Below are 288,358 nucleotides of genomic sequence, written 5' to 3'. Positions count from 1 at the left end.
GAACACATGGCTCCGGTTGGGGTGAAGTGTAGAATGTTTTAATATAAGGGGTGTTGCAGTTGTGGTGAGGCGTATTGGTTGGGCTGGGTGCTCTTTGCCTTTCTGTCATTGTTCATAGGTTTATATGTAACCGTTAGGGCTGCTGCCCAAGGGCCGTGTGGCTCTTTGTCGGCCGGCACGGACACGATGGGCTGGAATGGCCTCTTTCTGTGCTGTAAATTTCTATGTTCTATATTTTTATGTTAACCTCATCCTGCTGTGCCACTCATTATATCCCCATCACTCTACCTTCCTTACTCTACCCCTGCACATCCTTACTCATACCAACTTACCTTGCACCTCCACCCATCTCTCTCTCTCTCTCTCTCTCTACATTATCAGTTCCCCATTTCACGAGCCACCCCTCACACTCACCCTTGTCCAATCATACAAACTAACAACACACAAGGGTAGGCACTTGGGTCCTTTAGCCAATGTTCATGTATAGTTAATGTTGATGGCTTATCAACACATTGACATCTTTATTTTCAGCACTTTACATTCTTGGACAGATTTGGAAGTAGCTTAGTGAGTTGTAGCGAATGGTGAAACATAACGATCATGAGTGTGATAAGAATGGGTTGGACATTGCAGGGTTACTTTATGGAGCTGGTGTGGGGTGGTGCCAACCTGGCACATCATGTGGCAATCAGGCTGTACAGCGTGACGTGAAATAAATGTGGCCATGGTGAAGCCATCACTGGCCTCCCGGGCAGCAATGTGGTTGGGTGCTGATGTCCTGTGTACTGTGCAGCATCAGGTGATTGCGGAGAAGGTTGGTGCTACTGGTGATACTGGTGTGTTTAGTGGTGTTTGGGCTGATTGTGGTGGGACTCTAAGGACCAAGGTGACATTTTTTCAAGGGCACCAATGCTGCTGGAATAGATGGCAGGTGAGGTTGAAAAGACAGAAGCACCCTTCAGTGGTGAGAGAGGTTGCTCCAAAGAGGTGACAGTGAATGGAGAGTTCACTACAAACACTTCCAAAGTGCATACAGCTCAAAAGTCTCTGCCAAAACCTGAAGGCTTCAGCTTCTGACATTGGAAAGTGAACAGCTGTGAAATGGTAGCTTTTATACTACTTCTGCAGCTGTCAACTAGCCAAAGTAATAGAGAGTCACTGAGAACCCGACTCCACTTACCTGGCGTATTCTCCGAGGCACGGCAAACCCGTCAAATGGTTGGTAAAATTGTGAGTGCCTGCTCTTAGTCTCTTAACTAGCATTTAAGTACCTTTCCCGCCGCTTGCTGTCGAGTCTGCTACCCAAATCCAGATCTGACAAGTCAGAAACTCACACGGAAGTGGGTTCAGAGCGGGATCCCAACCTGCTGTCAATCAGGGCTATTTTGACAGCGGGCCCGCCTCCAAACCTGCAATCGCAGGGCTGGGAAAATTCCAACCCTCAAGTGACTGGGCTGCCCATTACCAACACAATCGGGTGGACAGTCTACCAATAAAAGGGCTAATGAGGACCAGCAGTCCGGGCCGTATATTGATGATATCTTGACAACAGCCCCAACCCCCACCCCTCAAACCCCACCCTGCCCCCCCCAATACGGCTGCCAGTTAAAATTCCTCTCATATAATGCTATTATAATTGGCCTGGCCTGTAGGAGTTACAGCTCAACAATTACTGATTACCATAAGTAAACAGCCTCAGCATGGTAAAACAAGAGATTGCTAATATATTTCTAACCATTGAAAAAGATTATCAAGATAATTTGAGTGTGGAAACTTGCCAGGACCTCTCATTATCATCAGGCACAATTTGTGTACAACATGATTTGTTTAAACACTGCTGTGAACTTAAAAAGGACCTCCTGCAGTAACATTTGATAGTAGATTAATGGTTTTCTGCTGTTTTTTTATTGCAATTGAAAATTACATACACTTTCCTTTCAGGACACATCACTTCCCTCAGCACTGATTAATTCAATTTCTTATCAAGTTACAAATTCAAGGAAGCTTTGCAACTTTGATTAATGCACTGTAAGCTTTATAAAATGTATTCTGTACTGTTAAAGATCTCCAGATTACGAATATAATTCTGAAACCCCAGAGGAAAGTTAATCAACATATACTGAACATGAATTGTGTGTGTGTGAATGAGTTTGTATATTAACAAACATAACCAGTAGGAAAGACTATTTAGAGAATGAAGTAGAAATGTAGGAAAATACAGAGAATACATTTCAAAGTGTGAAAAAGAAGTGTCTCAAAGCCCTCAACAGAAAATGAATTATTCAATAAAAGCAGTGACTGTGCTGTAGGCAAACATAGCAGTTATTTTGTACATGGAAATATCCCATAAACATTAATGCGATAAAAGATTGGTGGCATAGTTGAGGGAGGAATGTTGTCCAGAAGAATAAAAATATAAAGGAGGAAGGTATCAAAGAAAAGAAAAAGAAAAAATAGAACTCAAAAAGGGATCTAGGAAATTAAGATAAGAAAGAACTTCTACTTATATAGTACCTTATCACATCAGTTGGATGTCCCTAAGTGTTTAGAAACATAGAAAATAGGTGCAGGAGTAGGCCATTCGGCCCTTCTAGTCTGCACCGCCATTCAATGAGTTCATGGCTGAACATGCAACTTCAGTACCCCATTCCTGCTTTCTCACCATACCCCTTGATTCCCCTAGTAGTAAGGACTTCATCTAACTCCTTTTTGAATATATTTAGTGAATTGGCCTCAACAACTTTCTGTGGTAGAGAATTCCACAGGTTCACCACTCTCTGGGTGAAGAAATTCCTCCTCATCTCGGTCCTAAATGGCTTCCCCCTTATCCTTAGACTGTGTCCCCTGGTTCTGGACTTCCCCAACATTGGGAACATTCTTCCTGCATCTAACCTGTCTAACCCCGTCAGAATTTTAAACGTTTCTATGAGGTCCCCTCTCATTCTTCTGAACTCCAGTGAATACAAGCCCAGTTGATCCAGTCTTTCTTGATAGGTCAGTCCCCCCATCCCGGGAATCAGTCTGGTGAACCTTCGCTGCACTCCCTCAATAGCAAGAATGTCCTTCCTCAGGTTAGGAGACCAAAACTGTACACAATACTCCAGGTGTGGCCTCACCAAGGCCCTGTACAATTGTAGCAACACCTCCCTGCCCTTGTACTCAAATCCCCTCGCTATGAAGGCCAACATGCCATTTGCTTTCTTAACCGCCTGCTGTACCTGCATGCCAACCTTCAATGACTGATGTACCATGACACCCAGGTCTCTTTGCACCTGCCCTTTTCCTAATCTGTCACCATTCAGATAATAGTCTGTCTCTCTGTTTTTACCACCAAAGTGGATAACCTCACATTTATCCACATTATACTTCATCTGCCATGCATTTGCCCACTCACCTAACCTATCCAAGTCGCTCTGCAGCCTCATAGAATCCTCCTTGCAGCTCACACTGCCACCCAACTTAGTGTCATCCGCAAATTTGGAGATACTACATTTAATCCCCTCGTCTAAATCATTAATGTACAGTGTAAACAGCTGGGGCCCCAGCACAGAACCTTGCGGTACCCCACTAGTCACTGCCTGCCATTCTGAAAAGTACCCATTTACTCCTACTCTTTGCTTCCTGTCTGACAACCAGTTCTCAATCCATGTCAGCACACTACCCCCAATCCCATGTGCTTTAACTTTGCACATTAATCTCTTGTGTGGGACCTTGTCGAAAGCCTTCTGAAAGTCCAAATATACCACATCAACTGGTTCTCCCTTGTCCACTCTACTGGAAACATCCTCAAAAAATTCCAGAAGATTTGTCAAGCATGATTTCCCTTTCACAAATCCATGCTGACTTGGACCTATCATATTACCTCTTTCCAAATGCACTGCGATGACATCCTTTCACATCCAATACATTACTTTTGAAGCATAGCCACTGTTATGTAGGCAAATGCAGCAGCAATTTATACAAGCAAGACCCCACAAACAGTAAATGAGATGAATAACCAGTTGATCTGTTTCTAGTTAAAGGAGATTTGTTGGGCAGGACACCAGGAATACTCATTGGCCTAGAAATTCGAGTCATTTGCATCTACAGTTACGGGGCGCAAATAACTTTGCAACCGGGCACGGTACCACTAAGGACTCCCACTAAATGTAGTGGGAGTTTAGCGGCGGCGGTAACCTGTAGCGCCCACTCCGCTGCGTCGGTGATGCTGACGTCATCACCATGCTTCGCACCTTGGACCCTAAATTGGGTATCGCCACACGCACCGGGCGATAACAGTGACAGCTTCAAGGGACAAGTACTGGGTGGCTGGCTGCTCGCAGGGCGAAACTTAATGGGGAGGTATGCTGCTGTAAAAAAAAAACAATTTTTTTTTTGTGTGCCACGTTGGTGCCTTGAACGTGGTGTCTATGCTGCGACTGGTCAGCGACTTGAGTGCCGGCAAGTTGGTATGACACCCGCACTTCCGAGGCTTCTGCTCCACTACTGCCCCAGAAAGGAAGTGGACCGCTTCATTTAGCGCTCCATTTCTTTTTGGAAGCGATAACCCCAATTTCTCGTAAGTGGCGAGACTTCTGCGCCTACTGCAAAGTCTCGCGTCTCCTTTTTTCCCTGATTGGTCCTTTTCACATAGTGCCAGAAGATCCTCTCACCCACCAGCAGAGATAGGTAGGGCTTTGGTTTAACATTTAAAGTGTTGCTGTTACATTTAAGAATTTTTTGACCATTTTTCCACAGAAAGGATTTGGGGAAAAAAGAGTTACATTTAATGTTGTGATTTTAAAAGCTTAAAGCATTTGCATAGGTTAAAAAAAAAAGGGCTGAAACAATAGATAGTAATGAGCAAGCTTTGATATTGATTCTTTACAGGCTGTACATAATAAGTAATTTATTAACTTATCTTAGCAATTAAAAAATACCTCATTTTGTGGCTGTGAACAAGATATAAGACAGACATAAAGAAATAGTAGAGGGGCTTTTTGAAAAATGAAAAAGCAGCACTCCAGACATTATAGCATTCCCTCAATATTGCACTGAAGGGCTGGATTTTACAAAACACGGTGGATCCGTGACGGGCGACGTCGGTGGCAGGTCCCGACCCAGCTGCTGTCTCCATCCCAGCCTCTGAAATGAATTTCCCTTGATACGCCTTGTAAACCCCGCCCAGCGAGTTTCCCGGCCAATTAGAGGAAGCAACTTTTGATGATGCATCATCAGCCAGTTTCCTTAAAATGACCATGGCCAACTTTCTTTTGACATTTGTGCTGTCAGTGTTCTACAGCATTGAGGTGCTGCAAACACTGACAAACACTGCACCAGGCTCTCCCATGACTCCCTCCATATACTTGTGAAGAGAGTCACAGCAAACAGGAAGGTCCTTTTCCCTTCCCATGGTGGAAGAAACCTCCCTAGGAGTTCAACACAGCCTGACTGCACATTGCAGAGGAGGGCACAAGCAGGGATGTGGTCAGGAGGACCTGGGTGCAGTGCCCCAAATGTTTCAATGATCTCAGTAGATCATGAAACATTAGTACAAAGTCACACTCAACCTCATCCTGCTGTGCCTCTCATCACATCCCCATCACTCTACCCTACCCTACCATACTCCTGCACATCTTTACTGACATCAACTTACCTTGCATCTCCACCTATCCCTCTCTATCTACATTATCACATCCCCATCTCAATAGCCACCCCTCACATTCACCCTCATCCTAGTGCAATCATACCAACTAACAACACACAAGGGTAGGCATTTGGAAATTTTATGCAATGTTCATGTAACGTTTCTGTTAAGGTGGTGGCAAACACTGAAACCTTTATTTTCAACACTTTGCATTCTTGGACAGATTTGTGGGCACCTTTGGAAGTGGCTTAGTGAGTTGCAGTGAATGGTGAGACATAACGATACCCCTCGCAATGGTGATGAGAGTGAAAGAAATGGCTTGGGCATTGTAGGGATGCTTTATGGTGTTGGTGTAGAGTGGTGCCAACCTGGCACATCATGTGGCAGCCAGGGTGTACAGCGTCAATTGAAGTAAATCTGGCCATGGTGAGGCCATCCCTGGCCTCCTGGGCAGCAATGTCATTGGATGCTAATGCCCTGTGTCCTGTGCAGCATCAGTTGATTGAGGAGAAGGTTGGTGTTGTCATTGGTGCAGCTGGTGTGCTTGGTACTGCTGGTGTGCCTGATGATGCTGGTGTTGGGACTGATCGTGGTGGGATTCTGAGGACCAAGATGAGAGAGTTTCAAGGGTACCTATGCTGATGGAATAGATGGCAGGTGAAGTAAAGATGACAGAAACAATCTGTCAATGTTGGGAGAACTAATGAGGTCAGACTGGATGGAGACTTGTGTAAAGACTTGCAGCATCCTGAATCTGTCGTGGAAATGCAGTTTAGTGGTTAAGAAAACATTTCTCAATCATCTGGGAGCTCTTACTTTACATTTGAAGCTGTCAACTCATCAGCTGATTCAATGGCATCTGACCTCCCACCTCAGCTTCACAGATGAGGTCTAGGCACAACTGGAAACTGGTGGGCAACCTGTCAAATCCAAAAAGCTGGAAAAAAGCATGGATAAGTGGCTGTAAACGAGTCACTAATGATTTTAATTACCACCCATGCCACTGTGTGTCGGGTCTGCTCAGCGCTGAAAACCGACATATGATAAAGGTGCGTGGTGGTGAGTTCACAGCGGGAGCCCGATTCCCTAGATAAAAAAACACTTTCCCACCCGACCCGCCACTGATCGCGCCCGCTGAACCCCTGCAAAATCCAGCCCTAGTTTCAGCCTAGATGATGTGTTGTGGTTTGGAAGTGGGGCTTGAATCACAAGTTTCTGACTCAGAGAAAATAGTTCTCCAAATAAGTCAAGTTGACACTTGATAAGTAGCTATTAAAATAATGCTATTTTCCACTGTATAATCCTCAGGTCTATAAAATGCAAAAATAGTAATATGTGGTTAAGTTAATTAGTGTAGTAAGTTAGTGCTTCTCTTGAAAACCTAAGATTTTGGAGATCTGGGATTGAATTCGAGAGAAGGATAGATAATAGCTGAACTGTAAATCCTAATAGATATGTTTTGACACTGGGATGAACTGCAACACCCGTTAAAGAAGAAGCCAAAATTTAAAATGTAGTAGACATTTCAGGATTTTTTGATTATTTTCCTGCAAAAAGGATTTGGGGAAAAGAGTTATTTTTAATGTTTGGTTTTTAAAAGCATTGTGCATTTAGACAAGTTGAAAGAAAAAGCCGCAAACAATATGTAGTATTGAGCTAGCTTTGATGGACTGTAAATAATAAGGAATTAATTAGCTTGTCTTGACAATTGAATAACATCTGACAGTCATTGTATTGGAAATTCTTGATCTATTTTTTGTGGTTGTGAACAACCATATGGAAAACAGACTTAGGAACACAGGCAGGCAGAGAGGTTTTTAAAATGGAATGCTGCAATAGGCAGTTAAGTTTTTAAAGATGAAGCTTTGAGGGCTTTCACTCAGAATAAGATCATAAATACTGGAGGAACAGTTGGAAGTCATTTTGTTCAAATAAAGTTAGATTACTCCCTATTGTGGAGAAGACTGCCGTGTTCTTTATTTTGTAACTTTATGCTAAGTTAAGTTGTATTGTTTGCATTAAGTGAGTCTGCTCATAACTGCTGTTCTATATGTTCACTTTAATGTGAAATAAACAGCATATTCATTTATATCAGGCCTTGTTTCGCTAAGTGTTTGCTTGGTCCACCTTCGAAGATTGAAGAAGCATTTGTGCGAAAGACTTTAACATTCAACCTAGATCACAAGGGGATGTGATTGTTACATTTCTGGGTTACAGTAGCGTGCAAGTAGATAAAGGGCAGTGTGGGTCAACCTTCCATAACAGGAACACTCTCAGACCACTTACGGCAACAACTGATGACACTGGATCCTAGAAGATATCCATGTATGATCTGAATTTGTAACAGTGCTTTAATTTCAAATTTATTGTTATTATGCAGAAGTTTATTTTCTGTCATTGAATATTTAGCAGTGCAGAGCAGACATATTTCCTGTAAAATTAAACTTCTTTTCTACCCTCAGATGGCTCTTTTTCTGTTTTAGACCATTTTGATATTTGCAGTAATGTATCAGTCAATCACTGCTGGAATTTCCTGCTGATGTTTGAAGAATCATTTACTACCTTGTTGGTACTTGTATCCATACCACTTTTGGATGCTGTGTTCTGGTTAAACATGTTAACTTTAGAAATCAGTGGTGTCTGATGGTATTCTTCACTATGGATCTTGCCCCTTTACTTCGGTTTCTCAACTTAAAAATTGGAAATGAAGATACTTGCATATTTATTTAACTGGCATAATACGTTTATCTAACTATGGCCAGTAATTCCAGCAGTGCACAATTGCAGCATAGTAATCATCATCTCGGCTCAAGGAGAAACAAATGTGGAAAGCTGCCCTATTGTGAATGTAACCAAACTGGCCAGTTATACTACAGGTACCTGTAGGATCTGATGTACTGTTATGAAACTTAGATTGTGCTTGAAAGACTTGGATTTATATGGCACCTTAAAAAGTGTTAGATACACCTCGTCATTTCACAGACAATAGCCGGAATTGTCTGGGGTCCGTGCTGGCGCGATTGGAGGCAGGTTGGTGGGAAATTTGAAATAAGTTGCAGCGAGTCGAGAACCCGCCATCATCCTGCCCCCACATGCCTTGCCATCGGGTGCGTTTACCGGTGCAACAGCGACCCGACTGGCAGTGGCGGGTGACCTAATTTAAGGTAAGCCATCATAGCCTAGGAGTCTTTGTCAACCGCAAGGGCTTCCACTCCCTCATAGTGCAGCTGAACTGCAACCATAGGAAGAACATCATGCATTGTGTGTCAAATTCCCTGGCAACTGCCATGACTCTTTCATCCTTCGCCAGTCCACCATCCCTCAGCTCTTCGCACCTCCAAACAGACTTTCTGGCTGGCTGCTTGGAGATAAGGGGCTGGATTTTCAGTCTTCTACTGCACCTGTGAGCACCCCAGAGGGGCAGCAATGGCAGCGGTAAGTACTTCCGGGCGGGCGGCCAGCTTCTGGCACCCCGCCGGGACTTTCAGTGCCTGTTTCGACAGGACACGGAGCATTACCGCCCGGAAGAGACGAGCCGGTGTGCAACGTCCCTGGTTGCGACACCGGCTTGATATTGGCTGCCGCCCGATCCGTAGCACACCATAGAGCGCCGTGCTGGGACCACCTGTGGAAGCTGGCGGTCCGAGCTGTAGTGGCCGCAGTGAGGTAAGTAATGTCGACCTCAGGTAAGTATGCTTGTTTTTATTTTATTTTTTTGCGATTTTATATTGTGGTGGCGTGAGTTATTTATTGGGAATGGTTTTGGTGGGTTTTTTCAGGTTTCCCCCCCGCCCCCACCAGGCCTCTTTTAGAGTGCTCCAAGGCCGGCTGTTTAGCTCGGGATTTGCGCTTGCTCAGACGGCTAAACGCCCTAAGAGAGGTGTGCAACACCTCCCTTAGCGCTCCGCCCACACTCAGGGTCCAGCTGATGAACTTTACTGACTGAGGCGCAAATTGTTCCCGGGCGCAAACTTTACCGCCCTGCTGCCATTACAGCCCCAAAATGAGCAGAACCGAATCCAACCCAATGGCTATCCATTGAAGACGTGGTCTGTATGACTCAGAGACATGGACCATGTACAGTAGACACCTCAAGTCGCTGGAGAAATACCACCAACGATGTCTCCGCAAGATCCTGCAAATCCCCTGGGAGGACAGACGCACCAACGTTAGCGTCCTCAACCAGGCCAACAGCCCCAGTATTGAAGCACTGACCACACTTGATCAGCTCCGCTGGGCAGCCACATTGTTCGCATGCCAGACACGAGACTTCCAAAGCAAATGCTCTACTCGGAACTCCTTCACGGCAAACGAGCCAAAGGTGGGCAGAGGAAACATTACAGGGACACCCTCAAAGCCTCCCTGATAAAATGCAACATCCCCACTGACACCTGGGAGTCCCTGGCCAAATACCGCCCTAAATGGAGGAAGTGCATCCGGCAGGGCGTTGAGCACCTTGAGTCTCATCGCTGAGAGCATTCAGAAATCAAGCGCAGGCAAACTAGTCCCACCCACCCTTTCCCACAATGATTATCTGTCCCACCTGTGACAGGGACTGTGGCTCTCATATTGGACTGTTCAGCCACCTAAGGACTCATTTTTAGAGTGGAAGCAAGTCTTCCTCGATTCCGAGGGACTGCCTCTGATGATGATGATGATGGCTCATGATGCCCTTGAGGAGGCCAAGTACTGAGGCCCAAACAAGATACAATGAAAGCCACATTTCCACCAGATGTGTCATAGAGCAAGGCACTTCAGAAGCCTTGACAGATCTGGAAGAGCCCTCCAGTACTCACCAGCCAGTGTCTCCAGAATCATCGTAGTCTACTGCGTCCTGCACAACACAGTGCAGCAGCGAGGATTAGCACTGCATGAGGAACAAGGCACTGGGCACGCAACCTTGACAGAGGAGGAGGAGGAGGAACAACAACTGGAAGACGAGGAGGAGAAAGAGCTGGAGGAACCTGCGGGCCAGATTCCACCAGCACCCGAGCACATTGCTGCCCAAGAGGCCAGGGATGGCCTCACCCTGTCCAGACTTACTTAATGCTGTACACCCATATGGCTGCCACGTGCTGCGCCAGGTAGGCACCACTCCACAACAACACCATAAAGGATCCCTACAATGACCGATCTTTCACACTGAGCACTATTGCTGGACGTACCGTTATGTCTCGCCATTCACTGCAACTCACTAAGTCACTTCCAAAGGTGGCCACAAATTTGTGCAAGTAAAGATTTTTATGGTTGACATCACATTCACAGAAACTTGACATTAACATTGAGTAAAATACCCAAGTGGCTACCCTTGTGAATCAACTTGTGTGTCATCTTTCTCTTCCATGTGCTTCTACAAAGTGCTGCCCCTGTGGCTTCAGCAAAGGTAGAGGCAGTCTGTTCACTTCCCTGCTGAGACTGCTTAGACACTCTTGGCAGATGTCCCCTGGGTTTTGGAGCCTGTGATGGCCCCGCCAAAGTCTGTTCCTCCAGTGACTGTGCAGTGACAGACTCGGCCATCGCTGTCCGAGGAGCCATCTGGGACTCTGACTAAGTGGGTGGCAATGGGAGAGAAATGCAAGCGCTTTGAGTGGAGCCCACATTTCCATGTCCTCTCTCACTCTCATTCCTCTCAGGGGCCACCCGCACTTCCCTGCTAGCAAGGAGCTGGAGAGCACTTTGCTGCACATCAGTTGGGGCCATGAAGAACATGACTATGCTGACATCCCTCCTAGAAAAGAGGTCTAAGAGCGTCTGCCATCTATGCTCCATAGATAGACATTTATTACTCTTAGATGGCCATCTATTCTCCATAGAGACCATGTTCTCCTGTGAGTGGAACAGCCTACAGTCACCATCGCCTGCGACACGTTGGTGCTTATGTTGGAAATGGACTCTTCCATTCTCTGCACATTTGCAGACATCATAGCCGCAAAACCTGTCAGAGACCCCTACACTTCTGCAACTTCAGTTTTGTCCTCTTTCTGGATGGCCCCCGAGGCTCAGTGTCTGCATGCAGCGAGGAATTTCCACTGTGGTCTCTGATCCACAACCTGCTCTTGTTCACTTGTGACTTGTGACGAACCCGGTGACAACACCATTCTATCTCACGTGGGACTCCCCAAGTGTGCGTGTCTGTGCTGGTGCTGCGTACACTCATGTCTGGTGATGCTGCGCCATCAGAGGCTGGAGGTTCCTCTGAGGAGTCATCTTCCAGACAGTGGTGGAAGGCTCTTGATGGATCTGTGGGAGAGTAAAGAGATGAATTAGATATGTCTTATATTAAGAATAGGTACAAATACTATTATGCACATGTTGACCATTCAGTGGCTGATGACTTCAAACCCCATATGAGTGACTGATGTATGTCATGTAGCTATATGAGATGTAATTCTGTCACCAGATTGCTGAGATGTCCCTCTCTCCGTCTCCCACTTCCAGCTGCTTGTCCATTCCCTATACTTCCAATGCAGCCTCCTCTGCTGTCGTAAGGGTGGCAAATAATGGAGACCCACCTCCAGTTAACCCCCTTTCCCTCTTATTGTATACGCTCTTCTCCTGCAAGGAGGGAAAGAGAAGGTTGAGTGAGAGTGATGGAATGAGTACAAGGAATGGATGGGTTCCATCTTTAGAGGGAGACTATGATGGACTGGGGTGGCAATGCCGAGTGGCTTCCTTGTGTGTTGTTAGTTGGTATGATTGCTTTAGGATGAGGGTGAATTTAAGGGGTAGTTAGTAAGATGGGGCTGTGATAATGTAGTTAGAGAGAGAGGGATGAGTGGACCTCCTCTGCAATTTGGAACCAGGCTCTTTTTGTCTCTTGGGGAGGTCACTTCCGGCCATTCAAAGGGAAGAAGACCTCCCTGCATGCTGTGACTCCCTCCACAAGCATATGGAGGGAGTCATCGGAGAATCTGGGTGTAGCCCTCTTTCTCTGTGCAGTCATCTCTCCAACTGCTTGGAGCAATGAAAACCTCCAGTGTGCTGCCTGCACACTCGTAGATGAACTTTCAAATGCAATGTGGCCATGGCTCCTTTAAATATCCCGGCTGAAAATGCATCATCTATGACATCATCAGACCTGCACCATTTAACAGAGCCTGGTAACACACAGAATGGGCTTAATAGGCCCCATTAACGCAAAGGCGATCTTAGCAGTGGGATTGAAGCAACAATGGGGTCATGACCAAACAGGTAAAGAAGATTCTGGCCAATGAATCACTTTGAAGTTCAGGAACTCTTATTATGTAGGCAAACCCAACAGCCATTCTGCATACAAGCAATATCCCACAAATAGAAAATGTTAAGAATCTGTGTTTTTGCTGGGATTGGTTGAGGGAAGAATGCTGGTTAGAGTACAAGGAGCTCTTTTTCAAGTAATGTCAGAAGATTTTCAAGCTCCACCTGAAGCACCAGAACATACAGACAGAACTGTCACCAATTCTGCTCAGCAACAAAGGAGCTCTGTGCATGTGTGCAAACATGCTTGTATAGAGTCTTGCTTACCATACAGGTAATTTCTATAACAAGACAGAGAATCAACGAATCATAGAAATTTACAGCAGAGAAGAAACGATTCGGCCCATGCCGGCCGACAAAGAGCTATCCAGCTTAATCCCACTTTCCAGTTCTTCGTCCGTAGCCTTGTAACGGCAATTCAAGTGCATATCCAAGTACTTTTTGACTGCTATAAGGGTTTCTGCCTCTACCACCCTTTCAGGTAGTGAGTTCCAGACTCCCACCACCCTCTGGGTGAAAAGATTTCTCCTCAAATCCCTTCTAAACCTACTACCACTTTCTTTAAGAACATAAGAAATAGGAGCAGGAGTAAACCATTTGGCCCCTCGAGCCTGCTCTGCCTTTAAGTAAGATCATGACTGATCTGATAATGGACTCAGCTCAACTTCACTGCCCGCTCCCCATAAACCTTTATTCCCTATTAAATCTATACCCTCTGATTATTGATCCCTCTGCTAAGGGGAATAGGTCCTTCCTATCCACTCTAGCTAGGCCCCTTAATTTTATACACCTCAATTAGGTCTCCCCTCAGTCTCCTCTGTTCCAAAGAAAACAACCCCAGCCTGTCCAATCTTCCCTCTTAGCTAAAATTCTCCAGTCCAGGCAACATCCTCTTATGGTTGACATCCCCTCTTTCTTAGGATGTTTGCTGGTCTTGGAAGGAAAGCCAAGGTAGGTAGGTACACCTACCTTTGCACAAATTTCTATTCGGCTTAGCATGTATTACACAAATCTAATTTGTGAAGTGCACATTCTTTTCCACATTATTTTATTGCTATAAAGATGTGCAGCACACTTTGCATTGGGACATATAGCTTGCACTGTGAACCTAAATGTTGAAATGTGTACTCATAACAGCACGGCTACCAGAAGTTATTTTCCACTGGAATGTTGTTTTGAAATGGCCTCGACCCTCGCCCCTCCCTGTCTCTGTAACCTCCTCCAGCCCTTCATCACAAAGAGGGATTGATGGTTGTCTTGGTGTCCTCCCAATTTCAAGCATCGATAATTCTTCTGAGTACTTATAGCAGAATCCAGCCCATAACTACCATGAGCACATATTCACTGGCAGTGGACCAACTGAATTGAAGAAAGTTTCCAATTTTACAGAGATGTTTCTGAGCATGGAGAATGTGGAAGGAGTCAGGATGAAGGGTGTGGATGGATGCTGTCACCATCCAATAAGTATTCTCTTCTCTTACTCTCACAGTTACTCTTACTCTGCTGTAAGGATGTGCTCAACAAGGAAGTGATTATGGTGTTGGTCTTTGCAAACACTCCATTTGTCATTTTCTTGATACAAGTGTGCACTGCATATTGGGTGATCTGGTAGACTCTTGTAAGGATCCAGTAATAAAAGCTGAATGCCGAGGTAAACTTCACTGCTGTGGGAAGAGCCATCCCATTCTAGATTAACTACATGACACCTCTCTTGTGAAGCAGAAGCAGAAAAGACATTTCCAGCTAGGTGTGTGCGGGTTTGTAAATTTGGATTTTATGTTAGTGTCTGCCTACTTCCACCTCAATAACACTGCCTGTTTCCGCCACTGACTCAGCATATCTACTGCTGAAATCCTTATCCATGCTTTTGTCCCGCCAGAATTGACTATTCCAATGCTCTCCTGGCTTGCCTTCTTTAAGACGTTCCTTAAAACCTGCCTCTTTGACCAAGCTTTTGGTCACCCCTCCTAATATCTCCTTCTTCGGCTTGGTGTCAATTTTTGTCCATTTACATTCCCATGAAGTGCTTTGGGACAATTTCTTACGTCAAAGGTGCTATATAAATACAAGTTGTTGTTGTTGTAGTGATGTCTGTAGCGTGTATGTAGGGTGGTCCCCGAGCGTGGCACTGCACCCCAAGGTTCTGCACCCCCATTGCCAACCACACGAGAGCCAGCAGCAACATCTTGCTTCTGGCTCGGAGCAGGTTCCCACCTCAGGACCGTCCTCTCCCATATCCGTCCAAGCAGCAGTTCGGCCATCATTCCCCTCCCCCCCCCCCCCCACCCCGCAATGAAGCATCGCCTGAGGAGCTCCTCAGGCTTGGAGTCAGGAGGGGAAGGGGTAGAAGTGGGGAGGAGAAGCTGGGGGCGGGGGGTGGGGGGGGAAGGGTTGATTTTTACAGAAATTAGGATGATTTCAAACAAATGTTCAGTTTAAATGTTTTTTATTTAACAAAACTTTGTTGCGCATTGGCTCAGATAGCTGCACTGTTACATGCTGGTGATTTGGTGATTCCTTAACATCAAAGGGTATAATCACACTTAACTTCAATCAACTTAAACTTTAACTATCACCAAGGTGATGCCCTCCATTGATGTATCACTTGCACACCCAGCAGTGTGTCAGCCTTGTAAATAACTCCAACGTTCTTTCAGGCAAAGTGATCATTGATGAGCTCCTGACATAAGGCTCTTGCAGCTATCATGCCACCACAGGCCCTTTCATGCAGTCTACAGGGGGTGGGGGCATGGCTTCAGCATCAGCCTGATTGTCTGGGCCGATGTCAGCGTCCGCCTCCTTGTCCTCTTCTTCCTCTCTCTGGTGAGATGGACTGTCAGAATTATCGGGCAATTCTTGTCCCCTCCTGATAGCCAAGTTGTGCAGCATGGAGCACACCACTACAAATTAAGCTACCTGCTCAGGGTGGTATTGGAGCTCGTCTGCTGAGTTGTCCAGGCATCTAAAGCACTGCTTCAGATATCCAATGGTTTTCTCCATGATATTGCGAGTTGCTCTGTGACTCTCATTATATCGCCGCTCGGCTTCGGTGTGGGTGTCACGCAGCGGGGTCATCAGCCAGGTGGCGAGGCCATAGCTTTGTCACCAAGCATCCAGCATTGACCTTGTGGCTGATTGTTATACAAGTCAGATACAGTGCTATCACGCAGGATGTGAGCATCATGGATGCTGCCCGGAAATTGAGCATTCACTGCCAGTAATTTACTGGTGGTCGACAACCAGTTGGACATTCAGGGAGTAGAATCCCTTGCAGTTCCTGAAAACCTCAGCATCTTGAAAAGGTGCCCGCATCCCGATGTGCATACAGTCTATTGCTCCCTGCACCTTGGGGAAGTTTGCAATTCTGGAGAATCCTAGAGCCCTCTCACTCTGTGCCCCCTGGACATAGGGAAGCTGATCAAGTCCCTCCTGCATGTGTACAGGGCTTCAGTGACCTCTCTAATGCAGCTGAGAAAGTCTGCAAATGTTGCCAGCTGTGACCTGAAAAGATCCCGAGGCGTAGAACGACAGTGCTGCAGTGACTTTGACCTTGATGGACAGTGCAGTACTGATGGTACCAATCAGGCTGCAGATCTTCCCTTATCAGCTGGCATACCTCAGTGATAACTTCTTTGTGGAAGCGCAATCTCCGAAGGCAGCTGGTGTCGGGTAAGTCAAGGTAAGACGGCTTCTCCCTGTACTTGCGGGGGGTGTAACATCTGGTCCTCCTCATCAGTCTGGCACATTTTACATTGGGCACATAATGCTGTGGAATGTATCCTAGGCGATCTCGAGTCTGCTGCACATAATTGGTCACCAAGAGAGTGTGAGAAAGGACAGGCGTCATTGCAATAGCTCTCTGTTTTCCACCGATAGGTCACAAACAAGAAATGTCCCGACGAAGACACCTATAAAATTCCAATCGGTCACAGTATGGTCAAGATGTTTGTAGAGATGTTCACATCAACTCCAACGACCTCCAGAGTACATCCGAACTCCGCCGAGGTTGAAGCACAGCAGCCTTTTAAAGGATGTGACATGTGATGTAGAACATGGCATCCATAACGCTGTGATTAGTTCCGGTTAGTTTCACTTTTTCTGGGCGGTTTTTTGGGCGAGCGATATTGTGGCCGATATGTGTGCGAGGTGGTAAAGATGATGCTGAGCGATCTCATGGCCGCTAGTTTCGGTAAATATGCTCTTTACGACAAAGAAAAGTGAGCGGGTGTTTTTATTGAATCTCGCCACTAAATCAGTGCGGAAATTAACGCTGGGCGATATTATGGGCGTTGATGTTGCCCATTCTGTTGATTCCGCCCAAAAAAAGTGGGCGAGCGGTATTATTTTTTCCCGGCGTTAAGCATATGGTGACAGTAACGCTCGGCGATAAGTTTCTGAAAAATGGGCGTCAGTTTCCATTTTGTGGCTAAATGGGCGATATCTGGGCATTATACGTCATTTCAGTGGTAAAATGGGCGTTAAGTGGGCATTAAGCATGCAAAAAAAGTGGAGCTTCTAGCCCCAAGCCTCTAATAAAGCTGTTGGTCATTCACAGGACAGCCTCAGGCCCATAGGCCTGATGGCCATATATTACAATTGCTTCTTGACACTTGATTGTCAGAAAATTTCTCCAATAAGTAATTAAGAATAATTAAATTTACAAAGTCTGATTTTATGTCTTTATAAATATACTTTGCTTTATTTGCAGTAAACAGCATAACTAAAATATTACTATGAGAAATATACATCACATTTGAAAGTTTTACATGTGCAAATGTAAGCAAATATGCACAAATTTAGAAATAGTTGTATGAAATGTTTTCTCTTTTTGGTTTAAGCTGTGGGAAGTAGAAGAAGAAATAAATGCTTCATTGTTTAAATAACTGAACATGTTTTGGAAAGGGAAGAAGAAGTTATTTGTATCATAAGCAAGTTTTGTAAAATGATGCACAAATAGTGTCACAAATATTGTATCCCCGAGGCGTGGGATGGGTGAATTGTCGTATGAGGATTGAGTATACTAGGTCTATATTCTCTAGAGTTTAGAAAATTCTTACAGGGCTTGACAGGGTAGATGCAGGGAGGATTTTTCCCCCTGACTGGGGAGTCTAGAACCAGGGCTCACATTCTCAGAATAAGGGGTTGGCCATTTAGGACTGAGATGAGGAGACATTTTTTCATTAAGAGTGTGGTGAATCTTTGAACTTCTCTACCCAGAGGGCTATGGAGGCTCAGCCGTTGAGTATATTCAAGACAGATATCGATAGATTTTTGGATATTAAGGGAATCAAGGGATATGGGAAAGTGGAGTTGAGGTAGATCAGCCATGATCTTATTGAATGGCGGAGCAGGCTTGAGGGGCTAATTGGCCTACTCCTGCTCCTATTTCTTATGATCTTATGCTCTTATTTGTGCCTGATTGACTCAAATATTACATTCAGAAAAAAAGGAACAAACCACAATTGACTGAGTCATACTGATTACCCAAAATATTAATGAGCAGGTGAACCAATGAACTCACTTCAATAATTTATTCACACTTGTCAGATGCCATTTTCCTTCATCACTCAGGTCAGTGTACAATTAAAATGACAGAAAAGTAAATATATTAAGAATGGCAACAAAATGAAAATCAGTTATTCAAATTTAGAAGCAGTTGTGTGAAATGTTTCCTCTTTTTGGTCTGAGCTGTGGGAAGTAGAAGAAGAAATAAATGCTTCATAGTGTAAATAACTATGAACATGTTTTGGGAAGGGAGGAACAAAAATGTATTTGCAGTAGAAACAAGTTTTGCAAAATGATGCATAAACATTTTCACAAATATTGTATCCATGAAGCCTGTTTCTTTCAGCATTAGTAAACTGTGTACCTCGTGATATGTTACTCCAGTAAATTTGCGAATAGTTGATCCCTTGTGGTTGATCCGCCATGGTGTTTCTCACAGGGAGTCACCGGGCAGCACCAGAACCTTCAATTATACAGGTAGTGGGCCAAGGTAGGAGAAGTTTCAGGGTGGGTAGCCTGCATAGGCTGGGAGCTATGAGCTATGAGCTTGTAAAGATGTAATCAACATTGCTAGGGCCAAAGCACAGCCAGCAGGAGATGGGCGGGGGGAGGGGGTTAAAGGGTTAAAGACATAGGTTGGCAGTCATACCATGAGCCAGTGGGATAGTAATGTGATACAGTCAGTGGGGTATATTCCTTACTTTGAAATTGTAATGTATGCACCTGTGAGCATGCTCACAGGCTTGTAAAGCTGTTGTTTCACGTAGGATTGCTCCTGGGCATGGCCAAGGTGGCCATTAACCGGTCCAGGCAGCCATTAACCGGCCAGTCGAGGGGGTCGTTAGCCCGACTGCCTGCTCTCTTCCACGGTTACGTTCGAGCCAGGGTGTCCCTGGAGATAGAGCACGCGGTGTCCACCGGTACGCTCGTGGCCTTCCGCGAGAGATGGGCACCGGAAGGACTGGAGTGCATCGTTACCCCAGACAACCAAATTTTAATTTGATTTTATATGTTTTAAAGTTTAGTTTGTTTAATTGCCGGATTTTTAGTGTCCCCCTCCCCTTTTATAGGGGGCACTTGTAAACTTTATGATTTTATTGCCCAAAAATAAATCACAAAAAACCCCCAAAAAAGTAATAAAAAAAACAAAAAAAACAAAAAAAAGGGCATTTGGAAAGTGGCTGGAGTGTTCCCCAGATTAGGGGGCACTTGATTTAATGTTTATTTTGTCTCCCCCAAAAAGAGTTGTGAAACTGTTGCTTCATGTAAGATTGCTCCTGGGCATGGCCAAGGTGGCCATTAACCGGTCCAGGCAGCCATTAACCGGCCAGTCGAGGGGGTCGTTAGCCCGACTGCCTGCCTCTTCCGCGGTTACGTTCGAGCCAGGGTGTCCCTGGAGATAGAGCACTTGGTGTCCACCGGTACGCTCGCGGCCTTCCGCGAGAGGTGGGCACCAGAAGGACTGGAGTGCATCATCACCCCAGACAACCAAATTTTTATTTGACCGTTTAAAGTTAAAAGTTTAATTTGTTTAACTTTTTGCTTTTAGTGCCCCTTTAATAAGGGGATATTTGATTTATAGGTTCAACTAAAAGAGTTGTGAAACTGTTGTACTGTGAGTGACCTAGCCAGTCACGTGATGTTCATAAGATTCAATAAAACCCTAGTTAATTGAGTTCAAGTTCTCCACGATGTAGTGTGCAGTTGTGAGCTTGGTGGATGAATTGGTAGTGTTCAGTTTCATTGTTAAACCGGTTATGTCTGTAATGCACTTATGAATGACTCCACGAGGCAATGTGTTTTACTCAAACTGTAGTGACCTTGGTCCTTTATTTGTAACTCCAGAGTGAGGCACAAGAATGGTGGTCAGCCTTTTATACTGGGCCCTGCACACCTATGCAGGTAACCCTCAGGTCTCCAACTGCAGTGCCCTCAGGTGGACAGCCTCTGCCACAGGGGCAGGAAACCCCGGTCTCACCAGTTTCACCCTCTAGTGCACAGCCTATAGTATAAACACAGTGTAAACTTTATTGATAGTCCATTAGGTAACAAGTCTCCATCTAATGGAACCAAATAGTGACTACACAGAGCGTATAACTATAGTCCGCATATATAACATCACTCTCCCCCAAGTCCTTTGTGCCAATTACCTTTGTACTATGTGCTCTGGCTTAGCTCTCCCCAGATTTAAGTGCCAATAGCCCTTGCACCTTGGCTGTGCTTTGGCTTGGCTCTCTCGCTGTTAACCCCCAAGTCCTTTGGCCACAACGTTGGGTAGTGGTTACCAGTTTGGATGGTTCGATGATGCAGTGGAGGTTCTGGTGGGTTCTGGGTGTGATCCAAGTGTGTGTCCACGGCTACATACATCCATTTCTGCCGCCCACCCCACTCCCCACCCCAGAGAGATTATGCAACAGGCCCGTTACATTGACATACAGGATCAGTCACAGTGCAAGCACAAAGAAAGGAAGTTACAGTTTGTATCGTGACACCTTGGTTCAGTGACTTACATTCGTTACATTTTGCAGTCGTGCGCCAAGATTAGATAGATTGCATTTATGGTTCAGTAATGGTAAGTACTGAGCTGGCAGTACAGGTATGCGAGGACACAGGTTCCAGATGGTGAAAATGGATGTATGTAGCCATGGACACACACATGGATCACACCCACTTGAATCTCCACTGCATCATCGAACCATCCAAACTGGTAACCACTACCCAATGTTGTGGCAAAAGGACTTGGGGGTTAACAGGGAGAGAGCCAAGTCAAAGCACAGCCAAGGTGCAAGGGCTATTGGCATTTAAGCTAAGCCAGAACACATAATGCAAAGGTAATAGATAATCGGTACAAAGGACTTGCGGGAGTGTGATGTGTAGTCACTTTATAGTTACATAAGATGGAGACTTGTTACCTGATGTACTATCAATAGACTGTGTATATACTATGCTGGCACCACTAGAGGGTGCAACTGGTGGAGACCGGGGTTTCCTGCCCCTATGGCAGAGGCTGTCCATCAGAGGACACTGTGATGGGAGACCAGAGGGTCACCTGCATAGGTGTGTAGGGCCCAGGTTAAAAGGTTGCCCACCATGCTTGTGAAGGAGGCCCTCGTGGCCAATTCCCATAACGAAGGTGTCTCGCAATGCTTCGTTGAGGTGCGTGCCGAAATCACACAGTGCCGCAAGTCTCCTGAGGTCTCCTGGCCCTCAGGTCTGTGGTGAGTGTAGAATCTGTGCCTGGCTGTGAGGATGCTCTGTTTTGGTTTAGTTGGTCGTGAATTGGTTCAGTCAGCTCATCGTATGTCTTATCCTTGGCCTTCGTGGGTGCCAGCAAGTCCCTGACGAGGCGGTAGACCTTGTGCCCACAACCGGTCAGCACTATAGCCTTGCGCTTCTCCGCCAATATGTCCGTCTCCCCTGCCAGGTCGTTTGCCACGAAATATTGCTCGAGCATTTCCGTGAAGGCATCCCACTCATCACCCTCTGCGAAGTCTTTTAGTGTGCCAAAGGTAGCCATAATCACGTGAAAGTCCGTATTCTCATCGCCAGTTGTTATGTCTGTAATGCACTAATGAATGATTCCATGAGGCAATGTGTTGTACTCAAACTGTAGTGACCTTGGACATTTATTTGTAACCCAGAGTGAGGCACAAGTATGGTGGGCAGCCTTTTATACTGGGCCCTGCACACCTATGCAGGTGACCCTCGGGTCTCCCACTGCAGTGCCCTCGAATGGACAACCTCTGCCACAGGGGCAGGAAACCCCAGTCTCCACTAGTTGCACCCTCTAGTGGTGCCAGCATAGTATATACACAGTGTATAAACTTTATTGATAGCACATCAGGTTATAAGTCTCCATCTTATGCAACTATACACTGAGTACACAGACAGTCCCTGACTACTATGTGTGCGGGAAGTGTGTCCAGCTGCAGCTCCTGACAGACCGCATGACGGCACTGGAGCTGCGGATGGACTCACTCTGGAGCATGCACGATGCTGAGAATGCTGTGGATAGCACATTTAGTGAGTTGGTCACACCGCAAGTAAGGGTTAGGACAGATAGTGAATGGGTGGCCAAGAGACAAGGCATGAGCAGGAAGGTAGTGCAGGAGTGCCCTGCGGTCATCTCCCTCCAAAACAGATATACCGTTTTGGATACTGTTGGGGGAGATGACTGACCGGGGGAAGGCACCTGCAGCCAGGTTCATGGCACCGTGGGTGGCTCTGCTGCACAGAAGGGCGGGAAAAAGAATGGGAGAGCAATAGTGATAGGGGACTCTATTGTCAGGGGAATAGATAGAAGTATCTGCGGTCGCAACCGAGACTCCAGGATGGCATGTTGCCTCCCTGGTGCAAGGGTCAAGGATGTCTCGGAGTGGCTGCAGAGCATTCTGGAGAGGGAGGGTGAACAGCCAGTTGTCGTGGTACATGTAGGTACCAACGATATAGATAAGAAGCAGGAAGAGGTCCTACAAGCTGAATTTAGGGAGCTAGGAGTTAAATTAAAAAGTAGGATCTCAAAGGTAGTAACCTCTGGATTGCTACCAGTGCCACGTGCTAATCAGAGTAGAGGGAGCAGGATAGTTAGAATAAATACGTGGCTTGAGCAGTGGTGCAAGAGGGAGGGATTCAAATTCCTGGGACATTGGAACCAGTTCTGGGGGAAGTGGGACCTGTACAAAAGGGACGGTCTGCACTGGGCAGGACTGGAACTGATGTCCTGCGGGTAACATTTGCGAATGCAGTTGGGGAGTGTTTAAACTAATATGGCAGGGGGATGGGAACTTATGCAGCAAGATCGGGCAAAGTAATATGGAGTCAGAAACAGATGGTAGAAAGGTAAAAAGCAATAGTGGAAGGCCGAGTAAACAAAGACAAGAAACAAAAAGGGCCACACTACATCATAATTCTAAAAGGACAAAGGGTGTTAAAAAAACAAGCCTGAAGGCTTTGTGTCTTAATGCAAGGAGTATCCGTAATAAGGTGGATGAATTAACTGTGCAAATAGATGTTAACAAATATGATGTGATTGGGATTACAGAGACGTGGCTGCAGAATGATCAGGGCTGGGAACTCAACATCCAGGGGTATTCAACATTCAGGAAGGATAGAATAAAAGGAAAAGGAGGTGGGATAGCATTGCTGGTTAAAGAGGAGATTAATGCAATAGTTAGGAAGGACATTAGCTTGGATGATGTGGAATCTATATGGGTAGAGCTGCAGAACACCAAAGGGCAAAAAACGTTAGTGGGAGTTGTGTACAGACCTCCAAGCAGTAGTAGTGATGTTGGGGAGGGCATCAAACAGGAAATTAGGGGTGCATGCAATAAAGGTGCAGCAGTTATCATGGGTGACTTTAATATGCATAGAGATTAGGCTAACCAAACTGGAAGCAATATGGTGGAGGAGGATTTCCTGGAGTGCATAAGGGATGGTTTTCTAGACCAATATGTCGAGGAACCAAATAGAGGGGAGGCCATCTTAGACTGGGTGTTGTGTAATGAGAGAGGATTAATTAGTAATCTCGTGTGCGAGGCCCCTTGGGGAAGACTGACCATAATATGGTGGAATTCTACATTAGGATGGAGAATGAAACAGTTAATTCAGAGACCATGGTCCAGAACTTAAAGGAGGGTAACTTTGAAGGTATGAGGCGTGAATTGGCTAGGATAGATTGGCGAATGATACTTAAGGGGTTGACTGTGGATGGGCAATGGCAGGCATTTAGAGACCACATGGATGAACTACAACAATTGTACATCCCTGTCTGGCGTAAAAATAAAAAAAGGAAGGTGGCTCAACCGTGGCTATCAAGGGAAATCAGGGATAGTATTAAAGCTAAGGAAGTGGCATACAAATTGGCCAGAAATAGCAGTGAACCCGGGGACTGGGAGAAATTTAGAACTCAGCAGAGGAGGACAAAGGGTTTGATTAGGGCAGGGAAAATAGAGTACGAGAGGAAGCTTGCAGGGAACATTAAAATGGACTGCAAAAGCTTCTATAGATATGTAAAGAGAAAAAGGTTAGTAAAGACAAACGTAGGTCCCCTGCAGTCAGAATCAGGGGAAGTCATAACGGGGAACAAAGAAATGGCAGACCAATTGAACAAGTACTTTGGTTCGGTATTCACTAAAGAGGACTAAACAACCTTTCGGATATAAAAGGGGTCAGAGGGTCTAGTAAGAAGGAGGAACTGAGGGAAATCCTTACTAGTCGGGAAATTGTGTTGGGGAAATTGGTGGGATTGAAGGCCGATAAATCCCCAGGGCCTGATGGACTGCATCCCAGAGTACTTAAGGAGGTGGCCTTTGAAATAGCAGATGCATTGACAGTCATTTTCCAACATTCCATAGACTCTGGATCAGTTCCTATGGAGTGGAGGGTAGCCAATGTAACCCCACTTTTTAAAAAAGGAGGGAGAGAGAAAACAAGGAATTATAGACCGGTCAGCCTGACATCGGTAGTGGGTAAAATGATGGAATCAATTATTAAGGATCTCATAGCAGCGCATTTGGAAAGAGGTGACATGATAGGTCCAAGTCAGCATGGATTTGTGAAAGGGAAATCATGCTTGACAAATCTTCTGGAATTTTTTGAGGATGTTTCCAGTAGAGTGGACAAGGGAGAACCAGTTGATGTGGTGTATTTGGACTTTCAGAAGGCTTTCGACAAGGTCCCACACAAGAGATTGATGTGCAAAGTTCGAGCACATGGGATTGGGGGTAGTGTGCTGACGTGGATTGAGCACTGGTTGTCATACAGGAAGCAAAGAGTAGGAGTAAATGGGTACTTTTCAGAATGGCAGGCAGTGACTAGTGGGGTACCGCAAGGTTCTGTGCTGGGGCCCCAGCTGTACATTAATGATTTAGACGAGGGGATTAAATGTAGTATCTCCAAATTTGTGGATGACACTAAGTTGAGTGGCAGTGTGAGCTGCGAGGAGGATGCTATGAGGCTGCAGAGTGACTTGGATAGGTTAGGTGAGTGGGCAAATGCATGGCAGATGAAGTATAATGTGGATAAATGTGAGGTTATCCACTTTGGTGGTAAAAACAGAGAGACAGACTATTATCTGAATGGTGACAGATTAAGAAAAGGGAAGGTGCAACGAGACCTGGGTGTCATGGTACATCAGTCATTGAAGATTGGCATGCAGGTACAGCAGGCAGTTAAGAAAGCAAATGGCATGTTGGCCTTCATAGCGAGCGGATTTGAGTAGAGGGGCAGGGAGGTATTACTACAGTTGTACAAGGCCTCGGTGAGGCCACACCTGAAGTATTGTGTACAGTTTTGGTCTCCTAACTTGAGGAAGGACGTTCTTGCTATTGAGGTAGTGCAGCGAAGGTTCACCAGACTGATTCCCGGGATGGCGGGACTGACATATCAAGAAAGACTGGATCAACTGGGCTTGTATTCACTGGAGTTCAGAAGAATGAGAGGGGATCTCATAGAAACATTTAAAATTCTGATGGGTTTAGACAGGTTAGATGCAGGAAGAATGTTCCCAATGTTGGGGAAGTCCAGAACCAGGGGTCACAGTCTAAGGATAAGGGGTAAGCCATTTAGGACCGAGATGAGTAGAAACTTCTTCACCCAGAGAGTGGTGAACCTGTGGAATTCTCTACCACAGAAAGTTCTTGAGGCTAATTCACTAAATATATTCAAAAAGGAGTTAGATGTCGTCCTTACTACTAGGGGGATCAAAGGGTATGGTGAGAAAGCAGGAATGGGGTACTGAAGTTGCATGTTCAGCCATGTACTCATTGAATGGCGGTACAGGCTCCAAGGGCTGAATGGCCTACTCCTGCACCTATTTTCTATGTTTCTGCGTATAACTATAGTCTGCATATATAACAAAACCTTTGCTAATAAACCAGCTAGTTCTTTACAAGAAAAAGAAAGAAAGACTTGCATTTATATAGCGCCTTCCATGACCACCGGACGTCTCAAACCGCTTTACAGTCAATTATGTACTTTTGGAGTGTAGTCACTGTTGTAATGTGGGAAATGTGGCAGCCAGTTTGCGCACAGCAAACTCGTACAAACAGCAATGTGATAATGACCAGATAATCTGTTTTAGTGACGTTGATTGAGGGATAAATATTGGCCAGGACACCAGGAATAACTCGCCTGCTCTTCTTCGAAATAGTTGCCATGGGAACTTTTACATACACCTGGGAGGGCAGACGGGCCCTTGGTTTAACGCCTCATCTGAAAGACAGCACCCTCCGACAGTGCAGCGCTCCCTCAGATGTCAGGTTGAGAATACAAGTGAGAATCAGGCTGAATATAGAAAGTTCAGAGGGAAAGTGAAAAAGGAAATAAGAGGGGCAAGGAGAGAGTATGAGAATAGGTTGGCAGCTAACATAAAAGGAATTCAAATTTTTCTGTGGGCATATAAATAATCAACGGGTAGTCAGAGGAGGGGTGGGGCCGATTAGGGACCAAAAAGGAGACCCATGCATGGACGCAGATGGCATGGCTGAGGTACTAACTGAATGCTTTGCATTTGTCTTCACCAACTGTTATGTATGCAACTTTGTAATACTTGCCAGCAGAGGGTGCAACTGTTGGTGTCCTAATGGTCACCTGCACAGACGTGCAGGGGCAGTATAAAAGGTTGGCTTCCATGTTGTTCAGGCACTCTGGAGTTGTAATAAAGAACTCTAAGGTCACGCTAAGTTTAGCTCACAGTCTCGTGCAGTTCTTATATACATAATAATTGGCAACGAGTCACGGAATATGAACCTTCACGCAACCATAGCTGTTTTGGAATATTAGAGAGATTCGTAGAGGGTGATGATTGGGAAGCCTTCATTGAGCATCTCGACCAGTACTTCGTGGCCAACGAGCTGGAAGGAGACACTAACGCTGTCAAGCGCAGGGTGGTTCTCCTCACCGTCTGTGGGCCTAAAATATATGGCCTCATCAAGAATCTGCTCGCACTGACAAAACCAACGGAGAAGGAATATACTGTGTTGTGCACGCTGGTTCGGGACCCCTTCAAGCCGAGGGAGAGTATCCTCATGGCTGGGTATTATTTTTACACGCACCATCTGGGGGCCAGGACATAGCGGATTATGTCGCCGGCCTGAGACGCCTCGCGGGACCTTGCGATTTTGGAGCTGCGTTGGGGGAAATGCTGCGGGACTTTTTCATGCTGGGCATCAGCCATGAGGTCATTCTTCGAAAGCTGCTGGCTGCCGAAACCCTAGACCTGAGCAGGGCCATTGCGATCGACCAGGCAAGCATGGCCACGGACAATAACACCAAACAGATATCTTCTCAACATCGAAGCTCACTGGCAAGTACTGTGCATAAAATGACGTCGCTAGCAGGCCGAACTACAAAGGGCAGGGCCTATACGTCTGCAGCTGCAAAACCTGTGAGAACTCAGAGTCCACCATCAGGGGTGAATGTGAATCCGTTAGCACCGTGTTGGCGCTGCGGGGGTAATCATCGGACCCATCAATGTCGATTCAAGCACTACGTGTGCAAAGGCTGCGAACGATGGGGCACCTCCAGCGAATGTGCAAACGTGCTGCGACATACCACGTGGCAGAGGATGATCAATCCGGCGCGGATCATATAGCACAGGCAACTCAACCCGAGGAAGAAGTGCAAGGGTTACATACCTTCACCACCAAGAGCCCTCCTATAATGCTGAAAGTCAAATTAAATGGAGTTACAGTATACATGGAGTTGGACACGGGTGCGAGTCAGTCAATAATGAGCCAGAAGGCTTTCGAGAAACTGTGGGGCAATAAGGCACAAAGGCCCAAACTGAGCCCGATTAATGCAAAGCTGCGTACCTACACCAAAGAGCTCATAACAGTCATTGGAAATGCGGCAGTGAAGGTATCGTATGATGGAGCTGTGCATGGTCTATCATTGTGGATTGTTCCAGGCAATGGCCCAACGCTGTTCGGCAGAAGCTGGCTAGAAAAGATTAGATGGAATTGGAACGACATCAAAGCACTATCTTCAGTGGATGATGCCTCATGTGCTCAAGTGCTGAGCAAATTTCCCTCGCTATTCGAACCAGGCATCAGCAACTTCACAAGCGCCAAGGTACAGATCCATCTAGGCCCTGATGCACGGCCCATCCATCACAAGGCCCGGGCGGTTCCATACATGATGAGGGAGAAAGTCGAGATCAAACTGGACAGACTCCAACGCGAAGGAATCATATCGCCAGTCGAGTTCAACGAGTGGGCCAGTCTATTTGTTCCGGTGTTGAAAAGCGATGGCACGGTCAGAATCTGCGGAGACTACAAGGTAACCGAGTCTCACTACAGGACCAGTACCCGTTGCCCAAGGCGGATGACAGTTCGCAATGTTGGCGGGGGAGAAGTCGTTCACCAAGTTGGACCTAACCTCTGCTTACATGACACAGGAGCTGGCTGAATCTTCAAAAAGACTGACGTGCATCAACACACACAAAGGGCTGTTTATATACCACAGGTGTCCTTTTGGGATTAATTCGGCTACTGCCATTTTCCAGAGCAATATGGAGAGTTTACTGAAATCTGTTCTGCGCACTGTTGTGTTTCAAGACGACATCCTGATCACTAGTCATGACACCATCGAGCACCTACACAACCTGGAAGAGGTTCTAAGTCGCCTCGACAGAGTGGGACTCAGGCTGAAACGCTCCAAGTGTGTTTTCCTGGTGCCAGAAGTCGGATTTTTGGGGAGAAAGATTGCAGCAGATGGCATCAGGCCCACGGACTCAAAGACAGAGGCCATCAAGAATGCACCCAGACCACAGAATGTGACAGAGCTGTGTTCGTTCCTGTGAGCCCTCAACTATTTTGGTAACTTTCTACCCAGGTTCAGCACATTGTTAGAGCCTTTGCACATGTTGCTATGTAAGGGTGACGACTGGGTTTGGGGCAAATCTCAACACACAGCCTTTGAGAAGGCCAGAAACCTGCTATGTTCAAATAAGTTACTTGTACACTATGACCCATGTAAACGAGTGCTAGCTTGTGACGCCTCATCGTACGGGGTCGGCTGTGTGTTACAGCAAGCCAATGTATCGGGCAACCTCCAACCTGTTGCATATGCGTCTAGAAGTCTGTCTAAGGCTGAGAGAGCCTATAGTATGGTCGAGAAAGAGGCGTTAGGATGTGTATATGGGGTTAAGAAAATGCACCAATACCTATTTAGACTTCGGTTTGAGCTTGAAACTGACCAAAAGTCGCTCATTTCGCTGTTTTCAGAGAGCAAAGGTATAAACACCAATGCTTCATCCTAAATCCAAAGATGGGCTCCAACATTATCCGCTTATGACTATGTTATCCGTCACAGACCAGGCACTGAAAACTGTGCTGATGCTATCATTCGTAAAGAGTTGCGTCCTAAACGGGAACTGGTCAGCCGTTCCCAGGGAAATGCAAGATGAAATTAAGCCGTTTCACCGACACAAAGATGAAATATCCATCCAGTCGGATTGTCATTTATGGGGTAATCGCGTGGTTTTGCCCAAAAAAGGCAGGGAAATGTTTATATGCGACCTACACAGTACCCACCCAGGTATTGTCATGATGAAGGCAATTGCCAGGTCGCCTGTTTGGTGGCCTGGCATTGACACCGACTTGGAGTCATGCGTGCATCAGTGCAACACTTGCTCGCAACTGAGCAATGCACCAAGGCAGGCTCCACTGAGTCTGTGGTCATGGCCCTTCAAACCGTGGTCCAGGATCCACATAGATTTTGCCGGCCCCTTTCTAGGAAAGATGTTTTTAGTAGTAGTGGACGCTTACTCCAAATGGATTGAATGCATAATCATGTCATCCAGCACATCCACAGCCATCATTGAAAGCCTCCGGGCCATGTTCGCCACCCATGGCTTGCCCGACGTCCTTGTCAGCGACAATGGACTATGTTTCACCAGCTCGGAATTCAATGAGTTTATGATCTGCAATAGCATCAAGCATTTCAGGTCTGCTCCATTTAAGCCTGCGTCTTTAACAGTCAAGCAGAGCGGGCAGTCCAAACAATCAAGCAGAGCATGAAACACGTGACGGACGGCTCCCTGCAGATCCGCTTTTCTCGCATTCTGTTCAATTACCGGACGTGACCACACTCGTTCACCGGGGTCCCCCCTGCAGAATTGTTAATGAAGAGAGCCCTCAAAACCAGGCTCTCCCTTGTCCACCTGGATCTTAATAATCACGTGGAAACTCGGCGACACCAGCAGAATATGTACCACGATCGCGCGGCTGTTTCACGTGACATTGATGTTAACGACCCTGTACTTTTCCTGAATTACGGTCATGATCCCAAGTGGGTTGCTGGCACTGTTTTGGCCAAGGAAGAGAATAGGGTGTTTATAATCAAACTGTTAAATGGCCAAACGTGCAGAAAGCATTTAGATCAAATCAAATTGTGATTTACTGACAACCAGGAGGACATCACCATCGACGATCCACCAACACACTCCCATACAGCAATCGACCTCACTGTCAATCACGAGGATGAACCCACCGTTCCTGACAGTCCGGTCAGACCAGCCACGGTGCAGTACAGCAATGGTCCGACCAACTCACACACGCCAGGGTTTGAACTTAGACGATCAACCAGGGAGCGAAGGGCTCTGGATTCTCCTCAACTTGTAAATAACTTGTACCGAAGACTTTGGCGGGGGGAGGGGGATGTGATGTTATGTATGCAACTATGTAATACTTGCCACCAGAGGGCACGACTGTTGGAGTCCTAATGGTCACCTACACACATGTGCAGGGCCAGTTTAAAAGGTTGGCTGCCATGTTGTTTAGGCACTCTGGAGTTGTAATAAAGAAGAGTAAAGACATACTAAGTTTAGCTCACAGTACTCAGCCTCGTGGAGTTCTTGTATACATAATACCAACAAAGAAGATGCTGCCAAAGTCATAGTGAATGAGGAGATAGTGGAGATACTGGATGAGATAAGAATTGATAAAGAGGTACAGGTTGAGCGTCCGAAATCCGGAGTTCAGAATGTTCTGGAATCTGGACACCGGCCCGATCCATGGTGGGATCACCTGGAAACCAGAAACTGTTCCGAAATCCGGATTCCCCCCGCCTCGGCGGCTCGACTTCGCCCGCCCCGACCCTCGGTGGCCCAACCTCGCCCCGGCTCTCGGCGGCCCGACCTCACCCCAGCTCAACCTTGCCCCAGCCCTCGGCAGCCTGACCTCGCCCCAGCCCGACCTTGCTCCGGCCATTGGCGGCCCGATCTCACCCTGCCCCTCGGCAGCCCGACCTCGTCCTGGCCCTCGGCGGCGCAACCTCGCTTTGGCCCTACCTCGCTCCGGCCCTTGGCGGCCCGACCTCACCCCGGTCCTCGGTGGCCTGGCCTCCGGCCCGATTTCGCCACGACTTTGCCCGCCACGCCTTCGCCCGCCCCAGCCCTCAGCGGTCCAATCTCGCCCCAGCCCTATCTTGCTCCAGCCCTCAGTGGCTCTACCTCGCTCTGGCCCTCGGCAGCCTGATCTCACTCCGGCCCAACCTCCGGCCCGACTTTGCCGCGACTTCGCCCGCCCCGACTTTGCCACGGCTTCGCCTAACCCAGCCCTCGGTGGCCCGACCTCGCCCTGGCCCTGGCTCTCCTCCCAGCCTCGGTTCCCCACCTTCTCCCCCCGGCCCTGACCCCTTCTCCCCCCTCGCCCCCTTACCTCGGCTGCCCGACCCCACCTACCTCGACCCAGGCAAAGACGTTCCAAAATCCGGAAATACCTGGAATCCAGAACGGCCTCAGTCCCGAGGTTTCCGGATTTCGGACGTTCAATCTGTGCTAGAAAGGCTGGCTGTACTTACCAGGACTGGATGGAATGCATCCTAGAATGCTGAGGGAGGTTAAGGAGGAAATCACACCATAATCTTCCAATCCTCCTTATATATGGGGATGGTACCAGAGGACTGGAGAATTGCAAATGTTACACCCTTGTTCAAAAAGGGTGTAAGGATAAACTCAGCAACTACAGGGCAGTCAGTTTAACATCAGTAGTGGGAAAGCTTTTGCAAGTGATAATCAGGAACAAAGCTAACAGTCATTTGGACAAATGTGGATTCATTAAGGAAATTTGTTAAAGGCAAATTGCGTTTAACTAACTTGATCGAGTTTTTTGATGAGGTAACAGAAAGGGCAATGTGGTTGACGTGGTGTATATGGACGTACCAAAAGGCATTTGATAAAGTGCCACAGGATAGGCTTGCCAGCAAAGTTGAAGCCCGTGGAATTAAAGGGACAGTGGCATCATGGATACAAAATTGGCTAACAGGAAACAGTTGTTTTTCGGACTGGAGGAAATGTTCCCCAGGGGTCGGTACTAAGACCACTGCTTTTCTTGATATATATATCAATGGCTTGGACTTGGCAGTTCAGGGCACAATTTCAAAACTTGGAAGTATAATGGACAGTGAGGAGGATAGTGATAGACTTCAAGAAGACATAGACAAGCTGGTGAAATGGGCAGATCTGTGGTCGATAGAATTGAACACAGAAAAGTGCAAAGTGATACATTTTGAGAGGAAGAATGAGGAGAGGCAATGTAACCTAAAGGGTACAATCCTAAAGGGAGTGCATGAAGAAAGATACCTGGGGTACATGTGCATTGAAGGTGGCAGGGCAGGTTGAGAAAGCAGTTAAAAATCCTTACGGGATCCTGGGCTTCATGAATAGAGGTACAGAGTACAAAAGTGTGGATATTATGATGAACCTGTATAAAACACTGGTTCGGCCTGAACTGGAGTATTGTGTCCACTTCTGGGCACCACACTTTAGGAAGGGAAGGTCTTAGAGAGGGTGCAGAAAAGATTTGAGAGAATAATTCCAGGGATGAGGGACTTCAGTTACGTGGATAGACTAGAGGAGCTGGGGTTGTTCTCCTTAGAGCAGAGAAGGTTGAGAGGAGATTGGATAGAGGTGTTCAAAATCATGAGGGGTCGAGACAGAGTAGATAGAAACTGTTCCCATTGGCAGAAGGGTTGAGAACTAGATGACACAGATTTAAGGTGATTGGCAAAAGAACCGAAGGCAACATGAGGAAAAACCTTTTTACGTAGCGAGTGGTTATGATCTGGAATGCATAACCTGAAAGGGTGGCGGAGGCAGACTCAATCATGGCTTTCAAAAGAAAATTGGATAAGTACCTGAAGAAAAAAATTTGCAGGGCTATGGGGAAACGGCCGGAGAGTGGGACTAGGTGAGATGCACTTGCAAAGAGCTGGCACAGGCTCGATTAGCCGAATGGTCTCCTTCTATGCTGTAACCATTCTATGATTCTATGATTCTAAGAATGGGCAACCTGGAGGATCGAAGTGTAGATGAACTGGAGACCAGCAGGAGCAAGTTGGAATCCAATGTACTAATTCCGAAGGGGAGGCAGGAGAGTAAAAGGCAGAAAGAACCGAGAAAAGCAGGAAAAATTACATTTAACATTTTGTTTTAAACTGTAATAGAAAGAGAGAAAAATTAAACTTACTTGAAGGGAAAGCAAGCAGGTGGGTGGAGTCTCTGAAAATTTCCAAAAATCTGGGGAACTGGTTAACATATTAGCATGGATTGAGGACTGGTTAACGAACAAAAAACATGGTAGGAATAAACAGATCATTTTTTGGGTTGGCGGGTTGTAACTAGTGGGGTGCCGTAAGGATCAATGCTTGTGCCTCAGCTATTTACCAACTATATCAATGTCTTAGATGACGGGACTAAGTGTAATTCATCCAAGTTTTTTGATGATACATAGCTAGGTGGGAAAGTAAGCTGTGAGGAGGACACAAAGAAGTTGCAAAGGGATATAGACAGGTTAAGTGAGTGGGCAGGAAGGTGGCAGATTGAGTATAATTTGAGGAAATGTAAAATTATACACTTTGGTAGGAGGAATAGAACAGCAAAATATGTTTTAAATGATGAAAGACGAGTAAATGTTGCGATTCAGAAGGATTTGGGATTTCTCGTACACGAATCACAGAACGTTAACATGCAGATACAGCAAGCAATTAGGAAAGCAAAGATATGTTAGCGTTTATTGCAAGAGGGTTGGAGTATAAGGGTAAGGAAGTCTTGCTCCAATTATATAGAGCTTTGCTGTGACGACACCTGGAGTACTATGTAGTTTAGGTCTCCTACCAAAAGAAGGATATACTTGCCTTAGAGGGGATGCAAAAAAGGTTCACAATATTGATTCCTGGGGTGAGAGGGCTGTCGTTTGAAGGATTGAGTAGAATGGACCTATATTCTCTGCAGTTTAGAAGAATGAGAGGTAATCTCATTGAAACTTATAGAATTCTTAGAAGGCTTAACAGGGCAGATGCTGGGAGGATGTTTCCCCTAGCTGGAGACTCTAGAACTAGAGATCAAAGGAGGAGAAATTCATGTAGCACAAGGCACTAAAGTGCCTTTGACAGCTGTAATGTCAGCTGATGCCGGTTTCAACGCCGCACGGCATATCAGTGGTGCCGGTAACCTCGATCACCAGGGAACTCACCATGAGGGAGATCGTGACGTTAGTGAGTGTGGAGGGAGAGAGGATGCAGGGAGACAATCAGCCTTCCCGACGGGCTGTCCATGACCGGTTCATCAGACTGCTATTATGTGTGAAATGTGGGTGTGAGTGTTGCCAGGTAGAGATTGTTTGTAGGTGGGTGAGTGCTGGTGGTATGGTGCATTGAATAGTGTGTGAAGCTTGTGGTACATGGAGTAGAGTGTGTGCACTCACTGGACATCCGATCTCCCAACTTTGTTTTCACCCAGGAACTTACCTGTTATGTATGCAACCCTATGTAACCAGTATCAGACCGCCACTAGAGGGCACACCTGTTGGAGTCCGAAGGGATCCCAGCATCCCTTGCGGGCACTGTATATAAGCAAGCCTCCCATGCTGTACCAACACTCTGGAGTTAGAATAAAGGAACTAAGGTCACTAACTCACGTCTACAGTACTCAGTTACACCACTTTGTTATGAACATAACAACTGGCGACGAGATAACGAACCATCACACTAAAATGCAGAGAACTGTGGGTATCCTGGAGAAATTCTCAGAAGGGGACAATTGGGAGGCCTTCGTAGAGCATCTCAACCAATACTTCGTGGCCAACGAGCTGGAAGAGGATGAGAACGCTGCCAAATGAAGGGCGATCCTCCTTACCGTCTGCGGGGCAACAACCTATAACCTCATAAAGAATCTTCTTGCTCCGGTGAAACCAACAACCAAATCGTATGAAGAACTGTGTACACTGGTCCGGGAGCACATAAATCCGAAGGAGAGCGTTCTGATGGCAAGGTATCGATTTTACATATGTCAACAGTCTGAAGGCCAGGAAGTGGCGAGCTACGTCACTGAACTAAGGTGCTTTGCAGGACATTGCGAATTCGATGGATTCCTGGAGCAAATGCTAAGAGACTTTTTTATGCTTGGCATTGGCCATGAGATTATCCTTCACAAACTACTGACTGTTGAAACACCGAACCTGAGAAAAGCCATAACGATAGCCCAGGCATTTATGTCCACCAGCGATAACACCAAACAAATTTCACAGCATAAAGAGGTTTTGGCAAGAAAGTAAAGTCGTTTTCAGGCAGGAATGCATATGGCAGAACGTGCACGCCTGCAGCTGCATGACCTCAGATGACCCGGAGTCCACCATCAAACGTTAATGCGAGGCAGTTAACACCTTGTTGGAGCTGCGGAGTTGATCATCGAGCCCAACAATGCCGCTTCAAACACTGTGCGCGCAAAGGCTGTGGAACAATGGGACACCTCCAGCGAACGTGCAGATGAGCTGCAAACCCTGCAAACCACCACGTTGCAGAGGAAGATAGATCCATGGTGGATCAAATTGAACTAGAGACTCGAACCGAGGAGGCAGAAATGTACGGAGTACACACCTTCAACACGAAATGTTCACCGATCATGTTAAAAGTCGAACTGGATGGATTTCCAGTATCCATGAAACTGGACACGGGTGCGAGTCAGTCTATCAAGAGCAAAAAGGCCTTCAACAGGCTATGGAGCAACAAGGCACACAGGCCCAAGCTTAGCCCCATCCATACCAAGCTGAGAACTTACACCAAAGAGCTAATCCCTGTAATTGGCAGCGCAGCAGTAAAAGTCTCCTATGATGGAGCAGTGCACGAACTCCCACTATGGATTGTACCAGGAGATGGCCCCACACTATTTGGCAGAAACTGGCTGGGAAAAATCCGCTGGAATTGGGATGACATCCAAACGCTCTCGTCCGTCGACGACACCTCATGTGCCCAGGTTCTGAGCAAGTTTCCGTCTTTGTTTGAACCAGACATCGGAAGTTTCTCTGGGGCGAAGGTGCAGATCCACTTGGTTCCCGGTACACGACCCATCCACAAGGCACGTGCGGTGCCATACATGATGCGAGAGAAAGTGGAGATCGAGCTGGACAGGTTGCAGCGAGAAGGCATCATCGCGCCGGTGGAATTCAACGAGCGGGCCAGTCCGATTGTTCCAATCCTCAAGGGCGATGGCACGGTCAGAATTTGTGGGGACTCCAAAGTAACGATTAACCGTCTTTCGCTGCAGGACCAGTACCCGCTACCCAAGGCAGACGACCTATTTGCGACCCTGGCAGGAGGAAAGACATTCGCCAAGTTGGACCTGACCTCGGCCTACATGATGCAGGAGCTGGCGGAATCTTCGAAAGGCCTCACACTGCATCAACACGCACAAAGGTCTGATCAACACTACAATAGATGCCCGTTTGGGATTCGATCAGCCGCGGCTATTTTTCAAAGGAACATGGAGAGCCTGCTAAAGTCGGTTCCGCACACCGTGGTTTTCCAGGACGACAAGAATAGGAAAAAGAATCACGGCAGACGGCATCAGGCGCACTGACATCAAGACGGAGGCCATCATGTACGCGCCGAGACCACAGAACGTGACGGAGCTGCGGTCGTTCCTGGGACTCTTCAATTATTTTGGTAATTTCCTACCCGGGTTAAGCACCTTGCTAGAACCCCTACATGTGTTGCTGCGCAATGGAGATGACTGGGTATGGGGGAATTCACAAGAGGCTGCTTTTGAGAAAGCCAGAAATCGGTTATGTTCCAACAAACTGTTTGTTCTGTATAACTATGTAAACGTTTAGTGCTAGTTGCGATGCATCTTTGTACGGGGTCGGGTGTGTGTTACAAGAAGCAAATGAATCGGGAACATTGCAACCGGTCACCTATGCGTCCAGGAGTTTGTCCAAGGCCGAAAGGGCCTATAGCATGATTGAAAAAGAAGCTCTGGCATGCGTTTGCGGGGTAAAAAATGCACCAGTATCGATTTGGTCTCAAGTTTGAGTTAGAAACTGACCATAAGCCGCTCATATCGCTATTCTCAGAGAGCAAAGGGATTAATACCAATGCCTCTGCTCGCATCCAAAGATGGGTGCTCATGCTGTCTGCATATAACCATGTAATCCACCACAGACCAGACACAGAAAACTGTGCTGACGCTCTCAGTCGGCTATCATTGGAAATGGCACAGCCTGCAGACTTGCTCTTGGTGATGGATGCATTTGAAAACGAAAAGTCACCCTTTACGGCCCGCCAGATCAGGACCTGGACCAGCCAGGATCTTTTACTATCCCTTGTAAAAAACTGTGTCCTCCATGGGAGTTGGTCCAGCGTCCCAGCAGAGATGCATGAAGAGATCAAGCCGTTCCAGCGGCGCAAAGACGAAATGTCCATATAAGCGGACTGTCTTTTGTGGGGTAATCACGTGGATTTGCCTAAGAAAGGCAGGGTTCATACGCGTCCTACACAGTACCCACCCAGGCATCGTAATGATGAAAGCTATAGCCAGATCCCTTGTGTGATGGCCCGGCATCGATTCAGATTTGGCGTCTTGCGTGCGCCAATGCAAGACTTGCTCTCAACTGAGCAATGCACTCAGGGAGGCACTGCTAAGTTTGTGGTCATGGCCCTCCAAACCATGGTCTAGGATCCACGCTGACTTTGCTGGCCCGTTTCTAGGCAAAATGTTTTTGGTTGTTGTGGATGCTTATTCAAAATGGATTGAGTGTGCAATAATGTCTGTAAGCACGTCCACCGCCACCATCGAAAACCTACGAGCCATGTTTGCCGCGCGCGGCCTGCCTGATGTCCTTGTCAGCGACGATGGGCCGTGCTTCACCAGCGCTGAATTCAAGGAATTCATGACTCGCAATGAGATCAAGCACATCACATCTGCCCCGTTCAAGCCCGCATCCAACGGCCAAGCAGAACGAGCAGTCCAAACCATCAAGCAAAGCTTGAAACGCGTGTCAGAAGGTTCCCTGCAGACTCGCCTGTCCCGAGTCCTGCTCAGCTACCGCACCAGACCACACTCACTATCCAGGGTTCCCCCAGCCGAGCTGCTCATGAAAAGGGCGCTCAAAACAAGGCTCTCTCTTGTCCACCCTGATCTCCATGATCACGTCAAGGACAGGCGGCATCAACAAAGTATGTACCATGATCGCGCAAACTTGTCATGTGATATTGAAGTCAATGACCCTGTATTTGTACTCAACTATGGACATGGTCCCAAATGCCTTGCTGGCACTGTCATAGTCAAAGAAGGGAGTAGGGTGTTTCAGGTCAAACTTGCAAATAGACTAACTTGCAGAAAGCATTTGGACCAAACTAAATTACGATTCACAGACAGCCACGAGCAACCTGAAGAGGACACCACCAACTTCGACCCTCCGACACACACACAAGTGGCAACTGACATCACGGTTGACCACAAAGCTGAACTCACCATCCCCAGCTGCCCAGCAAGGCCAGCTGCACAGCAGCCCAGCGAAGAACCAACCAACTCACCTACACCTGCATTTGGACCGAGACGATCGACTGGGGAACGAAAGGCCCCAGATCGTCTCACCCTGTAAATAAGTGTACTGTTGACTTTGGGAGGGAGTGATATTATGCATGCAACCCTATGTAACCAGCATTCTACCGCCACCAGAGGGCGTACCTGTTGGAGTCCCAAGAGATCCCAGCAACCCTTGGGAGCACTGTGTATATAAGCAGGCCTCCCTTGCTGTACCAACACTCTGGCGTTATAATAAAGGAACTAAGAATAAAGGAACTTATTCACGTCTACAGTACATTACTTTATCATGAACATAACATTACCGGCTGGAGAAAACAATGCTAGCTTCAGCTGGCATTAACAGCAGGAAATCGGCTGCAGTGACATTATTTAAAGGGATCCTCACCAATCACTCACACCTGTCAGGGTTTTGAAGTTTGAGTGGCTGTGTGCTAGTTCCTGCTACTGGAAGAGTTCTCCTTAGTCATTTCATGGTTCTTTGGTCTCAGGGAATGTTCTGGCAAGTTCATAACTCCCTCGTTATTTTTGAAAGGCTTCAAAGTACAACACTTGCTAAAAATCACTCACTCACTTAATGTGTAGTTGGTGTGTGACCACAGACAGTGAATCCTCAAAGTCAATACCCAATATCCTGGCAGTAGCCACAATGCCTTCATCCTGTGCCAGCACATCAAGCTTGGAGACAAGGGCTATCCGCTCTCCATTTGGTTCATGCCTCCCCTCTGCAACCCCAACACTCATGCCCAGCACTCATATAATGAGAACTATGCTGCCACCAGCAACATCATCGTGCGCATGAGGATGAGGAAATGGAGGGAGGATGCAGCGAGACAATCAGCCTTCTTGATAGGCTGTCCGTGGCCAGTTCATCAGACTGTCATTGTGTGCAAGGTGTGAAATGTGGGTGTGAGTGTTGCCAGGTAGAGATTGCTGGTGGGTGAGTGCTGGTGCTGTAGTGCATTGAGCAGTGTGTGAAGCTTGTGGTACAGATGGTGGTATATAGCATTTGTTGAAGCCTTCACTCGCCCTGACCACCCATGTGAAGTCATAAAATTTCTTCCTGCACTGGGTGTGGGACCTGGGGAGCACAGTGCTGCCCGTGACATGGTGTGCCACCTCCCTCCACATAGTCTGCCAGGCTTGTGGTGAGGGCCTCCTGCCAGTTGCTATAGGACGGGCCACCTTCTCGCCAGCTAAAACCAATGCCTCCAAAACTTCATCGGAAAACCTCTGGGCTCTCCACTGGGGGGTGATCTGCCATCAGGATTTGTAAATAAGTGCTTCTTCTCCTTGTTCTTATTCTTATGGTTGTTGAGGCAGCTACACACCCAACAGTGCTGAGAATGAGGTGCTGTAGCATCAATGAACCTCCCCTTTAAGTAGTGAAAAAAGTCCTTAGCAATCATTACTTGAGTTTAGACTACACCTGATCTCGGTCCATCTTTTCAGTGTAGTGCCAATGAACTTGGGTTTTTAGACTAGAATCATGATTGCAGTCATTTTAATATGAGGAGTGAGGACAAATTTTGTGTGCAGTCTAGATGATTTTCACTTGCTGTGACTTAACCATTTTTAGTCTAAACACTGCCCATTTCTTGGCTATAACGAATTTTTAGCCCAAAGTCTCAGGATAAGGGATCGGCCATTTAGGACTGAGAGGAGGAGAAAATATCTCACTCGGCGGGTTGTGCATCTTTGGAATTCTTTACCCCAGAGGACTGTGGATGTGTAGTCACTGAGTATATTCAAGACGGAGATCAAAAGATTTTTGAACACTAAGGAAATCAAAGGATATGGGGATAGGGCGGGAAAATGGAATTGAGGTAGAAGATCAGCCATGATCTCATTGAATAGTGGAGCAGGCTCGAGAGGCTATATGACCTACTCCTGTTCCTATTTCTTCTATTTCAAGCTAAAAGTAGCAGCATCAACCTCTAGGATTTCTATTATTTCCTGCTTTCACTCTTGCTATTCCCATATCAACTTTTAGCCTTGTTAAAAAAGTATTAGTTTATGCCAACATTCTGTGTTCAATCTTAATACAGGACAATTAAAAAGTTGATAATGGATACTGACACTGATAGGTGCATTTTTCTATTGGAAATACCACTGTTGTGCACTGTGCTCAGTAACTAACCAGGAGCTATCCTTTTGTCAAAACAGCTTTCCGCAGAGAGCTGGCTGAAGCAATGAGTAGCAGATTTGAAGAATGCAGGGCATGCTACTATTGATTTTGTCGATCTGACCTTACAGAATCAGAAGAACATGACATAATTTATGTAATTGCCATTAAAGTAATAGTTGCTTTTCATTCATAACTTTGATAATTTGACACATTGTATCAGGCAAGTTATTCCTTCTATACAGAAGACAGATATACTTGGCAAATTAAGCTGTAGGTTTCAACTTCTTGCACTTGTGAATGAAATAATTCGTACAAGCTGAATGAATGAAAAGCTTAGCCATCCAATGTTATTAAACTATGTGAGATTAAATATTACTTCATATAATTGTAAGAATTAATCTTTTCTCCTGCCTTAGTAATAGCATATTTCAGAACCTGCTATGAGGTCAATACTTGCCAGCATTTTGTAAAAGTTATGCTTCGCTATTCTTAGAGTTGACGTGTATGGTTCAATGATAATTGCATACAACACATAATGATCCTCAGATTGCCTGGGAGTTGAGCCAAATCAGGCCAGCAATGTCAGCAGTGGCATGCCATCCATTCCTGCCCTCCCCTGAAATCTGTCACTTGAGGATTTTTGTGGGTTGCCACTTCAGTCCAGAAAGCTCATTCACTTCTTAAATAATGAAATCCCTTTGGACATTCTAAAATTGATTTACCCGAGCTGTTTTTATAATGGGTTAAGTGCCACGCTGGCACTGCCACCTCCGAAAATATAAATTTTGTGCAGCCAGTGGAAACCACAAAGTAAATTTGCTAGATAAACAAAAGTTGGAAGGCAATTTATCAGGATTTCCCATGCCTGACTTTAGTGAATACAGGAAGCTCACTTTGGGCTTGTTGGGTGTCAGCAGCATAAGCATGGGTATCATGCAAGATAACTGCAGCTCTTGTTTGCATTCATTTTGGCTAGTTGTAACTCCAACTTTTTTTTCTACTTTCACATTATGGTAATGGCCTTTGCTATTACTTTTCCTAAGCTGCTTTTACAATGCATACTGGATTCTCAGAAAAGTGAGCTAACTGAACCACTCTACCGCATTTAGTTTTGTAGTGTGCAGCTAGTATTCCTGTAAACTGATTGCACTATGGGGCCCAACATTCCACCTATATGCTGAGCTAGTCATGACAGTTTAATGGCATGCACATAGTGATGTTATGAGTAAGATTGGTGGCAGTCAAGAAGACCCTGTGAAAAACAATTCTTCCTTATTGCTAGTCTAAAAAAAATTGGTAATTTACACTGATGTAGCTGTTCACAGCAGAAAAACTATACTATTGAAACTCGTGGCGGAAAAACTATAAAAGTAGCTCTCGTTAAGTGCATATTATGGTATTTGAGAAATGCCACAATGACATTATTACTGCTATCTTTGGATTAGCCAGATTTCTGATGCTAACAATAGTGAAATATTGAACAAAGAGCTGTACCACTGGAAAATGGACAATTTCAGTTGAACAATCAGAAAAAGATCTATTATTACTTCTGTTCCTCAAACCAGAAATGTGGTCAGAATTGTCCAAAATACAAAACATTTGCAGCAAAAATTTAATTGTTAAATTTATTAATTTATTTTCAACAGATGCCATTCAATATACATCTTTTAATAAGATATATCAAATATATTGTTTGGAATACTGTGTAAACATGCTGTTATTGATCAATGAAGTGTGCAGTTCATAGATTTAGGGCTCAATTTTGCCCAAGCCTGTTTTCGGGCATCTTGCCAGAATTACAAGGAGTTAGATGTAGTCCTTACTACTAGGGGGATCAAGGGGTATGGCGAGAAAGCAGGAATGAGGTACTGAAGTTGCATGTTCAGCCATGAACTCATTGAATGGCGGTGCAGGCTCGAAGAGCCGAATGGCTTATTCCTGCACCTATTTTCTATATGTTCTATATGTTCTATATATACACCCGTTTTCCTAGGCCAGAAGGACGCCAGAAATATTTTGCCAAAGTTTCCCCTATGTATAATTCAAATTTGGCACCACGCAACCTGTCCAGTCGCCTCAGGGGGTGGAGCCTGCTGTCTGCGCCGAAAACACAATGCCGCACCTTCTGCGCATTCATGACAAAAAAAAGTGACATTTTTGACGTTATTTCAATGGATGCGCATACGCAGTACAGCTCCAGGTTGGCAATCGGCCATTTTTAAAAAGCCAGTTGTGTGTGAGAAGGAGTGCCGTGTGAGAGCATTGGAAAAATTGGATCTGCAGCAATACAAGATGCAACGCGGTACAAGGACCAAGAATTTCTTATAGGATGAAGTGAAGGCATTAGTTACTGTAATTGAGATGAGATGGCAGGAGCTGGACACCAGCAGAGGTCACATAAAAGTTCCACCCAAAGAAATGAAGAAATGTTGGAATCAAGTTGCAGAAGATTACTGCGCAACGGTGACCACGACGAGATCTGGAGGTCAGTGTGAAAAGTGGCAGGACGTTGGTCAAGTAGTTAGTGTAAGTAATATTTTCATTTATTCAATGGAATTGCAATTGTAAATGTGACCAGCTGTATATGTCCCACCCAGCAGAAAGACACCCTCTTTAAAAAGTTGCATTTTTATCTTTGCAGAGGAAGGTGGCATATAATAAAAGGGAACGAACTCGAACAGGAGGAGGCCCGGCAAATCTGCAGCCACGGACACCATTGGAAGAGAGGGTCGCTGCTTTGATGGGCCCTGCCTGGAGAAAAGCAACCACCACTACACAAGCTGAGCCGACACTCGAGGGAGAGGGTAAGTCCTGCAAATTCCACAGTCTGGCTTTGCTAAATGTTAAGTATTGCACAGGCTAGCCATGCTTCGGTTCCTGGGGGTGTCTCCACCAGCTACGCTTCGGTTGATGTAATGTGCTATCATTTATTGTGGTCTTTAAAATCAGCCTGCTGCCTGCGCTGTGAGCCTATTCATGCCTCCCACCCTGCCGTCTCCTCTGCTGCTAATCATTTGTCTGTGTTCTGTTATATTTTGCAGAACTTGAGGCCGACCCTGACGATGCAGAAGAAGATTCCGACAAGGACGAGCCTGAAGAGGAGAACATCTTCCAATCCCACCCTCCAGACCAAGAGCATGGGGGTACGGGGAGGGATGGAGATGGATGAAGCCCCCACTGACTTTGGTGGAGGTGCAGGTGCCGCCCATTGAGGTGCCAGCCACTTCCGTGACTAGTAGTTTGAGCGTTGGTGGGACATTCCGTGGTTTCCTAACTTCCGAGGCTGCAGGTCACAATGGTGGGGTGCAGCGAGCACACGCAGGGCCCTAACTTCCGAGGTTGTGGGTTCCAGTGGTGTGGTATAACGAGGCACACCCAGGGACCAACCTTCCGAGGCTGCGGGTCCCAGTGATGGAGTGCGAGCCACACCCGTGGGGAGGAGGGGAAGGAGAGCTCGACCGTGCTCTCTTGAGGTGCAGAATCTAACAGATGTGGTTCAGATGATGGCAATGAGTGGAGAGAGCATTGACCTTACGTGATCACTCCTGGACAGCATCAGTGGGGTGGGTGATGAGGTAGCGGGACTGTCGGAAGAAGTAACAGCAATCTCACGAGAAATGGGAATGATATCCGGGACCATGAGTGAGGGAATGTCACAGGCAGCTAATGCGCTGTCAGTGAACATCAGGGAGGGAATGTCAGAGATGGTGCAAACACTATCACTGAACATGAGAGAGAGAATGTCATAGATAATTGAGACAGTTTTGCTCAACATGAGGGAGGCAATGTTGCAGATCGTTGAGACACTGTCAGGGCACATGAGGGAACGGCATGTTGGAGTTAGCTGCTGCAATAAGGGAACACGCCCAGACCCTGCGCCCATTGACAGAATCAACTGCCACTCCCACTCCAATCTGAAGAACCCCAAGCCAGGCTCTCCATATTGCTGCCTGTCCGCCATCCCCCCACCCCCCACATCCCACCCCACCTCCCCCCCACACTACCCCACCAACCCCCCCACCCCACCTCCCCCCCACACTACCCCACCAACCCCCCCACACCACCCCACCCACCCCCCCCACATCCCACCCCACCAACCCCTGCCACGCCCCTTCACCCCCCCCAACCCCACCCCACAAACCCTCCCCACAACCACCCACCACACCCCCAACCATCCACCACCCCCCCCACATCCCACCCCACACCACCCCACCAACCCACCCACCACCCCCCCCACCAACCCCCCCACCCCACCAACCCCCCCCTCTCACCTCCCCCCCACCCCACCAACCCCCCCCTACCCCACCAACCCCCCCCAACCCCACCCCACCTCCCCGCCCCACAATCCCCACCCCAACCCACCCACCCCCCCCACCCCACCCCACCAACCCCCCACAACCACCCCACCAACCCCCCACAACCACCCCACCAACCCCCCACAACCACCCCACCAACCCCCCACAACCACCCACCACCCCCCCAACCATCCACCACACCCCCCCACCCCTCAACCACCCACCACCCCCCCCCCCACATCCCACCCCACCTCCCCCCCCACACCATCCCACCTCCCCCCCCACACCACCCCACCTCCCCCCCACACCACCCCACCTCCCCCCCCACACCACCCCACCAACCCCCCCCACCCCCAACAACCCCCACACCACCCCCCAACCCCCACACCACCCCCCAACCCCCACACCCCCCCCAACCCCCACCCCCACACCCTCCCCACCCCCCATCCCAACAGGTGTGCACTACCCGAGATCTTAGAAAGAATGAGCATGGTACCAACCCCATAAACACTGCACCACTGTCTGCGGGCACGGGTGGTGAATTCACCAAGAACAAGCGTGGCGGGCTGTCTTAGAATAAGGTGGAGGGGAGATGGATACAGCCTTTCTTTGCTGCTGCTGTTGTTATTATTATTGTTACTGTTGTAACGGTTGTTCTCAAATTAAAAGATTTTTGTAAGTTATGTAAATTTACAAGTTTAATAGTTAGTAAGTGATCTAAGAGTTTGTAAGTGATCATAACTGAAAACTTTAAAGTTTGATACAGGAATAATTTTATTAAAGTTAAGTTAAGTACAAAGAACAGTTTGTTAAACTTTTGAATAAAATATATTTTACATTAAATCTCAATCATTTCCATTATTTATTCGATGATTAACACAACTTTTGAAGTAAACAAGAATAATTTCCATCATTTGTTCCATTAATACATTACATTACGGAACAGGTCCAAACAGTAAACATGGTCCATGTGGAAGAGGTGTCACTGAGCCTTCAGGCTGCAAAGTGTTCACGGATGAGCTGCTGGCGCAAGGTTCGAGCAATCATTAAAGGGGCACGATGGACCGCCTTCCTCCGCTGTCATGCTTCGGGTTCAGGTACTTGCATGGCTTCCTCAACCTCATCATTTGCATCTTCCTCAATGTTATCATCAACCACTCTCACCATAGGTGGGTCTTCTCCTATCAGCTGCTGCTATCTCGTGATGGCTAAGCTATGCAGCATGCAGCACACAACAGTGAACTGGCCGACAATCTCAGGGGAGTACAGCAAGTAGCCTCCGGAATGGTTCAGGCATCGGAAACGCTTTCAATATGCCAATAGTCCTCTCTATGATGCTGTGTGTCGCAATGTGCGACATGTTGTATTCCCGGTCAGCTTCCGTCCAGGTTACGCATAGGGGCGTCATGAACCAGGTGGCGAGCCGTACCCTTTTGTCTCCCAGTAGCCAGCTCTGCCCTTCTGGCTGCTGCTGAAACATGGCAGATATAATGCTGTCGCGTAGGATGAATGCATCATGGGTGCTTGCAGGGTATCTTGAATCGACTGATGTGATGTGATGCATGTCGTCACACATGAGTTGTACACTAATGCAGTGGCAGCCTTTTCTGTCCCTGTACATTTCGGAATCCTCCAAAGGTGCTCGCAAGGCAATGTGGGTAAAATCAAGCAGCCCTGTACTTTTGGTAAGCCAGCAATCCTGGAGAAGCCCACAGCCCTGTCACACATTGCTTGGATGGTCATGGGGAACTATATGTAGTCATTCTTCCGTGCATATACTGCAGCTATGACCTGCCGAATTCAGACATGTGTTGCATGTTGAGAGATGACGCACACATCCCCAATTGTAGCTTGAAACGATCCAGAGGCATAGAATGAAAGTGGAGCCGTAACCTTCACTTCAACTGACAAAGCAGTCCTCCTGACACTTGTAGGTTGCAGGTCTGATTTCACCAACTCACAGATCTTAGTTACAACTTATTTGCGGAAACTCAGCCTTCTGACACAGTCTGCACCACTCAGGTGCAGGTACGAACGCCTGTCTCGATATACTCGAGGTGGGTACAGCCTCCTGCCCAGCACCCTACGGGTGATGATGTCAAATCAATTGTCTCCTACGTTGCACCATCATGCAGAAGGCTCACACAAGGTATGGCATTGTCAGTATTGCCCCCCATAGTTAAATTTTACCTTTGCAAGAAGCTCAAAACGGCAGGAAGGCAGGCAGGACAGGTTCTTTGTTCTCTCTCCCCAAGGTCTGTGTGAATGGACCACACCCAGATCTTGTGATTTCTCCCCCCCCCCTCCCCCAAACTCATTGCAGTCTTGTGACTTCTCCCACCTCCTCCCCTTAACTCATTACAGTCTTGTGCCTAGTGCAGCAGCCTTCCAATCGACATCTCCCTCCCCGGGCTCAGTGCAGAAGCCTTCCTTTTGCCACCTCCCTCCCGGGGTTCAGTGGAGAAGCCTTCCGATCGCCACCTCTGCACCCTCCCGGGCTTGTTTTCCAGCCGAGCCCCGAGCCCGAGCGCAGGGCCGATTCTACGACCTCCCTCCAGCCCTGCTTGAAGACATTTGGTGGTGGCGTGTGAGTAAAAAAAAATGAAAACTTCAGAAATCTAAGAAACTTCCATGTACTCTATTGAAAGTTTTAAAAAAGTTGAACTTTATTATGGATATTTCAAGTGTTTAGAGACTCACCAGAAGGTTTCCTGAGAGTGGCCAGATATGCCGACCTACGTAAAAATTTGGGGGCTAACTGCAAAAAATGTTGAAAATTGCCGCAGATATGAGAACTCCCCCCACAACGTCAAAAAATCCTAACTTAGAAAAATCGTAACTAAAGCAGTTACGCCGGCGCAGATTCCAGGGGGAAACTTTGAATTAAATAATTACATCAGAAAAAACGGCGCATGCCAAAAAAAGAGTGCAAATAATCCGGGAAAATTGAGCCCTTAATTTGGAAACATACCATAAAGTTAAAACACTCAAATATTTTCTTCGTAAAAAAAGAGCAGGGAATGGGATTAATTGAATAGCTCTTTCAAAGAGCTGGCATAAAAAAAGTAAAGCCTTTTATTTATACAGCACCTTTCATGCCCTCAGGATATCCCAAAGTTCTTTACAGCCAATGAAGTACTTTTGAAATATAGTCACTGTTGTAATGTAGCTGAGTCATGAGCATATGGAGTGAATAGAGTGAATGGCGGTCTTCTAAATTATATGATTCTATGCTATCCTGTTTATCTTAAGGTGTATTATGTTACATTAAAAAAGAGGAAAGTCAGCAAGGATTCCTGCTTCTATCGCCTATTCAATGGAACTGGCTGGAAAGTCGATGTCCGAGAACAAGATCAGGCTTTTCTATGCTGAACCCTATTTTTGATAGTCACTGCCAATACTTACTGTCTCGGTTCACTTGGAGAAGTGCCAGTTAGGAGAGGTATTAGACAATGCCTATGTTAATTCCTGGATTCTTTTACCTCAATCTGGTTCAGTAAAATTACTGAGTCGAATACCTCTTGTGCTTTGAACAAAGCAGTCTTTATTACCGGCCAGTAAGACCTATCAGACAGAAGATATACTCTCTGGATAGAGCGTACACACTCCCTACGGATAGGTGAAGTTACATCGTAAAGCGTTAACAGTTATACAGTTTTGAAATCAGATAACAAAATACAAATGGATTGACAGTCTAACTCAGACACTCATTAGTCAATCTATATGAGATGTTCTTCTTGAAAGCTCAAGTATTGCCTCCAAATGTTTCAATCTAATGGTGTGACTATTTACTGAGACCTTGCAATTCTGCAGATGTATTTCATGTTACAATTATATATTATTGGCAGGATTAGTGACTTGAAACCTTGAGACAGACTGTTAGCTATGCTGATGTTGCACTATTTGCAATCTGACATTCTCCCAGCTATTCTTCCATGGCTTATACATTTTCATATATCCCGTTTACTTTACTATCCTTAATTCCATATATTCCGTTCAGATATCCACATCCCCCCTTTTATCATTCTATGATAACATTTAGGATCATTCTATGAGTATTGCATTGTTGAGTAGTTCTCTAGTTTGTTGGATCATAACCCGGGAACCCTTGACCACAAGAGGGTCTGCTAACCTTGTCCTTACTTTACAGCAGAGGTTAAGGCAACCAACAATCAAACAGCAGGTAATTATTATGATGAGAACAATTGCCCCATGTATTAGATAGGATCTCCAAGATCCACCCAGAAACCAATCAAACCTGCTAAGTTCCTTTGCTGGTGTGGATAACTTTTTCACCTCCCTCCTTATGTGATCGGCAAGGTGGGTTATGTTTTCTGAACTATCAGGAATGTAAGTGCAACATTCAGATCCTATCAGGGCACACGTTCCCCCTTTCTCAGCTAACAGGTAATCGAGGGCCATTCGGTTTTGTAATGCTACGGTCCTTATCGCTACCATTTCAGCTGTGATGCCCTCCAGAGCCTCAGCAGTGCGGTTAGCTACCTGTTCCAATATCGTTTCTTTGAATCCATAACAGTCTCAGTTAGGGTCAGGGGAACGGTGCGCAAAGGAATTCCCCCTTTGGAATGTATAGGGATATGTGAACACACCCAGCATCTAGTGAAGTGCCCTTTTTCCGCATAAACGTAAGACATAAACAAAAAGGTGTTTACATGGAGCTCTCGCCTTTGTCTTCCTTCCCGTGCACCAAAACTGTCATATATCAACACTATTATGCAGACAGTAGCATACAGACACAGTCTCATCTTATAAATAGTCCCATTATTTAGCTGATAAAAAGAGTTCTGTTTTCACGTTTCCCTTCAGGTCTCCGTCAGTGTATTTGGCTGTCTGACAGGTAAGAGTTCAAACTGATCCTCCTTCAACTGCCTTGTTCAGCTATAGGGAGGAGGAGATCTGGAACAGAAACAGGAATTAGACTAACCAGCAAAATTTGTTTAAATGGTGATGAGCTTGCAGTGGTGCAGGTGAACCCAGGCACTTTTCCCCTCAACCTTGGCTGCAGTGGGGGTAGTGAGTGACACCTAAAAAGGCCCCTCCTATTGTGGCTCTAATCCCTTCCGAATCCATACTTCCCTGGTGCCACGAGGGACAATTCGGGTAAAACTGGGAGGTCGAGGTGAGCATCTTGAACCTGGTTGTGAACTAGTCGCAGAGCCTGAGTCAGAGAAAGAACATAGGTGGTCATCAGTCTAGCTGAGATCTCATATCTAGGAACAATTTCCCTCATTAACACCTTAACAACAGTCTGAGTCTTATTGTCCAGGTTAGGGTAGGCTTCAATCCATCTGCTAAACACATCTACTATTACTAACACATATCTGTAACACTGAACTTTTTGCAACTCAATGTAGTCCAACTGAAATGTCTCAAAGGGACCTTCGGGTAGGGGCGTTTTACCCCAATCACAGGGGACTCCCTTCCCTGGATTATGTTGCTGGCCAACCAGGCAACGACTACTGATGTTCTGGGTGAGCGCCTGGAGTTTAGGGTGCCACCAAGTAGCCAAAAGTGTGTCACTCGTGGTCCTTGCTCCACAATGAGTAGCAATATGCAGACATTCTATAACCCATGAGGCCAACTCGTCAGACATGCAAGTCTGTTCCGCGGGAGTGGTCCAGAGTTTAGAAACATTGTCATAAGTACATGCATAATATTTCCACAACAGTTTATCTTTTTCAGGAGCGTCCCCCTGTGCTTTTATAACATCTTGGATGGTTGGCATTGGTTTTTCCGAGGCTAACTTATCCTTCGCAGGATTTTTAATCTGACTCATAATTTTGGGCACTACCATCTGTTGGTCACGAGAGGCCTGTTTGGCCTCTTGGTACAATGGCAATGCGTTTGGGGAACATGAGGGCTTGCAACAAATCAGATATTAGCTGTTTCTGAGATATCTCATTCCCCTGTGAGGTTAGGAATCCCCTATTTTTCCATAATTGTCCGAAATCATGCGCCACCCCAAAGGCATACCTAGAGTCGGTATAGATATTGACTTTGAGATCGTTGGCCAAGATACAGGCTTGGGTGAGGGCGAATTGTTGAGCAGAATTTCAAGACCTGATTCTCCTGGTTTACTATGGCGTATCCTGAGATTCGTGTATCTTCTGGATTAATAGAAGTACTTCCGTCAACATACATAAACAATCATGACTGGGTTCTTCCTCATCTTGGGGTGGCTCAGTAAGAATACAGTCTGGATCTTCCATCAACTAAATCTTCCCTGACTGATGTGGCCTCTTAAATTAAAGATAAGCAATCATGACTGGGTTCTTCCTCATCTTGGGGTGGCTCAGTAAGAAAACAGGCTGGATTATTTGCAGTACAGTGCCGAAAAGTCAGTTTAGGATTGCCTGTGATTTCAGTGGGTTCTGTCGGATAAAGGGCCAGTCCACATTGCCCTGCACTGGGATCTCAATTAATGGGAGTATAACCCACTTGGGAGGGGTCCTCTGCCCACACATGAGGATCCACATAGTCAGGTATGTCCGAGCCAGTATGATGCTGTAGAGTCGTTAAGACCTTCTCGGGGTCCCCATGAAATTGGACTGTTCGGCCATGTTTTACGATTTGCACATCCCGGATGGTAGGGTCAGCCTCATCTATGGCCTTACGTACCATAACTCCCAAATCTTTAGCATGGTGAGGGGCTAATACTTCACGAGCAATATGCGGTGCCATTGTTAGGGGCTGTTTCCACAGATTCTTATCCACTTCCACAAAATCTGCCTCTCTTTCCAGTCCAGTCACTCTAGCCCTTAATAGAATTCCCTTCACTTCCCCTTCGTGATCCTGATATTCTTTCCACTGGGATCGTATGCTAGGGTCACGTGATAGGGTGCCTGCGGCAGGTCCAGAGACCACCACTGAGGGGTTCTAGTGGTATAATACTGCAGCTTAAGGGTTTCCTGTTTTACAATAATCCCATTATCTCCACACTCCAAATGCAACTGGAATTTGCAAAGGAGGTCTCTAGCCATCAAGTTACAGTCCAGATTGGTTGTGATAACAACTCGATGTTCCACCGATTCTTCCTGGTAACCCATTTTAACCGGTTCTGACACTGGGAATGTCGAGATTTGTCCCAGGAATCCTGAAAGTTCCTGTGTTTCAGTAGAAGCAGGGAGTTTAAGCTTTGATTGTACAGAAGACATGAAGGCTCCCGTATCTATCAAAAAGGGTTGCCACTCATTCAGAATGGGTTCGTCGTCCGGGGAGGATCCCTGCACAATCAAGCTGCGTAGTCAATCAGGGGACAATTGACCAAAGGGGTTGTTCTGGGAGAAGTTAGTGTAAGATCCTCCTCTCCCCCCTTGCCCCCCTCCTCTTCCTCCTCTTCCTTTTCCATGCTGACGGTAGGGGCAATTTTTATTCCAATGTCCTTCCTGCCCACAATTAAAACAGTCAATTCCTCTTACCCAGTCCCGGCCTCTTCCCATACCATGCCGGGGACAATAGAGAGGTTTATTAGCAGGGCTCGGGCCGTTTGGTTGTTTAGTATAACCGTATCCTTGCTTATCCATCCAATCCTGTATGCAACACTGTGGTTCTATTGATCCTTCCTCCCGAGATGGCTCTTCCTTTCTAGTCACGTATTCAGTCTTGACCCGGGTTGGGGGCGCACCTCCCCCCTCCCCTTTCTTTTTCTGCCAATAATATCTAACTGCCCTTTCCATCTGTCCGGATAGCGTGAGCAATCAAATAGTTGTTTGAAGATCACAGACATCTATAGAGAGGTGGTCTGCAGCTTGTTGTGCATCAGGGTTTGGCATTGGTCTGACAGGGAATTGGTGTCGGGACTTTGGGATCTTGGAAATCATTTCTAGGCCGGTGGATGTTTCAGAGCTGTCTGACTGCTTGACAGTTCTGCGTCTCGATCGGCGGGGGTGTTTGCTATGTCTTTCACAACTTGGACTGGTAGGTTGACTAGAAGATTTACGGGACTGTTTGTGATGTTGAGATATAGTTCTGCCCTTTCGAGTGTGAGATCTGGTCCTTTCGGCTGTATTGCTTGTAAACTGGGGATCCGAATCGCTATCAGAGGATGAGGAGTCAGTTTGGGTTTGTTGCTTTGGTGATATGTGGTTGTTCCTAACTCTTTTTACCGGAGTGTTAGGTGGAGGGTGTTGGGAAGAGGACTGGAGCAAGAGGCCAGGGGGTGCGGGAGGCGCCGTTGGGCGCTGAGTCAGTGGCCACTCATCAATTTCATCATCAGCCTCGGTTAACACAAAGCCAGCCATTTTAACTTGTAGTTGATCAATACCTTTCTCAGAGGTCCCAGAGGATCTCTTAGCAAGTTTCTCGTGCGCACATTCATTCTTTTTTTTTAAAGACGTCTACAGTTTTAACATGTGTTCCCTCTGTCAATGCAAGTCCTAATTTAATAGCATTGTTTGCCAACTCGATAGAAGTGATGCATCTTTTAATTTCTGACAATAATGTCGCCAGGTTGCAATTAAATTTTTTATCCCCTTTTCCTCGTCCCCTTCTCCAAATTAATCCCTGTGCTTTTTTTTTACCTCTACGCTTCTAGTGTCACTTAGAGGCCACTGGTCATCCCCTAATAATTTGTTCAGGGCTCCTGATAATTTTCTAAAGTCTTCAGCTCTTTCAGGGAATTCCTCACATAGCTTTTGTAGCGGATTATCCGCATCCGTGGTTTTATCTAACTGATTACCCATTTTCACACTGCCCCTCGTATTACTGTGTCGCTACGCGTTCGTGTCGTCATGCAATTTAAACAAACTTAAAAATAGACACAGACTTTACAGAACTAACACGGACTTTAACTAACTCCAAATAACCAAACTTTACTAATGCTAACACTTACCCGCATCGCCGCACGGTCCGCGTCGCCGCGCGATCTCAATACTAAACTACCACGTCGCCTCGCAGTTCACGTCGCCGCGCAATCCGCGTTGCCTCGCAGTTCACATCGCCGCGCAATCCGCGTCGACCCGTGGCTCGCGTCGCCGCGCGAGTTAAGATACTTTAACTTTAAAAGGTAAACAAGGACTTCTAACACTTACCCGCGTCGCCGCACGGTCCGCATCGCCACGCGATCTACAAAATAGACAAAGACTTCTAACACTTACCCGCATCGCCGCACGGTCCGCATCGCCGCACGATACTTAAAACCTTACTTAAAACTCTAAACACTTTAAGACTTACAGACTTACTGCCATTAGCACTGACTTTCGCGATTCGCGTTGCTGCGCCTCTGCGTCATTACGCGTCGGCGTCACTGCGCGTTTACGTCACCGCGCGTCTACGTCACTGCGCGTTGACGTCACTGCGCGTTCGCTTCACTGCGCGTTTACGTCACTGCGCGTTCGCTTCGGCCCTTCTCTTGGCCGCGCGTTCGCGTCGGCCCTACCTTCCGAGTTGCTGCGGGGGTTTTTTTTTTAAAAATTCAATCAGAGCCTAGACGGGCCAAGTGATATTCAAGGTCCCTTCGTCGTACCTGAATTGAACACCTATCCTCTATTTAAATCCCCATTTTATTCCCTGTGAGCCTAATTTTCTAATTTTGATTTCTTATGAGCCTCAATTAATTTCTTTTAGTCTCCAAATTTCCCTATTCTTTCGCGTTACTGCGCAGTTTAAATCCAATCAGTCAATGAAAGCCCTAATTTAATGGAGTTTTTCTGCCAATTGGACAGGAGTGATTTTATATTTTTCATAATTTAAAATCTCAGAACATTTTTTTTTCTTTCAGCACCTATTTAGTACGTTACTTTTTTTTATAACTAGAGAGAAGTCTGGCACGTAGGCTGTGGACTGCTTTTCGTTATCTCAATTGTTCCAGCCTCAAGGTCGTGTTATTTAATATAATTTTTTTTTTTAAATCCTTTTGAATCCATCTCAGTTGTTTTGCTGTGCCTTCTCTGAATGTTTGCTTTCAACAAGTTTTTCTTTTTTTTTTTAACTACCGGGACCATGTATTTTATATTTTTTTAACAAATCTATCCTCTGGGCATTTCCTGGCTCCGCAACTTATCATCCGAATATACGTAATTCAATAAGGTTCACACTCTTAAACTTCCCACATACAGGACAACACTACGAAGGGTTAAAACAAACTTTCATTCTGTTTGAGATAAAACAAACCACAACTCCCCGGCTTTTTTTTTTACAGTAAAAGTCACAGAAGCATTTCTCATTTAAACAGACATTCACAAGAGTCTCTTTTCTTTCCTATTAATTTTTTTTTTGGATCCATGATTGATCATCTATCCCTATCTAGCTCTAACTATCTTTCCAAGTCGCCGCTTGGTTTGCGTCATCGCACAATTTCCCTATCTCTATCCCTATTCGAAGTTTGAAAGGTATTCACCAGATTGTCCTGGATCTCGTTCAGACACTACCTGAGAACCAGCGAGTGGCTAAACTTTCCTCAGACTTTTGAAACCGGGGGAAACTGGAGCAGTATTGAAATCATACTCACTCCAGTGGCCATTTTCCCCTCGTCTCGTCCAAGGCTAGTCTGGCTCTTAATTCGCAAGTTTTCGGCAGTCGTCCGTTGAGATCCCACTTCTGACACCAAATGTTAATTTCTGGATTCTTTTACCTCAATCTGGTTCAGTAAAATTACTGAGTCGAATACCTCTTGTGCTTTGAACAAAGCAGTCTTTATTACCGGCCAGTAAGACCTATCAGACAGAAGATATACTCTCTGGATAGAGCGTACACACTCCCTACGGATAGGTGAAGTTACATCGTAAAGCGTTAACAGTTATACAGTTTTGAAATCAGATAACAAAATACAAATGGATTGACAGTCTAACTCAGACACTCATTAGTCAATCTATATGAGATGTTCTTCTTGAAAGCTCAAGTATTGCCTCCAAATGTTTCAATCTAATGGTGTGACTATTTACTGAGACCTTGCAATTCTGCAGATGTATTTCATGTTACAATTATATATTATTGGCAGGATTAGTGACTTGAAACCTTGAGACAGACTGTTAGCTATGCTGATGTTGCACTATTTGCAATCTGACATTCTCCCAGCTATTCTTCCATGGCTTATACATTTTCATATATCCCGTTTACTTTACTATCCTTAATTCCATATATTCCGTTCAGATATCCACACCTACAGCATATGCAACTAGCTGGAGTCATATCCCAGCTTAAGCCAGTATCGTCAGGAGTGGGGGAGGGGAGATTTAAAAAAACAAAAATTATTTTCCTAGCACTATTGATTGTAAAGACATTAAAGTGGAAGTCAATTATTGATCTGTGGGCGTGGCATCAATCATGGCCTCGTGCATTATCCACATGCAGATATTTGCCAGCAGGAGTCACCGCTGGGAACCCTGATTGATATTCTTTCACTCTAATCCAGGTATCTCACAACTCCGACTGAGATCAGCTAACTCAGCATTGACTAAACAAAGCACTTCATTGCAAGAGAAAAACTTTTCTAGGAAAATAATAATGCTCTAAATAAAGGAAAATGCTTGCTTTCTTTTTAAAAAAAAGACATTTCTGATCTGAATGGCTCAGGCTACAGTAGGTTGGGTGGGCATTTACCACTAAGCATGGGAACTTCACCCTGCATTGTATGATTTGTGAATCTGAGGTACAATTTGCAAAAGTGTAACAAGTATGGCACGTTTCAGGGTAAATGGTAAAATTAAAATTGTAACAATTGTGGGCTACTGCAATTTTAAACTGTGAAGTATGCCAGTTTTAAAGTTTAATTAGACTATTATGAAATCCATAGAGGCTCTGTAGTTGGATATCAGCTCTGTAATTGGTTATCACAGAATTGTGAATCTCTTAAAATGTATTCATGTATCCCATTAGGTGGGATCATAGAAAATACAAAGAAGTCTAAGTTAGGTTTGGAGTACATGTGTGTAAATGCACGAAGTGCAGGTGCAAATAGCCACGTGGGAAAATGATGTAGTGGCGATAACTGAGACCTGGCTCAAAAAAGGGGAGGATTGAATGTTTAATATTCCTGGGTAGAAGATATCCAGGAAAGATAGGGAAGGAAAAAAAGGAGCAGTTTTGATTAAGGACAATACTACAGTGCTTGAAATAGAGAATTTCCATGAGGCATTAAAGACAGAATCTATTTGGTGGGAGTTAGGAAACAATAAAGGAACTATTACACTACTTGGTGTATTTTATAGGACACCAAATAGTGGGAAGGAAATAGAGGAGCAGATTTGCAAATATATTACTGAGAGGTGCAAGAGCTATAGAACAGTGATAATGGGACACTTTAACTATCTCAATATACAATGGGGCAGTGATTGTGTTAAGGGCAGAGAAGGGGAGGAATTTCTGAAATGTGTTCAGGAGAATTTTCTTGATCAGTATGTTTCCTGCCCAACAAGAAAGGAGACGTTGCTGGATCTAGTCCTGGGGAATGAAATGGGTCAAGTGGAGTATGTCACAGTTGAAGAGCATTTCCAGAATGGTGATCATGGTATTGTAAGGTTTAGATTAGTTATAGAGAGGGACAAAGAGCAATCTAGAATAAAATACTTAACTGGAGGAGGGCTAATTTCAGTGAACTGAGGATTGATCTAGCCTGGATAAATTGGAGTCAAAGACTGGCAGACAGAAATGTAATGGATCAATGGGCGGCCTTTAAAGAGGAGATGGTTCGATATGGTTTAGGTGCAATCTGACAAGGGGGAAAAGGAGGGCAACCAAAGCCAGAGCTTCCTGGATGACGAAGGAGTTGGAGAGTAGGATGAAGCAGAAAAAGGGGGCGTATGACAGAAGTCAGCTTGATAATACAAGAGAGAATTAGACTGAATATAAAGGTACAGAAGTGAAAAAGGAAATATGAGGGGCAAAGAGACAGTACGCAAATAGATTGGCGGTAACATAAAAGGGAATCCAACGGTCTTCTATAGGCATATTAACAGTAAAGTGGTTGTCAGAAGAGCGGTGGAGCCGATTAAGGATCAAAATGGAGGCCTATTGGTGGAGGCAGAAGGCATAACTGAGGTATTAAGTGAGTACTTTGCATTGGTGTTTAATTGGACTTTGCCAAAGCTATGGTAAATGAGGCGGTTGCTGGGATACTGGATGAGATAAAGATTGAGAGGAGGTACTAGAAAGGCTGGTGGTAATTCAGGTGGATAAGTCACCCGGTCCAGATGGGATGCATTCTAGGTTGCTGAGGGAAGCAAGGATAGAAATTGCAGAGGTGCTGGTTACAATCTTTCAATCCTCCTTAGATACGGGGTGGTGCCAAAGGACTGGAGGATTTACACCCTTGTTCAAAAAAGGGGGAGAAGGATAAACCTGGCAATTACAGGACAGTCAGTTTAGCATGGTGGCGGGGAAGCTTTTAAAAATAATAATCTGAGTGAAACTTAACAGCCACTTGGACAAGCAATAAAGGAGAGCCAGCACAGATTTGATAAGGGCAAATCTTGTGTGACTAACTTGATTGAGTTTTTTGATGAGGTAACAGAGAATTTGGATGAGGTCAATGCAGTTGATGTTGTGTACAAGGACTTTCAAAAGGCATTTGATGAACTACCACATATTAGGCTTGTTAGCAAAATTGAAACCTGAGGGATAAAAGGGGCAGTAGCAGCATGGTTACAAAATTGGCTAAGGGATTGAAAACAGAGAGTTTTTCCAGACTGGAATGAGGTATTCAGTGGCATTCCCCAAGGTTCAGTTCTAGGCTCACTGTTGTTTTTGATATACATTAATGACTTGGACTTGGGGGTACAAATCACAATTTTGAAGTTTGCAAATGACACAAAACTTGGAAGTGTAGCAAACAGGGAGGAAGATAGTAATAGAGTTTAAGAAGACATAGACAGGCTGATGGAATGAGCAGACACATGATAGATGACATTCAAAACAGAGAAATGTCAAGTGACACATTTTGGTAGGAAGAATGAGGAGAGATTGCACATACTAAATTTTAATGTGGGTGCAAGAACAGAGAGACTTGAGGGTGCTTGTGGTGGCAGGACAGGTTAACAAAGCAATTAATAAAGCATATGGGATCCTGGACTTTATAAATAGATGCATAGAGTACAAGAGTCACAATGTCATGCTAAATCTATATCAAACATGAATTCGGCCCCAGCTGGAGTATTGTGCCCAATTCTAGGCATCACACATTAGGAAAGATTTGAAGACTTTGGAGAGGGTACAGAAGAGATTTACTAGAATGGGTCCTGGAATGAGGGAGTGCAGTTACGTGGATAGACTAATGAAGCTTTGATTGTTGTCCGTGGAGCAGAAAAGACTGAGAAGATTTGATAGTGGTATATAAAATCATGACGGGTTTAGATAGAGTAAATAAAGAGAAACTATTTCCAATGGCTGGAAGGTCGATAACCAGAGGGCACAGATTTAAGGTGATTGGTATAAGAACCAGAGGCGACATGATGAAAAATTGCAGGGATATGGGGAAAGAGCTGGGGAGTGGGACTAACTGGATTGGTCTTTGAAAGAGCTGGCACAGACTCGATGGGCCAAATGGCCTTCTTCCGTGCTGTACTATTGTATGAATCTATGTTGGATGGGTCCTCCAAGCACCTCTATAAACATATTCAATTGGGAACTAGTGTAATTAACACTGATTAATTTCAAAACAATTTCTGGATACAATATACATAGTTTAATTATTTTAAGAGAAACATTTGTTACACTAAGTTATGAAAAACAGGATCCATTGACAATAAGAAATGAGAAGTATGTTTGGCAATTTTGAGCTAAATGGAAAATCACTTCCTTTCCTTTTTTCTTTAGTTTTATCTTTTATAGGATCCACTTTAGTTTTCTAGAGTAAGAAAATCGGCTGTAAATGAGAGTTTTGCACCCTCCAGGGTATGAAAAAGATAGCCTGAGGGGCCTGGCTAATGATGTTTTCCCCCTTCCTCCCCTGTGAGGAAGCAGATGGCTTACATTTGACACTTATCAAGGTGACCTGGTCAATATCCAAAGTACATTGGTGCAGGGAATTATGGTCTCAAGCCCTAATTGTACAATGGAGTAAGTTGGTCTCCCAATCTGTTGTGCCACAGTGATTTCGGCTACGAAGTTAATATGCATTTAAAAAAAAATACATCAATAGTATATCAATAGTAGTGAATTGGCAATTTTGACCAAAATGGAAGGTAGTGAATTTCTTGAGTGTGTAGATTTAGTAATCAGTAATGAGCCACATTTAGTTAACAGCCTAATGATACGTGAACATTTATCCAATAGCGATAATAACATGAGAGAAGAAATTCTCCCTCATTTCAGTTTTAAATGAGCGGCCCCTTATTCTATAACTATGCCCTCTAGTTTTAGATTACCCCACAAGGGGAAACATCCTCTCTGCATCGATCCTGTCAAGCCCCCTCAGAATCTTATACGGTTCAATAAAATCACCTCTCAGTCTTCTAAATTCCAATAGGCCCAATCTGCTTAAACTTTCTTCATATGACAACCCCTTCAGCTCAGGAATCAACCTCGTGAACCTTCTCTGAATTGCCTCCAATGCAAGTACAAGAAACTCTTGTTTATCCGGATCGCTCAGGGATTCGGCAATTCCGGGTAAACAAATATTCCGATAGGCCGAGTTTACATTTTAAAGTTAATATTTGTATATATGTACTTAACTACTCATTGGAAATCAAAATTCTCACGGGTATGTTAGTGATCGCCCATTTAATAGTCGCTGCATCTGAAGTAACTAATTGCAAGAAGAGTTCTGAATGGTTTCAATGTGAGAACATGCGAGGCAAACAGTTCATGCATGACAATTGTTTCTGCAGAAGAAAAGGGATCGTGTTGCCAGCATGCAAGTAATTCCCGCGGACTGTAATCGCGGAGGGATGAATGCTGCATTGGGAGTGGCTGCAGGTGGCCTCGAGGAGGAGATTGTCTAGCTCCGGGGTTCTGGAGCGCGCTCTCCGGGCTGCATTCTGTGCCTGGAACCCAGTGCCGGCACTGCCCCCGTTCCCAACATCAGCGGCGGCTGCGAGAGACAGCGGCTGCAGCAGCGCGCACACACACACACACACCAACAAAGCAAGGGCAGAGGAGGGTGAACTTGTGTATTCAGTTTTTAGATTTTTAGGATAGATTTTCTGAGTCCTTGCTCATGCTGAGTGTCACGTTGTGCAATTGTTAGCGATTTTGCAACAGAAGGATCTGGATATGACATATGTCAAAGTTTTACATGCAGGGCCGCCAGCCAGTGAGAAGTGGCGACGCAATATTTTAAATTCCGTTATGGCGGGTTTTCCGTTAAATCCGTATCCAGATAAACGAGAGTTTCCTGTATATGCAAAGACTAGCAAAGAGTGATAAAACAGATAGTAAGAGCAACAAAAAGAGAGTATGAAAATAAACTTGCAAGGGATATCAAAATCAACACAGAGTTTTAGGCAAATTATTGACCTGGTTAGGAAAATGGCTGAGTGGCAGAAGTCAGAGAGTAGGGATAATGGGGAAGGATGCGACTGGTCGCGTCCCACAGTGATCTGTGTTGTGGCTGCAACTATTCACAGTATTTATTAATGACTTAGATGATGGGATAGAAAAACACATATCCAGAGTGCCAATGACACAATGGAAGTATAAAATTACAAAGGATTGATGGATTAAGTGATTGGGCAAAACTGTGGCAAATGGATTTCAATGTACACAAATGTGAGGTCATCCACTTTGGACCTAAAAAGGATAGAGCAGGGTATTTTCTAAATAGTGAAAAGCTAGAAACAGTGGAGGTTCAAAGAGTCTCTCTAGCTACATAGATCATTAAAATGTCACAAACAGGTACAGAAAATAATCAAAAAGGCTAATGGAATGCTGGCCTTTATATCTAAAGGACTAGAATACAAGGGGGTAGAAGTTATGCTGCAGCTATACAAAGCCCTGATTAGACTACACCTGGAGTACTGTGAGCAGTTCTGGGCGTCACACCTTAGGAAGGATATATTGGCCTTGGAGGGAGTGCAGCATAGGTTTACCAGAATTATATCTGGACTCCCAGTGTTAAATTATGAGGAGGGATTACACAAACTAGGGTTCTATTCCCAAGAATTTAGAAGGTTAAGGGGTGATTTGATCAAAGTTCTCACGATATTAAGAGGAACTATTTCTGCTGGTTAGGGAATCCAGGACGAGGGGGTATAGCCTAAAAATTAGAGCCAGACCTTTCAGGAGTGAAATTAGGAAACACTTCTACACACAAAGGGTGGCAGAAGTTTGGAACTCTCTTCCGCAAATGGAAATTGATGCTAGATCAGTTAATTTTAAATCTGAGACTGATAGATTTTTGTTAACCAATGGTATTAAGGGATATGGGGCAAAGATTGGTATATGGAGTTAGGTCACAGCTCAGCCATGATCTCATTGAATGATAGAACAGGCTCGAGGGCTACTCCTGTTCCTAATTAAAACACTTTCAATGGTGGCGGACCATCAAACAACTAACAAGAGGTGGAGACACCATGAATATCCTCATCCTCAATGATGGCGGAGTCCAGCACGGGAGTGCAAAAGACAAGGCTGAAGCGTTTGAAATCATCTTCAGCCAGAAGTGCCGATTTAGATGATCCATATCGGCCTCCTCCTGAGGTCCCCACCATCACAGATGCCAGTCTACAGCCAATTCGATTCACTCCACGTGATATCAAGAAACCACTTAGCGCACTGGTAACAGCAAAGGCTATGGGCCCTGACATAATCCCAGCTGTCATGCTGAAGACTTGTGCTCCAGAACTAGCCGCGCCTCTAGCCAAGCTATTTCAGTACAGCTACAAAACTGGTATCTATCTGACAATGTGGAGAACTGCCCAGGTATATCCTGTCCACAAAAAGCAGGACAAATCCAATCCGGCAATTACTGCCCCTTCAGTCTACTTTCAATCATCAGCAAAGTGATGGAAGGTGTCGACAGTGCGATCAAGCGCCACTTACTCACCAATAAGCTGCTCACTGATGCCCAGTTTGGGTTCCACCAGGACCACTCAGCTCCAGACCTCATTACAGCCTTGGTCCAAACATGGACAAAAGAGCTGAATTCCAGGTGAGGTGAGAGTGACTGCCCTTGACATCAAGGCAGCATTTGACCAAGTGTAGCATCAAGGAGTCCTAATAAAACTGAAGTCAATGGAAATCAGAGGGAAAACTCTCCACTGGTTGGAGTCATACCGAGCACAAAAGGAAGATGGTTGTGGTGGTTGAAGGTTAATCACCACAACCCCAGGACATTTCTGCAGGAGTTCCTAAGGGTAGTGTCCTAAGCCCAACCATCGTCACCTGATTCATCAATGACCTTCCCTCCATCATAAGGTCAGAAGTGGGAATGTTTGCTGATGACTGCACAGTGTTCAGTGCCATTTGCAACTGCTCAGAAAGTAAACTTGCGCAAAACATAAAAACAGATAGTAAAAGCTTTTACCGATATATAAAACGGAAGAGAGTAACTAAAGTAAATGTTGGTCCCTTAGAAGATGAGAAGGGGGATTTAATAATGGGAAATGTGGAAATGGCTGAGACCTTAAACAATTATTTTGCTTCGGTCTTCACAGTGGAAGACGCAAAAACCATGACAAAAATTGCTGGTCACGGGAATGTGGGCAGGGAGGACCTTGAGACAATCACTATCACTAAGGGGGGTAGTGCTGGACAGGCTAATGGGACTCAAGGTAGACAAGTCCCCTGGTCCTGATGAAATGCATCCCAGGGTATTAAAAGAGATGGCAGAAGTTACAGCAGATGCATTCGTTATAATCTACCAAAATTCTCTGGACTCTGGGGAGGTACCAGCGGATTGGAAAGCAGCTAACGTAACGCCTCTGTTTAAAAAAGGGGGCAGACAAAAAGCAGGTAACTATAGGCCGGTGAGTTTAACATCTGTAGTGGGGAAAATGCTTGAAGCTATCATTAAGGAAGAAATAGCGGGACATCTAGATAGGAATAGTGCAATCAAGCAGACGCAACATGGATTCATGAAGGGGAAATCATGTTTAACTAACTTACTGGAATTCTTTGAGGATATAACGAGCATGGTGAATAGAGGTGTACGGATGGATGTGGTGTATTTGGATTTCCAAAAGGCATTCGATAAAGTGCCACACAAAAGGTTACTGCAGAAGATAAAGGTACGCGGAGCCAGAGGAAATGTATTAGCATGGATCGAGAATTGGCTGGCTAACAGAAAGCAGAGAGTCGGGATAAATGGGTCCTTTTCGGGTTGGAAATCGGTGGTTAGTGGTGTGCCACAGGGATCGATGCTGGGACCACAACTGTTTACAATATACATAGATGACCTGGAAGAGGGGACAGAGTGTAGTGTAACAAAATTTGCAGATGACACAAAGATTAGTGGGAAAGCGGGTTGTGTAGAGGACACAGAGAGGTTGCAAAGAGATTTAGATAGGTTAAGCGAATGGGCTACGGTTTGGCAGATGGAATACAATGTCGGAAAATGTGAGGTCATCCACCTTGGGGAAAAAAAACAGTAAAAGGGAATATTATTTGAATGGGGAGAAATTACAACATGCTGCAGTGCAGAGGGACCTGGGGGTCCTTGTGCATAAATCCCAAAAAGTTAGTTTGCAGGTGCAGCAGGTAATCAGGAAGGCGAATGAAATGTTGGCCTTCATTGCGAGAGGGATGGAGTACAAAAGCAGGGAGGTCCTGCTGCAACTGTACAGGGTATTGGTGAGGCCGCACCTGGAGTACTGCATGCAGTTTTGGTCACCTTACTTAAGGAAGGATATACTAGCTTTGGAGGGGGTACAGAGGCGATTCATTAGACTGATTCCGGAGATGAGGGGGTTACCTTATGATGATAGATTGAGTAGACTGGGTCTTTACACGTTGCAGTTCAGAAGGATGAGGGGTGATCTTATTGAAACATTTAAAATAATGAAAGGGATAGATAAGATAGAGGCAGAGAGGTTGTTTCCACTGGTCGGGGAGACTAGAACTAGGGGGCACAGCCTCAAAATACGGGGGAGCCAATTTAAAACCGAGTTGAGAAGGAATTTCTTCTCCCAGAGGGTTGTGAATCTGTGGAATTCTCTGCCCAGGGAAGCAGTTGAGGCTAGCTCATTGAATGTATTCAAATCACAGATAGATAGATTTTTAACCCATAAGGGAATTAAGGGTTATGGGGAGCGGACAGGTAAGTGGAGCTGAGTCCACGGCCAGATCTGCCATGATCTTGTTGAGTGGTGGAGCACGCTCGAGAGGCTAGATGGCCTACTCTTGTTCCTAATTCTTATGTTCTTATCTTATGTTCTTATGAAGCAGTCCATGCCGAATGCAGCAAGACCTGGATGACATTCAGGCTTGGACTGATAAGTGGCAAGTAATATTCGCTGCACACAAGTGCCAGGCAATGACTATCTCCAACAAGCGAGAGTCTAACTACCGTCCCTTGATATTTAACAGCATTATCATCGCCGAATCCCCCACCATCAACATCCTCGGTGGGGGGGATTCTTAACTGGACCAGCCACATAAATACTGTGGCTACAAGAGCAGATCAGAGGCAGATTCTGCAGTGAGTGTCTCACCTCCTGACTCCCCAATGTCTTGCCACCATCTACAAGGCACAAGTCAGGAGTGTGATGGAATACTCTCCATTTGCTTGGATGAGTGCAGCTCCAACAATACTCAAGAAGCCCAACATCCTCCAGAACAAAGCAGCCCACTTGATTGGCACCCCATCCACCACTTTAAACATTCACTCCCTCTACCACTGGTGCACTGTGTACCATCTACACGGTGCACTGCAGCAATTTGCCAAGACTTTTTCGGCAGCACCTCCCAATCCTGCAACCACCAAGAAGGACAAGAGCAGCAGGCACATGGGAGCAGGCACAAGTCACACACCATCGTGACTTGGAAGTATATCACTGTTCCTTCATCATCGCTGGGCACTCCCTCCCGAACAGCATTGTGGAAGTACCTTCACCCCACGGATTGCAGCAGTTCAAGAAGGTGGCTCACCACTACCTTCTCAAGGGCAATTGGGGATGAGTAATAAATGTTGGCCTTACCAGCGACACCCACATCCCATGAACGAATAAAAAAAACTTTCACAGGCAAAATCTGACACTGTTTCTGCAGTGAGGTTAAAAAAAATGGTTCGTGTTTTCTATTTTAGAACTCTTAAAAAGAAACAAGCGCAGTTGAGCTTTACAAAGGGATGTGAAATGCTCAGTATGTTTCCCCCCCCCTCCACTCCCCGATAGCTGCACACCTGACTCCATGACACACAGCTGCTCTGGGTGTGGCGCTGAGGTCAGTTGTAACTCTTCCCGGCAGCGCGCCACCCTCCCCCCGCAGCCGCTCGCGACTCCCTCAACATCTTTTACCGGCGAAAGGCCGCCGCCGCCGCCTCCGCCTCCTCCTCGCCGGACAGCGCTCTCCGCCTGCCGACTTCACCTCCGCGGGGGTATCCCGGCCACGGACTGGTGGTGGAAGGGACCACTTTCCGTGTTGGTGTTTTGTTTTGCACTTTTTGTCCGTCGCGTTCTGGTGCGGGCCGCGCCGGTGGGGGTGGGGTGCGGCCACTTCCTTGGAAGCGCTTTCCACCCTCCTGGGTTTGGTGAGTCAGAGGCTCGGGTGTAAAGTCTCGCAGCTCAAACAGCACAACAGAGAGAGGGGAGGGGGAGAGCACGCGAGCAACGAAGGACCGGACAAGATCGGAGAGAGGACGTCAAACTGCTTTGTGAACTGGGGAGGAAAAAAAGACTTGAAGCAAGTAAGTATGGAACGGAAGTAAAAGACCTAAATGAAGTTTTATAAAACGAGGAGGAGGGGGTGATGTGAGCCTCGCGGCTGAGTTGCCGGGTGCGGGGCTCGCGCGGCGGTGGTTGCGAAAGTTCCGTTTCGAACTCTTTTTCGAAGTTTAAATGGCCGCTGAGCGGCTCGGGACGGCTCGCCGCCTGGGAGGCGCCCCTAGAGTCTCCGCGGCTGCTGCTCGACATCCCCCTGAGGAGTTTAAAAAAAATACATATATTTTTTAAGTGTTTCCTTTGACCGGACCCCATGGTTTCCGCGGTTGCGGTTCGAGGCACAGATTTGTGTGTGTGTTTTTTTGTGATTGTTGAGGGAGCTCAGTCAGTCACTCCCGACTCTTTCCGCCCGTGTTAGGCCGCATCCTCCTCTGTATTGTTTGTTCTCGGACACCGAGCCCGAGCAAGGCGGAAAGGAGGGGGTGAGAGCTCGGGCAAGCCCGTCCCGCAGCAGGCGCCGCCCGGGATCTGGGGACATTTAGCCCAAAACTCGGCACAGACTCTGGGCACACAGTCCTACTCGTTGCACCTTTATTTATCGAAGCCTGAAGTGTTCCCCTTCACCCTCCCCCCTCCTTATAGTTATTGGGTGGAGAGGCACAAAATAGTCTGAATTTCAAACGTGGCTTTCATTTTTAAATCAATTAAACTGGGATTTCAGACCCCCAAACACGAAACGACAACTTTGTGTATTTTTTCACAAATGTTAACTCGTTAATTCCAGTACACTGTAATTTTAAAGTATTTATAGAATGTCTCGATCGCTGGGTTGGTAAGGATGTTTATAAAATTGTAAACAGTGCTGTTAAAGTATGTTATGGGGCTTTAAAAAAATGCTTTATCTCTTCAGTTTATCTTACTGTTGCTGCAGATGACAAAAGTTTAGAAATAAAATTGGTCTGCTTGGTTAGTGTTAGAATGTGTTATTTCCCTCCCCAATAAATAGATAAAAGCTGGACATGGGAATCTGTTGAAATATTTTCCCAAGCCAACCTGTGGGGAGATCTGGTCACATTGTTTGTACTCATGTCATTTACTTGTTTTGTGCTCCAGCATCTCGCCCAGTTAGAAATCTAAAGCTCCATGAAACTGACGTCCATTGTAAAAAGTTTTTAAGTCTTCATTGTACTTTTCGGAAAACATTTGAAATGAATAATCTACATATACTTTTTGCATTGGGGTGGGAGAAGATTTTTGAAAGAGGAGCTGGCAAAAGGAAATGGGATTGCAACATTTCCAGGTCATTACCAGCTTTTGTTACATCTCAGTTATGGATCTTCGAGCCTTATATCCTGTTTATGCTGCCAAAGTTCAGTAGTGGAGACCATTTGCAAGTGAATTTGGCAATACAAGTGCATTGTGCAGGTGTAAGAAGTTATTTGGTTGCAGATTTCATGCTATGACAATATTACCACATTATAAATGGGTGCTCATTTTCATTGGGAGCTTTTGATCATGGTTGTATAGTGAGTTGAAAGCAAATTTGACTGGTCAGATTAGTATTTGCTATGCACTGGTAGTTAGTTCAAATATTTTGTGCAAGTAGTTTGTATACTATAGATCATATGACACTGTATTCTGATTTGTCTTGGGGTTGTCCTCCAAGTGACATTGAGAAAGGAACTTTACGTATCGGCCTTGCTCAGTGGTAGCACGCTTGCTTGTGACTCAGATAGTTGTGGGTTCAAGCCCCACATCAGAGACTTGAACATGTATTTAGGTTGACTTTGCAATGCAATACTGAGGGAGTGCTGCACTTTGGTACATGCAGTTTTTTCGAAGAGACATTAAACTAAGGCCCCGTCTGCTGCTCCGATGGATGCAAAAGATCCCATCGAACTAGTCAACGAGCAAGAGAATGCCGTGTGTCCTGATCAACATTTATCCCTCAACCAAGATCATGAAAGCCATTTATCTCATTTGATGTTTGTGGGACATGGCAAAGTGTGCAAATTGGTTGATGTGTTCCTTAGATAACAACAATGCCTAGTTTTTAAAAGTACTTAATTGTCCTGAGGTTGTAAAAGATGCTATATAAATGCATGTTTGTTAAAAAGTGTAAACACATTGGGAAAAATGCTAATGTTTGTTCCCCATAAAATTATTTTCCTCATTCACAGAATATTGGTTTGATATCTGAAATCTGCTCTTTCAGCGTATCCTTGTGAAAAAAAAGGCGGTGTTTTTATTTTTGGAGTTGTAATGATGCTCTTTATGGTGGATTGCTCCCCATGTGCACTGCATGGTATCTTACTAAGCTGTGTGAACCTAGGTTCAATCCTTTTTCTTTGAATTATTAAATCTCATCTGGGGTGTTAATGGGGCTATCATTGGTCTCTGGGCTAGGAAGAGAACAGAGAGGTTCCCAAACATCAAACGCCCACCCCACCCCCACCCCCAATTCCCTGGCTGAAGAGCGGATGTTGAATGAGGGATAGGCTCAGGTTTGACTGTGATGGCTGTGCTGGCTTTTGCATGAATAAGACAACCTGCTGGAGCTTTCTGGATTTTGAACCAGATCCTAGAATGAGTTGTCTTTCGGAAAGGAGTAAGAGGATGAAAATTTAAAAGAATTACAATTTCTGCAAAATAAAATTGTACTTGTTCAAAGATCTGTGATCTATTGATGATTGAGATTGGAAGGAGCTTGGGTGTGCACGTGGGTTAATAGTATGTGTCTTATTTACTTCCAAGTTGGATTGCTTTTTCTTTTGGACATAGCTGTATTACCTAATTGTCATTGAAGTAAATTCACAAAGAAATATCCCAAAAACCTTTGTTGATGCTAATGTTGTGATTTGTGTTGTAAATCTGTTTTAGATTTGACCGTTTCCTTTTATAGCATCTGAAATATCAAAATCGTACAAAACATTTATAAGGGTTTGTAAATAGGTTCCTTTTGTTTTTCCCCAAGTTGTTGAATTTGTTAAAATATCGTTGCCCAGTTGGAGTTTGTGGCTTATACCAGCTGACACCACACCATGACCTAGTCCCTGATTAAGACTGAATGTTCTGAAATCATGATCCACTGAAATGCAGTCTTTTATCTTAATATCTGCTTACATTTCTTCCATGTAGAAGACATTATGCACATTATTGATTGGGACTATTAAATATACTATTTATGCAAATGTTGTTCAATAGGCTCAAGTCATTTTATCAGATTCACTGAATAATTCTGTAATTTTGTGACCTTTGTCTCTTCGGAACATATTTTACGTAACTGAAGTCAGCTGTGTCTAACTGCTGTCATTACAGGAGCTACATCCATCAGTTGTTTGGAATGTAATCAGTATTGGAGTCTGCCCTTAGTAGTGATCTTGGTAACAGAGCTGTGGCTCCTCTTAATGGTCATACACTTAACTGTCGTCTATTTGCAGAGTTCCAGTGGATGCATGTGATAAGTTGTGTAGACTCTATAAACTTGGAGGTGCTATGATTGTATGTAGTTCGATCATTCTCATCTCTATGTAAACTTCGAGAAGCAATCTGATTCCAAAGCTAAGCAATCTAAATAGTTCAGTAATTTGAATTTTATATTTAATTCTTTGCATGGTTTATTGATAGCGTGACTTATGAATGGTTCTGCTGCTGCCACAGGTACTAAATTACTTTAATGCTCAACAGAGATCTGCTATTTTAGCAAGGACAGTCAGCATGGATTTGTTAAGGGAATGTTGTGTCTGACTAAGTTGATATTTTTCAAGGAGGTAACCAGGAGGGTCGATGAAGGCAGTGCCATGATGCAGTGCATATGGATTTTAGCAAAACTTTTGATCAGGTCCCACATAGCAGACTGGTAACGCAAGTAAAAGCCCATGGGATCCAGGGCAAAGTGGCAAGTTGGATCCAAAATTGGCTGAGGCAGGAAGCAAAGTGTAATGGTTGATGTTTTTGTTACTGGAAGGCTGTATCCAGTGCGGTTCCGCAGAGCTCGATGCTGGGTCCCTTGCTTTTTGTGGTACAGGTATAACGTCCGGAAACCTCGGCTATTCCGAATTTCGGAGAAGAAATCTGACATCCTGAATCCGGAAACCCCTGTGCTGAGAATTTTGGCTATGAGGAAAAATTGGAGTTGCTGGGTCTGTTTTCTTCGGAATAGAGGAGGCTGAGGGGAGACCTGATTGAGATGCAGAAAATTGAGGGGCCTGGATAGAGTGGATAAGAAGGACTTGTTTCCCTTGGCAGAGGGGTCAACAACCAGGGAACATATATTTAAACTAATTGAGGGGGAGGTTTAGAGGAGATACGAGGATAAATTTCATCATCCAGAGAGTAGTGGCAGTCTGGAACTCATTGCCTGAAAGGGTGGTAGTGGCAGAACATTTAAAAGTGCTTGGATGGACACTTGAAGTGCTGTAACCTACAGAGCTATGGACCAAGAGCTGGAAAGTAGAATTAGGCTAGATAGCTCTTGGTCGGCCGGCGAGGACACGATGGGCTGAAATGGCCTCCTTCCATACTGTAAATTTCTATGATTTCAGTCTCGCTGCTTTTTATAACCAATATTCCTTGCATGACCTCATCTCTCTCATCTAGAAGGAGGATAGCATGTCGGGAGATCTGAGAGATGCAGTAATCGTGACCATCTTTTTAAAAAAAAAAAGGGACAAGAGGAATCTACCTGTTATCAGCCACTAGGAAAGTCGTCGCTAGAATCCTCCTCAACCAGCTTCTCCCTGTGGCTGAGGAGCTCCTTCCGGAGCCACAGTGCAGATTTCGTCCACTACGGGGTACAACTGACATGATCCTTTTGCTAAATCTTACTTGCCACTAGGATTATTAAGGCGAAGTGAAAATGGTATAGATAAGGCGAACCCAGAATATTACTTTAAAAATGCTGGCAAGTAAGATCAGAGTTTTGAAATTGGTGCAAGTAATAAAAAAAGAAAGATACTAAAAGTTCTTTGCTAAATTTCAATCTTTTTACTTTCACCAATTTAAAATCTCTGGTCAGGATTATTTTAAGGTAATCTGCATGTTTATATCAATCGTTGCCCAGCAGATTATTCCAATGAGTTGGTGTTAAGACACATTCAAGATGCTCTTCTGAGAATGACATTACTGTAGGGGTGAACTTTAATGTGCTGGAAGGACTTTTTTAGCCATTGATTGTTCTAATGAATTGTATTTATTGGTCTCCATTTACTTTTCCGATCATTTCAGTATTGAGAACTTTTGAATGGAACAAAATGTATTTAAATGGGATATTATCAAATCTCTATTCCGTATGAAACAACATCTTTTGTATATGAAATAGAACCTTGTACTGGCTACTGTAAAGGAAGATATCATATTTTGATATAATATGAACTTATTCATTGACCACCAGGCAATCTATGCAAAGAAAGCTATTTTGCGCGGTGGCGGGGTGCGGTCAGTGAAGGCTGAAATGTGCCGATAAAATTGGAGCCGTGCCACTTAGGGGTGAAATTGGGAAACACTTTTTCACACAAAGGGTAGTAGAAATCAGAAACACTTTCTGCCTATCTGAATAAGTTATGGATCCTACTGGCTTTTGTAATTTTAATTTGAATATCTAGTGCCTTCCAAACGTCAGTTTGTCTCCATTCTGAAAGGAATTTGCTGGCGAGCCTTGCAGGTGACTTGCATTGTGTTGTGTAACTTGTAATGCAGACTCGCTTAAATTGCAGTGCTCTTCAGAAGTTAAGGAAACCGGGGAGTGGTCAGAAAAAAAACTATTCTGGTGCCCCCCCCCCTCCCCCCCCCTTGCCTTTGACCCTCTTAAGCTATGGCAAGGCAAAGTTCTGTGGGGACCTTTTGGGGAAAGAGTGCCAGTACCTTGCCCAAGTGATTTTGTTCTGTAAGCCTGCATAGTGAATAGCAGAGAACTAATGTAACAATGGCGTTCATAGCAGCTGTCATGTCCTGATCCTGCCCTCCTAATGTCCACTCATGCATGCTTCCTGCTGGGCTCACTGAACAATGGCAAGGTGGGACTGCTCGACTGTTTTGGTTCTTGATGCCAATTGTAGTTATCCAGTACTGCTGTAACTGAGATTCTCTAATTCAATATATTCTAGGTATCAAACATGGGATTTTGCTGGTCCCTATGGCTCAGTATGATCTGATGTGGTTCCCTTGCTCTTTGTGCACTTGGAATGCTGCAATTATTTCTTTTTTGTAATTTAAAACATTTCCTGAGGAAGGAAATTCTAACTTGTGAATAAAATTATTTTACTGTGTAGATTACTGAAGAATTAATTGTAACAGATCCCATTATGAGGACTGGTTTGGATTAGTAATCTTGAGTAACTCTCCTTTGGTTGAAAGATTTAATAAGTACAAGTTTACTGAATGTAACTGCTTCATGTACTCAACTATTGAATACCTGAATTTCTCTCGTGCTCTTTCTGGTGCATCCTTGTTTCATTATCCTGGGAATTTTCTCTGTGAATGTTGTTGCTTTCCTTGGATGTTTTTGTTCTCTCAAAGTTACATGTTTTCCAATTGGGAGGTTGAGCAGATGTCTTGATGCCACTCCCTACAAATTATAATGGGTGTACAGATGCAGCTTAGATTGACTTGCCCTCCAATTTTTTATTCTGCTGAGAATTGTTTATGCTCTGCACCAGCTGATTTGAGATTGAGAACGCTCCTGTGAAGTGTCTTGGGACGCTTTTTACATTAAAGGTGCTATATAAATGCAAGTTGTGGTTGGATTCATAACAGCATATAGATTTGATTTTGTTTTGTGGATGAGATATGTAATCTGATGACCTGATAAAACTTATGAATTCTAGCTAGTGGAAATGGCATTAGATGCAAAAAGGCTTCTCCACCTCAGTTCCAGTTCTATTAGAAATTTACTAGCTTTAAATCAGCACCGGTTTTGCATTCGTACTGGATAGAAAGTGGGATGCAAGGTATGTTGCTTGCCCATTGTAAAAATGAGAACGAAAAGGGTTACAGTTTAAAAATAAATCTACATATCTTGTCCAGGTATTTCCAGAAAGTTTCAGCTTCTGGATTTAAGCATTGTGTGTTCAGCCAGAGCAAACAGAATATGCTAAAGCAGCCTTAATCTTGTTGCTGTTGTAATGTGGAGTAACCCAGCCCAGTGTTGATTTGTTGATCTCTGAAGGTGGCAGTGCTGAGGAATGAAACACTTCAAATCATGGTATCCGCTACAATTTTTTTAGCAATTAAAAAAATAGTTCAAGTAGAGGCAAATAGTTTGTCTTTTATTTACTGATGTGCTAAATTGGATCAGTAGGTTGGTTGTAACAGTGTTCCACTGTTTTTAATAGTCTGATATCTTCATATTGCAATACTGCCACAAAAGACCACCCTCGATTTTGGTGGCACAATTGTACTGTTGAGGGTTGCTTCTGCTGCCAGAGGTTCCTTCCACATCCCACTTCAATGCTGTCATTACTACTTTGAAGGTAATAGTAATAGTGTTGGTAGACGTTTTGTTCTTGCTGAATGCTTAGACCTTGTATCGACCAGCAATCGCAGCTTTCAAATAACTGCATGCACAAACTTGTACACAAGAAGTTTGTGCTGATGCCCTTGGTGTGGAATCTACTTGGCAGTGTACATGAGGTGGATTCCACAGTACTAGCGAGTTCAGCATTTTACAGAGCCCCTTCAAATGTCACACGTTTGCCAAGTTTAATTTGGTGCTGCTTAGAGATGATTGTTTTAGTATTAAAATCATGTCTCCTTATCTTCACCTTTTGCCCCCATTTTCTTTTGTTTCCATTAAAGATTTTTCACTTATTCCTTATTGGTTTTATTCAACTTCTTGATTCTATTTTGTTGTCTGAAAAGATCAAGACAAGAATTAATTTCAATTGTTGCTTTGAGTTGGATTTTAAATATAGATTTTTCTTTTGCTTGTTATGGAGGGGAGGAATGCGGGGTAGAAAGGTCTGGAATGATGCAGTTGAGATTGGGTTGGAGGTCATAAACAGGTTCGGCATGGGTGTTTTGCATTGATATTAAATTGTTAACTATTTGAAGTGCATTATATTCTCAAATTTTTCACATTAAAGGTTTCCTGTAACCACGTGACATTAAATAGCACCAGATACTCTTATCCTTATGACCTGCAGGAGAATCCCTGCCCGTCCCATAAATAGTCTGAATGTTTGACCACTGCAACACACCATAGCTCAGTCAGACATAAAATACCAGATTACCAAACCACTTCCTGTTTACTGCTGCAGAATGGAATCCTAGCTAAGATGTAACCAAATTCTTCTCCCACGCATACAGTTTTCTCCAGTTAAACAAATATACTTATCTGATTGTTCAACTTGATTAATGCAATGATTAGTTGAGCCATAGAAGCTCAGAAGATTCCTCGTTCAATTACAGTGCTTGCTGTTGATGGATCACAGCTGGGATGGCATTTAGAGCATTGCAAATGGTTTCAAAGCTCCTCAGTTGGGGAGGGGGGAAAATCATCCAAGATCCTGCTTCTGACCACTATCTAGTGACTCTTGGTATAACTACATAGGTGGATATCTGGTGAGACAAGATTGGGCTCGGTGGTGTCTCTGTGCTGAAGAGTCCGCTGAGACTGTCTGTTAAGGATGTCCATATTATAACTGTAGGCCAGATGCAGCGCCCTAGCCCGGTCAAGCTGAGGGAACCTACTCCAATTTCTGCTTCTATTGCTTACTTGGCCTGGGTATTGTGGGCTAGAAAGTCTGTAAAGTCTATTTTAAGTGCTGTTGCTTTTGTTGGTAGATAAGTCCGAAATCAGGACACCAAGACTAACAGTGGATTTAACGTGGATTTAAACTTTGTGGCTGCAAAGCTACTTGGTAGCTTAACTAAGTGGCTCGTGAAGACAAAAAAAGGTGGTCATTTGGAGTAAGGTGTCACAGGACGATCAAACTGTGGAACTGGTTTGACGCACTAAATGCAATAGATCTATTGTCAGAACCGACTTGGATAATAATTGAAAAGTTGATTATTTCTTGTCAATACAGGTATTTATACCAATGCCTTCCTCCTCACATTGACTTCTGCTGGAGTATGGTTCTACGAGCACCCTCTTAGACCTTGCCTAAATGGTGTCACTTCATGTGGGGATAGATGGTGTTGACAGATGCAAGGTGGAGTATTACAGCTAAGCTCCAATTTTGTACTTGTCCAACATCAATACACACTCTTTACAGTAGTGGTCACTGAATAGCAATTGGGAACTGGAGCGCGAACTGGCTTTCTGCATTCCACTGACCTCGTGGGAACAGGGACTGAGGATCTGCACCTCTATTGCTAACTCAGCATAGTCCAGAACTGAAACCTTTTTTAGTATATGTGGCACAGCTGCACACAACCTTTATTTACTGAGTCATCAGGGTAAATCTAATTCCCTTTTTATTGTACAAAATATTTTTAACTATTTGGCTTGATTTGCTGAATGGGCCATGTCACACAGATTTTGCTTATTTGTTTTTATCTGTAGTTTATAGAAGTTCATTTTGGCAAGCTAGTGAGGCAATTATCAGGATTGGTTTTGTACTTTTTCTGCTGAATTGTTGCTTTTGGGGAAAAAGATAGGTTTTATTGCTGTAGTGTGGCCCTAACTGATCGTATGTAGCACTGCTGGTAAAATTAAGTTTTTATTCCTCTTTGCTTATCTCTTTTCCCACCATCTTTTTTTCATTCTCCTCCAACTTTAACTTTCTGCCTCGGCGGGTAGTTGCTTTGCTGTTTTAACAATACTGATTTTGTAACTGTTAGTAGGTACATGAGAGCCATTAGTTGACTACACATGCTTTACTCTGGCTGAGAATATCCTCTCCTTTTGTCCTGTCTTTCAAAAGTCTGGTCAAGATTGAAAATCATGTGGGAATTGGGGGTAAAAACATACATCCTAGCACTTATAGTGCAGGATGTTATACCAGAGAACAAGGGAGATCCTATAAATGAATTTTTAAATAGTTTCTTTTTATGTAAATGAAAGCTAGTAGTGTTTAGTTTTTCAACCTTTACTATTGATAAGCATGGTTTGAATTGTTGTTTCAAAGGGGTGGATTTGAATCTGAAATAATTTAACGATGGGTGTGCTTTGATTTGGTTATTTGCCCTTGACAGTTGGAGAGGTTATGGGATTCAGGGCAGAAAAGTCAGTTGAAAGATGAGTGTCTGTTGTCTGGTTGTTGACAAAGGACGGTGCAGTGGTCTGATTCTGCTGGGTGTGTATGCGATTCAATTTGGCATACGGTGATTGAAATTGCATTGCTGCGAGGCTGTATTCACTGTACATGCCATTGTTCCATTGAAATGTTTTCATACATTTAAATATTGCTACAAATTTGATGAGCAAATGTACTCTGGCAACTATCCTACAAATGTCCTCTTTCCAGTCAAATTTATAAGATCTACTTAGCTCCATTCCTAATTTTACAGATTGTAAACTTCAAATAGTTGTTAGCAGACCTGTTTAAAGGTTAGTGCCTCACAATGCATAGCTCCAGTGGATTGGAAGCCGCGAGCTTGGTCTAGGACTGTGAAAGTGTTACAGCATTAAATGATGTGTATGTTGACATCATATGCTCCTAGAACTGCAATTGCATAGTTGAAGTTTGTTGCTTTGATGTCTGGCTCTAATGTACATCTGTAGTGTTTTAGTGTAATATTGACTGTTTAGTGACATATTGGAGCAATATATTTTTTTATTTATTCTGTTGCATTTACTACACTACTGAGGTTTTATATCTCCAGTAGTAAAAGAAAAGTTATTCAGGGATTCTAGGTTTTGTGAGAAAAGTGTTCTGAGAAAACATTGAATAAATGTGTGTTCTACTTTGTATGTGTACCCTTCACCCCCTCCCTTTCCTATCAACCAATCTTTTATGCTCCTTGGGTCTCCTTAAAGCAACTTGATTCCTGAGGGATTAAATTTTTAGTTCTCAACAGAAATGAACCAATTGCGGGAGTCGAGAGAGGCAGCGGCCTATAAAAGACTCAGCAGTCCGGGGAGCGTCGAGAGAGGCAGCGGCCTATAAAAGGCTCAGCAGTCCGGGGAGCGTCGAGAGAGGCAGCGGCCTATAAAAGGCTCAGCAGTCCGGGGAGCGTCGAGAGAGGCGGGAGTCGAGAGAGGCAGCGGCCTATAAAAGGCTCAGCAGTCCGGGGAGCGTCGAGAGAGGCGGGAGTCGAGAGAGGCAGCGGCCTATAAAAGACTCAGCAGTCCGGGGAGCGTCGAGAGAGGCAGCGGCCTATAAAAGGCTCAGCAGTCCGGGGAGCGTCGAGAGAGGCGGGAGTCGAGAGAGGCAGCGGCCTATAAAAGGCTCAGCAGTCCGGGGAGCGTCGAGAGAGGCGGGAGTCGAGAGAGGCAGCGGCCTATAAAAGGCTCAGCAGTCCGGGGAGCGTCGAGAGAGGCGGGAGTCGAGAGAGGCAGCGGCCTATAAAAGGCTCAGCAGTCCGGGGAGCGTCGAGAGAGGCGGGAGTCGAGAGAGGCAGCGGCCTATAAAAGGCTCAGCAGTCCGAGGAGCGTCGAGAGAGGCAGCGGCCTAGAAAAGACTCAGCAGTCCGGGGAGCGTCGAGAGAGGCGGGAGTCGAGAGAGGCAGCGGCCTATAAATGGCTCAGCAGTCCGGGGAGCGTCGAGAGAGGCGGGAGTCGAGAGAGGCGTACCGGTGCAGCTCCAGCTGAGAGAAGTCAAAAAAGAAGTAGAAAGAAATCAAAAGGTGATGTCACAGCCAACGTGGTAAGTGATTGGCTGCTGATTGGTGAGTAATTTTTCTTTTTCTTTATTAGTCAGTAACTTTTAACATTGTTGTCGGCAATTTAAGTGTATCTAAGGGTTAAGTCATGGCAGGACAGCTCGGTCACGTGATATGCTCCTCCTGTACCATGTGGGAACACGGGGACAACACCAGTGTCCCTGACGACTACATGTGCGGGAAGTGTGTCCACCTCCGGCTACTGACGGTCCGCGTTGCGGAGTTGGAGCTGAAGGTGGATTCACTCTGGAGCATCCACGATGCTGAGAATGACGTGAGTATCACATGTAGCGAGTTGGTCTTACCACAGGAGAAGGGTCCACAGCCAGCGAGGGAATGGAAGACCAGCAGGAAGAGTAGTGCAAGGAAGGTAGTGCAGGGGTCCCCTGTGGTCATCCCACTGCAAAACAGATACACTGCTTTGAGTGCTGTTGAGGGGGATGACTCATCAGGAGTGGGCAGCAGCAGCCAAGTTCATGGCACCGTGGCTGGCTCTGTTGCACAGGAGGGCAGGAAAAAGAGTGGGAGAGCAATAGTGATAGGGGATTCAATTGTAAGGGGAATAGATAGGCGTTTCTGCGGCCGCAACCGAGACTCCAGGATGGTATGTTGCCTCCCTGGTGCAAGGGTCAAGGATGTCTCGGAGCGGGTGCAGGACATTCTAAAAAGGGAGGGAGAACAGCCAGTTGTCGTGGTGCACGTTGGTACCAATGACATAGGTAAAAAAAGGGATGAGTTCCTACGAAATGAATTTAAGGAGCTAGGAGCTAAATTAAAAAGTAGGACCTCAAAAGTAGTAATCTCGGGATTGCTACCAGTGCCACGTGCTAGTCAGAGTAGGAATCGCAGGATAGCTCAGATGAATACGTGGCTTGAGCAATGGTGCAGCAGGGAGGGATTCAAATTCCTGGGGCATTGGAACCGGTTCTGGGGGAGGTGGGACCAGTACAATCCGGACGGTCTGCACCTGGGCAGAATCGGAACCAATGTCCTCGGGGGAGTGTTTGCTAGTGTTGTTGGGGAGGAGTTAAACTAATATGGCAGGGGGATGCGAACCAATGCAGGGAGATAGAGGGAAACAAAAAGGAGGCAAAAACAAAAGACAGAAAGGAGATGAGGAAAAGTGGAGGGCAGAGAAACCCAAGGCAAAGAACAAAAAGGGCCATTGTACAGCAAAATTCTAAAAGGACAGAGGGTGTTAAAAAAACAAGCCTAAAGGCTTTGTGTCTTAATGCAAGGAGTATCCGCAATAAGGTGGATGAATTAACTGTGCAAATAGATGTTAACAAATATGATGTTATTGGGATTACGGAGACGTGGCTCCAGGATGAGCAGGGCTGGGAACTCAACATCCAGGGGTATTCAACATTCAGGAAGGATAGAATAAAAGGAAAAGGAGGTGGGGTAGCATTGCTGGTTAAGGAGGAGATTAAGGCAATAGTTAGGAAGGACATTAGCTTGGATGATGTGGAATCTATATGGGTAGAGCTGCAGAACACCAAAGGGCAAAAAACGTTAGTGGGAGTTGTGTACAGACCTCCAAACAGTAGTAGTGATGTTGGGGAGGGCATCAAACATGAAATTAGGGGTGCGTGCAATAAAGGTGCAGCAGTTATAATGGGTGACTTTAATATGCACATAGATTGGGCTAACCAAACTGGAAGCAATACGGTGGAGGAGGATTTTCTGGAGTGCATAAGGGATGGTTTTTTAGACCAATATGTCGAGGAACCAACTAGGGGGGGGGCCATCTTAGACTGGGTGTTATGTAATGAGAGAGGATTAATTAGCAATCTCGTTGTGCGAGGCCCCTTGGGGAAGAGTGACCATAATATGGTGGAATTCTGCATTGGGATGGAGAATGAAACAGTTAATTCAGAGACCATGGTCCAGAACTTAAAGAAGGCTAACTTTGAAGGTATGAGGCGTGAATTGGCTGGGATGGATTGGCAAATGATACTTAAGGGGTTGACTGTGGATGGGCAATGGCAGACATTTAGAGACCGCATGGATGAACTACAACAATTGTACATTCCTGTCTGGCATAGAAATAAAAAAGGGAAGGTGGCTCAACTGTGGCTATCAAGGGAAATCAGGGATAGTATTAAAGCCAAGGAAGTGGCATACAAATTGGCCAGAAATAGCAGCGAACTTGGGGACTGGGAGAAATTTAGAACTCAGCAGAGGAGAACAAAGGGTTTGATTAGGGCAGGGAAAATGGAGTATGAGAAGAAGCTTGCAGGGAACATTAAGACGGATTGCAAAAGTTTCTATAGATATGTAAAGAGAAAAAGGTTAGTAAAGACAAACGTAGGTCCCCTGCAGTCAGAATCAGGGGAAGTCATAACGGGGAACAAAGAAATGGCGGACCAATTGAACAAGTACTTTGGTTCGGTATTCACGAAGGAGGACACGAACAACCTTCTGGTTATAAAAGGGGTCGGGGGGTCTAGTAAGGAGGAGGAACTGAGGGAAATCCTTATTAGCCGGGAAATTGATGGGATTGAAGGCCGATAAATCCCCAGGGCTTGATGGACTGCATCCCAGAGTACTTAATAAGGTGGCCTTGGAAATAGTGGATGCGTTGACAGTCATTTTCCAACATTCCATTGACTCTGGATCAGTTCCTATGGAGTGGAGGGTAGCCAATGTAACCCCACTTTTTAAAAAAGGAGGGAGAGAGAAAACAGGGAATTATAGACCGGTCAGCCTGACATCGGTCGTGGGTAAAATGATGGAATCAATTATTAAGGATGTCATAGCAGCGCATTTGGAAAGAGGTGACATGATAGGTCCAAGTCAGCATGGATTTGTGAAAGGGAAATCATGCTTGACAAATCTTCTGGAATTTTTGGAGGATGTTTCCAGTAGAGTGGATAAGGGAGAACCAGTTGATGTGGTATATTTGGACTTTCAGAAGGCGTTCGACAAGGTCCCACACAAGAGATTGATGTGCAAAGTTAGAGCACATGGGATTGGGGGTAGTGTACTGACATGGATTGAGAACTGGTTGTCAGACAGGAAGCAAAGAGTAGGAGTAAATGGGTACTTTTCAGAATGGCAGGCAGTGACTAGTGGGGTACCGCAAGGTTCTGTGCTGGGGCCCCAGCTGTTTACACTGTACATTAATGATTTAGATGAGGGGATTAAATGTAGTATCTCCAAATTTGCGGATGACACTAAGTTGGGTGGCAGTGTGAGCTGCGAGGAGGATGCTGTGAGGCTGCAGAGCGACTTAGATAGGTTAGGTGAGTGGGCAAATGCATGGCAGATGAAGTATAATGTGGATAAATGTGAGGTTATCCACTTTGGTGGTAAAAACAGAGAGACAGACTATTATCTGAATGGTGACAGATTAGGAAAAGGGGAGGTGCAAAGAGACCTGGATGTCATGGTACATCAGTCATTGAAGGTTGGCATGCAGGTGCAGCAGGCGGTTAAGAAAGCAAATGGCATGTTGGCCTTCATAGCAAGGGGATTTGAGTACAGGGGCAGGGAGGTGTTGCTACAGTTGTACAGGGCATTGGTGAGGCCACACCTGGAGTATTGTGTACAGTTTTGGTCTCCTAACCTGAGGAAGGACATTCTTGCTATTGAGGGAGTGCAGCGAAGGTTCACCAGACTGATTCCCGGGATGGCGGGACTGACATATCAAGAAAGACTGGATCAACTGGGCTTGTATTCACTGGAGTTCAGAAGAATGAGAGGGGACCTCATAGAAACATTTAAAATTCTGACGGGGTTAGACAGGTTAGATGCAGGAAGAATGTTCCCAATGTTGGGGAAGTCCAGAACCAGAGGTCACAGTCTAAGGATAAGGGGTAAGCCATTTAGGACCGAGATGCGGAGGAACTTCTTCACCCAGAGAGTGGTGAACCTGTGGAATTCTCTACCACAGAAAGTTGTTGAGGCCAATTCACTAAATATATTCAAAAAGGAGTTAGATGAGGTCCTTACTACTAGGGGGATCAAGGGGTATGGCGAGAAAGCAGGAATGGGGTACTGAAGTTGAATGTTCAGCCATGAACTCATTGAATGGCGGTGCAGGCTAGAAGGGCCGAATGGCCTACTCCTGCACCTATTTTCTATGTTTCTATGTTTTTTCTATGTTCCCAAGGATATTAATAACTATACAAATGTGGGTACACACTGTCATGGTAGTTTCACCTTTGCAAACGTGTGCTGATGAAATTTATGCATGGTTATCGATTGCTGATACAAAGTTAATGTTGTGGTTGTTGTGATATGTGTTTTGTAGTTCAAAACATTATCTGGTAGTTCTGTTACCAACATTTCACACTTTTCCCCCCCCCCCCCCCCCCCTCCCCACACAACCTTATGCCTTTTGCTCTTGATCATCGATATGGCCATCTCTGACTGCTTCCTTGCATTCTACACCGGTGGTTCTCGAACCTTTTTTGGTTGAAGGACCCATTTTCAAATGGATTAGTAATCACGGCCACACCTCCGCTCTCGCCCCTCCCATCTAAATTATTGTTGTCCCCCTGTATTGATACTGTACCAGGATCTTCTGACAATGAATTGCAATATAGCTATGGTGACATTTGCAAAATGGGAATCCCTTGCATATGTATGTATAAAATGATGGTGATTTTAACGCATTGGTTTAAAAAAAATTATAGATGCATTGGCTATTCAGTGTATTAAAGTCCAGATGATCAGATTTGCTCCTTGGCCATCTCTCAACCGTGGACAGACTGATCCAATGTAATGCATGTCTGACTTACGGCATCTCTTTTTGACCGTATCCTGGCTCTGGTGCGACCGTCTTGTACTCGGGCGGGATCTTTGCTTACAGACAGTCGGTTCCTCTCTGAACAACTGGCTTTTCCGCCTCCGCCTCAGCCTCCTGTTGCTGGCGGTGACGTTGCGGCAGTTGCTGGCCTGCAGTCTTTTATCCTCCCTCCCTTCTCTCTTCCGCCATCAAGAGTTTATTAAACCACAAGTACAAATCAAGCTGCTCAAGGGTAACTTTTCACTATTTCTGTTGGAAGCGTGTTCAAACTGATCATCTTCGTGTGACGTGTAGTGGAGAATTCCCACGTGTAATCCGGTCGCCCCAGTCTCTGGTGAATGCAATGAAGTGCAGACTGCTCGGGCTTCTAAGCTCTGCAGTGATCAACCCTGGCCAGGTCCCCACCTCGCTTGTCACACTGGGACCCAAGCAGCCTATGGCCCACCCAGGGTGAGGTCAGGCTGCAGGAAGTAGGCATGTCACTTACTGTGGTGAGGCATTGACCCTCTTGAGCAGGCTCTTGGGGCAGCGTTCCTGAGCCACAGATATGGCCAGGTGGCCATCAATCACCACAGGCACTAATGCTGTGTCTCTGTGCCAGAGCCAGTGCAATTTAATATCCCCGCAGTCGTTCCAACTTCCTCCTCCTCTGTCAGCCGAGAGGAGGCACAGACGGTCATGGAGTTTGCTCCACTTCCAAGGTGAGGTGTTCAGTCACAGTGCGCAGGTGCAGCCAAGAACTGGCGCAAAGTTGTCCCTCACACTCCTGCACTGGGGCACACCAGGCGCAGAGCCGTCCTTCACACCCCAACCTGGCAAAAATCACCACTTCACGCTCAAACAATCATGGCGATAGAAGATGCCTGTGACGCACATGGGTGCAGTCCATTCATAACCGGGCTCTGAGAAAACCCATTGAGCTGCCCCTCACTCTCCCATGATTGATATAGCAGATTCCCCTACCCCGACCAGTTGATCGTGTTCGCAGATGGGATGTTCAGTGCATCAGACTGTCCGATTGGTCCAGAGGTGAACACTGAGGACTAACTCCTGTCTCCCTAGTGATGGGCTGCAGACACAGCATCTGTTCATGCTATCAAATCCCCTTCTCCACCAGCAGTTCCTGCTTGGGGCATCTGATCCATTATATTTTCATTTATTTAAGTGTAGTCACTGTTGTAATGTAGGGAAATGCGGCAGTCAATTTGATCACATCAAACTGGGATAAATAAATGTTGGTTTGATCACTGGGATTGTCCTGGAGAAAAAAGACAACACCTAGCTGCTTTTTCTTCACTACCAATCGTCTCTTTAAACCCCTTTCTCCTGCCCCCTCCATCCTGACATCCAACGCCAAGTGCAAAGGACACATAATCAGCTTTGTCACTAAAATTGAGACCGACCATTTTGCTGCTGCTTTTGTTTTCCCCCTCTTTTCCCGCCGCCCCCCCCACCCTCACCGTCCACAAAGCTGAACCATTGCCCGTATTATCCAACCTGCCCCCAAACCCTAATCTTGATCCTCTGTCTTTTTCTAGTTTCTCTCCTATCACCCCTCATGCCCTCTCCAAGCTTACCATGAAACCCACTTCCTGCTCACTTGTCTCCATTCCCACTAAACCAATCGCTCCACCATTGACGGCCGTACCTTCAGCTGCCAAAGCCCTAGTCTCTGGAATTCCCTCCCTAAACTCCTATACCCCTCTCCTTTTAAAATGCTCCTGAAAACCTACCTCTTTGACCAAGCTTTTGGTCATCTGCCCTAATATCTCCTTGTGTAGCTTGGTGTCAGATTTTGTTTTATAATGCTTCTGTGAAGCGCCTTGGGATGTTTTTACTATGTTAAAGGCACTGTATAAATACTTGTTGCTAACCATGTGACTTCCCTTCCTGGCCCAACTCTAACTAACGTCTGGTTCCCTCTCCCCCAGGTACTGTACCCCCTCCCTTTCAAAAGTGCAGTTATTGCCTCTGTCCTCAAATAAGGTTACCTTCATCTGCCTTTGCAAACTACTACCCATCTTCCACTTGCATTTCTGACCCAAAGTTGTTGAACTTATCACATCTTAAATCTGCCAATTTATCCTGCAACTCCCATGTTTTAACTTCTCCATTTATATTTCCACTGCGCTGAAACGGTCAAAGTCACAAATGGTATCCTCTCTGACTTTGACCATGTTGCATTTACCCTCGTCGAACTCTCCGCTGACTTTCCTTGTCCACCATGCCATTCTCCTCCAATGCCTCTCCCCCATTGTCCAGCTCAGTGGAACTGCCCTTGCTTAGATTTGTTCTTGCCTGGCTATCCAGCTAGAGAATCTTCAGCAATGGCTTCTCTTCCTGCCCACACACCGATGCCTTTGGAGTCCCCCAAGGATCTATCTTGATTCTCGTCCTCGTCTATATGCTGTCCCAGCACCATCATCTGAAGACACGGGGTCACCTTCTACAGGTACGCTGATGACACCCAGCTCTACCTCCCCACCACAGACTTGGTGCTGTCAGAGTGCTTGTTCAACATCCAGTCTTGGATAAGCTGAAATTTCCTCCAGTTAAACATTGGGAAGACTGTCATCTTTGGTCCCCGCCACAAAGTCCATATGTTTGCTCCTGATTCCAACGCCTCGGACCACTGACTCTGTCTGAACTAGAGTGCAACCTTGAACAGAGCTTCTGATCCCATATCCTCTTCATCACAAGACTTCCACCTCTAATGTCTCCTTCCTCAATCCCTTGTTGAATCTCTCATCAATGCTTTTGTCATCCCCAGACTTGACAATTCCAATTCTCTCCTGGCCGACCTCCCATGCTCTGGCAGAGGTAGGGCTGGGCGTCATCAGTGCGCATGTGGACCCTGATATGTTTTTGGATGATGTTGCTGAGGGACAGCATGTAGATGAGAAATAGGAGGGGGCCAAAGATAGCTCCTTGAGAACTCCAGAGGTAAAGGTGCACGGATTGGAAGAGAAACTGTTGCTTCTCTGGCTACGTTTGGATAGGTGAGAATGACGGCAACGTTGTCCCACTCGGCTGGACAACAGAGAAGTGTTGGAGGAGGATGGCGTGGTCAACAGTATTAATGGCTGCAGTGATCAAGAAGGATAAGGAGGAATAGTGCACCGCAGTCACAGAGGCTGGCTTTGATTGGAGTTGTTTCAATGCTGTGGCAGGGGTGGAAATGTGAATGGAGAGGATCAAACATGGAGTTGCAGAAAAGGTGGACACTGATTTGGGAGATGCCACAAGTTCAAGGGCCTGGGGGGAGGGGAGGGGGGGGGGGAAAGGTTTGGAGATGGGTACAAGTTCCAAGCAGGTACACTGCAGGTTGCTTATAAGTTCTTGGATAAAGCAAACATTAACATTCCATAACGACAACTGACATTTAGTGTGAAATTGGATTTCGGTGGCTTGCACAGTCTTGTTTAATTTGGTTCACACTGCTGGACCCAGCACTTCATCCTAGTGGCACGACTGTCGACCCACTTTTTCATGCATCCCAGAATTGGGGAGTATTGGAATTTAAGTACAGTCACTCAGAATATTTGCTTTTTTTCCTGTTACTTTCAGAATAATGGCAGATGTAGAACAGTAGAGATAAAAATAGTATTAGCACTATGATTTGTTTTTCTACTCTGGATCTACATACGCGAAAACCCAGAACTTGATGAGGCTAGCCATGATGAAAATCGTTTCTGCTGGTAGAGTTGCGCTATTTGCCCAACTTCTGCCCAGCAATTACCCACGAAAGTCTTCGGATGGCAAAAGTAGGCATAGGGCCTGCTTTCACCAGCGTAAGGGTTATTATAAATCTTAAATTAAAAATTTTAAAATAAAAATGATGCATGATCACTTAAAATTAGTTTTTGCAAATATTGGCCCAGATTAAAATGCTTAAATACTTTTCAAAAAATGAAATTTTTATTGTATTTGCTGTAATAAAGGGACTTAATTACATTTGAAAATCAGAACACTTGTATTGATTGTCTAAATTGTTTAATTATTTGGAGATTCCATTGGGGTTGATGGGGGGTTCTGTTTGGAAATGGAATCTTCCTTTCTCATTGGAGGACCTGGCCCATGTAATCCCAGGGACGCATCTGAACCTCCTGCACTTCTGGGATTCGTGGGCCTTTACGCAGGCGTCGCCCGGAGACCTGAGACCCGAACTCTAATAGCTTTGGAGTCAGGAGGTAAGTTCATAGATGTTGAGCGGGCTGGATGCTACTCTGGAGCTACGCCTCCCACTGCGAATTCAGGGCCAGTTGCATTCTGCAGTTTGTCGTTGTGGCTTGGCTGCAGAATTCATCTCTGATCTAAAAAAAATGTTACATTTTGTTTGTGGTTTTGCTTTGACTGCTTTCTATAACTTTTAATTATAACGTGCTTTTTTTAATCTGGCAGATAAGCAAGCATGACGACGATCAACACTCAAAATATTAACTTCAAATGGGATCCGAAAAACCTGGAAATAAGGACTTTGGCAGTGGAACGTCTGTTGGAACCTTTGGTCACACAGGTAAGAATGTTCCACAGAAGTAGTTAAATGGAATTCCAAATTCCCCATCTTTTAGTGTGGGAAAAGCTATTGGTGCCTCAGTGTCATATGGTATGAGGAACTGTCATGTCAGCTGGTTGGGAACAGTAAATCTAAGGTTTTGGCTTCCTGTTCGTACCTACATGACACTATAGGGCAGTGAAATGAGCATTTTGGGGAAAGGAATGGTATTAGGAACTATACTTTATTTGTTAAACCTCCAGCCATTCCAATATTTCTTATACTGACTCACTTATATCTTAAAGTTAAACTGCTGGAGACAATTCTGCAGTTATGTGAATTTGAGCTCCATGCTCTTGGCGATGAGGTGCTGAACTGATAGTGTGAAGTCGAACATAGGAACAAGAGTAGGCCATACTGCCCCTCGAGCCTATTCTGCCATTCAATTAGATTATGGCTGATTTGTGTCTTAACTCAAGTTACTTGCCTTGGTTCCATATCCCTTAATACCCTTGCCTAACAAAAATCTATCCATTTGTTTTGAAATTTTCAATTCACCTAGCCTCGATAGTTATTTGGGGGAGAGAGTTCCAGATATCCATACCCTTTGTGTGAGGCAGTGCTTCCTGAACACCCCTGAATGGCCTTGTTCTAATGTAAAGATCATGCCCCCTTGGACTCTCCCTCCAGAGGACATAGTTTTTCTCTATCCACCCGATCAAATCCTTTAATCATCTTGAAACACTTCAATTAGGAGCATCTTGTGCTGAAAACTGATCTGCTTTCAGCAGACACTGAAGTATTCCTCTTGGGAGCCTTGCTCTTCCTAGTGGTGATAGGAATATTGATCTTCTAGTGCTACTGGTTCTAGGCACTGAAGCAGTGTGAGTGGTTGCATATTACAGCTGTTTTGCCAGGCAGTTTTAAAAAAAAAAAATCCTTCTCTTGGCCTATAAGGTGTAAATTAATATTTCTACAGCTATGTTGCTTTACTATTTATGTATGAGTTTATCAAATCTTAATTGAAAAGGGTAATGAAGTTTACATGGTTTTTGCATGAAATGTCATTATTTGGCTCTGGATAACTGGTGGATTAGTTACTTTTACGTTCTTGCAGAATTATCCAATATTTCAGCAAACTGCAACAGGAATTTTCAAGAAGCATAGTGATTGGTAACTGTGTATTGCTGAACAGCAGAGAGGAATGCTGGTACACAGTTCCACGGGCTTCGGCAATCCTTCATACCTGGTCTGAATGACTGGCTGACTGTTATTTACACATGAGCCTATGTAGTGCATTGGCAGATTTTTTTGACCATGGAGGGCATGTTAATCCTATCTAATACAATTTTCACTGAGTTAGTAGTAGCAATCTGGTGTGGGAATTCCTGGGGCTCTTTTTCTCCCCCTTCTTTCCCTAGTGCAGAAGAGTCTGCTGCATTGGATGAAATCAGCAACTGACCATAGACCAGGTATCCAGTCTGTCTTTTAAGGTTGCTGGAGCTCAATGCTGCACATGGTAAATTTATCCATCTCCCAGGGCAGTTTTTTTTTAACATTTGAGATTTTCCACCGGTTGATGATCCAAGTGGCAGTCCCTTCTATTGACACTCATCTCCTTTCTTGTTGAGTGGTGACTGCTTGCGTTTTCCACCTCGAACATCACATGCCTTCACTCCTACCTCAGCTTATCTGCTGCTGAAACTCTCATTCATGCCTTTGTCACCTACAGACTTGACTATTCCAGTGCTCTCCTGACCATCCTCTGTAAGCTTCAATTCATTCAAAACTCATTGCTTGTATCCAAGCCCTGCTCATCCATCACCCCATTCTTGCTGACTTAAAATTCTTCTTTGTATTTAAGTCCCTATCTCTAACTTTTTGCATCCATATGCACCTTCTAACCCAACCCCCTCCGAGCTCTCTTCCTCTAACTCTGGTTTTCTGTGCACCGGCTTCCCCCTTTGCTTCATCATTGTCTGTGCCTTCAGCTCCATGCTGTGGAATTCTCAGCCTAAGTCTCTCTGCGCCTCCTCCTTTTACAGGCCTTTTTAAAACCAAGCCTTTGGTCACCCTTAATATCTTTGGCTTGGTACCCATTTGTCTTGATTACATCTCTGAAGTGCATTAAGGTGCTATATAAATGCAAGTTGTTCTTCCTACTGATCTTTCAATACAATATCCATCTGGATTTCAAGACCAAAATTGTAATTTCAGGTGACTACCCTGGTTAACACCAGCAACAGGGGACCATCTAACAAAAAGAAAGGACGTTCTAAGAAAGCCCATGTCTTGGCTGCCTCTGTGGAACAGGCAACACAGAATTTCCTGGAGAAGGGTGAGAAAATTGCTCATGAGAGCCAATACTTGAAGGAAGAACTGACAGCAGCTGTGGAGGATGTGCGTAAACAAGGTAGGTGTTAACCTCCTGTACAAAAGGTGTAGTGCCATGTTTGCCCCGTGTGAAGCCATGCTGGCAAAGTCTCAAATATGTCTAACATCATGTGTATTTTAATATGCAAGATATTCTTTCAGCCACTGCAAACAAATCCATACTTTCACCCAACAGATATACTAAATCTTCTTTGGGAAGGGAGGGCATGAATGGCCTAGCTGGTACATAGGGAGGCTTGATTTAAGAAAGTCATTGTTAGGCTATCTTATATTTTTTCTTTCTTTACCTCTTGTAGCTCAGGACAAGGCCATAAACACGTTATAGTACTTCCCCTCCTAGTGGCAGTTGTGATTGTGTTTTTGTCCACAGGATCAGTGTTTTTGTACTTGCCTTTTGCAGACTCAGATTTTTGTAATTTTTCCTTGTTAAATCAATGTTGACGAGTGTTTTTAACACATTAGTTGATTAAGGCCCAGTCTAGATGCCTGCACACGTTTTTAAGATCGGCATGGAATATAATAGATGCTTGTGACTGACATTGTGAGATATGTGAAAATGTGTGAAACCTGTTCTCGTCTTGTTTCTGTTTCTCTTTGCTCCTCTTCCTTTGGCAGTTGAATTATATTGCAACAGTGTGGAAGGCCATCGAAAATCTAGCAAGTGTCTGGAGAGAAAATGTTAAATTTTCTGGGCTGCAGTGCTGATTGGGAGATATCCAAGCTAAAAACTTCAAATGATTCAGTGGGGGCATGAAAGCTTGGGCTGTCTGAACATCTAGTATTTGACCACTAATGTTCCTAACCAAAAATGTACATTTATTATGCTTGTGTTCTTTTGTTCTGTTCTGTCCCAAATGAAATATCCCTGAATAATTCCTCACATCCCAATTTGAAAACCTCTATCATATCTTCGCTCGTTCTCCTCTCCAACAAGAAATGTTCCAGTTCTGAGTCTATCCTCGTGTTTTTTTCCTCTCATCTCCTAATCATTTTAGTAGCTACACTTTCTCTAGCCCAACTATACATCCTGCCTGTAGTCAGTGTTCCAGAGTTACACATGATGTGTGGCCGGGCTGATGGTCCACACAGTGGCAGGATAACTGTCTTGGCTCTATACCCAACATCCCATTTGCTTTCTTAACAGCAGCCAGATATTGGCTTGTTGCCTTGAGGAATTTATTCACTGACTTCCCGATTTATTTTTCTGTATTTTGTTATTACACGTTGAGTGTCCGAAATCCAGAGTTCCATAATCTGGAATGTTCTGGAATCCGGACACCAGGGCGATCCGTGGGAGGGTCACCTGGAATCCGGAAAATGTTCTGAAATCTCTTTTTTCCCTCTGTCACTCCCCCGCCTCCGCTGCTGGGCCTCGGCCGCTGGGCTCGCCTCTCCCGCTCGGCAAGGGGGCTCGCCGGCCCTGGCCGCCGGAGCCACCTCTCCCCGGCTGCCGGACCCTCCCTTTACCCCGGCCCAGGCATTTCCGGATTTGGGATGTCGAAAAGACGTTCCGAAATCTGGAACAGCCAAGGTTTCTGGATTTTGGACACCACCCGTATTCCTATAATTTCTCTCTTTATTTGTATCCCTAAACGCATGACTTGACACTTAGCTATGATAAACTGTATTAGTCAGGGAGAAAGGAGGAATGGGGTACTGAAGTTGCATGTTCAGCCATGAACTCATTGAATGGCGGTGCAGGCTAGAAGGGCCGAATGGCCTACTCCTGCACCTATTTTCTATGTTTCTATGTGGAGACATAGAATAATTTTTTTCAGTGTGCACACTCCAATTTTAATTTTGCCACGTCCCAGATGTTATGCTGAATATTAAAACGGAATGCTCCATGCATGTCAGTAATGATTACTCATTGTAAGTTAATTACTGCATGTTTGAGGTATGATTTTACAGTATCTTCAAACAATCTTAAAAGAATATTGTAGGATAAGACAATATGTTGCATTAAGTTGTTTGGGTCCTGGAGGGGTGGAAGGAGAAACAGATTAGCGAACAAAGCAAGTTACTACCTAATTGCTTGAGGTTACTATCTTAAATCTTTCTCTTTCGCCAGCTTTGGTTCCCACTAGCCCTGTTGTCAGAATTAGTGCTGGATTGAATGGTTCTTTGGTTCTTGATGAGGACCTAGGACTTGAATAGGATATTATCACTTTCTTTCAGAATCATTTGCTCAGCCATTTAAATGCTGATGTCATGTGAGTGCCGGTACTTTCTGGGGAGGGAAAATTGCAACAAATGTTTTATTTTGTAATGTGTTTTGAATTTTTTTTCCTTCAGAGGAGGGAGGAGATTTCCCTTTAAATGTACAACAAAAATAATTTCTTTTGTATGCATATACAATGACGGTTTCTTTTTTAATTGTGTAAAAGCTGATTGTTTAACACTATATTTAGTTAACTTCCTAATCTGCATTACCCTATTGTAATAAAGCATTTCTGTCCTTTCTGCAATGAATTATGGACTATGCTATTGATTACTGTGTTTGTATTCTGTAACTTAAATCTTGTAGTTAAGATGGTGTTGCTGACCTCCCAAAAAATATATCTCTTCGTGGTAGTAGAGTCACTAATCCACAAATAAGGTCTTCCAAGATAATGAGGAATATTGCTGAAAAATTAATACCTCTCCAAACTTGATGCACAACAGTTTTTACACACAGCACCTTTTAAACAAAAGTCCTTTTGTGTAGGATTCAAAGCATTAAATGTTCCAGAATCGCTAACAATCAATCATAACTTAATCTTTTTAAGCTCTCTAAGCCATTTCAGCAAACAATGCTCTTCATAGAGACTGCAATTTAACCGACTGTCCATTTCACCCCACTGCTTATAGCTCACCCATTGTGTTAATGAACTAGTCAGTGGCAATTACTGGCTTAAAGGGTGGTATGTGAATTGAAGCTTTTCTACTGTAGTTGACTTTAAAAGATCCTTCCTTTTAAAATTGCATTGAAAATTGTAGACGAGTACTAGTTGCTTCACCGTGTTCAGCACTTTGAATACAATATCACGGAAATTGGAATTTGTAAATTCGTACCTCATTGACGCTTCCCCTTGGGGAAAAGAAATTGAGTGAAATTAGGTAATTTGTTTTTTTTTTTAAAGAGCTTTACCAGATTATGACCAGTCTTCCTCCTTCCTTAATGGGGTATTACCATGCTATTTGGCAACCATAAGCTAAGTGGAGTATTAAGTGAGTAAAATTAATTTTGATTTTGAACTTAATATCTTGCAAACTCCAGTGACCACATGATCATCGAGCAAATGGATGTAAGGGTACAGAGCCATATTATCTCTCATTTTGCCTTTAATTTTACTTGCGAGATCCTGGCCTGTACAGGATGAGTAAGATTGCACAGGTTAAACCTTTCATAAAAACATAAGAGATAGGAGTAGGCCATATGGCCCCTCGAGACTGCTCCGCCATTCAATAAGATCATGGTTGATCTGATCATGGACTCGGCTCCACTTCCCTGCTTGCTCCCCATAACCCTTTATTCCCTTCTCGTTCAAAAATCTGTCTCTCCGCCTTAAATATATTCAGTGACCCAGCCTCCACAACTCTCCGGGGAAGAGAATACCATAGGTTTACAACCCTCAGAAGAAATTTCTCCTCACAGAAACATAGAAAATAGATGGAGTAGGATCTTCGAGCCTGCACCACCATTCAATATGACCATGCAACTTCAGTACCCCATTCCTGCTTTCTCTCCATACCCCTTGATCCCTTTAGCTGTAAGGGCCACATCTAACTCCCTTTTGAATTTATCTTAATGAATTGGCCTCAACAACTTTTTGTGGTAGAGAATTTCACAGGTTCACAATTCACTGAGTGAAGTTTTTCCTCATCTCGGTTCTAAATGGCTTACCCCTTATCCTTAGACTATGATTCCTGGTTCTGGACTTCCCCAACATCGGGAACATTCTTCCTGCATCTCAGGATTGCTGCCAGTGCCGTGTGCTAGTCAGAGTAGGAATTGCAGGATAGTTCAGATGAATACATGGCTTGAGGAATGGTGCAAGGAGGAGGGATTCAAATTCCTGGAGCATTGGAACCGGTTCGGGGGGAGGTGGAACCAGGTCTGCACCGGGGCAGGACCGGAACCTATGTCCTAGGCGGAATTTGCTAGTGTTGGGGAAGGATTAAACGAATATGATGGGGATGGGAACCTATGCAGGGAGGCAGAGTGAAGTAAAAAGGGGGCAGAAGCAAAAGGTAGGAAGGAGAAAAGCAAGAGTGGAGGGCAGAGAAATCAAGGGCAAAAATCAAAAAAGGGCAACATTACAACATAATTCTAAAAGAACAAAGTGTTTTTAAAAAAAAAAAAACAAGCCTGAAGGCTTTGAGCCTCAGTGTGAGGAGCATTCGTAATAAGGTGGACAAATTAGCTGTGCAGATAGCTGTTAACGGGTATGATGTAATTGGGATTACGGAGACATGGCTCCAGGGTAACCAAGGCTGGGCTAGCGTTAATGGTTAAAGAGGAGGTTAACGCGATAGTAAGGAAGGACATTAGCTTGGATGATGTGGATTCTATATGGGTAGAGCTGAGAAACACCAAAAGGCAGACCACCAAACAGTAGCAGGGAGGTTGAGGATGGCATCAATCAGGAAATTAGGGATGCATTGCAATAAGGGTACAACAGTTATCATGAGTGACTTTAAACCTACATATTGATTGGGCTAACCAAACTGGTAGCAATACTGTGGAGGAGAATTTCCTGGAGTGTATAAGGGATGGTTTTCTAGACCAATATGTCGAGGAACCAACTAGAGAGCAGGCCATCCTAGACTGGATCTTGTGTAACGAGAGAGGATTAATTGGCAATCTGGTTGTGCGTGGTCCCTTGGGGAAGAGTGACCATAATATGGTAGAATTCTTCATTAAGATGGAGAGCGACATAGTTAATTCAGAGATTAGGGTCCTGAACTTAAAAGAAAGGATACTTCGATTGTATGAGGTGTGATTTGGCTAGGATGGACTGGTGAATAATACTTCAAGGATTGACGGTGGATAAGCAATGGCAGACATTTAACGATCACATGGATGAATTACAACTATTGTACATCCCTGTCTGGTGTAAAAATAAAACAGGAAAGGTAGCTCAACCGTGGCTAACAAGGGAAATTAGGGAAAGTGTTAAATCTAAGGAAGAGGCATATAAATTGGCCAGAAAAAGCAGCAAACCTGAGGACTGGGAGAAATTTAGAATTCAGCACAGGAGAACTAAAGGTTTAATTAGGAGGGGGAAAATACAGTATGAGAGTAAGCTTACAGGGAGCATAAAAACTGACTGCAAAAGCTTCTATAGATATGTGAAGAGAAAAAGATTAGTGAAGACTAATGTAGGTCCCTTGCAGTCAGAATCAGGTGAATTCATAATGGGGAACAAGGAAATGGCAGACCAATTGAACAAATACTTTGATTCTGTCTTCACTAAGGAAGAGACACGAATAACCTCCTGAAAATATTAGGGGACCGAGGGTCTAGCGAGAAGGAGGAATTGAGGAAAATCTGTATTAATCAGGAAATGGTGTTAGGGAAACTGATGGGACTGAAGGCTGATAAATCCCCAGGGCCAGATAGTCTGCATCCCAGAGTACTTAAGGAAGTGGTCCTAGAAATAGTAGATGCATTGGTGGTCATTTTCCAAAATTCTATGAACTCTGGATCAGCACCTATGGATTGGAGGGCAGCTAATGTAACCCCACTTTTTAAAAAAGGAGGGAGGGAGAGAGAAAACAGGGAATTATGGACCAGTTAGCCTGACATCGGTGGTGGGGAAAATGATGGAATCAGTTATTAAAGATGTAATAGCAGCGCATTTGGAAAGCAGTGACTGGATCGGTCCAAGTCAGCATAGATTTATGAAAGGGAAATCATGGTTGACAAATTTAGAGCTTTTTGAGGATGTAGCTAGTAGAGTGGATAAGGGAGAACCAATGGATGTGGTATATTTGGACTTTCAAAAGGCTTTTGACAAGGTCCCACACAAGAGATTAGTGTGCAACATTAAGGCACATGGTATTGGGGGTAATGTATTGACGTGGATAGAGAATTGGTTGGCAGACAGGAAGCAGAGTGGGAATAAATGGGTCCTTTTCAGAATGTCAGGCAGTGACTAGTGGGGTGCCACAGGGTTCAGTCCTGGGACCCCAGCTATTTACAATATACATTAATGATTTGGACGAAGGAATTGAATGTACTATCTCCAAGTTTACAGATGACACTAAGCTGGGTGGCAGTGTGAGCTGTGAGGAGGATGCCAAGAGGCTGCAGGGTGACTTGGTTAGGTGAATGGGCAAATACATGGCAGATGCAGTATAATGTGGATAAATGTGAGGTTATACACTTTGGTGGCAAAAACAGGAAGGCAGATTATTATTTGAATGGTGACCGATTAGTAAAAGGGAAGGTGCAACGAGACCTGGGTGTCATGATACATCAGTCACTGAATGTAGGCATGCAGGTACAGCAGGCAGTAAAGAAAGCAAATGGCATGCTGGCCTTCATAGCGAGAGGATTTGAGTATCGGAGCAGGGGGGGGTCTTACTGCAATTGTGCAGGGCCTTGGTGAGACCACACCTTGAATATTGTGTGTAGTTTTGGTCTCCTAATCTGAGAAAGGGCATGCTTGCTATTGAGGGAGTGCAGCGAAGGTTCACCAGACTAATTTCCGGGATGGCAGGACTGACCTATGAAGAAAGTTTGGATCGGCTAGGCTTATACTCACTGGAATTTAGAAGAATGAGCGGGGAACTCATAGAAAAATATAAAATTATGACGGGACTGGCCAGGTTAGATGCAGGAAGAATGTTCCCAATGTTGGGGAAGTCCAGTACCAGGGGTCACAGTCTGAGGATAAGGGGTAATCCATATAGGACTGAGATGAGAAGAAACTTTTTCACCCAGAGTGGTGAACCTGTGGAATTCTCTACCACAGAGTTGTTGAGCCCAGTTTGTTGGATATATTCAAGAGGGAGTTAGATGTGGCCCTGACGGCTAGGGGGATCAGGGGGTACAGAGAGAAGGCTGGGGTGGGGTTCTGAGCTTGAATGATCAGCCATGATCATATTGAATGGTGGTGCAGACTCGAAGGGCCGAATGACCTGATCCTGCACCTATTTTCTGTGTTTCTAACCTGTCCAATCCCGTCGTAATTTTATACGTTTCTATGAGGTCCCCTCCCATTCTTCTAAATTCCAGTGAATATAAGCCTAGTCAATCCAGTCTTCATATGTCTGTCCTGCCATCCCAGGAATCAGTGCGGTGAACTTTCGCTGCACTCCCTCAATAGCAAGAATATCCTTCCTCAGATTAGGAGACCAAAACTGTACACCATATTCAAGGTGTGGCCTCACCAAGGCCCTGTACAACTGCAGTAAGACATCCCTGCTATACTCAAAGTCTGCATCCCATGTGGATATCAGGTCCTGGAGATTTATCGGCCTTCAATCCCATCAATTTCCTGACTAATAAGGATTTCCTTCAGTTCCTCCTTCTCGCTAGACCCTCGGTCCCCTAGTATTTCCGGAAGGTTATTTGTGTCTTCCTTAGTGAAGACAGAACCAAAGTATTTGTTCAATTGGTCTGCCATTTCTTTGTTCCTCATTATAAATTCACCTGATTCTGACTGCAAGGGATCTACATTTATGTTCTCCAATCTTTTTCTCTTCACACATCTATAGAAGCTTTTGCAGTCAGTTTTATGTTCCCTGCAAGCTTAGTTTTAAATGGGCGGCCCCTTATTCTAAGACTATGTCCCCTAGTTTTAGTTTCCCCTATGTGGAAATATCCTCCCTGCATCCACCTTGTCGAGCTCCCTCATTATCTTTTATATGTTTCAATAAGATCAACTCTCATTCTTCCAATGTGTATAGGCTCAACCTATCTTCAGAAGTAATTGAGTATTTCTGCTGTAAACCTTTTCCCATGTGTAATAATTCACATCTGTCAGTACTAAATGTAATCTGCCACTGTTCAACCCAAATAAATATTTTGTCCTCTTTTTGTAGTTCCTGGGACTCTGCCTCAAATTCAACTCCTCCTTATTTGTGACTTCTGAAGCCAATTAATTAATGTAAATTAGAAACCGTCGGGGTCCTGACACCAAACTCTGGGCATTCTATTTGATAGGCCCTTTTACATTGCAGGCCCAGTCTTCGGAGAGCAGCCTAAAAGTACTAGTTTACACATTAATTTTGCAGTTATATCCTGGATCTTGCTCCGGACTGCTGACAAAGTGCATTCTGGGGGTTGTTCATTTGCTGAGCAGTGACAGATTGGCTACTGTGCATGTACAAAATAATTGGGTCATGACATCAATGGACAATGTCAGCTGGGTATGCTGAAAATCATTGAAGTATGTTCTGCTGGTGCATGCTTGTAACATAGAAACATAGAAAATAGGTGCAGGAGCAGGTCAATCGGCCCTTTGAGACTGCACCGCCATTCAATATGATCATGGCTGATCATTCAAGCACAGAACCCCACCCCAGCCTTCTCTCCATAACCCCTGATCCATTTAGCCGTAAGGGCCACATATAACTCCCTTTTGAATATATCCAACGAACTGGACTCAACAACTTTCTGTGGCAGAGAATTCCACAGGTTCGCAACTCTCTCGGTGAAAAAGTTTCTCCTTATCTCGGTCCTATATGGCTTACCCCTTATCCTTAGACTGTGTCCCCTGGTTCTGGACTTCCCCAACATCGGGAACATTCATCCTGCATCTAACCTGTCCAGTTCCGTCAGAATTTTATACGTTTCTATGAGATCCCCTCTCATTCTTCTCAATTCCAGTGAATATAAGCTTAGTCAATCCAGTCTTTCCTCATATGTCACTCCTGCCATCCCGTGAATCAGTCTGGTGAACCTTCTCTGCACTCCCTCAATCGCAAGCACGTCCTTCCTCAGGTTAGGAGACCAAAACTGCACACAATACTCAAGATGTGGTCTCACCAACGCCCTGTACAACTGCAGCAAGACCTCCATGCTCCGATACTCAAATCCCCTCACTATGAAGGCCAGCATACCATTTGCTTTCTTTACTTCCTGCTGTACCTGCATGTCTACCTTCAATGACTGATGTCCCATGACACCCAGGTCTCATTGCACCTCCCCTTTTACTAATCTGTCACCATTCAGCTAATCTGCCTTCCTGTTTTTGCCACCAAAGTGGATAGCCTCACATTTATCCACATTATACTGCATCTGCCATGCATTTGCCCATTCACCTCACCTGTCCAAGTCACCATGCAGCCTCTTAGCATCCTCCTTGCAGCTTGCACTGCCACCCAGCTTAGTGTCATCTGCAGACTTGGAGATATTACATTCAATTCCTTCATCTAAATCATTAATGTATATTGTAAATAGCTGGGGTCCCAGCACTGAACCCTGCGACACCCCACTAGTCACTGCCTGACATTCTGAAAAGGACCTGTTTATTCCCACTCTTTGCTTCTTGTCTGCCAACTGTTTTTCTATCCACGTCAATACATTACCCCCAATACCATGTGCCTTAATGTTGCACACTAATCTCTTGTGTGGGACCTTGTCAAACGCCTTTTGAAAGTCCAAGTACACCACATCTATTGGTTCTCCCTTATCCACTTTATTAGTTACATCCTCAAAAAAACTCTAGAAGATTTGTCAAGCATGATAAAGATAGAGTACATCATTAATCAGTGTACAGCATGTCAATCTGTAAGCAAGAAACCACCATTAGATCATTACAGCCATGGAAATGGCTTCTCGGTGTGCCAAAGGATATGTATAGATTTTGCTGAGCTAGCAGGACAACAATTGTTCACTGTGATTGATAGTCATTCGAAGTGGGTAGAGATGTTTCCGATGTGGAAAATACCAACAACCATAGGCACTAAAATCAAGGGAAAAAGGGGTCCTCCTGGCTACTAATCCAACACAATCTGGCAACTTTGTCTCATCTGGCTGGTGGAGACCTGGACTGAACTGGTAGCTGAAGATCACCTTAAAACCAGTTATAACATTTATTGTCTTTCCATCCTACTCCTCTTCTCCCCTGTTGGCACCTCCTTCAATCCCCCCAACATTGATATCTGATCCTCAACAAATATCCATAGCTTGAGACCTATCAACTAGTTTCCTATCCATTTCCAGCTTTTATCTTCATCCCACCACTTTAAGCTTAAGGAGCAGTCTTTTGCGTAGAACATTATTGAAGGCTGTCGGTCTATGCCCACCAAACTGTAGGACTTTCTACAGCTGACTTGGAATGTCATTGGCTCAAGGAAAGCCCCAAAGAGGCATTGTTGCTGACTGCCCAAATAGCTGTCTCCAGTGGAGTTGGTACTGTTTCATTTTTTGGTTTTGTCCATGGATAGGCAAAGCTGAGCATGCCCATACAAGCCACTGATCCAGTTTTTATTTCAAATGTTATTTCTCTGTGCCTTTCCAGCCCTCTGGGAATGTCCGATGCTAGCAAATAATTACATTGAAAATGAGAAATTCAGCCATTATCTTATTGAACGGCAGAGCAGGCTCAAGGGACCATATGGCCTACTCCGGTTCCTGTCTCTCATGTTCTTATATACTCCAGAACCCAAATAAAGCTGATTAGAAAAGATGGATAATTCTGTGTGGTGTTAATTGGTTTCAGTCCTGGATGAGCTGAAATTTCCTCCAATTAAATACTTAAATATTGAAATCGCCATCTTTTATCCCTGATAAACTCCATTCCCTAACCACCGATTCCATGCCCCTCCCTGGCCACTGTCTCAGGCTGAAGGCCAAAATTCTGCTGCCATATCCTAATTCGCATTCACCCGTAATCCTGTGCTCACTGACCTACATTGGCTCCTGGTCTAGCAGTTTTATATATTAAAAAAAAAAATTCTCATCTGTGTTTTCAAATCTCACCATGGCCTCACTCCTCCTTGTACCTGTAACAACCTCCTAGCCCTACAACCTTCAGAACTATGTTTTCCTCCAAATATAGCCTCTTGTGCATCCCCCACCTCCTTCACCCCACCATTGACAACTTAGCCTTCAGCTGTTTGGGCCCCAAATTCTGGAATCTCCTCCCTAAGCCTCTCTGCCTCTCATCCTTCCAGATGCCTCTTAAAATCACCTATATGACCAAGCTTTTTGTCACTTGTAATGTCTATTTAGATTCGGTGTCTGTTGTCATTTTGCCATCCTGTGAAGAGCCTTGGGACATTTTACTTTGTTAACTGCGCTATCTAAATACAGGCTGTAGGGTTCCTTCTGTGCTGTAAAGTTCTATGATCTTTATCGTATCCATTGTAGGAGAATACAAAGGGCTAGACTTTCCACCACATCGCCCATCTATGACCCAAAACAGTCCTTTATTGCCTGTTTTGACTAAAAAGTGGAAACTAGGCCAGAAATATCGCCGGATAAATAGACCCCCAAGTTTCGGCTCACTTCGCCAAACTGATCGCCGATGCAAGGCCCATCCCAACTTTTGGCACAAGGCCGGTCTGATTTAAGGCCAAAAACATCGCTGTAAAATAGTTGTTTTTCCCGGGCCTGACAGAAGGGAATGGGAACTACGGTCGCCATTTTGAAGATTGGAGTGGGGAGACATCCAAAACAAACGAGCTAGATAGTTGTGAGTTATTTAAAGAGTTATTTATAGATCTAGCAACTCAGAATTTTAACTAGATTTAAATGTAATGATGGTATCCTAGTGGATAGGCATTTTTATGCTAAAAATTCATTTATAACTAGTGAAACTAATTATAATTGCACTGAGGCTGGAATAGATAAAATAGTTTAATAGATCATGTTCTGCAGTTCATTTAAAGCTATTAAAAATCATTTTTGATCGTGATGGGGCCTATGCTTTCTGTGCCATCACTCATAACTGCGCACAAGCTGGTTTCTGAAAGGAACAATCGAAGAGGTGGCAGAGAAATGCGCAGACAGAGGAGACAGAGGAGACAGCGGAGACGAGCGTACAGCCATCGAATGTACAAAGAGTCGCAATCTTACCTCAACTTGACAGAGAACGCGTGTCGAAGGAGGCTACGCTTCCGGAAGGAGGTCATCGATGAGATCTGCCAGCTGATCAAGGGGGATCTTCAACCTTCCAGCACCATCAGAATCGCACTGTCCATTGAGGTTAAGATTACTGCTGCCCTAGCCTTCTGCGCTTCGGGATCTTTTCAGGCTTCAGCTGGCGACATTTTGCCATATCTCTCAGCGCGCCACACACTGCTGCATTCGACAGGTGACTGAAGCCCTTTACGCTCGCGGGATGGACTTTATAAGCTTCCCTATGACCAGGGAGGCGCAGACCGGGAGGACTTTGAGTTTCTACAGAATAGCACACTTCCCCAAGGTGCAGGGAGCAATAGACTGCACGCACATTGCCCTGAAAGCCCCCATAAAGAACGCAGAGGTGTTTCGTAACAGAAAGGGGTTCCACTCCCTAAATGTGCAGCTTATTATCAACCACAACCAAAAAATCATGACCGTAAACACTACATTTCCTAGCAGCATACATGATGCGCGCATCCTACGTGAGAGTGCTATCCCTGACCTGTTTCTCAATCAGCCGGCAGGTCATGCTTGGATGCTGGGGGATAAGGGATATGGCCTTGCCAGTTGGCTGATGACCCCACTGCATAATCCCATCACTGAAGTAGAGAAGCGTTACAATGAAAGCCACATAGCGACACGTAACATCGTCGGAAAGACAGTTGGAGTGCTAAAGCAGCGCTTCAGGTGCCTGAACCATTCTGGTGGCAGCCTACAATACCACCCTGACCAGGTCGCTGAGTTTATTGTGTGTTGCATGCTGCATTACCCAGCTGTAAGGAGAGGGCAACTGCTGCCAGGTAGGGCTGCAGGTCCACTTGCAGAAGGAGGGGAGACTGAAGAGCCAGCCGGCGAGGAGGAAGAGAAGGCTGGAGAGGACCTAGGGGAGGGCAGTCAGTCTGGCAATGTATCCCTGGCCCCAACCCCTCCCCCGCGCCCCGAAGACCAGTACCCAGTGGCAGTTATGCGGCTAATATGCGGTTGCGTCAACAGCTCATTAACGAATGCTTTTCATGACCTTTGTGGGTATTTACATTTACATTTACATTTATAGTTAAGCAAAAGTTGCATTTGTGAAGTCATGTTTCGGCCTTGCATGCAGTTGCCTGTCATTTACATTAATGCTTAAATAAAGTAAATTTTTGTAACATTAAACGACGTTCCACTCCTGTAGTTTAATTGCTAAAATGTTATGCTTGATGTAACTGAGAACGAACAGCAATTGTTAAATTCAATAATAAATTTTATTCAACACAAATAATTTTATGAAATATTTTATCAACCCCCACCCCAAACGAACGAAGGAACAAATTTGTAAACCTATTATTACACAAACCCCCCTCCCTACCTGCGGCCACGTTTCCCTTCAGGATCTTTCCCACCCCGTGTTTTTTTACACCACCCGCCCATTTTGGTCTCCGCAGACCGAGAGAAAGCTTGGGTGCAGTGCGCGACAGCAAGACTTCCTGCCGTGGTGGAGATGACTGAGTGGAAGCAGAAGCATGAGGCTTCTCTTCAGAGTCAGGAGGAACTGTGTCCTCCGTACTCACTTGAGTGCTAGGGGTCGAGCTCTGAGCTGACACAGCACCTTGGGGTGCAGCGCTGTGTCCAGCCAGCAACGCATGCCGAAGGGCATTGGTTATGGCGGTCTGCTCCCGAATTGCCTCCGAGGTCTCCTGTGCTAACTCCATTTGCACAGAAGACCAGTTGGAGAAGTTCATGTTGAACTGGCTCCAGTTCGTGGAGAATCCATCGAACCCCTGGATAAGGTCGCGACCTATCGCGACCGTCTCTCTGCACAGGGAGATCAAGCACTCCGTCTGCCCTTCCGTGGGAGGCGATTGTTCACCTCGCTGACCCGACCTCCATTGGGTCGTCGTGCGCCTTGGCGTCACCAGCTGCACACCGCTTGTTCCCAGTGCCTCATCAGTCTCAATAGAGATGACCGCAGGTTCACCCCGCGTCCCTCAACAATTATGTCATCGTTATCATCCTCAGCTTCCTCCACCTCTTGTAACTCCTCCTGGGTATGAGGAAAGGTTTCATCATGATCATCGGAAGTGGACGGCCGATGTTCCTCCTCTTCCTCCTCCAAGGTGGCTGCTGCAGGTTCCATGGCCGTCTGCATTGCCGCAACCTTCTCGGGTTGACCTTAAAAACACGACTGACATTCTTGAAGAACTTATTAGTAGATAACGGTGATCATTAACAGGAGACGTTACATATAAATACTTCAGTACCCCATGAAACTGCTGCGGCTACATCGCCTGCTTATGCACAATGGCTGCACCAGGGCTGCATGCATGCATGCGTAGCTATACCATCACATCATTAGTATATCAAGAGTACATCACAAGTATTGCATTTTTAATTACAATTGCAGGACCTTACATGTGTAACTTAACTAAGGTTTTAAAAAATATTTTTAGTGTTCTTTGAGAAATTAAACATTACACGTTACTCACGAGACTCGAGGCTGGGTTCGGCCAGACCACGGGTGGTGGCCAAACAGCTGTCTTGTCCCACTAGCGATAGCACAGGGTCCTCAATTTCGGACCAAGGCTGCAATTGAGCAGAGCTGCCACCTGTCCTCTTCTGTTCTGCCCGGCTGATCGATATCTTCTGCAAACGAGAAGAGAGCATAGCATAAGTGAATGGACTTGGTAATTAACATTTTAGAATGACGGACTACAATTCAATGCAGGTATTAGAAGCTCGATTCATAACTAGGAAATGGAAAATTGAAGTTACTGTTAGCATGGCTTAATTAATTACCACAATAAATAAAAACAGAATTAAATTCAGTGCAGGAAATTAAAATTTTACCAAAATTTGCATGCATCATTAGAACATTAGATATATCATTTGAAATTTAAAATGCTACTTATTCTTGCTGTGGCCAACAAGCTATTCCAGCATTTGCAGCACTGGTCTGGTGTCCTCACCTCACGTCTGCTATCTCGGTCCATATTTTTCTGTAGACACGTGGCGGAAGTTCCTCATGCCCACCCCGCGTCAAGTCGTCCCACCTGGCATGCACGACGTTCACAAGGGCCTCGTTTGCCTCATCGCTGAATTCCTTTGCCCTTTTGCGATCAGCCTCACCCTCCAATGACATTTTTACTTGAATTTAAATTACTTATAAGTAACTAAATATAAGTAATAAAGTTGAGCACTTTAAATGTCTTCTGTATTACTGTTTATAATCCTAATTCAGTTAATAATCCCAATTCTGTCTCCTACCCAACTCTGCCTTCCTCCTCTCTCTCTCTCTCTCTCTCTCTCTCTCTCTCTCTCTCCCTCCCTATGCCTTTTGAGCATGTGTGATGACCCTTCACCTCCCAAAACCGTTTTTTAAAAAAAAACCTCGTGCACAGTAAGCCGTTGCTAGGGAAACCTTTTTTTTGGTTTGGACTTCCGTTTTCGGTGAGCGATTGTGAGATTACCGAAAACTCACGTCGCCCATTCCACATCACCGGGCTAAGGCCGAGTGGAAAATCGCAAAAAAAAAAATGGCCTTGTTCCAGTGTTGAAGGCTGTTCCAGTTCCAAGGCTGAAACGTCCCACGTCGCTGGAACAAGTCCCATTTTTTTCAGCCTTAGTCACCTAGTGGAAAGTCTAGCCCATATCTTTTGGCTTACTTTTTAATTCCCTTGCAGTAGTAAATCTTCATTTACCAATCTGTATTAAAGCAAAATTTGCTTCTGCTTCAAATGCAAGTTGGAAACAAAATTCTCCCATTTGTTGGTGAACTCAACAGGAGCCAACTCCTAGCTAGAATTTCTGAACACTAGTCAGTTTTTTTTTAAATTCGTCTGGCAAAATTGTTAGACAAAACTCTACTGTAGTGCTATGTCCTTGTGTGTTCAGCAGGCCTAGTCTACAGCATTAGGAGCTTGCTTTTGGGAATGGTGGGTTCGGGGAGGGGAGTTTGTTGTGGATCAGCATTACTTGCAGTTGGGACAGGTGCAGCCCGGTGAGGGTGAGCATGATAGGCCTGATGGTCTTTACTTGCTTTTGTATATTCACACAAAAAAAAATGCTTGTGATTCTTGAGTAATCCAGTTAGTTTTTTCATTGCACTCGTCCAGAACATAGCTTCTCTTTTTAAAAAAAAAAGTGTCGAGGCCAGTAATGGGACCCTTCTAAATAGAGCTGGCTTTGAGGGAAACAATCGAGATTGTATCATGAGAATGTGACCTCATTAAAGCAAGAGACCCAAATGCAGCTTTTTAGGGCATATTTTTTGGGAGTTGGATCATGTGGTGGGTTAGACACTGGTTGTTCATCTTTGGAACATGGGTTTAAATACATCCCAGAGTGGTGGAAGAAACGCCTATGTGAATTGAGTTAGGGTAGCCTTAATCCAATTCATAGTGGGCAAGGACCTACAGGACAAGACCATCGCCAGTTTGGATTTGGCAGTCTCATTCACAGTCCACAGATAAATGATGTGGGAAATGGAAGAAGTATTACTGGTGCAGTAGAGACATGGATAGAGGAGAGGGATCCTCACTGCATCTGTTCACTGTTCTGTGATCTGGGAGTGCTTAATGTTGACAGTGTGCCCGAAATCAAAAATTTCCATACTCCAGTATTAATGGCCCTCATCTTGAACACAAAAATCTATTAATTTACAGTGAGTTATAAAATTTTGGTAAACACAAAACATGTAATAACCATTGCAAAAATGTATCCCTGCAGAACTGAAACAATTGTGCATACCATCTGAAGTTGCAAGATTAATGTAATAAAAATCCTAATTTTGCAGAATTAGTTAAGTATTTGGTTCTTTTACACAGCTCATTTGCCCGAAAAGATCTTGTAATGTGACTGAACATTGGGATTTGGGATGGGAATTTCTAGTTGAGATTTTGAAGACTTTAGCATTTATTTATCGCATTGGTATAAAAAGTTTCAGTTTTTGATACATTATTGCAGAACAGATGTATGAAATGAGATGCTCCTATTTTGTCTGGATCAATGTGTAATGCAACTCTGAGTGAATGTGAATCTCGTCTTCAGTTTCTTCTTCGACGTTGATATTGTTTTGTTGCATGGAATATCTTTAGCTAAACAACAATTGTTAATGTGTAATGAGTTCCTTGTATTACATGCCCTGTTATTTAATCCACTTGGGGTCTACCAGCTGTTGTGTAATGTCCAAAATTTATTTTGTCGGAACTGCATTTTCTACTCAACTCGTGAACCAATCCTTTTCTTTATAAAAAGAGAATACACATTGCTGTTGCTTTATACTTTTATTTCTACAGTAACAATAGACATCTGTCCAAAATCAAATTATATTTTGTCTTGGAGATTGTTCATGCAAGGAAATATAGGCTAAAACCTGGGCTCTCATTGGGTAAAGCAAGATGCATTTCTTAATTGTCATAGTTTCTATTGAATTCTGCTTATTGCAAAAGGATGAGGGGTGAAAAAAAACATGAAGCCTACGTCATTCAGTGTATATCAGTCATACACTCTGGCAACACTATTTCATGGGAAAGACAGTCTTTCTCTCTCCTCTTTCTCCCCCCCCCCCCCCGACCCCGTATACACTTTCTCTCCTCGTATCCTGTGTATGCTTTATGGGCTCAAATTTCGGACTCCAGCTGGAACGGCGCATATCGGAGAGGCCTGCCTAATTTGTAGAATAAAAATTGCGCCGAATACTTACCTCGTGATTCTCTGATAGATGTAGGCCTGTTTCTAGCATGGCGCGGCGCAGCAGGAGCTGCTGGGGGTGGAACTACAGCCCTGCGTCAAAAACAGTGCCGGCAGCTGCTTGCGTGCGTAGTGGCTCCCAACCCTCCCAGCGCATCCTGGCTCCCAACCCTCCCAGCGCGTCCTGTCTCCCGGGCGACTATCCTATCCCAGGCCGAAGGGACGTCGCCCCTATCCCAGGCCAAGTGGCCTGACACATCTTACCACGTCGGCGGGGCCTGCCCGCCCGAAGAGTCGTTGGTGTCTTCTGCGTGCGGCCCCTGCCCGAAGTCCTCGGCGGGGCCTGGCTTTGTCGTCGTAGGTGGAACCCGCCCGGCCTCTCGCTGGGGGCACGCCCCGCCTGAAGAGGCGTCGGCAGCCTGGCAGCGGCTGCGTGCAGGCCCTGACCGAGGTCCTCTGCGGAGCCCGGCTTCATCGTCTTCTGCCCCCCCCCGCCTCCCCACCCCCGTTCTTCTCTCCTCTCCTTCCCCTTTCTCCCCGGTGCTGCAGTAGGTGAGAGAGATCATTTATTTATTGTGATTTTTTTTCTTTTTTTTTGGATTGATTTATTGGTTTATTTATTGATGATGGCTTTTTATTTGTAAAAGTGAAGTGTTTAATGTATGTAAGCACCCCACCCCCCCACCCACCCAAACTCTCGTTCCCTCTGCCTGATTTCTGAGTGTAGGCAAGGTTTTTCTGAGTGTACTAAAATCTACACTTACTCCAAACTAATTTAGATTGGAGTAAGTTTTTACTGCCTAAACTTGCAAAACAGGCGTAAGTGGCCGGACATGCCCCCTTTTGAAAAAAAATTTGTTCTAAAATGAAACTGTTCTAACTCACTAGAACTGGAGCAAACTGAATGCCAAGAATTGCAATTTCTAAGATACTCCATTCTAAACTAGTTGCTCCAAAAAAATAAGAGCAACTCCGGCAGAAACTTGACCCCTAATATATATCTCCTCCACCTACCCCCCCGATACCCTATGTGCACTTGTGGGTCTAGCTGGAGTCCACTGCCCAGATCCAACCTATATTTTCAATCTTAAAAAAAAAAATGGTAAACCCATTATTAAACAATTGCATTCAGGCTAAAAGGAATAGATTTATTTACAACATTGATCATACCAGAAGCAGAAACATATAACCAGAAGCTAGTGGTATAAATGCTTGACTTGTGAGATACATAAATTGTATTGAAACTTAAAAAAAAAGCCTGAAATCTTTTCAGTAACTTTTGACTGAATCTTTGCCACACTACATGGATGACTCCACAGAACCTCACTTAGCCAATTGTTTTTTGATGGTATTGGTTAAGGGAGGAGACCTAGCTCGGATGCAGGGAGAATTTCCTCCTCTTCTAGGCGTGCAAAAGAATTGTTTACGTTCATCTGAGTAGGCCTAGATTTAATGCAGTATCCATAAAGAAGGCACCTCTGATAAAGCAGCAATCTTTTGTACTGCATGATTAATAAATATATTACTATAGTTGTACAAAATTAAGGACAGAAATCTGAAATAAAAACAGAAAATGCTGGCGATACTCAGCAGGCCAGGCAGCGTCTGTGGAGAGAGAGAAACAAAGTTAACGTTTCATCAGAACAATCTTGCTATGTTGAGTGAGTCATACTGCAGATTATGTTGTAATAAGCACTACTGTTCATTGCTTATGTTCAGCTGCGTCAGTAAACTCAGCCTAGATTTAATGTCTTGTAGTGGGTGGGAATGTCTTGTTTTTTCCATAAAAGGAAAAGTAAGGCCTGGTGGAATTTGCAGCTGAGTCATTTCCTTGCAATGGAATTCTACTGAAGAGTAGCCTTTCGCGTGTTGTTTTTTTCCAATTGTTTTTTTAATCTCAGCTGAAGAAAGTATTATTGGTCATGAGTTTGCAGTTTTCCCAGAAAAATGAATGAAAAGCAAAAAACGAATGGAAAGCAATCTTTAAAATACAGCGTAGTCTTTGAATGGCATGTAATAAAGATTAAATTTGAATTTGTAAACTAGCATGCTAGTTATTTGACTTGCTTTTATTTTGGGTTCGAGCCTCCCATTTCAAACATCTGTGCTTTTGTATGCTATTTTTAGATTCCTCCCCCCCCCCCCCCTTAACTTAAAAGCACTTAAATGAATTGCCCAAGTTGCAGTATTTTTGCTCATACACTGATTCGCAAAAGAAACCCAGTTATTTAAAAAATGCCTATCTACAAGTTGTTTGTGAAACCTTATTCATGACTGAAGTAGGGGTTTAATCCTATCTTCTGGTCCAAACTACTTCATGGATATGAAAACAAAACCTCGGATATGATTGCTTTCAAAGTTGTAGGTTCCAGGAGTATTTGTAAACATCTCTTCTTTTCAAAAGAAAGATTATAATGAAAAAAAGTCATGATTTTGAACAGTACGGGGAAAGGGAGGTGAAAAAATCCTCCCACTTTTTCCAGGGCAGTCGATGGGGAGAAGAGGAGGGACACACAATTCACAATTAAAATTGGGCAAATAGAAACTGAACTATTTCGCATAAGCAGTCCTATCTTTACAGCACTACTAACTTCACAATGTGTAGTCGAAGCATAGAGTACGGATGCATTTAAGGAGAAGCTAGATAAGCACATGAGGGAGAAAGGCATAGAATGATATGTTGATGGGGTTATAGAATCATAGAAATTTCTGGCACAGAAGGAGGCCATTGTATATGCCAGCCGAATAAGAGCTATGAAGCCTAATCCCACGAACCAGCTCTTGGCCCATAGCTTTGTAGTTTACGGCACTTCAAGTGCATCTCCAAGTACTTTTTAAATGTGATGAGAGTTTCTGCCTCTACCACCCCTTCAGGCAGTGAGTTCCAGGCCACCACTACCCTCTGGGTGAAATAAATTCTCCTCAACTCACCTCTAATCTGTCTACCAATTACTTTAAATCTATGCCCCCTGGTTATTGATCTTTCTGCTAAGGGAAATAGATCTTTCCTATCCACTCTTATCTTGGCCCCTCATAATTTTATACACCTCAATTAAACCTCCTCTCAGCCTCCTCTGTTCCAAAGAAAACAGCACCAGCCTATCCAATCTTTCCTTATGGTTAAAATGTTCCAGTCCTGAGAAATATCCTCATAAATCTCCTCTATACCCTCTCTAGTGCAATCACATCTTTCCTGTAATGTGACCAGAACTGCACGCAGTGAGCTGTGGCCTAACTCATGTTTTATACTGTTCAAGCATGACCTCCCTGCTCTTGTATTCTATGCCTCGGCTAATAAAGTGAAGTATCCCGTATGCCTTCTTGACCACCTTATCTACCTGTCCTACCTTCAGGGATCTATGGACATGCAGTCCAGGGTTCCTCTGTTCCTCTACATTTCTCAGTATCCTACCATTTATTGTGTATTCCCTAGCCTTGACAGCCCTCCCCAAATGCATTACCTCACACTTTTCCACATTGAATTCTATTTGCCACTTTTCTGCCCACCTGACCAGTCCATTAATATCTCCCTGCAGTGACGGCTTTCTTCCTCACTATCAACCACATGGCCAATTTTTGTATCATCTGCAAACTTATTTTTCATGCCCCCTACATTGAAGTCTAAATCATTGATATTCTGTATACCACGAAAAGCAAGGGACCTAGTACTGAGCCCTGCAGAACCTCACTGGAAACTGCCTTCCAGTCACAAAAACACCCATCGACCATTACCCTTTGCTTCCTGCCAATTTTGGATCTAACTAAGTGAGACTTGGGACAACAGACTGAAATCTCAATATATGAAACAATATGAAATTCCTTCATTATTTTTTAGCATCATAGATTTTTTTTGCCACTTTCCCTTGGATCATTGGGCTTTTACTTTTCTGTTCAGTCTACCATGTGGGACCTTGCCAAAAGTATTGCTCAAATACATGTAGACTACATCAAACGCGCTACTCTCATTGACCTTCCTCGTTACCTCCTCAAAAGATTGTCAAGTTAGTCAGATGTGTCCTTCCCTTAACAAATCCACGCTGACTGTCCTTGATCCGTGCCTTTCTAAATGCCGATTAATACTCTTCCTCAGAATTTTTTCCAATAATTTACCCACCACTGAGGTTAGGCATCGTAGGAATACAAAGCTCTAAAATGTGATCTGAGAATGCAGTTTTCTTAGCAGATTGGAGCAAAACAGGCATTCTCCCTTTTATGAAGTAGTTGGTTAGTTGAAGAGGAATGGGAGGAGGGTTATGTGGAACATAAACCATGGCAGACTAGTTGGGCCGAATGGACTGTTTGTATGCTGCCGACCTGGACCCAAAATTCCACATGGACTTTTTTTGGTGCAGTTGTTGAGGTATGTCCAATTTTTTTTTTTAGTGGCCCGACGGTGCCAAAGGAAAGTTCCAAGTTTTGCCGGCATAACCATTCATTTTGAAGTAGTGCAGATGAGCTTAAGGTCTGTGAAGCTTAAGGTCTGCGTTAAAAAATGAGGGACACGCACTGAAGATCTGAGGCACAAATAAAGCATTTCCCCATTGTAAAATAGATTACTAAGTGAGACTTGGGACAACAGACTGAAATCTCAATATATGAAACAATATGAAATTCCTTCATTATTTTTTAGCATCATAGATTTTTTTTCACCTCTACTGTGCCGGTGCCGCTGCCATCCCGAGCCAAAAGGGCCCCGCACCGGCCGCACCTATCCCGGACCGAAAGGCCCCTGCACTGGCCTGCCATCCCAGGCTGAAAGGACTACACTCCCCCTCCCTGCGCCAGCAGTCTTCTCTCCGCCGATTTCCTTAAGTGTAGGTAAGGTTTTTCAGAAGGGTGCAGTGCGCCATTTTAGAAAAAAATTGTACTTGACCAAACTTGCTAAAATGGCGCACCCGGCAGGTTCCACCCCCAGTGACTTAAAAAAATCGGACGTACCTACATTAGAATGGCGCAGAGATTTTGGTGAAACTTGCAGATTTTAGTCTGCTCTTTAAAAAAAAAACAGTGGAGGCCAAAAAAAGGTGCAGAATGGTGGCGAAAATTCAGCCCTCTGTAATTCTTTGTAATTTGGCTATACACTTCCTTTTATTGACTTTTTGATCACGATTGAATGATTACTCCGTAATCTCTCGAGCAGCAGTTTTTATTTGAAAAATGAGCTCCTATTCCAAGTTAGTACAGTTTTGTTGGGTGTATATTGTGGATTGTATAGAGTTGTGATAGAAATTCTATTTTATGAAGGGAGAATGTCTGTTTTGCTCCAACCTGCGAAGAAAACTGCATTCTCTGCGAGATCGTATATTTTGGAGTATTCCTACGATGCTGCAAGCATCTGGGAGATATTGCATTGTATCGTGTTGAGACACTTGGAGCAAGAACCTGGGCCTAGGGATTGGTAGGGTAATGTGTGATGACGAGGAAAGTGTGCAGGTGGGAAAGGCAGGACCTATTGATAACAAAAAGGCTGGAGGTACATTGAGCAAAGAGTTGAAAGTTGCCTTAGACATGCTGGAGCAGGCAAGTCTGTATTATGCTCGGAGGGCGATTTGGGAAGAGACAGTACTAGCAGCTCTGCACTGAGACTGTCTGAGTAGTAGGAAGGGCAGGCAATGGGGATAGGTTGCTGGTAGGTAGATGATTACTATAGACCAGTGAGTTATTTGGAGGGTGTGTGTGTCTGTTTTATTCATGGTTAAGTTTGTCTTCATGGGGTCCTGCCAGCTCTATCTCCAAGGCTGGTACTTGCTGTTATCTAGAATGGTGCCTGCTAGTCTCTTAATGATGTCCTGTTGCCTCTCCCCATTGCTACAGTCCCAAATGTGTCATCTCTCCCCTTGCATCCTGCTCCCTATTCATCATTACTCCCAGACCAGACTCACTTGTCCCACACTGAGAAAATCCAAAGAGCTGCATTCCTGGCTGTGACCCTGAACCAGCTTTGAACACTGTTAAATATTAAGCGGGTGTAACTTTAAAGCTGGTCATGACTTAGAATATAACTTTTTTGATTTTTGTGAAGATATGCGCAATTGCTAAAAGAACACTGTACTCTTAGATTTTAAGAAACTTCTTAGCTTGTTGCTAGATATTCCCTAGTGTAAAACTTTAGGGGGGGAAGGGGAAGAAGGGAGCCTTCATCTTGCTTCATCTCTTCACCTCCCAGAAAAAAAAAGTTGAGTACAAAAGCAAAATTCTGTGGATGCTGGAATCTCGAATAAAAACAGAACTCAACATAGAGTTCAGAAATTTCAGAGCGCAACCGCTGCCAATCTTTGGCTCCCTTCTCCCACCCCCCCCTCAGATCCTGTTTCTTTTTTTTTTCCTTGTCTCTAATGGCAGTTGGTCATTATCCCGCCATTCACACTGGAGCAGAAGAAGCAGCGTGGCGGCATGGCCTGGCAATCTGCGTGGCCCCCAGCCTGCGAGCACTATCGGAACAGGCCGGGGAGCAGCGTGGCGGCGTGTCACTCCAGGGAGCAGCATGTGCTGGTGCAGGAGAGCCAGGGCTGTGAAGAGGGCGACCGGATTGGACGTCACCAAGATCCAGGTCAGATGATTGGAGCGTGGGCAGGTACAGCAGGAGCGGCGAGAGTTTGTAGAGGGACGTGATCAGGGCCCAGGAGAAGCGCGGACCCAGGGGCAGCACGGGCCAGGTCACACTGCGATATGTGTGTGCACTAGGTATGTGCAGCAGAGCTGGTCTCCAGTCATCCTTGCCACTGGACCAAGACCTAGCTCTGTCAAGCCCGAGTGGTGGCTGGTGTGCAACCACACTTTATAAAAAAAAAAAAATCCAAGCACAGGCATCTTCCACCCTCCAGGATGTAGTTTGGGATCTGGAATATTTGATCCTTCATTGAAACACCTGTGAACTCATTCCTTTTTGGCGTGGAAGCAAGTCATCCTCGTTTCGAGGGACTGCTTATGATGATCTTGACTAATGTTTTTCTAACTCCTGGCATTACCATTTGAATTTGGGCCATCATCCCATTCGCCTCTCTAATCTCCTATCTTCCAACCTATCACAGAACTTGCCTTTTGTTCTTTCTTCCCCATCCCTTTTCAGTGCTTGTTAAGAATCTGTTCTTTCTGAACACACTCCAGTTCTGATGAAGGGTCATCAACCTGAGATGTTAACTCTGCTTCCTCTCCACAGATGTTGCCTGACCTGCTGAGCTTTCTAGCACTTTCTGTATATATTAAAAAAAAAAGTCAAGTGTTCATTCATTTTTTTTCTTCTCTTCCCCTATACCACTCCGACACCTATCTCTGCTCACCCTTGCCAGTTCCTGACTGACCTGGTAACTCGCTTTATGTTCTTTTAAAACATTTATTTTTAAACTGATTGTAATAAAATTGAAGATCTTGTAGCTGGGGGGGGGGGGGGGGCGCGGGCAGTGGGGTGACTAGAGAGACACTTTCTATAACTATGAATGTGGCTGTAGTGCTTTTCTTAGTGATATTCCAAGACCCCATTCCTGAGATTTGGAATCCTACCAGTATTCCCACATCTAATTGTCCCAACACCCAATGATCCTGCACCTCACTGATGCTTTTTTTCTCCACTACTGCGCTCCCAACATGCTGCTACTCAGATCCTAGAACTTCCCTCACCAATACTCCCACACCCTCCTATTCACCCCCGCTGCTCCCACCTGTAGATCAGTCTCCCGACACTCCCTAACTAAATCAACCCCCACCCCCTCGATACCTCAATGTTGTCTTATGTATCCGCACCCTGGAATATCTTTCTGTGACTCCTGCATTTTCGTTTTTTTTCCCCCCAAGAGACCTGCTATTCAATATATAACTAAACACATCATATAAGGCCACTGATTTATAGTATGAACATAACTGTAAAAATAACATCTTTTAAAAGGGGGACAAGTTCGACTGCAGCAACTACAGAGGAATCTCCCTGTTGTCGGCCACTGGTAAAGTCATTGCTATAATCCTACTCAACCGTCTTCTGTCTGGCTGAAGAGCTCCTCCCAGAGTCGCAGTGCGGATTCTGTCCACTACGGGGTACAACGGATATGATCTTCGGCGCGACAACTGCAAGAGAAAGGCAGGGAACAGCACCAACTCTTGTACATGGCCTCCTTTGACCTCGCATAGGCCTTGACACTGTTAACAGTGAGGGACTGTGGAGCGTCCTCCTCCGTTTCGGCTGCCCCCCAAAAGTTTCTTGCCATCCTCTGCCTGTTCCACGATGACATGTAAACCGTGATTCTGACCAGCGGATCCAACACAGACCCAGTCCACATCCGGACCGGGGTCAAGCAGGGCTGTGTCATCGAGCCAACCCTCTTGTCGATTCTTCTCGCAATACTCCATCTCGCGCTCAACAAGCTCCCCGCTGGCGTGGAACTAAACTTGCGAACCAGTGGGAATCTGTTCAACCTTCGTCGCCTCCAGGCTGGATCCAAGACCGTTTCATCCTGTGTCATCGAACCACCGTATGCAGATGACGCTTGCATCTGTGCACATTGAGGCTGAACTTCAAGCCATCGTCAACATCTTTACCGAGGAGTATGAAAGCATGGACCTTACACTAAACATCCGTAAGGCAAAGGTCCTCCACCAACCTGACCCCGCCACACAGCACTGCCCCTCCCCACCCCCAGTCATCAAAATCCACGGCGCGGCCTTGGACAACGTGGACCACTTTCCGTACCTCGGGAGCCTCCCATCACCAAGGAGAGACATCAACGACGAGGTCCAACACCACCTCCAGTGCGCCGGCGCAGCTTTCGGTCATCTGAGGAAGAGAGTGTTCGAAGACCAGGCCCTCAAATCTGGCACCAAGCTTATGGTCTGCAGGGATGTAGTGATATGGCTTAGAGATGTGGACCATATATAGTAGACACCTCAACTAGCTGGAGAAATACCACCAACGATGTCTCCGCAAGATCCTGCAAATCCCCTGGGAGGACCAACGTCAGTGTTCTCGATCAGGCCAACATCCCCAGCATCGAAGCACCGACCACACTCGACCAGCTCCGTTGGGTGGGCCACATCGTTCGCATGCCCGCATGAGACTCCCAGAGCAAGCACACTACTCTGAACTCCTACACGGCAAACAAACCCCAGGTGGGCAGAGGAAATGTTTCAAGGACATCCTCAAAGCCTCCTTGATAAAGTGCAACATCCCCACCGACACTTGGGAATCCCTGGCCAAAGATCGCCCTAAGTAGAGGAAGTGCATCCGGGAGTCTCGTTGCTGAGAGCATGCAGAAAACGAGCGCGTGTGGCAAACCAGACTCCTCACCCACCCTTTCCTTCAACGACTGTCTGTCCCACCTGTGATAGAGACTGTAATTCCCGTATTGGACTCTAGAGTCACCTGAGACTCAGAGTGGAAGCAAGTCTTCCTCGATTTTGAGGGACTGCCTATGATGTAATTTTAGCTCAAAATATTACCCACACTCTTTTATATAATGCTCCATAATAAAATCCAATTTAACTAAATGATAAATTATTGACCCTAATAACTTTGCATGCTACACAGCAAAAAACAGTTTGTCCTCCAAGTCACTAAGCAACATAATGGGAGATTCCGTAGTCGTAGCTCTCACATCCTGTAAGAGTAATAATTCCTGTCATACCTGTCTGCCACATTTTAAATTTGTTATTTATCTATCCTATTTCTTGTATTTAAATCTGGCTTATTCTTTTAACATTACTCACTCCAGGTGTGGGCCTCCCAGCTGTTGATTTGTTGGGTCTCTTTTCTGACTTGAGCTGCGACTGCCTCAGCCTACTAATTGGCTGGCCTTTGACAGCATTTCGAGTTAGTAAGTTCTTTAAATTCTGCCAGTCCCTGCCCTTTGGCTTTACGCTGGTGCTGATGCTGCCAAATTTTGGATGAGATTCTTCAACTTGACTTAAATCCCTGGTCCACATACAGTTGACCCTTGGCTGTAAAAATGAAGTTGACCATAGCCCTCACCTTTTTTGGGTCTGGATCAATGTTCCCTGTAATTCTTTTTGGCTGCATGGCTCATTCATGAACTTTAACATTGCAAAAGCCAGTTCCGTGGGAGTGGCAGAGAGCCGCACAGTTTATGGTAACATTGGTCTAGATTCTTTCCAGCATCCATGGGGGACTTAGTCAAGGGGCACTGAATGCCTGCAAATGACAAGGCAAGTAACTGATGTCCTGTTCCGTAGAGCTAGGGAGTTAATCGGATTTGGAATGGCCGCTGTGGAGCAAAGGCAGAGGGCATTATTTTCTACAGGATTATTGTCTTCCCTAGATTTCAGGGTGCAATCAACAATTTGCACTAAAGACTCCCCATCTGAACTCAAAGGTACATGAATTCCCTGAACCTTCATGTGGTCTGTACATCTTGCATCCCAAAATTCTTGTGCAAATAAACCAAATTTAATGAAATAAAGTACAGGTGCAGCGCCTAAAATCCGGGACCAAGGCCGTTCCGGATTTCGGGCTTTTCTGGACTTTCGATCGTCTTTCTGACGTCACTAATCCGGAAACACCCGTGCCCAGGTTCGGATATTTCCGGATTTCGGAACGCAAGAATGGGAGTGGGGGGCGGGGTTACCTGCCGAGGAGGTCGCTGAGGATGTTGGGTGGGCTGGATCCGCTGAGGAGGTCGTCGAGTGGGCCCCGTCGAGGAGGTGTTTGGGCGGGATGGCCCCGCCGAGGAGGTGTTTGCGGGGGCCGGCGAGGAGGCCTCGAAGTAAGGGCAGCGGTGGTGGGGCCCCGAGGTTGGCAGGGTCGTCTGGTCCAGATTCCGGAATACTTTACAGATTCCGGATGGCCCTGCCACCGTATCAGTCTGGATTCTGGAACATTCCGGAACTCCGGATTCTGGGCACTGCACCTGTACATGGTATAATATGCCTCTTTACCTATGAATTTGCACTTTATTATGTCTTTGGGATATCCTGAAATGGTTTAAGACCAAGCAATTTCAATTAAAGTGCAGTCACTCTCCATGAATGCAGCAGCTAATTTGCACACAGCAAGGCCCCACAAATAGCAAATGAATGAATGACCAGCTTGTCTTGTTTTGTCATCAATTCCAGCTTTGTTCTATATTTCAATTTACTCTGGTTATTTGTTTTTCTATTTATAAAATGTGAATGTGTAATTTTAACCTAATGAATTAACATTTTCCAGTTTGTAAAATTACAATATTCTCTTTTAAAATAGGTGAAATGATGAGGAGTGCTTCATCGGAGTTTGCGGAAGATCCTTGCTCTGCTATGAAACGTGGCAATATGGTTCGAGCTGCACGAGCATTGTTGTCTGCTGTTACTCGCCTTCTTATTCTGGCTGACATGGCAGATGTTTATAAACTACTTATACAACTGAAAGTAGTAAGTTCTGTACTGAATGTTTTGCCATTTAGTCTGAGAACTGTCTGATTCTGTATTAAAATATGTAGCTGTTTTAAAAAAAAAAAAAAATTGTGCATACAATTATTTGCATGAGGCATTAAGATATTCACTGTTCTGATATGTGACTTCTGGGAATGGAAGGGTGATTCAGTTCTGGAAATTTCAGAGATGTAGCAAGCTTGATTAAAAATTGAACCATATATATGTTGACTGACTCTCAGATGATTGGAAATAGTCACTGTTAACAGGAGATCTTTGTATTTTGTATAATACACTTTAGGGACTGGGTGGACTGTGGATTAGATACTTGCCTTTTACCTCTGACCTAGAATCAAATCCAGCCCACAATTTGAGGCAGTAATTTTAATTCCCAGACTCTGCTGAAGTACATAAATAGAACAAAGCTTGAGCAAATAGATAGTCTGAACTATTCAGTGGACTTGTTGCCTTACAGTTCAGACAGCCATCTATTCTATATTTAACATTGTTCTAAATAATTGTTTCTGACTTTTTTTTTCACAATGAAATGAGGTTATTTAGTCTAAGAAGAATTAGTGTTTGAAGTAAAACAACAATGGTAATAAATTGCTCCATTCATGGGTTGATAAACTCCATGAGGTAAATGTTGAATATGCTGATTACGGTGAAAGGAATTTGACCTTCAGTATTAAGTTTCACAAATGAGTATTGTAATGTATAGTTATTTCTTTGTTTTTTTATTTGGAAGTGACGTAAAATGCAAGGGTTTGTATAATTTATGTAAGTTACAGAATCCTTTCACAATCTAGTATTGTAACTGACCAAATTCCACTTTCAGAAGGTACAATATGTTATCTATAAACCAGATTTTATTAATTTAGTTTTTAAGAATACATTACACACTGACCCATAGAAGGGTAGAGGGTGGGGGAGAAGGAAGAGACATAATGCACATTTTCAGTTTCAACTGTCCAGTATTTTGAGTCAACTTCCAACAACCACTAAATACTTAGGATGCGTCCGCATAGATATAAAGATGCTTTGGCTATAGTTGCAAGAACTTGGTCCCATGCCTCACTTCCTGCCACTGTTCAATTCATCTCGCCCTCTAATAAGCTTGGGGAAAGAAGGGATGATAAAATAAAAGCAAATAAATCTTCTTGGCAACCTTAAATTTTGGTGTTGTGGAGGTGGGGGGAGGGGGCGGGCGGGTGGAAGAAAGAGTTGTCTGAGGCACCAGGAGGAGGAAATTTGCAGCATATTTCTGCATAATCCTTGGCTCCCAATGAACAAGGGTCTTTTGTCAACTGATATTTCTGCTATTCCTATTGCACTTTGAAGTTACTTGCACACCATATATGCATCAGTCCAAGACCACCCCACTTCACCCAAATATCCAGTGAAATGCATATCGGCTTGAATGGTGCCCCATTAGTAACAGTGATTCTCCTCAGTACTGGAAACTTGATTGCAATGCATATTGACTGTTCAATTCACTGCTGTACATTGGGCGAGTAGAGTGAGAGACTGGAAACTAGAGGGGACAAGCTATGCTGGAGAGGACAGAATAGATGGGAGGGTACCCAGGAACAGATTAATAGCTGAGTGATTTGCCATATACCATCCACTGCAACAGACCCATGAGCATGATCAGCCCACTCCAATTATCTGAATTTCTAGTCTAGAGATTTTTGTACTGTATTGCCTTGTGTGTTTGTTCGTGTCGGATGCATATATAATCAGTGACTGGTTTTCTAGGTTGAAGAAACCCTTGTAAAAGTGAGGAATGCCAACAGTGAGCAAGAGCTTGGAATACAATTTAAGGCACTGAAACCTGAGGTGGACAAACTGAACCTTATGGCAGCCAAAAGACAGCAGGTATGAATAAAATATTGTCATCAGCAGGTCAGGCAGCATCTGTGGAGAGAGAAACAGTTAACATTTCAGATCGATGATCTTTCATCAGAATTCCAGCATCCGCAATATCTTGCTTTGGTTGCTGGCGAAAGGTCATTGACCTGAAACGATAACTCCTCTTTCTCGCTCCACAGATTCTGCCTGACCTGTTGAGTATTGCCAGCATTTTCTGTGTTTATTTCAGATTTCTAGCAACTGCAGTATTTTGTTTTTTGGCGTCTTTTTCAAGATGTTTAACATAATCCCTCTTATCTATGCCTCATTCACTTGGACAACATGCATTTTTGTTTAAAAAAAAAACAATCCTTGGCTCTTTTGAAAAGTGTTTTTTTCGATGCTCAGTTTATTGAGAACTCTTAATAGGAGAAAGATTGTGAAAAAGCCTTTAATCTGCCAAACTGAAGAATGTTGGTGTAGTTATGTTGTGGATACTGGGTGGGAGAGATTAAAACTAGACATGGCCAAATGTCAACTGAAACCATATTAATGCCAGTTGTTGGGTAATCTGCAGCTCTGATCTAAAGGAAATTGTAAGAAGTTGAGTGGCTCCTTTGGAAATTGAAGGGAGGCATCTAGAATAAAAATGCAGTAGAGTAAGGTTTATCATTACTGAGATATATAAATATTCATTTTAAAATCTTGGTGTAAGTTTAAACATATCTTATGGCATTTTTTTTTAGGAATTGAAGGATATTCATCATAGAGACCAAATGGCTGCAGCACGAGGAGTTCTGCAGAAGAATATCCCTATGCTTTACACTGCTTCACAGGCTTGTCTCCAGCACCCAGATGTGGCTGCATACAAAGCCAACCGGGATTTGATCTATAAGCAATTGACACAGGCAGTTACCGGCATTTCAAATGCAGCCCAGGCAACTACATCAGAGGATGTCAACCTTGGTCAGCAAAGCAGCGCTGGTGAACTGGCAGATGCTCTGAATCGCTTTGATGTGAGTACTTTCGATTAAAAACGTTTTAAAGTAGATACTAATCTTTGGAGTTAAGGAAATACTTTTAATATCCTAACCAGTTCCGTGAAAGGTTTGTATTGCTTGCAAATGATCATATGAACTTGGATCACTGCTTTATTCTTGTTGCTTGTCAATGAGCACAATGCAACTCAAATCAAACTTGGGGTCAACTCTTAATTAGAGCTTCAAAAACAGGTAGAGAGTAATGATTGGGAATTATTTTGACAATGCATAGTCTGCAGGCCAACAGGCTACCTTCATGTGGCCTGCAAAGCCCCTACTGGTTCTTTGCACCTTTCACCTTGTGCACAAAGTTGATTTTCAGCTTCAGGCTGTAAAACTTTCCAGCACTGAAAGGCTGTTCAATCTTTGGTGGACTTCGACTCATCGGGGAGCAGCTTTTACCAATTATCCAGACATGGGGAATTTCAAGAGCTGAGGCTCAAGGTACCTAGTTTTCAAAGTTTAGGAAAGAATGATGGATGGCAAGACTTGATTTTTTTTTTTCCTGCACAGAAGTGGGGGAGGGTGGGGGTGTCTGGATTTTTTTAAAATGTCTGATATCTTGCATTTTATCTATCAGGAGGACGGACTGTCGTTTTCTTGTGTATGGGGAGATCTGTCTTTTTGTGTGTAGGGTTTGAATTTTGGGTAATTATGTGTGGCCGTAGCCCATTCTTGGGTTTTGATGTGTATGAGACCCCCTATACCAAAACACTTGACATCCCTGATGTCGAAGACACAAGTTTGCTGCAGTTATCTAATACCTGCCAAGCATTCAAATGTGGCTGTGATTAAGTGTGTCATCTGTGTGAGATCTCTTGCACAGACTGCTAACCAAACTGGTAGCAATGCGGTGGAGGAAGATTTCCTGGAGTGTATTAGGGATGGTCTTCTAGACCAATATGTCAAGGAACCAACTAGCGGGCTGGCTATCCTAGACTGGGTGATGTGTAATGAGAAAGGACTAATTAACAATCTTGTGCGAGGCCCCTTGGGGAAGAGTGACCATAATATGGTAGAATTCTTTATTACGATGGAGAGTGACAGTTAATTCAGAGACTAGGCTGCTGAACTTGGAAAGGTAACTTCGATGATCTGAGACGTGAATTGGCTAGAATAGACTGGCGAGTGATATTTAAAAGGTTGATGGTGGATAGGCAATGGCAAACATTTAAAGATCACATGGATGAACTTCAACAATTGTACATCCCTGTCTGGAGTAAAAATAAAACTGGGAAGGTGGCTCAACAGTGGCTAACAAGGGAAATTAAGGATAGTGTTAAATCCAAGGAAGAGGCATATAAATTGGCCAGAAAAAGCAGCAAACCTGAGGACTGGGAGAATGTTTTAATACAGCAGAGGAGGACAAAGGGTTTAATTAGGAGGGGGAAAATAGAGTATGAGAGTTAGCTTGCTGGGAACATAAAAACTGACTGCAAAAGCTTCTATAGATATGTGAAGAGAAAAAGATTAGTGAAAACAAACTTAGGTCCCTTGCAGTCAGATTCAGGTGAATTTATAATGGGGAACAAAGAAATGGCGGACCAGTTAAACAAATACTTTGGTTCTGTTTTCACGAAGGAACACACAAATAACCTTCCAGAAATACTAGGGGACCGAGGATCTAGTGAGAAGGACGGAACTGAAGAATATCCTTATAAAGTTGGAAATTGTGTAAGAGAAATTGATGGGGTTGGACAAGGGAGAACCAGTGGATGTGGTGTATTTGGACTTTTAAAAGGCTTTTGACAAGGTCCCACACAAGAGATTGGTGTGCAAAATCAAAGCACATGGTATTGGGGGTAATGTATTGACGTGGATAGAACTGGTTGGCAGACAGGAAGCAGAGTGGGAATAAACGGGTCCTTTTCAGAATGGCAGGCAGTGACTAGTGGGGTGCCGCAAGGTTCAGTCCTGGGACCCCAGCTATTTACAATATACATTAATGATTTGGACGAAGGAATTGAGTGTAATATCTCCCAGTTTGCAGATGACACTCAACCAGGTGGCGGTGTGAGCTGTGAGGAGGACGCTAAAAGGCTGCAGGGTGACTTGTACAGGTTAGGTGAGTGAGCAGATAATAAGAACATAAGAACATAAGAATTAGGAACAGGAGTAGGCCATTTAGCCCCTCGAGCCTGCTCCGCCATTCAATAAGATCATGGCTGATCTGGTCGTGGACTCAGTTCCACTTACCCGCCCACTCCCCGTAACCCTTAATTCCCTTATTGCTTAAAAATCTATCTATCTTTGACTTGAAAACATTCAATGAGCCAGCCTCAACTGCTTCCTTGGGCAGAGAATTCCACAGATTCACAATCCTCTGGGAGAAGAAATTCTTTCTCAACTTGGCTTTAAATTGGCTCCTCCGTATTTTGAGGCTGTTCCCCCTAGTTCTAGTCTCCCCCACCAATGGAAACAACCTCTCTGCCTCTATCTTGTCTATCCCTTTCATGATTTTAAATGTTTCTATAAGATCACCCCTCATCCTTCTGAACTCCAAGGAGTAAAGACCCAGTCTACTCAATCTATCATCATAAGTTAACCCCCTCATTTCTCGAATCAGCCTAGTGAATCGTTTCTGTACCCCTTCCGAAGCTAGTATATCCTTCCTTAAGTAAGGTGACCAAAACTGCACGCAGTACTCCAGGTGCGGCCTTACCGATACCTTATACAGTTGCAGCAACACCTCCCTGCTTTTGTACTCCATCCCTTTCGCAATGAAGGCCAACATTCCATTTGCCTTCCTGATTACCTGCTGCACCTGCAAACTAACCTTTTGGGATCGGGGGGGCACGGTTTAATGTTTTTTGTTTACTCCCAAAAAGAGTTTCATGCACAAGGACCCCCAGGTCCCTCTGCACCACAGCATGTTGTAATTTCTCCCCATTCAAATAATATTCCCTTTTACTTTTTTTTTCCCCCAAGGTGGATGACCTCACACTTTCCGACATTGTATTCCATCTGCCAAACCTTAGCCCATTCGCTTAACCTATCCAAATCTCCTTGTAGCCTCTGAGTCCTCTACACAACCCGCTTTCCCACTAATCTTAGTGTCATCTGCAAATTTTGTTGCACTACACTCTGCCCCCTCCTCTAGGTCATCTATGTATATTGTAAACAGTTGTGGTCCCAGCACTGATCCCTGTGGCACACCACTAACCACTGATTTCCAACCGGAAAAGGACCATTTATCCCGACTCTCTGCTTTCTGTTCGCCAGCCAATTCTCTATCCATGCTAATACATTTCCTCTGACTCCGCGTACCTTTATCTTCTGCAGTAACCTTTTGTGTGGCACCTTATCGAATGCCTTTTGGAAATCTAAATACACCACATCCATCGGTACACCTCTATCCACCATGCTCGTTATATCCTCAAAGAATTCCAGTAAGTTAGTTAAACATGATTTCGCTTTCATGAATCCATGCTGCGTCTGCTTGATTGCACTATTCCTATCCAGATGTCCCGCTATTTCTTCCTTAATGATAGTTTCAAGCATTTTCCCCACTACAGATGTTAAACTAACCGGCCTATAGTTACCTGCCTTTTGCCTGCCCCCTTTTTTAAACAGAGGCGTTACATTAGCTGCTCTCCAATCCGCTGGTACCTCCCCAGAGTCCAGAGAATTTTGGTAGATAATAACAAATGCATCTGCTATAACTTCCGCCATTTCTTTTAATACCCTGGGATGCATTTCATCAGGACCAGGGGACTTGTCTACCTTCAATCCCATTAGTCTGTCCAGCACTACCTCCCTGGTGATAGTGATCATCTCAAGGTCCTCTCTTCCCACATTCCTATGGCCAGCAATTTTTGGCATGGTTTTTGTGTCTTCCACTGTGAAGACGGAAGCAAAATAATTATTTAAGGTCTCAGCCATTTCCACATTTCCCATTATTACATCCCCCTTTTCATCTTCTAAGGGACCAACATTTACTTTAGTCACTCTTTTCCGTTTTATATATCTGTAAAAGCTTTTACTAGCTGTTTTTATGTTTTGCGCAAGTTTACCTTCGTAATCTATCGTCCCCTTCTTTATTGCTTTTTTAGTCATTCTTTGCTGTTGCAAATTTTCCCAATCCTCTAGTTTCCCACTAACCTTGGCCACCTTATACGCATTGGTCTTTGATTTGATACTTTCCTTTATTTCCTTGGTTATCCACGGCTGGTTATCTCTTCTCTTGCCGCCCTTTTTCACTGGAATATATTTTTGTTGCGCATTATGAAAGAGCTCCTTAAAAGTCCTCCACTGTTCCTCAATTGTGCCACCGTTTAGTCCTTGTTTCCAGTCTACTTTAACCAACTCTGCCCTCATCCCACTGTAGTCCCCTTTGTTTAAGCATAGTACTCTCGTTTCTGACACAACTTCGTTATCCTCAATCTGTATTACAAATTCAACCATATTGTGATCACTCATTACGAGGAGATCGTTTATTTTTCCTGTCTCGTTACACAGGACCAGATCCAAAATGGCTAGCTCCCTTGTAGGCTCTGTTACATACTGTTCTAAGAAACAATCCCGTATGCATTCTATGAATTCCTCCTCCAGGCTACCCCCTGCGATTTGATTTGACCAATCGATATGTAGGTTAAAATCCCCCATAACTACTGCCGTTCCTTTTTCACATGCCTCCATTATTCCTTTGATTATTGCCCGCCCCACCATGAAGTTATTATTTGGGGGCCTATAAACTACGCCGACCAGTGACCTTTTCCCCTTACTATCTCTAATCTCCACCCACAATGATTTAACATTTTGTTCATTGGAGCCAATATCATCCCTCACAACTGCCCTGATATCATCCCTTATTAACAGAGCTACCCCACCTCCCTTCCCTTCCTGCCTATCTTTCCGAATCGTCAGATACCCCTGTACGTTTAATTCCCAGTCCTAGCCACCTTGCAACCATGTCTCTGTGTAAATGTAGATTCTTTTCTTTCAATCTGGTTCAGTAAAATTGCTGAGTCGAATACCTCTTGTGCTTTGAACAAAGCAGTCTTTATTTTACCGGCCGGCAAGACTTATCAGACAGAGGATATACATTCTCGATCGAGCGTACACACTCCCTACGGATAAGTGAAGTTACATCGTAAAGCGACAACAGTTATACATTCTCGGCAAAAGATAACAAGATAGGGCTAGAGTGACATCCTAGTTCAACCTATCTCTTTTGGTCCCTCTTTCCCTTTGTCCACTCATAAGCCGACCCAAGTATGGTCTGATTTTAAACAAAGACCTTCTGTTAATGTTTCAGGTTAATAACATGATTTAATAAGACCTTGAGGTTTTTCTGCAAGCTGTGGGTTTTGTTTCAATATGTGTTAGTGTTGTAACATTTCGCAGTCTCGAGTCCGAGATGTCATGGCTATTCCTCCATGAATTCTTTGTTAGCTTATACTGTCCCTATACAATTCCCACGTTCTCAACTTCAATGTCTCTATACATTTTAAACATTCACATTTGTAATGGCCACCAAATCATACCCATTTGTAATGATTTGTGCCGTCAACTCATTTACTTTATTTCTAATGCTGCGTGCATTTCGGTAGTGTGTTTTCATCCTAGTTTTTAAACCATGATTTTTAGTTTTTACCCCTCCTGCGGCCCTTTTATATTCAGTGGTCCTTTTTGTTTCTTGCCTTTGGTTTCTCTGCCCTCCACTTTTACTCACTCTTTTCTGTCTTTTGTTTTTGTCTCCTTTTTGTTTCCCTCTGTCTCCCTGTATTGGTTCCCATCCCCCTGCCATATTAGTTTAACTCCTCACCAACAGCACGAGCAAACACTCCCCCAAGGACATTGGTTCTGTTCCTGCCCAAGTGCAGAACGTCCGGTTTGTACTGGTCCCACCTCCCCCAGAACCTGTTCCAATGCCCCACGAATTTGAATCCCTCCCTGCTGCACCACTGCTCAAGCCACGTATTCATCTGTGCTATCCTGCGATTCCTCCTCTGACTAGCATGTGGCACTGGTAGCAATCCCGAGATTACTACTTTTGAGGTCCTACTTTTTAATTTAACTCCTAGCTCCTTAAATTCGGCTCATAGGACCTTATCCCTTTTTTTAACCTATGTCGTTGGTACCAATGTGCACCACGACAACTGGCTGTTCCCCCTCCCTTTTCAGAATGTCCTGCACTTGCTCGGAGACATCCTTGACCCTTGCACCAGGGAGGCAACATACCATCCTGGACTCTCGATTGCGGCCGCAGAAACGCCTATCTATTCCCCTTATGATTGAATCCCCTATCACTATCGCTCTCCCACTCTTTTTTATGCCCTCCTGTACAACAGAGCCAGCCACGGTGCCATGAACTTGGCTGCTGTTGCTCTCCCCTAATGAGTCATCTCCCTCAACAGCACTCAAAACAGTGTATCTGTTTTGCAGGGGGATGACCACAGGGGACCCTTGCACTACCTTCTTTGTACTACTCTTCCTGCTGGTCTTCCATTCCCTAGCTGGCTGTGGATCCTTCTCATGCGGTAAGACCAACTCACTACACGTGCCACTTATGTCATTCTCAGCATCGTGGATGCTCCAGAGTGAATCCACCCTCGGCTCCAATTCTGCAACGCGGTCCATCAGGAGTTGGAGGCAGATACACTTCTTACACATGTAGTCGTAAGGGACACCGGAAGCGTCCCTGAGTTCCCACATGGCACAGGAGGAGCATATCACGTGACCGATCTTTCCTGCCATGCCTTAACCCTTAGATACCCTTAAATTGGTAATAATGTTACAGTTTACTTACTGATATAAAAAGAAAAAGAAAAGCTACTCACCAATCACCAGCCAATCACCATTGGCTGTGACGTCACCTTTTGATTCCTTTCTACTTCTTTTTTGCTTTCTCTCCCGCTATAGCTGCACAAGTATGCCTTTTATAGGCCGCTCCGACGCTGCTCCCACCTCTCACCAACTGCCGCTGACTCTCGAGCTCCCGCTGGGCCTTTTATAGGCCGCTCCGACGCTGCTCCCACCTCTCACCAGTATAATGTGGATGAATGTGAGGTTATCCACTTTGGGGCAAAAACACGAAGGCAGAATATTATCTGAATGGTGGCAGATTAGGAAAGGGGGAGGTGCAACAAGACCTGGGTGTCATGGTTCATCAGTCATTGAAAGTTGGCATGCAGATACAGCAGGCTTTGAAAAAGGCAAATGGTATGTTGGCCTTCATAGCTAGGGGATTTGAGTATCGGAGCAGGGAGGTCCTACTGCAGTTGTACAGGGTCTTGGTGAGACCTCACCTGGAATTATTGTGTTCAGTTTTGGTCTCCTAATCTGAGGAATGACATTCTTGCTATTGAGGGAGTTCAGTGAAGGTTCACCAGACTGATTCCTGGGATGGTAGGACTGACATATGAGGAGAGACTGGATCAACTGGGCCTTTATACACTGGAGTTTAGAAGGATGAGAGGGGATCTCATAGAAACGTACAAATTCTGACGGGACTGGACAGGTTAGATGCGGGAAGAATGTTCCCGATGATGGGGATGTCCAGAACCAGGGGAACACAGTCTTAGGATAAGGGGTAGACCATTTAGGACTGAGATGAGGAGAATCTTCTTCACTGAGTTGTTAACCTGTGGAATTCCTTACCGCAGAGGGTTGTTGATGCCAGTTCATTGGATATATTCAAGAGGGAGTTAGATATGGCCCTTGCGGCTAAAGGGATCAAGGGGTATGGAGAGAAAGCAGGAAAGGAGTACTGAGGGAACGATCAGCCATGATCTTATTGAATGATGGTGCAGACACGAAGGGCCGAATGGCCTCCGACTGTACCTGTTTTCTATGTTTCTATGAAACAGAGCTCTTGTGGACTATGAGCAAATTGTAGACATGTATTTAATCCAAGTGCTTAAAAAGAGTGTTCCAATTTGCTGTTTTATTAATATATAAAAAAGCACAACACGATGCTTATTAAAGATTTCAGCAAGCATAAGACATTGAATCTCGGGAGCTGCATTGCATCAAACAAATCTTTACATGGCAACAGCTGTAAATGTCTGAGCTCCTGCAGTGCGATTTGAGGGTAAGCACAATGTAGATTAGGATCTGAGGTTCAGGTAGAATTGCTCCATGAACACCCTAGGTGGATATGGCCTCCTGCTGAAGCCCTTCTCCCCCCTCCTCCCTCTTCTAGCAGCTTGCCCTACTCTGTGTCAGCTCTGCTCAGTTTCCCAGTCATGCTGTATTCCAAGAGGGATATCTACTACTGCCCCCATGTTTGGGAGAAACTGGTTTGTGCAGAAACCTTGAAGTCAGGACAAAATCCTTCAGCACCTGCCACACCACACCCTGCAGACTTCAGTAACTTGAAAGAATGCTAGAAAGCATTAAACACTTGTACAATTGTAGCCACAGCCAGTAGAAGTCAATTAACAACTGACCTGAAAGTAGTTGATAATCCCTTTAAATAGCACTGTGGGGGGGAGGGGGGTCCTTCCCGCTGTTGAAGCACGTTCAGCAATGCAAGTTCAAAAGAGGATGTTAGCTGAAGTGTTGAGCTCCAAAATGTCAGCGCTGGCTGCTGATTACAAGGTGATTGACATGTTGATCTGCCGACTCTGCCCACTAATGGTGGACACTCACTGCCCACGTGCTAACGTCCTCATCAATATGGCGACTGGCACGACTCGCATCAAAAGTGCGCGCACATGCCACAAATGCCATTTCAAACTTAAGAGTACTCGTAGTACCCAAACAAACACTAGCAAAAGTACCAGTTGAAACAAAAGAAATTTGACTAATTAGGGTTGTATTTTCTTTATTGTGTCATAGCTATGGGATTTGAGTATAGGAGCAGGGAAGTCTTAATACAGTTGTACAGGGCCTTGGTGATGCCTCACCTGGAATATTGTGTTCAGTTTTGGTCTCCTAATCTGAGGATGGACGTTCTTGCTATTGAGGGAGTGCAGCGAAGGTTCACCAGACTGATTCCCGGGATGGCAGGACTGACATATGAGGAGAGACTGAATCAACTGGGCCTTTATACATTGGCGTTTAGAAGGATGAGCGGGGATCTCAGAAATATATAAGATTCTGACGGGATGGGACAGGTTAGATGCGGGAAGAATGTTCCCGATGTTGGGGAAGTCCAGATCCGGGGACACAGTCTTCAGATAAGGGTTAGGCCATTGAGGACTGAGATGAGGAGAAACTTCTTCACCCAGAGAGTTGTTAACCTGTGGAATTCCCTGCCGCAGAGTGTTGTTGATGCCAGTTCATTGGATATATTCAAGAGGGATTTAGATATGGCCCTTACGGCTAACGGGATCAAGGGGTATGGAGAGAAAGCAGGAAATGGGTACTGAGGGAATGATCAGCCATGATCCTATTGAATGGTGGTGCAGGCTCGAAGGGCTGAATGGCCTACTCCTGCACCTATTTTCTATGTTTCTAAGTCCAAACTGATGTACGCCATACAAATGCTTGGGGACAAGTCGTATGATGGCAACAAACAGGAAGGTATGCCACCTTTTTTTTTTCCCAGACCAACCACTTAAATCTACTGAGTGGGAATTAGTACTTCCATTGGGTGCAGTGCTTGGCTGAAAGCATCTCTAAATTTTTAAATGCTAGAAATACACACCAGGCCAGGCAGCATCTGTGGAGAGAGAAATACATTTAAACATATATCACCGCAGATGCTGCCTGGCCTGTTAAGTATCTCCAGTATTTGTTTACATTTCAGATTTCCAGCATCTGCAGTATTTTGCCTCCTAACTGTTTTTAATTTGTGTATTCGGGTAATAACTTGGATGAGTAATCCTCCCCACGCCACCTCCCTCCGGCCCCCCCTCCGTGATTGTACTGTTTTCATCCTTGAAAATGCTGTTTTTCCTCTGTAAATGTATTTTCTTGAACTTTCATATAAGTGTTCGATTTGGTTCTCATCTTGTTTGTACTTTTCCAACCTGATGGTCAGGGGAAGCCTGGAAACAAGCCATTTTATATAGCATTTACTTTCCTTTTACAATCACAATGAGAATAGAAGTCTGCGGGCAGAACTCGAATATTACTGGAGAGAAGCTTAATGTTTTGGAGAAGGGATTCTGCACAAAATGTCTGTTCTGCTTGCCTCTGAGCAAGAATTGCCTGAACAAGGGAGATACTTAAATTAAAAAATATATATATTATGGACCACAAGGGAATTAATAAAGTATTGCACTTTTTAAGAGTAAGTAGGCATGCGAGACTGAATTCTTGCTCATTGTTGTTTCAAAAACATAATTTCTGTTTTACTTTCCAAGTTCTCAATAGTAAGTGCCTAAATTCGATGTAGTAACTTGATGATACCAGGAGGAGCTGCTGTGGGAACACGATTGATGGAAGGCTGTTAATATAATCAAAACTTCTTTGAATCAGAAAGAAATGCTAAAGACTTGAACTTTATACAACAAATGTGATAAATAGCCCTTTTCAGGCATTTCAACTGCATTATTGAGCAGTAGCTTTTGATGATTGCTTGAAGTTTGTTTACTGACTATTGTATTTAAAATTGCTTTTCTTTTGCATGTTTTTGACAATTGGTACTTGCTAAGCCAGATAGCTTTTAAATTGGTGGGTGGGTATTGAACACAGTTAAAGCTAACATTTAAAAAAAATCTCTGCTTGTACTGAGTCATTGAGTAATATTAGGCAAGTACATGAACTCTTCAGTATCCTCCACAAAAAGGTAGGTGTTAACTTCCCGTAAATTTAGTTTTAGGGTACCTGTAAATTTGGTCACTTTGCATTGAGCTTTTGAACTAACTCTTTGATGTTGGTTAGAAACAATAGTGGTCCCAACATAATTTATGTGACACTCCACTCAAGTTGCATCCCCACCCTATTCCCAACTCCAACATTACTCTCTCTAACCAGTACCCATTGCTTTTCTTTCCTTCAATCACTTTTTGTCTATTTTTAGATTTCGCTATTGACTCTCACTGCTTTTAAGTTTGCATAATAGCCATCTGTGAGTCTGTTACCAAGTCTGCTTCAGACTGTTCTCTCGTGGCTCCTCTTACTTGCTAAATCATGGAGTATTTGGGCAATAGGTACAACTTAGATGATGAATCACTTGGGCATTCACATATTATTAGCTTTGTTTGTATTTCCCCCATGTAACTTCCCTGGTTTCACTTGTCTTCCTTCATAGAGAGTTGTCCTCATTTGTTCTGACTAGACAGTCAGCTGCAAACCCTAGGCATTGTTTTTGCTCAGTTAAGCATCCATCTCGTGGTTTGCAATCTGTCTTTCCACAGGGGCTACAGCTTCTATTTAAGATGTCAATTTAAGTCGAGAGCTTTGGGACATTCCCTTTTTATTTTTTATTTCTCCCTTTAGTTGAAAGCTGAATCTAGTATTTCTCTTGTGGACAATTGTGCTGTTACTGGTCTTGGCTTTACCTGTACTACATTAAAGGGGCTATAAAATTGAAGTTGTTAAAGCATACAGGGTTAATGAGTTACAAGCACCATTCCCTTTAAGCTGCACAGCGCTCTTGAGCTCCCGCGCAGCTAGCGAGCCGGCTTTTATTGGAAAAAAAACGTGCATGCATGGAAATTTGAATGGGCTGCACAGCCCAAAAACGTTTACAGGGAACGTTGGTTACAAGTATTGGTAATTGTCAGTCCTGTTTGATCTTGTACTCTGATGAAGTGGTCCTGGTTCCTGTCTGAGGTAATTTCTTAATTTTATCTATGGCAAGAAATTATTCACTTTTATCTGCCTTTTCATACTGTTACTGTGGATGCTTGTGGAGCATCGTTACACATAACATACCAAATCCCTTAGGAGAAACAAGGCAGCTTTTCTTTGTGTATATTTGCCAGATCTGAACAAACAAAATGGATAGTGAAATGCATTCTATACTATGGTTCTCTCTACAAGCAAACCCAATAATTGTCTGTTTGCTGTTTGGATGATGAATAATATCATTCAAAAAATGATGACCGCTGATCTCAATTTTTCCAGTTTATCTTTGGAACTGAGTGAGTGCAAGTGACAAGAATGCCTGCTTGAAGTGCTGCAAAAAGAGTTTTATGTAACTTGATTGCTGAAATATAAAATACGGCACAGAAGGAGGTCATTCGGCCCATTGTGCCTGTGCTGGATCTTTGAAAGAGCTATCCAATTAGTCCTGTTCCCTGCTCTTCATAGCCCAGCATTTTATTTTTCCTTTTTGGATACTTATCCAATTCCCTTTTGAAAGTAACGACTGAATCTGCTTCCACCACCCTTTCAGACAGTGCATTCCAGATCATCATCACTCATTGCATAATTTTTTTTTCTCATCATCTCTGATCCTTTTGCCAGTCACCTTAAATCTGCGTCCTCTGGTTACTGACCGTCCTACCACTGGAAACCATTTCTCCTTATTTATTCTATCAAAAGTAATACCCTTCAAGGTTTTGATCACGTATCGGATCTCCACTTGACCACCTCTGCTCCAAGAACAACCACCCCAGTTTCTCTAGTCTCTCCACATACCTGAAGTCTTTCATCCCTGGCACCATTCTAGTAAATCTTCACTGCACCCTTGCTTAAGGCCTTGACATCCTTCCTAAAGTGTAGTGCTCAGAGTTGGACATGATGCTCCAACTGGAGCCTAACCAGTGTTTTATAAAGATTTAGCATAACTACTTGTTTTTGTTCCCTCTACCTTTATTTATAAAGCCAAGGATCGTGAGTGACTTTTTAAACAGCCATCTCAACATAAGGGCCCCAAGTTTCCACAAGATTTGCTCCTGATTTTTAGGAGCAACTGGTGTAGAACGGAGTATCTTAGAAATCAGAATTCTCGTCATTTAGTTTGCTCCAGTTCTAGTCAGTTAGAATAGTTTCACTTTGGAACAGAATTTTTTTTCAAAAGGGGGCGTGTCCGGCCACTTACGCCTGTTTTCAAAATTTCGTCAGTGAAAACTTACTCCAAACTAACTTAGAATGGAGTAAGTGAAGACTTTTGTACGCTCGAAAAAACCTTGTCTACACTTTAGAAAATCAGGCGTAGGTTACAAATCAGGCGTAAGGAATGGTGGGGGGGGGGGGGGGGGAATGTTTAAAGGGAAGTTTACAAACATTAAACACTTCAGTTTTACAAATAAAGAGCCATCATCAATAATAAATGATAAATACATCAATAAATCAACCAATAAATAAATCCAAAAAAATTAATAAATAAAACATTTTCTACTTACCGACTGCAGCACCGGGAGCCCTCCAACAGCGTGCTGGGATGCCCCCCCTCAGTGTGTCTCTGTCAGTGTCTCTATCTCTCTGTCTGTCTGTCTCTCATTCTCTGTCTGTCAGTGTCTGTGTTTCTGACAGCGAGGGGAGGGGGGGATGCGGGAGAAGGGGGGAGAAAGGAGATATTGGGGGGGGGGGGGGGAGAGAAGGAGATTGCGGGGGGTGGGGGGGTGGAGGGAGGCTGAACGGGCCGGGCCCAAGACTTCCGGCAGGGCCCGTCCCCAGCACCAGATTTACAGGTAGGTGGCGTCGGGTCCGGGGGAGGGAGGTCAGGTCTGGGGGAGGAAGGTCAGGTTGGATCCAGTCCGGGGGGGGTCGGGTCCGGTCCGGAGGCGGGAAGCGGGAGTCGAGTCGGGTCGGGAAGAAGCAGGAGCTGGCCGTGGGAGGAGCCTTATTCACGCAGCCCCAGTGAGGCCATTGGGCCTGGGCCAGTGCTAGGGGCTGCGTGCTTCGGCCCCTCCCACACAGTTTCGGGCGCCTGGAGCTACTGCACTTGTGTGCCCACTGTAGCGCGCATGTGCAGAGGTCCCGGCACTGTTTTCGGCGCAGGGACCTGGCTCTGCCCCCTACAGCTCCTGCTGCGCTGCGCCGAGGGTCAGAGGACCTGCAGGGAGGTGGAGAATCTGGAGGGTTTTTTTAGGCGCACTTTGTGGCGCGAAAAACCATTTTTGTGTTTTTTTTTCAGTGGCAGCAGTGGAGATTAATTTGTTTCGTACTTGCTGGTAAAGACTATTATAGCAACTTAAAAACTGCAATTATGCTACAAACATAGCTAAATCTTTTTGTTTATGCCGACTCATGCAATGAAAATCGTTCAGTGTATCTGCTGGTATCTTTAACTGTTGATTACTCATCTGCCTTTTAATTGATGGATATAAAACAGCTGATGGATGAATTGCAGCTTTGGTACTGGTTGAGAGAATTTTATAGAAACTAAAAGTAAGGTTACAATTTAGTATGGTAGGTAGGTGAAGTGGAATTTGAGGTGCTCGTCTGTCTTTCAATTGAACTAATTTTGCACGGTTGAGTTAGTTTTATCTTTTCTCAAATGTCGGTGGGGGACCAAGAAGGACCATTATAAGAAAATTAAAGTCTATGAACAAACAGCCCCTCTCATCTTAGCTGGAGGTGAATTTGTGGTAAATGAAGGGGTGGCAGAGAAGAACACTGTTTAGTATGGAAGAAATGGGAAAAATCTTTTGTTCTTCAGAGTTAGGTCGTAATGTAAGTAGTTTATACGCACATAATTCCAGATATGTTTTTCCTCTTAAGATCATGTCTGTTAAAAGACACATTGTTGAGTTTTCAAATAAATGTTTTCATTTATGATGAATCATTTTAAGTTTTTGTCACAAGGCACAAATTGTGCTAATTGAGTTTGAGCTAATTAATTAAAGGTCACGTTACCATCAAATTTTTGCCTCCTATTGGATGAATTTTCAAAGTTTTAACTGTTGCGGATGAATGACCTACTTCAATGTTAAGGCTGCAAAAGTACTCGAGCTGTCATTTAAAATCTATGCAGAAGTATATAATTCAGGGAAAATCCTGAAATAAATTAATGTGTCTGAAGAAGCGCCAGCCAAAGATGAATTCTTGTACTTGGGCAATGGGAAATAATACTTTTAGCTCTAGGCTGTGTGGATAGGATGACCGTGGTTCTGTTACTTCAGAGGCAAGTGGGAAAATGTGAGCTTTTTAAGTAATATGTAAATGCAGGACTGTTCTCTCTTTTCTCATCGAATTTATACCCATATAGTATGAACGTATTCATGGAAAATTAATCTCAATGACTTGATGGTAGAATGCATCAATTAAAATGAAAATATTTGAAGTAAAGGTAGAGTGCTTTCTTAAACATTTTTCTTTGTCCCAATAGAAACAAATAATTGTGGATCCTCTCAGCTTCAGTGAGGAACGTTTCAGACCATCTCTGGAAGAACGACTTGAGAGCATCATTAGTGGGGCTGCACTAATGGCAGACTCGTCTTGTACACGTGATGATCGACGTGAGCGCATCGTAGCTGAGTGTAATGCAGTGAGACAGGCTTTGCAGGACCTGCTTTCTGAATACATGGGCAATGTAAGTCGGCTGAAGTTTATTTTAAGACTTAAATGTTTCATGATCCAATTTATACCAGGCTGTAACTTTTTCCAAAACACGAAAATGAATATTTAAACTGGTGATCAAATTATTTCACAATGCAGACTCTTATTTGGAAAAGATAATCAATGGAGCTATATTTCTGTTAAATAATGCAAACACAGCAAATTGTAAAATGGAGACATTACACTTTTTGAGGGGTGAACTGATTCGCTTGCATAATTAAATGATAAAAGCTTGCAGAATACTTGGGAGACGGCACAATAAAAGTAGAGGTAGCAAGGTTGTAGTTGCATTCTGCCCAGAGAGGTGATACGATAGTCACTTCATCCTGAAGTGATTTGACATTGAATGATGCAGAGATTTCAATAAATGTAGCATAAAGCAGCAACTGGCATACACATTAAAAAAAAACTATTAATTTTATGTGGCAATGTTGTATTCTCTTCACGTACAGGATAACTTGCCAATAACATTATTTGGATTGTCAATCTACCTATGCTGTCAGGTTATTTTTTTTGCTTCCAATGTAAGCTATTGCTTATTGATTTTGTGCATCTAGCTTACCCTATTGTATATTTGGAAATTTTATCATGATTTGACATCCTGGTAATTGGAATTGTGAAGCTGAACATGCACAACACATGGATGGTAGCTTCCACCCACAACATTGTAAATATTTTGAGGTAAATTGATTTGTTAACATTTTTATTGTTAAGGTAAATTCCATACTGCTGCTGTAGTATGGAATTTACAGCAGTGTCTGGTCTCTAGTCGTCTTGGACCTCCTTGTCACTGGACCAAGACCCTGCTTCGCTAAGCCCGTGTGGTAGCTGGTGTGCAACGGCCCCGTCACGTTAAAAGAATTCACGCACAGGCATCTTCCACCCTTCAATATGAAGTTTGGGACCTGGAACGTCAGGACCCTCATGGATTAAGAACTCATTTTTGGAGTGGAAGCAAGTCTTCCTTGATTTCGAGGGACTGCCTATGATGATAATTCCATAATTAAGCAGGTATGTTTACTGTAAATCATGAGACATTTTGAATGATATCAACAGATTTACCTAATTTCATCAAAGACACAGGACTATTGCTCTCATGTCTATCTTTTGTCCATCCACATTCATTCCTTTCAGCTGCTGCCTCTGACCCAAGCCCATTACTTCAGTCAACCTTTCATTTTTCTTCTCCGTCCCTCCTCAGGCTCTTTTCACCTGTCATCCAACCATGATACTGTTAGTTTCTCTGTTACTTGGCTCTTACCCAACCCATCATGACTCCACCTTCCAAACTCTTCTGCCAACATTCCAGGCTTAAATTGTGCTTGAATAAGCCCATGGCTACATTCTGTTCCTCTCTCTGCATTCTGAAAGGCTCATCAAAGCACCCGTTGCTGCTTCCTTACAAGGCCACTGTCCCTGTCCACATTTCCCTCCAGATTATCAATTCATTTACTATCCACAACCTTATTCTGATAGCATTAACATTCTGGCTTTGACTGAAACTTGGCTCGCTGGTGGTACTACTTTACCCCTTACCAAAGCCGGCTTGTCTTGTGAAATTTTCCATCACCTCTCCTATCCAAACTGCTGTGGGGGCCATGTAGTCCTTAACACCAAGTCATACTTTTGCTCTCTCAAGCTACTCCTCTCGGACCTTCGCTATCAAGCACCTCGCTCTGTTCCAGCCCTCTCGCTTCTCCTTTTAAAATCAACGTTGTCTGCCTCATCCTGCACCTCGAGTTGGTCGTACCGCAGGAGAAGGGTCCACAGCCAGATAGGGAATGGAAGACCAGCAGGGAGAACAGTGCAAGGAAGGTAGTGCAGGGGTCCCCTGTGGTCATCCCCCTGCAAAACAGATACACTGCTTTGAGTACTGTTGAGGGGGATGACTCAGGAGAGGGCAGCAGCAGCCAAGTTCATGGCACCGTGGCTGGCTCTGTTGCACAGGAGGGCAGGAAAAAGAGTGGGAGAGCAATAGTAATAGGGGATTCAATTGTAAGGGGAATAGATAGGCGTTTCTGCGGCCGCAACCGAGACTCCAGGATGGTATGTTGCCTCCCTGGTGCAAGGGTCAAGGATGTCTCGGAGTGGGTGCAGGACATTCTAAAAGGGAGGGAGAACAGCCAGTTGTCGTGGTGCACATTGGTACCAACGACATAGGTAAAAAAAGGGATGAGGTCCTACGAAACGAATTTAAGGAGCTAGGAGCTGAATTTAAAAAGTCGGACCTCAAAAGTAGTAATCTCGGGATTGCTACCAGTGCCACGTGCTGGTCAGAGTAGGAATCGCAGGATAGCGCAGATGAATACGTGGCTTCAACAGTGGTGCAGCAGGGAGGGATTCAAATTCCTGGGGCATTGGAACCGGTTCTGGGGGAGGTGGGACCAGTACAAACCGGACGGTCTCCACCTGGGCAGGACCGGAACCAATGTCCTAGGAGGAGTGTTTGCTAGTGCTGTTGGGGAGGAGTTAAACTAATATGGCAGGGGAATGGGAACCAATGCAGGGAGACAGAGGGAAACAAAAAGGAGACAAAAGCAAAAGACAGAAAGGAGATGAGGAAAAGTGGAGGGCAGAGAAACCCAAGGCAAAGAGCAAAAAGGGCCTCTACAGCAAAATTCTAAAAGGGCAAAGGGTGTTAAAAAAACAAGCCTGAAGGCTTTGTGTCTTAATGCAAGGAGTATCCGTAATAAGGTGGATGAATTAACTGTGCAAATAGATGTTAACAAATATGATGTGATTGGGATTACGGAGACGTGGCTCCAGGATAATCAGGGCTGGGAACTCAACATCCAGGGGTATTCAACATTCAGGAAGGATAGAATAAAAGGAAAAGGAGGTGGGGTAGCATTGCTGGTTAAGGAGGAGATTAATGCAATAGTTAGGAAGGACATTAGCTTGGATGATGTGGAATCTATATGGGTAGAGCTGCAGAACACCAAAGGGCAAAAAACGTTAGTGGGAGTTGTGTACAGACCTCCAAACAGTAGTAGTGATGTTGGGGAGGGCATCAAACAGGAAATTAGGGGTGCATGCAATAAGGGTGCAGCAGTTATAATGGGTGACTTTAATATGCACATAGATTGGGCTAACCAAACTGGAAGCAATACGGTGGAGGAGGATTTCCTGGAGTGCATAAAGGATGGTTTTCTAGACCAATATGTCGAGGAACCAACTAGGGGGGAGGCCAATTTAGACTGGGTGTTGTGTAATGAGAGAGGATTAATTAGCGATCTCGTTGTGCGAGGCCCCTTGGGGAAGAGTGATCATAATATGGTGGAATTCTGCATTAGGATGGAGAATTAAACCGTTAATTCAGAGACCATGGTCCAGAACTTAAAGAAGGGTAACTTTGAGGTATGAGGCGTGAATTGGCTAGGATAGATTGGCGAATGATACTTAAGGGGTTGACTGTGGATGGGCAATGACAGACATTTAGAGACCGCATGGATGAACTGCAACAATTGTACATTCCTGTCTGGTGTAAAAATAAAAAAGGGAAGGTGGCTCAACCGTGGCTATCAAGGGAAATCAGGGATAGTATTAAAACCAAGGAAGTGGCATACAAATTGGCCAGAAATAGCAGCGAACCTGGAGACTAGGAGAAATTTAGAACTCAGCAGAGGAGGACAAAGGGTTTGATTAGGGCAGGGAAAATGGAGTACGAGAAGAAGCTTGTAGGGAACATTAAGACGGACTGCGAAAGTTTCGATATATATGTAAAGAGAAAAAGGTTAGTAAAGACAAACGTAGGTCCCCTGCAGTCAGAATCAGGGGAAGTCATAACGGGGAACAAAGAAATGGCAGACCAATTGAACAAGTACTTTGGTTCGGTATTCACTAAGGAGGACACAAACAACCTTCTGGATATAAAAGGGGTCAGAGGGTCTAGAAAGGAGGAGGAACTGAGGGAAATCCTTATTAGTGGGGAAATTGTGTTGGGGAAACTGATGGGATTGAAGGCCGATAAATCGCCAGGGCCTGATGGACTGCATCCCAGAGTACTTAAGGAGGTGGTCTTGGAAATAGTGGATGCATTGACAGTCATTTTCCAACATTCCATTGACTCTGGATCAGTTCCTATGGAGTGGAGGGTAGCCAATGTAACCCCACTTTTTAAAAAAGGAGGGAGAGAGAAAACAGGGAATTATAGACCGGTCAGCCTGACATCGGTAGTGGGTAAAATGATGGAATCAATTATTAATGATGTCATAACAGTGCATTTGGAAAGAGGTGACATGATAGGTCCAAGTCAGCATGGATTTGTGAAAGGGAAATCATGCTTGACAAATCTTCTGGGATTTTTTGAGGATGTTTCCAGTAGAGTGGACAAGGGAGAACCAGTTGATGTGGTATATTTGGACTTTCAGAAGGCTTTCGACAAGGTTATTAATGTACAAAGTTAAAGCACATGGGATTGGGGGTAGTGTGCTGACATGGATTGAGAACTGGTTGTCAGACAGGAAGCAAAGAGTAGGAGTAAATGGGTACTTTTCAGAATGGCAGGCGGTGACTAGTGGGGTACCGCAAGGTTCTGTGCTGGGGCCCCAGCTGTTTACACTGTACATTAATGATTTAGACGAGGGGATTAAATGTAGTATCTCCAAATTTGCGGATGACACTAAGTTGGGTGGCAGTGCGAGCTGCGAGGAGGATGCTATGAGGCTGCAGAGCGACTTGGATAGGTTAGATGAGTGGGCAAATGCATGGCAGATGAAGTATAATGTGAATAAATGTGAGGTTATCCACTTTGATGGTAAAAACAGAGAGACAGACTATTATCTGAATGGTGACAGATTAGGAAAAGGGGAGGTGCAACGAGACCTGGGTGTCATGGTACATCAGTCATTGAAGGTTGGCATGCAGGTACAGCAGGCGGTTAAGAAAGCAAATGGCATGTTGGCCTTCATAGCGAACGGATTTGAGTACAGGGGCAGGGAGGTGTTGCTACAGTTGTACAGGGCCTTGGTGAGGCCACACCTGGAGTATTGTGTACAGTTTTGGTCTCCTAACCTGAGGAAGGACATTCTTGCTATTGAGGTTCACCAGACTGATTCCCGGGATGGCGGGACTGACCTATCAAGAAAGACTGGATCAACTGGGCTTGTGTTCACTGGAGTTCAGAAGAATGAAAGGGGACCTCATAGAAACGTTTAAAATTCTGATGGGTTTAGACAGGTTAGATGCAGAAAGAATGTTCCCAATGTTGGGGAAGTCCAGAACCAGGGGTCACAGTCTAAGGATAAGGGGTAAGCCATTTAGGACCGAGATGAGGAGAAACTTCTTCACCCAGAGAGTGGTGAACCTGTGGAATTCTCTATCACAGAAAGTTGTTGAGGCCAATTCACTAAATATATTCAAAAAGGAGTTAGATGTAGTCCTTACTACTAGGGGGATCAAGGGGTATGGCGAGAAAGCAGGAATGGGGTACTGAAGTTGCGTGTTCAGCCATGAACTCATTGAATGGCGGTGCAGGCTAGAAGGGCCGACTGGCCTACTGCACCTATTTTCTATGTTTCGGCAGATAGCCTCCTTCCTTTCTTCCCTCAGCCTCTGTGCTTACCAACGACTCATGCTCTGTGATTTCAATTTCTATCTGTTTCCTTTTCTTCCTCCTCCTGAATTCATTGCCCTCCTGTTCTCAAATCTCTTCCTGCATATAAACTCTGCTATTTTCTGCTAATCCTTGACTTTGCCACCTCCTGTAGCCTCCCTGTTCCTGTAGTCTTGATCTCTGACCATTTCTTTCTGCATCCCCTATTCCCAGCTCGAGCTATAAATCCCATTTCTCTCATCTCCCCTTACGTCCGAACTCATGAGACCCACCTTATGTTCCCTTGTCTCCATTCCCACTAAAACGTACCAATGTTCCTTCTTTGTATTAAAAAAAAATGTATGCACGGTTCCTTTAAATTTGCTGCGCATGCGCTGTATCTTCCAGCTTGAGAGTGGCCTGCGCGGGACCCACTGGATTGCTGCGTGGCCGCGCAGCTTAGGGGCAACATTGCTGACAGCCCAACTTCCTTTCCTATCCTTTGTGAGTTGATTTTGTAAGTGGTTTCCTCTCCTCATACACTGCCATCCTCCATTTGAAAACTCCTGTCATCGCACCTTCTAAAATGAAAATCACCCCGAACCCCTCTGGCCTTGCAAACTACCAGCTCCAATCTCCAAGTTGAAGTTTCACCAACCTTAGAACTGCTGTTCCCACAATGGTTCCACAGGATTCTTTAAGTATTAATTGAAAACGCTTTTGGAAGAAACTATTCTTAAAGTGGTATGTCAAAGGGCTATCATGGGTTCTTATAAGAAACAAGAGGTGAATAGCATAGGTAATGGTATACAATAATGTGTGGGTGAATCACTTTGTGGGTAGTTCTGGCCTAAAGTATAGACTTTCCTAATTGTGTGTTCTGTTTTCCTCTGCTGAAGTCATGATTGTGACTGTAGTCTTCACTATATATCTGCCACAGAATTGGTTTCAAATACAATCATACAATATTTTTACCCCTCTAAATGTACAGTGGTTATGTTAGACCCATTTGAGATCATTCTAGTTTTGGTTACATTGTTGAAAAGAAAAATATATGTAGAATTAAAAAAAAAACTGTGGAAAGAATAAACTGCTGGAAATACACAGCAAGTCTTGTGATATGAAAAGAAAGGCACAGTTGCCAAAATTTGAAAATAAGCAAATCCCTGAATAGGACTTGAAAGAAAAAAATAAATATGGGGGCTAGGCAAGCGGAAGAACGAAAAAGAGCAAGTAAAAGTTAAATGTGGAATGCTGACTCCTTTAAAGGCAGTTCATATCCTATAGATTTTTTGCCATCTAGAAAGAGAGGATAACTAACTATTCGATTACAGAGATCATGGCCCAAAAATTGCTGTGGCAGGCCAAAGAACGACTCCAGCTGTTGGACTTCCCCTTGCCCATTTAATGTCGATAATGTTTTGCTTGCTTGGTTGGAAAAGTGTAGGAAGTCCGTGTGTCGAGGTTTATTTAGATCGATTTTGTTTTTTATGTATCACAATGGTGAATGGACTAGTGATTGCAGTGTCATTGCTGCAAATTCATTAAAGCTGTAGATGATTATTTGTTTCTTTCATATTAATTATTTGTGTGCTGAATCTGATATTTGGATGGATATTGTAGTAAAATCCCCCAGGCTGGTCCAAGCATTTTCAATCTTGATCATGTGGTATCCAGTAAATTCCCTAGCTAGTGCCTACTTTTTGGCCATGCATTTTGCTTCTATTGCATACTAAACAAACTCATCATATCTATGGAGACGATGTCTGTGCGTATTAGGCATGTTCATTAGCTGATATTACACACTCACTTTAAAAAAAAATCAACAAAACTCACACATCCGTTCATCAATTGTATTCCTGCTTGTTAAAGTTCGAAAATCTTTTGAGTGGCCCTGTGTACAGCCGACAGCTATAGGGAGTGAAAAACATTACATTGGTGTAAAAAAAAAAATCATGATTAGCTCAAATGACCTGTATTGGTTGAAGGAATCACACATCACTATCTGTTCAGCAAACTGTGGTGATTGGATAAATCTCTTGACTACAAACCAACCAAAAACGACGCACTCAAAAAATATTACATCTCCATAAACAACCAACAATTGTCACAAAACCAACAGATCAAATTGCTGAAAAAATATTTTTGAAGTCCTTTTAGGGGGCATGTTTGTTTGCACCCCCCTCCCCAACTACCTTTTGAATCTTTAATTGATATGAAAAAGATTGTGGAAAATTCCAAAAAAAACTTCCAATAAATTCCATCTTCCAATAGCTAAAACATCTGTTCAAGCCAAATGTATTCTTTTGTATTCTCATTAGTTTTAAATTACATGAAAAGTTCCTCCCTAATTAGCACTGGAACTATGCCTTCTCAACAAAGCAGCTTCCAGGTTCGTGCTTTCAACAATTTTTAGAACTATACAAGATTATAAAATACCTTTTTTGAATACATAAATATCATTCGACCCTCATTTACTGAAGCATTCTAAATTTTAATATAATAGAGCTTGCTAAATTTTAATGTAGCATTGGGGCATCAGTGACCATATTGCCAATGTTTAGTTTTCCTCATTTCTAGAAAATCTGCATAAATGCTGACTAGTTTTTATATAGCTATATATACTTGCAGTTACAATGATTGCAGCTGTCTTTATAGAATGCACGCAATGTGAACAAGGCCTACAAGACGAGGTCTATTTTATCTGACTGCAAATATTTTGTTGTTTCACAGTATAACACTCAAGTACTTTTTGTGAATTAATGCTGTCCTAGAGAAATTTATTGTAGCCGATGGCATCCAAGCACATAAGCATATACCAGTTGAGTCGAGACAATTTAATTCCTAATGACCATATCACATCCTACTTCATGGGTGGTCTAGTCATGGGTATGAATATATTCAAACCCAATGACTTCATTGTTTAGGGGTCCCGCGCAGCAAGATCGGTAATGTAGTCTTTTGTCTGAATTGTCACAAAAACAACCCTCTAAGATAGTTTAGTGGTTCCGTCAGTCTAAAAGGAATGCAGTTTGAAAATCTGATTTATTATTGGTTTACATTTCTGGAAACTAAAGAGTAAATTGTGAACAGTAAAACAGCGCATCAGCGCTGCTTTGTTTGGTCAGCCTATGACTGGACATACCATAGGACAGCAGATGCTCAATTTCTGTTATGTCCCTGATCTTCCCCAGAGAACAGCAATTTGTGTTGGCTGTGGTAAGTAATGAATTGCAATATCTTCGTGTTCTGATTACTGAAACCATCTATTTCCATGCAAACATAAAATGCACACCAGTGCAGTAGAGGGTATTTCATTTCAGGAACTTTCAAGGATATGGGCCCAAGTTTCCACATGATTTGCGCCTGATTTTTAGGAGCAACTGGTGGAGAACGGACTATCTTAGAAATCGCAATTCTCCACATTTTTTTTTCTGCAGTTCTCGTCGGGTCGAACAGTTCCACTTTGGAACAGAATTTTTTCTTCAAAAGGGGGCATGTCCGGCCACTGACGCCTGATTTGAAAGTTTCCACAGTGAAAACGTACTCCAAACTAACTTAGAATGGAGCAAGTGAAGATTTTTGTAGAACTGAAAAAACCTGTTCTACACATTAAAAAATCAGGCGCAGGTAACAAATTAGGCGTCCAGAACGAGGTGGGGAGGGTGGGGGGAAGGGAAGTCATTAAATTCTACAATAAATCCTTATTTATACTTATACAAATATTATACAAATAAATCCAACCTGAATAAAAATTTATAAGCAAAGAAAAGATTAAATAAACCATCTTCCTACCTGTGTGAAAGTGCTTCAGCCAGGAAGAATGCTGCAGCAAGCCTCACAAAACGAGGCAGCCGTTCCCGAAGGCGGGTGGGCGGGAGGGAACTGACCGACTGAATGCGGGGGCGGGGGGGGATGAAGCCGTTCCAGACGGCGGGCGGGAGGGAGGGGACCGACCCAACGTGGGGGTGGGGGGGGCGGTGGAGGAAGCCGTTCCAGACGGCGGGAGGGAGGGAAAGAGACTGAAGGCTGCAGGAAGCCTCAGAAATTGAGGAGCCATTTCCCGACGGTAAAAGGGGGAGGTCGTCGGGAAACAGCTGCCTCAACTTTCTGAGGCTTCCTGCAGCCTTATCAGTGCTGATGTGCTGATGGCAATGTGCTTTTATTAAAAAATGTTCAAAAACTAAACCGCTACAAAGAAATACAAAAATGGCCGAGTGCCAATGTTTCCTTCACACTGCGCGTGCACGACCGCTCCAACGCACACGCGCAGCGTTGCCGGCAGGAAAAAAAACTAATTTAAATGGTACCCGCCCCCTCCCACTTACAAAATCGGCACGAGTGTAGGCTCAGCCCCCCTGGGCGCCGCGCCAAACAGACAAGGAGCTGCAGGACGCTCCAGAATCGCGAGTTTTTTTTCCAGCGCCGTTTTAGGCGCGAAAAACGGGCGCCCAGCTCGGAGGGGCACCCGTTTTTTATCGTGTGGAAACTTGGGCCCTATATACTTGTGTGATGTAATGCTTTCTGGTGGCAGTTAATAGCAGAGATGACCTGGATGAATCCTAGTCGAATTGTTTTTGACTTCAAATAATTCTAATGTAAATTTGAAGTCCTGAATTGATACTGATGACCATTTTCACAGACTGCTGTTGCCTAAAATCTAAATCTAGACCTTTGTACTATAGCTTTAAATCTTGCCTTGACATTTCTGGATCAAACGGTTAATATATTGAGTAATAGTGTCAAAGTTGCGAATGTCGTGGACTTGCATTTTAACTATTTGGATGCTAGTTTTCAGCCATTTTAGGTTTTTCTTTCTATTTCTCTCAATACAGTATCTTAGGGTGTATTGTAAGGATTAGTGCAGATAGGTTTGTATATTTGTTTCCTCTGATCAAGTAATTTTCCGCTATCACTGCAGTCTCCTTTACATTGGAGATACCAAAAGCCAATTGGAGGACTACTTTGCTGAGTCCATATTTGCAATTCTGACTTGTAGCTCCCACTTCAGCCCAACTCCAATTTTCTTTTTGGCTGCCTATATAGTTGTAGCCAAGCTCAACATAGACTGGTCTGCAGTTATCTGGTATCAGTGGAGTGGTAATCTCTTTTTTTTTTTTAACCCCTGCATTGAGTAGTAAGTTTATAGGCCCCAAGTTTCCACATGATTTGCTCCTGATTTTTAGGAGCAACTGGTGGAGAACGGACTATCTTAGAAATCGCTATTCTCCACATTTTTCTTTTCTGCAGTTCTAGTCAGAACTGTTTCACTTTGGAACAGAATTTTTTCTTCAAAAGGGGGCGTGTCTGGCCACTGACGTCTGATTTCAAAGTTTCCACAGTGAAAACGTACTCCAAACTAACTTAGAATGGAGCAAGTGAAGATTTTTGTAGAATTGAAAAAACCTTGTCTACACATTAAAAAATCAGGCGCAGGTTACAAATTAGGCGTCCGGAACGAGGTGGGGGGGGAAGGGAAGTCATTAAATTCTACAATAAATCCTTATTTATACTTATACAAATATTATACAAATAAATCCAACCTGAATAAACATTTATAAGCAAAGAAAAGATTAAATAAACCATCTTCCTACCTGTGTGAAAGTGCTTCAGGCAGGTTCAGTCAGCTCAGCGGTGTGGCATCGTTCCCGCGAACGGGAGGGAGGGAGGGCTCGACCGACCGACCGCAGCGGGGGGGAGGCAGGGAGGAGGAGGCGGCCGTTCTCGACGGCATGGAGGGGGGGGGGGAGGAGGATGGCGTGAGGGCCCGACCGAGCGCAGGGAGGAGGAGACAGCCGTTCCCGACGGCGGGGGTGGTGGGGGGGGAGAGGCAGTGAGAAGGCTGCAGGAAGCCTCAGAAGTTGAGGCAACCATTCCCGACGGCGGGGGGGGGGAAGGCCGTTGGGAAACGGCTGCCTCAACTTTGAGGCTTCCTGCAGCCTTCTCACTGCTGCAAGAAGCCTCAGTGCTGATCATGGAAGGGCAATGTGCTTTTATTAAAAAATGTTCAAAAATTAAACAGCTACAAAGAACTACAAAAATGGGCAAGTACCAATGTTTCCTTCACACTGCGCGTGCGCGAACGCTTCAATGCGCACGCACAGCATTGCCGGCACGAAAAAAACTAATTTAATTGGTACCCGCCCCCTCCCACTTACAAAATCGGCACGAGTGGTAGGCTCCGCCCCCTGGGCGCCGCGCCAAGCTGCCATGGAGCTGCAGGGCGCTCCAGAATTGCGCGTTTTTTTTCAGGTGCCGTTTTCGGCGCGAGAAACGGGCGCCCAGCTCGGAGGGGCGCCCGTTTTGTAGCGTGTGGAAACTTGGGGCCATAAAGTGCACAGGTGGTCCAATAGACTTGGCAGATTTAAAATATGGTTTTGCACAGGGCTGGAGTTATATTATACCTGGTGTGAACTTGAACCCGTGAGATGGCTTTGTTTTGTGTTCAAGACAAAAAGTCGATTTCCTTAAGCCATCCTATGATTCTGAAACCTTCACCTTTAGACTTGCTTAGTGTGGGTTAGTTAGTGTGTTCAGGTTTTACAATTAATGTTTAATTGTGGTATATTCATAGATCATGTGCAATTCCCAGCATTTTTCTCATGTATTATCAAGCTGACAGTGAAGATAGGCAAAAACGATTTAGTTGAGTTTATTTACATGTTAAACAATACAAATAGCAAATGTTCTAAATTGTCTCAATACAAAAATGATTTAGATTCAGTTTATGAAGGCTTAAAATATCTCTACAATTTTTAGAACTTTTTAGATTGGGAAGTGACAATACTTTTAGATAAAAAATCAGATTTGTTTCTTTGTAGACTTTCAGGTGTGGTGCATGATGCAATCTCTAGCCAACCATGGATGTTCTGCCAAGACTGAGGATTTCCCAGTACCTTATCAGTTCCTGAATCCGAGCTATCATTTCGCTATCAAGGATTCAGGATTGCTTGGTGGCTGGTGACAAGAACATAAGAACATAAGAATTAGGAACAGGAGTAGGCCATCTAGCCCCTCGAGCCTGCTCCGCCATTCAATAAGATCATGGCTGATCTGGTCATGGACTCAGCTCCACTTACCTGCCCTCTCCCCGTAACCCTTAATTCCCTTATTGCTTAAAAATCCAAAAGTGCAAAAGTGGTTTTAAAACCACCCTTGGTAGATTCTGTCTTTGCTCCTATTTTAGTATTTTTTTGCTTTTTCCACCTCAACCTTGCTTTCAGATACAGCATAACTCCTATTGTTGTGGTCCTTCATTGTCCCCCATCTTTTAGACATTCACCACAAGTGTTTTCCATGGAGATTGCTCGTTACCTGTGTCATGAGGAATAATGCAGGGAGACTCGGCTGATCAGAAACGATAGGAAGCATTTGGCATCTAGTAGTAAGCTATCCACATCTCTAATATTAACAGGCCAACACTATCATATTTCTCTTGCCAGTCAGCAATTTTTAAAGCTGTGCTTGCCATGTGAGACAATAGAAGAGTTTTGTGCCATTTGCTTTCCCAGGACCTAAAATCCACCTCTACCAAAGGCGCTATCTTGCTCGTATTGGTTGAATTTAACAACAGCAATGAACTTCTATGCCATTGGCTCCTTCAAGGTTACATTCCAACACCACACATTCCTAGGGTGTGGTGCCCAGAATTAGATACAATACAGTTGAGCATCCGAAATCCGAAGTTCCGGAATTCAGAATGTCCTGGAATCCGGACACCGGGCCAATCTGGCAGGATCATCTGGAGTCTGTAAAATGTTTCAGAATCCGGAACCGCTGCCGCCCTTCCTGCTCGGCAGACCTGATCTCCTCCAGCTCGGCTGCTGGCCCCCCCGTACCGCTGCTCCTGCTCCCCCCCCCCCCCCCCCCCCCCCTTTTTAACCTCGGCCCAGGCGTTTCCAGATTTGGGGCATCTGAAAAGTTCTGAAATCTGGAAATACCCGAACCTTGGCCTGGGCGTTTCTGGATTTGGGACGTCGGGAAGACATTCTGAAATACCCAAATTCCAGAACTACCTCGGTCCCGAGGTTTCTGGATTTCAGACACTCTACCTGTACTGGCTATAACCCCAAATGGCTGTGTGACTTCAAGATTTTTTTTTTGTTCTGTAGAATTTCTCTAGTATCAAACTGGTAACTGAGACTTGATCATCTAACTACTATAACACCTGTGCTGAATGATGTATTTGTATTCAAGGACTTGGGAGAATCTATGCAAGATTTGTCATTGCTTGTCATTTATTGACCATTTGCAATACTTGAAATCTGTATTACCGATGATTTTTTTTGTGGAGATAGTCAGTAGTTCATTGATTTCTACGTATAAAGCAACATCACTTAACATTAGCAGTTACTTTTACATGTTCTTTGTTGATGTTTGGCTGTAAGCATAACATTGAATGTAAGATGTCTTTAGGTTTGTTCAATGGGGCTTGGAGATACAACAGTATAACCGAGAGCTATAAATGTAAGCTGTTCTTTTTGGGCAGTATTGAACAACCCTTTGTGTGCCAGCCCTGCTGGAAAAATCACTTATTCTTGTATCTGAATCCTCGCCACTTCTAATATGAAAATGCTTCATTGCACTTCAGCTAGTAGACCCCCTTCCTTATATATGACATGAGACTGATCTATTTTAAAAGCATGTTTGTGTCCAGGTTTTCACATCTGTAAGAGTGATGTTCCTTCAATAACTGCTGTTTGGACTGTACAAGTAATTTCTCATCATTCTCTTGAATGCCTTTCTAAAAAGGGTATGCTTGAAACTGTCAGCATTAGTTATTTGTATTTGAGTGCTAGTCAATTTTTAATGTCATTGAGGTGATCTTTATTGATTTAAAAAAAAAAATCCTTTTCTTGGTTCTATTTGATTTTGATCAGCTAGAAACTACCAACATAGGTTTATGCACCCTTAAATGTACTCCTGCAGTGCTGCATTTAAATCAATTACAGTACATATTTCAACAAGAACAACTTGCATTTATATGGTGCCTTTAATGAAGAAACACATGCAAGGTGTTTCACAGAAGTAAGATGATGATATTGGGATATGTGACACAGCTTGGTCAGGTTCTATGGAGGGCCTTGAAGGAGATGAGGGAGACAGGTTTAGGGAGGAAATTCCAGAGCTTGGAGCTGAAATAGCTGCCAATGGTGGAAAAAAGAGATTTTGCGTTGCATAAGAGGCCAGAGTCGGAGGGATGAAGAGTTATGAGGGTTATAGGAAGTTAGAGATGGGAGGCGAGAGATCATGAAGGTAGTTGGAAACCAGGATGAGAATTTTAAGTTTGTGATGTTGGGGGACTGGGAGTCAATTTGAGTCAATTTAAGTCAACGAGTCCAGTGGGACCTGGTGTGGATTCGGATACAAGACAGCAGAGTTTTGGATGAGCTGATTTTATTTTAGTTTATTCTCTGGATTTCGGCCTCGCTGTCGAGGCCAGAACTTATTGCCCATCCCTAGTTGCCCTGAAGAAGGTCATGGTGACCTTCTTGAACCGTTGCAGTCCGTGTCCTGAAGGTACTCCCACAATACTGTTGGATAGGGAATTCAAGGATTTTGACTCCGCAATGATGAAGGAATAGCAATATATGTCCAAGTTGGAATGGAGTGTGACTTGGAGATGATAATGCTTTCATGCACTTGCATCTCTTGTCCTTCCAGATGGCAGAGGTCACAGGTTAGTTAGGTATCTCTGAAGAAGTCTTGGTGACTTGCTACAGTGCATCCTCTAGATAGTACACATTGTAGCCATGATATGCCAGTGGTGGTTTATAGAGGATGCAGGATGAGGGGACGGAAAGTAGTCAAGTTTGGAGGTAGCATCGGCATGGATGAGGGTTTTGCTAATGGGTGGAGATGGGTGATATTGTTCAGGTGGAAGTAGGCTGTCTTTGTGATGGAGAGGATATGGAGTAGGAAAAGCAGCTCAGGGTGAAATCAGATGCTGAAGTTTAGAAAAGTCTGGTTCAATCTGAGATGGAATTTCAACTATGTAAATGTTTTTTTTTAAATATAGCCTGTTCCAAATGATTAAATTGCAATAAATTAAGTGAATTTATTTGTTTGTGTGGTACAGTTGAAAGTAAAAACAATTTGCTCTTATCAAAGTTGCATCAGTTTTCTCTCACTGCGTTCACTGCATGCCAGGTCAGGTTCATTCTTTTATAGAGGAGAAATAACATATTAGGCTATCCTAATTGAAATTCAAGTCACTTTCCCCACATTTAAATTGACACTGGTAAAATTCCATTAGTCATTTTACACTGTCCAGGAGACAGGATGGTAAGACTAAGACTGATGTGCTTCAATCATTATTCACTGCTGTACTAGATATGGTAGGCTTCAGTTGCTACTTCCAAATACAGTACAGATTGCTTTTTGAGGATGGATGGTTGGCAAATGAAAGCTTTCAGGTTTGTACAAAATAGTGCCATATCTATATACTATACAACCACCTGCAGATAGATTACTTCACTGATCAAGGTCCACTTTAAACACTACCAAATACTTAAAACACTTCCATTGGTGAGGCAGTACGCTAATCAGATTAATTGAGCTAACTGCTTATGTGCCGTTTTACATCAGAAATTCTGCTAATGCTGTTGCAAAGAATTGCTAAATGTGTCTGGTAGTAAATACATTAGAAATGTATTTTGCTGATGAGAAATGAGATCAATAAGTCTTTCCCAGTAAGCATTTTCTAGATTTATTGGTGAACGGTAATGAATACTTGTGCGGCACTGCTGCCTCAGTCCTTGACCCCTTGGGCTTTCGAAAGCCTTAGCCCAATCTCATTTGTGCACCAAACAATAATTTATGTTCACTCATAAGTGGTGCAATGTTCGTTGACTCAAACATGGCAATTCGTATTTGCTGAGGAAGATTTTGTGTTAGTGTTCAGGCTCAAAAATGGACAGATCTTGAACACGTTCCCAATTGGCTAATCACTTCTGTAGCGCAGTGAATATGCTGAAAATGGTTATGGTGCCCGAGAGCTTTTGTATTGATCATTAGTGTGACTGTATTGTGTTCATCTTTTGGAGTTTTAATAAATCCCTGCTATATTTGTTGTTGACGCCTAATTAACTATAGCGAGTACTGGATTTTCTTTGGGACATAGTTTGTCAAAGGGCAATGAGTAATAGAACGACAACTAATTGCAATTATAAAGTGTATTAATGTTGAATCATTGTGGGTGGAGATTAGAGATAGTAAGGGGGAAAAGTCACTGGTGGGCGTAGTTTATAGGCCCCCAAATAATAACTTCACGGTGGGGCGGACAATAATCAAGGGAATAATGGAGGCATGTGAAAAAGGAACGGCAGTAATCATGGGGGATTTTAACCTACATATCAATTGGTCAAATCAAATCGCACGGGGTAGCCTGGAGGAGGAATTCATAGAATGCATACGGGATTGTTTCTTAGAACGGTATGTTACAGAACCTACAAGGGAGCAAGCTATCTTAGATCTGGTCCTGTGTAATTAGTCAGGAATAATAAACGATCTCCTAGTAAAAGATCCTCTCGGAATGAGTGATCACAGTATGGTTGAATTTGTAATACAGATTGAGGGTGAGGAAGTAGTGTCTCAAACGAGCTTACTATGCTTAAACAAAGGGCACTATAGTGGGATGAGGGCAGAGTTGGCTAAAGTAGACTGGAAACACAGACTAAACGGTGGCACAATTGAGGAACAGTGGAGGACTTTTAAGGAGCTCTTTCATAGTGCTCAACAAAAATATTTTTGTTGGTTTTAAGGAGGATCTTGAGAGGTAGCGGGAGGGAATTCCAGAACCTAGTGCCTTCATGATGAAGGCATGGATGCCAATAATGAGGTGGAGGGAGTGGGGATGTACAGGAGGCCAAACTTGGGGGAGGGGGGAATGCAGAGTTCCTTGAGGGTTGTCGGGCTGGAGAAGATTAGAGATGGGGCGGGGCGAGCCCATGGAGCAATTTGCACATGTCCGAGAAGGGAGGCAACAATTCAAATGCTGAAAGTCACTTTTAATTTGGATGAAACAATAAGGACATTTTCATGTGATACACAATTGCTTTCTTATATTCTGTGTATAGATGTCAGCTCATCATTATCACTGTCAGCTGCTAAAATGACTAATCCATTATTATATCTAAATTCATATTTTAAAAGTTAGGTTTCTACAAGATAAAACTTTCATGCGTGAGAACTTAGCATATCTAATTTTTTGGGGTAGGTAAACAAATTATAGACAGTTTAGTTTGGGGGTGGGCATTGAAAACTACATTGCTTTTTATTTTATATTGTGAAGTATCATTTACTTTTGTTTAATGGTACTCAATCTCTGGAATAATAAAATAATTCAAATTCCTTTTCCCTCTGAGTTACATATATTTACATAATTAATTAATTACCGGATGCCTAAAGCTTTTTGTAATACACATTTTTGCATACTCTGTTTATTTTTCAAAATATCTTGAGATCAAAGAACTTATTCTGGCATCCTGAATTTCTGGAAATTAAGTATATATTTGTGCACTCCAGACTTGTATTGATATTGCAGCTGGCTTGACATGAGTCACTGAAGTGTGGCTCTTCCCTCTTGATTTGGCTTCTGCAGCTCAATTATATCCATTCCAGCATTGGTTGAATTTTGCGAGATCGTATCTATTCCATCATTGGCTAATGTTGCCTCTATTGAGTTGGATGTGGCACTTTAAAAGGAGCAGATCACATAATTGTTCACCATTCCTTTAAACATCACTGTTCAAAATGGTGAGTAGAACCTAGTCAATTTATTGCTATGGGCATGCAAAGGTCAGGAACCAAATATGGATGCGTTGATTTGTACTGTAAAATTGGCCGCCCTTGTCTCTGGTCCCCTTGGAGGATAAGCCACACCCTGACGTTTCTCTGGAATGTGTAACTGGAACCACCCAGCCCAAATTCTTTCACTCACCGCAAATTGTAACTTTTTCCACTTTGACTTCCAGAAGCCACAGTGTGCCAGCGGAAGTCCCTTACTCCGTCGCAAGTGCTGCCTTCCCCCAGCCAATCCCCCCCCCCGCCCTGCTCTGCTCCGCCCCCCCCCACCCCGGGCTCTCTTCTCTCCCCTTCCCCGGCTCTCTTTTCTTTCTCTCTCTCTCTCTCTCTCTCTCTCTCTCTCTCTCTCTCTCTCTCTCTCTCTCTCTCTCTCTCTCTCTCTCTCTCTCTCTCTCTCTCTCCCCTCCCCCACCCCCACAACCGGCTCTTTGCTCTCTCTTTCTCCCCCCCCCCCCCCCCCCCCCCCCGGCTCTCTTTTCTCTCTCTCTCCTTTCTCTCTCGCTCTCTTTCTCCCCCCCCCCCCCCCCCCCCCCCAAGTTCACCTGGCCGCTTCTCTGCAGGCTCGGTGCGTCGGTAGGCTCTCGGAGGATTAGCAGGTTGGAATGATTCCGGCTGGGGTCGGTACTTACAATTCGGGCGGGGACTCAACAGAAAAAGCACAGTACAAATAGTCACTTCACTCACCTATAGCACTTTACTGCATAGTGATACAAACATTTAATGACCTACCTATCTGTTTCTTTCCATCCATTTGCTTTCTTTCGTGCCCGTTCTCTCTGCTTGCGTTCTCCTCTCCTCCCTCACTTGCGTTCTCCTCTCCTCCCTCACTTGCGTTCTCTGTCACGCCCCCACTACTGTTTGCACATTTTCTCTTTGGTCACTCCCATGTTGGAGTAGAATATCAGTTTCGATGTGTAGAAGGCACTGGGGCCTAAATTGCTAAGTCTCTTGCACAAAAGCACTTCAGAAATGTAAAGGTTGTTTTGGAAATTGGAAAGATATTGGACAAACCTGTGACCAAGCAGTGGATAGCTAAATGGAAGGTTGACTACATTTTAAGCTTTTTTAATTAGTTCCTGAGATGTGGGTGCAGCTGGCAAGGCCATCATTTGTTGCCCCATCCCTAGTTACCCTTGAGAAGGTGGTGGTGAGCTGCTGCCTTGAACTGCTGCAGTCTGTGTGGTGTTGGGGAGGGAGTTCCAGGATTTTGACCCAGTGATGTCGGGAGCAGCGTCGAGGAGGTTCGTTGGTGAGGCGTAGCTTGTGCAGCTACAGGGAGAAGGCAAAATAGAAGCAGAAAGAAATAGAAAGGTGACGTCACAGCCAAGGGGGTAAGTGATTGGCTGCTGATTGGTGAGTAGTTTTTCTTTTTTCTCTTAGAGAACAGTGAGTATACTTTAGCATTGTTGTTGCCAATTTAAGTGTATCTAAGGGTTAAGTCATGGCAGGAGAGCTCGGTCACGTGATATGCTCCTCCTGTACCATGTGGGAACTCGGGGACACTTCCGGTGTCCCTGACGACTACGTGTGCGGGAAGTGTATCCGCCTCCAGCTCCTGACGGACCGTGTTGCGGAATTGGAGCTGAGGGTGGATTCACTCAAGCATCCATGATGCTGAGAATGACGTGAGTAGCACGTGTAGTGAGTTGGTCTTACCGCAGGTGAAGGGTCCACATCCAGCTAGGGAATGGAAAACCAGCAGGAAGAGCAGTGCAGGGGTCCCCTGCGGTCATCCCCCTGCAAAACAGATACACCGTTTTGAGTACTGTTGAGGGGGATGACTCATCAGGGGAGGGCAGCAGCAGCCAAGTTCATGGCACCGTGGCTGGCTCTGCTGCACAGGAGGGCAGGAAAAAGAGTGGGAGAGCAAGTGTGACAGGGGATTCGATTGTAAGGGGAATAGATAGGTGTTTCTGCAGCCACAACCGAGACTCCAGGATGGTATGTTGCCTCCTTGGTGCAAGGGTCAAGGATGTCTCTGAGCGGGTGCAGGACATTCTGAAAAGGGAGGGTGAACAGCCAGTTGTCGTGGTGCACATTGGTACCAACGATATAGGTAAAAAAAGGGATGAGTTCCTACGAGACGAATTTAAGGAGCAAGGAGCTAAATTAAAAAGTCGGACCTCAAAAGTAGGAATCTCTGGATTGCTACCAATTCCACGTGCTAGTCAGAGTAGGAATCGCAGGATAGCTCAGATGAATACGTGGCTTGAGCAGTGGTGCAGCAGGGAGGGATTCAAATTCCTGAGGCATTGGAACCGGTTCTGGGAGAGGTGGGACCATTACAAACCAGACGGTCTGCACCTAGGCAGGATAGGAACCAATGTCCTAAGAGGAATGTTTGCCAGTGCTGTTGGGGAGGAGTTAAACTAATATGGCGGGGGGATGGGAACCAATGCAGGGAGACAGAGGGAAACAAAAAGGAGACAAAAGCAAAAGACAGAAAGGAGATGAGTAAAAGTGGAGGGCAGAGAAACCCAAGGCAAAAAACATAAAGGGCCACTGAATATATAGGGGCTGCAGGAGGGATCAAAACTAAAAATCATGGTTTAAAAACGAGTATTAAAACACTCTACCTAAACGCACGCAGCATTCGAAATAAAGTAAATGAGTTGACGGCACAAATCATTACAAATGGGTATGATTTGGTGGCCATTACAGAAACGTGGTTGCAGGGTGGCCAAGACTGGGAATTAAACATACAGGGGTATCTGACGATTCGGAAAGATAGACAAGAAGGGAAAGGAGGTGGGGTAGCTCTGTTAATAAAGGATGATATCAGGGCAGTTGTGAGAGACGATATTGGCTCTAATGAACAAAATGTTGAATCATCGTGGGTGGAGATTAGAGATAGTAAAGGGAAAAAGTCACTGGTGGGCGTAATTTATAGGCCCCCAAATAATAACTTCACGGTGGGGCACGCAATAATCAAGGGAATAATGGAGGCATGTGAAAAAGGAACGGCAGTAATCATGTGGGATTTCAACCTACATATCGATTGGTCAAATCAAATCGCACGGGGTAGCCTGGAGGAGGAATTCATAGAATGCATACGGGATTGTTTCTTAGAACAGTATGTTACAGAACCTAGAAGGGAGCAAGCTATCTTCGATCTGGTCCTGTGTAATGAGACAGGAATAATAAACGATCTCCTAGTAAAAGATCCTCTCGGAATGAGTGATCACAGTATGGTTGAATTTGTAATACAGATTGAGGGTGAGGAAGTAGTGTCTCAAACGAGCGTACTATGCTTAAACAAAGGGGACTATAGTGGGATGAGGGCAGAGTTGGCTAAAGTAGACTGGGAACACAGATTAAACGGTGGCACAATTGAGGAACAGTGGAGGACTTTTAAGGAGCTCTTTCATCGTGCTCAACAAAAATATATTCCAGTGAAAAAGAAGGGCGGTAAGAGAAGGGATAACCAGCCATGGATAACCAAGGAAATAAAAGGGAGTATCAAATTAAAAACCAATGCGTATAAGGTGGCCAAGGTTAGTGGGAAACTAGCAGATTGGGAAAATTTTAAACAACAGCAAAGAATGACGAAGAAAGCAATAAACAAAGGAAAGATAGATTACGAGGGTAAACTTGCGCAAAACATAAAAACAGATAGTAAAAGCTTTTGCCGATATATGAAACGGAAAAGAGTGACTAAAGTAAATGTTGGTCCCTTTAGAAGATGAAAAGGGGGATTTAATAATGGGAAATGTGGAAATGGCTGAGACCTTAAATAATTATTTTGCTTTGGTCTTCACAGTGGAAGACACAAAAACCATGCCAAAAATTGCTGGTCACAGGAATGTGGGAAGGGAGGACCTTGAGACAATCACTATCACTACGGGGGTAGTGCTGGACAGGCTAATGGGACTCAAGGTTAGACAAGTCCCCTGGTCCTGATGAAATGCATCCCAGGGTATTAAAAGAGATGGCGGACGTTATAGCAGATGCATTAGTTATAATCTACCAAAATTCTCTGGACTCTGGGGAGGTACCAGCGGATTGAAAAACAGCTAATGTGACGCCTCTGTTTAAAAAAAAAAAAAAAAGGGGCAGACAAAAGGCAGGTAACTATAGGCCGATTAGTTTAACATCTGTAGTGGGGAAAATGCTTGAAACTATCATTAAGGAAGAAATAGCGGGACATCTAGATAGGAACAGTGCAATCAAGCAGACACAACATAGATTCATGAAGGTGAAATCTTGTTTAACTAATTTATTGGAATTCTTTGAGGATATAACGAGCATGGTGGATAGAGGTGTACCAATGGATGTGGTGTATTTAGATTTCCAAAAGGCATTCGATAAGGTGCCACACAAAAGGTTACTGCAGAAGATAAAGGTACGCGGAGTCAGAGGAAATTTATTAGCATGGATCGACAATTGGCTGGCGAACAGAAAGCAGAGAGTCGGGATAAATGGGTCCTCTTCGGGTTGGAAATCGGTGGTTAGTGGTGTGCCACAGGGATCGGTGCTGGGACCACAACTGTTTACAATATACATAGATGACCTGGAAGAGGGGACAGAGTGTAGTGTAACAAAATTTGCAGATGACACAAAGGTTAGTGGGAAAGCGGGTTGTGTAGAGGACACAGAGACTGCAAAGAGATTTAGATAGGTTAAGCGAATGGGCTAAGGTTTGGCAGATGGAATACAATGTCGGAAAGTGTGAGGTCATCCACCTTGGGGGAAAAAAAACAGTAAAAGGGAATATTATTTGAATAGGGAGAAATTACAACATGCTGCGGTGCAGAGGGACCTGGGGGTCCTTGTGCATGAAACTCTTTTGAGTTTACCTGCAATCCTTGTGCATGAATCCCAAAAAGTTAGTTTGCAGGTGCAGCAGGTAATCAGGAAGGCGAATGGAATGTTGGCCTTCATTGCGAGAGGGATGGAGTACAAAAGCAGGGAGGTCCTGCTGCAACTGTACAGGGTATTGGTGAGGCCGCACCTGGAGTACTGCGTGCAGTTTTGGTCACCTTACTTAAGGAAGGATATACGAGCTTTGGAGGGGGTATAGAGACGATTCACTAGGCTGATTCCGGAGATGATGGGGTTACCTTATGATGATAGATTGAGTAGACTGGGTCTTTTCTTGTTGGAGTTCAGAAGGATGAGGGGTGATCTTATAGAAACATTTAAAATAATGAAAGGGATAGATAAGATAGAGGTAGAGAGGTTGTTTCCACTGGTCGGGGAGACTAGAACTAGAGGGCACAGCTTCAAAATACTGGGGAGCCAATTTAAAACCGAGTTGAGAAGGAATTTCTTCTCCCAGAGGGTTGTGAATCTGGAATTCTGTGCCCAAGGAAGCAGTTGAGGCTAGCTCATTGAATGTATTCAAATCACAGATAGATAGATTTTTAACCAATAAGGGAATTAAGGGTTACGGGGAGCGGGCGGGTAAGTGGAGCTGAGTCCACGGCCAGATCAGCCATGATCTTGTTGAATGGCGGAGCAGGCTCGAGGGTCTAGATGGCCTACTCCTGTTCCTAGTTCTTATGATGATGAAGGTTCGGAGATATATTTCCGTCGGGATGATTTGTAATTTGATGGGGTACTTGCAGGTGATGATCCCACATACCTGCTACCCTTGTCCTTCAAGGTGGTAGAGGTCGTGGGTTTGGGAGGTGCTGTCGAAAAAACCTTGGCGAGTTGCTGCATTGCATCTTGTAGATGGTACACACTGCAACCTCAGTGGTGATGGTAGAGGGAGTGAATGTTTAAGGTGGTGGATGGGGTGCCCATCAAGTGGGCTGCTTTGTCCTGGATGGTGTCGGGCTTCTCGGGTGATGTTGGAGCTGCTGTCATCCAGGCAAGTGGAGAGTAATCCATCACACTCCTGACTTGCGCCTTGTAGATGATAGAAAGGCTTTGGGGAGTCAGGCGGTGAGCCACTCATCTCAGAATATCCAGCCTCTGACCTGCTCTTGTATCCAAAGTATTTATGTGGCTGGTTCAGTTGAGTTTCTGCTCAATGGTGACCCCCAGGATGTTGATAGTGGGGGATTCGGCGATGGCAATGCCATTGAATGTGAAGGAGTGGTAGTTAGACTCTTTCTTGTTGGAGGTAATAATTGTCTAGTACTTGTGTGGTCCGAATGTTATTTGTTACTCATCAGCCCAAGCCTGAATGTTGTCCAGTTCTTGCTGCATGTGGGCATGGACTGCTTCATTATCTGGGGTGTGGTGAATGGAACTGAACACTGTGCAATCATCAGTATACATCCCCACTTCTGACCCTATGATAGATGTAAGGTTATTGATGAAGCAGCTGAAGATGGTTGGGTCTAACATACTGCCCGTAGGAATACCTGCAGTGATGTCCTGGGGCTGAGATGATTGACCTCCAACAACCACCACCACCTTCTTTTTGTGCTAGGTATGGCTCCAACCAGTGGAGAGTTTTCCCCTGATTCCTATTGACTTCAATTTTACTAGGACTCCTTGATGCCACACTCTGCCAAATCATAGATATTTACAGAATGGAAGGAGGCCATTTCAGCTCAGAGTTCATGGCTGAACATGCAACTTCAGTACCCCATTCCTGCTTTCTCGCCATACCCCTTGATCCCCCTAGTAGTAAGGACTGCATCTAACTCCTTTTTGAATATATTTAGTGAATTGGCCTCAACAACTTTCTGTGGTAGAGAATTCCACAGGTTCACCAGTCTCTGGGTGAAGAAGTTTCTCCTCATCTCGGTCCTAAATGGCTTACCCCTTATCCTTAGATTGTGACCCCTGGTTCTGGACTTCCCCAACATTAATAAGAACATAAGAATTAGGAAAAGGAGTCGGCCATCTCGCCCCTCGAGCCTTCTCCGCCACGCAACAAGATCACGGCTGATCTGGCCGTGGACTCAGCTCCACTTACCCGCCTGCTCCCCATAACCCTTAATTCCCTTATTGGTTAAAAATCTATCAATCTGTGATTTGAATATATTCAATGAGCTAGCCTCAACTGCTTCCTTGGGCAGAGAGTTCCACAGATTCACAACCATCTGGGAGAAGAAATTCCTTCTCAACTCGGTTTTAAATTGGCTCCCCCGTATTTTGAGGCCAAGCCCCCTAGTTCTAGTCTCCCTGACCAGTGGAAACAACCTCTCTGCCTCTATCCTGTCTATCCCCTTCATTATTTTAAATGTTTCTATAAGATCACCCCTCATCCTTCTGAACTTCGAGTAAAGACCCAGTCTCCTCAATCTATTATCATAAGGTAACCCCCTCAACTCCGGAATCAGCCGAGTGAATTGTCTCTATACCCCTTCCAAAGCTCGTATATCCTTCCTTAAGTAAGGTGACCAAAACTGCACGCAGTACTCCAGGTGCGGCCTCACCAATACCCTGTACAGTTGCAGCAGGACCTCCCTGCTTTTGTACTCCATCCCTCTCGCAATGAAGGCCAACATTCCATTCGCCTTCCTGATTACCTGCAAACTAACTTTTTGGGATTCATGCACAAGGACCCCCAGATCCCTCTGCACTGCAGCATGTTGTAATTTCTCCCCATTCAAATAATATTCCCTTTTACTGTGTTTTTTTTTCCCCAAGGTGGATGACCTCACATTTTCCGACATTGTATTCCATCTGCCAAACCTTAGCCCATTCGCTTAACCTATCTAAATCTCTTTGCAGCCTCTCTGTGTCCTCTACACAACCCGCTTTCCCACTAATCTTTGTGTCATCTGCAAATTTTGTTACACTACACTCTGTCCCCTCTTCCAGGTCATCTATGTATATTGTAAACAGTTGTGGTCCCAGCACCGATCCCTGTGGCACACCACTAACCCGAAAAGGACCCATTTATCCCGACTCTCTGCTTTCTGTTAGCCAGCCAATTCTCGATCCATGCTAATACATTTCCTCTGACTCCGCGTACCTTTATCTTCTGCAGTAACCTTTTGTGTGGCACCTTATCGAATGCCTTTTGGAAATCTAAATACACCACATCATCGTGACCGTGTCGGCCAACAAGAGGCTATCCAGCCTAATCCCACTTTCCAGTTCTCAGCCCTGCAGGTTATAGCACTTAAAGTGCACATCCAAGTACTTTTAAAATGTGGTGAGAGTTTCTGCCTCGATCACCCTTTCAGCCAGTGAGTTCAAGACCCTCACAACCCTCTGGGTGAAGACATTTCCCCTCAAATTTACTTTAAATTTTTGTCCCGTCGTTGTTGTTGACTCAATGAGGTGTCCCCTCAGCATCATCTGTTCCAAGGAAAACAAACACAGTCTATCCAATCTATCCTCATAGTTAAGATTCTCAACTCCCGGCAATATTCTCGTAAATCTCTTCTGTACCCTCTCCAGAGCTTATCACATCCATCCTGTAATGCAGTGACCAGAACTGCACGCAGTACTCTAGCTGTGGCCTAACTAGTATTTTTTTATACAGTTCAAGCATAACACCCCACTGCTCTTGTATTCTATACCTCGGCTAATAAAGGCAAGCATTCCGTATGCCTTCTTAACCACCTTATCCACCTGGCCTGCTACCTTCAGGGATCTGTGGACCTGCACTCCAAGGTCCCTTTGTTTGTCTACACTTCAGTGTCCTACCATTTAATGTGTATTCCCTTTCCTTGTTTGCCCTCCCTAAATGCATTGCCTCACACTTCTCCAGATTGAATTCCATTTGCCACTGTTATGACCACCTGACCAGTTGATAACTTCCTGCAGTCTGCAGCTAGCTTTCTTCATTATCAACCACACAGCCGATTTTAGTTCATCTGCAGACCTCTTAATTATACTCCTTATATTCTAGATTGTTGATGTGTACCACAAAAAGCAAGAGACCTCGTACTGAGCCCTGCAGAACCCCATTGGAAACAGCCTTCTGTCACAAACTCCCATCAACTATTAACCTTTGCTTCCTGCCTTTGAGCCAATTTTGGATCCAACTTGCCATTTTGCCCTGGATCCCATGAGCGTTTACTTTCATAACCAGTCTGCCATGTGGGATCTTATCAAAAGCCTTGCTAAAATCCATATACACTACATCAAACGCACTATCCTCATTGACCCTCGTCCACCCTCCTTATTACCACCTCAAAAAATTCAGTCAAGTTAGTCATTGCTGCCTTGATGTCAAGGGCAGTCACTCACCACTTTTGGAATTCAGCTCTTTTATCCATGTTTGGACCAAGGCTGTAATGAGGTCTGGAGCAGAGTAGTGCTGGCGAAACCAAACTGGGCATCGGTGAGCAGGTTATTGGTGAGTAAGTGCCGCTTGATAGCACTGTCAAATACACCGTCCAACATTTTGCTGATGATTGAGAGTAGACTGATGGGGCTGGATTGGATTTGTCCTGGTTTTTGTGGACAGGACATACCTGGGCATTTTTCCACATGCCTGATCGATGCCAGTGTTGTAGCTGTACTGGAACAGCTATAAAGAAGCATGTGAGCCAGTCAAGGGTCATTCCACCTGTTTTATGGCTGCTTCCTAGGGATCCCTGAAGTTCGATAAGTATTTACAAATATGCTACTTAGAGTAATTCTTAGTCCAGTTAATAAGTGTTACGAGCTGGTGTTAACTGGTACACATAGTCATAAGAACATAAGAAATAGGAACAGGAGTAGGCCTCGAACCTGCTCAGCCATTCAATAAGATCATGGCTGATCTGATCATGGACTCAGCTGCACTTCCCCGCCCGCTCCCCAGAACCCCTTATCCCCTTATCGTTTAAGAAACTGTCGATTTCTGTCTTAAATTTATTTAATGTCCCAGCTTCCACAGCTCTCTGAGGCAGCGAATTCCACAGATTTTACAACCCTCTGAGAAGAAATTTCTCCTCATCTGTTTTAAATGGACAGCCCCTTATTCTAAGATCATGCCCTCTAGTTCTAGTCTCCCATATCAGTGGAAACATCCTCTCTGCATCCACCTTGTCAAGCCCCCTCATAACCTTGTTACGATAAGATCACTTCTCATTCTTCTGAATTCCAATGAGCAGAGGCTCAACCTTTCCTCATAAGTCAACCCCCTCATCCCCGGGATCAACTTAGTGAATCTTCTCTGAACTGCCTCCAAAGCAAGTATATCCTTTCGTAAATATGGAAACCAAAACTGCACGCAATGTATTTGGAAAATTAGTCCTGGCAGCTGATATGGTACCTCTTTTTCAGGTCTACTTGATGTACTCCTATGTGGTGTGAGGATGCTGGATGAAGATTTACCTACTTTGTCGGGTCATCTTTGTTCTTTATGCATCGTTTGTACATACAATCTTGCCTATTGCCTCCAGTTTTGTAAGGTCATCGTTCTTTTTCAGATTAGAGATTTGCTAGTTAGTTTCAGTTTGGGTTTATGTCAAAGTAAACTGGTGCAATGTAGCTTTGTGGGTACCGAATGAGGAGGCCACACATCGCGCAGTCTAATAACATAGGGACATTTTTAGATGCACATTGACTGGGTTTTTGTAGTCAATCTAGCCATTACTGCTTTGATATGTGGAGGATACTCACGATTTCAGGAATTAAGACCTTATTTTGTTGTGCTTGTGCATTGTCTGGACCAGTAGTGAGGACAGAATAATTTCCTACGTATTTGGATTTCATTCAGTTGCCTAAACCAAATTTTGACCTCTGAAAATTCTATTCACATTAGAACTAGCAATTTTGCTTTTTCTTTGGCTTCCCAAAGCAATCTCAACTATTAATACTCGAGAATTTATTGCAAGTGCAAAGAATGTACATTAAGTAAATGATGTGTATGGTTTCAACTTGCACAGCAAAAATGAAAATTCGACTTCTTGAAGTATAATTCAAGGTAAATATTAACCTTTAATGTAGAAATTCAAAATGAGAAATGTTATTTATATTATATTACTGAATAATATTTGCAGTTGATATTGTGTGACGAGAAATGATTTTAATTCGGGCCCAGAAAGTGCTCCTTCAGAATTCATAGAATTAATTTTCTACAGTGCAAGGCTATTAGCCTTTTGCCTATATTACAATTTGTACATAAACCAAGCTTTGCTGTCGAAGCAAATATTCGAATTCCATGCAACTATAGCAATAAGACTAAATATGGACAATCATTTAAGAAAAGCATACCTCTAGCACTGGCTGCAAGTCTTAACAGTTCACACTTCACTATAGTATACTAAGAGTGATAATATCCCTCTTCTTCCCTTCTCTTCTCTCCCTCCTGTTGGAGGCACCAAAAAATCTTCATGGAGTTTTCAACTGATGCCTCAGATAGGATTTGACACCAGTAGCTGTTGGTGGGCTCACTGTTTTGAATGCAAGAACCGATGTTTCATCCCATCCCTAGAGCTGATGTGCTTTTTGCCTTTCACATCCCTGTTAAGTTTTCTCAATCTATTTATTTGACCATGCTTTTGGTCAATTGTTCTGCTCAGTTTCAATTTCTCTGCTATGAACCGAAATGGACTGCATTAAAGTTGGATATAAATGTAAGTTTTTGTACAGTATTTGATTACTTGAGGGCTTATCTGCAGAAAAAAGTATGGAATTTGACTGATTTTACTGTTCTAAACTTGTCACAAAGCCATTAGCTTAAAATGCTGATTATTCTATAGTTTTGTCAAGATTCCATGCAGGTATGAAAGGGGTATCTAGTTTTCAAGTGCATTTTCAAAAACATCAGTTCCAGAGGACACTGCAATATTTGTGCTCCATAGAAGTCTGTAAGGTCACACATTTAACTGCTTGGTCATTATATTTATCAGTTGCCCCAATATCCTTATCCTCTTTATTGTAAAGCACTGACATCTGCCTGCATGAGTAAAAGTATTTCTTCATTATTTTTCATTTCTCAACATAAAGCTGCAATTTTAATACCTATATTTAAATGTGGTAGAACACGGTCAGGCGATGAGCCTGTGTCTAGAGTTATCCCAAGCCATTCAAGTGGCATAGGGAAGGAAGAATGAGGCCCAAGTTTCCGCCCTCTGTAAAAACGACGCACCTCCATAAGGTGCACCGACTTTCTGGAATAAAAAGGGCGCTGAAAACTTACCTTGTGATTCTCCGGGCTCGGCGTGGCGCAGCAGAAGGGGTCGGGGGCGGAGCCAGGTCCTGGTGCTGAAAACAATGCTGGGACCTCTGCACATGCGCGCCAGAGTGTGCACGCATGTGCAGTAGCTCCTCGCAGCCCGAATCTCTGCAGGCTGTGTGGTAGGGGCCCGAAGAACGCCGTCCCTAGCCCTGGCCGAATGGGCTCCCCGGGCATTGAAGATCGGGACTCGGGCTTCCCTCCCGTTCAGCCCCCCCCCCCCCCCCACCACTCTCAACACCCTTTCTCCCCCACCACTCTCAACACCCTTTCTCCCCCACCACTCTCAACACCCTTTCTCCCCCACCACTCTCAACACCCTTTCTCCCCCACCACTCTCAACACCCTTTCTCCCCCACCACTCTCAACACCCCTTCTCCCCCACCACTCTCAACACCCTTTCTCCCCCACCACTCTCAACACCCTTTCTCCCCCACCACTCTCTCTCTCTCTCTCTCTCTCGTCACACCCCCCTCCTCTCTCTGGTCACACCCCCCTCCTCTCTCTGGTCACACCCCCCTCCTCTCTCTCTGGTCACACCCCCCTCCTCTCTCTGGTCACACCCCACTCCTCTCTCTGGTCACACCCCCCTCCTCTCTCTGGTCACACCCCCCTCCTCTCTCTCGTCACACCCCCCTCCTCTCTCTCGTCACACCCCCCTCCTCTCTCTCGTCACACCCCCCTCCTCTCTCTCGTCACACCCCCCTCCTCTCTCTCGTCACACCCCCCTCCTCTCTCTCGTCACACCCCCCTCCTCTCTCTCGTCACACCCCCCTCCTCTCTCTCGTCACACCCCCCTCCTCTCTCTCGTCACACCCCCCTCCTCTCTCTCGTCACACCCCCTCCTCTCTCTCGTCACACCCCCCTCCTCTCTCTCGTCACACCCCCCTCCTCTCTCTCGTCACACCCCCCTCCTCTCTCTCGTCACACCCCCCTCCTCTCTCTCGTCACACCCCCCTCCTCTCTCGTCACACCCCCCTCCTCTCTCTCGTCACACCCCCCTCCTCTCTCTCGTCACACCCCCCTCCTCTCTCTCGTCACACCCCCCTCCTCTCTCTCGTCACACACCCCTCCTCTCTCTCGTCACACCCCCCTCCTCTCTTTCGTCACACCCTCCTCTCTCTCGTCACACCCCCCCTCTTCCCCCCCCCCCTCTTCCCCCCCCCTCTTCCCCCCCCGCCCCCCCCCCCCCTCCTCCCCCCCTCCTCCCCCCCCCTCTTCCCCCCCCTCTTCCCCCCCTCTTCCCCCCCCTCTTCCCCCCCCTCTTCCCCCCCCTCTTCCCCCCCTCTTCTCCCCCCCCTCTTCCCCCCCCCCTCTTCCCCCCCCCCTCTTCCCCCCCCCCCTCTTCCCCCCCCCCTCTTCCCCCCCCCCTCTTCCCCCCCCCTCTTCCCCCCCCCTTCCCCCCCCTTCCCCCCCCCCTCTTCCTCCCCCCCCCTCTTCCCCCCCCTCTTCCCCCCCCCTCTTCCCCCCCCCTCTTCCCCCCCCCTCTTCCCCCCCCCTCTTCCCCCCCCTCTTCCCCCCCCCCCCCTCTTCCCCCCCCCCCTTCCTCCCCCCCCCCCTTCCCCCCCCCCCTTCCCCCCCCCCTTCCCCCCCCCCTTCCCCCCCTCTTCCCCCCCCTCTTCCCCCCCCTCTTCCCCCCCCTCTTCCCCCCCCTCTTCCCCCCCCTCTTCCCCCCCCCCCTCCTCTCTCTCCTCTTCCCCCCCCCTCTCCTCTCTTTCCTCTTCCCTCCCCTCCTCTCTCTCCTCTTCCCCCCCCCCCCTCCTCTCTCTCCTCTTCTCCCCCCCCCTCCTCTCTCTCCTCTTCTCCCCCCCCCCCCTCCTCCCCTCTTCTCTCTCTCTCTCTCTCTCTCTCTCTCTCTCTCTCTCTCTCTCTCTCTCTCTCTCTCTCTCTCTCTCTCTCTCTCAAACATAGACTGACAGGGACACTGGGGGTGCCACGTCCCAGCACGATGTTGTAGGGCTCCCGGTGTTGTTGTAGGTGAGTAGAAACTTAATTTTTTATTTATTGATTTTTTTTTTTCTATTTTCTTTGATTGCTTTATTGATTTATTTATTATTGATGAACTCTCTTTGTGTAAAAGTGAAGTGTTTAATGTTTGTAAACTTCCCTCTTTTCCCCCTCCCATCTCTCATTCCCTACACCTGATTTATAAGTGTAGGCAAGGTTTTTCTGAGCATACAAAAATCTCCACTTACTCCATTCTAAGTTAGTTTGGAGTAAGTTTTTGCTGCCTAGGCTTGCAAAACAGGCGTAAGTGGCTGGTAAAGCCCCCTTTTGGGGAAAAAAAATTGTTCTAAAACAAAACTATTCTAACTCACTCGAATTGGAGCAAACTAAATGCCGAGAATTGCAATTTCTAAGTTACTCCATTCTAAACTAGTTGCTCAAAAAAAATAGGAGCAACTCGAGCTGAAACTTGAGCCCAATGTGTGCACTTTCTTTCTCTTGGGCACAGTGCGCCTGAAGTGTTGGGTGCCCACCAAGTGGCCAGTGAGGGTAATCTTCATTATTATTTTCAGGTCATGGCACATTGTGCAAGTAAAACCAAAGGTACTGATTGTAAGTGGGTATTTTCTTTCAATATTCCCAGCTCCAAACAGCATGTTTGGGCAAAGGGTTGTAGGATATCCGTTAACTTGTGAACTATCAAACAATAAATATGTAAAATAAAATGAGTTGCTCATCTTGTTCAACACTGACAGATTTCCATGGATTCTGCTTTGTCAAGTAATTGCATGGACCTCTATATCCAAGCATTATCACTTCAGATCTTTTCAGAAGGATATGTATCTTGGCTACCCACTACTATTTTTTGAGCTATTTAGTATAATTGTATCTTGCTGGATGATTAACAAATAGGCAAGAAAACAAACTTGCCTTGCACTGTCTTCATTCTGTGAAATGTATTTCCTATGTACAAATCTGTCCAATCTTGATAGAGGTATTCACAATCATGAGGGGTCTAGACAGAGTGGATAGAGAGAAACTGTTTCCATTGGCTGAAGGGTCAAGAACCAAAGGACACAGATTTAAGGTGATTGGCAAAAGAACCAAAGGCGACATGAAGAAAAATATTTTTACGCAGCGAGTGGTTATGATCTGGAATGCATTGCCTGAAAGGCTGGTGGAAACAGACTCAATCGTGGCTTTCAAAAGAAAATTGAAAAGTACCTGAAGGCAAAAAAATTGCAGGGCAATGGGGGAGTGGGACTAGCTGAGTTGCTCTTGCAGAGAGCCGACACATGTTCGACAGGCCGAATGGCGGCCTCCTGTGCTGTAACCATTCTATGATAAATTTTGCATAAAAAGAGCCACTTGCGCTCGCTCACTCTTTTTTCTCTTTCTCTCTTTTTCTCTTTCTGCCCCCCCCCCCCCCCCCATTTATCTCCTGAAGGCCTTCATGACTGCTATTGGTACCTTCTAGTAGATTTCCTTCATATGCAGGTCTCAACAGTGAACATTGGTGGGCTATTTAACTGTGGGCATTCTAGTTGAGCCATATCTTTTCATCTTAATATGCATGTTCCTTAGAGATTACTGAATAATGATGGGAGTAGGAGCCCTGGCCATCTTCTTCCTTCTCTTTCCCCAACCCTTTAAGTTGCTGAGGCTAATTGTAAAGTCCCTACCAATGCCCTGATGATGAACCCAGTTAGTTCAGAGCAGTCCCAGAATTGATCTGTTTTAAGCTCCACCATCAGCTGAGCAACTGAAATAGCTTTTACCCTATCTTATCAATTTGTATTATATGATGAGTGAGAGCCAATTATGAGCCATTTAAGCAGTGTAGGAATGGGGAAGATTGCTGGAATTATGTCAAGTAACTGTGTAACTTTGTTATTGAGAATTGCCTTGTGATTTTCTTGTTTGTAGTTGCTTGTCCTGTTTGCATGTGTAGGGTATGCTTCATTTAAAAAAAAAACTGAGGACCTTGCTGAACTAATCTCAAATCATACCTCGGTGAATTGAATGTCTCCAAGTTTGCAGATGACACTAAGCTGGGTGGCAGTCTGAGCTGTGAGGAGGATGCTCCGAGGCTGCAGGGTGACTTGGACAGGTTCGGCGAGTGGGCAAATGCATGGCAGATGCAGTATAATGTAGATAAATATGAGGTTATCTATTTTGGTGGCAAAAACAGGAAGGCAGAATATTATCTGAATGGTGACAGATTAGGAAGATCTAGACAGACTGGTCAGGTCCACACCTGCTGGGGACAAGTTGATCATCCTGGGTGATTTCAACGCAAGAGTTGGAAAAGACAGCAAGCACTGGAAGGGAGTCATTGGACAGCACGGCACAGGAAAATTAAACATTAATGGCCTCCTCCTCTTGAGTGCGTGCGTGGAGAACGACTTGACTATCACACATACTCTATTCAGGTAGGCTGACAAGTACAAAACAACTTGGATGCATCCCAGATCTAAGCAATGGCACTTGATAGACCATGTCATTGAAAGAAGGCGAGACATCAAGGATGTAAGAATCATAAGAGCCATGCGGGGAGCAGAATGCTGGACAGATCACCGTCTAGTCAGATCCACTCCCCAGCTGTACATTGCTCCACTTCAGCGCAAGAGTCCAAAACCGAGCAGAAGTGCTTTTAACACAGCAAGGCTGAAACATCAGTGCTACCGTGAGCAGTTCCAGAATGACCTCGCTAACAGGCTGATGTCTCACAGATCGCTCATCGGCAACACCACACAGAAGTGAACAAAGCTCAAACAGATGGTGACAGACTCAGCAAGGACAACTCTTGGACTTAAAAAGAAGGTACACCAAGACTGGTTCGATGAAAACAACGTTGAGATCTACAAGACGCTGGATGAAAAGAATGGCAAAATGACACTTCCTCAATTTCCAAGAGGGATCGCTACAGACACATGCAGAGCAAAGCACAAAGAGACCTTCACCAGATGCAAGATAAATGGTGGCAGAGGAAGTGGAACATTATGCTGAAACTCTCAATACAAAGATGTTCTTCAGTGCCATGAAGTCAGTCTATGGACCATCAAAACCCAGTACTACTCCACTCCTTTCAGCAGATGGCAGCACTTTGATCAAAGACAGGACTGGCATAAATGAGAGGTGGAGAGAACACTTCAGTAATCTTAATCGACCTTCAACAGTGAACGAAGAAGCACTTGACTACATACCCCAGCAACCTATCAAAGAAGATCGTGATCTTCCTCCCAGCATGGACGAAGTAAAGAAAGCCATCAACCAGATGAGTACTGGAAAGGCTCCAGAAAAGGATGGAATCCCTGCTGAAATTTACAAGGCAGTAGGCCCAGCAACACTCTAGGCTTTCATGACATAATAACTAGCATCTGGGAAGATGAAGACATGCCACAGGACTTCTGTGACACTCTGATAGTTTCCCTCTACAAGAACAAGGACAACAAAGCAGACTGTGGCAACTACAGGGGAATATCACTTCTGTCCCATTGCTGGGAAGATCATCGCCCGCATGGTATTGAACAGACTCCTAGCTAGTGTCTCTCAAGTAAATCTTCCAGAAACACAATGTGGCTTTCGAACTGGTCGGAGCACAGCGGACATGATCTTTGCACTCAGACAAGTGCAGGAGAAGTGCATTGAGTAGAACATGGACCTGTACGCTGTATTTATTGACCTCACCAAGGCCTTTGATACTGTCAACAGAGCAGCGCTGTGGTCAATCTTGACGAAACTTGGGTGCCCAAGGAAGTTTGTCCACATCATCGAGCTGTTTCATGACATGACAGGTGAAGTGCTCTCAGACGGCACGACCACGGCCCCATTTGCCATCTCAAATGGAGTGAAACAAGGTTGCGTACTCGCTCCAGTTCTGTTCAACCTATTATTTACCTGCGTCTTGAACTATGCCATAAAAGACTTGGAGTTTGGGGTCCACCTGAAATATCGATTAGATGGTTCACTGTTCGAACTCCGCCGCCTTGCTGCAAAGACCAAAGTACGGAAACGATTCATCCTAGAGGCACTCTTTGCTGACGACTGCGCCCTTATGGCACACAAGGAGAGTGACCTACAATTCATACTCAGCAAATTTGCTGAGGCAACACAATTGTTTGGCCTAACCATCAGCCTTAGTAAAACCAAGGTTCTCTATCCGTCTGCCCTGGCACCACAGCACCTGCTCCCACAGTCTTCATCGGCAGTATACAACTAAAGTCAGTGGACAGCTTCAAGTACCTTGGCAGCACCATATCAAGTGACGGGTCCTTGGACAAGGAGATTGATGCAAGGATCTGTAAAACCAGCCAGGCACTTGGTCGCTTGCGCACTAAGGTGTTGAGTCACCACCACATCCGACTGTCGACTAAACTGTTGGTGTATAGAGCAGTCGTTCACTCATCTCTCCTTTATGGATGTGAGACCTGGACACCCTACAGGCGTCACATCAAAAAGTTGGAAGCTTTCCATATGCGCAGTCTCAGATCTATACTCCACATACGCTGACAAGACCGGGTGTCAAACTTTGAGGTTCTGGAGAGAATACAATCAACTAGCATCGAGGTGATCATCATGCGAGCCCAGTTCCGGTGGGCTGGACATATCATCCGCATGGATGAGTCAAGGATCCCTCGTCAGCTTCTTCACGGCTTGCTCTGTGAAGGTCGAAGACACCAGGGGCACCCCCGCAAGCGCTGCAAAGATTGCATCAAGGTTAACCTCCAGTACTGTGGCATCCGACCAAAGGACCTTGAGAATACAGCAGCTAATAAAATCCAGTGGCGAACCCTCACGGGGACTGCCTGCCAGACCTTCGAAGAAAGCCGATGTCAACGCCTGCGGGACACTAGAGATAGACGACATCAGGTGGCAGTACTGTCAGCATCAGGCACATCGAACTTCCCTTGTCCAACGTGCAAGAGACTATGTGCATCCAGAATTGGCCTATACAGCCACTTGAAGACACATGCCATTGATGATTAGTACATCTACATCTTTGTTGGATACGACAGACTACCAAGAGACAGATTAGGAAAAGGGGAGGTGCAACGAGACTTGGGTGTCATGGTACATCAGTCATTGAAAGTTGGCATGCAGATACAGCAGGCGATGAAGGCAAATGGCACGTTTGCCTTCATAGCGAGGATTTGAGTATAGGAGCAGGGAGAACTTAATGCAGTTGTACAGGGCCTTGGCGTGGCCACATCTTGAATATTGTGTACAGTTTTGGTCTCCTAATCTGAGGAAGTGCAACGAAGGTTCACCAGACCGATTCTCGGGATGGCATGACTGACATATGAAGAAAGACTGGATTGACTAGGCTTATAGTCACTGAAATTTAGAAGAATGAGAGGGGATCTCATAGAAACATATAAAATTCTGACGGGATTAGACAGGTTAGATATAGGAAGAATATTCCCGATGTTGGGGAAGTCCAGAACAAGGGGTCACAGTCTAAGGATAAGGGGTAAGCCATTTAGGACCGAGATGAGGAAAAACTTCTTCACTCAGAGAATTGTGAACCTGTGGAATTCTCTACCACAGAAAGTTGTTGAGGCCAGTTCATTAGATATATTCAAAAGGGAGTTAGATATGGCCCTTACGGCTAAAGGGATATGGAGAAAAACTGGATTGGGGTACTGAAGTGCCATGATATTGAATGGTGGTGCAGGCTGAAGGGCCGAATGACCTACTCCTGTACCTACTTTCTATGTTTCTATGTTTTCATATCCATTTGGCACACTTAAACATAGCAGCAGCTAATAGCATCTTGGATTCTACAAGTACAGTAGGCAGACTGGGAATTTGCACTTGCAGATTCAAATGGTCATTAATTCCAGGGAAGCAGAACTCTTGTAGTTAGTATTTCAAACTGACAATGCAAAGAAAGCAACTTGTTTTTACATAATTCATACCTAATCGTGTCTTTAGGATGTCACAAAGCTCTTCATAACTAACGAACTTCAAAACTAGTTTGTTAAAACAATTTCAAAATACAATTTAGAGGGGCTGCAGTGCTTTTGTTGTGCATAAACCGCCACACTGGGAGTGTTACAGCTGAAATCTACAATATAACTGAAGTGAAATCTCGATGCAAGTAAGAGTAAATCAGGTCAATCCTTTTTGATTGCTGTATACTGCTATTTATGGATTCTACTATATTCAAACAAATACAGAAGTAAATCTCAATATTTCCAATTAAAGAATAAAATATGTGGAATTGTATATTTTGATTTGTATTGGAAAACATTCCAACCATTTGGAAAAAGCCAAGTGCATTTTTTTTAATAGTGGTCGACAGCATTTGGAATTAATTTTCCAGAACGCTCGGTCCATTATAAGTGCTCAAATTCTACCACCAGAGGATGCTAATGGGTTTTATAAAGACTTGATGTATGCAATTAATGGTAAATTAGGTAACTCTGTTGGAAGTTTGCTTAGGAATGGGAAATAGCTGGCAATAATGGAAAAAGCTTTAGTTGGAGGGCAGTGATTCTGCAAGGTACTGTTCCAGGACCTCTGCTGTTACTGCTATTATAAGTGTTGTGAAAAGGAATAAATCAAATGAAATTTGCTGATGTGATGCTGGTCAGGTTGTACAAGGTTGAACATACAAGGGATCTGAGCCAATTAAATGGCAGAATAAAGGTATGAGAGATGGATTTCTAATGGACATTAATATAAGATGATATGCATTGGAGCAAGAAACCTGGATTGATAATGCACGGAACGTTACAATAGGTTAACACATGCATTCCAGCACCATGCTACTCGGCTTTGCTTTTTTCCTCCATCTAATTCCTGCTCTTTCTACACTATTCTTTATTCTGTTACTGTATGTTCCTCTGAGTTTTCTATGCACCTTGTCTCTCCTCTCTGCTGCTATGTCCTGGTTCCCCATTTGGAGATAAATGACTAAATAATCTGTTTCTTTAGTGACCTTGGTTAAGGGATAATTATTGGCCAGGATACTGGAAAGAACTTCCATGCTCCTCTTCAAATAGTGCCATGGGATCTTCTGCATTGACCTGATGTGGAATCTGAAAGAGAGCACCTCTAGCAACCTAGATTAGATGCTCAGGTCTCTGGAGCGAGGCTTTATTGTATGACCTTCCGACTTGTATGTGAGAGTGCAAGCACTGAGCTAAGGCTGAGACCCAAGTACAGATATTCTAGGATAACTGCTGCGTGGAACTTGAACTGTTCGGGCCATTTAAATATCGTGCTAATAATCAAGGTGAAAGATCAATAGGCAGTCCATCAGAATCGAGGCAGACTTGCTTCCACTCTTAAAATGAGTCCTTAGGTAGCTGAACAGTCCAATGCGAGAGTCACAGTCCCTGTCACAGGTGGGACAGATAGTCGTGGAGGGTGGGACAGGTTTGCCGCGCGCTCTTTCCGCTGCCTGCGCTTGATTTCTGCATGCTCTCGGCGATGAGACCCGAGGTGCTCGGCTGCCTCCCGGATGCACTTCCTCCACTTAGCTAGGGACTTGCAGGTGTCGGTGGGGATGTTGCACTTTATCAGGGAGGCTTTGAGAGTGTCTTTTTAACATTTCCTCTGCCCACCTTTTGGCTTGTTAGCCGTGAAGGAGTTCCAAGTAGAGCGCTTACTTTGGGAGTCTCGTGTCTGGCATGCGGACAATGTGGCCTGCCCAACGGAGCTGATCAAGTGTGGTCAGTGCTTCAGTGCTGGGGATGTTGGTCTGGTCGAGGACGCTAATGTTGGTGTGTCTGTCCTCCCAGGGGATTTGTAGGATCTTGCGGAGACATCGTTGGTATTTCTCCAGCGACTTGAGGGGTCTACTGTACATATATTATATTGTACATACATAAAAGTGCCTATTTTATTACATCATTGATTCATCATTTTCAGAATGGGCTGCCTTTCCTTCCAGTGTCATGATAGGTTTCTAGGTGCTAAAAATTAAGACCTTGGGTTGATTTTCATTAAGTCTCCTTCAAGAAAACTGACTAGGGGTTTACAACCCATTCCCCCTCCGTTTTATTTAACATAAGTTTGGGGTTTTTGTTTATCAAGATTGACCAATATAGTGGATCCACTGCATGTCAACTTATCTGAATTATTCTAATTTTGGATTGTAGGGATTGTGTTTTTCCACCGCGCAGTGGAGTGAAAACTCGAGCACTGCTGCATTGAAAAGAACACTGGGCAATCACAAGTCTTAATTGTGGATACAGGATTTTGCAATAGACAAAGATTGCTGCTTCAGTTATTTGATATATAAAATGGATGCTGCCTTGTGAAATTAATTGTATGTTTGAAATAAGCATGTTAGCAGCTAAACTTTGCACTTATTAAGTATCTGCACTACCAATCTTTTAAAGTAGGTGGCACTCACAGATAAATTTTGAAAGACCTTCAACAGTATCCAAAGTACAATTTTTTTCTCCTTTTTGTAAACTTTAAACATTGTTTTCAGAGGATTGTTGCTTTTTGTGGAGGGCAGATGCGTACATATCTACTGATTTTGCCATGGTATTTTTAACAGTGGTGACATAACAAAAACTTTGTCAAATACATTTCACAAGAACAGACTTAGTTCAGGTAATATCCTGCTTTAAAATAGCGTCTGTTTCAAATGTCAACTGGTGAAAATGCTAGTCTTTTCGGATTCTAAATTTCAAATGTCATTACTTCTATCAAACTAATTTACAGATGATCACTTTGTACCTTGACATAGTATTGCAGTTCCAGTAACATTAAAAACTCTAACGGCAATCAGATGTGGTCCGTTTTATACTGAAGATAAAACTTCTACATGATCAAGGTAGATGCACTTCATGATTATGGAGTTTCTTTGTTAGACACCAATCAGTACAGGTGCAATGTACTGAATCCGGAACTCCGAAAACTGGAATTGTCCAAAAAATTGACATTTTGCATCCGGAATACATAAGAGCATAAGAAATAGGAGCAGGAGTAGGCCACCTAGCCCCTTGAGCCTGCTCCGCCATTTAATAAGATCATGGCTGATCTGATCATGGACTCAGCTCCACTTCCCTGCCCGCTCCCCATAACCCCATACCAGATTTTGGGCTTTGCCGGATTTCGGACCTTGCCGCTCAAAACCCGGCATGGATTTGGTCGAGGATTCTGGATTTTGGATGTTGTACCTGTATTTCTCTCTTGTAGTTGCATGAAGTTTCCCCCCCCACCCTTTGCGCTCTCCTTTTGATAGCATTACAAGTTTAAAAACTGTAAATCAATTGTAAATTATCACACCAGTGTAACAATTTACAGTATTATAAATACTTTTACTTGTTGCAAGATTCCAATTTCATAACGTTGGCCATTATTTAACTATTTAATGTTCTTTTCCAAAGTCAATTAATAAAAAAAACTGATTTAAGATTCTAAGGGAGTTACATACTCATAGAACAGAGAACATCTTTGCACATGAAAGTGATTTTTGCATGTTTTTTCATATGAAAGACAGTGTTGCAGTAAATTACGTTTGTGGCGTGAATCAGTATTGTGACTATTGATGCATTCCAAAGTAAATTTATAAAAGTGATTTAAGATTCTGAGGGAATGCACTGCCTGAAAGGGTGCTTCATACGGATTCAGTAGTAGCTTTCAAAAAGGAATCGGATAAATACTTGAAAAGGAGAAAGTTGCAGGGCTATGGAGAAAGATCAGGGGAGTGGAACTAATTAGGTAGCTCTTTCAGAGCATACACATGATGGGCCAAATGGCCTCCTTCAGTGTTACATGACTGACTAAATTTGTTTATACTGCACAGGTATTTGTTTACAGATCAGTAACAAATTCTGCAATGTTTATTTTTTTTAATCTATAGTTCAAAAGCGAAGACATCATGTAACATTTTGGTACAAATTTATTTTTGTAGGTATAGCAAAAGGATTTTTAATAACACTTTAAAATTCACTATTTCCCATTAAACTTCAATTCATAACCTGCAACTTTCAATATTCTTTAACTTCACAGGATATCTATAAACATGTCTTTTTGACTGAAGTATTGGAAGGAGCAGCCACCAATCATTGGCTTATTTATAGTAATTTCAGCAAATGTTTTCAAACATTCTAAATGTTTGCAAGTAAGCTAAACTTCAATATTAATTGTGATAGCTAGTGTTCAATTGTTGGCTTTAGTTGTGCTGGTGTACTCCAGTGACTGAGTCTAGACAGTGTAGTCTTCAGGTGAAGTATGATTGGCAGGCAGGGCAAAATTGAACCAGGACATGTTTGCATAATTCAGTCCCCACTTTAAAGTCATATGTACTGTCCATATTTTAATATTTCTATCAAATTCCAGTGCCCACTTTTATAATGGAAACTGCCAATGTAAACTTGTCACATTGTCATTATGACCTCATACTAGTGGAGGCACTGCAGTACCACCACTGGCAGGAAGCTGTAATTACAATGTGACACGTTTACATAGGCAGTTTTCATAAATGTGGACATAAGAATTTACAATGAAAAAGCTGACAGCGCATACAGATATAGGATGTTGTATGTTTTTCAACGGAAGTTAATGCTATGCTGAAGTTAAATTAAAAACTTTAAATCTTGTATCAAGCAATAACTTAATTTACAGTGTCCTGGATAGGATTTTCATGGCAAGTCGTCTAATCTCAATCAGTATTTGCTTTTGGGGTGGGGAGAGCAAAGAAAGAGAATTTCAAAATATTGCCAAATTTAAGCACGAACCTCGTATGCGCTGCTTTTGTATGATAAAACTATTTCTCATGGAAGCAGTTCTATAGTTGAGCTCCCGTTGCCAAAATTGCATTGTTTGTTCTGCAGGGCAGATTGAGCAACAACTTGGCAATTGTGCAGCTTTATCATTCTGGCCAGGCATAGTTCCATACAGGTCAACAGTGACAAATATACTGGTTGGGCTGGAAGTTCAGACCACCCCTAGTTACAACTAAAATGGTGGACCTGACACTGGTTTCTGCCTGAAGCTCCTTTCAGCTTTGCTGCTGGCACCCAAAAAAGCTCTCCCAAAGAGAATTTCACTGCCTCTGATGGCAAGCGTTGGGTCGTTTGTACTACAAGATTACCTCTGGCATTGTTGAATCAATCAGTGCAAGTAATAGTCTCTTCCTATTATATTTAAACAGTGCCACCTCCCCAGTGTTTTTACAGACCAATCTTTTCAGAAAGCCAGCATCAAGGTCTGAATGTTCCTGAGCTGATGGAACAATTCAAAGTCTCAAGAAATGGTAAATGCTCTTGATTCTATTGCTGTCTTTTGAAACTGATTTTTGGCTTTTACAAGTACACACATCTCTTACTCAAAGGGAAAAGCTCTTTAGAGAAAATTGTGGTTTTAATTTTTAATACCCAAAGTTGTTTGATTTGCCTCAGAATTCTGGAAATAAACATTTTCAATCATGGGTTGAAGCTCCAAACCAGAAATCTGATTTGCTAAGCTGATACATTAGCCTAGAACTGAGGGATTGCTTCTTTGTTAGAGATAGGATCCTTTGGATGGTGTATTAAGCTGGTGTAAAGTCTGTTCTTATGGAGCAGTTGGACATTAAAGTATCTGTGGCATTTTTTTTAAGAAAATCTATGAGTTCTTGCTGTGTGGCACCATCAAAAATAAATTCATAGGTTGTTCACCTCATTGCTGTTTGTGGGATCTTGGTCTGTGCAAAATTATTGCTGTTTTTGCCAACATAATAGCAACACGTTACAGAAGTCTGTTTTGTTCTATCCGCTCCCCCAAATTAAATTTCCTCTTGCCATTCCTGTCCTGAAGATAGTGAATGATGCTGAATATTGTTCCACTGATGCTATTCCTCTTGTGTTCCTGGACAGATGCTGTGGGGCACTGCAGTTTCTCCTCATTCATTGTCCACATGCAAACTTCCAGCAGAGGTCACTGGATAGCAATCATGCCCTGGAACACAAGCCATTTTTCTTTTTCCAATTCTAGCCTGAGGATACTTGAATCCATCTGCAGCGTCCCACCAACTCCCCATCAGCTACCTCAACACAGACCAGCAATTGATTTTGTTTTGTCTTCGTACTACAGTATACCTTCTGATCCATTTGGGCATTGAGCTTTTGAGGGGTCTTTGATTTTAAAATACAGTCTAATAATGAGAGCTCACAATTTAAAAGCTCTATCAAGGAAACTAGTATGGGTTTTGATTTGCTGCCCACAAATTACTCTGCCGGTCAGAAATGAGCATTAATTATTCGCAGGTGCAGTTTTCAGATTTGCATTTTAGACCTTGATAGGTTTACCATATTTTTTACTATCAATAACATTAACTGTTTATCTTGCATTTCCACTGGACGCTATTGGCAGATCAGTCAGTTGCGTAAACTGGAAAAAGATTTTGTTTCTCCACAAGAATGGAAAGAAGGAAACAGTACAGTAGGTGGAGTAAAGACTCTACGAAGCAATTTTTGAAAAGCTTTCTGAAGGTTGGTATAGATTATGCTGTTTTTAGACTAACACTTAATGCACTAAGAAAATTGTAACAAGAATTTCATGAAAATTTAAACAAAATAAGATTTGTTGGGTAATTTTAAAATTTGCATTTTCAGGGAGCCTCACCTGCCAGCTATATTTCTGCGATTTCTCAGCATTAATGTTGATGGCCAAGGTAGCATAAAATTAGATGTGTCCATCGATGTAATTAAGTTGAGGCCTGGGAATTAATGTTTTCCTATTTTTTTATACTGATCGGTATTGAGTACTCCCAGATTGGGTGTACATGAGCTGGATGCAGGATAAAGCTCCCATATGTTCCCAAGCATACGTTAGTACCAATGTAAGGAGAGCAGACCTAATTAGCCTAGTACCATGTTCATTTCTCACATGAATTATTTTTGTGGCCCATCTCAGTGAGACATCCAATTTTGTGGTAAATTACAGGCACTCATGTGCTCTGCACTTGATCAATCAGTGTGTTGATTACGTTTGAGTTGATTTCAGATTCCTTGCTTCTGAATCTGCAGATATTGGCTGATGGAACTTTTGTGCAATTTGGGGTGGGGAGGGAGAATTCAAGGCAAACTAGGGAAGCCTTCACCCAACCGAAGCGTTGCGTTTTGGTGTGCTTTACCTCTTAATAATCACATTGTGTGAAAGAGAGAATGCAGATTCCAGCTGATTTATGAATCACTCTGATCTAATGCAGATATTCGAACTTGGATTTTAAACTGCAGTGATTTTAATTTGAGATCTTGCCCATGGAATAGAAAAATTAATCTCACGGACTGGATTTCAACCCAGATCAGGGGTGGAGAAGACACGAATCTGATGTTTTCACTGTATTCTTCCAGTATACTACTCTACAGCATGTTTACAAGCCATTTAACAAAGCAAATTACATATTAACCCAAAAAACACTAGTTTGGCCTTTATCATTTCCGATATGGAACATTTTATAGAATTTTATTTTCAAGCCACCTAGTAAAGGGGGCAGCATGGTACTATAAAATCAGTGTTACTTGGAATTTGTGAAATCTCTAGTTAATCACTTTTGGATCTGTCTTCCTACACACATTCCATTTCCTACCCCAGATTCTTCAGCTGTTTCAGGTGCCTGGTGATCCTTGCTGCCTGCCTGGCCTTCTACACCCTTTGCTCATGCCTGCTTATTGTGATTATGCCCACTCTGGCTCTCTTGTATTCTTAGGGTAGAGTGACTGCATTTTAGTGCAGGGGGTGCAGCAGGTATGCGTGAGCCTAGGCTGGTGGGCAACAGCATGCATGGAGGGGAAAGATAGAAGAATGCTTAGATAACATCCACATCTCTTTGTATTGTTGTAGAATTTTTTGTTTATATTTGCTGGCTATATTTCAATCTGCAATCTTATTTTATTCTCCTGCGCACTCCTGACTTGTTTTAAGATGTCATGTCTGGGTCTCCCTTGTCTCCCTTCCGCCTCCCCCCCCACCAAAACCCCACGAAAAATTCCAGGTAATTCCCACATGCTGTCATTCTTGGATGGATGGCATCTTAAGTTAATAAAATTTATATCAATTAAAAATTACAGTGGGTTGATTGCACAGTATATTTCTATAACATGTTAATTTGTCAGCCAGAACACTTCTGTCTTCTTCTGTAATTTGGTTGAAGTCCCAGCGGTAGCTTATTCCTTGAATCTAGCCAATTGAGCATTGCTGTATGTATTTGCTTAATGTAGCATTCCATGTGGATACAATGCCAATTTACTAAACTGCAGCTAAATTTGTTTTACGTGGCAATGTTTTTAACTATCGACTTAATGCAAGGTGTTCCAACTGAAAGTATGAAGTGCAAATTAGCTGTAACATTTTATTATCCCTTGATCATCGTATTTGACCTTTTTAAATGTATCTTTTTATTCAAGGTTGAAGAGCAAAATTTATTATACAATTGAGTGAATTTCACAAACACATTTTATGAAAGCATAGCTATCTGTTAACCGTCTTGAGGTACTTTGCTTAATTGTAAAGCGTGCTGATCTGCTAAACCAGCAAAAACTTCACTTACCCTGTCAATAAAAAAAACCCCAGAAATCTTGTTTCGGTTTTAACGTTTAAAAAAACATAGCTCACTATTAATTTTTTATATTTCTGCCTTATGAAACAGTTTGGACACGATTTCAGCTGAGCCCAATATTTAATAATGTACAGTAGCTGACTTATCTAAAGATCTGATCATTAATTTTTTGTGGAGAGGTTGATGCCAAGCACATAAGACGATAGGATGTTTGATAGCGACAGACTGTCTAGCTCACTTAAAGTGGCTAAGGAAATTCTTTAAAAAAAAATGTTTCCTTAACTTGTCTTAAACTATTTGTGTTGTGAAACCATTACTCAAGTAATTTCTTCCACCAACAAATAAAATAGCTATTACAAAAATAAATTTAACTTGAATGGCCTGATGCAAATCCAGATTGAGAAATCTAGGCTGAATTTCATTCACCGCATCAGGTACAGTTTAGAGTAAGAGAGCCACTGCCAGAATTTTGGTAACTTTATTCTGCAAATAAAAAATATTAAAGTTCGGTTCTGTAGTTAAAAGTTGAAAGCATTTTACTCACAGATTTCCCATTTCTTAAACTGTATGTTGGTTACATGAGCTCAGTAATTTATACTTCACATTCTTTATAAGGCAGTTGCTGACATTTGCATTGTCCGTAACCATTTATGATCACCAGTGCACCTTCCTCATGGGTGGGCTCATATTCATTATAGGGTACTTGTGTAGATAAATCTGCCATAGGCTGCCTGGCTTGGTGGCGAATTTGCCTTCGGTGTTGCATCATGGAGCAGTGCCTTATACGTCTCAGGGTAGGGGGGCAGCATTTCCGTGAAATGTACACCACGAGGATAATGAGGAAAAAAGAGAACAATAGAGCCATTGTTCCAGTTATTATCCTGTGAGTAAAAAGAGTATTATCAGGCTCAAGGAAGTCTTCAGCGGTTGTTTCTATAGTTGGGTTTTCAGTATCCTCTGTACTGGAGTCTGTAGACGTTAATTTTGTTACATATTCAGTAGTTTCTGGCTGCTGTGTAGCATCTATATAGCCAGTGGTTATTTGTATGGTGGTTGCTGAAAGATTACTGCAGATTTGAAATCCATGAACAGCATCTAAGATGTCCTCGCCTTGTGTGTGCTCTGGGCTAGCACAGACCATTGAGTTCTCCCATCGACCTTGGAAATTGCTTAGCCAGGAGGCCAGGGCACAAATATTTCTGTTACAAACCCACATGTTGCCAGAAAGACCGATGTGAGTTAGAGATTTCCACGAGTTAACAATCTGAGCATCCAAGGTGGTGAGCTTGTTTGAATCCATCAGAAGTATCTTTAGGTTCGGCATTGTAAGGAAAACAAGAGGGTCAATTGTTCTAATCTCATTTCCAGTTACATCAAGCTTTTCCAGTGTGTCCCAGGTCCATTCCATTCCACATAACAGAATACTGATTTTGTTCCACTGCAAAAATAGTGTTTGGAGACTGATTAGTCGAGGGAAATGAGCAAAATTAATCTTTGTCAGCTGGTTGTGCTCTAGGTGAAGCTCCTTGAGTTTGATTAATCCTGCAAAGCCATTACGAGCCAGACTTCGCAAACGATTGTTGCTTATATCCAAAAACTCCAGGCTTCGGCAGTCCCAGAAAACCCTTATGGGGATGGTCCTTAGTGAATTGGAACGTAGATGTAGTGTCTGAAGTTTCCGTAAGCTGTGAAATTGCTCTGGTTGCAGAGAAGTAATTTGATTAAATGACAAGTCCAGGTTCTGCAAGTTAATCAGTTGGCTGAATGTAGTATTTGCCAGACGCACAATCCTATTGTAGCTGAGGATTAATTCTTTGAGTTTGTATAGTCCTTGGAAGGCATCCTCTTGAATAAGAGAAATCTGGTTGTGATCTAAATAGAGCCACGTAAGTTGGCTGAAGCTTGTAAACTGATCGTTTTGCAGTTCAACAAAACTGTTGTGCCTGAGCGACAAGCCGATAGACCCATGGGAGACATTATCGGGTACTCCTTGAAAACCTTGGGAATCGCAGTAAAAGAGCAGCTCCTCGCATCTGCATTTTTGTGGACATGCTGTGCCTGAGGCAGGCAGCATTTTCAACAACATGCTCATCACACACAATGCCACCGTTGTTGGCCCCCCCAATGGCCACTTCGAATGCAAACCTGTAGGTGGCAATCAAATGAAATTCATTTAGGTTTCTAGCCTAAACAGTCCATCATATATGGTGATTTAGGTGTTTTATCCCCCTCCCCCACAAAAGCTGTTGTAGCGAACGATCATAGAATTGTAAGACGTGATTTTGTTTTCAAGAGGGGGAAACATTCTATTTGTAACCAACAAAATAAGTAATTTGCTCCTCCTTCCTCCTCCATCCCCTGCAACCCTTGTGTTCCCCTCCCATCTGGGTTTTGAAAATCCCGTTTGAAAAGAAAACACTTACCCATTCTTTTCTGCACATTTGAGACTGCATTCAACTATCCTTCTGTTCAGACTCCTCGAGCAGTGAGCTGGAAAGAAGTTCCAGTGGAAGAGGCAGCTTTTGAAAAGACACGGCACAAAAGGATTTCTATTTCCTTTCACATAAGACAATGGCGAGTATTCCAGTTGGAGGCAAAAAGAAAAATGCCATAGCAATTCTTCACCTATCCCAGCTGTAACGTTTCCTCCCAAAGCTTTGCCCTGCTTTGATTTCCACTGGCTTAGGACTATAGTAATTTTTCTCGAGAATGAATGAAAACAAACATTTCCTTCTCTTGTCCATTCAATTGCTTAATTGAAGCCCAAACCTTCGGCTGCACAGCTGGTGGTCCTGTCCTTAACTTGTTGATGGTAATGAAGTACTTGTGCAGAGACTAGCTCGCGGTGTGAACACATTGACTGAAAGCTTCTTTGGAAAGGAGTGCTGTGCTGGTGCTGCAAGAGCGCAGACTTGCAGATTGGTGGCAGGCTGGCGTAAGCTTGTGACGTGTAATGTTTTCAGGCTTTTCAGTAGCATGATGATGATCTTCATGCTGCATGCAGTCTGCAAATTGGATGAAACAGATACTGAAGCATTGAAAATGACTAATAAGTAAAAGGAGAAGGACTGGATGTAATATTTGTGCCTATCAATAGAATTATAGCTGATCTTTATTAATTGTTGTATTAAATTTGTGTTGTACTTTTTAAAGAGACCTATGATGAAAAAATAAAATAGCTGTCACTAAAATGCTGTTTTCAGGTGCAAGTTGTTTGACCTGAATATAAAATTGAGTAAAAGTTTAATTTATTCTACAATCTGATGTCCCTATTTTTAATCTCTGGCTGCTGTTTTAATATTAGACAGGAATGCTGATAAATGAAAGCATTCCTAAAGATAAGTGATAGAATGGAGAAATCCAAATAATTGCTTTGCATACATTTTCATTGGGTTTCATGAAAGCGATATATTTTCTCTCCTTGTAATCTTAGTATGACATCAGCTTAAAAATATTTGCAAGATTGAGGCAAAATAGTTTTTAAAATGGCTCCATGCAGGATTTTGATTTTTGTTTTAAAGTCTGTATATTGAAGATGGACACTGATTCATCTGTTCATTCCGTTTGAGGTAATGCTTTTTATGCATTCCCCAGCATGTTTGTATCAGCAAATTTTATATTAGAGCTTAATGTTTAGATTTTTAAAAATATGATGCTGACAAAAAAACTGAGGTTAAACACTTCCTCTTTCGCCATCCATCCCATTTCTGCTTGATTCTGCAGACCCCGATCGTCCTCCAGTACCTACCAAAGTGATCAAAGGCATATATGCAGCCATGGCAGGGAATTGGATCACAGACAGCATCGCAGCCAAACTTAATCTCGCCCTACCCTAATGTCTGCAAGTTCACTTTCAGCAAAGGTCACTGCATAGTTAACAGGAACTCTGGTTGATTTTTATCTTTGTTCTGACCTCCATAACCCAAGTTGTTTAGTCAGTTATGATGCCTCTACTGTATCCTGGCTGGGCTCAACTAACTCTGAACAAACTAGAGATTGAATTCTATTTTCTAGGCTCCGCTACACAGTTTAAAAAATCTAGATAACCCATTGGTGAACCCCTTAAAAAGTTAATATTCAAAATTCTGTTTCAGGATCAACCACTGACCAATTTTATAGAATATACTTGTGTATTTACTGTGGCAACCACATTTTGAGCATAAAAAAGTAGAGAAATAGGTTTTCACAACACCTAGAATTGTTGCCAACTCTTTGGGAGAATGTTATCGCCGTACAGCTTTAGTTTATGTCTGATTCATAGACAAGTGTTTTGATCCAAATGCTAGATTATTTCTTTGTCATTAATTTCACTTATTAGTCTTTTGACAAGCTCAAAGATTTTATCGGACAAGATAAATTTTGTAGAATGCTTAGTATTGAGGGGGAAGCCTTTTGTTGGTAATTCAAATTATGAACCCCACTGCAAGTTTCCAACATGGGCTATGTCACCAAGGGGAGATGTAAAGCTCTCTCTTCTTTGGCAAGATGGGGGAGGTAAAAATCTGAAGGACCCGTCACTGAGATAGTATTCTGCATTTCATAACAACTAGTTTAAGGGCTGCATTGGTGAAAACTGAGAATAGGACACGTGGCTACCCAGTTGGCTATGGGTTAATGCAAGGAGGGAAACACTTTTTAACAAATTTAAAAAATGGCTACATACACACTAAAACCATCACAATTTAAACCGCTAATAATATGGCAATCGTAAGGGAGGGAGGGTAGATGCACATGAAATGATCCTTATGCATTCTGTGTTTGGAGAAACTAATGAGATGGTAACAAGCAAAGATCTCTTGTGCTCCATCAATTCTAATTGAGCAAACACTAGGTCCTTCAGAAAAATCAAAACGAGGAACACTTTGTCACCTGAGAATATTCACACCCCTGCTAGAAATTGAGGATTTATGCAATCTATAACTGACAGCTACAAACAAAAGTCTTTTGTTAGCCATTTTAGAAACCAGAGCTGGTCAGCATTAAAAACAGGGGTTCTGATCGAAGATCATTGACTTGAAACGTTAACCCTAACTATCCTTCTTCACAGATGCTGCCTGACTTGCTGCATGTTTCCAGAATTTTCTGTCTCTTTATTTTAAATTTCCATCAGTATTTTGCTTTTTATTTTACTGGTCAGCATTTAGATTGGTTCCCACCTTCCCCAAAACTCATGCACATCTTGATGCTACTTCTAATTACCTGAACTAATTTAGTGAGTTTTGTATTGGACTGCCCCTAATTGTGACAGAAAATGTAGACATGTCCATAGATTTAGGCACAACAAAACATAAAAATAGGACACGTGGCTACATAAACGCAATTGTAACAAACCTTTGGGTGCATGATTTTGTGGAGAATTTCCAATTATGATGGTGGGTGAACAATATCTGTTGCACTGTGCTCCACGAATTGAGTTGTGAACATTGAGATTATCAGAGTATGGTGAGGTTATTTTGGAAGCAAAAGATTAATAAACCTTAAAAAATGTTCAGGAACTTCTATACATTAAGAGCAGAGTTCCAGGTAGATGTGCTGATATTCGTTGTCCTGATAGCAATGCAGTGCTAAAACAGTACCATTAAACGTTCAGTGCAGCACTGACCAAATGTTGCATCAGGAAAACACATAACCCGGATCATAAAGAAGTAAGCAAGAAGGTACTCACAGCATTAGTGCTAACTGCACTGACAGATGGTAGTATATGTAGTTAATTTTATGAACATATTTTGCATTGAAATTACAATTGGGTCTTGGAGCCCCAGTTAAAAGCAGTAATTTATTGTAGAGTAATTATACTTAAAAGTTTAAGCCACTGAATATTTTGCCTTTGCACACACATGTTTATGGTTTCTCCTCATCTTGGCTATGCAAATGCCATTGAAAACCATGTGCCTTAATACTTGCTGTCTTTTGGCATAAGCATATATTGGTGTTTCAACTTTCAAACATCCTAGAATCTGTTGTGTCCATTCCTGAGTGAAGGGGCAGATGGGCAATTTACTTGCTGACATTTACTGGTATTGTAAGTCTGATGCAACTTGCACTTCTCTGTTATCTTGGTTTTAAATAGTCATTTTTGTGTGCTATGAAATTTCAAGCAGAAGCCAAATGCTGCTCATACTTGTGCTGATTTACATTTATGGAATGTTGTCCAATACATTTATATGCTCTATTATTTTTAAACTAGTTTTAAATGAAAGGTTCAAATAGATTTTTTTTTCATTGGAGTGTATGTGTTGGTCTTTTACCCCCAATGCTACACTTTCGAGCACATTTTCTCTAAAAAGTTGTCTGACAGCAATGTATGATTCGGGACAACCTGGCAAAGAAGGCAATACTGGTCAGTGTCCAAATTCCCTTGAGGTTTTTTTTTCCTGGTGCATCTGATTTCTATGTACCACCAACAATAAATATAAATTGGGTCTGGATGCGATGCACAAGATTTGCATCTGTTTTTACTTTAACATTGCAGGTGTCCCTTCAAAGCAGTTGTGGTTGTGTAAATCTCGCACATGCGCAGTAATAGCCAAATGCACCCGTCAGAATAAACTAGACAGTTTCAGATTACTCTTATTTGAAGTGGTTCATAAAATTAATGTTGTTTTTCACTCAAGTCCTTGATGGCTTTAATTACATAGAGCTAATTAGAATCAGGTAACTTTTCAACAAATGGACCTGATCTGTTCAGCTTGGCAAGCATGTCTGTCTTGTAGAAAGGGTCTGCTCTACTATTCATGTACAAAAAAAATTCCTCTCTCTCAACTTTCTACTTTCATACAGAAGTCCACCGGTACTATAACCAAAGGTACCTGTGTATTCTAGCCAGTGCTTTGAATAGTTGCTAAAATTAAAATTAAGTTGGAGTGCTTTATTACAGAATCTTTCTTTAATTAATTTAATTTTCTTCTAGAATGCTACTGTTTTGTACAGTTGTCATTCATAAGCTTCAATGCTACATTTTTGCATCAGTAGCCTTCATATTACAATCAGTCAAATTTACTGTTTAATGTCTTGCTCTCCTTTTGCTGCACTGCCCACAATGTAGCCCTGAAGTCAATTTTAAATGGAATTTATACTGTTTGTAGTGAACAGTCTTAGACACTTTACTATATTCCCCAGTTTAACTTCAACACAAACAAATCTGAAACAGGTACTGACAAATATAGTAGTAATAAGTGCAAGGTTCCATGCACATTCAATAACTATAAATGGACCTTAAATAACTTCATTATTGTGATGAATATTTGGTGTAGAAATGTTTCTGGGGAGATGAATGAAAGTAACTTTAAAAAAAGATATATAATTCTGAAGTGATTTTCCAGTAGCCGAAGGGATCACTTCCCGTTTACTTTCTGGGGATGCGAGTTGAATGGTGATGGGTTTATAACTTTTGAAGAACACTCCTCACATTACTATTTTGAAGTGGAAGGAAAGTTCCTGTTCATATATTTTCCTCAGTCTGTTATTTTTATAGAAGAAAATAATAGACGAGGAAAATGTACATTTGATGACACATGTAACTGGTTTGGAGGCTTTTGTGTTGGTTTTCATTGGTTGCTAAGCTGTTTCGGTGACATTGCTGATGGGGCAAATCTGTGCACCCTAGATTCATAATGTGCAGTAGGCCTCAACTTTGGACTGGTTTAAAGCCATTTTGTGCACCCAGATCCTTGGAGAACCATGTCATTGGATACTTCAGCAATTTATATATACATTTATAGTGGTATTTTCTTTGTCTCTATGTAGTACTAATGAATCCATGGTTAAAATAGTTCATACTACTTTCGACCAACAATAATATACGTTTTAAAAATGGCATCTGTACTTTTTCCTTTGACATTTATTTGCTTCTTCAATAGTTACACAACAGTCAGCATTACTAACTAGTTGTAATTCAGCCAGCACATGTATTATCAGCCCATAAATCAATTTTCAGGAGAAGAAAGTCTTCAAAATGATTTTTAAAGATTTTTTTTTAAGCTACATGCTTTTACTGACTGAGATAATGTGGGCTCTTTACATAATATCTTGCAACCTATTCTTAGGCAACATGTGCAGTGATTATCGCTGGATAGTTATATTTTAACATAACATTCAGAATCTGGACAACTCCTTTTATTTGATATTGATTCAAATAATATAGTAACAGACACTAAAAGCGCTAGCGCATATAATTAAGAAGTACTGTGCATTCTGCCTTAATCTAGAATGTTCTACTGGCTGTGTTGATCTATGACCATTGAAGTGATGACACCTGCTGTATGATGACACAATACCAATGCTCATCATGAATTTTATTAATTTACTCTTTTTGTATTCTTTCCATGTCTGGTAAATCAGTGTATGCTAGTAGATTAGGTTAGTTGGTAGCCTCAGATAGTTAGTGAAGATAGGGAAAACTCAGTAAAATAACAGTCATGATGTGGAGAAAAGAAGAGCGGGTTAGATTGGAGTACAAACAAAGTCGAATGCTCCCTTTAATGTAGAGGATTATTTCTACTTGATGCAATTATCCAAAGGGCTGTAGAATTTCTTATTTGCAATCTGTCCAGTTACAATTAAATTTAAGAGAACTGGTAAAATAAGTTGCTTTGACGATATGATCACCACTTTTATTTTTTGCTCATGGGCTTTCCGGACTGTATGGGGAAGATCTGTACAGACCAGCGAGGTAATAACCACATCACTTACCTATAGAGGCAGGCTGAGCAGTCAACTTGTCCTTAGCCAGAAAACGTGGCATCTTGGGGTGTGGAGCAAGCCACATGTTAAAGTGGTATTCCTTGCTGCAGGGGCACTTGTATATAACACTGGTACTAAAATCATGGCTGTTGTCGACAGCATTACTGTATTGTAAAGGAAGCAGAATAAAAACATAGTGGGCTTAAACTTGCGGTTGGAGGCTTCCTGCAAGCAGATGCCTCCGAACTGCAAAATGTCTATGCACTTATCTGATGGTCCCGGAGGTTCGGATACTTGCGCCTCTCCGGGTACCCGTGGGTAGAGGCCCATGTATCCCGGGGCGCATGTGGTTCGCAAGCGCTCCTGTGATCACGTGGGCTAGGCCAACCAGTGAAAGAAGGGGATCCCCATTCACACATGCGGTGATTTCATACATACGGAATCACCGTAAGTATGAATGGGAATATCAAAATTACATGTGCACTTGAAATGTTTTTAAAACATCACGTAAAACTAATCAAAATTGCATTTAATTAAATATTTAGAACAAGCAATTTTTTGAAAAATAAATTTACATTTTAAAGGGTCTAAAAATAAACTTGCCTTATTTCACAGGTTTTTAAATGTATACATTATTGAAAAAATGTGTTTTTCTGTTGATATTTGAATAAGAACATAAGAAATAGGAGCAGGAGTATGCCATACGGGCCCTTGAGCTTGCTCCGCCATTCAATAAGATCATGGCTGATCTGATCATGGACTCGGAACCACTTCTCTGCCCGCTCCCCATAACCCCTTATTGATTAAGAAACTTCTATTTCTGTCTTAAATTTATTCAATGTCCCAGTTTTCACAGCTCTGAGGCAGCGTATTCCACAGATTCACAACCCTCAGAAGAAATTTCTCCTCATCTCTGTTTTAAATGGGGGGCTCCTTATTCTAAGATCATGCCCTCTAGTTCTAGTCTCCCCCATCAGTGGAAACATCCTTTCTGCATCCACCATGTTAAGCCCCCTCATAATCTTATATGTCTTGATGAGATCACCCCTCATTTTTCTGAATTCCAATGAGTAGAGGCCCAACCTACTCAACCGTTCCTCATAAGTCAACCCCCTCATCCCCAAAATCAACCGAGTGAACCTTCTCTGAACTGCCTCCTTTTGTAAATATGGAAACCAAAACTGCACGCAGTATTCCAGGTGTGGCCTTACCAATACCTTATATAGCTGTAGTAAGCCTTCCCTGCTTTTATACTCTATCCCCTTTGCAATAAAGGCCAAGATACCATTGGCCTTCCTGATCATTTGCTGTACCTGCATACTATCCTTTTGTGTTTAATGCACAAGTACCCCCAGGTCCTGCTGTACTGTGGCACTTTGCAATCTTTCTCCATTTAAATAATAACTTGCTCTTTGATTTTTTTCTGCCCAAGTGTATGACCTCACATTTTCCAACATTATACTCCATCTGCCAAATTTTTGCCCACTCACTTAGCCTGTCTTATGTCCCTTTGCAGATTTTTTGTGTCCTCCTCATTCGTTGCTTTTCCTCCCATCTTTGTATTGTCAGCAAACTTGGCTACGTTACACTCAGTCCCTTCTTCCAAGTCATTAATATAGATTGTAAATAGTTGGGGTCCCAGCACTAATCCCTGTGGCACCCCACTAGTTACTGGTTGCCAACCAGAGAATGAACCATTTATCCCGACTCTCTGTTCTCTTGTTAGTTAGCCAATCCTCTATCCATGCTAATATATTACCCCCAACCCCATGAACTTTTATCTTGTGCAGTAACCTTTTATGTGGCACCTTGTCAAATGCCTTCTGGAAGTCCAAATACACCACATCCACTGGTTCCCCTTTATCCACCCTGTTCGTTACATCCTCAAAGAACTCCAGCAAATTTGTCAAATATGACTTCCCCTTCATAAATCCATGCTAACTTTGCCTGACCGAATTTTGCTTTTCCAAATTTCCTGCTACTACTTTAATAATGCACTCCAACATTTTCCCAACCACAGATGTTAGGCTAACTGGTCTGTAGTTTCCTGCTTTTTGTCTGCTTCCTTTTTAAATAGGGGCATTACATTTGCAATTTTCCAATCTGCTGGGACCTCCCCAGAATCCAGGGAATTTTGGTAAATTACAACTAATGCATCCACAATCTCTGCCGCTACTTCTCTTATGACACTAGGATGCAAGTCATCAGGTCCAGGGTATTTATCTGCTTTTAGTCCCATTATCTTACTGAGTACCACCTCCTTTGTGATTGTGTTAAGTTCCTCCCCCCCCCCCCCCCCCCCCCCCCCTTCCCCTATAGTCCCTGGACTAACCACTGTTGGAATATTGTTAGTGTCCTCTACAGTAAAGACTGATACAAAATATTTGTTCAGAGTTTCTGCCATCTCCATGTTCCCCATTACTAATTCCCCGGTCTTGTCCTCTCAGGGACCAACATTTACCTTAGCCACCCTTTTCCTTTTTATATGTATGATAACATTTTACTTGCTGATATATAACCACTATTCATGTGCCACCATGACTGTAACAGCTTCACATAAGTAAATTGTGGCAGGAGAGGGAGAAAAGAAGCTAATTGCATTTTTCTCTCCCTGGCCAGAATCTCGTAGAACAACCTGAATGTTAAAATGCTACGTTGCTTAAGAATCTGACTTCAGCCAAATAATGTTGTCCTGCAGTAGTAGCTCCGACTCTAGATTTCCCCAGTTTGTAAGTAGTAGATGTTGGTGGAATGTTTAAACTTACTGAGCAAGCACTATGGATAAATACAAGATTTCTGAATGTCTTTTATATTGGGGAGGGTGGAAGGAAAGAGATGGAGAGTATGAACTCCTTGGATGATATGAAGATTGGATGATTGTTCAGACTAAAAGCTAGTAGGTATACTGGGCCCAAGTTTCCGCCCTCTGGAAAAACAGCACATCTCCATAAGGTGCGCCGACTTTCTGGAATAAAAAGGGCGTTGAAAACTTACCTTGTGATTCTCTGGTCTCCTCACGACATCTTTGTGCTTGGCGTGGCGCAGCACAAGGGGTCAGGGGCGGAGCCGGCGCTGAAAACAGTGCCGGGACCTCTGCACATGCGCGCTAGAGTGTGCATGCATGTGCAGTAGCTCCTCGTCCCTGAGGCTGTGTGGGAGGGGCCCGAAGCATGCCGGCCCTAGACCTGGCCGAATGGGCTTCCCGGGCAAAGATCGGGCATCCCTCCTGTTTAGTCCCCCGCTCCTCTCTTTTCTTCTCCCCCGCTCCTCTCTTTTCTTCTCCCCCGCTCCTCTCTTTTCTTCTCCCCCGCTCCTCTCTTTTCTTCTCCCCCGCTCCTCTCTTTTCTTCTCCCCCGCTCCTCTCTTTTCTTCTCCCCCGCTCCTCTCTTTTCTTCTCCCCCGCTCCTCTCTTTTCTTCTCCCCCGCTCCGCTCTTTTCTTCTCCCCCGCTCCTCTCTTTTCTTCTCCCCCGCTCCTCTCTTTTCTTCTCCCCCGCTCCTCTCTTTTCTTCTCCCCCGCTCCTCTCAGAAACAGACACACACACACTGGGGAGGGGGGGGGGGGGGGGGAGCCCGTCCCAGCACGCTGTTGGAGGGTTCTCAGTGCTGCAGTCGGTGAGTAGAAACTTAAGATTTTATTTTATTAATTTTTAATGTTTTTTGATTGCTTTATTGGTTGATTTATCATTTATTATTGATGATGGCTCTTTATTTGTAAAAGTGAAGTGTTTAATGTTTGTACCCCCCCGCTCCCCATCTCTTGTTCCCAATGCCTGATTTATAAGTGTAGGCAAGGTTTTTCTAAGCATACAAAAATCTACACTTACTCCATTCTAAGTTATTTTGGAGTACGTTTTCGCTGCCTAAACTTGCAAAACAGTGGCTGGACATGCCCCCTTTTGGAAAAAAAAATCTGTTCTAAAATGAAACTATTCTAACTCGCTAGAACTGGAGCAAACTAAATGCCAAGAATTGCAATTTCTAAGATGCGCCATTCTAAACTAGTGGCTCCAGAAAAATAGGAACAACTCAGGCCGAAACTTGAGCCCACTGAAACTGACACTAGATTTTCACCTCTATTGCCTCCTTTGCTAAGTACTTTGACTTTTTCAGGAAAATCAAGCTTATTTTTACTGGCTTTGGCTTAAACTCTTTATTGTATTTCTTTGTTCTATGGATGAAGAGTATTTTACTGTATATTTGGTAGATAACCTAGCAATTTAAATCCGTTGCAAGGAGCGAAACCTGTTTTAAAATAGCTAAACAGAATTGTGTTGCTATGCAACAGTTGTGAAATGAATAAATTCTGTGAAGTACGAATGGGATGGTGGAGGAATTTAATCTCAAACCTTTATAATGAAGGAGAGTGTAAACTCAAAAATCCATTTAGTTTCATTAAAAAGTGGTGAATATTCTTAACTTTTAATTTTTATTCACTACAGTAATGTTTGGCAAATTTATAAGAAGCGATCTATGGAGTATTTGATATTTTTGTTGCACTGCCATTTTACTACTTTGCTGCGTTGCTGCTTTAAATAATTAAACAAATAATTATTTAGTTATACAGTTAGAAGAGCAAGCTGGTCTGCACTACAGACTATTCTGTGGCAGTTCTTTGTAATTAATATTGATATTCTTCTGTGAAGTCTGGTTGTGCTTTTCTTTTAGGATGTCTGGTTCTGCTACTTTTTTCCATGTAAAGACCAAATGACATGATGCATCATTTTTTGTCTACATTAACAGCCAGTAAAGAACTGAAATTTATTCATTGAGGCCAAGTTTGAATTTGACGTGCTCAATTGCTAAATATACAAGTTGGACCTCTTTTATCCGGGACTCCCTTATCCGGCACCACCCCTCGTCCGACATGATTCTGGCGGTCGGTGCATGCGCAGAACGCGGCTGACCTCCACCCTGACTTTGGGACCACGCCGACCTCCTCTAATCCGGCAAAATCCCTAATTTGGTACAGGCCAGGTCCAGAGGGTGCAGGATAAGGGAGGTTCAACCTTTATTGGGGAATTTTGTGTATTCACTATCCCCAGTTCATTCTCATGGGCCATAAAGGATCACAGTTCCCAAATTGCACTAACCATCAATTCTTTGAAGTCGTTTCATCTTTTTATTGACCTGCTACCAAAAGACTATATGCACCTAATTGTGTGGGTTACTTGTTTCATCACCTTGGCTTTATTTTTGCATGCATGGACTTTAAACTCATTTATTTGGTCTTCTGTCGGATATTCACACGATTCAGCATTGCATTCGTATTCTGACCAGAGTTTTAATTGAGCTTACTAACTGCGATCAGAATGTTGATTTGCATGACCTGTGACCATCTTGGCCCCTTCCTATTCTCCTATTTCTCATCTATATGCTGCCCCTTGGCGACATCATCTGAAACCACAGTGTCAGTTTCCACATGTATGCTGCTGACACCCAGCTCTACCTCACCACCATTTCTCTTGACCTCGCCACAGTCTCAAAATTGTCAGCCTGCTTGTCTGACATCCAGTACTGGTTGAGCAGAAATTTTATTCAGTTAAATATTGGGAAGACCGAAGCCATTGTCTTTCGTCCCTGCCACAAATTGTGTTCCCTAGCCACCGACTCCATCTCTCTCCCTAGCATCTGTCTGAGGCTGAACCAGACTGTTCACAACCTAGGTGTCATATTTGACCCTGAAATGCGCTTCCGACCATATATCCGTGACATAACTAAAACCGCCTATTTTCACCTCTGTAACATTGCCTGTCTCCGCCTCTGCCTCAGCTCATCTGCTGTTGAAACCTTCATCCATGCCTTTGTTACCGCTAGACTTGACCACTCCGACCCACTCCTGGCTGGCCTCCCACATTATACCCTATGTAAACTTGAGGTCATCCAAAACACGGCAGCCAGTGTCGGCAGCCATCACCCCTGTGCTCGCTGGCCTACATTGGTTCCTGGTTAAGCAACGCCTCGATTTCAAAATTCTCTGCCTTATTTACAAATCCCTCCATGGCCTCGCCCCTCCCTATCTCTGTAATCTCCTTCAGCCTCCCCACCCCCGAGATATCTGCACTCCTCAAATTCTGCCCTCTTGAGCAATCCTGATTATAATTGCTTAGCTGTGGCCGTGCTTTCAACTGCGTGGACACTGAACTCTGGAACTCCTTCCCTAAACCTCTCTACCTCTCTTTCCTCCTCTAAGACACTCCTTAAAACCTCCCTATTTGACCAAGCATTTGGTCATGTACCGTAATTATTTCTTGTGTGGCTCGGTGTCAAATGTATTTATTTTGTCTTATTAGCACTCCTGTGAAGCGCCTTGGGATGTTTTACTACATTAAAGATGCTGTATAAATACAAGTTGGTTGCTCCATACTGGTTTGTCAGCACAGTATGCATTGAAGTTCATATCCTGGGTTGCGGGAAGCACATTTCCTAGGTGGGATAGCATTAGTGGAATAGTTGTGGCTGAGTTGTCATCCTGGTTTATTTGTGTCAGATTTTTAAAAAAGTTCTCTACATTGCCACTTGAACTGTGGGTCTGTGTTTTTTGCGGGCATCGCTGATGGCGCAAGGGGAATTTGCTGCAACAGCACTGGTTGTGTTATGCGGTGTCTGGAGGGAGACGGTGAGGATTTTTTTTGCACATGTTCAACTTGGAGTTACAGTGTGATTACCTGGCTCTAGCTGAAGGTTTTGATTCTGGCGTACTTCCTGAAGGATGCACTTATTTAGTGCAGGAGGTTAAACTCTGTCCTTTTAAGCTCTGTAGGGCAGAATTTTTAATATTGACCTTCAGCCAGCAGAATAACATTCCAAAACGGATAGATTCCTTGGAGGTAGTTGCATGGAGTCTTTGAGTTGACGTCTTCAGTTAGTAAGGTTGGGACAGTTTTTTCCCTGTTACAGGTACATGCTTCAGTCTGCATTGCGGTGACTGTTATTGCTAGTGTTTCTGGTTTCCACGGAGTTGCGTAGCTGCCAATGTGCTGGGGAGTCCAAATCTGGCAGATCAGCAGTGCATTGAGGTGAGTGCTGCAGTGATTTAACACTTGTCATTTTGCTTTGTTGTGAGGCAGGCCTTTTAAATAGAGCCTAATGTAATGGTACTTGGGCCTGCTAGCTAGCTAGGTATTCCTTGTGGACAAATGGGTGGGGATGGGCAGTGAGTTTGGCACTTTCTGAGCTACAATTTTCTTGACTCTCTGCCTTTTTTGCAACTCCTGAGATGGCTTGTTTCCCTGCCGTTTGTTCTTCATTTCCATGAGAAATTAAAATTGGCACTGATTTGGCTGCTGACTCATTTCTTTCAAAGATTTATAAAATGCCTCGCAAAATTCATGTGCATAAACAATTGGCTGATACTTTAAATTTGTGCATGGAACCTAGATTTGTTTCTAGTGTGAACGGAATGGAAGTCCTCTTGCGGATGTAATGGTGTCTTTAGAGTGGTGTATGCTGGCCATCCAAGGCAACATTGCCAGCTTTGCTTGCTGACACTCATGCAGAAATTTTTTTTTGAGAAAAGTCAACTGCCTTGTTAGCATTTAAAATATTAAAGATCATGCCCACTGCTTTTAAACTTGCTTTTGAAAAGATAACCGTTGCAGTTATTCTGCTGGTGCTTTGCAAGCCAAGCAATGTAAAGTGGACCTTCTTGAAGTGGCATCTTGCCAATTATAGGTATCAACATCTGAATTGGCCTCTGATTTCAAGCCACTGTTGTGAATTTTCTGTCCACAAATGTTTTTCAAGTCCTGTTGATGCACAGCACATAGTATAACTGGCCCATTAGAGTCCTACTTTGATTATGCATCATTATTTGTAACATAGTTCCCAGTGGATGTAAGCTCACAGTGGAAAACTGTCATGTCATGTTTTCGGTGGCTTGGCAGACGAATTCTGTGCTGTTGAGAATCACGTTGGCCATATTTCAAGGATTAAGTTGTTCAACACATCACTCTCAGTACTTGCAAAATCGCCAGTTATCTGTACTAATAGCCAGCAATATTTTGAGAAGTTCCATGGAAAAACACAATTGGAATTATTTGCAAGAGATCTCCAGTTGAACATAATGTGTTTGTACTTAATTTGGAGTTAAACTTGGAATTTTTCTTTAGTTGGGAATGTATTTCTACTTGCCCCTCCTGTATACTGTGCTGTGTGCAATTCCTGACTTACAAGGCAGTGAGTTGACATGCTCCAATACTACTGCCACTAGGAGGAGCACAAGAATGGACCAGAAAACCTTGCACAAGATTTTCCTTCCTGCCTGTGGAGAGAAGCAGTTGCTCAACTGCACAGCTATATTTTTGAAATTGTTGGTAAGAATTATATCGCACTTTTCCATTGCAAAAATGTAGCTGCTGCACATCCTACCATCTAACTTATTACATTTCTGATTTAAATGTAACACTCGCTTTCCTCAAGTAAAATCATGTGCCGTACTGCTGGATTTTTCATATCTAATCAACTCTCATAAAATGTATTTTTTTTTAACACAAAGCTCAAAAGGCCACTTACAGGAAATTGAATGTTCCCATTCATGTTAGTGGAACACTGCAACTTTTTTTGACAAAACTGCCAGAATTTGGAACAAATAAGTTGGGGGCAAGGGGGGGGAAACAATTATTCATGATTTTCACTCAATTAATGGTTTTAATTTAAGAATGCTCCAATCTACTCACTTTTTACAGATCGGTTAAATATGGTAATATTTTTGCCTCTTATGCACTGGTATTTACTTTTGGGCTGCTGATAAATAAAATGCCCAAGATTAAGAATGTGAATGTAGTGCATATCTACAAAAATACAATTCCCAAATGTAGTGGTGCAGTGAGGATGGTACACCAGTAGAGGCAGCATTAGTGGATGGAGCTGCATGTTGCTGTTTAGAATAGCAGAATACCACTTCATCTCATCCTTTTATTATATATATCTTGACATCTCCAAATCCTCAATACCTGACTTAAACACTACAATTTCTGGTTTTACTGTTCATCAAAAAGCAGGGTTCATTATTCAGAAAAATTTAGTACTTTAATTGTGCATAAGTATTATACAGACAAAATATTTATCCCCCTTTAAAATGGTGTGCAATTACTTTTTCAAATAAAACTGTAAGGGTTGAACCGCGGGATCTGGCATGTGCTGGATAAGAAGATTTGCTGGACGATGGGAGGTCACGCTGACCCTCAACTTACCCAGTCCTGGAGTGGGAGTGTCGCTGCTCCGCCAGTGTCTCCCTTGTTTCCAGGGTGCAGTTTCCTCGGCCCGTTTCTTCCCTCCCTCTCCCGCAGCACACGCCACATTCGTACCGTGTAGAGGAAGTCGCCGCTTGCAGCAGCGGGACTGGTGCTGCTCCACCGACATCGCCCCTGCTCTCTTGCTCAGGAAATGAACATTGAGCATGCAAAATGAGTCCTGCACATGCTCCCTGCCCCGGGGCCGGGAATGATGCCGGACAAAGGAGGTTGCTGGATTAGAGAACTGGATAAGGGAGATTCAACCTGTAGTTTGATTTGGAATATGTCTTGTGCTAGAAGATTTTTTTATATAGGGCACATCTTTTTTGAGCTGGTCGGACAGTACTTTTCAATGTTGCTGCAATGTAGCAGTTTAAAAGGAATTGTGCAGTGGTTTTCTCTGCTGCACTTCTGATTTGGTCAGCAGTTTACTATGCTGATTAAATTGTCAGACAATGTTCAAAAAACTAATGAGGTTGTGAAAACTGCCTTTTATGTGATTTCTTAATTCTAAAGTTTAGAAGTTGATTACATTTTCATGTATGGGTGATTAACACTAATACAATGTAGTTTTAAGTAGTACAATAATATGGAGTGAATAATCTAGTTCTTCTGTGATACAATTTTGTATGCTCTGTTTCTACAGATGAATTAGGTACCTTTTTAAAGATACTGAGATTATTTTTCACCTTCACTGCATGGGCATAATCAGTTGCGATGCAAATCGGGCACGTTTTACAACGGGCAGGTGATCCCCTCCGCTAGATTACCCCTCATTTGGTGACTGAACATTACTCTTTGTATTCACCCATAGTATGGGAACTTGGGTATTCAGCACGTTTGTACAAGAAAAATTGTTTTCTCAATACATTTCTGTTCAATGGTACCTGTAAAAGTTTGAACTAAGTATAAGATAAAAGTTGGAGGAAGAAGGCAGGAAATTGCTTGGAACATCCTAATGGCATTGGAAAAGGGATAACTGGGGCTTTTTCGGCATTGCTGAACAATTTGGTTAACAGAAGGTATTTTCAGTTATAATGCAGGGATGTATGTGTGGTGGTTGAAATTTGGAGGCTCCATTAAAATGTGTAGCTTTGGAAAAGTCAGGTGTTTTGTATTGCAATGTTAATTTTTTCATTAATTATTAAGCATTCTAGATTTTAAGGACTATTAAAGTGTAACTTCAAAAATGCAATGCTATCTTGACTATACACTTATCACTAATGGATATTAGTGTCTTATGGAGCTAGTTCTAGTTAATGTATTTAATAAATATTTATGTTGGAAATTCAAAAGTACTGAACTGTTGCAGTTAACTCAGTTTTTGATTTCCATTGTGCGCGCAACTATCATAGGCAGTCCCTCGAAACGAGGATGACTTGCTTCCACGCCAAAAAAGGATGAGTTCACAGCTGTTTCAATGAAGGATCTAATATTCCAGGTCCCGAACTACATCCTGAAGGGTGGAAGATGCCACCACATGGGCTTAACAGTGCTAGGTCTTGGTCCAGTGGCGAGGGTTATCCAAGACAAGTGGAGAACTAGCTCTGCTGCACGGACCTAGTGCGAGCACACATCGTAGTGTGGGCTGGCCTGTGTTGCCCCTGGGCCCCTTGTAAGATAACAAGGACGAGTGGTCTCCCGCTACCATTGCGGCGCAGACAAGCACTCCCTCTCTCACATACTGTTTCATTTTTTTAAAATGTAATGTCACAATATGTGCTATATTAAACTTCATTTTTCTTTCAGGCTGGTCGAAAAGAAAGGGGTGATGCACTCAATGCTGCAATTGACAAAATGACTAAAAAGACAAGGGACTTGCGCAGACAGGTATGGTAAATTATGGAAGTAACTTAGAAAGGAGAAGTATTTCTTTACATTTAAATCGTGTCAACATATAGATGCTTTTTAAAGTAACCTTCAGGAAAGTGGTGAGTTCATTACTTGCACACAAAACCTGTTGAAGTTAATTTAAATTAACTTGCAGCAACATAACTGAACCATGTTAACCAGATATCTAGCGATTTTGCAGTTAAAATCTTTGGAGGAATTTTTAAATGTATTGGTATGAGCTTAAAATCCCATGGGCCCAATTTTCATCGTCTCTGCCTGGCGGGAACATCAAATGGCAGCTCAGACAATCGCTGAAAACAGGCACGCCCCTCATTAGCCTATGCAAATTGGGGTCCCATGATGCATGTAGAACCCTGATGTAGGTTGTGTTGGTGCTCGTAATAGAAGCATATTAAAATAAGTTTATCTAAATATTAGATAGCTTGTCTTTATACAGATGTAAAATAAAATTAATGAAAGTTTAGTCTCCATCAAAAGTTGCCATAATTAAAAGACAATTATTTTAAAATAGATGAAGTACTAATGGTTATTTTAAACTACTCTGATTCTGGGTTTAAATGTGTGTTTTTAACCTGTAATTTATAGGATATCCAGCATTGAAAATGGCCTGGTACAGCACAGATGTCATGTCTATTGACTTTTGTTCTAAAATTGCTGCTTACACTAAATGTTAAACTAAAGCAAGTGAATGTGGTAGTAATTAATTTTGATGTCCACTAACAATGAAATACCAACAGCATGTAATATAGTATGGCAGTAGAACCACCTAAGTGCACGTTCAAAAAATGGGTTGAGGTTTGAGCTATTCAAATAGATACTTTTTAAAAAAGAGTATTGTCTAGCGTTAGAAAACCTCTGGCTAGTTTAATTTAAACAACTTTTAATTTAAACAGTCTTTTAAAGAAAATGTGTAATTCAGAACATGAGTCTGCTGCTTTTCTTGTTTTGCTGTGATTTTTCAAATTCTGTACAGAACATTAATAGAGAAATTTAAAACATTAAAAAAACAATTAGAAGCAACATTTATATCTCATTGTGATATGATTTAAACAGTTAAGTTCTTATGCTTGGAAACTTTAATGAATGATAAACCTGATAACTGTTTCTGTTCGAGACAAAAGTAGAATACTACACTGAAGTCTGTTATTTGTCCTCTTACCATATTCTGTTATGTAGTTCTAAAGGTTAATTAAATTATAGAATAATATGCTTTAATTATTTGACTAACTTAATCAGCTTGGATATTAAATTGCGAGCACAGCTCAACAGTTTTAGAAATCACGGTAGAACTAATGATTCGTTTCTCCAATTGCAACACCAATTATTTTCAAGAAGAGATCAACTTTATTTCTAAAATAAAAGATACCACTACCCAGTACTGGAAAGAGGATGTTCAAAATAGTGCTGTAGTCCACATTGAAGGGACTGCTTGTTATAAGGCTCCTGAGAGAAATTAATTTGGGTAATCTCAATCCATCCAGTTCCTCGTGGGCATGGGTTCACAGCACAAAATTGCCTCTAATTCAGCAGTAAATTGGCAGCCTAACTCAAATTAGTACAAAACGGTGACTACGTCATTTGCTGCTGTGGGGGCTGATCTCCTGCGATTGAGGCTAAGGTGTACTATCTGGGCCCTGGTGACTTCTACTTTCTGTCCTATTAACTTTTAATAGTATCCTTTATCTCCTGTAGTGGCTCTTCGTCATCCTACATTTGTAATATCCTTTATTGGGCAGAGTAGATGGAACTTTATTGTTGTGTGAAAAGAAAAGTTTATATTCCCTACCATTAAACATCTCTGATGAAAATTCTCAAAAAATGTAGAAACCGTGCTGCAGAGCTAGTCGGAAGAATAAAATTAGAGCCATTAAAGAATCGAAGGATTAAAATTATTGATCATTGGAAGAATTATATAGCTGTTATATTGTTACTGACATTTAAATACCAACTTGCTGTAACTTTTCTGAAAGATAATACTTGGATGTTATAGAATAATTGAAATTAAAGCAGAGAAAGAGGCCCTAGTAAAGTTCTAATCTTTGTGAAAAAAGTTTCTTGTAACCATCCTTTCAATGATCGTGGCTTTATGCACGCTTGTTGCCAATTGGCAAACCAGTGGAAATAATATCCCCATTTACTCTCTCAGAAGTTAACATAGTTCTGAAAACCTCTAAGTACATAGAAAGCAGAGGAGAACAAGACAAGGGAGAATACAAAAAGACTAGGAGATAAATTCAAAAAATCAAAGAGGAACTATGAAATTAAATTATCAAGGAACATAAAACAAAATTGTAAAATATTCTACATGCACATAAACTTAACAAAAGGAAGTTCGGAATGGAAACAGGGCCATTAAGGAGCAGTCAGGATAAAAAAAATGACAGGCAGCGATAGCGAAGTGGCAAATATTAATTATTTCGCTTCAGTATTTATCAGGGAAACGGATCAAATGGACATGTCATTGGAAGATGAGATTAGAAATGATGGGCCCAAGTTTCCCTAGGAGTTGCTTTTTTTTTGGAGCAACTTGATTTTTCTGGACTATCTTTTTAGTTGCCATTCTGGCCATTTAATTTGCGCCAGTGTAAGTGAGTGAGTTCGGGTTTTTTTTAGTGTTTTTTTTCAAAAGGGGGTGTTCCCAGACATTTAGCCCTGTTTTAGGTGTTTGGCCGGCAAATAGTTGCTCCAAACTAACTTAGGCCAGCGTATGTTGCCACTTCTGTCCACGTTAAAAACCTTAGCTAAAGTTAAGGAATCGGTGCAAGTAACTACATTTAAAGCTCCACCAAGCACCAAAAAAAGCACAAAAAGTAATAAGCAATTAATTAACAAATAAAATAGAAGAAACCCTGCACCTAAAGCACCAAAACCAAAGTAATAAGCAATCAATAAATAACACAAAAAATGGAAGTCCTACCTTAGGGAACGCAGTGGGCCGCCAATGAGGGAGCCCATTCGGCCAGGGCTCGGGACGGCGTCCTTCGGGCCCCTCCCACACAGCCTGCAGCGCGTACTCTCAGATTCAGCCTGCCAGGAGCTACTGCACATACGGACAGACTCTAGCCGAATGTGCAGTGGTCCTGGCACTGTTTTCAGCGCCGGGACCTGGCTCCGCCCCCAATCCATTGGGCCATGCTGCGCCACGACCGAAGAGAGAGGGGGAGCAGCCAGAATACCGCTGTCTTTTTTCGGCGCGCTTGGAAGCGGACAAAAACGGTGCACCTTGGGTGAGGGCACCAGAAAAACAAGTTAGGGAAACTCTAGCCCGATATAACCACATTTAAAATAAAAGAAGAAATATTAAGTAAACTAATCATACTCCAAGGATAAAGCCCCTGGATTGCATCCGCACATTCTAAAAGAATCTAGGAAATTGATAGAAGAGGCTCTTTTACACACATTTAATAATTCATTAAAAAATGTGTAGTGCCCGAGGACTGACGGATAGCTAACGTTATACCTCTATTTCAGAAGAGAGATAGAAAATGTCCAAAGAACTATAGAGCAGTCAGCTTGGCGTCGTAGTAGGAAAAATAATGGTATTCCTATTAAAGGAAAAAAAATAGAAAAAATTTAAAAACCAAAAGTAATATAATGAATAGTCAGCATGGATTTCAAAAGGGAAAGTCTTGCTTGACCAATCTCATTGAATTCTTTGAAGAAGTAACTGAGTAGACAAGGGTAATGCAGTAGATGTACTCCCAGATCCCTTTGCTCCTCTATCCCATTTAGGAGTAGTTGAGGTGAATACTAGATGCATTTAAGGGGAAGCTAGATAAGCATATGAGGGAGAAGGGAATACATAATGTAAGAATTAGGAGTAGGCCATATGTCCCCTTGAGCCTGCTCCACCATTCAGTAAGATCATGGCTGATCTTCGAACTCAACACTACTTTCCTGTCCTATCCCATATTCCTTGATTCCCCATGAGTCTCAATGTGTCTCAACCTTGAATCTACTTAATGACTCTGCATCTTTGAGACAGAGAATTCCAAAGATTCACAACTCTCTGTGATGTACCTCCTCATCTCAGTCTTAAAAGTCCGACTCCTTATCCTGAGACTATGCCCGCTATTTCTGGAGTACAGGGTTATGTTGCTAGAGTTAGATGAGGAAGGATGGGAGGAGGCTCGAGTGGAGCATAAACGCCGACATGAACTGGTTAGGCCGAAAAGCCTGTTTCTGTGCTGTATATTCTATGTAATTCCCATTATCTTTCTCTGTTCCAGTGAAGAAAGGCTCCAATATTCAAGTATTTCTATACAACTATAATCTAATTTTCCTGATATCTAATGAATCTTTGCACACTTTCTGTGACTATTCTTCCTCTAATGAGGTGCTCGGAACTGGTCACAATATTCTGACTGTCTTAGCCAATTCCTTGTACAAATGCAGCATCACTTCCTTGCTTGTATTGAATGATGTCACATTTGGGGATTTTTGACGATTTGGCCACAGAACAATTTTTGTGTAGTTTAAATAAAATGTTACTAGAAGTTAAATGTAGCTCACGAGGGAATAAAACTCAGTGGAGGCATGTGGTGGGCATCCAGATTCGATCTAGACGGACCATCTGAAGTGATGTTTCCCGTATAGCACTTTAACTTGAGACAGTGAAAGTTCATTTTAGACACTAGCGTAAACACCTATTATGTTGGGATGGTCCCATTCAGTGAAGCCCAGCAGGGTTTCACTTTTTATTCACTCATGGGATGTGGGCGTCGCTGCTTTCTTGAATCACTGCAGTCCGTGAGGCGAAGGTCCTCCCACAGTGCTGATAGGGAGGGAGTTCCAGGATTTTAACCCAGCGACAATGAAGGAATGGCAATATATTTCCAAGTCAGGATGGTGTGAAACTTAGAGGAGAACCTGCAGGTGTTGGTGATCCCATGCGCCTGCTGCCCTTGTCCTTCCAGGTGGTAGAAATTGAGAGCTTGGGACGTGCGATCAAAGAAGCCATGGCGAGTTACTGCAGTGCATCTTGTAGATTGTACACACTGCAGCCACGGTGTGCTGCTGGTGGAAGCAGTGAATGTTTAACGTAGTGGATGGGGTGCCAATCAAGCGGGCTGTTTTGTTCTGGATGGTGTCGAGCTTCTTGAATGTTTATGGAGCTGCACTCATCCAGGCAAGTGGAGAGTATTGCATCAGACTCCTAACTTGTGACTTGTAGATGGTGGAAAGGCTTTGGGGAGTCAGGAGGTGAATCACTCGCCACAAAATACCTAGCCTCTGATCTGCTATTGTAGCCACAGCATTTATGTGGCTTTTCCATTTAAGTTTCTGATCAATGGTGGGCCCTGGGATGTTGTTGGGGGATTCAGCAATGGTAATGTTGTTGAATGTCAATGGATGGTGGTTAGACACTCTCTTGTTGGAGATCGTTATTGCCTGGCACTTGTGTGGCATGAATGTTAATTGCGACTTAATGACTCAAGCCTGAATGTTGTCGGATCTTGCTGCATGTGGGCATGGAATCCTTCATTATCTGAGGAGTTGCTGTCAGTAACCCTCAGCTAGGAAGACTGCAGTCACTGACTAATTCTGGGATATGAAGAACTGGGAGTGGGTTAGAGGTCAAGCCTTAGGAATCCTATCTATCTAAGGGATAAATAAATACATAGTTTAAAGGAACAATTTCAAAATCAGGTAGGGAATCCTGATCTAAAGAAAGTTCTCTCTAAGTATAGTTCAGATTAAATTTTGTAAGAATATGCCAAGAAAAGTATTTAGCCCCCGAGTAGGAACATTTAGGTGTTATCTTTTGTGTTACCTGTACAAGGAAATAAGTTATAATTCACTGTTCGTTCACCTATTATATGAAAAAATAAGAGCTTACTGATTTTGTATTTGCCCTTGTCACACAAGTGTTTATCAAACTGCCTTTCGCAAGATGGGAGAAACATGAGATGGCACATGAAATTACAGTATCCTGCTCACAATGGGCCCAAATTTCCCCAGGAGTTGCTCCTTTTTTTTTAGAGCAACTTGATTTTTTCTGTAGTATCTTAAAAATCTCCATTCTGCACATTTAATTTGCGCCAGTGTAAGTGAATTAGTTAGGATTTGTTTAGTTTAGTTTTGTTCAAAAGGGGATGTTACCAGCCACCTACACCATTTAAGCCAGTTTGGACAGCTAATAGTTGCTCCAAACTTACTTAGGCCAGCATATGTGACCACTTGTGGTCGCACAGAAAACCCTTGCGGAGAGTTAAGAAATCAGCGCAGGTAGCCTCCAAATGACAGTGTTATGATAGGAATGCTAGATTTTTTTAAATCCCAAGCAGCGAGATTGTAGGTGCTATCAGCTTGATTAAACTGAGTATGGGGTTTTTACAAGAATAAGAATAACCTTGTAATGAAGGCTGAAGTAGAGGGGCCACTTAAGCAAAATGAAGGTTTTCTTTGTAAATAATAGATCAAGAGCACCAACGCTCTTCCTAATGGATTCGAGTGCGGCATCACACCACATTGGATTTTGTCTTCTGCAGCACCAAAGAATTGCCCTGACTAGGTTTAGAAATTTAAAATGTTAGACTTGACTTAAAAAAAAGCATGTAAAAATGTAAACACAACTTTTCGTGTTCAGCATTGCGTAGTGTGACTCTTGACAATTAGTAATATTTTAGAATTTTATGCAATAGTGGGTGAGCTATAAGATACTGCAGATAGGGAATTTTTTGTAAAGATAGCTAGATATTAAAGTACTGGAAAATCTTTGAAGACCCCCCCCCGGATCAAAACTCTTTTCTCTCTCTCTCTCTCTCTCTCTCTTCTCCTCCCCCCCCCCACCCCGGCCGATCAAAACTCTTCTCTCCCCCACCAACCTGTTGCTTGTAGCCCTCAGTATGGGAAAGGCAGCAGCCGGCCTGTGCGGCAGGCCACTCAGCCCGGGATAGGGGCAGCGAGCGACTGGTGCGGCTCACAGCCTGCAGGAAGGGCGAGGAGCTGCAGACTCCACTGCATATGCGTGCAGCTGCCGGCACTGTTTTCAGCGCAGGGCTGAGGCTCTGCCCCCCACTCCACAAGAAATGCCGCGCCAGGATCCAGGACACACAGCAGAGCGGCCAGAATCCTTAGTAAGTTTTTGCCGCCGTTTTGAACGCACAAAGTCGGCGCATCTTGGGAGAGTGTGCTGGAAAAAGGGGTTCAGGAAATTTAGGCCCAGAGATGGAAAGAACTTGCATTTATATAGTGCCTTTCACATCTTCCAAATGTTTTTAATATGTATCCCACATTCTCCTTGGGTACTCCTACCATCCCACTGGGAGAAATACTTATTAGTAATCTCTACCATTCCTTCATTCTTAAATCTTTTATTTTAAGTGGTTCCTCCCTTTGACTGTCCTTTGACTTTTTAAGTGCTTATGAAAGCCCTTATTTTTTTCTGTTATGTTTTTTTTCTCTCAGTGCTTTCCTAATCTCCAGTTTTGCTTCCTTTCTAATCTATTTGTAAACCTGATTTAGTGGTTGTCACTTTTTCCCAAGTTCTCCTACCATCACGTTCCTTATTTGCCCTGTTTTGTGAACAGAATCAAATTCCGCACTGCATCCTACCGTAGACATGCAATATACTGATTAAGGAATCGGCCTACGTGCATTTTAAGACATCCTCCCCATTTTTATACACTAATGTTTGTTTTATCCCAGTCTACCTTACGATGGTGGTAATATTGCATGATAATTCGGTTCCTGCTGCAAACATCTCTAGGTTTTGTCCTCCATTTCTTTTCCACTATTTGGTCATCTGCAAGATCCTCCCAATATGGTAACTGATCTCTTAAAGTTCCTTCCAGATGGACTTTAAACATCACCACCATGTAACTGTTTCCTTGCTGTGGCTGTAATTCTGTCCTTAATTAACAATGCCATCCCTTGTCTTTTTTTCACTTCCCTGTCTTTCCTGAAAATATTATAACCAGGAATATTTCGATCCCAGCCAAGTTTCTTTTAAGACTAAACAGTGTATACCTCTAGTTCCCTGGCTTTATTTCTAATGCTTTATGTATTCACATTATATTGTAGCTTCTATTTTAAATATAAAAGTAAATTTGACTTGCAGTGAGGATAAACGATGCAGGATGCAGTTGCTTACATGTCTGAAAAGTGGAAGCAACTGTTACAAAGCAAAGTGGAATGTATAGGTCTTTTGGGAAGGTACATAGCAGATCTGCTCCTTAAATCTTCCATATAATTGCAGTTTGTGCTACAGTGGCTATTTCTCTTGACTGTTGCTAGTGTGCACTGTGGAAGGTCCATGAGTATCGTGAGTTTGCTTTTTGTTTTTCACTGAAATGTGGCAGGAAGTAATTGAATTCTCAGTCATTTAGGATACATAATAGACGTACTGTGGCTAGAATAAAGGCCAGCCTCACTAGATGAAACTGTTGGCCAGAACTGATGAGGAAATTTTGTTGGCTGTCTATGATCATAGAGACATCTTTCTAAAACTGGTTTAAAAAAGCTCTTGAGCAATAAAATATTGGGAGCTGTGGAAGCTGATATTGGAAAGCTATTTTGGCACATGATGCATTTGGTAACAAGTTTTCTCTAATTCCTTGCTAGGGGGAGAAGAAATGTCACAAGAAACTCTTATCAACTAGTGGTTTGGTCATGGGAAAGTTGAAAAGTATAAAATACTCAATCTGCTTATGAATACAGGGATATTGCAGTACGAAACTAACATATCTGTTCAAATTTATTTTAGTTAAATGTAATGCATGGTTATTGAAAATGAGTACTGCAATGTTTACATTGTTCAGGCTTAAACATTGATTTTAATTGCTTTTAACAGTTAAGGAAAGCTGTCATGGATCATGTATCAGACTCTTTCTTGGAGACCAATGTTCCTCTTCTGGTTTTGATTGAAGCAGCCAAAAATGGTAATGAAAAGGAAGTGAAGGAATACGCCCAAGTATTCCGTGACCACGCCAGCAAATTGGTTGAGGTAAGTATGGATTTACGTTATTGCTTAACAGCAATCATCTTTTCATTAAAATTATTTTTATCTCTTCAGGAGTGTTGTAGGCTAGAAATACCTGTGAAGGAGAAATTCGGAATTTCATTACGCGCCTCTTTTAGCTGTTTGATTATTCCATACAAAATCTAAACACATCAGTGGAAAAGGATCTAATGGGTTTCATTATAAGAGTGCATGAAAGTAAAGGAAGAGATTGGAGAGGTAGTTGTCCCCTAATGCTTTGTGGTTAGCTCTAGAGAATCATTGGTGGAAATCGACAAATGTGTTGCTATTTTCACTGGGGAATGAAGCAGTAAGATTCAAAGAGGAATTAAAAGAAAGAAAACTTATTTCAAAACATTCTGGAAAATATTTTTTCTGTTAGATGAGTTTGCAGGATTCGGTTCACCAATTCTTGATCTCTCTCTTGCTTAAATCAACCTAATCTGTTGTATAGAGTTGATGACTCAACCCATGTACTACCAGTAGATTATCTAAAACTCTGATTACTTGCCGAGAACTGTCGCTCACGAAATATGTTTATTCTTGTAGGTTGCCAACCTTGCTTGCTCTATTTCCAACAATGAAGAAGGTGTGAAACTAGTTCGCATGGCAGCCACCCAGCTTGAAGGCCTTTGTCCACAGGTTTGACAAAACAATATCCTGTTTAGTTTAAAATTTAATCAATGATTTTCTTTGCTCTTAAAATGTTTTCCCTACTAAAAGGAAATGCTAAGTTTTTATTTTTAATAAACACTTTTGTCAGGATGCATTTTGGTGGTTCCAAGTGTTATCTTTTGTCCTTTTTCAGTTTTAAGCCATAGATAACATTTCAACATAACACTTGCAGCAGTCTTGAATATTGTTGGCTTTGGTGACTGCTGCATCACTAATGTTTGCCTTATTGGTTTAAACTAATATGTGGCAACTTTAAAGTTGATTTTCTGCAAGTTTCATAAACTTGCAAATAACTGACTTCATTATGCATACAATTGGATTCTTTAAAATAATAATACAAACACATTGGTAACAATTTATTTGCACTGCTCTTTTTAGGTCATAAATGCTGCATTGGCCCTGGCTGCTAAACCTCAGAGTAAAGTGGCTCAGGACAACATGGATCTCTTCAAAGAATTATGGGAGAAACAAGTGCGTGTGCTGACTGATGCTGTGGATGACATTACTTCCATTGATGACTTCCTATGCGTTTCAGGTATTTCTGTTATAAAAAAGCAGTTTAATATAGTTATGGAACATCCTTGCCAACTGATTCCAAACAAAGCCAGGATTAATAAATATTCACTGTCTAAAAGAAGTGGCCACAATATATGCATGTGTTCTATTTCAGTTAATGTGGACACACACAGTATGCTGTTAAAGCATATATTAGTGCTTAAAATGTTACCCAATAGAGTAACAGGTGTTTGTCACTATTCTGGTTGCTCTGCATTATTCCATATATGCTCAAATCTTTATCGCTAAATCCCCGGTGTGACTTGCTTGATATCTTTCTGCCAGTGTGACCTAACACATTTAAAATCCTTTGTAAAATACAAACATTTGCAAATGTCTCAAAGTATGTGATGTTTGCCCTGCCAGTCGAAGATAAAATATACATGGAGATGGATTTAATGCCAGGAAAAAAAAAAAGACTTGTATTTATAAAGTGCCTTTCACGACCTCAAGACATCCCAAAGCGCCAAAGAAGTACTTTTGAAGTGTAGTGACGTTGTTCAATTGAGTGTCATTTCTAGCTAACCTAATACCATGTGCATGAAACGTCACTAATCTGTATGATCCCACGTATTTTGCTAAAATAGCCATTATACTGGGGGAGGAATAACACAAGCATCATTTAATTGTCTTAGAATATTCTAAATGCTGAAAAGTTAAATGGCTTGCATCAGCACTTTGTCTACATTGAAACCAAATTCCCTCCATATTTCACTTGCATACACCTACACAAATTACAGGACAAATTTTAAAAGGGGTACCTTCCTTTCTTCTCCACTCTAGTACCTAAAATTGGGTTTCAAAAAATTGTTGGTCAATTTTCAGTTTTCCCAAAGGACTAGCCATTTTGATCTTTTCCCCTTCTCCCAACGTTGGAAGCTGTTTCGAATTAAGTCAGTTACCAGCCCATCAAATAACCGTTTTATTATGTGAAACTTGAAAATCAGTTTTGGTTCTGGTTTTGAGAGGTTCCTGCCTAAGAGAAGTAAGTGGAAGTTGAGCACCGAGCAATGCTCACTTAATACTGACCATCTAAACTCGGGCACCAAATCATTAACATTTTCAAGATTTTAAAACTCATTTTGATGAGACAGATAAGTTCACTTGTGCCTGTATAATGGAACTGTGATTTCCAACTTTTTTAAAAAAAATGTAAAATAAACACACCTGCCATAATCGATCACTTGTAAAACCTGTATTTCAAATAGTGAAAACTTTGTTAAAATAATTTCAGAAATGCCTGCTAGTCGGCACTGTAGCTTTGACATTGTCCTCATGCATGAGCCTCCACTCCACCGGCGGCGTTTGGGCCTCCATTCCACCAGCGGCGCCGCCATCATTGCCCGGGAACTTAAGACGCTTCAATGTCGACATCGCTGCCCTAAGTGAGACCCGACGGGCAGGGGAAGACCAACTCAAAGAACAAGGTGCAGGTTTCACCACCTTCTGGAAAGGCAAACCAGAAGAAGAATGCCTTCTCCATGGAGTTGGTTTCACTAAGAACGAGCTGGTCGACCGCCTCGGAGACTCCCCCTGCGGGATTAGCGAATGTCTCATGACTCTCCGGCTCGCCCTATTCCGGAACCAGTGTGCCACAGTTATCAGTGTGTACGCTCCAACACTCGACGCAAGAGATGAGGCCAAAGAGGTATTCTACTCCAGCCTTGAACAATCCCTGTCCCGCATCCCTACAGACGACAAACTGATCCTCCTTGGCGACTTCAACGACAGAGTCGGTAAGGACATAGACCTCTGGGGAGGATTGATCGGCAGAGAGGGGGTAGGGAAAACCAACTCCAGCGGTACCCTGCTCCTGACAAAATAACTAGAACACGACTTTGTCATCACCAACACCTTGTTCCGCCAGAGGGACAAGTACAAGGCACCGTGGCAACACCCTCGCTCCAAGCACTGGCACCCGCGCCATGACGACAAGTCGACAACTGCTGGTCGGTCCACCGCCGAATCCATTCCGTCATCAATATTAATTTAGCCCAAAGCGACGACTGCAACAGAAGCAATGCCGGGTCACTCAAAGACCCAGCTAAGAGAACCCTATGTAGCCAGTGCCTCACTGCCAACCTGCTGACCCTCGATGACCCCGAGACGCAGAGTGCCCACAGCATTTGGTCTGCCCTCCAGGCCACCATAACCAGTGCCTGTGAAGAGATGCTCGGTCACTCAACCAGGAAACACCAGGATTGGTTTATTGAGAATGACCAGGAGATCCAGGAGCTAATAAACCGCAAGCGCAGGGCATTTCTGAACCTAAAGCTACAACCCAACTCTGGAGCAGCAAAGCAGCTCTACAGACAGCTGAAGGCCAACAAAAAACCCACGATCTAAAGAATAGATGGTGGGTGGAGAAAGCACCGGAGATTTAGCAGCTGGCCGACAGGCATGACGTGCAAGGATTCTTCACCGCAGTCAAGTCCACCTACGGCCCAAGCACCCCAGGCCCCACCCCACTGCTGACCAAGAACTGGGAGACATTCATCAAGGACACCGAGGCAGTCAGGACCCGCTGGAAGGAGCACTTGGAAGATCTCCTTAATCGAGACTCTGCCTTTGACACAAGTGTCCTCGTCTCCATCCCGCAGCATGCTACCCGCCACCATCTTGGCAAAACCCCAGCCCTGCACGAGGTAGAAAAGGCCATCCATCAGCTCCAGAATAACAAGTTGTCGGGAGCAGATGGAATCCCCGCTGAGACACTAAAGTGTGGCGGAAAGGCACTATTGGCATGAATGCATGACCGCATCTCTCTTTCGTCTGGAAGGAGGATTGGATTGCATGCCTGGAGATCTCTGAGATACCGTAATTGTGACCATCTTTAAAAAAGGGGACAAGTCCGGCTGCGGCAACTACAGAGGAATCTCCCTGTTGACGGCCATTGGGAAAGTCATCGCTAGATTCCTCTTCCAACTGTCTTCTCCCTGTGGCTAAAGAGCTCCTCCCAGAGTCACAATGCGGCTTCCGTCCACTACGGGGTACAACAAATATGATCTTTACAGCACGGCAACTGCAAGAGAAATGCAGGGAACAGCATCAACCCTTGTATATGGCCGCCTTTGAGTTGTTAACCGCGAGGGACTATGGAGCGTCCTCCTCTGTTTCGGCTTTCCCAAAGGTTTGTCGACATCCTCCACCTGCTCCACAATGACATGCAAGCCGCTGACCAACAGATCCTCCACAGACCCAATCCACATCCGGACCGGGGTCAAGCAGGGCTGCGTCATCGCGCCAACCCTCTTCTCGATCTTCCTTGCTGCAATGCTCCATGTCACGCTTAACAAGCTCCCCGCTGGAGTGGAACTAAACTATAGAGCTAGTGGGAACCTGTTCAACCTTCGTCGCCTCGCCTCCAGGCTAGATCCAAGACTTTCCCATTCTCTATCATCGAACTACAGTACACGGGTGACGCTTGCATCTGCGCACATTCGGAGGCTGAACTCCAAGACATGAACATCTACACCGAGACGTACGAAAGCATGGACCTTACACTAAACATCTGTAAGACGAGGGTAATCCACCAACCTGACCCCACCCCACCACACAGCACTGCCCCCGGTCATCAAATTCCACGGCGCAGCCTTGGACAACGTGGACCACTTTCAATACCTCGGGAATCTATTATCAGCAAGGGCAGACATCGACAACGAGGTCCAACACCACCTCCAGTGCGCCAGCACAGCCTTCGGTCGCCTGAGGAAGAGTGTGTTCGAAGACCAGGCCCTCAAATCTGGCACCAAGCTTATGGTCTACAGGGCTGTTGTGATACCCACACTCCTGTATGGCTCAGAGATGTGGACCATATTCAGTAGACACCTCAAATCGCGAGAGAAATACCACCAACGATGTCTCCGCAAGACCCTGCAAATCCCCTGGGAGGATAGACGCACCAACATCAGTGTTCTCGATCAGGCCAACATCCCCAGCATCGAAGCACTGACCACACTCGACCAGCTCCGCTGAGCGGGCCACATCGTCCGCATGCCCGACACAAGACTCCCAAAGCAAGCGCTCTACTCTGAACTCCTACATGGCAAGCGGGCAAGTGATCCCCAAGTGGGCAGAGGAAACATTTCAAGGACTCCCTCAAAGCCTCCTTGATAAAGTGCAACAACCCCATCGACACCTGGGAATTCCTGGCCAAAGACCGCTATAAGTGGAGGAAGAGCATCCGGGAGGGCACTGAGCACCAAGTCTCGTCACCGAGAGCATGCAGAAAACAAGAGCAGGCAGCGGAAGGAGCGTGTGGCAAGCCAGACTCTTCACCCACCCTTTCCGTCAACCACTATCTGCCCCACCTGTGACAGACTGTAATTCCCATATTGGACTGTACAGTCATCTGAACTCACTTTGAGTGGAAGCAAGTCTTCCTCGATTTCGAGGGACTGCCTATGGTGATGATTTGACATTGTACTCTGATGTAGTTTCAGTGGTACAAGTTTCTGCCGTGAGTTAACATTTCTTTAAAATAAGAATACATTGAAATGTATTAGCTTTCTTTGCATTTAAAAGTTTCTTAAGAAAGCACATTATATTATGTACATACATACACCAGAAGCGGTGATGTGCATATTTTTAAATTATTTTCCCAGTTTCCTAATTCTGCAATATTTGTGAACAAAGATAAGTTACTTGAGTGTCTGAGGCATCTCAAATGTTATGCGGACAAGTGTAACAGCCAATTTGTACACATCAAACTCCCACAAACAGCCATAAGATAAATAATCAACTAATCTGTTTTGGGTGGGGTTGGTTGAGGGAGAAATATTTGCCACGACACAAGTCTCCCTATCCTGTTCGAATACTGTGGGATCTTTAACACCTACTCGAGCATTCGAATAGGTAGACATTTTGTCCAAAGGACAGCACCTCTTTTTTTTTAAATGCTGCAGTATTAAACTAGCATGTAATTTCAAGTCCTGGTGCTGGATTTGACAAACAACCTTCTGACGAGAGAGAGAGAGAGAGAGCGCGTTAGGTTTGATTTGAAGAGAGCTTTTGTTTTAAGCCAATTTTATATTAACCCAAATCATTTGTCTTTCTTTTAACAGAAAATCACATCCTTGAAGATGTAAATAAATGTGTTATCGCACTCCAGGAAAAAGATGTAGATGGACTCGACCGTACAGCAGGTGCAATCCGAGGACGTGCTGCAAGAGTTGTTCATGTTGTCACGTCAGAGATGGACAATTATGAACCTGGAGTCTACACTGAAAAAGTTCTGGAAGCAACCAAGTTGTTGTCTGATACGGGTAATGATTATTTTCTTACTGCAAACCTGTTTTTCATTTCATACACTACAAGTATAACCTAGCTTGATAGGATATAGACAAACCCAAGTGCTAAATATGCATGAGCATGCATATAGTCTCCTACTCCATGACGTAAAGCAGCAGGACATACCACACTGCATCAATTCACTTCTCTCTAGTTAAAAGGCTTATGGGTGATGATCTCATCAAAATTTAGGACAAAGTCTCCAGCCTCTCAGTCGGACTCGGTGAGGTGGGGGGATTAGGCGGAGAGGATGGGGGGATGGGCAATTCCAAATATACGGTACTTCATGCAAAGCTCAAGTGTACCCCAGCTCCAAGGGTCCCGTTCTGTGTAGTACAGTATCTTGTGTAGATCACATTGTGGTTTCCATGGGATTGCTTGTGGCCTTGGTCCATAAGCTCTGGGCTGGCATATGTAAATTACCAACAATCTAATTCTATAGTGACTGAGCGTTCAAGACCCATGAGACTTTGGTGACATGGTGGTCAGAAATATGGCATGCAAGACTTGAGCCTTGTGACCAAATCCAAATAAATGAACACAATCAGCCAATAAATTTACAAGAATCTAAATAGGATGGCATGTCAACATACCCATTAGATGGGACCACATAGCTTCAGGCAGTTACTAAAACAGGTTGGATATTTTATTCATTTGCTGCTCCTAATTGAAGACTAAATGTGGGCAGTCATTCCCTCATTCCATGACGTGTACTTGATGGTGGTAGCCGTGGTTCACATTGTACTGCTCTGTGGACTGGCATGTCTGCCTTTAGTGGGACTCACTTGGGAGCCACAGCAACTACCTTTTTACTAAGGAAGTATTTAGTGAGGATAAGTAAAGGAACTGCTGGAGTCTGAAGAAAAAGCAGCAAACTAAAAATGCTGTTCGTGAGTAAGGGGCCATGTGAGGTGTTGTCTGCAGTACCCTGACATTTGTGTAAATGCTCAGAATTCAAAGTATAAAGAAGGATCTACTTGGTAAATCTACCTTTAATCTTGTGCTCCTGGTTCAATTGACTGGTCTGGATTACCACAATCCTCCTTTTCCTTGTGGCTGTTGTTTACACCCTCAGCAATTTCTAGTATCTTGTATTGTGAAAAATCTATCTAATTAAGTTTAATTAATGAATTAGTGGAGCTACTTTACTCTTGAGTAATGTCACTAATGACTAACACTTCTTCTGAACAAAGGCTGTTGCTCTGCTTCGTGGAAGTTAATGGTGATGAGCAATATTTTTCAAAGGACGTTCAATAACTGGATGTAGAGCATATGTATAAAAAGTGCAAACCATTGAAATTGTGTATATGATTAAAGCATGTATTAATGTTCTTCCATTTTCCTCATCTAGTTATGCCACGATTTACTGAACAAGTGGAAGCTGCGGTGGATGCACTTAGTGCCAATCCTGCTCAACAGCTGGATGAAAATGAGTTCATCGATGCTTCACGCCTGGTCTATGATGGCATTCGCGACATTAGGAAAGCTGTATTGATGATTAGAGTGAGTACATTTGTGTTCATGGGCAGCTTTTCTGAAAATGTTCTGTTTTGATGAGCTATTGTGACTAGCTTATTTAAAAACTCACGGCTGACAGAAAGGTTCAGTACTTGAAATAGTTAGCCATTTTTTGTGCTCGGCCCCTGTAGCAGCTGAGATCTCTTCTCACCTAATTGATCGCAGAGCAGCGACTGTACCTAGTACGTTCCTGGTCTGTAAATTTCAGCTAATCATTGGTAAACCCGCTGAAGTGGCTGTACACTACTGTTTAATTGTAGGCAGCTGTGTTTACTTTCGGGTCATACGCAGGCATGATGGGCTGAGTGGCCTCCTGTGCTGTGTCATTTTATGATTCTATACTATATGCAGTAGGGGGGGTTCTTTATCATGTTTTTTCAACAGTGGTTGTTTACTAAAAGTCAAGGAAATTGACTAATAATTTTTTTATCTTTGACTTTGTGTGTAGGCTTTCAACAGTCATTTTGAAATAATAATTCTTGCATTGCTGTGTGCTTTTGCATATAAAATCCTCTATTCACTTGGGTATCAACTGTTTTCTCAAATCAGTAAAGTGTGTTTCCCCTGGAGTACTGATTGAGGTTTTTATGCTCACCAACAGTGTGATTAGTCAAAACTTTTGAGTGTTTTTGGGCAAGGTTAACAATATTTGCAGCAAATAGAAATGTTAGCTATGTGAATTGTTGCTCTGGGTGATTATCACCACAGAGATGAAGGAGTTGGCTGATACTCAGGTTAAAGTAGCTGAAGTGTATAACTGTGTTAAATGCAGCAATTAATTTATCCATGGAACTAATACATTTCCTTTTTTTTTGTTGTAAAATTACCCTTCTCCAGAGGAACAATGTAATATCACAAGCCAAGCATTCATGACACTATTGACAGTTTCACAGATTTGACTATGTGCAGGAGTTACTGTTTAAAATGCAAAATGGTACTATTAATTCCAAGTTAAGGGAGGCACTTCGCAATCTAACATCGGGGGTTGGAGTTTCCCATTTGGGCGCAATCTGCGATTCCAGCGGCAATTGCGCCTGTTTTTAAATGTTTCTTTCCCTCAAGTTTCTGCTCAAACATATTTGCATATCGCCGAATGCAAAATCTGCTGTGAACCAACATAATTTTAAAACAAAAAATATTTCTTGGTGTATGTAAGAGTGGTAACTTGGTAAAGTTTGATAAATAAAGCTGAAAATGGGTTTATCACAAAAAATAAGCATTTTAAATCGCCTGTGAGTAACCTAATTTTAAATGACTGAAAATGACTTTTTTGAAAAAAAATATACAAAACATATTTCTAGTTAGATGGGTAAAGTAATGAGTTCCTTAGAAAATCTTAAAAATTCAATCAAAATTTCTGGAGCTTCCTCAAAGGAGTGCAATTTCCAGAAACTCCCAATGGTGATTAATTCACTCTTTGGGGCATGGCCAGTGTTGTGGATGGGATTTGCTTCTAGCGTGATTTTTAAAATTTGTTCAGAGATGTGGGCGTTGCTGGCAAGGCCAGCATTTATTGCCCTTCCCAAAATCCCCTTGCGATGGTGGTGGTGAGCCCCTGCCATAAACTGCTGCAGTCCTTGTGGTGAAGGAACTCCCAATGTGCTGTTAGGAAGGGAGTTCCAGGTTTTTGACCCAGCGACGATGAAGGAACGGCAATATATTTCCAAGTCAGCATGGAGGGGAACTTCCAGGTGATGGTGTTCCCGTGCGTCTGCTGCCTTTGTCCTTCTGGGTGGTAGAGGTCACGGGTTTGGGAGGTGCTTTCGAAGAAGCCTTGGTGAGATGCTGCAGTGCATCTTGTAGATGGTACACACTGCAGCCAGGGTGCGGTGATGGTGGAGGAAGTAAATGTTGAAGGTGGTGGATGGGGTGCCAATCAAACGGGCTGCTTTTTCCAGGATGATGTCGAGCTTCTTGAGTGTTGGAGCTGCACTCATCCAGGCAAGTGGAGAGCATTCCATCATACGCTTGACTTGTGCCTTGGAGATTGTGGAAAGACTTTGGGGAGTCAGGAGATGAGACATTTGTCGCAGAATACCCAGCTTCTGACCTCTTGTTGCCACGGTATTTGTGGCTAGTCCAGTTACGTTTTTGGTCAATGGTGACCCCCCCCAGGATGTTGATGGTGGGGGATTCGGCGATGGTACTTGAAGTGGGCGGGGGGGGGGGCGGGTGGTGGGGAGAGAGGAGATGCAGGTGTTGTGGTACACGTAGGTACATGGGTAGGACTAAGAGAGGTTCTGCTGAGAGAGTTTGAACAGCTAGGGACTAAATTGAAAAGCAGAGCCACAAAGGTAATAATCTCTGCATTATTACCTGAGCCACGAGCAAATTGGCATCGGGTCAATAGAATCAGGAAAATGAACGCATGGCTCAGAGGTTGATGTGGGAGAAGTGGGTTTCGATTTGTGCGGCACGGGCACCAATACTCGGGGAAAGAGAGAGCTGCTCCGTGGGGATGGACTTTACCTGAACTATGCTGGGACCAGAGTTCTAGCGAACCGACTGACTAGGGAGGTAGACAGGACTTTAAACTAAATAAGGGAGGGGGGAGGGGGAAAGGACAGTCGCAGTAGAGAGCAATCTAGAATGCTAACGAGGAAAGAAAACAATGCAGGAAAGTGATTGTGGTAAGGGTAACCAGATTATGCCGGGAAGGGACAAAGCAGACAAACAAGAGTGCACTAACAAATGGGGTCCAGGTAAGAAAAAATAGCTAAGACAAATAGGGCTATAGTACAAAATAATGTTAAGATGTCTAATAATGTTAAGACATTTAAAAGCATTGTATCTGAATGCACAAAGCATCTGTAATAAGGTCGACAAAGTAACAGCGCAAATAGATGTAAACGGATACGATATAGTTGCAGTTACGGAGACATGGTTGCAGGGTGACCAGGGGTTGGGAACTAAATATCCAAGGATATTCGATATTTAGGAAGGACAGGCAAAAAGGAAGAGGGGGTTGTCTGGTGGTGTTAAAGGATGAAATCAGAGCAATAGTGAGAAAGGATATTGGCTCAGAAATTCAAGATGTAGAATCAGTCTGGGTGGAGCTACGCAGCACCAAGGGGCAGAAAACATTGGTGGGAGTTGTCGATAGGCCCCCAAACAGTTGTGATAGAGTAGGGGGTGGCATCAAACAGGAAATTAGAGATGCATGTAGCAAACGTACCACATTAATCGTGGGTGACTTTACCTACATATAGACTGGCCAAACCAAATTAGTAATAATACTGTGGCAGATGAATTCCTGGAGTGTGTACGAGATGGGTTTTTAGACCAGTATGTTGAGGAGCCTACAGGGAACAGGCTATCCTAGATTGGGTATTGTGTAATGAGGAGGGGATAATTAACAGTCTAATTGTGTGGGGCGCTTCAGGGAAGAGTGACCATAACATGATTGAATTCTTTATTAAGATGGAAAGTGAAGTAATCCAATCCGAAACTAGGGTCCTAAACCTAAACCAAGGTATGAGGAATGAATTGGCTATGATAGATGGGGAAGATTCATTAAAAGGCATGGCAGTGGATAAACAATGGCTAATATTTAAGGAACGAATGCATGAATTGCAACAGTTATACATTCCTTTCTGGTGTAAAAACACAAAAGGAAAAGTGGCCCAACCATGGCTAACAAAAGAAATTAAGGATAGTATTCGATCCAAAGAGGAGTTATACAAAGTTGCCAGAAAAAGTAGCAAGCCTGAGGATTGGGAGCAGTTTAGAATTCAGCAAAAAAGGACCAAGAGATTGATTTAAGAGGGGAAAAATAGAGTATGAGAGTAAACTTGCAAGGAACATAAACAACCGACTGCAAAAGTTTCTACAAGTATATAAAAAGAACAAGATCAGTGAAGACAAATGTAAGTCCTTTACAGAGAGAAATGGGAGAATTTATAATGGGGAACAAGGAAATGGCCGAAAAATTTTATAAATACTTCGGTTCTGTCATCATGGAAGAGGACACAAATAACGTCCCAAAAATGCTAGGGAGCCAAGTGTCTAGTAAGCAAAAGGAATGAAAGGAAATGATTATTAGTAAGAAAATAGTGCTGGAGAAACTAATGGGACTGAAGGCAGATAAATCTCCAGGGCCTGATGATCTGCATGCCAGCGTACTAAAAGAGGTAGCCATGGAAATAGTAGATGCATTGGTTGTCATCTTCCAAAATTCTATAGATTATGGAACAGTTCCTGCAGATTGGAGGGTGGCAAATGTAACCGCACTATTTAAAAAAGGAGGGAGAGAGAAAACGGGGAACTACAGACCAGTTAGCCTGACATCAGTAGTAGGGAAAATGATGGAGTCTATTATAGAGGATGTGATAACGGCATACTTGGATAATATCAACAGGATTAAACAAAGTCAACATGGATTTATTAAAGGAAAATCATGTTTGACAAACAACTGGAGATTTTTGAGGATGTAACTGAAAGAATAGATAAGGGAGAACCAGTGGATGTAGTGTATTTGGATTTTCAGAAGGCCTTTGATAAAGTCCCACATAAGAGGTGAGTGTGCAAAATTAAAGCACAAGAGATTGGGGGCATTGTATTGGCATGGATTGAAAATTGGTTAACTGACAGGAAACAGACAGTAAGCGGGTCTTTTTTGGGGTGGCGGGCAGTGACTAGTGGGGTACCACAGGGATCAGTGCTTGGGGGCCCCAGCTATTTACAATATATATAAATGATTTGGATGAGGGAACCAAATAGAATATTTCCAAGTTTGCTGACAACACAAAACTAGGTGGGATTGAGCTGTGAGGAGGATGCAAAGATGCTGCAAGGTGATTTAGATAAGTTGAGTGAGTGGGCAAACACATGGCAGTTGCAGTATAATGTGGATAAATGTGAAGTTATCCACTTTCGTAAGAAAAACATGGACAAAGGATTATTTAAATGGTGATGGCTTGGGAAGTGTCGATGTACAGAGGGACCTGGGTGTCCTTGTACACCAGTCATTGAAAGCAAACATGCAGGTGTAGCAAGCAGTTAGGAAGGCAAATGGTATGTTGGGCTTCATTGCAAGAGGATTTGAATACAGGAGCAAGGATGTCTTACTACAGTTATACAGGGCCTTGGTGAGACCGCACCTGGAGTATTGTGTGCAGTTTTGGTCTCCTTACATAAGAAAGGATATACTTGCCATAGAGGGAGTGCAGCGAAGGTTCACCAGACTGATTCCTGGGATGAGGCATACTGTCGTATGAGGCGAGATTGGGTCGACGAGGCCTGTATTCACTAGCGTTTAGAAGAATGAGAGGGGATCTCACTAAAACGTATAAAATTCTGATTGGGTTGGATAGACTGGATGCGGGGAGGATGTTTCCCCTGGCTGGGAAGTGTAGAACAAAGGGTCGCAGTCTCAGGATACAGGGTAGGAAATTTAGGACCGAGATGAGGAGACATTTTTTCACTGAGGGTGGTGAACCTGTGGAATTCTCTACCACAGAAGGCTGTGGAGGCCAAGTCACTGAATATATTTTAAGAGGGAGATAAATAGATTTCTAGAAACAAAAGGCATTAAGGGGTTTGGGGAAAAAGCAGAAGTATGGTGTTGAGATAGAGGATCAGCCATGATCATATTGAATGGCGGTGCAGACACAAAGGGCTGAATGGCCTACAACTGCTCCTAGTTTCTATGTTTCTATGTAATGCCATTGAAACATAGAAACATAGAAAATAGGTGCAGGAGTAGGCCATTCGTCCCTTCGAGCCTGTACTACCATTCAATAAGATCATGGCTGATCATTCCCTCAGCACCCCTTTCCTGCTTTCTCTCCATACCCCTTGATTCCCTTAGCCGTAAGGGCCATATCTAACTCCCTCTTGAATATATCCAATGAACTGGCATCAACAACACTCTGCGGCAGGGAATTCCACAGGTTAACAACTCTGAGTGAAGAAGTTTCTCCTCATCTCAGTCCTAAATGGCCTACCCCTTATCCTAAGACTGTGTCGCCTGGTTCTGGACTTCCCCAACATCGGGAACATTCTACCCGCATTGAACCTGTCCCGTCCCGTCAGAATCTTACTTGTTTCTATGAGATTCCCTCTCATCCTTCTAAACTCCAAATGTATAAAGGCCCAGTTGATCCAGTCTCTCCTCATATGTCAGTCCAGCCATCCCGGGAACGAGTGGTGAACCTTTGCTGTACTCCCTCAAAATAGCAAGAACGTCCTTCCTCAGATTAGGAGACCAAAACTGCACACAATATTCCAGGTGAGGCCCCTAGTACAACTGCAGTAAGACCTCCCTGCTCCTATACTCAAATCCCCTAGCTATGAAGGCCAACATACCATTTGCCGTTTTCACCGCCTGCTGTACCTGTGTGCCAACTTTCAATGACTGATGAACCATGACACCCAGGTCTCGTTGCACCTCCCCTTTTCTTAATCTGCCGCCATTCAGATAATACTCTGTCTTCGTGTTTTTGCCCCCAAAGTGTATGACCTCACATTTATCCACATTATACTGCATCTGCCATGCATTTGCCCACTCACCTAACCTGTCCAAGTCACCCTGCAGCCTTTTAATGTCATCCTCACAGCTCATACCACCACCCAATTTAGTGTCATCTGTAAACTTGGAGATATTACACTCCATTCCTTCATCTAAATCATTGATGTATATTGTAAAGAGCTGGGGTCCCAGCACTGAGCCCTGCGGCACTACACTAGTCACTGCCTGCCATTCTGAAAAGGACCCGTTTATCCCGACTCTCTGCTCCCTGTCTGCCAACCAGTTCTCTATCCACGTCAGTCTATTACCCCCAATACCATGTGCTTTGATTTTGCACACCAATCTCTTGTGTGGGACCTTGTCAAAAGCCTTTTGAAAGTCCAAATACACCACATCCACTGGTTCTCCCTTGTCCACTCTTACTAGTTACATCCTCAAAAAATTCCAGATTTGTCAAGCATGATTTCCCCTTCATAACTCCATGCTGACTTGGACCAATCCTGTCACTGCTTTCCAAATGCGCTGCTATTTCATCCTTTAATAATTGATTCCAACATTTTCCCCACCACTGATGTCAGGCTAACCGGTCTATAATTACCCGCTTTCTCTCTCCCTCCCTTTTTAAAAAGTGGTGTTACATTAGCTACCCTCCAGTCCATGGGAACTGACCCAGAGTTGATAGACTGTTGGAAAATGATCACCAATGCATCCATTATTTCTTGGGCCACTTCCTTAAGTACTCTGGGATGCAGACCATCAGGCCCCGGAGATTTATCGGCCTTCAATCCCAAAAATGTCCCTAACACAATTTCCTGCCTGATAAGGATATCCTTCCTCCTTCTCACTCGACCCTCGGTCGCCTAGTACTTCCGGAAGGTTATTTGTGTCTTCCTTCATAAAGACAGAACCAAAGTATATGTTCAATTGGTCTGCCATTTCTTTGTTCCCCATTATAAATTCATCTGAATCCGACTGCAAGGGACCTACGTTTGTTTTCACTAATCTTTTTCTCTTCGCATATCTATAGAAGCTTTTGCAGTCAGTTTTTATGTTCCCAGCAAACTTCTTCTCGTACTCTATTTTCCCCCTCCTAATTAAACCCTTTGTCCTCCTCTGCTGAATTCTAAATTTCTCCCAGTCCTCAGGTTTGCTGCTTTTTCTGGCCAATTTATATGCCTCTTCCTTGGATTTAACACTATCTTTAATTTCCTTTGTTAGCCACGGTTGAGCCACCTTCCCCATTTTATTTTTACTCCAGACAGGGTTGTACAATTGCGGAAGTTCATCCATGTGATCTTTAAATGTTTGCCATTACCTATCCACCGTCAACCCTTTAAGTATCATTTGCCAGTCTATTCTAGCCAGTTCACGCCTTAAACCATCGAAGTTACCTTTCCTTAAGTTCAGGACCTTATTCTGAATTAACTGTGTCACTCTCCATCTTAAAGAATTCTACCATGTTATGGTCACTCTTCCCCAAGGGACCTTGCACAACAAGATTGCTAATTAGTCCTTTCTCATTACACATCACCCAGTCTAGGATGGCCAGCTCTCTAGTTGGTTCCTCAACATGTTGGTCAAGAAAACCATCCCTAATACACTCCTCCACCGCATTGCTGTCATTAAGGGGAGGGTTGGACTCTTGCTTGTTGGAGATGGTCATTGCCTGGCACTTGTATAGTGTGAATGTTACTTACCACTTATCAGCCCAAGCCTGAATATCGTCCAGGTCTTGCTGCATGCAGGCATGGACTGCTTCATTTTCCGAGGCGTTGCAAATGGAACTAAACACTGTGCAATCATCACTTATGACCGTTTATACATAACATAAGAAGCAGTAGTAGGCGATAAGGCCCCTCGAGCCTGCTCCGCCATCAATAAGACCATGGCTGATCTGATCATGGACTCAGCTCCACTTCCCTGCCCGCTCTCCATTACCCCTTATCCCCTTATCGTTTAACAAACTGTCTATTTCTGTCTTAAATTTATTTAATGTCCCAGCTTCCACAGCTCTCTGAGGCAGCAAATTCCACAGATTCACAACCCTCAGAAGAAATTTCTCATCTCAGTTCTAAATGGGTGGCCCCTTATCCTAAGATCATGCCCTCTAGTTCTAGTCTCCCCCACCAGTGGAAACATCCTCTCTGCATCCACCTTGTCAAGCCTCCTCGTAATCTTATACGTTTCTATAAGATCACCTCTCAATCTTTGAATTATAATGAGTAGAGGCCCAACCTACTCAACCTTTCCTCATAAGTCAACTCCCTCATCCCCGGAATCAACCGAGTGAACCTTCTCTGAACTGCCTCCACAGCAAGTATATCCTTTCGTAAATACGGAAACCAAAACTGCATGCAATATTCCAGGTGTGGCCTCACCAATACCCTGTACAGCTGTAACAAGACTTCCCTGCTTTTATACTCCATCCCCTTTGCAATAAAGGCCAAGACTCCATTGGCCTTCCTGATCACTTGCTGTACCTGCATTCTATCCTTTTGTGTTTCCTGCACAAGTACCCCCAGGTCCCACTGTACTGCAGCACTTTGCAATCTTTCTTCATTTAAATAATAACTTGCTCTTTGATTTTTTTTCTGCCAAAGTGTATGTCCTCACACTTTACATCATTGTACTCCATCTGCCAAATTCTTGCCCACTCACTTAACCTGACTTTGTCCTCCTACAGCCTCTATAAGGGGATTTAATAATGGGAAATGTGGAAATGGCTGAGACCTTAAACAATTATTTTGCTTCCGTCTTCACAGTGGAAGACACAAAAACCATGCCAAAAATTGCTGGTCATAGGAATGTGGGAAGGGAGGACCTTGAGATGATCACTATCACTAGGGAGGTAGTGCTGGACAGACTAATGGGACTGAAGGTAGACAAGTCCCCTGGTCCTGATGAAATGCATCCCAGGGTATTAAAAGAGATGGCGGAAGTTATAGCAGATGCATTTGTTATAATCTGCCAAAATTCTCTGGACTCTGGGGAGGTACCAGCGGATTGGAGAGCAGCTAATGTAACGCCTCTGTTTAAAAAAGGGGGCAGGCAAAAGGCAGGTAACTATAGGCCGGTTAGTTTAACATCTGTAGTGGGGAAAATGCTTGAAACGATCATTAAGGAAGAAATAGCGGGACATCTGGATAGGAATAGTGCAATCAAGCAGACGCAGCATGGATTCATGAAAGCGAAATCATGTTTAACTAACTTACTGGAATTCTTTGAGGATATAACGAGCATGGTGGATAGAGGTGTACCGATGGATGTGGTGTATTTAGATTTCCAAAAGGCATTCGATAAGGTGCCACACAAAAGGTTACTGCAGAAGATAAAGGTACGCGGAGTCAGAGGAAATGTATTGGCATGGATAGAGAATTGGCTGGCGAACAGAAAGCAGAGAGTCGGGATAAATGGGTCCTTTTCCGGTTGGAAATCAGTGGTTAGTGGTGTGCCACAGGGATCGGTGCTGGGACCACAACTGTTTACAATATACATAGATGACCTAGAAGAGGGGACAGAGTAGTGCAACAAAATTTGCAGATGACACTAAGATTAGTGGGAAAGCGGGTTGTGTAGAGGACTCGGAGGCTGCAAGGAGATTTGGATAGGTTAAGCGAATGGGCTAAGGTTTGGCAGATGGAAGTGTGAGGTCATCCACCTTGGGGGAAAAAAAACAGTAAAAGGGAATATTATTTGAATGGGGAGAAATTACAACATGCTGTGGTGCAGAGGGACCTAAACTCTTTGGTTAGTTTGCAGGTGCAGCAGGTAATCCGGAAGGCAAATGGAATGTTGGCCTTCATTGCGAAAAGCAGGGAGGTGTTGCTGCAACTGTATAAGGTATTGGTAAGGCCGCACCTGGAGTACTGCGTGCAGTTTTGGTCACCTTACTTAACGAAGGATGTACTAGCTTTGGAGGGGTACAGAGACGATTCACTAGGCTGATTCGAGAAATGAGGGGGTTACCTTATGATGATAGATTGAGTAGACTGGGTCTTTACTCCTTGGAGTTCAGAAGGATGAGGGGTGATCTTATAGAAACATTTAAAATCATGAAAGGGATAGACAAGATAGAGGCAGAGAGGTTGTTTCCATTGGTGAGGGAGACTAGAACTAGGGGGCACAGCCTCAAAATACGGAGGATCCAATTTCAAACCGAGTTCAGAAAGAATTTCTTCTCCCAGAGGGTTGTGAATCTGTGGAATTCTCTGCCCAAGGAAGCAGTTGAGGCTGGCTCATTGAATGTTTTCAAGTCAAAGATAGATAGATTTTTAAGCAATAAGGGAATTAAGGGTTATGGGGAGAGGGCGGGTAAGTGGAACTGAGTCCACGACCAGATCAGCCATGATCTTATTGAATGGCGGAGCAGGCTCGAGGGGCTAGATGGCCTACTCCTGTTCCTAATTCTTATGTTCTTATTATGTTCTATGTCCTCCTCACACACTACCCATCCTCCCATTTTTGTATCGTCAGCAAACTTGGCTATGTTACACTCGGTCCCCTCTTCCAAGTCGTTAATATAGATTGTAAATAGTTGGGGTCCCAGCACTGATTCCTGCGGCACCCCACTTGTTACTGATGGAGGAAAGATCATTAATGAAACAGCTGAAGATGGTTGGGCCGAGGGCACTGCCCTGAGGAATTCCTGCAGCGATGTCCTGGGCTGGGATGATTGATCTCCAACATCCACAACCATTTTCCTTTGTGCTAGGTATGACCTCAGCCAGTGGAGAGTTTTCCCCTTAACTCCCCAGTGACTTCAATTTTCCTAGCTCTCCTTGATGCCACACTCTGTCAAATGCTGCCTTGATGTCAAGGGCAGTCACTCTCACCTCACCTCTGGAATTCAGCTCTTTTGTCAATGTTTGGACCAAGGCTGTAATGAGGTCTGGAGCCGAGTGTTCCTGGTGGAACCAAACTGGGCATCGGTGAGCAGATTATTGTGAATAAGTGGCACTTGATAGCACTGTCGATGACACCTTCCATCACTTTGCTGATGATTGAGAGTAGACTGATGAGGCAGTAATTGGCCAGTTTGGATTTATCCTGCTTATTTGTGGACAGGACATACCTGGGCAGTTTTCCACATTGTCGGGTAGATGCGAGTGTTGTAGCTGTACTGGAACAGCTTGGCTAGAGGCGCAACTGGTTCTGGAGCACAAGTCTTCAGCACGACAGCCAAGATGTGGTCGGGGCCCATAGCCTTTGCTGTATCCAGTGCGTTCAGCTGTGTGTTGTTATCACGTGGAATGAATTGAATTGGCTGAAGACTGGCTTCTGTGATGGTCGCCTAGTACTTCCGGAAGGTTATTTGAGTCTTCCTTCATAAAGGCAGAACCAAAGTATTTGTTCAATTGGTCTGCCATTTCTTTGTTTCCCATTATAAATTCACCTAATTCTGACTGCAAGGGACCTACATTTGTCTTCACTAATCTTTTTCTCTCCACATATTTAAAGAAGCTTTTGCAGTCAGTTTTTATGTTCCCTGCAAGCTTACTCTCGTACTCTATTTTCCCCCTCTTAATTAAACCCTTTGTCCTCCCCTGCTGAAGTCTAAATTTCTCCCAGTCCTCACATTTGCTGCTTTTTCTAGTCAATTCATATGCCTGTTCCTTGGATTTAACACTATCCCTAATTTCCCTTGTTCGCCACGGTTGAGCCACCTTCCCCGTTTTATTTTTACTCCAGACAGGAATGTACAATTGTTGAAGTTCATCTGTGTGATCTTTAAATGTCAGCCATTGCCTATCCACCGTCAACCCTTTAAGTATCATTCGGCAGTCTATCCTAGCCAATTCACGTCTCATACCATCGACGTTACCTTTTTTTCCAATGGGCGTGAAAACGGGACTTCACTGCAGAGTCATTGTAGAGATGATCACTGCTACCGATGCTGTTATGGACAGATGCATCTGCGACTGGTAGATTGGTGAGGACGAGATCAAGTAGATTTTTCCTTCGTGTTGTTTCTTACCACCCGCTGCAGGCTCAGTCTGGCAGATATGTCCTTCAGGACTCCGCCAGTTCAGTTAGTAGTGGTATAGTGGTACCACCGAGTCACTCTTGATGGACACTGAAGACCCCCACGCAAAGTGCATTCTGTACCCTTGCTACCCTAAGTGCTTCTTCCAAGTGATGTTCAACCACCCAAGTGGAGGAGTATTGATTCATCAGCTGAGGGAGGGCAGTCGGTTGTAATCATCAGGTTTCCTTGCCAATGCTTGACCTGAAGCCTTGAGATTTCATGGGGTCCAGAGTCAATGTTGAGGACTCCCAAGGTCACTCCCTCCCGACTATACCACTGTACCGTCACCTCGGGTGGGTCTGTCCCGCCAGTGGGACAGGATGTACCCAGGGATGGTGATGGAGAAGTCTGGGATATTGGCTGAAAGGTAGTATTCTGAGAGTATGATTATGTCGGCTGTTGCTTGACTAGTCTTTGGGACAGCTCTCCCAATTGTGGCATAGGTCCCCAGAGTTTAGTGAGGAGGACTGGGTTGGGTGTGCCGTTGTCATGTCCGAAGTCTGTGCTGAGGTCAATGCTGCATGGGCCATCCGGTTTTACTGTTTTGTTTTCTGTAGCGGTTTGTTACAACTGAGTGGCATGCTAGGCCATTTCAGAGGCCAGTTATGAGTCAACCACATTGCTGTGGGTCTGGAGTCACATGTAGGCCAGACCAGGTAAGGGTGGCAGAGTTCCTTCCCTAAAGGAGATTCATGAACCAGATGGGTTTTTAGACAATCCAGTTTGTTTCACGGTCACCATTAGTGACCCTAGCTTTTATTCCAGATTTTATTTTTTAATTTAACTGAATTTAAATTCCACTGCTGCCGGCATGGAATTTGAACTTGTGTATCCAGATTATTAGTCCAGACCTCTGGATTACTAGTCCCATAACATAACCAATATGCTACAGTTCCTGGTTTTTAAAAAGCGCAAAAGATCGTGGGCGTAATTAGCGCTTAAAATTCTGCAATCTTTTGTGCTAGTTACGCCGATATTTGGGGAATTGCGCAGTAAAAAAAATAGCACAATTGAGCATAAACTCTAGGCCTATATGCTGATATGGAGGGGGAAATGGCTTTGTCGATTTACATACTTGATGGAGAAACCTTATAAGTTGGGTTGTACATTGGAAAAGCCATACTAATACTGGCAATAGTTTGTGCTCATGGTGTCTTAATCTTCCTGTAGTCAGATTAAGCAATCAGATGTTTTTTTTGGTGGTTTTGAAATTCACCTTCAGTTAAAAATATTTTGTTTATTTTTGTGTCTCGCTCGCCCTCTATCTGTACCATGTGGATTGTTGAGATGAAACGGCTTTATGTTGCAATCTTGTAATTTCCTTATTTGGGGTAATAGCCTTTTCATGTGTATATAAATGGTTATTTGTGGCTAAAAATTGAGACACTATCAAGATCTAAAGTGCTTCCTTTTTTTTTAAACCTGTTGTGTAGGAATTATTCGAAATGAGTAGATGTAGGAAGACATGCTGTTACAGGTTGAGTGTCCGAAATTTGGAGTTCCAAAATACGGAATGTTCCGGACAACGGGCCGATCCGTGACGGAGTCTGAACCTGCTGACCTCTCCCCCGCCAACCTCGCCCCCCCCAACTACCTACCTTGGCCCAGGCGTTTCCGGACTCGGGACATCGGAAAGATATTCCGAAATCCAGAAATACCTGGGCTTCGGCGTTTCCGGATTCGGGATGTCAAAGACTTTCCGAAGTCCAGAAATACACAAACTCCGGAACAACCTCGGTCCCGAGGCTTCCAGATTTTCGATGCTGTACCTGTACTATAAAATAGCAGCTATTGTGTGTCAGAACGTGATGATCTTTAAACACTGTCAAGGCCTATCACAGTGCCGCTAACAGAAATGAATGGTACTGCAGGTACTTGAAGTTTTTAATGAAATATGCACCCATCTACTAAATTTAATATATAATGTATTTTTAGCATTCAGGAGAGGCCAGCATGATTTGCTCTGCTTTCCCAATGTTTACATCTTAATACTACCATTTTTCCGCTCTAGACTCCTGAAGAATTGGATGACTCTGATTTTGAAACTGAAGACTTTGATGTGCAAAGTAGAACTAGTGTCCAGACACAGGAAGATCAGCTTATTAATGGACAGAGTGCAAGGGTAAGTTTCCTATTTCCAGAATAAGTTCACCATTAACTTTATCTGTGGTTGATACTTAGCTCACTTAAAAAGTTACCTTGTGTTTGTACTTCCAGCTTTCAAATACCAAAATGTTGGCTGGTGAGAGTGTTGCATTGTATGTTTATGGGGATGAGCTGGCAGCTGTACAAAGTTGCTAATCAGACTAAAATTTACGAACCATAAAATTCAGTGGGATGGTTAATAAACTGCTGCATAACTAATTGATGAAAAAAATATATACAAGCCAAAGCATGTTGTTGGTAAATTACTTGTAACTTAACAGTGTTGCCTAGTTGGAATAGAAATCTCTCATTAAAAAAAAATCTTATTTTATATTTGAAAAATTGCTTTTTCATTTTGCGTGCACGTATTTTTAAAAGTGACTGTGGGAAATAGGGTGCAGAATACTGTCCTCCTTTATCTTCTGGGAATTTGGTTTAAATGCAGCCAAGGCAGATGGAATGTCAGTGACAGCTGTTGGGATCCGAAGAATGAGTTTGGGCAGTTTTAGTACAGTTCCCAAAGGACAAGTCTACAGTGCTCAGCTGTGCTGATTTTTGGCACCAACTGCCACTATTGGAAAATGGCTGTTTTGCCGTGTATGGGAAATGAAAATGTCATAAGTAAGTAAGTACTGCGCTTCTGAAGCTGGGGTTGAGGTATCTTATCCAAATAAGGGAAGTACGGTAAAGCATCAGCAGGACTTTCAGCCTAGACATTCAGACCAGTTAGCAGAATGATATTTAACCATTAGTGGGAATTGTAGAAGGCAGCCAAAAAATCTGCATGTGCTGGTATGTTGCATGTATGGGCAGTGATATACATGTACACATACATACAACATACCTGCATGTGCAGTTTTAAATCTTAAAATTATGATTTGGTTTGTTAGTTTATTAATGGTGAAGCACTTGAGTACAGTGTGAGTAAACCCATTATACTGCCAGTGCAAGGAAACATTAACCATTCTGGCTGGCAGCAGCTGGCATTGTAAACTTTTGAAAACTGTTGGGTTGTGCAAAATTGAACCATTTACAGTGGTAAATAGGAGCCAAACAATGCATTCATTCAACTTTAATTTGCTGCTGTAAATGTGGTATGAGTGGAATATCGAAAAGCAGTCAGTCCCAGCAACTGAATAGATTACGCAAATGAAAATATTGAATAGCTGTGTATTGCTCTGTCTTAACACAAGTATTAAATCCAGGATACACATTGGATAGCAGTTTGTGAAGAAGATTTATAACTGTATTTTTTTTAAATTAAATTTAAGAATAAATTTTGAGGAATTCCTTTGTGATTGCAAGCAGCGGAAGCATGTTGTAGGAATTTCATGGCGGATATTGTTAAATTAATATGTAGAAAACATTTCAAAATTTTGATTCCTAAAAAGTCTTTCCAGAAAATGCCTTAAGTTGCCTTTTGCTAATGAGTCCTGAGGTGGCAACATTTTTTTTCAAAGCTGAAGCTACGGGCCCAAGTTTCGAGCCGCGCCTAGAACGGCGCAGTCCCGACCTGGACGCCCGTTTTTCGCGCCACAAAATGTGGCTAAAAAAAACCTCCAGATTCTCCACCTCCCTGCAGGTCCTCTGGCCCTCGGCGCAGCGCAGCAGGAGCTGTAGTGGGCGGAGCCAGGTCCCTGCGCTGAAAACTGCCGGGACCTCTGCACATACGCGCTACAGTGGGCACGCATATGCAGTGGCTCCAGGCGCCCAAAACTGTGTGGGAGGGGCCGAAGCACGCAGCCCCTAGCCCTGGCTGAATGGCCTCACTGGGGCTGCGTGCATAAGGCTCCTCCCAAGCCCAGCTCCTGCTTCCTCCCGACCCGACTCGACTCACGCTTCCCGCCCCCGACACCGACCTGACTCCCGCCTGGCCCCCCGGACTGGACCCGACCCGACTCCCGCTCCCCCCCCCCCACCCCGACTCCCGCTCCCCCCCTGCCGGACCTGACCCGACTCCCGCTCCCCGGACTAGACCAGACCCAACTCCCGCTCCTCCCCACCCCCTCCGCCTCTGGACCGGACCCGACACCGAACCGACTCTCGCTTCCCCGCCTCCGGACCGACCCCGACCCGACTCACGCTCCCCCCCTGCCCCCGGACTGGATCCGACCTGACCTCCCTCCCCCCAACCTGATCTCCCCCTCCCTCCCTACCCCCGACCCGAACCGAACTGACCTCCCTCCCACCCACCCCCACCCCCGACCCGCGCTCCCCCCCCGACCCGACCCAACGCCACCTACCTGTAAATCTGGTGCTGGGGACGGGCCCTGCCCGAAGTCTCGGGCCCGGCCCATTCAGCCTCCCTCTCCCTTCTCCTTTCTCTCTTTCCCCCCCCCCCCCCCCCCCCAATCTCCTTCCCTTCCCTCCGATCCGTCTCCCCCCTCCTCCCCCCCCCCGTCTCCACCCTCCGCCCCCCGTCTCCGCCCCCCCGCCCCCCGTCTCCGCCCTCCGCCCCCCCCCCGTCTCCTTCCCCCGTCTCCTTCCCCCGCCTCCTTTTCCCCCGCCTCCTTTTCCCCTCCCCTTCCTCTCCTCCCCTCGCTGTCAGAAACACAGACACTGACAGACAGAGAATGAGAAACACACACAGACAGAGAGATAGAGACACTGACAGAGACACACTGGGGGGGGGGGGGCATCCCAGCACGCTGTTGGAGGGCTCCCGGTGCTGCAGTCGGTAAGTAGAAAATGTTTTTTTTATTGATTTTTTTAAAAAAAATTATTAATTTTTTTTGATTGATTTATTGGTTGATTTACTGATGTATTTATCATTTATTATTGATGATGGCTCTTTATTTGTAAAACTGAAATGTTTAATGTTTGTAAACTTCCCTTTAAACCCCCCCCCCCACCATTCCCTACGCCTGATTTGTAACCTACGCCTGATTTTCTAAAGTGTAGACAAGGTTTTTTCGAGCATACAAAAATCTTCACTTACTCCATTCTAAGTTAGTTTGGAGTAAGTTTTCACTGACGAAACTTTGAAAACAGGCGTAAGTGGCCGGACATGCCCCCTTTTGAAAAAAAAATTCTGTTCCCAAGTGAAACTGTTCTAACTGACTAGAACTGGAGCAAACTAAATGACGAGAATTCTGATTTCTAAGTTACTCCGTTCTACACCAGTTGCTCCTAAAAAATCAGGAGCAAATCATGTGGAAACTTGGGGCCTACATTTCAAAGCTAAAATTGACTGGCCATATTTTTAGAAAAACACTAAATAGCTGATGACTAGGTTGCAGACACATTCCTGGGATGTGGGCATTACTGGCAAGGTTGGCATTTATTGCCCATCCCTAATTGCCCCCGAGAAGGTGATGCTGAGCCACCATTTCAGAGGGCAGTTAAGCATCAACCACACTGTGGGTCTGGAGTCACATATAGGCCAGACCAGGTATGGATGGCAGATGGGTTTTTGCAACAATCCGATAGTTTCATGGTCACCATTACTGATACTAGCTTTTTATTCCAGATTTATTTAATTAATTGAATTTAAATTCCCTAGCTGGTGTGGTGGGATTTGAACTCTCATCTCTGGATAATTAGCCCAGACCTCTGGATTACTAATCCAGTATCATAACCACTGTGCTATCATTCCCCAGTGAACATAAAATAGCTGGAGTTATTATCCAGTGGTAATTTAAAATTTATTGAATTGTGTGCTGGAGAAATAAATATTTTTCCACTATGCCTCTACTGGGCAGCTTAAATGTGTTATTTGAGGTGTATTTTTCAATTTACACTGCCATAGCACTGTACCTAGATCCCAGCCTCTCAAAAAAATCCTTATTATATCAGATCTCTCTTACATCAGTGTGATGCTTCTATTCACAAACTCATTCCTAACTGCCTCAAAGTGAGTTTGCCAAATTGGTACCAATTAGTGTGAAATGTGGGGCAGTTTGATGCTATGTTCTCTTCCACTGGGAATGAGACGAAGTGCATTACTTGTAACTCTTCCCGGCCTTCAATAAGAAGGTTGCTTTTTATTATTCCACGTACTAATCCAATTTATAGTGTTTCTGTGACAATTGGAATGATATTGAGGAATAAAATTAATTAAGTCATTGAATAATTGTTTTGAAACTACTTTTTTTTGCCAAAAAGCAAAAGTTTCAAACAGTCAGTTTTGTATCTCCTTGTTTTATATGTACCTTAGTTCATTTCTTGCAACATTTGGGCAACTTTTAACTTTAGATCTTATCTAGCTGACTGTCTTTGTTTTTCAGGCCATTATGGCTCAGCTTCCACAGGAACAAAAAGCAAAGATTGCTGAGCAGGTAGCCAGCTTTGAGGAAGAGAAGATTAAACTGGATGCTGAAGTTTCTAAATGGGATGACAGTGGAAATGATATAATTGTCCTAGCCAAGCAGATGTGTATGATTATGATGGAGATGACAGACTTCACCAGGTGTGCAGTTCAGTCTTTAATCATAACTCAGCTCAGTGATGTATTTGGCTAATGCTGCAGTTCAATATTAGTAAGCTTTTAAATTAACACAAACATTACTATGTGAAAATTGCATTATATTCCAGAGTAGGGTGTTTTCAAAATGGTTGTATTAATTTTTATATCCTCCAAGTAATTTGCATCAAACTCTCAAAACGTTTTTGCCTCTTTCTAAATCTGGATTACGATCAGTAATTTTGGGTAAGTATCCAAAATGATGGTCAGCGGCATTCCAGTTTTTGAGAGAACCTGAAAATTTTTAGACTATTGGATCATCCTTTACTTCTTTGAAACAAACCTTATTCTGATGAAATTAGGCATTTTCTGCTGCCGGAATGATGAGTTCAAAACCTCATTGAATTTTGTATTTAACTTTATAAAATTGATACTTTATTTCATTTAGAACTACATAAGAAATAGAATCATAGAATGGCTACAGCATGGAAGAAGGCCATTCGGTCCATCGATTCTGTGCTGGCTCTCCAAGAGCACCTCAGCTAGCCCCCGTTCCACTGCCCTTTCCCCGTAGGCCTGCAAATATTTTTCTTTCAGGTACTTATCCAACTCTCTTTTGAAAGCAGTGATTGAGTCTGCCTCTACCACCCTTTCAGGCTGTGCATTCCAGATTCTAACCACTCGCTGTGTAAAAAAGATTTTCCTTATGTTGCCTTTGGTTCTTTTGTCAATCACCTTAAATCTGTGTCCTCAGGTTCTGCCAAAGGGAACAGTTTCTCTCTACTCTGTCCAGACCCCTCATGATTATCTGCTCGAAGGAGAACAACCCCAGTTTCTCCAGTCTATCCACATAACTGAAGTCCCTCATCCCTGGAATCATTCTCGTAAATCTTTTCTGTACCTTCTCCAAAGCCTTCACATCCTTCCTAAAGTGCAGTGCCCAGAATTGGACACAATACTCCAGTTGAAACCAAAATATTTTATACAAGTTCATCATCATATCCACACTTTTTTGTCCTCTATCTCTATTAATGAAGCCCAGGATCCTGTAAGCTTTTTTAAACTGCTTTCTCAACCTGCCCTGCCAACTTCAATGATTTGTGTATATATACCCCTAGGGCTCTCTGTCCATGTGCCCCCTTAATGATTGTACCCTTTAGTTTATATTTCCTCTCCTCATTCTTTTTACCAAAATGTATCACTTCACACTTTTCTGCATCACATTTCATCTGCCACGTGTCCACCAATTCCATCAGCCTGTCCGTCCTCTTGAAGTCTATCACTATCCTCCTCGCTGTTCACTCTACTTTCAAGTTTTGTGTCATCTGCAGATTTTGAAATTATGCCCTGTACACCCACATCCAAGTATATAAAAAACATTGGTCCGAGAACCAACCCCTGGGGAACACCAGTGTATACCTTACTCCAGTCCGAAAAACAACCGTTCTCCACTACTCTCTGCTTCCTGTCACTTAGCTAATTTTGTATCCATCTCCATTTTATTCCATGGGCATCAACTTTGCTGGCAAGCCTATTATGTGGCACTTTATCAATTTTTGAAAATCCATGTATACCACATTGCCCTCATCAACCCTCTCTGTCCCCTCATCAAAAAACACAATCAAGTTAGTTAAACATGATTTGCCTTTTTTAAAAAAAAAAGCCGTGCTGGCTTTCCTTAATTAATCCACACTTGTCCAAGTGACAATTTTGTCCCTGATTATTGTTTCTAAAAGCTTTCCCACTGCTGGAGTTTAAACTGATGGAGTTGCTGGGTTTATCTTTACACACTTTTTTGAATAAGGGTATAACATTTTCAAATCAAAAATATAACAACCAGTTACCCTTTCATTCCTTTTGTGACTACACCTTAAAATTTCACCATACTTGAATAGCAAAATTTTTAATTAATTGGATCTGGCTTTTATACATGCAAATAGATAAATACAAGATGCATCTTTTAAACCATTTGGAGAAATTAATGTTCCCCATAAATAGAAGTATTTAAACTGTGTATTTAAAACCTCTAATACTGATGTAAAACACTTAATCAGTATAATAACAGAAATTGGATGTGTTTGGTTACTCACTGGGGGTGGGAGGCATGATGAATTCTTAATTTAAAAAAATTTCAACCAGATCATGGCCCCATTGATTTAATGAAAATCTAGTGATGGCTTCATTTAGGAATAGGTTTCCTCGAAAGGAAAGGAATACTTTCTGGAGGTAACACTTTGCACTGAAAGATTCAATCAGGTTATGTATCCAGATACATTTCTTTTATCCTGCAGTTGCAGTGAGCTGGCATAACTATTCGATCAGAAAAAAATGTTGGTTTCCCACCTGTGTAAGTGATTTCTTCCAGATGTTATGAGTTCTCCTTTTCAGCTGGACAACCTATTCTGATTGTTCTTTGAGGTGTTTTTTGGATAATCAAGTGCATTCCTTGGGTATTTTTATTAGTCTTTTGTGAGAATTAAGTATTTCCTCCCATCAATTAGTTCACTTTTCTGAATAGTATCCACTCTCGTTCTCCATTGCCCATTCAGTATACAGTCTTAATTGCATAAAATGGGGCTAATTATGTTGAGATGTAGTTTAAAGATTACTTCATACTAACTAGAATATTCAATGTTTTTACATTTTCACAAATTACCTTTTATACTTTGTCATGTACACTTTTATGTTCATCTATTATAGTCTTAAGCATTAAACTAAGGTTTTGGTTATTTAAAAAAGAAATGAAAGCAGAGGCTTTAATTAGAACTGGCACTTTGAAAGCCACCCAAATTTCAGAATAATGGCTATAAATCTTTATTTTAAAAAAAAGCTGCAGTGCAACCATCTTTGTCCTTGCAACTTTGAATAACATTTCCCCCTTTAATCCTTCCCCTCCCTCACTGCACATGCATGTAAATGTTACGGTTAACTGACTGATTTGGGAAGGGAGTAGGGCAGTGGTACTCAAGATGAGGAATTCTGTTTGATTTGTAGTTTTGTAAAGTTGGCTAATACTGATCTTCTTTACAGAGGAAAAGGCCCACTAAAGAATACATCTGATGTAATCAGTGCAGCAAAGAAAATTGCTGAAGCTGGATCAAGGATGGATAAATTGGGACGTACTATTGCTGATCATGTGAGTCTTTGCTGCAGACACGATGCAAAATGCTAGCGTGCTCAACAATACTGGTACTAGGACTGTGCACGTTTGTGCAAAAATATACTTTTTTTGCAATATACGTAACTACAAGCTTAGAAATACTTTTATTCTTCGATTAGTAGCTTTTTTGAGAAGTGGTTTGTGAAATATTGACTGGTGAGATGGTATTGACCTTTTTGTTTCTGTCAAGGTACAAACACTCATGTTCTCATACACCATAGTCCAGTTTGATTTGATACTGTAGCCCAGGAATATTGATGCTAAATTTAAATTAATCAATTTGTACGTTTTGTTTGAATTTGTTTAACACATCTAAATTTCAGTTGTCCTGGTGATTTTGAAGTATTTGTCCGCCTACCCTTGTCAAGTTGAGTTGTTCATCTGAACTGAACAGCAGGGCTCTGTAAATGCTCAGCAACAAACTGTCATGTAATATTCTGGGACTCTGTGTAGTCCAGTTACATTGCAGTTCAGTGCAGCAGAGGATTTCATGCTTTTGTTTATCCGTTTACTGGTTAATCTACTTGGCAGTTAACAACTTGACTGATGTGTCGAGCAGGTATTAATCTGGTTATTATTCTCTTGGAAATAGAGTAAGTGGAGTGAAAATGAGATGTTAACGACTGGTCGGTGGGGCGAGGAGTACAGAAGGAAATGCATTCTGGCCTGTTGGTGATTAGTTCTCTTAAAAATGAATTTGTGTCTCAACAACATGAGTTAAACTAGAGATGGAAAGTTTATAATCTATAAAACTCTTTCTGAAGTAGTTGAGGTTCCACAAAGGATGAGGCAGTTATGAGCTGACATACTCCCATTGCTGGCACGCGCTACTATCCCTGGCCGAAGGGCCTCCCGGTGCTGGTACCCGTTACTATCCCTGGCCGAAGGGCCCCCCCTTCCCAGTACCTGCTGCTATCCCAGGCCAAAGGGCCTCTCCCTCCCAGTATCCTACTATCCCAGGCCGAATGGCCTCCCCCTCCTGGTACCCACTACTATTCCAGGCCGAAGGGCTTCTCCCTCCCAATACCTGCTACTATCCCAGGCCAAAGGGCCTCCTCCCTCCTGGTACCTGCTCCTAACTCTGGCCGAAAGGCTTCCCTCCCTTGCCAGTGTTGGTACCCACTCTGGCTGACAGGCCTTCTCCCTCTCTCCCTGCTGCTGCTGTCTGGACCCTGGCAGTGCATCTGCTGTGCTGATTTCCTTACCTGCACCGATTTTCTTAACTGCCCAGAAGGTTTTTCCACAGAGGTTACATACATAGAAACATAGAAACATAGAAAATAGGTGCAGGAGTAGGCCATTCGGCCCTTCTAGCCTGCACCGCCATTCAATGAGTTCATGGCTGAACATTCAACTTCAGTACCCCATTCCTGCTTTCTCGCCATACCCCTTGATCCCCCTAGTAGTAAGGACCTCATCTAACTCCTTTTTGAATATATTTAGTGAATTGGCCTCAACAACTTTCTGTGCTAGAGAATTCCACAGGTTCACCACTCTGGGTGAAGAAGTTCCTCCGCATCTCGGTCCTAAATGGCTTACCCCTTATCCTTAGACTGTGACCTCTGGTTCTGGACTTCCCCAACATTGGGAACATTCTTCCTGCATCTAACCTGTCTAACCCCATCAGAATTTTAAATGTTTCTATGAGGTCCCCTCATTCTTCTGAACTCCAGTGAATACAAGCCCAGTTGATCCAGTCTTTCTTGATAGGTCAGTCCCGCCATCCCGGGAATCAGTCTGGTGAACCTTCGCTGCACTCCCTCAATAGCAAGAATGTCCTTCCTCAGGTTAGGAGACCAAAACTGTACACAATACTCCAGGTGTGGCCTCACCAATGCCCTGTACAACTATAGCAACACCTCCTTGCCCCTGTACTCAAATCCCCTTGCTATGAAGGCCAACATGCTATTTGCTTTCTTAACCGCCTGCTGCACCTGCATGCCAACCTTCAATGACTGATGTACCATGACACCCAGGTCTCTTTGCACCTCCCCTTTTCCTAATCTGTCACCATTCAGATAATAGTCTGCCTCTCTGTTTTTACCACCAAAGTGGATAACCTCACATTTATCCACATTATACTTCATCTGCCATGCATTTTCCCACTCACCTAACCTATCCAAGTCGCTCTGCAGCCTCACAGCATCCTCCTCGCAGCTCACACTGCCACCCAACTTAGTGTCATCCGCAAATTTGGAGATTTGGAGATACTACATTTAATCCCCTCATCTAAATCATTAATGTACAGTGTAAACAGCTGGGGCCCCAGCACAGAACCTTGCGGTACCCCACTAGTCACTGCCTGCCATTCTGAAAAGTACCCATTTACTCCTACTCTTTGCTTCCTGTCTGACAACCAGTTCTCAATCCATGTCAGTACACTACCCCCAATCCCATGTGCTCTAACTTTGCACATCAATCTCTTGTGTGGGACCTTGTCGAACGCCTTCTGAAAGTCCAAATATACCACATCAACTGGTTCTCCCTTGTCCACTCTACTGGAAACATCCTCAAAAAATTCCAGAAGATTTGTCAAGCATGATTTCCCTTTCACAAATCCATGCTGACTTGGACCTATCATGTCACCTCTTTCCAAATGCACTGCTATGACATCCTTAATAATTGATTCCATCATTTTACCCACTACCGATGTCAGGCTGACCGGTCTATAATTCCCTGTTTTCTCTCTCCCTCCTTTTTTAAAAAGTGAGGTTACATTGGCTACCCTCCACTCTATAGGAACTGATCCAGAGTCAATGGAATGTTGGAAAATGACTGTCAATGCATCCACTATTTCCAAGGCCACCTCCTTAAGTACTCTGGGATGCAGTCCATCAGGCCCTGGGGATTTATCGGCCTTCAATCCCATCAATTTCCCCAACACAATTTCCCGGCTAATAAGGATTTCCCTCAGTTCCTCCTCCTTACTAGACCCCCCGACCCCTTTTATAACCGGAAGGTTGTTTGTGTCCTCCTTCGTGAATACCGAACCAAAGTACTAAGAGAAATTGGAGTAAATCGGAGATAGCTAAACTTGCTTAAATGGCCAGGATTGGCGAGGGTGACGAGTTACCCCCCGAATAAGGTAAAAACAAACTAATCTTAAAAAAAAATCGTAACTAACTGAGTTAGACTGGCACACAATCTTTGGGGAAACTTGGATTTTTAAATTTAGGCCAAAAAAAAAAATGCTCACCCCAAAAAAAGGAGCAAATAACTTGGGGAAAATGGAGCCATATTTCTGATAAGTTCCCTTGGTGGACAAGACGCACCCAACAGTTTATCTGGAATGTGTAATTTGATTCTGCCTGCTGGAAAGTAATCTAGATCTCTGCAGTGTGTAATTTTACCCAGCCATTATCACAGGCAGGCTTCAGAGCGCAGCTCTCAGTGCTGCTAACACTATTGCTTTCAGAGAATAGATGGGCTCGCCCTCCCAAGTTAGGAGCCCTCACAACCCCCACACTGCTGTGTCCAGATGGGAAGGGATGAGAATTTTAAAATCAATTTGTTGGTTGGTTTATGGTCCATGTAGGTCAACGAGCACAGGGTGAATGGTACTTGCCATGTGTTAGGATACGTGCAGCAAAGATTTGGATGAGCCAGGAAACGTTGGAATAGTCGAGTCCAGCAAATAACACAAATGTAATGTCGTGTGTTAGTAGGACCAATATAGAATATGCTTTTCTGACGAAGGGTCATCGACCTGAAACGTTAACTCTGCTTCCTTTCCACAGATGCTGCCTGACCTGAGATTTCCAGTATTTTCTGTTTTTATTCGAGCATCTACAGTATTTTGCTTCAGGATTAGAATATGCTCTTTTTTTTTAAAAATTAATTTATAGACCATCCCTAGTTGCCCCTGAGAGGATGGTAGTGAGCTGCCGCCTTCAACTGTTGCGCCCAGGGATGGATTGGGGCTCGGCGGGTGGGGAAGAATAGGGAGAAGGTGGTGGGGTGGAAGAATGTGATTCTTCTTCCCATCTGGATCAAAGTTCTTGCTCTCATCCGGATTCCCAGATTGCGCAGCTTAACAGTAACATTGGCTCTCATCTCTTTTCCCCCCCAGACCTGGATCATGTTCTCCTTCCCCCAACCCTCCCCCCCCCCCCCACCCACTCCGAATTTCTAACCACCTCCTCCCCAATCCCCCGAGCTCCTTTTTATTTCTCTTCCTCCTGCGCTCCCCTCTCTGTTTGTAGGTTTGTGTTAAATTGTCAAGAACAACAACTGGAGGGATTTGAAAGCAAGGATGAGAATTTTGAAATCGAGGCGTTGCTTAACTGGGAGCCAATATTGGTTTGCTGGCACAGGGGTAATGGGTGAGTGGGACTTGGTGCATTAGGACACGGGCACCCGAGTTTTGGATCGCCTCTAGTTTACATATGGTAGAATGTGGGAGGCCAGCCAGGGGTGCATTGGAATAGTCAAGTCTAGAGGTACAAAGGCATGGATGAGGGCTTCACCAGTAGATGAGCTGAGGCGCAAGGGTGGAGATGGGCGATGTTACATAGGTTGAAATAGGCAGACTTGGTTATGCTGCGGATATGTGGTCGAAAGTTCATTTCAAGGTCAAATATGACACCAAGGATGCCAACATTCTGGCTCAGCCTCAGACAGAAGTTGGGGAGAGGGATGGAGTCAGTGGCTAGGGGATGGGGTCAGTGGCTAGGGAATGGAGTTTGTAGCAGGGACCGAAAACAATGGTTTCGGTCTTCTCCATATTCAATTGGAGAAAATTTCTGCTCATCCAGAACTGAACGTCGGATAAGCAGTCTGACAGTTTAGAGACCGAGGAGGGGGTCAAGAAAAGTGGTAGTGAGATACAGCTAGGTGTCATCAGCGTACATGTGGAAACGGACACTGTTTTTGGATGATGTCGCCAAGGGGCAACATGGAGATGAGAAATAGGAGGAACATCAGAGGTAACTGCAGAGGCGAGAAGGGAAGCCGTTGCAGGTGATTCTTTAGCTACGATTAGATAGATAGGAATGGAACCGTAAGACACAAAAATTGAGCCACATAAGGAGAAATTAGGGCAGGTCACCAAAAGCTTGGTCAAAGAGGTAGGTTTTAAGAGCGTCTTAAAGGAGGAAAGAGAGGCAGCGATGTTTGGGAAGGGAATTCCACAGTTTGGGACCGAGGCAACAGAAGGCACAGCCACCAATGGTTGAGCGATTTATAATCAAGCGGGCAGAATTAGAGTGCAGATATGTCAGGAGATTGTTGGGCTGGACGAGATTACAGACTATTTAAGATAGAAATTTAAGCTTCATTATACAAAATCACAATCACGTGTACAAAAATAAATGGGATTTAAAAATGTCTTAAGGTTATGGCATGGCTAATTTAAGAAATTATCAAGTAAACAGTTATTTAAATAGTTTTAATAAAACTGATTAGATGAGGAAATACGGATGGATGCTCGAGTGGAGCATAAATGCTAGCATGGACTGGGTGGGCCGAATGGCCTGTTTCTGTGCTGCATATCCTATGTAAAAATGATATCTGTAACAAACTGATACACAATGAGTTGAAGCCATTTTTAAGTGTTTACACACATTAATGAATGAATAGCGCAGTTTTATAACTTGAATATAGCCTTCCATTATACAGCTTGAATCATGCACAGTAAAAAGGCTTTCTCAATGCCTGCGGACAATAATAACATTTTACTGATTATTACTGAGCCAACACTGACAAACTATCAATTCCATCTAACTGCTAAATTATCCAATCGGCCTGTACTAAATGTATTTTTAATGGAATCCATATTATTGAACATTAATTTGAAGATGTTTAGATTACAAATTATGGCTCCATCTCCAGTAATCTTGAGATCAAATGTCAACAGTGTCCAATTCCTGTTCAACACTGATATTCATTGAACATAACAGGTTGCTGTGCGAAAATTATTTGACAACATTGACTTCTACTAGATAAGTTGCGGCTTTGGACAGTTTATCTCTTTAATTTTGAAAGCTGGCAATAGAAGTTGTCTTCGGTAGAATTAAATCTGAACAACCGCACAATGTGTAGAGTACAGAACCATGACCATACAGAAAAAACAGTTGATCAATTTCAGATTATATTCGCTGAATGTTGCTCTTAACTGATGATTCTTCATTGTGTAGGTTTCCATCTGCATTAATACTGTCTTATTAAAAAAAATTCCAAGTACCCTGGTGTCTTATATGAATCCAATCCAATCCTATGAATTTCCAATCTTATTGAAAATCTGCAACACTTGCAACTTATGGTATTGGTGCCAGTAATCTAGGTCAGAGGTTGATCCCTGCTGACAACAGAGGCCATGTTTGATATTTTCACAGAAGGCATTGCCTTTCAACGACTCTCCACTTTCTGTCAACACTTATATAGGTGAGGGGAACGCCCTTGCTTTGTCCTCGTGTTCTCAAAACAGTTTCTAAGCAGCTATATGTCTTCTATTAATAATTAGGAAATTTAAAAGTTGAATGATCATGGATGCTTTAAAAATAAAAATGGATTATGTTGGAAAACACTCAGCAGACCAAGCAATACTGTACAAGCTGTGAAATGCAAATCTTAGTCCTTTGACATAAATTTGTTACTTTGCTTCCTGCCAGCAGCACGTTTGTCCACAAAATTGTCAATTTATTTATCGCAGAGAAAAGATCTATTGATGCATCTGATTTAGTTGTCAGCAACCATACAGAATTGGATGTTATGGCTTTGGTAGGGAGTTTGTTTCTACAGCGCCATTTGCTTGTTGGACCCAATCCCTCGAGCCTATTCCTCACACTCAATCCCAGTACCAGCAGAATCCTCCCACACAGCATCAACAATTCCTGAGTCGATCAACAGTGCCGACATCATAACTTCCTTCTCGCCAACCGTGGATTCAAACCTTTTGTGTACTGGCAGTCGCAACATGACTCATATCTAGTATCCATTGGCTGGACCACAGACTTTATGCTTGGTGATAGAAATATTAATTCCATTATATTAAACACCAGCACTTTACCTGAACTATACAGTTGTCAACTCTTCTGCCCTGCAATGCCATGCTCAGTCAGAATGACACATCCATTCCTCATCTGTGACTTATTGTTTCTGTTGGTAACACTGCAAAAACATCTACATCTGGAATGAGTTTGTAATTCCCAGCCACCAGAAGCTTACCCTTTTCATCTTTCCGCTAGTCGGTGAGTAGAAGCTATGGCAGTAATTCGCTGCTTGTCGTTTTTCTCAACTGAACATTTTTCTTCAGGAGCCAGTGTTCTATTTGGTTGCAGCTTGTAAAAATGGGCCGGCTTCATCAACATTAAAAGCATCTTTGGTCATGTCACAAGATAAAAGGGTCAGGTTTAAACCCTACCCACCCAATGAGAAGCCGCTGCATTCCCCCTTCCCCCGCCCCCCCAACATTTTAATTCCTGGGTTTATGGGAGCATGTAGACTGGCCCTCGTAAATATTGAAATATCAGGGTCCAATGTCCTTTTCTGTGACCTCAAGTCAGCTTTGAATTTGACTAATGTATCTGAAATGTGTATTGCTTTTTACAAAAAGGTCACAGAATGCATGGCTTAAAGGTAGTCATGTTGATGTTTTCTACTGCAGCCATTTCATAAATGTTTGATTAATTAGTTTGCTTGTTAGTGCAGTAAGATGCATTCTGCTCGTATATGGGATTTTAAATATATCTGACAATTGTAGCTGACAGCTGATGTATCTTAACCATCCAGAGCTAGTAAACAGCAAACTTTTGTCCCTCGGGTTCCAGAAAGGTCTATTATTGGAATATTTTAATGTTGATTTTACATGATTATCAAATCAGCAAGTTAAACCATTATATCCCTGATGCTACAGATGCTTTTTATATTTGTAAGAGTGAGCTTAAGTTTTCATCCTTTTGTGCATGATATTTTGAAGGCAAAAAGGTACATATAGTTTGGGATTAAGGCAAATTGTTAGGAATTATTCAAGGGAGTTCTGTATTTCTGACCTGGAAATACTTGATGCTGATAGATGCCCAAAGCGGAAATCTTTTCCATTCCCCAGCACACACATATTACAAATAAATTTTGCAAAAAAGATTTATTATTGCAAGTTCCCTGTTTGCTTTACAGTTGGTCCAGCGATCGCCAATTAAATAGCAGCACCAGAATGTTGAAGCATAGTAGCCATTATTAGTGGATGGGTGTGTGGGGGGAGGGGGGGGAGGAGGGGTGGGCAGTAACAATGGATTGGAAAACCAGAGCATCAGTAGAATGAGGTGAGCTTTGAAACCACTATCTGAAGTAGCAGGATATGCTTGTCTATTCAGGACCTCAGAGTAGGACATCTGAAGCCTCATATTTCCAGATTATATTGGGCTCTTGAACTGGGCTTCTGTACACATCCAAGGTTTTTTTTGCATAGAATAGCAAAAAATATTCATGTGTTGGTAATGCAGCATGAAACTGAGTTTTGTATTAAAATTTATAGAGCTGTCTGAGAAACAGCTTTTTTAGTTAAGGTATTTTTATCGGATTTCTTCTGGCAACTGCTTAATGCAGGAAACTAATTTAAATGGGATTTTGTCAGCTACATGTCAGTTTTGAATGAGGTCCACTAACTACAATTCTGAATCTCTTAGCAAATCGAAAGCAACATACAACCGCAGTTAATTATAAATTCTAGTGCATAATTGCTGTAATTTGTACTATTCAAAATTAAAAACAGAACTGTAATTTGGTAAATCACACAAGTGCAAACAGGTGCAGGCCTCCTGAACTTGCTCACTGCTTGTTTCACGCAGTATTGTGGGAGTACTCTGTAATCCATGTGGTACAAGGTTACTGAAGTGTCTCCAGTGTAATGTCTGCAGATGTTTCAGTTGCAAATTGCTCCAGACCTTACCGCAGAATAAACACTGTTGTATAATAGGAATCTGGGCCGTTAAATATTAACGACTCAATCCATTTCAGGATTTATATAATTGAGGTGGTAAAATTCACTTGTTTTGTGTAAGGGATCAAACTGGATTATACTGTCAATTTCTAGTGCTTTTAATTTGAAACTTTTAATTAATTTGAGAAGCTGACCAAGACAATTAAATTGCCTGCTAAATGAAATTGGAAAAATATTCCATTTAGTAGCTTGTTTAGAATTAGGCCAAAATATGATAGGTTATGTCTTTTTGCCAAAATGCACTTTGCAAAACTTTAGTATTCCTTTTCTTCTTAGTGTCAGCTGTGGCTCAGTTGGTAGCACTCTCGCCTCTGAGTCAGAAGGTTGTGGGTTCAAATCCATGCCGATTGTGACATCACCATGTCGCCCTTTTCTTTCCTGGGTGCTGCCAGTCACCGGCAACAAATATGGGAGAGCAATATGGCGGCTGCCATGGGACCAGCTGGCAAAAGAGCGGTGATGCCATTTTATCACCATTTCATGGTGATAGAGTGTTGGTAGGGAGATGAATTTCTAGCCCAAACAATTTATCTTTAGTAGTACAGGTGTAACGTCTTGAATCTGAAAAACGGAATTGTCCAAAATCTGGACATTTTGCGCATAGCTGATGGAGTCGTCGGGAATCTGGAATTATTGTCTGAAAACCAGACATTTTGGGGGCAAAACTCAAAATCTGGCACTGATTAGCTTGAGGATTCTGGATCTCAGACAAAACCAAGTCTGAAATTCAGAATCTCGACCGAATCCATGCCGGATTTTGGGTTTTGCCGGATTTCGGATCGAGGATTCTGGATTTCAGACTTGATTTTCTTGTCTGAAATCCAGAAAAACCCAAAAACCGGAACAGACTCCGTCCCGAGGATTCCGGATTTCGAATGTTGTACTTGTATTGTAGTAGTAGTGTATACATAGACAATAAAAATAGTGAAGATAGAGTAGTAGATTGGCGCAAGTATTATCCTGTGTGGGATTTGGTCAAAGAACCAACTGCAGAAGTTGATCCAACCATAAGACTTTTTGTATTGGATGGTGGAAGAAAGACAAGACAAGGGAACGATAGGGAATCTTTCATTTTTAAAGTGGCTTATTACAAAGGAGAATTAAAATTCCTGATTTAACCCAAGCTTCATTTGTAATTTAAAAAGCGAATCAAAAGGGAAGGCAGGGGCTGCAGAAAGCACTTTTTTCAATATTTTGACTTGTTGGTCACGAGCTTTCTTCTTGCATTGGGTATGTTTCTTGTGTTTCTCTGGTGCTTTTCTTCTCTAAAAGGTCCCAGGCATCAATCCAGCTGCATTGGTAAGCAATAACACTATGTTTAACCTATTAACTTGTGCAAGAACATTTAATTAATTTTGTTTGTCAGTCTGAAGCACCAGTCAATGCAGCTTTTTTGTCTCCCATTCAAGAGGACTTTTCAACAAGCTTAACCGTCAGACATTTAGACAAAAATGGCAGACTATATCAGCTGATGCTTCAGCATTGTTTGTTTTGGTTTCCCTCAGTTATTAATATAGAGACTTCCTCCTAAAGGCGAGAACAAATATTCCTGGTTCAATGTTAAAAATATGTTTGGCCTGTCCTTTGCCCATAGATGTCCAGGCCATGTATCAGTTGGAATTAACTTGTGCATTTGTGAAGCCTTCAGTGAGGGATAGTTTTGAATCTGGTCCTAAGACTTGCAACATGAGCATTTCTAAACTTTTCATTTGGTCAACATTGAATCTATCTCTGGAGTGTTGGAGCCTGAACAATGTACACAGTCCCATTGATAAATATACCTTTAGCTTCACACATAATGTCTAACTGACAAACTGCAGTTTGATTTTGTTAGAACCCCTTTATAAATCCTAAGTATTTCATTCAATGGATTTATTTTACCAGCATTGTTGGCAATGCAAATGTACTGTTACTATCTAATCATGGGAGGGAGCCGGGCCATATGCAGGTCGATTCTCATAGCCCTGCTGTTCAAGAAGCTTCATAGATTTCCTGATTGCAGATATCTATAGCAATTCTGTTACTTTTTCTCTGTACATAAAAAAAAAAGTAGTTTCCTTGCCAGTTTAATTTTTACAAAAATTGTAAAATTGACCGTGACAATTAAACATTGAAGTTGCTGCTTTAAATATAGATTAAAAGATTTCTTGGAGTGACTTACAGGGCTGTTGTTTGTTTATGGAATTCTGATCTCCATAAAGCTCATAGTTTAAACATCTTGATCTCAAGTCTGAATTACAGGCTATAGAGCACATATTTTTGTTTCAAAATGTTTTCTTGCTGTCATGTGCAAACTAGGTTCAACAGCCGTTTTGAGTCTCCTATTTTTTTATGTTCTTGCAGTGCTTTCGAGCATCTCGTATCCTTTCCTTGTAAAAATCCCATCTGCTTAGATTCTTGCACGCTATCCAACAGCACAATAAAACACAGCAAGTCGCCCTTAAGATCCTAGCATTAGTGTTCTTCAGCTTCAGGTCTACGTTATCCCTGTAGATTTCTTCAGCAGTGACTTACAGATGTAGGAAAATAGTATAATAGATTTTATATAACCAAACTCTTAGCACTTATTTGTGAAGAGGCATTGAGTCTGAATTTGTGTCTTCTACTTGGAGGAAAAAGTGAGAGGGCCAATTCAGAATAATTCACCACACAAACCTCAATTTACACAAACTTAGAAAATTCCATCCTCTAACAGATGAGTTCTGGTAGAACTTAAGGCACAAAAGCATTATTCACATGTGTTGGTTATACTTCGGCCCATCTGGATGGAGATCCTGGAGGTCGAAAGAGCTGTTATTGGCCTTATTATTGGCCTTGAGCCCTTAATTCGATCTCCATGTACAGTAAGCTCTCGTTTAACCGGCTATGAATGTAACAGAAAACCAGCTGTAATGGAATTTAAAATATTGCGAGATTCGGCAATTTAACTGTCACACACGTGAATATCTCGCTCACTTCAACTATCATAAACGTGCACAGGTTGCTCAATTACACACACATTGATGCCAGCGTGGACTTCTTTCTCACTTTTCAACTGTCACACACATTGAAAGCAGTTCATTACAACGCATCAGTCTGCCGAGTGTACTTGTTCAAAACACCCTGAAATCAAACAATTTAAAATGCCTTCTGACAGCACTAAAAGCAAATGCAGTATTAGGAAATGAAAAGTATTGAACATTCAGCAGAAATTAGAAATTATAAAGAAGTCTGAAGCTTGCAGAAGTGTGCGTACTTTGATGGATGAATAGGAAGTTGGATCATCAACAATTTATGATATCAAGAAACAAAGGAAAGATTTAGTAAGTTTCGCCGCTGCTTCTGAATCTTCCGTGAAGGCAATGTCCCACAAGAATTTGCAAAAGCCGAAACTTGACAAACTAGACCAAGTGCTTAATGAATGGTTTTCTTTGAAACGGTCTGAAGGTGTGGCAATTTCAGGGCCAATGATTACAGCAAAGGCCAAGGACTTTAAGATGAAAATGAATTTAACTGGAGTGCATTTTTTCAGAAGGTTTGCTCACACGTTTTAAGCATTGCCACGGCATTGGCCAGCTGGACGTGATGGGCGGGAAAAAAATCAGCAGACAATGAGGCCGCACAGAATTATTCACGAACATTTGCTGAAATGGTGTAGGAAAATAAATTGACTGCAGATCAAGTATAAACCGCCGATGAGACTGGCTTACTATGGAAGTGTTTGCCAACTGCTATGTTGGCTGCAGCAGGGGAGAAGAAAGCTGTGTAGGCTTTAAAATGAATGAGAGGTTAACAATCTTGAATTGTGCCAATGCCTCTGGAGAACATAGACTTCCACTTTTAGTGATTGGCAAATCAAGGAAACCACGTGCTTTAAAAGGAATTGCTCATTTACCAGGTTTTCATGTATGGGCTAATAATAAAAATCGTGGCGATTGTCAGCAGTGCACACAAAACCAAACGCACTTAAATCCTTAGCAGAAGATGACATCGAAACAGATGTAACACAAACTTATATTGACGAGGAACTTACCGGCATAGTCGCCAATAAAGACACATCTGACGAAGAGATGAACGATTCAGACAATGAAATTGAAGAAAAACAAAAAAAGACTTGGACACATGCTGAAGAAGCAATGAAATATGTCGTTGGATATTTTGAGGAGAATTCTCATTTTACTTCTTACGAGGTTCTGCAAACTCATATCGTCCACAACATTTTAATTAAGAAGAAAATGAATTCATTTAAACAAGCAGATATAAGATCGCTATTTTAAAAATCAATCTCTAATGTCAACGCAGAAAAAGGAGGACCTGCAGATGAAGAAACATTGGCAAAAGTAGCAATTGAAGAAGCAGCAATGGCAGAATAAGCAAATTTAACAGAATAAAATGAACTAAATATTTTTTCATTTATTTTTAATTTCCGTTATGAATCAATTTTCATTTATTATGTTCACGTTCAAATAACATGAACTAAACCTTTTTATTCGACTATAAATTTAGCGCTTGTCAATTATTTGTTTTATATTTCGAAAAGTTACGAATCGATTTTCAATCTAAATAGCTCATTGGAAAGAGCGGATCAAGATCTATACGATCCGATATATAAAATATTTTGTGGGTGGTTCTATCACCTTCAAATATTAACTTTAAAAGGTAAACTCGCCCTATCGGAAAATTCATTTAACCGGAGTTGCCGAATCCCCAAACAATCCGGGTAAATGAGAGTTTACTGTATATTCTATCTCCCACTGGCAGGGCAAACATCACGTACTCAATTTGCAAATCTTTTTGTTTTACATACAAGGAGCGATTATGTAAATTGGGCATGTTAACATAAGAACATAAGAAATAGGAGTAGGCCATTTGACCCCTCGAGCCTGTTCTGCCATTTAATAAGATCATGGCTGATCTGATCATGGACTCAGTTCCAATTCCCTGCCCGCTCCCCATAACCCTTTATTCCCTTATCAATCAAAAATCTGTCTATCTCTGCCTTAAATATATTCAATGACTCAGCCTCCACAGGTCTCTGGGGCAGAGACTTCCACAGATCTACAACCCTCTGAGAAGAAATTCCTCCTCATCTCAGTTTTAAATGGGTGGCCCTTTATTCTGAGACATTGCCCCCTAGTTTTAGTTTCCGCTATGAGTGGAAATATAACTGCATCCAACTTGTTGAGCCCTCTCATTATCTTATGTTTCAATAAGATCACCTTTCATTCTTTCGCTGGACAGAGAAGGTTGAGAGGTAATGTGATTGTTTAGGATTTTAATAGGACCAGATAATGTAGCTCATGACATGCTATTTCACGTTGCCCAGGCACTGGAACAAGAGGACATGGCCTTCACTTGAAGAGGGTAAATTCAAAACTAATCGGCGGAAACAATATTTCAATGAGCGAGTGGTCAATCTATGGAACAGGCTCCATAGGGAGATGATGGAAGCACTTAGTATTGAGACATTCAAATGCAAATTAGATAGATTTCTTTCAGAAAATAACATTTTGGAATATAGTATGAGTAATTTGAGACATGACATGGTAAGTGTCGCATGCTCAGGGAGGAGCAAGTGACTGGACCTATTCTCAATGTTCTCAATGACTTGCCTCATGTAGTGTCTGGCTCTGTTGTACACTAATTCATAAAGATTGATTGTTATGATTAGTCAATAACTCCATTATCACTATCGTGCGAGTACAAGGAAAGGCACATTAGATGAATATTGGTCTTTTTTCATCAATTTTATTCAAGCAATTCGTTCCTATGTAGCAGCCCTCTGTTACCTCAGCCAACTGACTTTTCTTGTAAGAACATAAGAAATAGGAGCAGGAGTAGGCCATACGGCTCCTCGAACCTGCTCCGTCATTCAATAATATCATGGCTGATCTGATTTTGCCTCAACTCCACTTTTCTTACTGTTCCCTATAACCCTTGACTCCTCTGTAGTTCAAGAATCTGTCTATCTCAACCTTGAATATATATTCAATGACTCAGCCTCCACAGCTCTGGGATAGAGAATTCCAAAGATTCATGACCCTCAGAGAAGAAATTCCTCCATCGCCATCTTAAATGGGCGACCCGTTATTCTGAAACTATGCCCCCGGTTCTAGATTCTCCGCGAGGGAAAACATCCTCTCAGCATCTACCCTGTCAAGCCCCCTCAGAATCGTGTATGTTTCAATAAGATCACCCCTTATTCTTCTAAACTCCAATGAGTACAGGCCCAACCTGCTCAACCTTTCCTCATAAGACAACCCCTTCATCCCAGGAATCAACCTAGTGAACCTTCTCTGAACTACCTCCAATGCAAGTATATCCCTCCTTAAATGAGACCAAAACTGAAGGCATCATCATTAGGCAGTCCCTCGAAGCGAGGATGACTTGCTTCCGCGCCAAAAAAGGATGAGTTCACAGGTGTTTCAATGAAGGACCTAATAGTCCAGATCCCGAACTACATAGTGAATGGTGGAAGATGTCTGTGCTTGGATTTTTTTTAATGTGTGGTGGCTGTTGCACACCAGCCACCACACGGGCTTGACAGAGCTAGGTCTTGGTCCAGTGGCAAGGATTACCCAAGACTAACTGGAGACCAGCTCTGCTGCACAGACCGAGCGTGTACACATCGCAGTGTGGACTGACCCGTGCTGCCCCTGGGCCCTCGCCTCTTCTGTGCTCCAGATTCACGCCTCACTTGGGCCCCGGTCACTTCCCTCTACGGACTAGGTGTGGTCTCACCAACGCCCTTTACAGTTGTAGCAAGACCTCCCTACTTTTAAACTCCATCCCTCTTGCAATAAAGGCCAACATTCCATTTGCCTTCTTAATTACTTGCTGTACCTGCATGCTACCTTTGTGTTTCATGTACGAGGACACTTTCTGTACCACAGAATTCTGTAGTCGTAGTAAGCTGGGATGATATTTTATATTGGCAGTGGGGAGGGGTGCATCTGATACAATCACAGCCAAGTTTAATCCTATTATCATCCAGTTTCCACACAACTACTTTCCATGAGGTATTGTATGTAAGCAATTTAAACTCTTCACTGACTTGCTCAAAGCCTAATGCCAACTATAGCACCATGCCTGAGCCTGAGATGTGTCTGTTATTTCAGTTTGAGCTAATAGTTTGATAGCACCCTAAATGTTTTACTCTTTTTAAAAATTGAAACCATTGAAAATGTTTGTAGAAATTGTGGGATTTTTAACTAGTAGTTTTTTTTTTTCAGTGCCCAGACTCCAGCTGTAAGCAAGATTTATTGGCCTATCTGCAGCGCATTGCATTGTACTGCCATCAACTGAACATCTGCAGCAAAGTGAAGGCAGAAGTTCAAAACCTGGGTGGAGAGCTCATTGTGTCTGGGGTAAGTATTATGCAGTTATTGAATGAGCAGTTTCCTATAAATTAACAAGGAAAATGTTGTGGCCCCAAAAATCGAGGGAAGGTAATCCTGGCTGTTATACTGGGATTGTGCTGAGTGGTGCCCTCCTGCACTGCATTGTTGGAATTATGCTGGCACAGCTGGAGGGCACCTCATTTGCAAGGTGGTGGATGCATATCTGATGCCCATGCAGCCAGAAAATCTTGTGCCTGGTCGTATTTGGGGTGGTGGAGGGGTGGAAGGGAGGTACCCCAGACCCTCTAGTCTTCCATCGGCTCCCTGAGTAAGGGGTCCAATCTTTTATTTATTCTTTAGTGGTCCAGTGCCGGGAAATGGCCTGAACCATCATTGTGGAGCCCACAACTGCCCATTTGAAGGCTGGTACACTTTAACTCCTTTGGTGTTTCAGCCTCCAGTCCAATGCTGGGTGCCAACTGAGTCAGAGATATAGCAACTCCTGGTGTAGGATATCTCTGCCCTTACAAAAGGAAATTGTGCCATTTTCCTTGTAAGGGGTGGGAAGAGGTTCCAGGCCTGTTGAAACAAATCAGAAGATCCCAGAGACTGCTGAGACTTGACAGAACTAGGTCCTTACCCTTTTTGGGCGGGTTCTGCCAGTGTAATGCTTGGAGTCGGTCAGAATCCCAGCAGATTTTAAGGGCATATGTTTACATTTAAAATTTGTATCTGTCTCACCTAGATGTTACTGAGTTTTTGACAACTTTTAACTTATTACAGGTAACAAATCCAAAGATTTGTATTGGAATATTAGAGAAATTAGTGATATGCAAGAGATTCCTTACAAAATTAAAATGAAATGGGAAACATGTTTGTCGGGCAAGTGGCTACATTTTAAGTGACGAACTAAATATTCTGTTTTATTGCTGGATATATTAATGCTATATTGTTGAAGGCAAATTACAATACCCTGAATTAATCTGCAGTTTAGTTTTCTAGTATCTTGTTATTTCCCCTTTAATTTACACTACCCATAGGATCATATCAACAAATTTAATCATTATTGATATTTGCACTAATCCTGCCTCAATGTAGTAGTTATTATTTATCTTTATGTTGCAGCTTTGTCATTCCTAGTTATGGCTGATACTTTAGCATTATAATATATGTAATAATTTCAGTTTTTGGCTGCGTCACTAAGTAAGCCTTGCTGGGAAGGAAGCGTTAATAAGGATTGTTATCCTATTTCATGGATGCATGCCAGCAACCCTAGGAGCACTAAACATGTAAAGACTAGTAAGAATTTCCAGGCATGCATCTTCAGTTTTATCAGGGAAAGTGAGAGATGAAACAGCACAAATGTATTTCACCAAACTTAACTCTTCAATCTCGCTATTAGATTAGGTTTTCTCTGGCTGTTAATTGCTCAGGTACATTTGTAATCTCATGGAAAGATCTATACAGCTGCTTGCTAAAGAATTGAAATGTTGAACATAGTTACGACTGCAGAATGCATATTCAGAGATGTAGAATTTACATATAAAAGGCGGCTCTTAAACAATGTTAGATGATACTGTACCGATCAAGAGTTAGACGGTCTGCATTTGAGGGGTTCTGATGCTCCTCTGTACTTGGGCGGAGTGGGGTGGGGAAGAGCCAGTTAGACTTCCTACTGTGCATTGCCATTTAGTGGAAACTTGGCTAAGGACAGATTTAGACTCAGCTAAATTACCCTTTACAATTGAATAGTCCGCTGATACTCACGGTCTAGGCTCACACATGGAGTGACCACTTGTTAAGGTATTGGACATCTGTCAACGCCCATGAGGCTGTACTTCCATAAGAGCCAGTAATTGCTGGAGAGGAAGGGAGAAAGTGGAAAATAACTTGGTGTGCAAGCATCAATATTAGGTGAGTCTTAAAGGCATTGTAAAATAAAAATTGTGCCAAGTGAATACAAGTGATTGGTATCGAAGAGTAGTATCTATTGTGCAGTATAATTTGGGAGAAAATTAAACATTAAACCAATTGATTCATAATAAACTTGACATCTAGAAAATGACAAGTGTGCCGCCTCCTTGCCTGAACAGAAATTGTGGCCTTGACATCCATTTGCACAGTGCAATATTTTGCATAAATATTTTTGCTGTAGTTCATAAGATCATTGTTACTTCAAAATAAATAATATCCCTTGTACCAGTTGCATTAGAGTGGAAGGATAGAGATTCTATCCTACAATTCCATATATTGCAACTTCCCAATATAAGACAAACATTTGATATATTGGGCATATAATTTGAATAATCCAACAATTTTTGTGAGGCAGCATATAATTGAGCATCTCGCTAACTCTAATCTCCTGCTATGAATATTAATATGTGCCTAGGATACTGCTGTATCATACATATAACACCAACATCTGGAGACACTGATTCCATTATCCATTTGGGGTGTCATCTCTATTGTGGTTTCAGTGTAGTAGTTCTTTGTAAGGATAAAGTTGTATTTAAGGACTTTACTCTACATCTTTCTTTGTAGCCATTTGTTGTTTTCAGTTAGGTAGGAAATCTACTATCTCGCAGTACTGCTCTGGAATTGAACACTTAGGTGCTCTCATTGCATTTAGGAGCAATATAGAAACAGCACCAGTTGGTTTTCCTAAATTTAGGCAAATGTCTTACAATTGCCTTGTACCGATTGCACAGCAGTTGAAGAATTCACTGCCTCAAATTGTTGGGTAGCACATGTGACTTCTAACATGGGATAGTTTGGTCAGCATATTCCATCAGGGTCACTGAACAGTGCAGAACTTTATGATCTTACATTTATTGAGCAAAATTGCTAGTGTACTTGTATTAACTGCAGGTTCACAGCTAATTCTACTGCTATCTCCCTGTAATTCTCAAGAGCCTGTTTTTGGTGTCTTATTTCCAGGTGGATAGTGCAATGTCTCTGATCCAAGCTGCAAAGAACTTAATGAATGCTGTTGTGCAAACAGTAAAGGCTTCCTATGTGGCATCCACTAAATATCAGAGGTCACTGGGCATGGCATCGCTGAACATGCCTGCTGTCTCATGGAAGATGCGGGCTCCAGAGAAGAAACCCTTGGTAAAGAGGGAGAAAAATGACGATATTCACAAAGTTAAAAGAGCATCTCAGAAAAAGCATGTCTCACCAGTGCAAGCTCTCAGCGAGTTCAAGGCTATGGATAGCATTTAAAATAAAAAGCATTCCTATACATTATCACTGGTAAAAATACATTTGAGTGGCTTCAAGAACTCCTCCTTAAACTTGCTCAACTTTTTAAAATAAAATGTAAGCTTTTAATATACACACACAAATGTGGGTCATACCGAGTTACGAATTGTCTTTCATTTAAAAAAAAAGTTAAATAAAGTTAGTCTCCATTCCATAATTGGATTGGGAAGTTGAAATGCTGTGCAGATTAGGTCACATTCAAGCCTCCTTTGGCTCTCTGGTAACAAGCTGACAATAACTATGCTTTAATTCTATAACATAATCAAGAAACTTTAACTTTTTGTGGGATGTGCAGATTGGCTGATGAATTTTAATGCCCAAAGTTCTTAAAACTGAATGAAACTGCCAGCTATTCTACATTGAAGAAATTGCAATAAAGTGATTTAAAATCATTTTCTATAAGCAACCTCATTTGTATGATGATAAAAGACTTTAAACCATTAAATGCATGTAGAGGTTTCTCTTGGTTTAATTGTTGCTTTAGTTAGATTGTTAATATATGGACTGGTTTGCAATTTTGATTTCAACCCATTTCTGTGATCTTCCAGTCTTCCTCCTCTTTCCCCCCCCCCCCCCCCCCCACCACCAACAGTCCAAGCAAAAAAGGAAATCTTCCCCTCCCTTCCCGCCTTTTCTTTTGTTCTCCTTTCCTCAAATACAAAAGGCCAAGTTATTTACACATCCCTTGATATTAACATGCTCCCTGATTGTGGTTAATAGAATTTAAATAGCCAACTATTATTGTGCTACGCAATCATGCTATATATCAAGGTACAATATAATGGGTATGATAATCATTGGAAGACAATCCTAAATTAGTAACTAGAGATACTGTACCACACTTAAGGACTCTTTAAAATCTTTTTTCATGATTTAAATACTTTTGTTGAAGCATAAATTTACCTCTGTACTGGCGATAATTCTCAAATAAAGTTACTGTTTTGACAGACCCTGTAGCTTTTGGTATTCTGAAATTACAGTTCTCCCCTTGCAGTCAACCAAAATGTATCACTGTATTCTGTATAATTGCAATACAAAATTGAGGTTGCTTGCCTTCTGCAGCTTTGGGCAAAACTCTAGCATTGCATTATGCCAAGAGACATTTGAAAAATATTTTTTAATTCCAGTTATAGATTTAGCAACATTTATTTTTAGGGTGGGGGAAGTTATATCCATGGGGTTTAATTATGTTGAAATGTACATTTATTGATTAGAAAGTGGTGCACTTGCCAACAGTATTTTATAAATTGAATGATTCAGACATTGGCATTATAAAAACAAAGTGATAGGTATACTTTGGTTTCTATGAAATATGGTTATATTTTAATAGGTTGCTAACTAATTTAACACTTCCAAGGCAGAGCATAAGACACTTGTAAATTTTACGAAAATTTTTTTTATTTTTCTTGTGATACTAAAAGTAAATCTTTGCTATCTTTTGGACCAATGCTTTATCAAAATTCATTAGTCTATGATGTGTTTAATTATGTTGCATCTTCACACTATGAAGACCACATGACTGCTCCAATCTACTGCCTGACCATGTACAAAGACGACCTTCAGGGATGCACCATAGATGATTGCTACTGTTTTAGTTTTCCAAAATGCAATATACACATGACATAAGTAATCTCGGTCAACATTTTTATTAATGTACAAGAATGAAAGATATGTGAAGAGTAGTCAGTGTACCGAGCCTGTATTTTCATGGTGTTACTTCCACACACCCTCCACCTCCCACCCACCAGCCACACAATCTTCCTGGAAGAGGCAGAAAAAAAACATCTGCCAATTTAGGGGGGAAAAAATCTGGGAAATTCCTCTCTGATCCCAAAAGTCATCAAACAAGTTCCAGAATACTGGGAGATGCCACTACCAATAAATACCTGCATACTTTCTAATATGTTATTTGGCCACAATCAGGAAGCTGTCCATCACCCTTTGGAATGCTTGCAGCAAATCCACACTCACTGCATATGTCAGCAACTTGTTTCAGTGGTAGATGACTCTCTGCAAAAAGAAATGCCTCATAACATATAACCTAGTTATATGACATAACTTTTATACTCCTGTTCCCTGGTTCTTCCTAACCTGACTAGCTCAAATATCCTATCCACGGTGTCTAATTCTTTCAATATTTTGAAGACTTCAATTAAATCCAAGCTGTTCCAGAGTACATAGGTTGAGAGCTGGGGCTATCATGGTTGCTGAGAGATTTTAAATTGGGTATAATTACGACTAAGGGGATCAAGGGGTATGGAGAGAAAGCGGGAAAGGGATACTGAGGGAATGATCAGCCATGATCTTATTGAATGGCGGTGCAGGCTTGAAGGGCTGAATGGCCTACTCCACCTATTTTCTATGTTTCTATCAGTCTAGTGGCCCTCCTTTAGGCCTTTTCCAGTGTGTCTATCTTGCCCACCATATGAGAACACCAAAGTTGGATACAGAGTCTAGCTGAGGCCAATGACGTGCAGAGATAGAGTAGTATCTCTTTTGTATTAAACTGTCCTAGCCATACATCTTATCGCACTTAGATTTTGTAATCGCCTCACAGCACGAGTCATGGACCTTCAAAGATTCATGCACTATAACTCCCAGGACCTTCTGTCACTCAGCAGCTTTAAGTGCACAACCCTGCAGGGCGTATATGTGCTTTAAGTAACTGCATAACAATACATTTATCTAAAAAGATATTCCAGATATGGACCCACTTGCCCCTTTGCATCTACACCTTCCTGCAATCTATATTTTTCTTATCTAAGGTCCTTGCAGGTGTGCATACAATCTGCAGACATTTCCCCTGAATCCTTCATCTAAGTCATTGATTAAAAAGATGAAGAGTAATTTCTTTAACAATAACCTTTGAGGAACTTCACTAGTGACTGGTCCCTAGTAGAACCGCTACTGTTAATCAGTGCTTTCTGTCTACAAAAATGTAGTCAGTTCTTTATTAAACCCAAAATCTGCTCACTTACCCCACAGGACTGCATATTATTTTTTCTTGGGCGGTCCCTCGCATCGAGGATGACTGACTTCCATACCAAAAAGGGGTGAGTTCACAGGCGTTTCAATGAAGGACCTGACATTCCAGGTCCTGAAATGCATACTGAAGGGTGGAAGATGCCTGTGTGTGGATTTCTTTAATGTGTGGTGGCCGTTGCACACCAGCCACCACACGGGCTTGACAGAGCTAGGTCTTGTTCCAGTGGCAAGGATTAACCAAGACGACTGGAGACCAGATCTCCTACACTGATCTAGTGCGCATATACATCGCAGTGTGGGCTGGCTCGTGCTGCTACTGGGCCCTCGCCTCTTCTGGGCCCCGATCACGTCGCTCTACAGTCTCTCACTGCTCCTTCGCCCCGACCTCACCGCTCCTCTGCTACTTGCCGCCTCTACTGCTGTTCCTGCCCACGCTCCAATCAGCGACCTTGATTTTGGTGATGTCCAATCCAGTCACCCTTCGACTCCGAGTAATCACTCAGAGACTGACTCTCAGGATGTGGAATAGAGAACACAGGGAATCCGTATCACAGAATATACTCTGCAGCTATTAGAAAACAGCGCAAATCTGAACCTGAACTCCAGATACTGGAATTCCGAGGTAGTCATGTTTGAGATTGGATTTGTGTGGAGTACTACAACTTCCAAGCACTTCTGGAGGGATCGAGAAAGAGTAGATAGGATTACATCAGATACAAGGTACAGAAACAGGCCATTTGGCCCAACCAGTCCATGCTGGCATTTATACTCCACTCGAGCCTCCTCCACTCTTTCCTCATCTAATTCTGTCAGCATAACCCTCTATTCCCTTCTCCCTCATATGCTTATATAGCTTCCCCTTAATGCATCCATACTATTCGCCCTAACCACTCCCTGTGGTAGCGAGCCCCAAACCCCCACCACTCTCCGGGCAGAGAAGACTCCCCTGAATTCCCCATCCGATCCTTTGGTGACTATCTTATATTGATGGCCTCTAGCCATGTTCCTCCCTACAAGTCAAAACACACACATACTCTATCTACTCCAACAAAACTCTTCACGATCCTAAAGACCTCAATCTGCTCACCCCTCAGCCCTCTCCCTTCAAGTGAAAAGAGACCCAGCCTGTGCATCCTTTCCTAATAGGTATACCCTCGTATTTCTGTTAACCTTGTAAATCTCTGCACCCTCTCGAGTGCCTCTATATCCTTTTTATAATATGGCGACCAGAATTGTACGCCATTCTCCCAAGTGTGGTCTAATCAAGGTTCGATACAAGTTTAGCAAAACTTCACTACTTTTCAATTCTGTCCCTCCAGCAATAAACTCTAGTGCCCGGTTTGCTTTTTTTTTCATGGCCTTGTCTCGAGAGAAACTGTTCCCATTGGTGGAAGGGTCGAGAACCACAGGACACCAATTCATGGCGACTGGCAGAAAAACAAAGGCAACATGAGGAAAAACTTTTTTTTAAACACAGAGTGGTTATGATCTGGAATGCACTGCCTGAAAGTCTGGTGGGAGGCAGATTCAATCGTGGCTTTCTAAAGGGAATTGGATAAGTACATGAAGGAAAAAAATTGCAGGGCTACGGGAAAAGGGTGAGGGAGTGGGACTAGCTGAAGTGCTCTTGCAGAGAACAGGTATGGGCTCAACGGGCCAAATGGCCTCCTGTGTTGTAACCATCCTATGAGTCTCTTTGTTTATTACACCTCTGCAGTGCCTGGGACCCATTTTATTTTGTAGCTCTTCAGTATAGAGGTTGGAACTACCACAAGCAAAGGTCTTTCTATTGACCCTTGGAAAAACACATTATTTAGTAGACCTTTGTGTCGACACATTTGTTTTGGAATTGTACTCTATTTTGTTAAATCTTCCATATCTTTTTTTTTCTAGTTGCCACATCTTAGAAAGTTTATTAGTGCTTGCAGTTTGCACAACTTAAAAATTCTTCCTCATTTTGAATTGGAAACATTTTTTATAAAGTCACAGGCATTAGGAGTGTTGGCAGGTCTAATATCGACCATGCAGTCATATCTTTTGTTACCTCCAAGCTTGACTTCTGCAATGTTTTCCTCACTGGCCCCCTCGCACCACCCAAAATAAATTCCATGCGTTCTAAAACTCTGACATTAGCAAGTTGTGTAGATGGGAGCAGGAGGTTACAAAGGGACAAAGACCGTCTAGGCAAAACTATGGCTGATCGAGTTCAGTGTGGGAAACATGAGTTCATCCACTCTGGATCCAAGAAAGACACATCGGAATATTTTCTTAATGATGAGAGATTAGGCCATGTGGAGGCGCAAAGGGATTTAGGTGTCCATGTGTGCACATTACTAAGAGTTAGTGCACAGGTATAAACAGTAATGGAACGTTGGCCTTTATTTCAAGTCGGTTGTAATACAAAAGTGAGGAAGTGATGTTTCAGTTGTACAGAACCGTCTAGAGTACTGTATTCAGTTTTGGGCACCAAATATGTATTCTAGCATTTTCTGTTTCTATCTCGGGATGGATATATGGACGGGGAGCAGCAAGGATTCACCAGAATGGTACCTGGGTTTAAAGGGTTAAATTGAGGATGGGTTGCATAAAATTAGTTTAGATTCACTGTGTTTAGAATGTTGAGGGGATGATCTAATTGAGATATTTAAAATGATAAAAGGGATTTTATAGGGTAGATACAGAGAAACTGGTGGGGGAATCCAGAACATGGGGATATAATTTTAAAATTAAAACTAGGCCATTTAAGAGTTTTCTTCCTCCAAAAACCTGCAGATGCAGGGTCAATAGAAATTTTCAAGTCTGAGATGGATTGCATTTTGTTGGATAAGGGTATCAAAGATGGAGAAATGGAGTTGAAGTGCAGATCAGCTATCGTCAAACTGAATGGTGGAACAGGCTTGAAGGTCTAAATACCCTACTCCTGTTTCTATTCCACATAAAGTTCCATTTCCCGATCAACCCTGCCCTCACAAGCTTCCATTCGCTCCCTATCTCCCAATGACTTAAATTCAAAAATCACCCTTGTTTACAGATCCCTCTAGTCTCACCTCATCCTGTCTCTAGAATTTCCTGTAACTCTGTGCTAGCATGCACCCTCTTCTGCTCCATCTTCACTGTCTGAGCTTTCAATCTATTGTCCCTATAATTTATAATAGTTTTTCGTTGCACTTTTACTTTAAATTTTAGATTGTGATTACATAACAAATGGAAGTACTTCTTCCTTTGTCTCCACATTACCATGGATAAAGAACTATCTCTTTAAACTTTTCATCAGAATGTCTGCCTCTAAGATTTGCATCCTCAACCCTTGAGTTTCTTACCACATCCTGAAAATGGTACTGGTAATACTGCTTGTTCGAATGAGAACATTTGAATGGTGCCATGTATGTTTTTGACACAAGGTCTTGAGGTTTTTTTAAGCAGGAGAGTGAAAACTCAAGAGATGAAAAAAAACTTGGCTTTCCTTGTTGGTTGTAATTTTATGCTTCAAGGCCTGTTTCCAGTGAGTCGGCTGAAGTCGTTTTGGAGCTTGCGGAGAAAATCCATCTTGCCAGAGAGTTGGACGTACTATTGTTTTTTAAATTCACATAAAGAATTCAGAAGCTGAACGTAATCTCGTCTATCCCATACCTGATGAGCTTTGGTGGGAGAAGGGCTGGCAGCAGTCAATTTTGTTTTGTTATGCCATAGTTAGGGTAAATTACAATTTCAAAATTGGCTTCAGAATGTGTTGCTTTTGTGACACAGGGGATCAATATACATAACTGGCTGCACACTTCAGAGCAATTCAGCAGTATTCAATGGGAAGCAACTGTCCTAAATAGATTTTATTTGTTTCAGCACCGTTGTTCAGAAACCAAGTCACAAAATTGCTTGATGATTGGAATAGTTATTTAAAAATTCACATCAAGATTGGCAGACAGTGGAATAGATTATTGTAGTCTCTTCAAAAGCTATAGAAAAATAGGTGCAGGAGTAGGCCTTTGAGCCTGCACCACCATTCAATAAGATCATGGCTGATCATTCCTTCAGTACCCCTTTCCTGCTTTCTCTCCATACCCCTTGATCCCCTTAGCCGTAAGAGCCATATCTAACTCCCTCTTGAATATATCCAATGAACTGGCATCAACAACTCTTTGCGGCAGGGAATTCCACAGGTTAACAACTCTCTGAATGAAGAAGTTTCTCCTCATCTCAGTCCTAAATGGCCTACCCCTTATTCTAAGACTATGTCCCCTGGTTCTGGACTTCCCCAACATCGGGAACATTCTCCCCGCATCTAACCTTTCCAGTCCCCTCAGAATCTTATGTTTCTATGAGATCCCCTCATTCTTCTAAACTCCAGTGAATAAACGCCTAGTTGATCCAGTCTCTCCTCTTATGACAGCCTAGCCATCCCTGGAATCAGTCTGGTGAACCTTCGCTGCACTCTCACAATAGCAAGAACGTCCTTCCTCAGACTAGGAGACCAAAACTGAACACAATATTCCAGGTGAGGCCTCACTAAGGTCCTGTACAACTGCAGTAAGACCTCCCTGCTTCTATATTCAAATCCCCTAGCTATGAAGGCCAACATACCATTTGCTTTTTTTTACCGCCTGCTGAACCTGCATGCCCACTTTCAGTGACTGATGAACCATGACACCCAGGTCTCGTTGCACCTCCCCTTTTCCTAGTCTGCCGCCATTCAGATAGTATTCTGCCTTTGTGTTTTTGCCCCCAAAATGGATAACTTCACATTTATCTACATTATACTGCATCTGCCATGCATTTGCCCACTCACCTAACCTGTCCAAGTCACACTGCAGCCTCTTAGCATCCTCCTCACAGCTCACACCGCCACTCAGTTTAGTGTCATCTGCAAACTTGGAGATATTACACTCTATTCCTTCATCCAAATCGTTAATGTATATTGTAAAGAGCTGGGGTCCCAGCACTGAGCCCTGTGGCACTCCACTAGTCACTGCCTCCCATTCTGAAAAGGACCCATTTATCCCGACTCTCTGCTTCCTGTCTGCCAACCAGTTCCCTATCCACGTCAGTATATTACCCCCAATACCATGTGCTTTGATTTTGCACAACAATCTCTTGTGCGGGACCTTGTCAAAAGCCTTTTCAAAGTCCAAATACACCACATCCACTGGTTCTCCCTTGTCCACTCTGCTAGTTACATCATTAAAAAATTCCAGAAGATTCGTCAAGCATGACTTCCCTTTCATAAATCCATGCTGACTTGATCCGATCCTGTCACTGCTTTCCAAATGCGCTGCTATTTCGTCCTTCATGATCGATTCCAACATTTTCCCCACGACTGATGTTAAGCTAACCGGTCTATAATTACCCGTTTATTCTCTCCTATTTTAAAAAGTGGTGTTACATTAGCTACCCTCCAGTCCATGGGAACTGATCTAGAGTCAATAGATTATTAGAAAATGATCACCAATGCATCCACTATTTCTAGGGCCACTTCCTTGAGCACTCTGGGATGCAGACTCTCAGGTCCCGGGGATTTATCGGCCTTCAATCCCATCAATTTCCCAAACACAAAATTTCCCGCCTAATAAGGATATCCTTCAGTTCCTCCTTCTCACTAGACCCACTGTCCCCTAGTACCTTCGGAAGGTTATTTGTATCTTTCTTCGTGAAGACAGAACCGAAGTATTGGTTCAATTGGTCTGCCATTTCTTTGTTCCACATTATAATTTCACCTGAATTCGACTACAAGGGACCTACATTTGTCTTTACTAATCTTTTTCTCTTCACATATTTATAGAAGCTTTTGCAGTCAGTTTTTATATTCCCTGCAAGCTTCCTCTCGTACTCTATTTTCCCTCTCTTAATTAAACCCTTAGTCCTCCTTTGTTGAATTCTAAATTTCTCCCAGTCCTCAGGTTTGTTGCTTTTTCTAGCCAATTTATATGCCTCTTCCTTGGCTTTAACACTATCCTTAATTTCCTTTGTTAGCCATGGTTGAGCCACCTTCCCAGTTTTATTTTTACTCCAGACAGGGATGTACATTTGCTGAAGTTCATCCATGTGATCTTTAAATGTTTGCCATTGCTTATCCACCGTCAACACTTTTAGTATCGTTTGCCAGTCTATTCTAGCCAATTCACGCCTCATACCGTCGAAGTTACCTTTCCTTAAGTTCAGGACCCTAGTTTCCGAATTAACTTTGTCACTCTCCATCTTAATAAGGAATTCAACCATATTATGGTAATTTTTCCCCAAGGGGCCTCGCACAACAAGATTGCTAATTAGTCCCTTCTCAGTACACAATACCCAGTCTTGGATGGCCAGCTCCCTGGTTGGTTCCTCAACATGTTGGTCTAGGAAACCATCCCTAATACACTCCAGGAAATCCTCCTCCACCGCATTGTTACCAGTTAGGTTAGCCCAATCAATGTGTAGGTTAAAGTCGCCCATGATTTATTGCACACATCCCTTATTTCTTGTTTGATGCTGTCCCCAACCTCACTACTACTATTTGGTGGTCTATACACAACACCCACTAACGTTTTTTGCCCTTTGGAATTCCGCAGCTCCACCCATACCGATTCCACATCATCCAGGCTAATGTCCTTCCTTACAATTGCATTGATTTCATCTTTAACCTGCAATGCCACCCCACCTCCTTTTCCTTTCTGTCTATCCTTCCTAAATGTTGAATATCCTTGGATGTTGAGTTCCAAGCCTTGGTCCCCCTAGAGCCATGTCTCCGTGATGCCAATCACATCGTATCCGTTAACTGCTATCTGCACAGTTAATTCATCCACCTTATTCCGAGTACTCCTTGCCTTGAGGCACAGAGCCTTCAGGCTTGTTTTTTTAACATACTTTGCCCCTTTAGAATTTTGCTGTAATGTGGCCCTTTTTGTTTTTTGCTTTGGGTTTCTCTGCCCTCCACTTTTACTGTTCTCCTTTCTATATTTTGCTTGTGCCTCCTTTTTATTTCCCTCTGTCTCCCTGCATAGGTTCCCATCCTCCTGCCATATTAGTTTAACTCCTCCCCAACAGCACTAGCAAACACTCCCCCTAGGATATTGGTTCCGGTCCTGCCCAGGTGCAGACTGTCCGGTTTGTACTGGTCCCACCTCCCCCAGAACCGCTTCCAGTGTCCCAGGAATTTGAATCGCTCCCTTCTGCACCACTCATCAAGCCACGTATTCATCTGAGCTATCCTGCGATTCCTACTCTGACTAGCACGTGGCACTGGTAGCAATCCTGAGACTACTTTTGAGGTCCTACTTTTTAATTTAGCTCCTAGCTCCCTAAATTCGCCTCGTAGGACTCCATCCCGTTTTTTACCTATGTCATAGGTACCTATATGCACCACGACAACTGGCTGTTCACTCTCCCTTTTCAGAATGTCCTGCACCCGCTCCGAGACATCCTTTACCCTTGCACCAGGGAGGCAACATACCATCCTGGAGTCTCGGTTGCGGCCGCAGAAATGCTTATCTATTCCCCTAACAATAGAATCCCCTATCACTATCGCTCTCCCACTCTTTTTCCTGCCCTCCTGTGCAGCAGAGCCAGCCACGGTGCCATGAACTTGGCTGCTGCTGCTCCCCCCTGATGAGTCATCCTCCTCAATATTACTCAAAGCGGTGTATCTGTTTTGCAGGTGAGGGGATTGTATAAGGATCCAGACATTAACGGCTCCCCTTACAAAGGTGAAAAGCCAGCTAAATGGTTAAGAGCACTTGAGAAAGGCAATTCCTGTAACTATTTGGAAGATATTACACAATGTAAAAATTCTACTTTGAAATTTGACATTCCTTAAGATTCAGTTTTGACTCGTAGCATGCTGTAAACAGCTTTTGAATTGATTTTTTGAAAAAGAGTTTATGCTGTACTTTGAGGAGACTGACTGGAGAAGTGGGGTGGAGGGCGATAGTAAATCAGTGCCTATTTTAATCAACATTAGTTGTATAAACAAACAGCTGTTACATTTTCTTTAGAAAAATCCAAAAGTTCATGGTTTACAGCTTGAGACAAGGACATTGCCTTGCTGTGATTGATGTGAATTAAAAGGAACATTTACAAAAGAAAAAATTAACACCACATCCCAATCCAATAACTCAAGCTTTAGCCAAGTGCTGCAATCTGATTCTCAGGTTCGCCACAGGGGAATAAGCCTGGCCAAGAAAAGAAATTGCAGGGATTTACAATGCAGAAAAAACGACTCTGAAAAGGAACATTTTTATGTGGAATGGGTTAATTTTTATGGATTTCTTAAGTTAGAAATGTTAGCTTTATCTGTAAATTTTCAGCGGGGAAATATTCAAGTTTAAGAAACCCTCCTCCATGACTTTTTAAAAAATCTCTAAGTTTTCCTGGCCAGCCTCCTATCTTCCACCCTCCATAAACTTGAGCTCATCCAAAACTCTGCTGCCTGAATCCTAACTCGCACCATCCCGTTAACACATCATCATCATCATAGGCGGTCCCTCGAACGAGGCTGAATTGCTTCCACGAGAATTCACAGATGTTTCAATGAAGGACCCGATGTTCCAGTCCTGAACTCCAGTTGAGGGGGTGGAAAATGCCTGTGCGAGACTTTTTTTAATGTGTGGTGACCGTTGCATATCAGCCACCACACAGGCTTGACAGAGCTAGGCCTTTATCCAGTGACAAGGATTAACCAGGACAACTGGAGACCTGCTCTGCTGCACGGACCTAGTGCACACACATATCACAGTGTGGGCAGGTCCGTGCTGCCCATGGGCCCCCGGCTTTTCTGGGCCCCGTATCCTCATTCGCCGCACCTCTGCCACAATGTTCCAGGGCCCGGCGCTCCAGCTCTATTTATAGCCCCGACCTGCGGTAGTGCTCTCGCACAGGTCGAGGCAGCCCACGATTTACACATCACCCCTTTGCTCGCTGACCTACATTGGCAATGGTCCAGCAATGCCTTGATTTTAAAATTCTCTCCGTTGTTTTCAAATCTCTCCAAGGCCTCGCCCCTCCCTATCTCTCTAACCTCCTCCAGCCCGACAACCAACGTTCCCGCTAAGCTGCGGCCGCACAGCGGTCTGGAGGTTCTGCGCAGGACACTCACCGGCTTTTCAAAGGAAGAAACCATGCATGCACAAAAATTTAAAAGGGCTGCACAGCCAGTTAAAAGGACCTTGTATCCAAATATAATTAGAGGGAACATTCTCTACAACCCTCCGTGATCTCTGTGCTCCTCCAATTCTGGCCTCTTGCGCATCCCCAGTTTTACTCGCTCCAGTATTGGCGGCCATGTCTTCAGCTGCCAAGGCCCTAAGCTCTGGAATTCCTTCCCTAAATCTCTCCGCCTCTTTACTTCTCCTTTAAGAAGCTCTTTAAAACCTACCTCTTTGACCAATCTTTTGGTCACCTGTCCCAATATCTCCTTATGTGGCTCAGTGTCAAATTTTGTTTCATAATGCTCCTGTGAGGAGGTTTTACAATGTTAAAAGTGCTATATAAATACAATTTGTTGTTGACTCAAAGCAAGTTCACAACTTTTAGTTCCATTTGATTTGATCATCTTTCTTTCACTGGTGACTGCTACTGACTGTCCATTTTTGTACTCATTATTTTGAACTTAATTGAGATGGGTTTTTTTGTTCCTGCATGTAGGTACATATGCTTTCTTGCTCTTAGGTTGTGATTTGTTACTGATTTATGCACACACCATTTGAGCCGATCAAGGTGCAGAAATTTGCCATTCGATGCCTGAAGTGTGACAAGCAAAATGCATTTTGCCTTGATTAAATTGGACGATAGGCTGTTTTATATAATAATAACATTTATTTATAGAGCGCCTTTAACATAGTAAAATGTCCCAAGGCGCTTCACAACAGTGTTACAGATAAATTTGACACCGAACCATAGAAGAAATTAAGATAGATGATCAAAAGCTTGTTTAAAGATGTAGGTTTTAACAAGCGTCTTAAAGGAGGAAAGAGAGGTAGAGCGGCATAGAGGTTTAGGGAGGGAGTTCCAGAGCTTAGGGCCCAAACAGCTGAAGGCACGGCCACCGATGTTGAGCAGTTATAATGATGGATGTTCAAGAGGTCAGAATTTGAGGAGCACAGACATCTTGTGGGATTGTGAGGCTAAAACAAATTACAGAGATAGGGAGGGGCAAGTCCATGGAGTGCTTTGTAAACCAGGATGAGAATTTTGAAATCGAGGGGTTGTTTAACTGGGAGCCAATGTAAGTCAGAAAGCACAGGGGTGATGGGTGAGCTTGACTTGATGCGGGTTAGTACACGGGTTGCTGATTTTTGGATGACTTCAAGTTTACGTAGTGTGGAATGTGGAAGGCCGGCCAGGAGTGAGTTGGAATAGTCAAGTCTAGTGGTAACAAAGGCACGAATGAGGGTTTCAGCAGCAGAAGAGCTGAGGCAGGGGCGGAAGTGGGCAATGTTACGGAGGTGGAAAAAGGCGGTTTTAGTTATGCCGCAGATATGTGGCTGGAAACCCATTTCACAGAAACATAGAAAACAGGTGCAGGAGTAGGCCATTCGGCCCTTTGAGTCTGCACCACCATTCAATATAATCATGGCTGATCATGCAACTACAGTACCCCATTCCTTCTTTCTCTCCATACCCCTTGATCCCTTTAGCTGTAAAGGTCACATCTAACTCCCTTTTGAATATATCGAACGAACTGGCCTCAACAACTTTCTGTGGTAGAGAATTCCATCAGTTCACCACTCTCTAAGTGAAGAAGTTTCTCCTCATCTCGGTCCTAAATGGCTTATCCCTTATCCTTAGACTGTGACCCCTGCTTCTGGACTTCCCCAACATCAGGAACATTCTTCCTGCATCTAACCTGTCTAAACCCGTCAGAATATTATATGTTTCTATGAGTTCCCCTCTCATTCTTCTAAATTCCAGTGAATTTAAGCCTAGTCAATCCAGTCTTTCTTTATATGTCAGTTCTGCCATCCCGGGAATCAGTCTGGTGCACTCCCTCAATAGCAAGAATGTCCTTCCTCAGATTAGGAGACGTAAACTGTTCACAGTATTCAAGGTTGGCCTCACCAAGGCCCTGTACAACTGCAGTAAGACCTCCCTGCTCCTATACTCAAATCCTCTCGCTATGGAGGCCAACATGCAATTTGCCTTCTTCACCGCCTGCTGTACCTGCATGCCCACTTTCAATGACTGATGTACCATGACACCCAGGTCTCGTTGCACCTCCCCATTTCCTAATCTGTCACCATTCAGATAATATTCTGCCTCCCTGTTTTTGCCACCTCACATTTATCCACATTATACTGCATCTGCCATGCATTTGCCCACTCATCTGACCTGTCCAAGTCACCCTGCAGCCTCTTAGCATCCTCCTCACAGCTCACACTGCCACCCAGCTTAGTGTCATCTGCAAACTTGGAGATATTACATTCAATTCCTTCGTCCAAATCATTCATGTATATTGTAAATAGCTGGGGGCCCAGCACTGAACCTTGTGGCACCCCACTAGTCACTGCCTGCCATTCTGAAAAGGACCCGTTTATTCCTACTCTTTGCTTCCTGTCTGCCAACCAGTTCTCTATCCACGTCAATACATTACCCCCAATACCATGTGCTTTGATTTTGCACACTAATCTCTTGTGTGGGACCTTGTCAAAAGCCTTTTGAAAGTCCAAATACACCACATCCACTGGTTCTCCCTTGACCACTCTACTGGTTACATCCTCAAAAAAATCTAGAAGATTTGTCAAGCATGATTTCCTTTCATAAATCCATACCAACTTGGACCTATCCTGACACTGCTTTCCAAATGCGCTGCTATTACGTCTTTAATAATTGATTCCAACATTTTCCCCACTACCGATGTCAGGCTTATTTTCTCTCTCCCTCCTTTTTTTAAAAGTGTGGTTACATTAGCTATCCTCCAATCCACAGGAACTGATCCAGAGTCTATAGAATGTTGGAAAATGACCACCAATGCGTCCATTATTTCTAGGGCCACTTCCTTAAGTACTCTGGGATGCAGACTATCAGGCCCTGGGGATTTATCGGCCTTCAATCCCATCAATTTCCCTAACACAATTTCCTGACTAATATTTCAGTGTCAAATATGACACCTAGGTTGCGAACAGTCTTGTTCACCCTCAGATTGATGCTCGGGAGAGGGATGGAGTCAGTGGTTAGGGAACGCAGTTTGTGGCGGGGACCAAAGGTAATGGCTTCGGTCTTCCCAATATTTTATTGCAGAAAATTTATGCTTATCCAGTATTGGATATAGAGCATGTAGAACATGCATTTTGATGCTGCGAAGGCAAAGTTGTATTCTGTTCCCTGCCACAGTCTAACTGCTAAGCTTAAAAACTGAGATCAAAGTTTGATTGCTTTTGAGGTTTCTCCTTCTCAGGCGGTCGCTCGTATCGAGGATGACTTGCTTCCATGCCAAAAAGGGATGAGTTCACGGGTGTTTCAATGAAGGACCTAATATTCCAGGTCCAGAACTACATGTTGAAAGGTTGAAGATGCCTGTTCGTGGATTTTTTGAACGTGTGGTGGCCGTTGCACACCAGCCACCACACGGGCTTGACAGAGCTAAGTCTTGGTCCAGTGGCAAGGATTAACCAAGATGACCGGAGACCAGCTCTGCTGCACAGACCTAGTGCGCACACATATTGCAGTGTGGGCTGGCCCGTGCTGCCCCGAATTCACACCTCTCTTGGGCCCCGATCTCATCGCTCCACAATCACTCGCCAGCCCACGCTCCAATCACCGACCTGGATTATGGTGACATCCAATCCACTCACCCTCTTCACTGCCGTCACCCTCCTGCACCAGCTCGCACTGCTCCCTGGATTGGTATGCCACTCCTTTTAAGGCCCCGACCTGCCGCTAATGTTCCCTCGCAGGTCAGGGTCACACTGGAGGTTTACGGTCTCAATCATGGCACTTTTTTATAAAACTACTGATTAGACATTCTGGTTCCTGTGCCAAATCACTATCTTTGGTAAGTTCACTGAGGGTAGAGATTCGAGCTCCTATGACAAACTAATCCTGTTGTTTCTTTTTGATTTAGAATTTTTGGGAGGGTTATTCAAAAGTGTGACCGAGTGGAAATGTGTGCTCAGCATACTGTACCGCTTTAGGAGATCTCCTGAGGCATTGCTCATCATACATTAGAAGATACCGGACTAAAAGTTGTCCAGCCTTCCCCCCATTTTTTCGGCGATATTTTGTCTTTTTTGACGTAAAAAGGTATTCACCTAAGTTGGCCAAAGTGATGCGCCGCCGGTTTTGAAATACCGCTGAAAAGCAGGCCGCCGTCATGCAAGACAAAAAAAAAAGCGATATCGCTTTAAATTGGCCGTTCGGCGCACCCGTATTCTGGGCAAAAAAAAACTGCCCGTGAAAAGCCTGGCATCAGAAACAGCAGTAAGTATGAAGACCTGCAAAAAAAGTAAGTTAAAGTTTTCATTTTTTAATTCTTTTTCAGCGATTTGCTCGATAAGTGTCTTGTGAATGTTTTATGATTTTTTTTGCAATTTTTTTTGTGTTTTTCCCCCCTCCCAGGACTTGTCTTTTTAGCGGTAATCGGCCTTGGGCTAAAGTTGGTGAGGACCGCGGTTTCCACCATGAATCCTCGTGCAATGCCGATTTTACCATCAGGCGCATTTTCTTGCTAATTTTAGGCTTTTAAAAAATTGCGGTATTTTAACGATATTTTTGCTGAAAAAATACCACTATCGCCAAAAGACCAATTTCTAGCCCATAGTGATTTGTAACAAATTATGCCATGTAATGTGCAATGTATCATTGAGGCTGAAGAAGTGAAATTATGTTATTACATGATATTCTGGGATTTTTACCACTGTTTTGGAGATTGAATTCCCTGATTCTGTCCATTTTTCCATGAAGGCTGCATCTGTGCCTTAATAATTATATATTCTTCAACCTATACCATCCATTTGTAATGCCCTAGATATAGAGCAAGATAGTAGGTTAGATATCTGGCATTTAGCAGCAATGGGAGGGCGGACTTGGTCGTCATGAAGTGGACAGGGGTCCTGGGGTTTGATAAAACTGAGATAGTGGTTCTAAGGTTTTGTAACACTGGGGAGGGTTCCTGAGGTTTAGCAGTTTGGCAGCATTGGGGGATAGTCCTGTAATTTGATGGAACTACAGTGGATGTCTTGGAGTTTTGTGGCACTGCCGGGAGTGATCCTGGAATTTGGTAGCACTGAGATGGTGTATTTCTTCATCCTAATTGGAGCTTGGTTTTTAAAAACTACAAATCGGTTGAATTTTGAAAGCAAACTAAAAGCCTCTAAATTATCACCCGTGTTTTGTTGATAGTTGGAAAATGTACATATTCTAATTACTGACACCAATGAGACAAACGGGAAGAAAAGGGTGGACATTGGCAATTTCAAGAACCTATCACAATCATAAAACGTAATGTTTGAAGAGATCTCTTGGAGAGTTACAAACCAGTGTTGCCCCTACCCATTCCATAGACCAGTGCTGTCAGACCCTTCCCTACCATTAATCTCCTAGTGGGTCAAACCCCACATCTCATCTGTTCTGCCAAACCACAGGCTCCCCTCCACAGCGATGCCAGACCAAATAATTCACCCATCCTGCTAAACCCTCACAGACTCACTGCAGTGCTGCCAAATTCTAGCACTCCCATCCTAGTGCTGTCAAAGCTCAGGACCATTCCTCCTGTTATCAACCCCAGAATTGTCCTTGGTACTACCAAAGCTCCGGACCACTCCCACTGTAGCAAAATCTCAATTCCCTTTCACATTACTGCTAAATATCTAAACTTGTGCTAATTTCCACTCACTCATTTGCATATCATCGAATCTAAAATCTTCCACGAACCAGCACAATTGGGCAGCCTTTTAGAACATAATTTATTTTTAATCTGCATAATAAAAAAAAATCCTTGATATATTTAAGTGTAGTAATCTGGTGAAGTTTGAATCCAGCTGAAAATGGGTTTATCACAAAAAAATAAGCATGTTTAAACAGTCTGATCCACCACCTGTGAGTAACCTGATTTTAAATAACTGAAAATAAATTTAAAACTATACAGAACCATTTACTAGTTTGGTTGGTGCATAGAGTAAGTTACTTAGTACATTAATTATTTTTTAATATTTAAAATGTGCCTGTTAGTGCCCTTGCGCCATTTTTTAAAAAAGCTTAATTTTAAAGAGTCTTTTCGATGGCCCTCAAACCGACACAATAAGCAGAAACTCACAATGGTGATTAATTCAATCTGGAGGAGTGGGCAGTTTTGTGGGCAGGGCCAGCTTCCAGCATGATGTTTTTTAAACTAGCAGAAAAGATTGCAGAAACTCTCTGTGCTGGATGTAATTTGTGCTTGAAATTCTTCGATCTTTTGCACTGGTTTGGGAAATTTGGGGCAAATGGCGTTGAAAATACTAGTGCCATCGAGCAGAAACCACGGGCCCAAATCTCCATCTCCCACTGGTATATATATATCTTGTATATCATCTCAGTTTTAATTTGTCTTAATACAAGGGGCTTAATTTTCCCCAGTGATTTGCGCTTTTTTTTGGAGCAGGCTGCTCTTTTTGGCCTAAGTTTTAAAAAGCACAGTTTCCCCAATCAATTTGCACAGCGTAACTCAATTAGTTACGATTATTTTAGGTTTGTTTTTTTTCAGCCAAAGGGGGCGTAATCTGCCACCTGTGCCAATTCTGGCCATTTAGGCAAGTTTGGCCAGCTGAGAGTTACTCCAGTTCTGCTTGAGAGAGAGAGAGAGAAAGAGGTAACCCGATCTTTTTGGCCCAGATCTGGGCTCCACCCCCAAAACTAAAGGACAGGTTAGGCCACGCCAAAATGAAGAAATCCAATGGGGAAACTTGGAACATTTTTTTTGGCGTACTTGGGCCCCCAAAAAACGGCCATAACTCTTCAAACACGCCAAAAATAAGCTTTGGGGAAAATTGAGCCCATAAGTAATGAAAATAAATTCACTCATTTGCAGTTTTCACAGAGTAATCGAGAGTTGTGGAATTTAATCCAAAGCACCAGTCAAAATCTTGGAATGACATTTAATAAAAATGAAATTTGTTTTATTCAATCAGTGTAAATTCACGGTCCTGGTATTATTTGCTACAAGGCATAAACACTTCCATTGTTATAAAAATGTATCCTGTGCGTGTTAACAACACCATTGGATATGTAATAGTGCATAATAAATATTTAGGCATAGAAATTGCGTAGTGCCCCGTTTGGAGCGCTAACTTTTGAATTATCACAAAAGTATCGACAGGCAAAAATGATTTTCTGCTCCTGGGAACTTCAGCTTTTGCACTCCAAGAGGGAAATGGAGTGCTAAATCAAGCACTACCACTTCCCTTAGAGCGCTAAAGTGTGTGAAAGGGACGGTAGTGGCAGAGTGCAATGTTGCCGGCATTAGAGGATCCTTCCCTCGCTTAAAGGGAAGGGCCAATGAGTTGAAACATTCTTATTGCTCTCCTTATGGGGCCACGGGACCTGCATGACTTGCATTACAGCCCCAGGCACTCAGTGTAGGGTTGAGGTATCAGAGGTGAAAAGCAATCAAAAGGCACCAGGCTGGTGTGAGGAATAAAGTTTGCCCTACCTGACCATCACTGCCTTTAAATATCGCTCCCCAAGCGGTCAGCCAAGGTGACAATGCCTCCAGTAGCTGCCGCTGTTGATGCCCGGCGATGCAGCAGGGGGCAGGACCGAACATCACATCTGGGACGGAAATGGTGCTGCGCACCTGATGATATCACAATCTACGAGGCGCAACAGTTCGAGGCGGTAAGTGTTAGTGCCAGCACAAAACCGTCAGGGAAGTTTGCGGATGTCGCTGAATTCACCGCGCCCGGTCAGTAACCCCTCATCGCCCCATTACCGCCACCCGCAGACCCTAATGTGAGCACAAAGTAGCCAAATTTCTCCCCCTAATCTTGCTGTATCTCAACATTTTTGAATTTTAGGACTTAAAATTCTCAAATTTTTTCTCATCTTTACATCAGGGATTATTCTTATTAATCTTTGCACCTTCATCAATGTGTATTTGTCCCTTTCGAAGTGTGATGAACAAAATTGTTCTCAATTAATCACTGTATCATAAAGCCTTAGCTTAATATATATGGGCCTGAAATTCAGCGACATACCGCCCACTACCGCCTGCTTATTGCCCAAAAATGCAATTTTGGTGAAAAAACACCTGCATACCGCCGACACACCGCTCGGTGGAATATTCATCATTGATGTACTGCCGAGCGCAATGCACACTGCCTGCATACCACCCAAAAGTCCAATTTTCATTGCATACAGCCGACGTACCACCAGAGCTGCATACCGTCCTGGAAATGATGGTTTTACGTAATGTTAAGTGGGTGGGAATGGACAGTAGTGCTCAGAGCCACCATTTTTAAATCGGGAACAGTCAGCTAAAGCAGCACCACTGTATTTCTGAGGTGAACAGTGACTTTACAATGTGATTTACAGTGGAAAAGGTATTTCTATTGGAAAATAAGTAAATTATTAAGATCAAAGGCTTTTTCATTATATATTTTTGACTGATGCGGAGGATGAGGCCTTACCCTCAAAGGATTTTCAGGAAGAAGCGCTCACACTTGATCCTGACCAATTGACAGTGTATTCAACATTCAGGAAGGACAGACAGAAAGGAAAAGGAGGTGGGGTGGCGTTGCTGGTTAAAGAGCAAATCAACGCAATAGTAAGGAGGGACTCCTGTATATATATATGGTAACAGTGCGGTGCACGGTTGTATTTCGGGAACGTATATTCGGGGTGTTTTAAAAGTAAAAAGGATAAGATTGGTTGGGACCCACGAGGCTTGCTCACCAGTAGACGTTGATATATTCTGGAAAGACTCTTGAAATAGCATAGGGAGCACGTTAGGCATTTGCTCCCCAAGGATTTTTGGACATTATCTGGACATTGCGTTTTCATATTTCTCACTGCAGAAAAGCTGGAATCCTGTTGTGGGAAGGGCCCAGATACTTTTCCATGTTGTACTCGAAATCCACACCTGATGGGCGGGGGTAGTCTGGGAAATTACAATGGCCAGGATAAGGCAACTCATCACAGGTAATGGGCATGGAGGGTCCATTGCTAAGCAACGTGAACTCATCAGAGTTAGATCAGATATGAACTGGTCAGTGATCAAACCATTACCTGGATGAGATAACCCCGAGAGGCGGGAAACCAGAACAATAGAAAGCCATTAAGCCCAGACCGGTTGGAAGCGAAACCCCATCAACCAGCTGTCACTGGAATACCCAGAAGCCACACAAACAGGAAGCCTCGAAACAAGGACAAACTTTATTCGGCCAGAAAAGGCAATTGAACTGGGGATATAAAAGGGGCCGTGTGGCCACATCTCTCTCTGTTGCTGTCGCGTGCTTCACCTCTACAAGAACCGAGCACACCATGTGGAACGGAGAGAAGAAACCAGAAGAGACACATTTTCACCAGGAGAAGCAGCGAGTAAGCCAATGAATTGATGAGCATCATCCCTGCCCACGCATCTTTAAGATCACAGCCACTGTGTGAAAAAGTGTCGTGTGTTCTCCCAACCAAGCCTTAGTAAGGATTTTAGTGGGGAGGTTTTGCTGCAAGGACCATAGGGGTACGCCCAGCCCGTCAGTACAAATTCGGATGTACACTGTGGATCCAAGCAGAGGGTTTAGACGTTGGGTACTTCGCGATGGGGCAGTTTAGACACACCAATGTATTGTATTGTACTACATTGTCACTGTGTTTACTTGTAGTTTTGCTGTGTTGAGGTAGCTTTAATAAACCATTGCCGGTTGAGACCGAGGTATTTGTCCGTGACTCATTCATCTGTTCAGGACAGTAATCATTCCCAGGTCTAGAACTATTGTAACGTAGGAGTGCGTTGAAAACACCTAAGGGAAACCACGAACAGCACTTCAAGTGCACATCTAAGCAATTTTTAAATGTGGTGAGGGTTTCTGCCTCTACCACACTTTCCGGCAGTGAATTTCGAAGCCCCAACACCCTCTGGGTGAAGAAATCGCCCCTTAAATCCCCTCTAAACTTCCTACCAATTGCTTTAAATCTAAGCCCGCTGGTTGTTGACCCCTCCGCTAAGGGAAATAGGTCTTTCCTATCCACTCTGTCTAGGCCCCTCATAATTTTATACACCTCAATAAGGTTTCCCCTCAGCTTCCTCTGTAACAAAGGAAAAAAAAACAGCCTATCCAATCTTTCCTCATAGCTAAAATTCTCCAGTCCATACAACATCCTCGAAAATCTCCTCTGTACCCTCTCTAGTGCAGTCACATCTTTCCTATAATATGGTGACCAGTACTCTAACTGTGGCCAAACTAATGTTTCATACAATTCAAGCATAACCCCTCTGCTCTTGTATTCTATGCCTCGGCTAATAAAGACAAGTATTCCGTATGCCTTCTTAATCACCTTATCTACCTGGCCTGCTACCTTCAGGGATCTGTGCACCTGCACTCCAAGGTCCCTTTGTTCCTCTACACTTGTCAGTATCTTACCATTTAATGTGCATTCATAGAAACATAAAAAGTAGGTGCAGGATTAGGCCATTCGGCCCTTCGAGCCTGCACCACCATTCAATATGATCATGTCTGATCATGCAACTTCGGTACTCCATTCTTGCTTTCTCTCCATACCCCTTGATCCCTTTAGCAGTAAGGGCCACATCTAACTTCCTTTTGAATATATCTAACGAACTGGCCTCAACAACTTTCTGTGGTAGAGAATTCCACAGGTTCACAATTCTCTGAGTGAAGAAGTTTCTCTTCATCTCGGTCCTAAATGGCTTACCCCTTATCCTTAGACTATGACCCCTGGTTCTGGACTTCCCCAACATCTGGAACATTCTTCCTGCATCTAACCTGTCCAATCCCATCAGAATTTTATATATTTCTATGATATACCCTCTCATTCTTCTAAATTCCAGTGAATATAAGCCTAGTCAATCCAGTCTTCTTCATATGTCAATCCTGCCATCCCAGGAATCAGTCTGATGAACCTTCACTGCACTCACTCAATAGCAAGAATGTCCTTCTTCAGATTAAGAGACCAAAACTGCACACAAAACGCAAGGTGTGGTCTCACCAAGGCCCTGTACAACTGCAGTAAGACCTCCCTGCTCCTATACTCAAATCCCCTCACTATGAAGGCCAGCATGCCATTTGCCTTCTTTACTGCCTGCTGTACCTGCATGCCTACCTTCAATGACTGATGTACCATAAAACCCAGGTCTCGTTGCACCTCCCCTTTTACTAATCTGTCACCATTCAGAAAATAATCTGCCTTCCTGTATTTGCAACCAAAGTGGATAATCTCACATTTATCCACATTATATTGCATCTGCCATGCATTTGCCCACTTACCTAACCTGTCCAAGTCACCCTGCAGCCTCCAAGCATCCTCCTCACAGCTCACACTGCCACCCAGCTTTGCAAACTTGGAGATATTACATTCAATTCCTTCGTCTAAATCATTAATGTATATTGTAAATAGCTGGGGTCCCAGCACTGAGCCCTGTGGCACCCCACTAGTCACTGCCTGCCATTCTGAAAAGGACCCGTTTATTCCCACTCTCTGCTTCCTGTCTGCCAACCAGTTCTCGATCCATGTCAATACATTACCCCCAATACCATGTGCCTTAATTTTGCACACTAATCTCTTATGTGCGAACTTGTCAAAAGCCTTTTGAAAGTCCAAATACACCACATCCATTGGTTCTCCCTTATTCACTCTACTAGTTACATCCTCAAAAAATTCTAGAAGATTTGTCAAGCATGATTTCCCTTTCATAAATCCATGCTGATTTGGACCGATCCTGTCACTGCTTTCCAAATGCGCTGCTATTACATCTTTAATAATTGATTCCAACATTTTCCCCACTACCGATGTAGGCTAACCGGTCTATAATTCCCTGTTTTCTTTCTCCCTCCTTTTTTAAAAAGTGTGGTGACATTAGCTACCCTCTAATCTTAGGAACTGAACCAGAGTCTATAGAATGCAGGAAAATGACTATCAATGCATCCACTCTTTCTAGGGCCACTTCTTTAAGTACTCTGGGATGCAGACTATCAGGCCCTGGGGATTTATCGGCCTTCAGTCCCTTCAATTTCCCTAGCACCAATCCCTGACTAATAAGGATTTCCCTCAATTCCCCCTTCTCGCTAGACCCTCGGTCCCCTAATATTTTCAGGAGGTTATTCGTGTCTTCCTTAGTGAAGACAGAATCAAAGTATTTGTTCAATTGGTCTGCCATTTCCTTGTTCCCCATTATGAATTCCCCTGATTCTGACTGCAAGGGACCTACATTAGTCTTCACTAATCTTTTTCTCTTCACATATCTATAGAAGCTTTTGCTGTCAGTTTTTATGTTCCCTGAAAGCTTACTCTCATACTCCATTTTCCCCCTCCTTATTAAACCATTTGTCCTCCTCTGCTGAATTCTAAATTTCTCCCAGTCCTCAGGTTTGCTGTTTTTTCTGGCCAATTTATATGCCTCTTCCTTGGATTTAACACTTTGCCTCATTTCCCTTGTTAGCCACGGTTGAGCCACCTTCCCTTTTTTATTCTTACGCCACACAGGGATATACAATTGTTGCAGTTCATCCATGTGATATTTAAATGTCTGCCATTGTCTATCCACCGTCAACCCTTTAAGTATCATTCTCCAGTCTATCCTAGCCAATTCACATCTCATACCGTCAAAGTTTCCTTTCTTTAAGTTCAGGAGCCTAGTCTCTGAATTAACTGTGTCACTCTCCATCTTAATGAAGAATTCTACCATATTATGGTCACTCTTCCCCAAGGGGCCCCACACGACCAGATTGCTAATTAATCCTGTCTCGTTACACAAGACCTAGTCTAGGATGACCTGTTCGCCAGTTGGTTCCTCGACATATTGGTCGAGAAAAGCATCCCTTATACACTCCAGGAAATCCTCCTCCATAGTATTGCTACCAATTTGGTTAGCCCAATCAATATGTAGATTAAAGTCACCCATGATA

The 288,358-nt window shown here is 43.4% G+C and overlaps 2 protein-coding genes across 2 annotated transcripts; one reads left to right on the top strand and one right to left on the bottom strand.

The window, feature by feature from the left end:
* The first annotated feature begins 66,914 nt into the window (after positions 1-66,914).
* On the top strand, positions 66,915-264,300 carry ctnna1 (catenin (cadherin-associated protein), alpha 1). The gene is made up of 18 exons (XM_070878385.1): positions 66,915-67,347; positions 88,245-88,359; positions 90,556-90,751; positions 119,646-119,812; positions 121,571-121,690; positions 122,410-122,679; positions 137,819-138,022; positions 204,532-204,612; positions 213,431-213,583; positions 214,148-214,240; positions 214,652-214,808; positions 219,892-220,092; positions 221,469-221,620; positions 236,141-236,251; positions 240,501-240,682; positions 243,707-243,812; positions 259,983-260,117; positions 263,028-264,300. Exons 2-18 carry the CDS (start codon positions 88,255-88,257, stop codon positions 263,310-263,312), a joined length of 2,718 nt encoding a protein of 905 aa, XP_070734486.1. The 5' UTR covers positions 66,915-67,347; positions 88,245-88,254; the 3' UTR covers positions 263,313-264,300.
* On the bottom strand, positions 185,459-186,952 carry lrrtm2 (leucine rich repeat transmembrane neuronal 2). Its single transcript, XM_070877250.1, has one exon. It carries the CDS (start codon positions 186,950-186,952, stop codon positions 185,459-185,461), a length of 1,494 nt encoding a protein of 497 aa, XP_070733351.1.
* Positions 264,301-288,358: the final 24,058 nt, after the last annotated feature.

The sequence above is a fragment of the Pristiophorus japonicus genome, chromosome 4 (assembly GCF_044704955.1).
Source record: "Pristiophorus japonicus isolate sPriJap1 chromosome 4, sPriJap1.hap1, whole genome shotgun sequence".
Classification (NCBI taxonomy): Eukaryota; Metazoa; Chordata; class Chondrichthyes; family Pristiophoridae; genus Pristiophorus; species Pristiophorus japonicus.
Note: the sequence above shows the minus strand (reverse complement) of the source record. Positions and strands in the feature narration are given on the sequence as shown.

Excerpts from the sequence above, each read along its gene's own strand:
- lrrtm2 (XM_070877250.1), bottom strand. The coding sequence starts at position 186,952 with ATGTTGTTGAAAATGCTGCCTGCCTCAGGCACAGCATGTCCACAAAAA.
- ctnna1 (XM_070878385.1), top strand. The coding sequence starts at position 88,255 with ATGACGACGATCAACACTCAAAATATTAACTTCAAATGGGATCCGAAA. Across the intron at positions 220,093-221,468 it reads CAAGTTGTTGTCTGATACGG|TTATGCCACGATTTACTGAA; the intron begins GTAATGATTATT and ends TTCCTCATCTAG. Across the intron at positions 243,813-259,982 it reads GACGTACTATTGCTGATCAT|TGCCCAGACTCCAGCTGTAA; the intron begins GTGAGTCTTTGC and ends TTTTTTTTTCAG.